We start from the raw sequence: 288,358 nt of genomic DNA, 5'->3' as shown, positions 1-288,358 counted from the left end.
CAGAGAAGTCCACTCAATGGCTGAATTTGTATAACCTCCTTCTAGTGTTTCATACGGTGGAATGTGTTACGTTCACGCATCCTTTTCTGGGACAGTGTTTCTATTTGGAATTTTGCAATATTATTTAATCTATACTTTACATTTAACTACATAAATTTATAGCCATTCAATTGTTCTTATCATTCTGATTAATTAAAATGCATTTCTTCATTATTTTGTATGAACTACTCTTAGTTATTTTCTCACTACAAATAATAGTCATCACCTCTTGAGGGACTACCCTCTCATCTGTTCTTCCTACTCTTCTTATTTGTGCTTCATTTGTTTTCTGGAAGTTGTCATCTCTGTTGTATAGAGTGATACATTAAAACAAACTAAGTGTTAAACATACAAGTGCAAATATTTCTAATATTAACATATAGGAATTTGGAGTCTTCCAGTGGTCAATGGTGTTTGATGCAACTTCCTCCACTTCCATCATTTTACATTTATGTGTTCTCGAGGCTGTGTTTAGACAATATTATTTTATCTCGCATACTACCCTCTTTTGGCACCTCTCATTTCACACACAGATTCAAGCTACAACTAGCAGAAAAGTTGCACCTTTTGGTAAAAACCAAAGTCAGCGATGGTTAGATGAGCCCTCACTGCTGTTCCCAAGATGCAGTTCAAATCTTTGAATGTTCTAAAGGATGTCCTAGTGCTAAGTCTTCATTCCCCAGTGGAGGACTGCTCCAAATTCAGATAGACTAGGCTGGGGGTGTGGGCAGTGGAGCTTCCCTGAGCAGCCTTCTGGGAAGGTAGCCTTTTAGGAGACGAACTATCCCAGGTGCAAAAGCTGAATCTTGAGACAATGCCTCAGTGACACAGAGGGCATTATTTTGAGTATCGCAAAGGCCGTGACCATCTGGTAACTGGCACATGCTGTTTCTGGTTGTAACTCTAATCAAAATGTGTGTAAATCTTTTAAAATTTTCTAGCCTTGGTGATAAAGCACATATTGAATGCCTTAGTCTGCTCTGGTTGCCATAACAAAATATCATAGACTGGGTGGCTTAAGCAACAGACATTTCTCACAGAGTAGTAGGCTGGGAAGTCTGAGATCAACGTGTTAACAGGTTAGGCCTCTGTTAAGGGCCCTCTTCCTGGCTTGTAGATGACTGCCTTTTCAATATGACCTTACTTGGCCTTTTCTGGATGTGTTTGTGTGAGAAAACACTGAGATTTCTCTCTTTTTCTCATTGTATATGAGCACTAACCTCATCATGGCAGACTCATTCTCATGACTTAATCTAATTACCTTCCAAAGGTAATTAGATTACCTCTAATTACTAGATCACCTCTAAATACTCTCATATTGGGGATTATTAGGGCTTTGACATATGAATTTCAGGAAGACAAAAACATTTGATCCATAAAGTTGAATAAGAAAAAGAAAATGTACTATACTCTTGTTACAGGAGAAATATTATACAACTTTAAAGATTTTGTACCAGAAATAAAAAATACTTCAAAGATATTTCCTTTGTTTTCTCAAAGAAGAACAAGAAAATGTTAACTCTGAAACAAAATTAAAACAAAAAATAGGAGAAAAAAAAACCACACATTGAATTGAAGAAAATGGTGCCTAATAATCAGACTGACTTGGAAAAGGAGCTGAAGAAGTAAAAGTGAGCTTGAAATTAAAAACTGAATAGTAAAATTTGAATTGGTATTGGAAACAGCAAGTGTAAGAACTGATAATGCAGAAATCAATCGTCATTTCTGGATAACAAAGTTGACTAGAGAAAAATGGTTAAGGAGATGAAAATCATGACTGAGAAGATGACAGATGTAGAAGACTAGCAATAAAGATGCAATCTACAGGCCAGGTGTCGGGGCTCACACCTGTAATCCTAGCACTTTAAGAAGCCAAGGTGAGCAGATAGTTTGAGCCTAAAAGTTCAACACCAACACGGTGAAACCCTATCTCTACAATAAATTGAAAAATTAGCTGGGCATGATGGTGCGCGACTGTAGTCCCCGCTACTTGGAAGGCTGATGCGGAAGGATCTCTTGAGCCCGAGGAGGTAGAGTCTGCAGTGAGCCAAGATTGAGCCACTGTGCTATAGCCCGGTTGGTGACAAAGTGAGATCTGTCTCAAAAAAAATTAAAAAAAAAAAAAAAAAGAAAGAAAGAGGGTGAGAATAACAATTAAGATATAAGTAAAGAGAACTTTCCTGATCTCAGAATGCCTATATTTATTGGTCAAGAATATTTGTTGAATATCAAGAAAAAAATGTAAAAAGCAAACACCTAAACATTGTTATTTCCAATATTTTAGTATTAAACATTTCCAGCATATAAGACAATTGAATGAATGTTACAGCGAACACCAAATACACATCACCTTGATTAAATTATTAGCAAGAAAATTAATTGGAAGGCTCCAAGCTTTAGGTTGCTAGTAAGCAAACTGAAACCCAATGTAAGCAGTAAAACAAAATTAGAGTCTTTACAATTAGAAATAAACAACCAACCTCTCAATAGGGACTTTCCACTCTAACCAGTCAGATATGTTTTCTTGTTCTTGCTTCCTCAAACGTCTTATAAAAGTTTCCTCTTCCAGTAGTGCACTAAACTGCTTGCTGACTGGTCCCTCAAGATTCATGATACATTGAATGCTCAAATAAAATTTTAAAATTTTAACATGACTACCTTTATTTTTAACACTATGGATTGGTATTTTATTTGTTTATTGCATATCTATCCATCTATTCCTCTCCCCATCCATATGTCAATCTGTCTTATTTTTTATTCATTTCAAAGTAAATTGCAGACATTTGTGCACTCCCCACTAAATACTTCAGAATGTATATTATTAACTAGGGTTCAAAATTTAGTAAGAATGTTTTTATCTTTAGATATGCAGTTTAGGTTCAATATAATGAGCAAATCTTACTGTACATTCACTGGGTTTTGACAAACGCACATACCTGTTTTTACCCTATGCCATACTTTCCTTAATCACTACCGTCATCCCCCGTCTGAGGTAATTACCATTCTGATTTTTGCAGACTACATTAGTTTCACCTGTTCTGTAATTTTATAAATGGAGCCACACATATGGACTCTGTTGTGGGAGTCTTCTTTCATTCCCCAAATGTTTTGAGATTCCTCCTTGTGAGTGCTTGTATCAGTGTATGTTTCTTCTTATTGCTGAGTGGCGTTCTGTTGTTCTGATGCAGCAGTTTTTATCCAATCCCTTAATTTCAGTTTTTGTCTATGAATGAATAAAACTTCTATGAGCATTTATGTAAAACTCTTGCTTGTGTGGTTGTGAAAGTATGTTTATATTCCTCTTGGACAAATGCCTAGGAAAGGAATTAATAAGTCATACAGTAGTTGTGTATTTGATTTTATGAAAACTATAGAACTTTTCCCTAAGTGGTTGTACAATTTCACATTCCCTCTAATGGATGATAGTTTGAGTTGCTCCTCATCTTTGCCAAATTGTAGTGTTATGTCTTTTTAAATTTAAACATTTTGATACATGCGTAGTGGTATCATATGGTGGCTTTCATTTGAAGTTCACTTATGATTAATGATGATAAGCAGATTTTCATGTGTTCGTCGGCCATTTATTATATCTTCCTTTATGGAGGGCTCATTAAAATATTTGCCATTTTTTAAACTGGGTAATTAGACTTCTTAACATTGAGTTTTGGAGTTTCTTATTAATCTTGTAAACCAGTCTTTAGTATGATACATGTTTTGCAAATATTTTTTCCAAGTCTAAGTCTTTCTATTATTTTTCTTAGTATATTGTGATGAGCAGGTATTTTAAATTTTGATGAGATATGATTTATGTTTTTCTTTAATGAATATTATTTTTTATGTCCTCATACATAAACTTTCATATACTAAGTTGTGAAAATTGTTTCACTCTTCTCTGTGTGGCCAGGCTATGTATCCAAGGACAAAAGGCAGATAAATCTCTGTCAGGGAAGAGACCACTGCATGATATGATAATATGGAGAACAGAAAAAGCACACACCAGGATCAAGTGATATGGCATTTATTTACAGCAAGAGGGTAGACAGTGTGTGCACAAGATCCAGCCCCTGGCAATGCATTGGTCTCCCATGGCCAGGGGATCCACTCTGAAGCAGATGAGGTGATATGGCTGCATGCACCTTGTTTCATGCTGCAGAAGAAGAGCTTCTCCCCCTCTGCCACCAGGATCTAAAATATGGAAACTGGCATTTGTGTTACTGCCAACAAGAAGGTGTTATTTCTTTTTTTCACTAGCTGACAACTCAGGGCATGCTTAAGGGCCATCGACACATGCACTTAAGCAGGATAAAGGATTATGTACCAAGCGTGGAGCAGGGAAAGATATTCCCTCATGAGAGACCAGCCTAGCACTGATGATGAGGACACTTTATCTTCCAGTAAAGTTACACACCCAAGACCACTTTTATTGGGACAGTGCAGGTGGCAAGCACTGCACAGAACTGCCTTTCCCAACAGTCAATCCTCTAACTCATGCCTGGCCCCTGAAATAGCAGACAAAGCACATCCAATCTGGGAGGATAACTGTTTACACTGAATCTGGAGGCAGAGCTGGGTCAGATGGGAACCATGAACAAACCTTATGGATGCTGTGGATGAGATTTTCTTTTTTTGCAGAGTACCTCTGTCATTTTGAGATAGTGCCTTACCAGGGTCACCAGGAGAACCAGTCCCAGGAGGATGTTCAGTTCTCACTGGAGAATAGTCTTCAACCGGAAGCCTCAAACTCAATGAAAGAGTCTAAAACAAGAGTCTAAGAGAAACTGCAGACATATAGCTGACAATCATTCTGCCTGAGCTTAGATCGCCTCCAGTTGGGTTTCTGCCTTCCTCCAATTGTTAATGCACACACGTCTATGTCACCAATAATATAAATGCCCTCTTCTTTCACCAGCAAACAACTGAGGGCTATCTGGTTGCCCATCACCACCTCGGCTAGTGAGTTTGGTGAGTTCTGTTGGCCTTGGAGCTTGAGGAAAGTTAAAGTCATTGTGTGTAGGCCAGGTCATTATAATGGGAGTGTGGGACCAGAGGGACTTCATGCTGGGATGACAAATCTAGCTTTGTTTGAGTTCTCTGCTGCACATGACTGTGCTGATTCTTATCAGGGTATGGTCCTGCTTGGCAAGGCAAAAGCTTCTGTAGGAATGAAAAGAGGAAAGATTAATGTTTCCACTCTCCTACCACTCCATGAACCTCCCAAGGCCAGGGATGCTTTCATCTATCACTTTTCCCATTGTTCTTGTTACTTGATCCAAACTTTTCAGTCCTCATCGTCCAACCAGGGTAAAGAATTTCCATCCTGAAGAAACTCCCCATACCTATAACATCACCCACTTGTAACATCATCCCTTTCTACAGGATTGGGAATCTTTAGTGGGACCAGGGGAACCCTAGTGCCCCAATGTCTGTCATCCCTTCGCCATCAAATTGGGGTCCCACTGTTGGGACACTCCCAAAGGTAGCATTGCCTCTTAGTTTGAATTGGGAGGTCCTACTGCTGGTACCATTGAGGCCTGGACCACAAACCACACCCCCGGGAGTAAATTTCAGCAAAAAATAAAAATAAAGGAAAGAACAGTTGGCTACACTGAGACTAGGGATTCTGCAGGAACAGCCTAATTAGGTGAATGCCTGGTCCTCCACCTCTTCCAAGCATAGTAGTGCCCAACTTATGTGGGGGTGCTGTTTCTCTTCCACTGGGTATAATGATTGATACCCAAATGGCTTTTGGTAGGTAGGCCTAACACCAGCTAAGTTGTTCTTCTCTTGGCTGTTGCAAAGTTGTTGCTTGAGTTGTCCATTCCTGCATTCTGTCACCCCATTTGCCTGGGGGTTATGGGGAGCAAGAAGGATCCATGTTATGCCATGGGAGTGTGCCCTTTGCTGAATTGTCTGGGTTTTATATGTGGTGATTTCATCATATTGGGATCTTAAAACTATGTGTTCGTGGCAGAGAGGCACCACTAGAATCTGTGGCTAGGCACTGGCAGTCAAGTGTGGTCAATTTGCCACATTTGCACGGGGCCTATGCAAACGTGTTGTTGATGAGGTTGATGAGGCCTAACTCACCGCTGCATGCCCCAGGTTTGGTGGCAGAAGTCAGAAGACTGTGCCCCATTCTTGGCTTCTTTTTCTTGTAGAGTTAGTCTTTGTGATTTAGTCCATTTTTGCACCTGAGTTGCATTTCTATGTCCCATTCTGTCATGGACCCAGCAGGCAATCATGGTGATTTACTGAACACATACTAGGTCAACATGCAAGTTCAATCCACATTCCCTTTTGAATGGTCATTTGTCACAGGTGTCAATATGAGTGACAAAAAGGTCTCCTTACCAGTTTTCAAACCACTACCATAGTTCCTGTTCTTACACAGGGAGTCTCTTAATTGTCCAGTAATTAATCTGCAAGTCACTGGGCCATGCAGTTAGCCAATGGCTCATGAGTCTATAATATGCAGCTGGGAAATGCTGTTGGAGTGGACTGAAGATTCATCATAACTGCACATAAGTCTCAGTCAAAATGTAGGAACCCTTAGAGTGAATGGCCACAGTGGCCTTGGGGAATCTATCAGCTTTGGGTTTTGCAGACCCATCCATGAATCACGTCAAATCACCTGTTCTAACCTTGGGCCCCATTGGCTAATGGAAGGACAAAAAGCATTCCTTATATTTTTTCTCTGATATCTTCATAATTTTAGCTTTTGTGTTCTGATATTTTATCAACTGCAAATTAAATTTTGAGTATGGTAGGAGGTAAGGGTCTAGGTTTATTTTTTTCTGTATAAATATCCAGTTGTCCTGGTACTATTTGCTAAATAGTTTTCTTTTCCTCTTTTGACTGCTTTAGCACCTTGTCAAATATTGAAATTATTTTGGATGTGTGAGTCTATTTCTGGGTTCTTTGAAATGTTTCATTGATGCATTTGTCAATTTATATACCAATATTACACAGTCTTGATTACTACAGCTTTATCATGTCTTGAAATCAGGTAATTTAAGCTCTGATTTTTTTCTTATTTTACAAGATTGTTTTGAATATAGTAGATCCTTTGCATTTTATAGAATATTTAGAATTGCCTTGTTTATTTACTTCATTAAAAAAAGAACCTTACTGGAAGTATGATAGGACTTGCATTTAATTATAAATAAATCTGGAGATAACTGACAAATTCAGTCTTCCAATCCGTGATCATAATATGTATCTCTCCATTTATATGGGATGTATTTAAGTTCTCCAAGAAATGTTACATTGTTTATAGCAAAGGGAACTTGTAAATTCACTGTGCATAATTATAATAGGTACTTTAAATTTATTGTGTGTGAATTCTAATATCTGAAGCAATTTTTAAATTGTTTTTCTTTGTTTCTTTTGATCATGTGTTCTTATTTTTGCATGTATTGAAAAATTTTGGATTGTATATATAGCATTTCAAATATTATGGTCTAAAGACTGTATTCTGTTGCACGCCTCCAAAGAGTTTTGATTTTTTGTTGTTGTTGCTTTAATAGTCAATTAACTTAGAGTTAAATTTAAAACTTTGTCTTTTCAGCAGCATCTCATATCTCAGTTCAATTCTTTCATTTTTAATTAGAAAGCTTTCAGTTTGCCTTACACATGCATATTTCAGGGTTTAGTCAGAAATCTCAATAGAGTTTAGCACAGAGTTTGAGTCATTCCTCTCTTGCTTTCTCATTTCTCATGCTTCTTTCTTACTTTTTGGCAGCTGTGTTAACTCTAAATTCTTTCTATTTATTAGTTCTTCAAGGCAAAAATACTGCAATCTTCTGTCCGAGATTTAGCTGTCCCCAAATGACCACTGCAATCTACCCTCACACCAAAAGTCATAAACAAGGGCAGCTAATCTCATGCCATTGCATTTTTCCGATTGTTGATGCTTGTCCAGAATTTTCTACTTTTTTTATTTTTTTACTCTCCAGTATTTTCAGGTGTAGTAATTTGTGTTGTATCTGTTGTTTACAGTTTTATCTATGGAATGGTCAATTTATCAGGGATGTATTTTTCCATACCAGAAGGGCACAAAACACAACTGAATTGTATTTTGTGTACGAATTAAATACAAACTTACCTGAATTCTGGAAGGAAAAGAACAAGACACAGTTATAAAAAGTTTCATGCAAAGTAATAATTAATCTTATTTTATATTTCTTGTCTGCAATATGAAACTAGAATACATTGAATAAGTAGATGCAATTTTGAGTAAAAGGATTCTTTAAAAATAATCAAAATTACAAAATCAAGAAATAATTTTAGAAGCTTGGTGGTATATATTGAAATGTTTATTCATAGGTTGTAAATTTAAATGCAAATAATAGTAATGTAATATGAAAATGAAATAAATGTACATATATTAAAATATTAAATGTATTTGATACTGTCTAAATACTTTTTAATTTAAAATGCAGTTAATAAAATTGAAATAATTTGTTTTTAACTTCCTAACTGTACATTATATCAATGATTAAGTTGGATTCATAGGGATAATTTTTTCCTGGACTTTGATAACAGGCAAATAAAGACTGAAAAGCATTTTTAAAGCAAGGATCGTCCACTAGTAGAAGTAAAAACTGGTTGCCTAGTTTCAAAATCACTACTGTAAGAAGGATAGATAAACAAAAGGCAAGATAAAATGCAGAGTCTATAATATCAAGAAAAATATGTTATTATAAAATGTTGCTGTGGTTATTTCCCTGTGGTAGTAGAGGGGAGATGTCATGTGGGAATTTTGTGTCCCTTGTATCTTTTTATATTACTCAAATTCTTAGTGCTTAGCATTAATAATTGTAATAATAATGAAACATTCTGTTTAAAAACTTGGAAAAAATGGAAAAAAAGTAATTTATGTTTTGAACAAACTCTATGACATGACTTAATTCACTTACAAGATTATCCTCATAGAAAGTATTACTTAATGCCATGGAAGATCGTACTCTGTACTTCACCATTGCCCATGGAAAATTCATTGTAAGCCCCATAGCATTTCTTATATTTACTTATGGTACTGTTTTACAGAATGAGCATCATACCTAATCAACACCAAATAATACATATTCTAGATTTGTTAGAAAAAAGGTAAAACTTTAAAGCATTAAAAAGATCCTTCAATATATTCACATACCACAACAACTTGAGGAAGATACATATTTACATATAAATTCAAATTCCAAGGAATATGTTGAGAATCATCTCTTTGGAATCTTATACTCAGCTTTAGACTAAGATGGCAACTTTTGAAAGCAGAACCCATCACAAGGGAAGCAAAATGTATCATTGCTAAAAGGGCAAAGTCAGCAATAGTTACATGGGCCCTGACTGTTGTTCTAAGATGCATTTAGAATTTTTGAAGTTCTAAAGAATGTCCTAGTGCTGTGTCCTCATTCTGTGATGGATGACTGCTGCAGCTTCAGGTAGACTAGGTTTGGAGGGCCAGTGAGATTTTCTTGAGAGGCCTCCTAAGAAGGCAGCCTTTTAGGAGATGAGCTATCCCAGGTGCAAAAGGTGAGTTTGGAGACAATGCCTCAATGTCAGAGAGGACATCATTTTGCATATTGCAAAGGCTGTGCTGGTCATCATACTAGTTTTCCCACAAAGGACTAGGAAAGGGTAAGGTAAAGATACATATGTGACCAACAAACTTTCTAAGCCTTTAGGAGCCAAAGGCAATGCTGCTTCTCTGACAATGTAATAAGTGAAATAAGGAAAAATGAGGAGCAAGAACTTGTTCTTTATGTGATCATCTTTGGGGCACACTGGACTATGCTGTAGGAACACTTGACATTGGTCTGCAGTGAGAGGTGAATCAGATGATTTTGGAGGAAGGGATCAGGAAAGCCATATGTCTAAATTTGGTTGATTATGCAAGGGTTCCTCAGAGCTGTACTGGTGGACTACATGAAGGGAGCAGGACAGACATTCCCAGTAACATCCTCATCTGGTTGGAAAGAATTGATGGGGAAGTGAAGTTGGGAGTTCTTTCATCTTTTGTGCTAAATGTGAATGACAAAAGGTAGACCTTTTTAGAAGGAAATTGCTCCTCCTCTTTTTTTTCTCTATATTATAGCACAGAGAAAATAAGTTCCTGTAATTTCTCTACCTTACAGGGAAGGGCAGAGAAGACATATTACTTCTCTCTGTTCCCCAAAGCAGGATGAGTAAATAATCTGACCTGTGTTGGGATGCATTTCAATAGAGAATAGAAGCACTGTGGAAAGGTCATGCTCTTGGCCTTCTGACCACTCGTACTGGCCTGAACCCAGACTGAGTGGATGCTCACATGATTTTGCCTTCTTGCTTGCTCTTAAATTTTCTTTTTTCTGTATGTTATACTCATCTGGCCTGTCAGGGCTTCCAGGATCTCTGCAACTTTGCAACATTTTACTGGTGTAGACATTTTGTAAAACATGCATTGTGCACCTAGGGGCATTGAAGCTGGAGGTAAAAATAGCTTTTTGTTTTCTTGTTCAAGGATTGTCCTGTGATAAAGCGTATCAGAAACTATGCATTTAGGAGTGATTATGCTTTGTTGAAACATTAATAAACCTGAGACCTTCAACTCTAATTGATACTCATTCCTATCTTGGTTTGTTGGTTGGAATTTCAGTGGGAAACAGGGTTGAGCTTGTTTCCATCCCAAATCTCCAGCAATATTTTAAAGATAGAGTATTAATATCTCTTTCTTAATAAAGATATATTTTGATATTTAATCAATTGAAGTATAGTAAGTGTGTTAACATTAGAGCATAGATAACTAAGCTGAATGAAAATTTTAATTATTTAATAAGAACACTTAGTGTCTCTCAAAACATTGCATTTAATATGATATCAATTGTTAGCCACTAACTATATATTCCAGATGTGGTGAGAACCTACTGATGTGTTTATCCTGAATGGCGTCTACTTCTTCTGTGAATTGCTTCTTTGAAAAGTTTTCAAAAAAATATGCCCTTTTCTATCTCCCTGTCCAGCATGACTATATCTGATGAGTAAGACAGATGAGCAAGACAGATGAGTAAGAATTCTTTCCCAGAGTTTTTCATACTGGAGCTACAGGAAAAGAGACATTTCCATTGATATATTGATATCATGTTAGTGTGAGCCGGTAAGCTGTCTATGATCACATATGCCTTGCTATATGGAAAAGCCAGTTTGTGGTAGGGGAATATGGAATCAACATGCACCCCAAAAGAAGAGTGGAGGTTGTAAAAAAGAAGGTACTCTTTTCAGTCCTGTGATCTCCATTCCGCTCTGGCTCCTGCTATGTGGAGGTTTGGTTGTTCAGCCCATCTGTGTGATTTTCCTGTATCCTTCTAATAAATCCTCTTGTCAATTTGTTTGAATTGTGTTGCTCTCTATTGCAACCAGAAATACTGATTAAATATACCAGGTACTTGAAGGTAATTTCTGCTATATTTGTGAAATTTCTACAAGATAGATATTTATTCCATTTATATATGAGGAAAATTAGGTTAAATCACCTGTATCATTTCAAAGTCTATGTTATTTTCACTCCAGCTTTCTGCTTTTCTAATGAGTTTTGGAAGTCCTTTTACTGAAGATAACATAATAAAGGAAGCAGTTGATCACAGGCTAAGATGACTGATTAACCTGAAGCCTTATGGTAGAAAGACAGTAGTTATCAAAATCCACATATTCTATCTACTAACTACTATCTTGAATTCTATCTCTGCTATGCATTTTTACTATCACAGTTCTAATTATTATTATTATTATTTTTTTTTTTTTAGATAGGGTCTGGCTCTATCACCCAGGCTTGAGTGCAGTGGCATGATCTCAAGTAGCTGGGATGACAGGCATGCACCACCACACCTGGCTAATTTTTGTATTTTTAGTAGAAACGGGGTTTCAGTATGTTGCCCATGCTGGTCTTGAACTCCTGGACTCAAGTGATCCACCTGCCTCGGCCTCCCAAAGTACTGGGATTACAGTCATGAGCCACCATGCCCAGTCTACTGTTCTGATTTTGTTTCTTAAAAGATCTTGCCCATAATTTCTTGCAAAAATCTCCTAACTTGTATTCATCCTCATTGTTTTGCTCCTGTTCAGACAATCGTCCATCATGGTCAATCATACTATAATGGAGAATATTTCAGAATAACAGAATTTTTAGAATGCAAATCTGATCAGATCTATTTCCTATGTTGAGAGCATCCAGTGGCTTCCAATGGTTGCAAGATGAAATGTAAATTGCAGTTGTGTTATCTTAGTCCATTTTCTGTTACTGTAACAGAATGCTTTAGGCTAGGTAATTTATAAAGACTGTAACTTTATTTAGCTCATGGTTCTGGAGGCTGGAACATCCATGGACATGGTGGCAGCTTCTGGCTAGGACATTTGTACTGTGTCATAACATGGCAGAAAAGTGGAAGGGCAACTGTACACATGTGAAAGAGACTGTAAGACCAAACAAAGCTTGCTTTTATAACAATCCACTCTTAAGAGAATGAATTTACTCGCAAGAGAACTAAATTACTCCTTATAGAATTTACTCACTCCTGAAATAATGACATTAATTCATTCCCCCTGTTACATGTCCCACATCTCAATACTGTTACCTATCTGATTCAGGGCAGGTCAGTAAGAATTCTTTCCAAGAGTTTTTCATACTGGAGCTACAAGAGAAGAGACATTTCCATTGATATAATGACATCATGTCAGTGTGAGCCTGGAAGTTGTTTATGACCACATATGCCTTGCTATATGGAAAAGCCAGCCTGTGGTAGGGGAATATGAAATCAGCATACCCCAAAAAAGAAGAAAAAAAAGTTCATATGTTTCCAACATATTACATTTTGGGGGACACATTCAAACCACACCATGCGTGTACTTAGGTGTCCACTAGATTCTCTCTGCCCCTTGAGATTGAGATAATAACACCTGTGCTCTCAAGGTAAAGGAAGCTTGAGAATTGCTAGAAAAATCAGAGCATTTGGGTCTGTGTAGATAACTGTAGAAATAATTTCTGTGTAGAAATAACTATGTGACATGGTTATTTCTATGCCATCCTCTTCTTTCTCTATACTGTCTCTTTTTTCATGCAGTCTCTGGTACTGCATGTGAGAAGAGTGTCAACTCAGCCTCTACCTTGGTTTTTACAAACACAAACAATACCTACTATCATAAAAATGCATGAGAGGAGTAGAATTTGTTGAAAAATGGGTTCACATACACACACACCCCTCTACCCCAAGACAAGTAATATAAAAATCTAATAGATATATTAGTTTTCTTTTTTTTTTTTTTTTTTTTTTGAGATGGAGTCTCACTCTGTCCCCCAGGCTAGAGTGAGGTGGTGCAATCTCAGCTCACTGCAAGCTCCGCCTTCCAGGTTCATGCCGTTATCCTGCCTCTGCCTCCGGAGTAGCTGGGACTACAGGAGCATGCCACCACACCCGGCTAATGGCTGGATTGCAGTAGTACAATCTCAGCTTACTTCAACCTCTGCTTCCCGGGTTCAAGCAATTCTCCTGTCTCAGCCTCCCAAGTAGCTGGAATCACAGGCACACGCCACCACACCCTGCTAATTTTTGTATTGTTAGTAGAGATGGGATTTCACCATATTGGTCAGGCTGGTCTTGAACTCCTGACCTCCGCCTGCTTCAGCCTCCCAAAGTGCTGGGATTATAGGTGTGAGCCATTGCGCCCGGCCCTATGGTCAATAACTTTTTGCTAGTAAGTTGAAATCAACCATGGTGGAGAAATTTACACCAAATAAATCTTCAAATTCTGTAAATCATCCTTTTTTCCCTCCCGTAGAGCAATTGCTAAACATTTACTGGATCACCAGGGATATAAGGGAAATAGTGATGAAAATATCATCTATTTTATTATTATTATTTTTTAGAGGCAGGGCTCTTGCTTTGTCACCCAGGCTGGAATTGTAGCTCACTGCTGCTTTGAATTCCTGGGCTCAGTGATCCTCCAGCCTTAGCCCTCCAAGGAGCTGGGATTACAGGTGTGCACTACCATGCCCAGCTAAATTTTTATTTGTTTGTAGAGATGAGGGTCTTGTTATCTTCCCCAGGCTGGTCTCAAACTCCTGAACTCAAAGTAATCCTTCCACCTCGACCACCCAAAAATGCTGGGATTACAGTATAAGCTACCACACCTGGCCAAGAACTTTTCAATAATGGACCTTGTGTCCTAATGTCATCCTCAAAATTAGGTAGACTAACCCACCCATTTGTGAGCAGAGCAGTGTTGAGGAACCATAGACCTTTCTGTAGGGGCCCAGGACTTTATCAACAGATTATCACAAGCAGAACAGAAAACATGATATCATTCTGTGATGACAAAACTTACTCAGTGTCTCTTCTCAAGCTCTGCAACCAGTCAGACCTCTTGGAGAGGATTGAGGATTGGGAGATGAGACACCATGAGTCTTAACAAATGGATATTTCCTCTTCATCTTCACAAAGGCACTCAAGAGAAAGAAAAGAAAAGGAAGTTTCCCTTTTTTTTTTCTCCAAACCAGCCTGCACATTCTATAATTATACAATTCATTGCACTTCTTGCAACTTGGTTTACCTACCTGTCTCTCCTACTGGACTGCAGTTGTCTTGATGACAGATCCATTTGCATCTCAGAAATCAAAAGCAGTTTCAGGAACATAGTGCATGCTCAGTAATTGCTGAATAGATGATAAGGTCAATCAATGATGGGCTCATGAAAATGTGGAAATTTACCTGAGCCCTACGATCCCGGAAGGCTTAAATGGGTAAATCAATCCCTCTACATTTTGTGTGCCTTTTCTCCCTTCTTGTATCAATCTTTTAAAAATAAAGTCTCTCCTTACATAAGTCTGGATTTGTTTTTATTTGACACTCATCACACAGGTGATTTTTATATTTAATAATAGCCACAAATATAACATTCTTTTAATTCCTGTGATGAGGGGCAAGATCTGTTACAAGATTCTGAGCAGGGAATACCTAAGGCCCAAAGAAGGTGTAGCCAGAGGGGAGGGGAGGGAGCAAGGCAGGTGAGTAACCGAAATTGCATTTATAGCTGTGATTTTCAGAAATACCATGGAGCATTAATCAACACCCCTACCCTAGACCTACCACATCAGAATCCTCAGGCTGGGGACCAGGAATCCATATTTTAAAGGTGCTTCCCAAGTGATTTACATTCACAATCAGTTGAAGGAAACTTTAAAACTTTTACTCCTTCATTTGAATCCTCTTTATTGAAACTGCCAGTGTTTCAAAGTATGCACTTCAATATTAACAGAATTGAGCTGTGCAATTTAAATTTCTAATCCCCAAACATTTACAACCAGGCATTAATTTCCAACTTGTGTCCCTCTCCTTTGAATGTGACCTTTATTTTAATAGTGATGAAATTTATGAAGCACGCTTCATTTGCCTGATTTACTATAACATAGCTAAATTCATTTTGGAAATGATTGGGCTGTGGCTCCATATTAAATCCTTAATATATACACACAAGTGAATTATTGGTTCTCGTAGTCCACCCAGTTAAAAACAGAGATAATGGAAATCAAATGTCCAGTCAAATTTCCCCTTTGTACAACTCAACAGAGCTTGTCATCACCATTCAAAATCCATGAACAGATAAAAGAAAGATGACAATAATTGTCAGATTCTTGATGGCAAATGAGCAGTGTGAGAGATTCTCTTTCAGTGTGGATGGGTTATTTTGGCACACTACAGATGCAGCCTCAGGCTACCTAAAATGAGTGACCAATTCCAGTAGATGATTTGGCCCCTAATTTATGTTTTCCTTGTTCCATATTGCTTGCCAGCATGGTAGGCAGTGAAATACAGTGGGAAAATTATGAAGCCAAATAATAAAACAAAATACTGGAACACCTCTTGGGGTCAGTTTTGAATCCATGAAGTGCTCTTAAAATTTCCAATATTTATTCAAAAGAATGTTAGTGGTCACGATGCCATTCCCGAGTCCTCTCTAGAGTGGACAGAGAAGGACAAAAGTAAAAAATGGTGAGGTGACATATATTTTCTTATGGAAAATGAATTCCAAAAATACAGTCTCAAACAATTATATAGAGGGAAGACGGAATTGGAATGACTGAGCATTGACTATATATGGACATTTTTCATCAAGTCTTTGATTTAATCCTCACAAAATCTTGCAAAGAAGGTGTTACAACTCATAATACAGATGAGGAAACTGAGGTTGAGAGAACTATGGAGACTTGCCCATAATTACAAATTTAGAAGGTTATAGGGCTCAGATTCACAGCAGGATCATAAGATTCCAAAGTCTACTGCTTATCCACTCAACCGCAATACCTGCTGGAATGTGCAGGGGACTTCTGCACACACATCCTCATTTGGCTTTGCAAAATGGTAGATAATGGCCCTGCCAAAATGGGAAGGGTCACTATTGAAAGAAAAGGGAACGAATAAATGTCTTCCCCTATTCTACGTTACCTCCCTAGAAGAATATGTTTATACTTAGTACATTTTTATTTCTCTCAAGTTTATACAGTCCAGATATACATTTTATATATCTCATCATCCACATAGCACTGTAGCAGCCTCCTCAAAAGAGAGCAGACTTTGGAAGGAAAAGATCTGGATGTGAATCTCAGTTCTGTCTCCTACTGTTTATTAAGTGTGGTTGTTTCTCTAGGAGATTCAGAGGTGCATTTCATAGTTCCTGGCATAATTTGGGTGCCTGCAAAGTACATATTTTAAACATGACAGGGACTTTGGTCAGGCTCAAACTGGTTGGGAGCCAGAGTGATGAGAAAAAGGGCTGTTGTGTTGGCTGCATCCTAAGACTGGATGGGAAACCAGGAATGAAGAACATGGGTTTAGCCAAGGGTGTGGTAGAAGCTGTGTCCTAGCAAGGACTGTCTCTTCTAAATTGTTTTTTTTCTGAGGCAATATTTTTCTTTTGACACACCTTTGGACCTACCTATTATAGCTTCTTCACTCTGGGCATGGACCTTGGCCACTCTATCCATCACCTTTGTTGACAGAACAGCACCAGCTTCTTCTAACAAGAGCATGGTATTGCTTTCTCCTTCCTACCTGGCTGGGGCTTTTGGACCTTTCCAAGCTTAAAAAAGAAAAAAAAATAAGAAAGCAAGTTCAATAAAATATATTTCATCACCCTGGTAATATTTTGAACCAAACATTCATTGCAAATAACTGGCTTAACTTCTTTAAGTAGAATTTGAGAAGAAGTCATATTTAGCTATTTATTGTACAATAACATTTTAAAATTTATTTTTATTCATGCTATATTATAAATATTATTATGTAAATGAAGGTAAGTAACATGTACCAGAAAGCCACTACTATGGATAAGGTACTGTGCTTAAGACATTGTATTAGTTTGTTCAAGCTACCATAATGAAGTACCGTAGACTGGATGGTTTAAGCAACAGAAATTTATTTTCTCATAATTTTGGGATCAAGCTAGCATCAAGGTTGGTTTCTTCTGAGGCCTCCCTCCTTGTCTTATAGACTGTCATCTTCTACCTCTGTCTTCACAGAGGTGGTCCTGCCTCTGACTATGCCTGCATCTTAATCTCTTCTTATGAAGACACCAGGCATATTGGAATGGGGCTACCCCTATGACCTCATTTTAACCTACTTAGCTATTTAAAGACTTTGTCCCAAATACAGTCCCATTCTGAGGTTCTGGGGTTTGGGAATTCAATGTGTGAATTTTGAAGAAACACAGTTCACTTCATAACATTGATGTGGATTATTTTATATTATTATTTATAAATTTCATATAACTAATTACATTTTAGGATGAGCGCTGAGCATCAAATATGTTAAATGTCTTTCCCAAAGAGCTGAAAAATGACATAACTAGAATTTAAAGGTCTGTCTGGGAAACTTCAAAGCTCATAGTAACTATTTCAGTGTTTTGTTCACCCTCTGTCATATCTTATTTCAAGGTGCTCCCTCTGAATATACATTAATATTCACCTCTCTCTCCATGCTCCTGCACTAGCTGACTCATTGTAATTGTTGCTATAGCCTGATAACATCTTGCTCAAGTGACGCTAAATTTTGCCAGATCAATGGACAGTTCCCTTCAGGCATTATGCAGCAGCTGTCTTCGCTAATTTGATAGTATGTGATGAAAGTGGAACTTAGAAGTGTGTTTAGTTCAATTTCACAAAGTTTGAAGTAGTTTTGGGTTCAATACAAGCTGCCTGATTAAATGATGCTGAATTGTTGTTCGTTCATTTCTTAGCCAGGGCTGCTATAACAAAATTACCATAGACTGAGTGGCTTAAACAACACAACAGAAATTTATTTCTCATAGTTCTGGAGGCTGGAACATCCAAGACCAAGATGTTGGCTGATTTGGTTCCTGGCAAGGCCACTCTTCCTGATTTGTGGATGGATGACTTTTTGCCTTATCCTCTCATGGAGAAAAGAGAGAGAAGAAGTGAGCTCTTTCATGTCTCTTCTCATGAAAGCACTAATCTCATCATGAGGGCCCCATCTTCATGACCTACTTACCTCCCAGATGTCTCATCTCCAAATATCATTACATTGGGATAAGGGTTTCAACATATGAACTTTAAGGGGACACAGACAGTCCACAGCAACTCATGAAAAAGGGGCGCTTTTGACAAATGCGTGGCATCACTTTCACATGGGCTGCCTTATCTGATCTCATCACAAAAGTGTTCTAAGATAGAAAACACCAGTATTGTTACTGCTTACTTAATTTTTTTCTTTTTCTATAACTAGTTCATTTCGTGTTATATCCCCTTCCAAGTATCTCAATGCAGTGATCATACCAGACTTACAGGTGGTTAGAGGACAGATAAGGAGATGACCACGCCAGGATATAAAAGACTAGCAGTGGCAAGCCAGGTTAATGGCCAAGAGGTTTGGGGGAGGAAAGATGAGGAGAACAGCAAGAAAGGGAGGTGAACTGATGACAGCAGTTTTGGAAAAGGGGCTTTCAAGAGCGTATTTTTGACCATGTTTATAGGCACACCTCACTTGTGTAGGATCCTGTTGGCTTCCATCGAGGCTTCTTATAAAGACATAGGCCCCAGCCTCAGAGAGAACTCTATTAGAGAAGATTAGACAGTTGTGCACAGACCTACAATAGAGGTAGGCATGCAATCAAATTACAGTGAATGTTTAAATAATTTCCTGTAGAAGTGTTTTAATTGTGTTCTACTTCTGTAGCTGGAGCTGGAGTCAATTTTATCTAAAGTGATCAGTTGTGGCAAAGAGAAATTTGACTGAAACCTGAAGGGTATTAAGGGAAGGTTATGAATTCAAGAGGTGAGAATGAGAGAGAAGGATTCTGTGATGAGTACATAATAGAAAAACTGGTGGCACAACATGAGTTAGAAAATGGCAAATTATAGAGAAAGGTATGTCAGGAACTAGAAAGTGATAGAACTGGCCACAGATGTTGTTTAATATAGTTTATTCTGGGACGAAGGAGAGAACTTCCTTTGCAGATTAAGGAATTATGACTTTATTCAGAAGGAAGTAGGGATTCTGTTTACCTTTCACAACACAATAATGTCTCTTTTCTGGAAAATCACATATGATTCTGGAATAAAATTACTGTCATTCGTCTTCTTCACCTTCCGAATTTTCACATCAAACTTTTATCCCACAGCACTTGAAACACAATTTTATTTTAAAAGAAAATCTAAGATTATTCATAAAGAATTAAAATTTGTCTTTGCTTAAATATTTAATAGACACTTTTATGGAATTGTGCAGAAACAAGAAAGCTAAAATACAGATAAAGATGGTCATCACAGCAGTATTATCTATAACAGTGAAAAATTAGAAATGCTTTATTAGGGGAATAGTTAAGCAAATTATGATAGCCCTGTACAATGAGATATGATGCATCCATTTATAAGATTTTGATAATATGTATAAAATTGGAAGAAAGTTCAAGAAAATATTAATAATTTTCTTCAAGTACAGGATTCTGGGATGTTTTTAAAATAAGTTCCTTTATGAATTTATTTTTCAAGTTTCACAAACTGGTCATATATTTATTAGATAATCAGAATAAAAATTAAAGTACGGCAATATCTTTGGAATAGTCTATGGCAACCTTGGGAACTTTGAAGAGGACATTGGTCATCAGCACAGGTGCATTCTAGTCACCTAACCATCTAATCCCTAGACTTGTGTTTGGCTAATGTTATCTCTAAATCTTTATGAAAAAGAAAAGTTATATCCTATGGCCCCATTTTGGCCTTCTGGTTGGAGGCTAATGTGAAGATCTGATTTATCCTTACACCTCGGAATCTAGAACTGTGCTTGACATATTATAGATATCAAGACATTACTATTTATTGTACACAAGATCTGGTCAAAACATTTGTTCTTGTCACAAATAGTGTACGGTTAATCTCAGAATTTTGGCCATATTTTTCTTGGGGTTTTTCCCTATCACATATTAAGTGTATCTATTTTTGTCCTATTGTATGCATTTGGCTGAAATTTCCTTGTATATGTGTGAGGGGGTTCGGGGCGGGTCCCAGCTATACTCTTTACTGACTTTATGGCTGTGAACAGTAAATTATGTTCTTTTATCTTTATTTTTTTTTCAAAGGATTGGCTTTAGGGTTAAGCTAAAAATTATATGTAGAAATACCTAGGAGTGGAACAACAGAAGTAGTAAATGAAGATTACTTGAGTTTGAGTCGACTGCTACTTGGTAAACACGATTGACTGCAAGTCTTTTTGAAGAAGCTCTGAGCTGGGGAAAGGACAGACTTAGCATTCATTATTGCAATCTACAATAATGAGAGGTGGGGATGTAGACCTGACTACCCTTAGTATGAGAAAAAAAGTCATAGCTGGTTATAGGACCCACCATCTGCCTCCCAAGCATGTCAGCACAGTAAGAAGCAATATATCACTTTTGAGAGGCAGGTGCAATCTCAAATTTAAAGGGACATTTTTAGTGTTGGCTAATTCCTGACAGTTCAAGAAGTGCCAGGAATGAACAGTAAAATCTGGATACATTTACAAAGTAATTTTCTCAGCATATTCTGCAAATATTTCATTGTCCATTTTAAAATGCTATGAAGGCAGAAAAAAAGGGAGATTAATATACATGTATCTCAAGGCCACAGATTGTGGGTAATATCAATTCTAACAATGCCCCTTGGGAAATGAGCCCCAGACACCCAGGCGCATAGGAGAGAGAGTCCTTTGCTTTAGATCTTCTATGGATTACCGAGATGTCACCATCTAGTGGACAGAGCAAGAATTCAGGAATAGGAAGAGGAGAATCTTTAACATCTCATTTTCTTCATCTGTAAAATGTGATTAGTCACATTTCTTAAAGGGAGGTACACTTTATATCAAGTAAATTACATGCACCATGTATGTATTATATCATGATATTGTATATGTTTAAATAACCCTCACATTACATGAGAGAGCTGAAGTTTAGGGAAATGAAGCAACTTGCCCAGTATTACACGCTTCTAAGTGGTAGAGTTGGACTTGCAGCCACGTCTGGTGGACATTCATATTGCAAGAGAACACTCTATATTCCACGATGCCACACACGTGGTGAATATCAGATGCAGAGAATGCAGTGGTCTGGCTGCTTAGAGCTGGGATTGAGTTTTGGCTCTGATGCTTACCAGCTGGGTGATCTTGCACAATTCATTTAATTTCTGTAACCTTTGAGGTTATTCCGAAATAAAAAGTAAATATTAAACAAGATCATCTGTTTAAGTACTTTACAAATTCTAAATGTTTTGCTTTATCATTATAATTGTAGTCATCTCTATTTTGGATTCTTTGACTCTTTGGTTGAGAAGCTCAACCACCTAAAACTACCTCCACCAGTACAATCATCATAACATTACAATGAGAACTTAACCATAAACTTATTGAATCCCTTGCCCCCAAAAGATTAGCACCCTTTTTCTGGCCATTAATGAGAACCTAAAATTATTTTGTAATATTTTAAGTATATGACTGGGGGCTTGGCTTTTATTTTTTTAAGATCTATAGAATGTTTAAACTCTTAACCAATCTCTTTCTTTCTTCTATTCTCCAGACCACTTCATTTTAGATAATCATTAATGACTAAACAAAGATGTGCTGTAGATTTGTACATTCAAGGCCTCAGAAAGCACCTCTGTAGACATTCTCTGAGATTAAAGAAAAAAATCAAAGTAATACTTCACTGGGACCAGTGACTTCAGTAGTGAAAAAGACAGTTTTTGCGACACAGAGATGAAGAACAAGGAAGTTTAGAATCCAATAGTAGCGAGAAGAAAGACAACGCTAGATACAAATCCCCTAAGTTCAAATACAAGACCTCCCTTTCCATGGCTGTGTGACTTTTGACAAATTATATAGTCTCTCTGTGCCTCAATGTCGTCATCTATAAAAAGGAGTTAAATAATACCTATTTCATAGGTTTGCTATAAGGTTTAAGTGTGGTCATATGTGTAGGGTACTTAGATCTGAGACTGATGCCTAGTAGGTGTTATGGAAGTGTTGGCTATTTTCTTCTTGATGCTACCAAAACTTCATATGTGGTGTGTGTCATCCTGTATTTTGATTTCTCATCATTTTTGTCATTTGCTCTTCTGTTTTTCTCACAAAACTATGATTTTCCAAAAGGGAATGAAACACTATGGCCCATCTTGAAATCTGTCCTGCAGACTACTCTTTTATAATCCATGAGCTGAGCATGATTATTTTTTTACCTTTTAAAAATATTGTTAGACATAAGAATATGCAAGCGAGACCATGTGTGGTTCACAAAGCCTAAAATATTTAACATCTGGCTCTTAATAGAAAAATATGTCAAACCTTGTTCTAGAGAAAGGGACCATATTTCATTAATTGTTACATTCAATATGTGTTTGATAAAGCAAAAAAAGGATAAAGAATAGAAAGGCTGGAAGATGCCCAAGAAAAATACATGTAAACACTGTGGAAGGAGCAATTAATTCTGTTCATGCACATCAAGGAAGGATTCTAGTAGATCTTTAAAGATGGCGGTAATCTCAATGAAGGAGGATGTTTTGATACATTGTGGTTTGGAACTCAGAAATATTTCACAGAGGTTACTGAAATATATAATGACAATTTTATAAATTTAGTAAATCCAAATATTCTCTAGGTTCAGCAAGGTCAAATCCTAGGTAAGAAAAATGTCCCTTGGGTCTCATTATTGTCCTGTAGGGTAGAAACTATTGCTCTATTTTTTTATAGAAGAAGAAGCTGAGGCTCAAGAGTTTGAGTTACTCACGGTTTCATAGCTCACAAATGGCAGGATAGAGACTCAAAATCAGATGTGGTCAACCAAACTATCTCCATCCTCATTTATCCACCACATAGCTCACCTTCAAAGGTGAGATCTCATAACCCCGTCTGGCTCAGTACCCTCCCTCTGATTAGGAGGACTATTAAACAGACATGATTCTGGCTTAAAGGGTCAACATCAATCATGCTCTGGACCTAGAGCTAGTAACTAGAACTTAGCCCTGAACTAGTTAGACAATTTGTGTTTTTCCTCCAGTCACAACTTCCTTGCCCTCTTTCTATAATGGTCTGCATAGCATCCATTCCCTAGTGCCTGCCCTGAATGAGTTTCCAGGACCCCACATCCTCAGCAGCTGGTGTGGTAAGTTTCCCTACACAATCCTGGGTCTGTAGTCCCATCTGTGAGTCCATTGCTCATGATTTGATCTCATCTTACTGCCAAGAGTCTTCTCTTTTAGATCTGGATCTCTGCCTCAAATCAAGTCTATTGCCAGTGTTCATCTAACTCTGACTCCCTACCTCTGCCAAAAACAGTGCTTTTAACAGTTTTCTTGTTGAAGCATTGCCTTTTATTTTTCTATTGCCTACTCTGCCCCTAAGAATATATCTGTTAATTCATTCCTCTTTGTCTTGACCATTTTACTGCATATAGTCCTCATTGGTGGCAATGCAATGGAGGATTAAGCAAAAGCATCAAAGGGCGATGTTTCTGATTGTGTAAGTAAATCACTGTTAATATTTGACATTGTGTGGTGTTTCTTTGTGGGGGAGTAAATGTGTGTGTGTGTGTGCACGTGTGTGTGTATATATATGTGTGTGTGTATGATCTTGATCTGTGATAGAGGCGCCCCAGCTGTCTTTGTTCAAAGAATGCTTCATTTTACAATAATGTTTTTCATGGCACTTCCAGGACAAAATAGATGTCTAAAATTTTGATTTATCAAATACTTACATAGTTATTAAATATATTAACTTCTAGAGTCAATAGGTGTATGCAAAGTATATAGCGATTTGAAAAATAATGCACATAAATAAAATAATATTTTAATTTGATTTATAAATAATAACAATTATTCACTAATAAGATTTGTCTATCTGCTAACACTGCATAGTTTTGTAATACTGGAAATAAAATTGGATACCACCACCCTAATTTCCTGTTTCATATTGGTTACAAATAACTTGCTTTTAGCAACTATTAAAAACCCAAATTTATAAACATATGTCATTATCAAGAGGAATGTAACGTGGACTATTGTTGAAAATGTGAACTACCTTGAGCTAGTAGTTTATGTAGTATTCAACAGATTTTGACTAGGACTGTATTTCTATAAAAAAGGCACAATATCCTGCAGTACTGAGAGTTTGCTGTGGTAGTTCAGGTAACTTTTCCTTTTAGTCAGAGCCTCACTCTATCACCCATGCTAGAGTGCAATCAGGGCTCACTGCAGCCTCTACCTCCAACCTCCAGGCTTTAAGTGATCCTTCTGCCTCAGTCCCCTGAGTAGCTGGGACTACAGGTATGTGTCAACACTCCTGGCTATTTTTTTTTATTTTATTTTAGTGGAGAGGAGGTTTCACTAAATGTTGCCTAGGCTGGTCTTGAATTCCTGAGCTCAAGTGATCCTCTCACCTCGGCCTCCAAAAGTTCTGAGATTACAGGCATGAACCACCATGCTCAGCCTCAGGTAACTTTTAAAAACAGTTTAGGAACAATGGTTATATGGGGTTTTGAAATTTGCTATAGTTACTGATGGCACATAATATTAAAAACATTCAAAAAACCATTTTATTGTCTCATTTAAAAAGTGAATCTTTCTCAGTGATGTAAATTTTTAAAGAATACTGACTTTTAACAGATGCCCTATGCCCTCTTGGCTGTATAACCTACCAACATTTGTATGCCCTGATTGAGATAATATGGTTTCAGAATGTTTGAACCCTGCTTTTGTTCACTTAGTATCCTATCTCACTTTTGCTCCTAACCAGCAAGGAGTAACAGGGACAGGATTTGCCCTCTAGCCCAAAGGTACTGAAAAAATTAAACAAAAAATAATATGGGGCAGTTTGTTTTCAAAACACTGAACATAAAGCAAGATAAAAGAATAGTGATCAATGAGAAATAGAAAACATGAGTTGAACCCTATGATTTTTCCATATTCCTTGCCTTGAAGAAATCTCCAGTCCATGACCTGGGGAGAGGAAACTGTGACAGAGCTGAGAGTCTATGAAAGCAAAGGTGGCTAGCATTTGCAGGACAGAATATCAGAAAAGAGATAACTGCAACCCTTCTGAAGAGGGTTCCATTCTGCAGAAAATTGATCAGAGCATGTGTATGATGAAACTGTCTGAGGCTGAAGAAAGGCTGTTCAAAGGGTAATTGAGAAGAGTGCCTGAAACTCACACTAGATCAGGAATACTGCCTATTCTCACCAGTCATACTGGAAAAATTTATTTTCATCTCAGCAGTAGGAAACATTAGCCTTAGTTTGAGCACTGTGTAAGGCCTTCCTAACATGTGATATAAACAAATCCAAAAGTACCAAAAGTTTCAAAGTAACTTACCCACATTATAGTACAAAGCTCAAGATTATGTATAAGGCTACATACAATATAGAACCAATATAGTTGGATCTTGCTTTTCTGAAGATCCAATTTGACAATCTCTGCCTTTTACTTGAGGTATTTAGAACATTTATATTTAATGTGATAATTTATATAGTTAGATTAGGTCTATCAAAAATTTTGCTGTTTTCTATTTTCTCCATTTTTCTCTTTGTTATATTTTTCTTTTTTACCTTGTTTTAGATTATTCTTATTATTTCACTTTGTCATATTTGTTGGCATACTAGCTATATAACAATTAAACTACCCACCTAAACATATATTCCCCATTGGCAGCCAGGTGGTGAGAGACTCAGCTCAAAACCCATCTTAGCTTCTACTTTCATGAATCACTACTGAAACCAAATAGCTCCTGTTAGATTTCTCAGAAGGCAGATTCTGAGGTAGTCCAAGGTTCCTGGAAAGTGTGTCAGCAAATTTTTTTTACTGAAGGCAGATGTGGGCCACATATTACAGTGCCTATAACAGTATTTTAAATTAGAACTTCTCAATCTATTTATTTATATGACTTTCCTTTCCTTTCTCATGATTTTCACCTATTTATTTATCTGTGTGATTTTCTTGGTGAATTTCTCTTTAATGCCTCATAATTTACTTCTTCTTCCAGACTAGAGAAGTGTCCCAGAAGTATCAAATTACTTTCTAAGAAAATTATTTAAAAAATTGTGGATACATTTCTGAACTACTAAATTTTTTTATATTCACCTTCATTTGCTTCCAATTATTTCTATTACTTTTTGTTTGAATGTTTTATTCATCTTGTTCATGCTTTGGAATATAACTGTTTTTAAGTCCTTTGAAGATTGTGCTATTTTTTCATTTCCTCAGAAGTATTTTTTTTTGTCTTGGGTTTGTTGAAATTTGTGGGCCTCATAAATTTTGAAATTTTATTTCAACTTGAGGGAAGAGAGTAGTATTAATTTTTATTTTTAACTTCATACTTACTTCTGCATGTAGTGGTTTTATGCTTTTCGCCTTTTCATTGATTGCCTCAGTTGGAACTAGATCTCTCATTGGTGGCTTTAGCTTTGTTTCACAGCATTGCAGGTAACTATTGCTCTTTAATAAACCACTTTAATATTTGGTAGCCTAAACAACAATCATTTATTTGCTCCTGATTCTCCAGTTTTAACCTGGCTGTTGCTTATTTTTGCTCATGTGATATAAGATAAAGATATGTATTTGCATCCAGCAAGGAGCACAGTGGAGACTTCCCAGCTGGAACAACCAAGGAGGTTGTTCACTACATGTCTGACTTTGGGACTGGCTATCAGTGGGAGGACTCTGGTTCTCCTCTAGGTAGCCTAGTGGAGACTACTGTGTGGATGTTAGCAATCCACACAAGTTTGCTTACATTATAGAAAAAGGAAGAGAAAGAATTGTTGGTAATTATCTTTAAAGATAATTTACCATACAGAGAAATGCAATATAATTAACTGTGAGTCAATACACCTTCAGCAATTTTTTGATGATAGGACTGTTGTTTCACTTTCCTACAACCCCAGACAACCAACCCATTATTGTCTACTCTTGGACAGAGGTTTCTACAATTATCAGTATCTTTTTCTAGCTACTTCAGGCCCCTATTTCACACAGCAATCCTATCTCTGATCTTTTATCATGTGGAACCGCTTTGAATCCTTGTTACTCTTTGTATTGCAGGGTAAGGGTTCATCACATTCTCTTATATTGCCCAGAAGTCCAAGAAGGGTTCTAATAATTAGAAAAAAACATAAAGGGCTCTATTTAAGATACTGAGTCATCAACTATTGATAGCATTCAGGCAGAATTATACAACTATGTTTTGGGCCTTCTTGTCTAGGAATAAGGGCTAAGGCTAGGTAATTTTTCAGTTTTCTGTTATTTTATTTTATTTTGCCTAACATTTAGATTTTCTTTTTATTTTCTAAAAACATAACATTGATTTGAAGAAAATTACATTAAAAACAGGGCTTAGAGGAAGAAAGTCTGGAAACTTTCCTATTTTACCCTTCATGGCTGAGAAAATTCTATATAGATAAATGCAGTGGTCTGTGGTTGTCACAGGCTGTGCCAGTCCCACTTTGAATGTGCTCTGTGTCATGTCTGGCTTGATTTGTGAATGAATGTTCCTATTAGCAATGTAAAACTCTCAATTTTGACTATAAGTAGGACAGACAAAAGAACACAAATCATGAAGCTCTTTAGTGTTCATTGACATAAAGGCTCATGGCAGATAATTTCTTTCACCTTCACTCTCGTCTGAGAAATATGTCAGATGCCCTTCGACATGCCTATGCCCTATGTAGAAACAAGTCTACACTTCTAGCATTTTAATAGCATCATTTTCCTCAAATGAACATTTTATGTAGACTCATAATACATTAGTTGTAGAAACGATTTTGAATATAACTTACTCTAAAGCGTTCATCTCACAGATAGGGTTATGTTGCCTAGTTGAGAGGTTATGAAGGTCCTTTATGGCAATGGTAGAGGCTTATAATAATGACGATTATGGCAATTCTCATTACTGAGCTCCTGGTATGTCCCAGACAGTATATTCTTAATGGTTAAGAAAAATTAGCTCTTAATACTTACCATAAACCTCTGAGGCTAACCCCATTTCACATGAAGAAACTGAGGCTTGAACAGAATACCAAAGGTTATAGTTGTCAAGCAGCACTGGGGTTCAGTGAGACCTCATATGTAGAGAGAGTGTGGTTCTGCCAGCTAAAAAACATGGAGACACAGATATGTTAAAGGCCCAGTGTAGAACAAGGAGAAGACCACTGGCTTTGGATCCAGGAAGAGTTGATATTGAAAACTACTTTGCTTATGCTGTGTGATCTTGAAAAATTACTTAACGTCTGTGAACTTCAATTTCATCATCTATCAAAGGGTGATAGTGAACATTTCTATTTTATCAGGCTCTAGAAATAACTAAAGATGATGTACTGAGTGTAAAGTTCTTAGAACCATACTATACAATAAGAACCACACTTACTATACAATAAGCACTAAAGCTGGAAAAATAACACACATAATATGTGTGTGTGTGTAGCATTATTATGATCATACACAGATACACATGTACACTATTGACCCTTGAACAACATGGATTTGAACTGCACAGGCCCACCTAAATGCACATTTTTTTTCAATAATGCACTTAGTTTATCTCCCTCTCCTGCCTCCTGTTACACTTCCTCCACCTCTTCAGTCTCTGCCCTCCTGAGACAGCAAGACCAACTCCTCCTCCTCTTCTTCCATCTCCTCCTCCTCTCACTCCTCCTCTTTCTCCTCCTTCTTCTTATTCTCTTTCTCCCCCTCCTCCTCCTCCTCAGCCAACTCAATGTGAAGACAAAGGTAATGAAGACCTTTATGATGACCCACTTCCACTTAATAAATAGTAAATATATTTTCTCCTCCGTATAATTTTCTTAATAGCATTTTCTTTTCTCTAGCATAACTTATTGTAAGAATACAGTATATAATGTATATAATACATATAACACCCAAAATATGTGTTCATTGACGTTTATATTATTGGTAAGGCTTTTTGGTCAAGAGTAGGCTACCAAGAGTTAGGTTTTTGGGGAGTAAAAACTAATACACGGATTCTCGACTGAAGTAGGGGGTCAGCGCCCTTAACTTCAGTGTTGCTCAAGGGTCAACTGTGTGTTATTATTACTTTCAGGTTTTTGCCTAAATATTGCGGCTCAGTGAGCCCTTCCCTGGACACCATATTGAATGTGGTGGACTAAGTTCCCTTCCAGCACTTGCCACTCCCTTCCTGACTGGACTTTTCTCCATATAATTTAACATCAACCATGCCTCTTATTTATTATTATTTATCTTCCTACATTGGCTTACCAGAACTGTCCCTTTTATCTGTTTTATTCACTTCTCAGTTTCTAGAACTATAGTTTGCTCAATAAATATGTGCAGAATAAACTATTAATATTATTATATTTATTATTTTTGTTATCCAATAATTACTCTCTTTTCTTCAAAGGTAATTATTATGGGCAGAATTAATATGTTTTTGGAAAATTCATGTGCTGAAGCCCTAACCCCTAAGACCTCAGAACATAACTGTATTTGGAGACAAGGTCTTTAAAGAAATAATTAAGTTAAAATGAGCTGTCTTTGTCAGTTTGCACTGTTATAATAGAAATATTATACATTGGTGGTTTAAACAACATAAATTTATTTCTCATAGTTCTAGAAGCTAGGAAGTGTGAGATTAAGATGTCATCCCATCTGGTGTCTGGTAAAGACTCATTTCCTGGTTTCCCAGGCCATCTTTTTGTATTCTCATATGGCAGAGAACAGAGAGAGAGGGGGCAAGCTCTCACATCTTTTCGTAAAAGGGCACTAATCCCATTCATGAGGGTTCCAGCCCCATTTTCTAATTATCTCCCAAAGGCCTGACCTCCTAACTATCACATTGAAGGTTAGGATTTCAACATGTGCATTTTGGGAAAACACGAATATTCAGTCCATAGCATGAGTTCATTACGGTGGGCCCTTCTCTAATATGACTGGTGTTCTTGTAAGAACTGAATATTTGGTCGTATATACACACAGAGGTAAGACCATGTGAGGACACTGAGAAGCCAGACACCTACAAGACAAGCAGAGAGTCCACAGAAGGAGCCAACCTTGCAAACACTTTGCTCTTGGTGTTTTTCCAGAACTGGAAGAAAATAATTTCTTTTATGTAGGCCACCCAGTCTGTCGTGCTTTGTCATTTATGTCAGCCCCAGAAAACTATTATAATAAAGTCACTTTTCTCTGGTGTAGTTTGGAAATATGAGATTTGTGCCCCATCTGCTCCTGAGTTGTGTGCTTTAAATCTGCTCATATGAAATGCACACTATTGTGACTAATGTTCAGTTCCACAACGTCCAACTGCACTGTGGTTATGGCAACAATACACTCCAGTGTGTCTAGAAGTGCCCTAGTTGAGATGCTTTGCCTTTGTACAATGGTTAATATCACAGCTATTTATTTTCTAAAATGCATCTGTTTGCACAATAAATTAATAATATAATGGACAACTGCTCTTTTATTAATTTTAATTTTAAGTTCTGGGGTACATGTGCAGGATGTACAAGTTTGTTACACAGGTAAAGGTGTGCCATGGTGGTTTTCTGAACCTATCAACCCATCAGCTAGGAATTAAACCCAGGATGCATTAACTATTATTCCTAATACTTTCCCTAACCTCACCCCACCCTGCAACAGGCTCCAGTGTGTGTTTTTCCCCTCCCTGTATCAATGTATTCTCATTGTTCAGCTCCCACTTATAAGTGGGAATATGGGTGATTCCTCAATGATCTAGAACAAGAAATACCATTTGACAACTGCTCTTTGATCTACCTGAAAGTTTGAGATTTGAGCTCCTCTTCATACATAGCCTTTGGTAAAGTGATGATTGTTAAGGAAGGCTCATTGCTTTATTTCATTTTATTTATTTGCTTCCCTATACTTTTACTCCCTATACTGAAAAGCTGGCTGTACATATACAGTAGACTTCTATCAATGCTTCACGCAATCAGGGCATTTACAATATAGCAACACAAGTTAAAATGGAATATTAGACATGCTTGTCCTTGAAAATTCCCTGTCCTTTCTTCACCATAATGTTGTCAGGAGTCACCCTTCTCCATAAAAGAAAGACCTCGGCCTCTTTCTCCTATCTGAGTTCTTCCTCTTTTCTGTTTATCCTCCTGCCCTTTATTCCAAAATTATCATGATATTTATTCCAAAATATAATGAGTTTTATGCAGCTCAACATAACTCCTTTTTTGTTTGCATTATCTTTCCAAATCTTGGCCCTCTAATTCCTTTGCTGAGAACTTTGGTGTCAGTCAACATAACTCTTGTTTTTTTTTTAATTGTTTTCTTTTATCCCACTATTTTATTATTAATAAGCCAGCAAGTACCCCTGCCGACATAGCAGAGGTTTAATCCCCTCAGTTCCCACCTAGTTTCCTGACTACTCTTCAGTGACTTCTTGTTCACTAGAGTGTAGACCATTGTTACTTAAGGAGTGATCCTAGTAGCATCAGCATCTCCTTGGAACTTAGAGGAAACAAAATTCTCTATCCCATCAAAACCTACTGAACCAGAATATTTGGGGATGGATTCCAGTATTCTGCTTTAACAGGGCCCCTAGGTAATTATTATATACTGCATAGGAAAAAATGCCAAGTTCTGCTATAGGCTATCTACAATCCTTCAGTGAAGCTGCTTTTGTCTAGCTGTAAGTACCGTAGAAAGGTAAGGATCATGTCTCATGCTCTTAGTTCACATGCAAGGACCTGATCCAGGGTTGAGAAGTCAAAGCCTTATAAAAATTGAAGACATAATTTAAAAATAAATATAAAAATTATAAATGAGGCCAGGCACCGTGACACATGCCTGTAATCCCAGCACTTCGGGAGGCTGAGGTGGGTGGATCACCTGAGGTCAGGAATTTGAGACCAGCCTGGCCAACTGGGTGAAACCCCATCTCTACTAAAAATACAAAAATTAGCTGGGCGTGGTGGCAGGCACTTGTAATCCCATCTACTCGGAAGGCTGAGGCAGGAGAATTGCCTGAACCGAGGAGGCGGAGGTTGCAGTGACCCGAGATCACACCATTGCACTCCAGCCTGGGCAACAAGAGCAAAACTCCATCTCAAAAAAAAATTATAAATGTAAAATTAGGTTCAAAGATAAATATTTAATTAAAAGGAGAAAAACTGACAAAAGTCACATTTAAACAATGATAAATACTGTCATCATCAAAAAGTTTAGGAAAATAACTGCTACAGTCTCAATGTTTATGTCCCCACCAAGTCCATATTTTGAAACCTAATTTTCATTATGATAGTATTAAGAGGTGGGGCCTATTTGGAGGTAATTAAGTCATGAGGGACGGGCCTTAATGAATGGGTTTAGTGCCCTTATTAAAGAGGTCCCAGAAAGATACCTTGTTTCTTCTACCATGTGAGGTCACAGGAAGAAAACACCATCTATAAAGAATGAGATAGCTATCGCCAGACAAGTCTTCCAGCACTTTGATTTTGTACTCCCTAGCCTCCATACTGTGAGAAATAAATGTTGTTTATAAGCCACAAAGTTTATGGTGGTTTTATTAGAGCTGCCCAAATGGAGTAAGGCAATAGCATATTATTTTCACTGGTTAATTTCCTGACATATCTCTTATAATACTTTTTTTCTAAATGTTTGGCTCCATACTAATTACTACATTTTATGACAAAAATTTGGTCATATAATTTCCATGAAAAGAATAAAAAAAATAATTCAGTATTTTCTTACTACCATCGTTGTTCAACATTCGGCATCTCCATGAAGGATCATGTAGAAATACTTCAGACTAACAACATAGTAGAGGTATTATTGTGTGTATATATATATATAAAATATATACATATTATATATATAAAATATATATATTATATATATAATATGTATATATTTTATAAAATATATATATTTTATATATATATATTATAAAATATATATATGAAATATATATATTTTATATATAAAATATATATTATGTAAAATATATATATTTTATGTAAAATATATATAATATATATTATACAAAATATATATAATATATATTATAAAAATATATATATTATATAAAATATATATAATATATATTATATAAAATATATGTAATATATAAAATATATATATTATATAATATATATATTATATATAACATATATATTATATAAAATATATATATTATATAAAATATATATTATATATAATATATATTATATAAAATATATATTATATATAAAATATATATTATATAAAATATATATTATATAAAATATATATTATATATAAAATATATTATATATAAAATATATATTATATAAAATATATATTATATATAAAATATATATATTATATAAAATATATAATATGTAATATACATATTATATAAAATGTATAATATGTAATATACATATTATATAAAATATATAATATGTAATATACATATTATATAAAATATATAATATAAAATATATAATATATAATATATAATATAAAATATATAATATATAATATAAAATATATAAAATATATATAATATATAAAATATATAAAATATATAATATATAAAATATATAAAATATATAATATATATTATATAAAATATATAATATATATATAAAATATATAATATATATATATAAAATATATAATACATATTATATAAAATATATAATATATAATGTATAATACATATTATATAAAATATATAATATATAATATATAATATAAAATATATATAATACATATTATATATTATATAAAATATATATAATATATAAAATATATGTAATATATAATATATATAAAATATATATTATACATAATATATAATATATATAAAATATTTTATATATAATATATATTACATTATATATAAAATATATATATTATATATTATATATTTTATATAATATATATATTTTATATAATATATTATATATAATATATATATTTTATATAATATATTATATATTATATATATTTTATATAATATATTATATATAATATATATATTTTATATAATATATTATATATTTATATTTTATATAATATATTATATATAATATATATATTTTATATATTATATTATATATAATATATATATTTTATATATTATATATATTATATTTAATATATATTATATAAAATATTTTATATATAATATATTTTATATATAAAATATATTATATATAATATATTTTATATATAAAATATATATAAAAATATTATATATTATATATAAAATATATAGAAAATATATTATATATTATATATAAAATATATAGAAAATATATTATATATTGTATATAAAATATATATAAAATACATTATATATTGTATATAAAATATATATAAAATATATTATATATATGATATAATATATAAAATATATAATATATAAAAATATATATTATATGTAAAATATAAAATATATAAAATATATATTATATAAAAATATATATCATATATAATATATATACAATATATAATATCATATATTATATATAATATATGATATTATATATATAATATATATTTGGGATTCTTGTAAAATTTTGCAACACTGTCATTGAGTTTCTTTCATCCATAAGCTGCTGCAAACATGTTTGTAGTTTGTAGAACTACTATAGATCCATGCCATATGAACACAAGAATTCTGATATATTCTGTTATGTTATTCCCACAAAAAGATTTTTAAAATTTCCTGTGTATTTTTAATTATATATGCTTCATTATTTAATATATTTATGGCAGTAGTAAATCAGTTTTGACAAGCCAACAATGAAAATAAAATCTGCTTAGAAATTCATTTATCTGATGATTGGAAAAATTTTTCACAAACTAAATTCTGCTTCTGTAAATTACTGTTATTTCTCTTACATTATCAATGTACTCCTGGTTCTGGGTACTACAAGACACATTTATCATGCTAAGAATTTCTTGCCCTTAATTATCATGTTGTTATGTATTCATATGATTGGCAGTAGAGAAGTAGGATTATTTCTGAAAGCCATTTCCTAACTGATACCATGGAATTGGTTGACATAAATGGATCCAACTAATTTAAAAATAGATGAATCCTGGCTAGGCGTGGTGGCTCACACCTGTAATCCCAACACTTTGGGAGGTCAAAGAAAGCAAATCATTTGAGGCTAGATTTGAAGATTAGCCTGGCCAACATGGTGAAACCCCTTCTCTTCAAAAACACAAAAATTAGCCAGGTGTGGTGTCATGCACCTGTAATCCCAGCTACTCTGGAGGCTGAGGCAAGATAATCACTTGAACCTGGGAGGTGAAGTTTGCAGTCAGCCAAGATTGTGCCACTGCACTCCAGCCTGGGAGACAGAGCAAGATTCTGTCTCTAAATAAATAAATAGGACAGTTGTGGTGGCACATACCTGTAATCCCAGCACTTTGGGAGGCAGGTGGATCACCTGAGGTCAGGCGTTCGAGACCAGCCTGGCCAACATGGTGAAATCCCATCTCTATTAAAAATACAAAATTTAGCCAGCTGTGGTGGTACACGCCTGTAGTCCCAGATACTCAGGAGGCTGAAGCAGGAGAATCGCTTGAACTCGGGAGGTGGAGTTTGCAGTGAACCAAGATCACGCTACTGCACTCCAGCCTGGGTGACAGAGTGAGACTCTGTCTCAAAAAATATATATAAATAATTAAATACATAAATACATATCAATCCTCAACAACATGTCCTCTTTATATGAAGTCCAAAAATATCCGAGTTTACCTACACTCATTCAAAGTGAGGAAAATGTAACAGAAGCAAAGTCAAAGAAGGTGACTTCTTTTCAAGCAATTAAATGTATTTATTTTGAAAAAAAATCCAGAAGCATAGTCAATGTGAACTCACGTGCAAAGTTCTTCCCAGAGTGTTTTAAGAAACCCACACAAAAGGCCGGGCGCGGTGGCTCACGCCTGTAATCCTAGCACTTTGGGAGACCTAGGGGGGCGGATCATGAGGTCAGGAGATTGAGACCATCCTGGTTAACACAGTGAAACCCCGTGTCCACTAAAACAAAACAAACAAACAAAAAATACAAAAAATTAGCCAGGCATGGTGGCAGGCGCCTGTAGTCCCAGCTACTCGGGAGGCTGAGGCAGGAGAATGGCCTGAACCTGGGAGGCAGAGCTTGCAGTTAGCCAAGATCGTGCTACTGCACTCCAGCCTGGGCGACAGAGCAAGACTCCATCTCAAAAAAAAAAAAAAAAAAAAAAAGAAAGAAAGAAAGAAAAGAAACCCACACAACAAGCCCTGAAGCGAACCTTTACCATCTTGCGATACATCTACTCCTGTCAACATGAAACTTATCTTGCTTGATTGAGCCAGATTAGCATAAGGACAATATAAACAGTAAACCCATTTAGCAGCTGTGATCTTTGAGGAAACGTAGTAACATAAAGAGGGAAGCTTTATGGCCTGGCTCGCGACATAAGAAATTATGCTGATGTCATCTCTGCCATCTCATATAAGCAAGACAGTGCACATATTCAATCTAGTTCCAATATATTCATTTAAACAACAATCATATAAGATAAAAACAAAACAAAGTAAGACATCCCATCTTCCCCTGCAAGGTTGTCTAATCTCTTCATAATTTGGGTCACTTTTTACTCCATAATCACTGATGAGGTATTGGGAAAGGGATCAGCCCATTATGCCAGCTCTTGTCCCTGGTCCAGACAAGGTTTGTTCTCAGAGGTATCTTTCTTGTTAACATCTTGGCATCTTTTGCTTTTTTGTACCTGCTTATGAACACAAGAGTTTCTGGGCTCTTCTCAACAGCTTGGCACCAGAAATAATGCTTAACCTTTCTCTCATTTCTAGAATGAATAGATGAGAAAAAAATCCAAAATTACATGCCTCCTAAATATCAATTAGGGGAAAAGTGAAGGCATGACTTTACAAGACAAATGAAGGTCGAGTTATAACAGCATTGTCCTATCTAATAAAAAGAAAATGAAGGGTGACAGAGGGCTTTAACACTGTATCAAACTGAAGACCACAGGGAGGGATAAATAGCTAAAGAAGCTGTGATTTTCCATATTAATGCTTAAGAGAGGAGGGCAATACATTTTCCTTCATTTTGAAATAAATGATAATTAGCAAAGGGAGGTATATTGAAAAGAGGCTTGAATAGAAGGTAAGAAATTATGGCTTCTAATCTAAATTGTGCAACAAGATGGGTAATGATATGGCTTAGATGTTTGTAATCCCCAGTGTTGGAGGTGGGGCCTGGTAGGAGGTGTCTGGATCATGGGGGTTGATCCCTCATTAATGACTTAGCTCCAGCCCCTTGGTGATGAGTGAGTTCTTGCTCAGAGTTTATGTAAGATATGGCTATTTAAAAGCATATGGCACCTCCCTTCTCTCTTCCTTCCTCTTTCTCTATTTGATGTGCCTGCTCCCACTTTGCTTTCTGTCATGATTGTAAACTTTCTGCAGCCTCACCAGAAGCAAATGCTAGACCTATGCTTGTACTACCTGCAGAAACAGCCAATTAAAACTCTTTTCTTTATAAATTATAAAGCCTCAAGTGTTCCTCTATATCAATGCAAAAACAGATTAGCACAAGTAATAATGTAATAATCACCATTGTCTATTTGTGTTAGAATTGTTGTATATGAAATGGGTTTTTTACTAAGCAATATTTAAGGAGATAAAAGGTGTGGACATCAAAACTAAAAATATGAACACTAGTATCGCATGAGTAGAGGGTGTAGGAATAGAAGAAGAAGCTATCTTAAAGAAAGTCCCAAAGGTTCCAAGAAAATAATATTATCTTACCACATAAATACATTTTGTCTAAAATGTATCAAACACTCCAACAGGCCACTTTTGCTAAGTTATCACAGGGACTTGAGGGAATTGGAAGTTAGTCTCAACTCGCCACCCTGCTCTGGGTAACAATAAACAAGTTATAACAAGTATTTTGTCTTCAATTTCCCCGAAATGAAGGTCTCAGACTTGCTGACCCTCAAATTCATCTTTAAGAACTAGCCAGAAAATGACAATAGAGCTGATAAAATCTGTGTTTCTGCAGTTTTTATTCAGACTTCAAATATATTATTGTGGGATAATACAGAATTTCCTGATGCCAGGAAATTAATGTGTCTGTGACTTTATGGGGAGAGAAAAGTGGATGGTTTGAGGCTGGTACTTTTCCTGGAATCTGTCCTATAAGTCTCATCTCTTGGCTGATTTTGATCTGCATTCTTTCTGTCTAATAAACTATACCTGTGAATGTAATAACTTTCAGCAAAATCTGTGAATCTTTCTAGGAAATTATAGAACCTGGGATAGTTTGGGGAACCATCAGAACTTGCAGTTGGTGTCAGAAGTGAGAGCGGTCTCGTGTAGACTCTGTTGCTTAACTTTGCAGTTGGCTACAACTCCTGCAGGGCTTCAAAGCTCTGCCTCAGGGGACTAACTATATTAGAACACAGCTTGGAGAATTCTATACCTAATGGCATCATAAGAGAAAAAATACATACACACACAATGGAGAGCTTGGTAGAGACACCATTGACTGGTGGAAGCTATTAGCTCCATGATCCAAGCAAAACAGCAGACCAGCCAGAAGTCTAATAGAGAGAAGCAAGGAAAGAGAAAGCTAAGAAAAGCTTTTCTGGGTTGAGAGTCTACACTGGAGGTCAGAAAGTTTGTGCACACATGTTAGGCTGTACAGATTCAGGAGGAATCCTTGTAAAATATGGGACAGACTTGAGTACTTCCCCAAGCCACACATATAGACTCCAATCACCACAGACCAGAAGCCTCAATGGCACAATCTCTGACCAAACACTAAGAGAACAATTGGCTACTCTGGTCCAGGGAGGACTCCTAAGGACCCAAACATAAAAATAAAATCACACTTATCCTTGGATGTCTGGAAGGACGATGTGCCTGATAGCTTTATTCTGTCACAAGTGATTGGCAAAGGAAATGGCAAGTGACTCATAAGTTTCTGGCTTAATGTGAGATAAAAACTGTTAACCCCTGAACTGTGATAATACTCTCGAGCCACACACACATCCAATAACTAAGATGTCAATTGAAAGACAAGTGTTGATGAAGATGTGTAGAAATTGGAACACTTATGCACTGCTGGTGGGAATGTAAAATTGTGCAGCTACTTGGAAAACAGTTTAGTAGTTTCTCAAAATGTTAAACATAGAGTTACCATCAGGTCCAGCAGTTCCATTCCTAGGTATATATCTACCCAGTAGAAATGAAAACATACCTTCTACAAAAAATTACATATGAATATTCATAGCAACATTATTCACAATAGCCAACAAGTGGAAATAACTCAAATGTCCATCAGTGATGTATGGTTACATACAATGTGGCATATTCATACAATGGAATATCATGTGACAATAAAAAAGCCAGTCACAAAACACTACATGTTATAGGATTCTAGTTCTATGAAGACTCTGGGATTGTCACATCTAGAGAAAGTGAAAATAGAATATTGTTTTCCAGGGGCAAAGTTAAGAGTTTGGGAGTGAAGGGTAATAGTAAGTGAATACTAATTAATATAAGGGTTTCTTTTCTTAAATTTTTCCTTCCTTCCTTCCTTCATCCCTCTCTCCCTCCCTCTCTCTCTCTCCCATTCCCTCCCTCTCTCCTTCCCTTCCTTTCTCTTTTCTTTCTTCCTTTTTTTCTATTTTTCTTTATCCCTCTCTTTCTCTCCTTTTCCCTTCCTTCCTTCTTTCCTTTCTTGATGATATCCAAGAGACAAGAAAAGGAATGCAGTTGAATGAGGATAAAAGAGACAAACAGCAGGTTTGTGCTGAAGGGTAAAATGTACCCATATATCCAAAGGGAGGCTTTAAAAATAACAGAAATATTTAGGAACTTAAGGGGCAACTGTTCATGGACTTTTTTTCTGCCGTGAGTGATGAAAATTGTTTCCTCATCTTTCTTATGGAATGTACAGAGAAATGTTTGTTGCTCATTGATATAGCTATTTTTCTTCTTTTTTGTGTTGCCTGTAAAATTATTCCATCTAATTTTAAAGTTTTGTGGCAAAAAATATCATCAATCCACCATGGAGAGCCACAGTATGGTTTCTATCACATCAAATAATAACAGAGTGCCTAACACTCAGAACTGTGTAGCAATACATCTAAGTGCTTCAAGGTAGTCAAGAAGACACTAAAGAACTATCCCTTAAAAAGCTGTGACAAATATATACTAGATTCATTAGGTGATTTCAATTTCAAAATGATTCCAATTGCTGTAAATCCTAACCCTCAAGGTGATAGTATTAGGAGGTAGGGTTTTGGGAAGGTATTAGGTTATGATGGTGGAGTCTTCCCAATTGGGATTAGTGCCTGTATTAGTCTGTTTTCACACTGCTGATAAAGACGTACTCAAGACTGGGCAATTTACAAAACAAAGAGGTTTAATGGACTTACTCACTATCATGGTGGAAGGCAAGGAAGAGCAAGTCACATCTTATATGGATGGCAGCAGGCAGAGAGAGCTTGTGCAAGGAAACTCCTGTGTTTACAACCATCAGATCTTGTGAGACTCATTCACTATCAAGAGAACAGTGCAGGAAAAACCCTCCCCCATAATTCAATCACCTCCCACTGGGTTCCTCCCATGATATATAGGAATGGTGGGAGTTACAATTCAAGATGAGATTTGGGTGGGGACACAGCTAAACCATATCAGTGACCTTATCAAAGAGATCACAGAGAGCTCCCTAACCCTTTCTACCGTGTTAGTGACATAGTAAGAAGGTGCTAGGAAACAGGACCTCCACAGGCATTGAATCTGCTGGTGACTTCATCTTTAAACTTCTCAGCCTCTAGAACAGTAAAAAAAAAAAAAAAAAAAAAAAAGCTTATCGTCTATAAATTAACCGCTTTGTAGTAACGTGTTACAGAAGTGCAAACAGACTAAGACATTATTTCTTAAACTCCAAGACAGTCCTTGTAAAATTAAAGCTTTGGCCTTTGACAATCATTACCTTGAATAGAAAGACAGCATTTCATACATTTTAGTTATATCTGGCCTCTCTTACTCATAGTGCGTTAGAGTATTTAAATATAATTTTGAATGAATGATTGCAGAGGATTAGAAGTTGAATTGATGATCTACAAATATAGGATATTAGGCTTTTTCTAGAGTCTCCATAGTCTAGGAAATGTTATTTCAATTTGGAGAAATGTTGCCTTCCCTATTTTTCCAAGACCTCTACCTTATTTGATTCTAATCATTGCTCATCTGATTGGAATCCTATTATTTGACAATCTCACTATTCTCTGAATACAATTAAGAGCACGGGAGAAAATGGCCCCTGGGCTGACAGATAGTTGTTACAAAGAGGAAGTCTTCTGAAATACACCTCACACAGCAGCCTGGGGGTTGGGCACTGCCATGATTACTACTTGGTTTTGAGACTTTGAGGTAGTTTAGGATTATTCCAGAATATACTCTCACTGTTCAGATTGTGTAATCACAGCACATCCTGCTGTTTTAATCAGAATAAGGCCACAGTGTGTGTTGGACCCCTGAGTTGGGGTTACCTGGTTTTATTTTTAACGCACTATGTCTAGTTCCCTGAAGGATTTAGCAAACATCATGTGGTAAAATTTTTGAACTTTTAGTTTACAAAAGAAAATGGGCAGCTCAGACATTGGATTATGTATCTACAATGAAGCCCAGGTGTCAGAAACACTTATGCAACCTATAAAACTCCCTGATGAGGGTTTCTTTCCCTAGCATCACAGAGAGTTCCGTTTGTGTTTACGCAAATGAGAAAACAAATCAGTAGTTAACAGGAACACTGCTGTGCTGACACATTAACATTCACTTTATAAGCAGAGGATGTCAATGAGTGCAGGTTAGCCCAGTGAGGACCCTGCCAGGCAGAGGAATGTGCAGAGTGTTCCCCTCCTACTGGGATGGCAAAAATAGATCCATCTTTGTCAGCCCAAATCAACACAAAAGTGGAGTGGCTTTGTGCATGTGGATTGATGTAATATATTACATGCATATGGATGATTGGATATAAAGTTATGCACAAGTAGCAAAGATCCTAGCATTAGTCTAACTGTATGTATTAGTTTCCTGAGGTTGCTGTAACAAATTATCACAAATTGGGTGGCCTAAAACAATAGATGCTCATTCTCTCCTGTTAAAGGAGGCCAGAAATCTAAATCAAGCAGGCTTGGGCTTTTCCACAGGCTCTGAGGGAAAAATTCTTCCAGGTTGCTCTCCTAGCTTCTGGTGGCCACCGGCCATCCCTAGCATTCCTTGGCTCAAGACAGTGTAATTTAAAACTCAGCCTCTGCTTACACATGGTTGTATTCCTTTTGTTTGTGTCTGTGTCCACATTTTTCTCTTCTAATAAGGACATCAAGTATTGGATTAGGTTGTACCTGAATTCAATATGACCTCATCTTGAATTAATTACATCTGTAAAAATTCTATTTCCAAAAAGCTTACCTTCACAGGCCCCTGGGTCTAAGACTTCACAACAACATTTATTCTAGAATCTGATCACCTTGAACACATATGAGGGCTGGTGAAAAAAGGGCTCACATTCTATGCCTTCTGAAAGAGTAGCAGGGAGGGGTAGTGTGTGAGGCATAAAGCAAGCACTGGGGTAGAGCTAGAAGGAGCCCAAAGAAGGCCTATATCTGCATGAGGCTGGCCCAAGGTTGGGCTGTCAGTCAATAAATCTGCATTAAATTTCACCATAAGTCAGACACTGTGGTGTGTATTGGTAATACTATTGTGTACAAGATATACAGGTCTCTGGTCCCAAGTGGGATAGGAGAAGAGAGGCTGATTATACGTATAGCATGGAGTCTGGTATGCCCATTGTCTCTGGTTCATTTTCCCGTTTGATTTATGCTAAGACTCAAAGACACTGAGCTAGGAGTGAAATCAGAAACAGTGAAATGTGAACGTGCACAATGTGCAAAACATCAGAAGCAAAGGACAACAGTGTCCTAGGTTACAAAAGGCCAGGAAAGTTTTGATGCATTTTGCTTCAAACTAGCATATAGGGGAAGCATGTTAGTACAACTCCTGTGACAATGAAACTGGCCAAGAGGCATTTCTGCAGGCTGGAAACAGCACTGTATTACTTCCCTATTGCTGCAGTGACACATTGCCACAAACAGTGGCTTAAAACAACATGCATTTAGTATCTCACAATTTTGGAGGTCAGAAGTCTGAAATAGGTCATGCAGGATAAAAATAAAATATTAACAGAGCTGTGGTCTGGATCCTCTAGAGGAAAATCTATTCCTTGATTTTCTAACTTCTAGGAGTGGCCCACATTCCTTGACTTGAGGCTACATCTCTTGGACTTCTGGTGCTGTCGTCACTTCTTAATCTGCCTCTGCCTCTTCTGCTTCCCTCTTTCACTTGTAAGGACCCTAGTCATCTCAGTGGATACATGTAAATAATTTAGGATCATCCCCTCTGGATCATCTCAGGATTCTTAACTTTATCACATCTTCCAAGTCTCCTTTTCCATGTAAATGAACATATGTATAGGTTTAGGGATTAGGATATGGACATCTTTTCATGCTCCTTCTTCTACCTACCAAAAGCACTCTCAGTCAACATTATCTGAAACCTGGACAGCAGAGGCCTCAGCTGGACTGGTTGCCAAAATTAGCAATCATTTGATCAGGAAAGGCTCTGGACATTGGTCCCCTTTATCCTTGGAAGCCTCTTTGTGTTCAGGTAAATATTAATTTACAATAGATACTTGTGGCTGGTATTGTTCATTGTGTGTGTATAAGCTCCTGAGAGTGGAGATAAGGGATGCTTTCATGCCCTCTCTTCAGGTATATTTAACTCTAATCTTAGTACAGGCATCATGTTTAGTTTTCTGCATATACAACCTATGCCCAGTTCAAATTTAATCCTGCCAAAATTCCCTGTCACACATACAAAATATAGGAACATATTGTGCATTGTGCATATCATGTAATTAATATATAAAAATGTTTATATTCAATATGAATGATATATTTATCATTGAAATTGTTATATATAATCTGTATAATGGATATATTTTATAATCATTGCAATTTATAATGTGAATATTGTGCTGATACTAATATGAATACTATTATTTATATACATATATCTTTATAGAACTATATTAAATATATATAACACATATGTATTTATTTTCTTAATATAGCTTTTTACATTCCTTTCCTAGGATGATCAAAGTGGATTGAACAGAGAGTAGTATAAAAAGAATAACAGACTTTACAGTAGACTGTGGAGCACAAAGTAAAATTACAGACAAGAAGCATCATGCATTGAGAAATTGCTTTATATCTTATATTGCATTGTTTAATCCTCTTATAATTGTATGGGATGGTTAAATCATAATTATGTCCATTTTACATATAAGAAAACTGTAACTGAGAAGCCAGTGGTTTTTCTATGATCAGACAGCCAAGCATGTGTCAGAATGTGAGCTGAATTCCAGATTTTCCGATTAATCCAACTCTGTCACTTAACAGCACTCTAAACTTGGCGCATTTGTGCAAGTGTGAATAAAGGTGTTGGAGATAATGGCTCATTCATAGAGACTGTTAAGGGTTAAAGTCATAAAATGAAAAAATACATAGAAGATTTGATCAATTGTAAAACACCATGCAATTTTTTGTTAGAGAGCTTGCCACTGAATGGATATAAAGCTGTGTTAAATTGGGTGGAACAAGCTATTCCATTTATAGAAGTTCAGAAAGGGTTAATGTCAAAGTATTACGGAAGAGATTGTTACCAGTGCAAAATAATCTGCTTTGATTAATTTAATTTCATACTCAAAATTTCTTATTTTGTTATTGATTCCACTGTAGAGTTGAAAAGCAAGAGTTCAGCAAGGATAAATAATCTTTTTTGATAGTGACTGGGTTCAAAATTAGAATGTCTCTGGAAGCTATATTCTTTTTTTTTAATTTATTTATTTATTATTATTATACTTTAAGTTTTAGGGTACATGTGCACATTGTGCAGGTTAGTTACATATGTATACATGTGCCATGCTGGTGCGCTGCACCTACTACTCGTCATCTAGCATTAGGTATATCTCCCAATGCTATCCCTCCCCCCTCCCCCCACCCCACAACAGTCCCCAGAGTGTGATGTTCCCCTTCCTGTGTCCATGTGTTCTCATTGTTCAATTCTTACCTATGCATGAGAATATGAGGTGTTTGGTTTTTTGTTCTTGCGATAGTTTACTGAGAATGATGATTTCCAATTTCATCCATGTCCCTACAAAGGACATGAACTCATCATTTTTTATGGCTGCATAGTATTCCATGGTGTATATGTGCCACATTTTCTTAATCCAGTCTATCATTGTTGGACATTTGGGTTGGTTCCAAGTCTTTGCTATTGTGAATAATGCCGCAATAAAAATACGTGTGCATGTGTCTTTATAGCAGCATGATTTATAGTCCTTTGGGTATATACCCAGTAATGGGATGGCTGGGTCAAATGGTATTTCTAGTTCTAGATCCCTGAGGAATGGCCACACTGACTTCCACAATGGTTGAACTAGTTTACAGTCCTATCAACAATGGAAAAGTGTTCCTATTTCTCCACATCCTCTCCAGCACCTGTTGCTTCCTGACTTTTTAATGATTGCCATTCTAACTGGTGTGAGATGGTATCTCATCATGGTTTTGATTTGCATTTCTCTGATGGCCAGTGATGGTGAGCATTTTTTCATGTGTTTTTTGGTTGCATAAATTCTTCTTTTGAGAAGTGTCTGTTCATTCCCTTCGCCCACTTTTTGATGGGGTTGTTTGTTTTTTTCTTGTAAATTTGTTTGAGTTCATTGTAGATTCTGGGTATTAGCCCTTTGTAAAATGAGTAGGTTGCGAAAATTTTCTCCCATTTTGTAGGTTGCCTGTTCACTCTGATGGTAGTTTCTTTTGCTGTGCAGAAGCTCTTTAGTTTAATCAGATCCCATTTGTCAATTTTGTCTTTTGTTGCCATTGCTTTTGGTGTTTTAGACATGAAGTCCTTTCCCATGCCTATGTCCTGAATGGTAATGCCTAGGTTTTCTTCTAGGGTTTTTATGGTTTTAGGTCTAACGTTTAAGTCTTTAATCCATCTTGAATTGATTTTTGTATAAGGTGTAAGGAAGGGATCCAGTTTCAGCTTTCTACATATGGCTAGCCAGTTTTCCCAGCACCATTTATTAAATAGGGAGTCCTTTCCCCATTGCTTGTTTTTCTCAGGTTTGTCAAAGATCAGATAGTTGTAGATATGTGGCGTTATTTCTGAGGGCTCTGTTCTGTTCCATTGATCTATATCTCTGTTTTCGTACCAGTACCATGCTGTTTTGGTTACTATAGCCTTGTATTATAGTTTGAAGTCAGGTAGTGTGATGCCTCCAGCTTTGTTCTTTTGGCTTAGGATTGACTTGGCGATGCGGGCTCTTTTTTGGTGCCATATGAACTTTAAAGTAGTTTTTTCCAATTGTGTGAAGAAAGTCATTGGTAGCTTGATGGGGATGGCATTGAATCTGTAAATTACCTTGGGCAGTATGGCCATTTTCACAATATTGATTCTTCCTACCCATGAGCATGGAATGTTCTTCCATTTGTTTGTATCCTCTTTTATTTCCTTGAGCAGTGGTCTGTAGTTCTCCTTGAAGAGGTCCTTCACATCCCTTGTAAGTTGGATTCCTAGGCATTTTATTCTCTTTGAAGCAATTGTGAATGGGAGTTCACTCATGATTTGGCTCTCTGTTTGTCTGTTATTGGTGTATAAGAATGCTTGTGATTTTTGTACATTGATTTTGTATCCTGAGACTTTGCTGAAGTTGCTTATCAGCTTAAGGAGATTTTGGGCTGAGACAATGGGGTTTTCTAGATACACAATCATGTCGTCTGCAAACAGGGACAATTTGACTTCCTCTTTTGGCTAATCTCCACTCACTTTCAACAATGTGCATGTCCTCAGTGGGGAAAAGATGCATTTGCATTTATTAGCACTCTGGAGTACTCACCCATTATTTGAAGGGAGGCATGGTCCTGCAGGTAAAAAGGAGATGGACCCATATTCAGATGATTATAACATAAAATCCTAATTATTTAAATGAATAAAGCCTTATCAAATTGACTTCCTAAGGTTCTCAACCATCTGTATTTTTGTTTTTTCCTGCAAGTGCAGTCTGGCTTTTCAAAATTCTGACAGTGGTTGCAGGGAAAGCCAGGAGTATTGAAAAGAGAAGAAAGTTCTTTTAAGGCCTCAGGGCAAGCTCTGAGTTCTCTAGGTGGATTTGCTTCACATTCTTTGGTGAAACCTCTGTGCATATCAAAATCTTTTGCAAGACACCATTCACTGTTCCTTCAGATACATAGTTCAGTGATGAATGTTGACCATTCCTCCACTTCCATGTGCATATTTGTAACAAACTCAGATCTCCAACCTCTAAAATAACAAATATAGGTTTGCAAATTTTCAATTTTTTTTTTGGTTTTTTTTTTTGAGACAAAAGGTATTATTTTTTAATCACTTGAGTTTACATTAAATTTTAATTTATTTAATTCCCAAGAAACTGCCTGCCATAAACACCTGGAATGCATTCTTTTCCAGTCTGGAATATAGATGCTTCAGCCACTTTCCACCCAGGTGCCTTTTGTAACACCTACTCATTATAAACGGTTACTCTTGTTACCCCACTCAGAATGTCTGCCCAGATGACCTTTTCTCCCAGAATGAGTTGGTTATGTTTTGTTTTTACAGAGAACCCCGAGCTTATCTAAAATATTGAGCAAATTGAGGGTGGAAAGTTTGTATTTAAATCTGTAATGCCTCCCATAGAATTTGAATCAAAGAGGGAATTACTTTAAAAAATTAATTAATTAATTATCAGTAAACAAATGGAGAGCCAACAGAACAATCTACAGCCCAAATGGAACATTGTCATGAACCACATGAGTTTTACACTGAGAAAAGTTGTCTTGCTAACCTTAAACAATTAGGTAACACCCTTTCAGTATTTTGGACTCTAGTTCTGTTCTCCAGTATTTCCAGTTTTCTTCCTCTGGGCATAGGGCCAGATTTTAGTTCGCCCATGCAGTCCAGTTTAGACATGACCAGGATACTTATTTACGTCAAGGAAGTGCATGTGTCTCCTCTGGGCAGAATAATTTAAGAGCTAGTATGTGATTCTCCATATTGCCTTTCCCTGTGATACGGAGCCATGTGATCTTCCAAATTGGTGAGACCATATCCAAGCCTGAACTCTGATTAAGTCAGATACAGAGTAAACTCCCATCCCTGCCAACCTGCAATGGCTTGTGAAGAATAAACACACTTTTTATTACTTTAAGTCACTGAGATTTGGGGATTATGGCAGTAAAAACTGCTTTTTTTTTCTGAGTAACATGATTAATATTGTTTATAAGATTGACATTTTAATGTAATCATTTTGGTGTAAATTGATAATCTTTCATTGTTCTTATTCATAGTGAATGCCAGAAGATATTTGGATAATTCTGCTTCTTGGGCTCTTATACATTTTCCCACCAAGTGCAGTGGCTCAAACCTGTAATCCCATCCCAGCACATTGGGAGGCAGAGGTGGTGTTATAGGGCTTTTCCTTAGTTCATATATAGACAGGTCCTTATCACACAGCTGTGAAAATGTAGGCTTGCAGACAATTTGAAGGTTGAATAAGGCAAGGTTTCATTGGGTAAAAAAGAAGAAAAGGGGAAGCAGAGACCCTCCACAAAGCCAGAGTCCCTGCTGGTGCCCTTCCCACGTAGCAGGTTGAATCTCAGATTCCACACAGGAAGAAGAGGGGCCAGACTCCTCCCAGCTGCAAACAGTGTGAAGTTCTGTGGCTCCACCCCAATGTTCATTCTTCCCAGTGCACAGGCCAGCTGGAGTTTTGCCAGGAAGCCCTTCCCACCTTTGTGGCTCAGTGTGAGAATCACATGAGAGTGGGAGTTTGAGACCAGATGGGGCAACATAGTCAGACCCTGTCTCTACAGAAAATTCTGGAAAAAAATTAGATGGGCCGGGTGCCGTGGCTCACGCCTGCAATCCCAGTATTTATGAGGCTGAGGTGGGTGAATCACCTGAGGTCAGGAGTTCAAGACCAGCCTGGCCAACATGGTGAAACCCCATCTCTAATAAAAATACAAAAATTACCTGGGTACAGTGGTGAATGCCTGTAATCCCAGCTACTCGGGAGGCTGAGACAGGAGAATCACTTGAACCCGGGAGGCGGAGGTGGCAGTAAGCCAAGATCACCACTGCACTCCAGCCTGGGCAACAAAGAACAAAACTCCGTCTCAAAAAAAAAAAATATATATATATAGATGGGCATGGTGTACACCTGTAGTCCCAGCTACACAGGAGGCGGGGAGGGGATGATGGCTTGACTGCAGGAGTTTGAGCCTGCAGTGAGATAGAATGGTGCCACTACCCTCCAGCCTGGGTAACAAAGGAAGACTTTGTCTCTAAAAAATAAAAACACATTTCCTCCCTCATCTGTGACCAAATGCACATGGGAGCTCCTCTTGAGCTGTGCATTCTATAACAAAAGGAAGGTCCATTTCACTCACTTGAGATTTTTTAAAAATAATAGAAGGCTATGTTTATATAGCATACTGTACCTTGAAAAGTTTTGCTTGCTTTGGTTTGTAGCATCTCTGGTAGAGTCTATCAAAAGCCCAAATATCTGTGTTCTAAATGAGAAAGGAGTAACCATAATTGAATTTCATCACTTTGGTCATCTCAGGAATAAAGTAGCGAGAGGAGAAGTGGTCATTTCAATAATTAGAAGTGATGACTGGGTGTTGTACATTGCACTTGACTTTGGATAATAAACTCCCCAGAACCCCCACCCCCAAATTCTCAATATATGTGGAACAGAAATTCTGCTAAAATCATTAACATTGTTTAAGAAGAAAAATCTCATGAGCTGAGGGCCAAAGAATCAGTCAAATCTGTGATCTAGTTGTTGTTTAATGTTATTGTATTAGTCCGTTTTTTCACTGCTATAAAGAATTCTCAGAGACTGGGTAATTTATGAAGGAAAGAGATTTAATTGACTCATAGTTCTGTATGGCTGGGGAAGCCTCAGAAAACTTAGAATCATGGTAGAAGGGGAAGCAAGCATCTTCTTCACAAGGTTGCAAGAGAGAGAGAGAATCAAGGAGGAACTTCCAAACAGTTATAAAACCATCAGATCTCATGAGAACTCACTCACTATCATGAGAACAGCCTGGAGAAACCGCCTCCATGATCCAATCACTTCCTTCCCTTGACAAGTAGGGATTACAGGTCCCTCCCCTGACAAGTGGGGATTACAATTCGAGGTGAGATTTGGGTGGGGACACAGAACCAAATCATATCCGCTATTTTGGTGAAAACAGATATTTTGTTAAAATGCTTCTGAATTGCCTTTAAGACTTCTGAGTTTTCTCTCACTGACCCAGTAAAAACAAAGTAATACATATTTGGATCTACTTATTTCCCCTTCCCCCCAAAATGGCTTCTTTTCTAATTTTAGCTAAAAATTCCTCTAAAACAAGGAGGTAGCATGCAAACATGAAAAAGCCTTCAAGTTTTGACATTGAAGAGGAGGTACTAGAAGTAGTTACACTGACTGTGAAAAAGTGTTAGGCGAGACCTCGCTATAAAAACAAAAACACTAGGATGGCATAGTACAGAGGTAATTGTCTTCTGCGAAAGAAGACTGCCTCATGGTAATTATTGTGGTAATAATAGCTAACACTTTTTGTGTGTCAGTAACTAAGAACTAGATATGTTGATTAATTTAATACTCAACAGCGTAAAATATTAGCCCGTTTTACAGATTCACAAATCCAGACACCGAGATAAGGTAAGTTGTTCAAGGTCATATACATATGGCCGGTAAGTGCTGGAGCTTGGATTCAAATACAGAGATAGACATCTGCTATTATTAGAGTAAAATTCATCAATAAATATTCATGATGATATTAAGAAATTATGACAACTTTAAAAGATGTTCAGGGTAATATTTTGGAAGTTAGAAGATATTCAACATTTTAGCTATGTTTCTATCTAGTATTTTTTTGTTTGTTAAACTGTAAGTACTTAGCTTTTTATACAATTCAGCCTTTCACAGACATATATACATACACACACATATACACATATAGGTACACATAAGTATATGTGTGCATATATAAATGCAGCTATACATATATGTGCTTTATAACTTTATTCCATTTGTATATGTATGTGTATATGTGTATACATATATGTATCTGTGTATACATATATACATATATGGGCACATATGTGTGTATGTGTATATACACACATATATATATTATGTATGCACACATATGTATATATTATATACACACATATATGTATATTATATATACACACATGTATATATAATATATATACACATGTATATACTATATATAGTATATATATTGTATATATAGTATATATGGTATATATATCGTATATATAGTATATATATAGTATATATAGTATATATAGTATATATATAGTATATATATTGTATATATAGTATATCTACTATATATAGTAGATATATTGTATATATAGTATATATACTATATATTGTATATATATTGTATATATAGTATATATACTATATATTGTATATATATTGTATATATAGTATATATACTATATATTGTATATATATTGTATATATAGTATATACACATATATACATATGTGTATATATAATATATACACACGTATACATATTATAAACACGTATATATTATATATACACATATGTATATAATATATACAGCATCAAATATATGTATTCAAATATATGTATTTGAAATACATATATATATATATATATAGCTTCTGTGAAACATATGTACACACACACATATATATTTCCCGCTCAGAGGCTATGTATAGACTAAGTTCAGAGACATTGAGAAATTTAAGGTCACAAAATCTCAGGGATTAGAAACACCAAAGTTTGTTCCTTGTTCAAAATATTTATTGGTTAATTGTGGCTGTGGTCAACATTCCTTCTTCATTCTTTGATCCAGACTGAAGAAAGAACTTGTAGTTATGAGTCCTTTTTTTTTTTGCAACAAAGAGAAAAGAAAAAGTGTGGAAATGAATAGTGATTTTAAAAGATTGTGTTCATTTGGATGTCATGTTTCATTGACCAAGTGAGTCACATGGCCGACTAGGCATTAATATGGTGGAATTTTTGTTTTTCTATAGGAGCAGCACCAAGGAGGTCTTGAATGAGTGGATGAGGTAGAGACAAGTAAATATTTTGAACAAATAATACAATCCCCTGTGCATAGAAAGTTGGCAGCAAAACTGTCTCTCAACCTCCAAACCTTTAATTTCAAGTGTAGTTTTAATTTGCACACGAGCTGACAAGCAACCAATTTGATAATGGCAGTCTCAGAAAACAAAACAACTGCTGTTGGAGAGCTGAGAGTATTGCTTGGCCTATTATGCACTGAGATCTCTTATGTATTTCCCAGTTCACTGTGAAAAAATTCAATCTCAACAAAAAGATAATTATTATCCTTGAATAAATAATATGATGTCAAATATTAGGTAGACCCTTAAGTCTGTTGATCTATTTGCTAGAGGTTTTTCATTCCTTTTTTCCCAGATACACTCATGAGAAACATTTGTCTTAAAATTTCCCTGATTCCCATAGTAATGAATTCATATTGGTTTACTCAAACTAGGTATTACACTCAATCTCACTTTCTGTCACTTAAGGCTGCTCCCTCAGTGGGAATAGAATAACTTTAAGGATGTCTTAGCCAGTCTCCTTTTCTGAACCGTGACAACAATATACTGTATACATAAGCCTGCTATTGACTTGGGACTTAGCCTTCTTTATCCAGTTTGAACATGACAAAATCCTTAAAAGGAAACTGAGGGATATTTTCCCAGCCTTTTAATCATTATTCTTTTTCTCCGTGGGAGTCTCGCCAAATCTTAGCTCTGGATCTGACCCTAAATATCTGAAGGCATTTTCAAATTTAAGTCCCTCCGTGGTCTCTTTCCTGGATTTATCCCAGATCCCAAAATGGAACTTAAAAATAAAAAAGTAAAGAGCGAAAAAAGGAATTAGTGTTATGCATTCCACTCATTCTTCTTTTTTAGACTTTTAAATATGCACAGATTACAGTCTTTTCTTATTCTTGTCACTTGGCCAAGATTTGCAACGCATATGAAACTCATTGCTGTTATACTTTTTCATTATGAATCAGTCTTTCTACTCACCTGCGCTGTTATTCCTGGAGCTGCTTGTTGGGTTCTTTCAATGCACAAAGTTCAACCTATTATTCCAAGTGTGTAGCTTTGTTAGTGTCAAAGAGGAAACAAAACATCCCTGTAGGAACACAGTGAGCCTTGGGACAGAAGGTGAAGATGACAAGGGTTTCTTAGTGCCTGTTATGAGTCAGATTTCTCCAGATAAACAGAACCTATAGGATATACATAGATATATAAGAGGGATTTGTTTTGGGAAATGACTCACATAATTATGGAGGCAAAGAAGTCCCATGTCATTTGTAAGTTGAAGAATCAGAAAAGCCAGTGATAAAATTTAGCCTCAGTGCAAAGGCCTGAGAACCAGGAGTTCTGTTGTCGGAAGGCGAGAGAAAATGGATTTCTAGCTCCAGAAGACAGAGTGAATTTACCTTTCTTTCAGCTTTCTATCTGGGCCCTCAATAGATTGGCTGATGCCCACCCTCGCTGGTGAGGATGACCTCCTTTACTCAGACTCCCGATTCAAGTGCTTATCTTTTCCAAAGACACACCCCAAAATAATGTTTACCAGGTATCTGGGCATCGCTTAGTAAAGTTGACACATCAAATTAACTATTACTGTGTCTGAGCTAAAATTGATGAATGATTGCTACCTGAAGATTCTCCTTCCCATCCATTCACAGAACTTATCTTTGCTTATTAAGTATAAGAGGCAATATGCCCCAGTAGTTAAGGGTCCAATCGGAGAACCCAGCCCACCTGGGTTTGAATTCTTACTCAGTTGCTTGACTGATCTTGATGAAGTTATGTAGCTGTTTTAATCCTCAGCTTTCATTTTTTAATAAAGGGGTGCATAACAGTACTTATATCTTAAGGTTATTATCTGTATTAAATAAAACAAAAAATAAACATTTTGTGTCATGCTTGGCACATAATGAATTCTTATTAAATGTTAAGTACCATGGATAGCAACTTGGATTAGGACACTGACCTTCCTTTCTTTCCCTGCCCTGTTATAGCTGTTTTGATATTATAATTTTATTATTTTTATTTTTCAATGATTTCATTTAAATGCTGTATTAATAAATTTTCATGCTGCTATGAAGAAATACCCAAGACTGGGTCATTTATAAAGAAAAATAGGTTTAATGAACTCACAATTCCACATGGCTGGGAAGGCCTCACAATTATGGCAGAAGGTGGAGGAGGAGAAAAGCCATGTCTAACATGGTGGCAGGCAAGAGAGTTTACATAGGGGAACTGCCCTTTATAAAACCATCAGATCTCATGAGACTCACTCACTGTCATGAGGACAGCACAGGAAAAACCTGCTCCCATGATTTAATTATCTCCCACCAGGTCGCTCCCAAGACACGTGGGGATTATGAGGGCTACCAATTCAAGATAAGATATGGGTGGGAACACAGCCAAATCATATCAAATGCCATCCAAGAAATCATGTTTGACACATTCATGTTATAGTCTCAAAATCCCTATAAGGGAGTAGACAGAATTGCTTCTACAGATACAAAAGCTGTATTCAGACAGGTTAGGTAACTTATAAGAGATTTAAGTGACAAGGTTATTATTTTATTCTAAATCTGTTTTATTTTAGAGGATTCATACCTGTTGCTATGGTTTGAATGCTTCCCCAAGGTTTATGTGTTGGGAAACTTAAATTCCAAATTCACATGTTGATTGGAGGTGGGGCCTTTGGGAGGTAATTCGGACTAGATAAGGTCATCACGGTTGGGGCCCTGTGTTGGGACTTGTGGCTTTATAAGAAGAGTAAGAGAGACTCCGAGTTGGCACATACGCTCTTGATCTCTCATTATGCGATGCCTTCCACCATGTTTTGACACAGCAAGAATGCAATCGCTGGATGTTGACCCCTCAATCTTGGACTTTCCAGTCACCAGAACATAAAAGATAATTTTTTTCTTTATCAGTCTTTGGTATTTTGTTATAGGAACAGAAAATGGACTAAGACCCTCTCTTTCCACCATACCTCTTTACTTTCCAAAAAATAGCAACACAGGAATAACAGTTTTTTAATGAGGAACTTCCTTTCCCATGCTTCTTGCTTCCTCATGAAGGGAAACCCATGAGTGTGACCTTCCTTTCCTGTTCCCAGTTTCCACATCCTGATCCCATTGTTGATGACTTATGAAAAAAATGGGAGCAATTTTGGCTCAGTTCTTCATTTTTCTCTCCTTTCAGGATCCTGCCCATTAACAGTGAGGGTGTGGCTTGGTGTGCTGGAGGGCCTGTAATAAGTCTAGTTGTAAAGAACTCACCCCAGACAAGAGCTACTTATGATTATTTGGGCAGGTCTGCATAATTCTGGGAAGGCTTTTAGGAAACTCACTGTTGCTGTAAAATTAACCACATCCACCTACACAGTTTTTAACAATAGCAGAGAAAGTATTTTCGTTTCCCTTGACCTTATTTCTAACTCTATCTCAGTTGGTTTTAAATTGAAACAGTGAAACCCTCATTTTATTGAGTCCTTTCATATGTGATTGTCAAGACTGACCTTTTAAGGTGATTCAAAGGACAGATGGTTTCACTGGTCATTTGGAAGGCAAAATAATTGTGAAAACAGGTTTTACAAAAAGCCAGAGTTCTCAATGTCATGTACAGGTTTGCTCAAACTTTTCCCCCAGCTTTTAGTGCTAGAGCTTTTCAAAGTTAGGGCTAACTTCATGAATATCTCCTGTCTCTGAGGTTATTGGAAAATAATTTTCAGATATTTGATCCCATTTTTTTTTCTAAGTAAGTGCTTGTCCAATCTGGTGGGTACAGAGATCTATTTTATAATCAACCAAAAACTGTGTATCTTTCATCTTCCAAGTGAAATAAAAAAGTAAAAGCAAAATCATACAGTTAGTTTGCATATCTTCTATTTATATATTTAGCTGTCTTTTCACTGTTTGTGAAACTCCTGTTCTATGACAAGAGCTTTAATAGCACTGGTGATATAATGGTGAGTAGGTATAAAGGATTTTTATGGTTAGAGAATGCAGGTAGGAAGTCTATATGATACCAAATATCTGCTACTAGTTTATTTACTTTATTTATAAAATCTGGCCCTAGTTAACTTCAGAAAAGAAGGAAAATATGTTGAGGACACTCAAATGTCTGCTGGAATAGGTTAGGGACATCAGTCACCTGGAAAGGAAAGAAACCAGGGAGACTCCAGGACATGGGAGAGGTAAAGTGATTGGATTCTCTACCTGGAAAGCTATCATCAGTGTGACGAAGCTTTGATAACTTTCAGTCTCTCTGTCTTTCCCTGCACTTGGTTGGATATTTGGGTGGATCAGACTGTGTTAGGTGCTTGCTTTTGATTCATTACCTATGGCCCCTATGGCATCTATGGCCATGAAGGGGTTGGTTATAAAAACAGTGCCATGGCCACAGCCATGTGAGAGCTACTTCCAGAAAGGGCAGAATTATTGTGAACTGAACAGCCACTTCAAGAAGACTCTACGGAACAGATGAAATGGCTATTTTGTAGGTCAAAATAGTAGACTACCATAAATTTTATACAGTACCACCTAAAACTGCATTTGGCATTTTGGGCTGAGTACATTTACACCCTCTTCTTTCGCATGTTCAAAGATGTTACCAACTAAAGTGATTCAACAATTCCACAGTAACCCTCAGGACTCCACAGGAATAGTGGTCATTCTACTTTCTGCTTTATGTTTAAGAAACTATATGCTTGTTTCTCATGGAGGAATGAGAATAGGAACTGCATGGATGATTTACTTCAGATGCCAGGTGGAATATATAAGCAGACTACGTGGCTCAGTCGCAGCTCAAAGAATGTTCATTGAAGAATAGAGAATTTATTCAACAAACCAGTCACTCTTATTTGCTTGGGGCTGAGATGTTTCCAGTGTTAAAATTGGACATTTCTAGGTGAATAGAGGCAAGCTTGTCACCTATGGCTTAAGCCAGTATGTATGTGTAGTTATCCTATTATGCACAATTTGGGAGAGGAAAATAACTACAACTAGCAGAGGAGTAAAAAGAAATGCATTATGCTTCAAGTTCCTGTGATAGTGGCTGACACACAGTTGCTATTTGATAGATGAGATTCATAATAAAAATAAAATTAATATATCTTTCAAACATATTATATATGATACATTGCCTTAATAGAAGTAAACATGCCATCTCAGGTTATCCTTTAATCACCCCTTCTATTACCATTTCTCAAATGAGAAAATTGACTTAATCTCATACAAATTAATCTAAGAGAGAGTAGGTAATCTAACAAGGGTCATGGAGTTTATAAGTAGTGGCACTAGGATATTAACTGAAATTTCTGTGACTCAAATCTTGTCTTTTAAGGAGACCTGTCTGTGTTCTTTCCTCCTGTTATTTTGGTTGCTTCCCCTTGTTTTTTTCCTGACCTTGAGTCTTGACTCTTGATTCGTGGCATTTCTCTGTCTTGAGTATTGTTCATAATTTTCTAGCTTCTAATTTGTCTGCCCATGTGACTGTCATTACACTCTATATTCAATCGCTGATTTTCATTACTTATTAATTTATTCAATTATTCTACCAATCTTTAATGCATGCCCAGTTGGTGTATAAGTCAGGAAACTTGAACCCTATCCTCCTAGTAGTAGGAGAATCTTCATGTGTGGCAGGGGAATTTTACTGTATTCAGCATTACAACCTCAATCATGTTCTAACAGTCTATATAAGATTAATACCTCCCAGGAAAAGATTCTACTTATTCTCCAAGGACTAGATCTTTATTCTGTTGACTCAAGACTCAGGGCTCAAAGCTTAGGTCTTACTGTCCATGTTAGTATGTTCTCACACTGCTATAAAGATACTATCTAAGACTGGGTAATTTCTAAAGGAAAGAGGTTTGGTTTAGTTGACTCACAGTTCTGCATAGCTGGGGAGGCCTCAGGAAACTTACAATCATGATGGAAGGGGAAGCAGTCACCTTCTTCACAAGGCAGTGGGATAGGGTGTCTATGAGTACAGGAAAAACTTCCAGTTATAAAACCACCAGATCTCATGAGAATTCACTCAATATCATGAGAACAGCATGGGGGAAATATCTCCCATAATCCAATATCTTCTCCTCCTTGATATGTAGGGATTACAATTGAAGATGAGATTCGGGTGGGAAGACAGAGCCAAATTATATCACTGTCTAACCTGTTTTCCTCTATTGTACTGAAAGGTATTTTTTTTCTTTTTTTTTCTTTTTTTACAAAAGATTATTACAGCTACAGGCAAAACTCTCACACTGAATGGTTATTTTGTTCTTTTTAGAAAACAAATACCACTTGTGCAACCCATCCATATACAACCATGACAGTCTTTGAATAATCAGTAATAAAATAGACACAGGCTCAATGTTCCATGGCATGACTGTAAAGTGTAGAATAATAAAAAACGTGATCTGGAAAAATGTTTGCTGAGAGGAAAGTCATTCTGTTGTCTGGGGCTTTGTTTTCAAGTTCATTTTCACTGAAAATGAACTAAGGTTGTGGGTTGTGACTTCTTCATTCCAGTCGGTTACCAGCCTTGGCTGGGAAGACAATCTCACTTTGGGTTTCTCACTGGCTAAATGGGACCACAGAGACAAAGACCCAGTAGAAAGTGCTGTTCTCAGGAGCCAGGTGTAAACAATCACAACACAATATTTGGAGGCCTAAATATTTAGTTACCTCTTTCATGGCAATTGTAACTTTGGTACATTGTACCAGTAAATTTGTGTTTCTATTTATCTTCAAATACCCTCCAAAAATATACAGTATGACATATTTTTGAAAGCCTAATAGTTCCAAGAGGTATTTATTGCAGTGAGTATTTGAGGAGGCAGAATGGGCTGAGGCAGAGCTCCCACTTCATCTGACTCCCAAGTCTCTGGGTGTGATTCACTCTTTCTAGGCTGATCCTAAGTTGGATCTTGTTCCTCTTGATCACCATCATGCCCGAATCTCTGGCCACAAGAGACCTATTTCTCAAGGAGTAGTCACTGAAGCAGTTAGTTGTTCATTCCCATAGTTGTGCTCATTGCAGAGGACAGGCAGTCTTTGGAGTTACTTTGGGGAAAATGCAGGTCATCCATGAGAGCTTCTCCATCTTGGCAAAGCAGACTTGCTCTGAAAGGGGCAGGTCATTGCAGTGAGGAGTTAGGTTTCAGATCAACCCAGAGATTAGTCTACGTTTGGTGAGAACACTTGGATTGCCACAAAGCTTGCTTCCATCATTGGGAATGATTCCACACTAGGCCTACTAACCAACACACTAACCATGTACCAGTGATGGCGCGACGTAACACGAGAAAGCACATACCAAGGCCATCACACACCACCCGTCCAAAAAGGCCTTCGATACGGAATAATCCTATTTATTACCTCAGAAATTTTTTTCTTCGCAGGGTTTTTCTGAGCTTTCTACCTCTCCAGCTTAGCCCCCACCCCCCAACTAGGAGGGCACTGACCCCCAACAGGCATCACCCCACTTAATCCCCTAGAAGTCCCACTCCTAAACACATCTGTATTACTCGCATCAGGAGTATCAATCACTTGAGCTCACCATAGCCTAATAGAAAATAACCGAAACCACTGGGGTCATGAGTCAAGATGTTTTGGTTGTACTTGAAGTATTAAGCAAAGCACTCATCTCAGGCAGAGTTGGGTGCTGGGGAGATGAGGTAAACATGAGCGCTGGAGGGGATTTACAGCCTGTTACGGATGATCAAGGGCATCCTTTCACCTTCTGCAACAGACATGGTGGTACCTTGGGCAGCAGCAATGCTGAAACTCTTTCTCTAGCTATGTAAAAACATGCATCTGCCTCTGATAGGGGCCAGTGACTGGGTGGTTATGGAACATAGAAAACTTTTGTCTCAGCATTGACCAATGTGGGCACCCATGAAAGAAGGGTAATGTAAGCCCAAGGAAATGTCAATGGGAGGCCGTGGCAAGAATAGAGATAGTGGTGTGGCTGGATGTGGGGAGATGTTTCAGCAAAGCAACAGAGATGTCATTGCCAGCAGCACCAATGGCTTGTGTTTTTTCATAAACTTGGACCACAGAACTGAATCAGGGTACCTCCTTTGACAATCTCTTCATAGTCCAGCTAGTTGATGCATCATCAGTAGAAGCAGTAGCAGCAACAATAAGAGACAACACTCTGGAGAGGAAGGTGGGAAGAGCTAGTCTGGAACAAGCTGAAAAGCTCACAGGTCATTTGTCGTGAACTGGAAAGCATGTCTAGCTCACATTATCTGGGGAGGCTTTTGGGAAATACTGTCCAGTTAGCTGGTCTATTCTAAACCACAGGTCCACTCGACTTAGGGAGTACTGGTGTCTTCCTCTGCTCAATTAGGAACATGGTGCCCTCTTGACCCAGTAAAGGCAACTCCACTTCTTTCTATAGGAAGATGCAGGGTGGTGGGCACCTCTCCTTAGGGGAGAAAGCCTTCCTTGCAGGGAGAAGTTTCTACTTCCTTTTGTTCCACAGATAGTTTTCGGGAAGGCCAGTCCATAACTTTCCAGTCTTCTAAGGAAGAGTCTTTATAGGAGAAATTCACTTTACACTATTTTTTAGAGAGAGGGGCAAACTGAAAGATCTATGGTGACCTGCAGGGAGGGCACAACAACCAGGGGAGGGGAGAAAAGAGAAAGAAGCTGCTGCTCAGGGAGCATCTTCGGGTCGCGGGAGACATTTCTTTTTCCACAACCCCTCTGCTTTGGAAGCCACCCCTCCTTCAAAAATGGTTATGGTCAAACAGGCCAAGACCAAGACTGCTCTGGACAAGGTCCCTACCTTTGCAGAGGCTTGGTTCAAAATGGCCCAGGAGGTTGGATTCCCTTTGAAATTCAAGGACTGGGAGGTTGGCAGCCTGCTTCTCTGGATGTGAATACTGTTCTTTGTCAAAAATGCATTATTTTAGCCAGGCATGGTAGCTCAAACCTATAATCCTAGCACTTTGGGAGGCTGAAGCAGGAGGATCACTTGAGTCCACAAGTTTGAGGCTGCAGGGAGCTATGATAGCACCATTGCACTCCAGCCTGGGTAACAGAGTGAGACCCTGACTTTCAAAAAAATAAAAGTACTTTGTGTCTTCAATCACATGGAATTCCATATCAGACAAGAGTAAAGGAAATGAAGATCACAAGAATTTATTAATCAGATATGATATGCCAAACATACTGCTCCATGACATATGGTTTCATTAAGCCTTACGTTTACCCAGGAAGTTAAGTCTTTGTACCCCACTTTACAGATGAGTACTTTGAGCACAACCTAGGCTCCTGAACTTAGAGGGGTTTGAATTCAGATATCACTTGTTAGGGGCAGACTCTTCAAATGGATTAGATACTTATAGCTCTTTTTCTCTTGGGGTGACAAATTTCATGGACTGCAAGTCATTTTAAATGACAGCACCTATTATTTAAAATAAAAATAACCTCTTATAGTTTTCTAAAAAGCACATGGGGTAGTCAATGGGTTTATTTCATCATAATTTATGAGTATCACTTATGACAGAGGCAAGAGGAAATAATTTACCTAAGGACTTCAGTTTTTGTTTAATGAAATACTAGTCTTTTGAAATTTTCTTCTGCATCTCAGTGTATCTCTCTTTTTACTTTATCTTGCTCGTTTTTGTTGGTTTGGGCTTATGAATCAGCCAGACCTGTGTTTGAATTCGAGCTTCACTACTCCTAGGCTACATGGCCTTGTGAAATACTGATCCTTGTTGCTTCTACTAATTGCCACTCTTAAGAAAAGCCCTTAAAAACAGAACTGCTGTTTGATCCAGCAATCCCATTACTGAGTATATACCCAAAGGAATATAAATTGTTCTGTTATAAAGATACATGCACATATGTTCATTACAGTACTATTCACAATAGCAAAGACATGAAATCAATCTAAATGCTCATCAATGTTAGACTGGATAAAGAAAATATGGTACATACACACCATGGAATACTATGCAGCCATAAAAAAGAATGAGATTATATCCTTTGCAGGAACATAGGTGGAGTTGGAGGTCATTATCCTTTGCAAACTAATGCAGGAACAGAAAAACCAAATACCACATGTTCTCACTTTTAAGTGTGAGCTAAATGATGAGAAAACATGGACATATACAGGGGAATACAACACACTGGGGTCTATTGGAGAGTGTAGGGTGGGAGGAGGGAGAGGATCAGGAAAAAGAGCTAATGGGTACTAAGCTTAATAGCTGGGTGACGAAGTAATCTGTACAACAAACCCCCGTGGCACAAGTATACCTATTTAACAAACCTGCACATGTACCCTGATATGGTTCAGCTCTATGTTCCCACCCTAATCTCATCTCAAACTGTAACTCTCACAATTCTCACGTGTCATGGGAGAAACCTAGAGGAATGTAATTCCTCTAGGTTTTTGAATCATGTAATTGAATGATGGGTGTGGGCCTTTCCCATAATAGTGAATAAGTCTTATGAGATCTGATGGTTTAAAAATGAGTGTTTCCCTGCACAAGCTCTCTCTTTGCCTGCTGCCATCCATGTAAGATGTGACTTGCTCCTCCTTGCCTTCTGCTATGACTGTGAGGCTTCCCCAGCCATGTGGAACTCTAAGTCCATTAAACCCTTTTACCTGTGTGAATTACCCAATCTCAGGTATGTCTTTATCAGCAGCATGAAAACAGACTAATACATACCCCAAACTTAAAATAAAAGTTTTACAAAAGGAAAAGGTCTAATGATGCCTTCCCTATATGGTGGCTCTGAGAATTAAACCAGGCGAGCTCTGTGATGTGTCATCCACGCAGTAGGCTCATCACCAGTGGATCTATTCCTATATGCCTAGTAAAGTGTCTTCTGAGTAATGCAAGTTAAGGTCAATACAGTCATACTTAACTGAGTATAGCACAACTGAAAAAGACATTTTTCAAAGGGATTTTACAAAATACCACAAATGCATGTTTCTGAAATTAAAAAATATTTTGTATAGTGTGCCACATGACCCCATCCCTGGGTATACACCTGAGGAATTCAGTGGAATCTTCAAAAAAAGAGCATGTCAGTGTATTCCAGTTCCATAGAGGTACACTGAGTCTTGAAAAACTTAGGCAAACTGATTATTGGTGACAAGGCTGATATGGCAGCAATAGCACTGAAAATTAGCTTTCCTGATAACTTGGGCATTCTTCTTTGCTAGAGCAGTTTTCTGCTCTTCCCTTTACTCTTTCTTATTTATTTCACTTTATTTATTTTTAGTTAGTTGCACATGGGACTTTGTCACCTCAAAGAGATGTGAACAGAGTTTTAGACGGTGACATCATTGTAGAGCTCAGATGTGTTCATTGCTATAAGCAGAAAGCTTCTGGCAGGCTGCAGTTTAATGAGGCAATCTCAAAGCCGCTTAGACCATTGTTTGCCTTTTGCCTTTGTTTGCAAATTCAGCACAAATTCATGAAATCCGCCAGAAAATGACAAGACTCTAGCAAAATTACTCATAACTCAAGGGACTGGGTGAAACCAAACTGTCATTGCCGCTTTCTCTGGCAGTTTGAGACAGCCAACGAGACAGGCACCTGCATGGTGTTTACAAGGTCAGGATAACAGCAACTTGGTGTGGACACCATACTCAGCAATTGTACCTTTGAGACCCAGGATCCTGGATTCCACAGAAGTTATTGAAAAATCTCTGCTGCCCAGAAAATTACCTCTAAAAGTCACTTTCTGAAAATTGCCCTGGAAAATAGGGTCTCAATGAAAGTGAAGATTAGCGCTAAGTTTCCAAATTAAAAAAAAAAAAAAAGCTAGCCTATTTTTTCTTAGACATATAGCAAATTACAACAGGAAGGGAGGAAGGGAGGAAAGAAGGAAGGAAGGAAGGAAGGAAGGAAGGAAGGAAGGAAAGAAGGGTATTAAGTAGTTAAAAAGAGAACAGAACTCTATAAGGGGGCCTCTAAGACCTCACATGATTTGGTCCCCTCCTTCCACTTCAACCTCATCTTGTTCTGCTCCACCTGCTTCCACTGTGCCCCAAGCACACTGAACTCTACCATTCCCTTCAGCAATAAACATCTCAACATTTCAGAGCTTTGCAGTTTCACTTCCTTAATCTAGAAATCTTCTTCCAGCAATGCCAGGAAGGATACCTTCTCATCCTTTTTATCAATTCTCCGTAAAGGACTTTATTGATGACTTCATCTAAAATATTCCACTCTCAACCCAATCTCAGTATTTGGTGTGTTTCCTTCATAACTCTAGTTATAGCCTATAATTAAGCTGTTTCCTTAAAAGTAGTAACTAATAAATACTGGCATTTACTATTTATATATGCCTGATACTATTTAATGTAATGAAACTTAGTTATCACAGCAACTTTAAGACATAGAGACTATTGCTATCCCCTTTTAGCATATGGCAGAAAATTGAGGCATAAAGAGGTTAAGTAACTTGTCCACAGTCACATGGTTAGGAAGTGGTGGGCCCAGAACTCAAACCCCAGCCCTCTTGCTAGGTACCTTGCTGTCCTGTCTCTCCTGCTTTGTGTCCTGTCTCCCTACCCAAGAAGGGATGTTCCCAAGGACAGAAACCTCTCCTGATTTCACTATTGCATCTCTAGCACGTGGAACAGTGTGCGGCACATACTCTGTGCTCATATATTTGTTGAAAAATTGAATTGAAGAAAAAGGGAACATTTCAGAAGAAGAAACATGAGGGGTTAGGTCTGCAAACACACACACATGAAAAGACAAAAACAAACAAACAAAAACCTACAAAAGACTCATATAACAGATACGAGGGATAAAACCTTTCTTCTATATTCCTGGTTGTAATTCTGGGCTTTGTGCTTACCTGACTCATGCTTTATTTTTCTCAGTGTTATAAATATTGTAGTTCATGGCAAACACCTAGCAGGATACAGCAGAACTTCAGTATATGGCAGTAACTGTGATGAAGAAGGAGAGGAAGAGGGAAGAATGACAAAAAAAAAAATACAGAGAGAAATACAAAGCTGGTTCATTTTTGGGAGACTATACATGCATAAAAGTCTTGTTTTTTTAAACTATGAACTGCTATATAAACCTTACCTAGACTTTCCCTTAACTCTTGGGTAGTGTGGTTTATTAGAAGAAGATGCCTTTTAAAGTCAAATATTCTTAAACTTTTATCTTTGCATCTTAACCAGTGGTGTGCTGGCGTATGTTTAACAACCAGGCAGGCACAGGGACTTCTTTGCAGCAATTGCTCATTGACATGCTGTAAATAATTCTACTGTGGCTGACTTCAAGCTGCCAACATGACATTACTGAATGAAGAGTTGCCTCCTATAAGCCAGTGTGAGCTCATTCCAGTGCAACCCTGTACCTTCCACAGCGTGACCTTGCAGAAATAATCTCTCTGAGACTCGGTTTCATGGTCCATAAAAGGGATCTGCCAATAAGTGTCTTCTAGGGCTGGACCTGTTGGGCAGATTAAATGTGAAAATTCACAGAAATGCCAAGCACAGTGCCTGCCACACAGCTGTGCCCCATAAGCATTGCTTCCTTATTTTTAAAGATAATTAAGTTTAAACATCCAAAAAATTTCTTCAAGTTTGTGTTGGTGGGGGAGAGGTTGGGAGAGAAACTAGGTCTCTTAGGCAAAACAATATTAATCTTACTTTTCCACTTTCTTTTATATTCTCTCTCTTACAATGATTTTATCTAAACATTTTTTTTCTTGGTTCTCATTTTGTCTGACTTAAGCTAGATGGTCAATCTCCAAAAGAACAAAATAAATGAGAAGTAATAACTGTGGCCTTGCTGTCATGTTTACTTTCTAAATGGAATGAATCTTTCAGAACATTTTGCCTAATAAAATGACATAGATGGGGACCTGAAGCTGAACTCACAAGATCCTTAACATACAGATTTAAGGATTTTAATAAAAAATATTAATCTCTTGATTTATTGCAGAAGTTTTAAAACAACCAACTGAACACATATGCTTAGATATATGTACACACACATACATTATAGTCTAATGTAGATAATGTTTACTGTGAACCTGCTGTGGGGCAGACACTGTGCTCAACATGTATACATACATATATATCTATGTTAGACTACAGTTTTTCTCCATAAATTTATATGTAATTTAGAACAAGGTGACTCGAAAATAATTAGTTTTTGATTGATTTACTTATTCATTTATTTATTCATTCCCTTAAGCACTCATGCATCAAATCTTTGTAGAATACCTGCCATGTGTCAAACCCTGCTCTAGGCAAGAGCGTATACATAGATGAATTATATGGGTCCCCTGCACCGCGTGAGTTAGTTGGCTCCTGGGGAAGGCAGACGTATACAGAGATAATCACAAAGTGAAGGAGGACAAAGCACCATGATGATAATAAAAGTGGAAGACACACAAAGCTCTTCATTTTCAATTTTGTAAAGTAAGAATTACACAGAGGAAAGTGTGAAGGGAAGTGTCACCTGTTATCTATTAATGGTTATAATTATTTGATTATATTTTTACATTGAATGATAATTCAACATAGGACAGTCTCTTCGAGATCACATCGCTGAGTATCATCCCCCAAGGCTTCTTAAATTCAAGGTCTACTGGCACCTATGCGGCAATACACATTGTGGCCTGTAGATGGCAGGCGTCGCTCACTGTTTCGATGGATCTCATCCACACCTGACGGATGATGCAGCCTTAAGCTTTGGGCCAGAGTCGTCTCGCAGGTCTGCCTACCGCTGCTCCACAAGTGCAGAGCTACATATTTATTTACTTCGTTCATCTTAAAATCTTGTGATGTAACACATTTTTCATGTCAGAGATTTTTAATGTTCCTGAACATTTTGTGAGCAGAACTTAATGCTTGTGGGAAGGGCTTCAACTTGAATGACTTTTGATGTTTGGATGTAAATAAAGAATTATTTAAGAAAAAAAAAAAGTCGATATTGTAGAATAATCAAGTAAATTAAAAATAGAGGGCACTAACCCTACGTATAAATGTGCCTGCTAAGCATAGACGCTATTTGCAATACCCCACCACTTCCTTCTCCGAGATCATGGCAATGTTAGCACCTTGGCCCCAGGGCTAGAATTATTTCATCTAAGCAAGAATCTATTGGCTTCCGACTATGTGCAAGACGCTGCATTGGGTGATAAGGGGATATATAGTTGAATAAGCATAAAACCTGGCCTTATAGGACTTATAATTCGGGGGAGACAGCTAACAACAATGCAGAAATTCTAGCAAGTCGCTGTGAGAGTGGAGTTGTGGAGGATATTACACCCAATAATGGGTAGAATAATTGTGGAGAAAATGAAATTAGAGTCAGCTGTGGGGTTACCCAGAGAAACTTCACAGGCAGTTTTGAGGAGAAGGCACCTCAAATATTTTGATCAGTTTAGGCAAAACTATATTTTAAAAGCCCCCTGGAAATATAAATTGCATACCTGTTTTTCTTTTTAAATTTGTGTCCACTTCTTGTAACACATAATTACATGTGATAATAAATGGACTCTGATTTTAGATTTCACAGCCAACAAATCTATATAATCCCCAAATAAATGAGTCTATGTCCTCTGTGCAATTTACTGTGTATCTTGAAATAATTGTGTATTTATATCACATTAAAATAAACCTAATTGGCAACTTTATAATTTTAACATATGCTAATCATTTTTAAAATTGCAAAGTTCAGAAAAATTTAGACACTAATGAAAATAACCTGTAATCTCAACTTCCCAATAAAGCTATGCCTAATATTTCTGTGTTAAACAAAATCTTAATGATTACATAAGAATTCTAATAGCAAAATGTTTATATTTATAAAAATCTAGTAAAATCAGACTAAACTTATTGATGCTTAAAGCTAGTCATGAGCATAATGACATTTTCCTGCCTTGTTAAGAATTGTAAAATCAATGAAAACGATTTACATTTTAAAACTGGAAAAAAAAAACTAGTCTCCGCTTTCGCCTTTAACAGATTTGAGTTTAAACCCCAGCTAAATTGAGCTTTTTATTGCGTAGTAATTTCTCTTTCTGAGGTCCTATTTCCTGTTTTGTAAAATGGAGTTACAATGTCTATCCTTGGTTGTGAGGTTTAAGAAAAGTCATGTGCTAGACCTGGCACATGGCAGGTGCTTAGCTGATATAACTTTTCCCCAACTCTTTATGTCAAGGAAGTTCCTTTTCTCTCTCCTGTTGAGAATCCCTGAGAAGCTTTTAAACAACACCCTAGTCCAGGATTCCTTAGCTGAAGGGCTACGGACCTTTGGGTTCTGATAAATCTTCGTTATGGGAACTATAGGGTGTTTGACAGCATCTGTGTTCCCTATTCAATAGATGCCAGTGGCAACTCCCGTATCTGTGGCAACTTCCCTATTTTTGGCAACCAAAAATGTTTTCAATCATGGCCAAAATCATCTCCCCGGGGCAAAATCTCCTCTGCATGAGAACCACTGCCCTAGTTCTTAACGAATGCCCAAGAAATCGATATCGCTGGATGGGAAAGACTTCTTTCCAGTGTGCCCATGCTGTACACCACAGACTGCACAGCTGCAAGTCTGGTTGACTTGCAGGCACTGCTACCCTTTCCTGCCTTTGCAGTTATCACCTTGGTTCTGGGAAGTCCTGGACACAGCAGCTCGTGTCTTAGCATCTTTTTTTTCCCCAAACATCTTATGGAGTCTATGACACTCTGTTTTGCCGTAAGTCCATTATCTGATTTGCCTTGAGTGAATGCTTCCCTCACTGTATCACAGCCTCCCTAACTGCATGGCTGCCAGATCTGCTCAAACAGTCTTCTGCCTTGGTCTTGCTTAGTAGTCTGGTTTCCCACCGGCATATTGCCCTCATCCCCAGGTCACTTGGCTGAGGCTGGGGCATCTTTCCTAGTTTGCAGTAATCACCCAGGAACCTGGACCGAAGATCCGTATATCCTCAGTGGCTGACACAGAACACGATCCTTGAGAAAAAGGGTCATGTTTTAATATATCGTGGTGGATATCTCTACAAGACAATGGGAATGAAGTAGAATTGGAATTTAAGTTAAACCTCACTATTTATACTTGTCCTTTTATTTTCTGTCTTGATTATTTTTATCTGCCATTTTATGATTTTACAGAGTATACATGATTGTGGTTTATTTTATCTTCATTTTTGTAGCTGTTTTCATGCATCCTTGGCAGTTCTACCATGTTTTTGACTATAAGAGCTCCTGCTGCATATGAAGGCAAGAGGCTCTGCAAAACTTCTAGTGAATATTCATCTCTTCTTTGCAGTGCTATGATTATCATGCTTGGCTGGACTTTTAGCTAAAAACTGACCTCAAGACTTAACTCATTGGTACCCCAAATTATAAACATCGTCTCAGTACCCACCAATTCTATTGGGGTATCCTAGGGTTTCAAATTCACTGCAATTAGAGCCAAAATGCTTACCCCTCTATCTACTGAACTTCTAGAATGGCCTCCACTCCAGGCAAACTCTAGCCATATCAAATCCCTTTCTCTAGGTTTTTTTCTAGATTCTATCTTTATTTTTTCTCCCATGAGTTCTAGGTCAGAATGTTAGTCAAGATTTCTCAAAAATTAGAATCTTAGGCAATGGCTTGCATCACCTAGTTTATCTGAGGAAGTAATTCCAAAGAAAAGAATGGGAAAATAGGTAAAATGAAACAAGGAAGAAAGCACAGAATATCTTAAAGGTGTTATTGGGATTGTCACTGGCACAGACCTCTTGAGCTAAACCCTACTTGCAAACTTTTGAGCCATGAGTCATGTAGAATGCTCCTTGAACTTTTCCACATGAAGGACAGGAGAGGGCTGGATTTATCCACTGGCTCCAATCTCCCATTGGACAAGAATTGTCCCATAGAGTATTGACATGGTTCGGCTCTGTGTCCCCACCCAAATCTCATGTTGAATTGTGATCCGCAGTGTTGGAGGATGGGCCTGGTGGGAAGTGATTAAGTCACGTGTGCGGCCTCCCTGCTTGCTGTTCTCATGATAGAGTTCTCAGGAGATATGATTGTTTGAAAGTGTGTATCGCCTCCCTCTTCACTCTCTCCCTCCACTGCTGGTCATGTGAAGAAGTGCGTTCCTCTTCATCATCTTCCACCATGATCATAAGTTTCCTGAGGCCTCCCCTGAAGTAGAAGCCTGTATAACCCACAGAACCTGAGCCAATTAAACCTCTTTTCTTTATAAATTACCCAGTTTCAGTTATGTCTTTATAGCAGTGTGGGAATGGACTAATACAAGTATTAACTCCATCATAATTCCATATTTGGCTATATGTCAAAATGGCTTAACTCATTGTCACAAGTGACTCATGTGGCAGCATGAGATGTTTGGTGCAACAGAGGGGTCATACCATAAGATTCTACCTACTTGCAACTGATTGCACTAGCAATGGCTGGAGCAGAAATATGAGTGGAGAGCATACGAGCAGGGCACAACTATCTCATATACCTGGCAGGTCCAAATTTCTTCAGGCCATGAGGTCATGGGCCTGGGTAAGAGCCAGAGTATGTTACCAGCGCCAAAACTCTTGTATTAGTGATACTGGTTGCTAGATTGCTGGGTAACTATAGAGTTGTGGCTTCATCTGATAAGCAGTAACTCAAGAAAATGTATTATCCAGATAAAGTCAAAATTATTGAAGAAAGACGAAGTCTCAAGATGACCTCAAATGTGCCTATTTTTGTTCAAGATTCAGGTTATAATAAGCCCATGTTCCCACATTAGTTTTGCAATCTTTTGTGTTTTATTTAATCTCAGTTCATGTTGAACTGGAAGGTGAAAGGGCCTTCTTCCAGTTAAAAATAGTAAACTCCTATATGGTGGGTGGTAACATTATCAAAAGAGAAAGGTTAAATCATTTTGCTACCATTATCTTCACCTTCTGTCATGGAAATTTATATCATTGCAATCAGTACAGAAGCTGAACTTTTTGGTGGATTCTACTTATATGTCCAGATAAAAAGCAACATTATATAGATCCCACTTATGGTTTTATGAACTATGGAAAGAATTGTGATAAGCGCCTTGAAATAATGATTTGGGGCATCACTGAGGGGTTCTCTTTTATAGACAAGGAAATTCAAAATGTCAACTGAACATTAATTAATATGGAGCATCTACGATTTCAGCTGTTTTCCCCAAATTGCTGAAGCTTCCCAAAATATATCAGCATTTAACATTGTCTGCCAACCCTCCCTGTGAACCTGTGGCAGAACATTGTCTCAAATAATTTTGTAGTGAAGTACCACAAGATGAATGTGTACACATTTTGCGTGTGTGTGTGTGTGTGTGTCGGATAAATGTAGACGTTACATGATGTTATGGGTTAAAGGAGGAAGGATCATCTTAAGTTGTCTTCCTCCATAGCGGAGTAGGAGGCAGATTTAAATGCAAGCAGTATCTTGGGTCATCCCAGGAAACACTGGTAGGGAGCAAGGAAATGAAACAAAGAAGGGAAGGAAGCTATGTTATTCCAGGTCCTCTGAGAAGCAAAACATCAAGGAAGGATTACATGTATAAGGATTTTATTAGGTGGAAATACCTGAATAAAAGAAAACAGGAGGGAGCAGGAGATGCTAGGGGAGCAGTCAGATTGCAGCTGAGGTCTAATCCCTAGTAAAGGGAGAAGGAAAAAGGGACTGTTGGGTGGAAGCATCTTAAATTGCTAAGGAAAGTTTGTTAAAGCCTACAGACCATCCTTGGGCAATGGTAAGCCATCAGAGGAATGCCACCTCTGCCTTAGTATACCTGCTTCTCTCAGTCTTTGACTCGGAGAGGTCCCTGGAAAGTATGGTCTGAGTGCAAATGCAGTGTTGGATTTAAGAACAAAGCATTTTAATGGGCCAGGTGTGGTGGCTCATGCCTGTAATCTCAGCACTTTGGGAGGCTGAGGCAGGTGAATCACGAGGTCAGGAGATCAAGACCATCCTGGCTAACACAGTGAAACCCCATCTCTACTAAAAAAAAAAAAAAAAATACAAAAAATTAGCCAGGCATGGTGGCGGGCACCTGTAGTCCCAGCTACTTGGGAGGCTGAGGCAGGAGAATGTCATGAACCTGGGAGGTGGAGTTGCAGTGAGTGGAGGTCATGCCACTGCACTCCAGCCTGGGTGACAGAGCGAGACTCTGTCTCAAAAAAAAAAAAAAAAAAAAAAAAAAAAAAGAAAAGCCTTTTAACATTAAAATGGCCATATTGCCCAAAGCAAGCTACAGACTCAACACTATTCTTATCAAACGACTAATGTCATTTTTCACAGAATTAGATAAAATTATTGTATACTTTCATATGAAACAAAAAAAGAGCCCAAATAGCCAAAGTAATCCTAAGCAAATGAACAAAGCCAGAGTCATCACATTACCTGACTTCAAACTATACTGTAAGGCTACAGTAACCAAAACAGCATGGTACTGGTACAAAAACAGATACATAGATCAATGAAACAGAATAAAGAATCTGGAATTAAAGCTGCACACCTACAACCATCTGATCATTGACAAAGTCAACAAAAATAAGCAATGGGGAAATGACTCTCTATTCAATAAATGGTTCTGTGATAACTGGCTAGCCATATACAGGAGAATGAAACTGGACCCCTACCTTACACCATGTACAAAAATTATCTCAAGACAGATTAAAGATTTCAATGTAAAAGATTTTAAAGATCTCAAACCATAAAAATCCTAGAAGAGGCCAGGTGTGGTGGCTCATGCCTGTAATCCCAGCACTTTGGGAGGCCAAGGCAGGTGGATCACAAGGTCAAGAGTTCTAAACCAGCCTGACCAACATGGTGAAACCTTGTCTCTACTAAAAATACAAAAATTAGCCGGGTGCGGTGGAGCACACCTGTAATCCAAGCTACTCGGGAGGTTGAGGCAGGAGAATCACTTGAACCTGGGAGGCAAAAGTTGTGGTGAGCTGAGATCATGCCACTGCATTCCAGCCTGGGTGACAGAGCGAGACTCCATCTCAAAAAAAAAAAAAAAGAAAAAAAGAAAAATTCCTAGAGGAAAACTTAGGAAATACCTCTCTCAACATCAGCTTTGGCAAATAATTTATGGCTAAGTCCCCAAAAAGCAATTGTAACAAAAACAAAAATTGACAGGTGGGATCTAATTAGACCAAAGAGCTTCTGCACAGCAATATAAACTATCAACAGAGTAAACAGATAACCTACAGAATGGGAGAAAATATTCTCAAACCTTGTCTCCAACGGAGGTCTAATATCCAGCATCTACAAGAATTTAATAGTATTGTTTGTAACACAAAGGATAAATGCTTGAGGGGATGGATACCTCATTCTTCAGGATATGATTATTTTGCATATATGTTTGTATCAAAATATCTCAAGTGCCTCATAAATATATACAGCTACTATGTACACACAAAAAATAAAGGCAAAAAATTAAAATAAGATATGCAAGCTGCCAACAAACATATGAACAAATGCTCATCATCACTATTTATTAGATAAATGCAAATCAAAACCACAATGAGATACCATCTCACACCAGTCTGAATGGCTATTATTAAAAAGTCAAAAAAAAAAAAAAAAAAAAAACAAACTAAAGCAAATGATGGTGAGGCTATGGAGAACAGGGAATGCTTATGCACTGTTGATGAGGTTGTAAGTCAGTTCAGCCACTGTGGAAAGCAGTGTGGAGAATTCTCAAAACACTTAAAAAAGAACTGCCATTTGACCCAGCAATCCCATTACTGGGCACAGACACAAAGGAAAATAGATCATTACACCAAAAAGACACCTGCACTCATATGTTCATCACAGAACTATTTACAATAACAAAGGCATGTAATCAACCCGGCTGCCAATCAAGGATGGATTGGATAAGGAAAATATGGTACATATGCACCATGGAATAATATGCAGCCATAAAAATGAATGAAATCATGTCTTTTGCAGCAACAAGAATGCAGCTAGAGGTCATGATCCTAAAACAATTAACACAGGAACAGAAAACAAAATACTGCATGGTCTTACGTATAAGCAGGAGTTAAACATTGAATACACATTGACACAAAGGTGGGAACTATAGACACTAGGGACTACTAGAGTGGGGAGAGTGGGAGGCATGGGCTACAATGTTTCCTGTTGGACACTATGCTCAGTACTTTGTGACAGAAGCATTTGTACTCAAAACCTCAGCATTATGCAATATACCCATGAAACAAACCTGCACTTGTACCCCCGATCCAGAATAAAAGTTGAAAAACAAAAATATTAAAATTATTTTAAAAAAAGAGCAGAGCAGCTGGAGCTCTCAGTCAATGTGCAGTCAGAGATCTGGCAGGTGTATTCTCAAAGCCATCACAGATGACAATACAAAGTGCATTTAAGAATGTATTACTGAGGCCAGGAGCGGTGGCTCATGCCTGTAATCCCAGCACTTTGGGAGGCCGAGGCGGATGGATCATAAGGTCAGGAGATAGAGACCATCCTGGCTAACACCGTGAAGCCCCGTCTCTACAAAAAATACAAAAAAAAATTAGCTAGGCGTGGTGGCGGGTGCCTGTAGTCCCAGCTACTTACGAGGCTGAGGCAGGAGAATGGTGCGAAACTGGGAGGCGGAGCTTGTAGTGAGCTGAGATTGCACCACTGCAGTCCAGCCTGGGCGACAGAGCGAGACTCCTCAAAAAAATAAATAAATAAATAAAAGAATGTATTACTGAGATGGGCGCTGGGGCTCAATCTTCTTCAGGACCTGTGGAGGCCATGAAGAACAGACCTTGAAGATTTCCTGCTGCAGGGATCAGGAAACTGAGATGCTTATCCATCACTTGTCATGTGGCATTACCTAAAGACTGCTTTCAGGATCATCCACTACCTTGTATCTCTGGCCTGCCCCATGCTCAGCAGAGAAAATCTGAGCAGAGAATGTCAGGTGCTTTTGGCAGAAGGCATTGGCATACATGGGGTGGTAAGTATAATATCAATGGGATATTGGCAGAGCACAAGAAAAGAGTCCAGTGCAGTGAGGTAAGGAAAAAGAGAAGCAAATTCTTCTTAACACTAATTATTTCTTCTCCAGCCTATCTAAGATTCACAAGATTTGGGAGCAGTCAAGTAGCATTTTCTTTCTGTTTATGATTTCCCTCTGAGACTATCATTGCTTTAGGCAAATGCATTCATGTGAAGAATCATTTTTCTCCATGTCTGAGCCTATAATAAATGTCAACCCTTTTTTGGCAACTGCAACTAATGCTGCAGACCTACCATTACTAAAAATGAAATTACACATGTTAGGACCCCAGATCAATGTATTTCAAGGGACATTTAAGATCACTCTGGACAGGCAATGGAATCTCTCCACCTCTGTAGCTATGAGCCTCCTTCTGGAAAAAAAGATAAAATTTTTACTTGATTTTTTTTCTCTTTCTCTTAGTGCTTGGATCAAGCAAAAAAAATGCAAATGAAATTTCTAGCCTTGTTAATTCCCCTGAAATCTAGCATCCTCTCTAAAATACTTGGTAAAACTAAGCACCCAGGAAACAAAGTTTAAAGTCTTTAAGGTGTGCTCAGTGTAGCCTGTAAGGTGTTTAATAAATAGCCCTTAAATTTGCATAGAAATCATAGGCCATTGGAGCAAAAAGTAAGCTCAGGCAATGTCACAGAAAATGCTTCATTTTACAGGTGAGAGAAATGAATCCCAGAGAGAATTGGTTTGCACAAAACTACACGTCCGTTTAGTGGCACAGCAAAAACCAGAATTAAGGTGGTCTGACACTCATTCCAATAATTTTCATGGTTTTTTATGTTTTAAGCTTTGATAGAAAGACTTTTGTGCATTATCTCATTTAAAGAAACTAATGAGATGGTAAGTCATTTACAAGTCAGTCATCTGGGTAAGAGCAGGGGATCCTCTGGGATCTGAATGCTTGGGTTCAAATTCCAGCTCCAACATGTGTCACCTGCATGACCCTGAACGATCTTTCTGTGCTTCCCTTTTCTCCACGGTAAGCAATGGCATCTATCTCAGTACCCTTAAAACGATTGCATGAAATACTGGTAAGCAATGACAACTATCTCAGTACCCTTGAAATGAGTGCTTGAAATGCTACAAGCAAGTGTCTAGAGAGTGCCTGGACCACAGTTAGTACTCCATAAATCTGAAGCGACATGATGTCATCTTCACAACAGCTCTCAAAGGTAGGTGTTATCATCCTCATTGTACAAATGAAGAAACAGAAATTTACCAATGTGTCTCAGTAGCAAGTGGGAGAGCTGTACCTCAAACTTGGGAGGAAATTCCCTAAAGCTTTAACCACCAGAGACTTACCACTTTTGCTTTTCTTTTTTTAATGTTAATTTTTATTTTAAGTTCTGGGGTACATGTGCAGCATGTGCAGGTTTTTTACAGAGATAAACCTGTGCCATGGTGGTTTGTTGTACCTATCAACCCATCACCTATGTATTAAGCCCAGCATGCACTAGCTATTTTTCCTAATGCTCTCCTTCTCCCCACTGCCCCCCACCCCTGACAGGCCCCAGTATGTGTTGTTTCCTTCCCTGTGTCTACATGTTCTCATTGCTCAGCTCCCACTTATAAGTGAGAACATGCGGTGTTTGGTTTTCTGTTCCTGTGTTAGTTTGCTGAGGATAATGGCTTCCAGCTTCATCCATGTCCCTGCAAGGGACATGGTCTCATTCGTTTTTATGGCTGTGTAGTATTTCATTGTGTAAATGTACCACATTTTCTTCATCCAGTCTATCATTGATGGCCATTTGGGTTGATTCCATGTCTTTGCTATTGTGAATAGCGCTGCAATGAACATTCATGAGCATGTATCTTTGTAGTAGAATGATTTCTATTCCTTTGGATATACACCCAGCAATGGGATTGTTGGGTCCAATGGCATTTCTAGTCCTAGATCTTTGAGTTGCCATACCTTTATTTATTTATTTATCTATCTGAGACAGGGTCTCTCTCTGTCACACAGGTTGGAAGAGTTCTCACTATCTTGCCCAGGCTGAGGAGAGAGGATTGCCTCTCTCCTCAGCCTCCCAAACTCCTGGAATTAGAGGCTTGAGCTACTTCACCTGACCTCTTTTTCTTTTTAATTGCAGATACTCATGCAGTGATGATACGTGTCAATCATTTGACGTCAAATGTATTTTTCATTCCATCTGGCAAATCATATCCCTCTTCTTGAATGGAATTCCTCTGTCACTCTGGGTCTTTCAATTCACCTTGAAGTGTCCAGTGAGTACTGTTCTCATTTCATACCCTTCACTGGTTTGGCATAGCCATGGATCGAGGACAATATTATTCCTTTTCAAAAATATTGCATCTGTAATTCCTCAAATTTCAACATAATGATATGAGTTCTTATTAATGATATTTTAAGACAATTTTTCACCTTTTTCCATGTGCTCTACAAAATGCCTACCACTAGCTGCTCCTTTACATTTTGCCTTATGTAGGGTAGTTAACTTCCCTCTAGGTCTCTACTCAACTGGCCTTAAATTTTGTTCCTGTCATCAAAGAGTTCATAATTTAAGAGAAAACTTTGGGCATATAGAAAAATATCTACAATAAGGCAAATGTCAATGGAGTAAAACATGTTACAGACTTACATATAGATAATAAAATGGGAAATAATAAAATGTAACATACATTTTATTTATATAAGGAGAATTTTAAGATTAAAGCTAGCAATTATAGAGTATCAGTGCTTTTTCTAAACCAAAATATGTAGCTTGGAATAGAGGGAAATTAAGCTGTAAGATAACATATAAAAGACAATGCGAAAAATTGTAAAATGTCCTGAAATGGAGGGTGGTTCCTCTGACAACAAGATGTAAGAGTAACATTTCTGAACATATTAATATACTTACAAAGCAATGTCTCAATCAGAATGAGGTTGGATATGGCAGGTAACACAGAAAGAGAAGAATCAGAAAAATTAATGTTAGCAGTGTCCAATCAATCACTTGCCATTGGCAAGGACTTACTGTAGATATATAGCTCAATTACCATTGATTATGGAATTCTAACTTTTTATGGGGTCCTTGTTCTTTCTGTATTTGCCAAGGGGTATCAGGAAGATATTGCACTAATGACAAAGATTTTAAACGTTGCTATTCCCTGTCATAATGATTTCTCATAGTTTAATTAATAACAGTTCCTAGTTATAATATGGGTTCCCAAGTTCATTGGCCACAGAAGAAGAAAAGATATACAAGAGATCTGAATATCTCTGGCCAACAAGATCGTTACATTTATCATCATAAATTGATACTCTGAGAACATACCAGTTTTGTATTGTGTGTTCAGTGAGTCATTATCTCAGTGCCTTATTGTGCCTAGGTGCTGGTAAAAGTCTAAGCCTTTAAAGTAGAGTCAGACCCAGCAAGACTCTCTCTTAGAAGTCATCGATATCAGGTTCATGTCTGTCTTCTATTGATATCTATACTTTAAAGGCAAAATATTATTTTACTAGCCCTATCAGTGTTCCTTGGAGGAAATCAATTGCCCTTGATGGCCACACTGATGTTGAAATTGAGGGTTGAGAACATGATGTAAAAGAAACAAACTTGGCATGTGAAATCAACATAGATTTAAGACTGATGGGGAGAGAGGCATGACAGAATGCAGGTATAGAAGATTTAAAGGTGCTCATTATCATGGAGGAAATCTGAATCTCTATTGGCATGAATGGCCAATAAAATTTTTTTATTTCAATGATACATTAGAAGCCTTGTTAGTCTTCTAGGCAAATAAAGGCTAATAGAGAGCTATGTTACTGTTATTGTTGTTGCTGGACTTAAGAGAAGGGAGCTACATATCAGATTTGTTTTGACATGAGCCTAAATAGAGACACCAAATGCAAGTGACTCACAAACAAAATTAAATCAGAGGAAACAGAAACTGATCATCTGTAAGTCACCCCCACACCATTCTAGTATTCCTGGAATGCTTGGGGAGGGTGATTTTTCTACTGCTTTTGAATTTGAAACCACAGGATGTTCAGTTGACCTTTGAATTTTATTGGGTAAAAAATACTCTTTTACTTATAATCACAGCAATGCATTAATAATGGAAAGGAGGTATCATATCATATTGGGGAAATCAGAGAACATTTCATGGATGATGCAGCAGCCAAGTGAGGCTTTGAATTATAAGCCATATTTGATAAGCAAAATAGATATGGGTGGTTAAATAGAGGAGGTGGGAAAATAAACTTCATAGAAAGATAGTTCTGAGCATTTGTAAAAATAAAAGAACTGCTTGGTGATTATAGGGAAGACCATTTAGTTGATGGAAGAGCTACTAGCTATGGAGCTGAAACCAAGAGGTCCTAAACCCATATCATATTTGAGAAATCATCATAAGGCAATTAATAGAACCTGTGAGCCACTGAAAAACTGTAAAACAAGAAGCTAGAAATTGTGTGTGAACTCAGGGTCAGGGGGAAAGCAAACATGAACCTCTTGGGCTTTCTCTTGAGTATCAATGGAAGATGGGCCCAAACCACTGAAGATGGGCCCAAACCACTGAAGGCTGCTTCGCTCATGTAAGTGGTATAGCTCAGGAGGGTGGGTGAATAAATGCCTGCAAGGGAATTCTTTACTACTGGAGAATGAGAGCCAGGGAGTGGATGCTCTCCTTTCATCATTCAGAGAGATAATGCTGAAGCTCATCCTGGCAGGTTCCATAGAAAATTCCCAGGAGCACAGAGCCCCAGGCATTCACCATAGGAACCTGGTTTATAATGCATGTTTCCCTTTCCATGTCTCGATCTTCCCATTCCCTCAGCCCTGTTTCCAGAGATCACCTCCCAAATAAGTATGCTCACACATCCTTGTCTAAAGATCTGTTTTATGATATGTATAAATTATGAAAATATTTGAGAGGACTGGGTGCTGTGAGATGCAGACAGGGTAAAGCTGTAATATTCTGTATCCTAATCAGCTAATGGTGCTTAAGGAAAGGGTGGATTCTTGGGGAGCTGGGGAAATAAGTCTGTATGAATAAGCTGGAATCAGAATGCAAAGGGTCTAGATCCCTAGATTAAGACTTTGAAAATTTAAACCATTGAACCTACTAAAATTGGGAGGGAGAGGGCTCAGATCTAACAGGATACCTTTTCATTTTGGGGCGAAGATTCACATGCTTAGAGTTGAGAGATGAATTTAGAAAGACTCAGAGAGCAAAGAGACAAAAGTCTCTTGCCATAGTAATAAAAAATGGATGACATTTTTTCATTATCCCCTCTCAGTTTAAATTCTCTATGGCATTAAGGTATTTACATTTGTAGTCTTAGGCTAAATAATCAATTTTCCTTCAATGAAAAGAAATTCCTTTTCCTTCCTGGGTGTATATATTAAATATGTCTTTGTAATCCTCTTACTGACACAAAAAATTCTTAATATGCCTTTGATTTTGGACTGAAGTTCTAGCAGTTGATTTTGGGAGAAGGCATTTGAAAACCCTCTCAGATTATCCTGGCTCATTAGATTACTTAAATTATACTAGTTAGATTATTTATATACCACTAGTTAGATTATTATACTAGTTATTTGATGAAAGGTGAAGACTAGCCTCTTCTTTGGAGGACTTGCCTCCACAATGGTGAAACACATGAAAATGGGAAATGTTTTAGCTTAGAATCGCTGAACACAGGATCAATATTTATCATGGAGTTTGCTGACATCCCATTAAGAAAGGTTCAGCTGCAATTTGGAGAAATGCATTTGGTAGGGTTGAGAGGGAAATCGGCTTTCCATTGAATGCAGAAGGCAATTCATAATGAAATTCAAAACTGAGTAAAATTGGTCCAATCTAAAAACCCAGGAAAGAAATTTAAGTCTTTTTAGAAGAACTCAGTCAAGTTTCAAATCAATAGGAGCTGATTTATTATTTGAGGCATGTAATAAAAAAACAAATTTCTGCTGGGCTTCAAAGTGCCAGTGCAATTAGAATTTCTGAGCTTTGGCAGAATCTGGAAGCAGAGACAAAGAAATAAATAGAAAGGCAGGAACAAACATCACTAAAAATTAGTTTGAAGAATTTTTAATGTCTTCCAGTTCCTTGCCCTGGAATCCAAAGCCCACAGGTCTGATCCTTAGCACACGTTTTTAACCGTGTGACAGGATTTAAAATAAGACTTTTTTTGGGTCTTCTCTGAGGCATCTAAAAGCCAAGAATACAACAAAGAATGGAAGAGCAGGAGCTCCTGCATTCCACTGTTGGCTTCCTGTCCTTTAGACCTCAAGTTTTGTCTTTGACAGGCCAGGTAGAAGCATTTCCTTAGAGATACTGAGTTCCAGAGTGTTCTCCTTCCTTTCATGGTGGTGACAAAAATTATGCTTTTCCTCTCACTTCAACTCAGATGAGCAGAGATTTAAGGGGACTCCTTGCAGAACTATAAGCTGAGGGCCACAGAGACAGAGTGGAGTGTGAGAGAGACCTGGTTGTAAAAGAAGCTAATTATACCCTCACTCATGGCATGGGGACAGGAAGCACAGGTTTTCCACATGGGTCACTGGGAGAGATGGCAAGCAGAGCCACTCTTGTTTCTACCTTCAGTTTCCTCATCCCGTGTATTCTAACCAGTGACACTGCAACATATATACAATTCTGAGTCAAAAATAGCAAAATATGTGATATGAAAAGTGGATCCTGTAATCAGGGGTCTACACAAAATTACCCTGAGGCCTTGCAAGAAGGGAAGGAAAACCGATAACTAAACCCAGAATACATGTGTATTCATTTGTCTCCTCTTGCCAAGATGAATCGCTGACTTCTAAGAGTGGATGGAATCCAATGTAGATATCTTGCTATCAAGTGGCCACTTGGTATCCTCAAGAAATGGTGACATACGGAGAGTAAGAATTGCACTCTTGATGATAGGTTGAACTCTGGCCACGGCAATAGCTAGACCAGCTTTGGCTAACAGCAGGGCTGGGGGTCCATGCTGTGGGGCCCATGTACATCCTTCCTCTCTGTCACCATGGCCTCTTCATTTATACTCCAATTCTTCCAGAACTGGGGTGGCCAGTATAGAAGCTGGCTTACCCCATGTGGCCAAGGTATTTGTCTCCTTAATTGGTTAGTGCCTCTTTCATGGCAAATGCTCACTGGTGAAAATCAACATATAAAGACTTCCTGCTTGGTGCTCTCCTCCATCTTCTTGTCTGTCCACATCCCTCTACCCTAGACCTACTTGTTACTGAACTTCCAATCTTTTTTCTTCCACACTCCTGCCAGTCAGCCAGGTCATTTGCCACTCTCTAAGTTTCATATATAATCTGACCTCAGGGAACTTCTTTTTTGATATAAAATAGATAACCAAATGCACCACCTGATATGGTTTGGATCTGTGTTCCTGCCCAAATCTCATGTTCAGCTGTAATCCCCAGTGTTGGAGATGGGGCCTGGTGGGAGGTGACTGGATCATGGGGACAGATTTCTCATGAATGGTTAATGCCATTCTTCATGGTACTGTCCTCACAACAGTGAGTGAGTTCTCATGTGAGCTGGTCATTAGTGGCTCACACTTGTAATCTCAGCACTTTGGGAGGCTGAGGCGGGTGGATCACCTGAGGTCAGGAGTTCAAGACCAGCCTGGCCCACATAGTGAAACCCCGTGTCTACAAAAAATACAAAAAAAATAGCCAGGCATGGCATTGTACACCTGTAATCCCAGCTATTTGGGAGGCTGAGGCAGGAGAATTGCTTGAACCCGGGAGGCAGAGGTTGCAGTGAGCCAAGATCGTGCCACTGCACTCCAGCCTGGGTGACAGAGCAAGACTCTGTCTCAAAAAAAAAGAAAAAAAGAAAAAAAGTGTATAGCACCTCTCCACTCGCCCTCTTGCTCCTGCTCTGGCGATGTGATATGCCTGCTTCCCCTTCCCCTTCTGCCTTGATTGTAACTTTCCTGAGGCCTCCCCAGAAATGGAGCAGATGTCAGCATCATGCTTTCCATACAGTCTGCAGAACCGTGAGCCAATTAAACCTCTTTTCTTTATAAATTACACAGTCTCAAGTATTTCTTTCTAGTGACACAAGAATGGCATAAGACACCACCCAAATCTCTGCTCAGTGGGATAAATTTCCCTCACAACTATCTATCAAGACCATCCCTGAATAGGTGTCATTCATTCACATCCCTTATAGGCTTATATTCATACAGTGAAAGCTTACCCACTGTCAACTTATATGCATACTAGAAAACCTCAATTTCCTGATCTGCCAGCTTTATACTCACCTCCCTTCATTCAGTCACCAGATGGAAGCTGCCTTGCAAAGGACATGGCCTTCATGAAACAGAGATCTCCCCAGCAGGGGCAGACTCTGGAGAATATAGCAGCTGGAGACTGTCACTTGACCACACTTCCTAGGGCTAGATAATGCAGCCTTAATGAAGGGGATCTGAGCAGTGCGTCTCCAGGCCCACTGCAGAACTCTACTGTGAACATCCATATTCATCTATCCACGTGCATTCAGGGAACAGTTCCGCCAGAATTCTGGTGGCCTCTCCTATTGAGGGGAAGCTGTAAGATGAAAGTTAGAGGACACACTGGAGCTAGAAGGCTTCAGCTCCAGTGTGTCCTTCAGGGCTGTGATTGATACTGGTCACCTCCCTCCTTCATTGTCCATTCTAGGCTCCTTCTCTCCCCAGCTACCATCACCTCTGGTCATGAGGGCTTACAAACCCAGACCCTCATCCCTGAGAGACCGACCGCCTGAGTATTGTGTGCTTCTCAGTCAGTGGCTGCTCTGCCTATTTTTTTACCCTAATAATTAGAGAAGAGAATATACTAAGAGGTGCTCCAGTGAGTCACGGGGAGTCCTCATGGATTCCTTTCTGCCTGCCTGAGGGCATGGATCAGACCTGCAGCTATATCCTTTACCCAGTGCCGGGCACATACTCAACAAATATCTGTGCAATGAGTAACGATCTTCTTGTATTTACGAGTACTGGTGCCTTCACCTGTAATTCATGCTCACACCAAATTCCTAGTCACTATAACGATTTATTACTTAAATTGCAGCCCAGAAGATCTGTATTATTATTACTAATAAAGAGAAGACACAATATAAACTATGACTCAAAAGAGTTTTCCACTAGTTCCTGAAAGCTACATTCTCTCATCTCCTTTTTGCTCCAGATTAATTTGTACACCTCCATGCAAAGATGTTGCAAAGCAACTATCCTTATTTATATCTCATGGCTTATTAAAATTAATTTCTGCACGTGAAACTATTTGAGACTATTCCATTACAAACTTTTAGAAAGTCTAGCAGGAGCTACAGCTTCATTCAGTTAATACATTAAACACCATATTATCAGTAACTTATTATCTCCTCAGCTGGATTGGGGAATTGGAGGAATAATAAATAAAAAGTGACCTCTTTCTGTAGCATACAGTACCTGCAGAAGGAAACGGTAGGTGCCATTATAGAATGTGCTACAGAAAAAGACTCAAGGAGAGAGTTATCAACTGAGCCAGAAGGAGGTATGGAGCTCAGCACACAGGAAGGGAGGATTCCCAGAGGATGAGTGAGCTGGTCTGGGAATGATGATCAGCTTGAGGAGAAGATTTCAGGCAGAGTGAAAGCACAGAAGCCTTGAGAAAGAGCTAGTACACCATCACCAGGGAACAGTGAGTAGCTTGATACTGTGTGTATAGAGAAGAATACAGACCATGGGGTGCCTTCGGCGACACACTGAAGAATTGTGAATTAGAGCATGAATGATGATAATGTCAGAGACGTTTGAACCAGAGCAACTCCATTGTGAATAGAAGGTGGGTAAAATGAGGCTGAGACCTACTGGGCTGCATTCCCAGGCAGTTAAGGCATTCTGAGTCATAGGATGAGATAAGAAGTCAGCACAAGATACAAGTCATAAACACCTTGCTGATAAAACAGGTTTCAGTAAAGAAGCTGGGTAAAACTCACCAAAACCAAAATGGTCACAAGAGTAACCTCTGGTCATCCTCACTGCTACACTCACTCCCACCAGCACCATGACAGTTTACAAATGCCATGGCAATGTCAGGAAGTTACTCTATATAGTTTTCAAAGGAGAGGCATGAATAATCTACCCCTTTTTTAGCATATCATTAAGAAATAACCATAAAAATGGGCAACCAGCAGCCCTCGGGGCTACTCTGTCTATGGAGTAGCCATTCTTTTGTTCCTTTACTTTCCTAATAAACTTGCTTTCACTTTATGGACTCTCCCTAAATTCTTTATTGTGCAAGATCCAAGAACCCTCTCTTAGGGCCTGGATTGAGACCCCTTTCCTGCAACAATAATACTTAAAGGCTTTAAGCAAAGATGCAATGGAATATAATATATCATTATAGTGAAAATGTAAAAGATGAATGGAATGAAAGCTTGTGCAAGTGATGAGGCACTAGAGGGGAAACAAAGAACAAAAAGAAGAAAGAAAAGAAGGAAAGGAAAGGAAGGAAAGAAAGGAAAGGAAGGAAGGAAAGGAAGGAAAGAAAGAAGGAAAGAAAGAAAGAAAGAAAGAAAGAAAGAAAGAAAGAAAGAAAGAAAGAAAGAAAAGAAAAGAAAAGGAAGGGAAAGAGAAAGAGAAAGAAAAAGAAAGAAAGAAGAGAGGAAAGAGAAAGAAAAAGAAAGAAAGAAAGAAGGAAAGAAAGAAAGAAAGAGAGAGAAGACCCACAGAATTTAATGCTGGATAGTGATAAAAACTAAAACACATCTACTGGAATTTGTGGTGAGATGTTCCCATAATATATGTGAAGTGGTGAATGCAGAATTCACTGCAATGGACTGGAAACAAACTGGGTCCAGTGAGCCTATGCTTGTCTTTTTAGAAACTTCTATTTTCTCCACAAATGCTGAGTGTCCACAATGTATTAGGCATTATGCTTAAGTTAGAGAAATAATGTAATTTTTTCCCAGCAAAAATTCAGGATCCAGTATTCTCTAGGGGAACATTTTAGCTAACTAAACTAAAGTTTCTTAAGTGCTTATTGTTATTACCGAGATCTGTGCTAGACATTTGTTGTATTTTATCCCATTCATTTGAAGTAGGTATTGCTGTCCTAGTCTTACAGATAAGGAAGTGGGGAGTCTGCAAAACTGAGAGAAACTAATAAATTTACCGATGATATTTTAATACTAGTTGTACCTGGTATAACCAGAGTAGGTTACAAATCTGGTGTTTTTCCACTATTCTGTTAGGTGCATACCTTTATTATGTTTCCCTCTAAGCCCTAGATAATTGGGAAGTGAAAAAGGAAAAAAAATGCAGAATAAATATGTGTATGGGCCTCAGGTATATTTTAGCTCTAGGAGATAAAGTCATATATTTCTGTATGGCTCATACCCTCTATCAAAGGCATGGGTGTCCACAAAATGATTAGTGTTCGGCTCAAGTGAATTGTCTGCAAATATTAAAAATTCTAGTTTGGGCTAAGATTTATGTGTAGCTTAACCCAAACTAGAGTTGTTAATACTTTCAGAAAATAAAACCTCCCCAATGTAGACTATTTCTCCAATAGACATTCATTGGGCACTTGCTACGTGACAGCCCTCTCTCCCACCTGTAGGCAATGGAGTTCTCTGTTGCCTCCTGTGCTTGCCTTGATAAATGAGTTCAAACATTTTTCATTGCAGCTTACAAAAATTCAATCCAAACTAACTGAAGTTAAATTTAATTTCAGTTAAAGTGGACTATTTAATTAAAATACAAAGTCAAGAGGCTGACTAAATTTAGGCCTGACCTCACAGAAATGTTCCTGCAGTGTCTTTGAAATTTGATCTCTGTTTTGCTAGCTCAATTCTTCCTTCACGGATATTGATTTCATTCTTAGGTGGACTCTCCGTGTGTGGTCGAAAGATAGCTCCCTGCAGATCTAGGCTTACATTCTACCACCAGACAACTCTAGAGGGAAGAAACTCTCACTTGCCTATTAGTTCCTATCAAAGTCCCAGAAGTAAATTTAAATATCTTGTTCAGCATACGCACATCCTGAGGACAAAGCTTTGGGGTCAGGCTACCTGAACCAGTGGTGCCAAAAGTAGAGAGGAAAGTCTGATTCTTCAAGCAAGTAAGAGAAAAATAATTGAATGCTTCAAAGACAAAGCCATAGCTGTCCATCCTGTTTCACAACATTGATCACACTAATCACGCTGTATTTCTGTTGTCTATCTCCCTCACTCGACCCAAGCCCAGCAGGTTACATTCATACATCTCTTCATCATTTATTTCTCCAATAGACATTTATTGGGCACTTGCTATGTGACAGGAACTCTACTAAATTCTGAGTAGTGATAAATAAGGTGAACAGTTTCTCTGGCCTCACAGAACTTACGGTCTATTGTGGAGGTAGACATTGAAAAAGGTTGACAAGTCTTATGAAAGAAGAACTATGAAGTCCTAGAGTCCTCTAGTAGACTAGAACAGAGAGATTTATATTACTCTAAGAAGTCAGGCAGGCTTTCCCAAGTAAGAAATAGATATAAGTATAATTATAGCTATAGATCTCAATAGATGTTTCCTAAATAAGAAAATAATTGAATATGTGGGTACTGTCTTATTTTTTAAATTTAATTTAAGTTCTGGGATACATGTGCAGGATGTGCAAGTTTGTTACATAGGTAAACATGTGCCATGGTAATTTGCTACACCTGTCAACCCATCACCTAAGTATTAAGCCCCACACATGTTATCTATTTATCCTGCTACTCTCCCCCCACACCCCAGGGCCTAGTGTGTGTTGTTCCCCTCTTTGTGTCCATGTGGTCTCATTGTTCAGTTCCCACTTATAAATGAGAACATACGATGTTTAGTTTTCTGTTCCTGTGTTAGTTTGCTGAGGATAATGGCTTCCAACTCCATGCATGTCCCTTCAAAGGACATGATCTCGTTCCTTTTTATGGCTGCATAGTATACCATGGTGTATATGTACCACATTTTCTTTATCCAGTCTATCATTGATGGGCATTTGGGTTGATTGCATGTCTTGCTATTGTGAATAGTGCTGCAGTAAATATACACGTGCATGTATCTTTAAAATAGAATGATTTATATTCTTTGGGTATATGCCCAGTAATAAGATTGCTGGCTCAAATGGTATTTCTGGTTCTAGGACTTTGAGGAATTGTCACACTGCCTTCCACAATGGTTAAACTAATTTACATTTGGGGCGCTATTTTAAATGGCTATAATAATGTCTCATGTAAGCTATTTCATTTTGCAAAAGACCTAACATTTGCTCATACACTATGCACAATGCATAGGAAATATGCATATATGTGTGTATATTTATCTACTGTTCATTACATATTTGTTTTGAGTAAGTGTAAAAGATCAATGATACAAGCGTGTACACAGTAGGGAGATTGGGTCCTGATGAGGCTGGAGAACTGAACAGGGACCCCATCATAGGATCATGTGACAAAACTAAAGGTTTGCAATACCAGGAGCCCTTGAAAGATTTTAAGTTAGGGAACACCAGATTTGCCTTTTGGAAAGGTCATTTGGCTACAATGTGGAGAGTAAATTGCTAGGGAAGGTTGGGTATTAGGAGTGGAAACGAGATCATTATCCTCCCAATAGACTCCCCCTGAAAAAATGAACGCATGGCTCTTTTGGCCCTACCATTCTGCATGGATTATAAATGGCTGACATGTTATCTTATTTAGGGATTTCATTTTCTATCACACCTTCACCTGTACTTACTCACTTACTTCAGATAGATAATGTTGAGAAAGGGTCTAGCAATTTTTTTTCAAAGCCACAAGACTAGGAATGCCCAGGTGCCTGACATCGTTTACAGTCCGAGGAGACGCGGGCACTAGACCTGAAACTCACAGTCCTCCTATGTGCAGTCAAGGCAGCTTGAGACAGCAGAACTTGAGGCACTCCTTCTGCCATTGTCTTGATTTGTAATCTTTGTAATTCATGCTCCTGAGTTTTTGTGCTCCCTCCCTTCCATAAAAGTGGGGTACGAATACAATTTTCTGTGCTTTCACTCGGCAGGATAATTGTACTCATTAAATGGGAAAAGGTGTGTGCAAGTGCTTTGTGAATTCATTCATTCTTTTAACAATTTATTAAGTGCCTATTATACATCACAAGCTGAACCACATATTTATAATACACATTCAAATAAGAGAACAAAACAGAAATAAAAGCAATAATTAAATTACAGTGTATCAGTTTTTATAAAAAAAATAAGCAGAGAATGCTCTCATAGATACACACCATCAGGAGAAGCCTTTCGTCCATTTCATATGGGTGTGGGGCATGATCGGAGAAGGATGCCTACAGGAAGGCGTACTCAAGCTTAATTTTCAAAACACTGAATGTTTATTGATATTTTCAATTATTTTTTATTCTGAATTAATATTTAAAAGTACTATTTGTCTTATTAGCTGCATGAAAGAGGACTTTAGAAGAGTCTGTTTAGATTCTTTTAGCATGCAGGTACGGGGAGATTTCCTCAGAGTGGGTCTTCCCACTCCTATGCAGATGGTTCCCAGCGAGAGGGCAAATTCCTTTCCAGAGGGAACCTCGGTGCAGCGGCTGGCACTTCTGATGTACTTGCATAACTGTCAATTTTTACCCCAAATTTGTTTCCTCTGTGTACATGCTATAAATCACCTGGATTTTATTAGGGAGGTCTTGTATTTCTTAACAAGGTAACGTCTTTGGGAGGCAAGTCTGTTTGCCTGGGCCGTGAGCAAATAACATTTAAAACAATGTCCTCCGAGCTGGTACTCTGGTGAGATCAAATGGATTGAAATACAGGACGAAGTTTGTTTTATAAACCAAACCTCATCTTTTATGACTCTCATGCTTGCCTCTGGACTCTGAAAGATTCTAAGCTTGAAATAATCGAAGCAATAAGGGGTATTTTCTACTTGCAAAGGAAAGTTTTAGTTTATTTGCTTATTTTTCCCCCTTTTCCTTTCCTTTTTTCCTTTTTTTTTTATGCCAGAGCTTATAAACATGCAGATAAATAATCGAAGCAATAAGGGGCGGGGGGAGGTGGGGGAGACTCAGGCATGGCGGGCTGCAGGTCCCGAGGAGCCCTGCCCTGCAGGGAGGCAGCTAAGGCCCGGGGAGAAATCGAGCACAGCAGCTGCTGGCCCAGGTGCTAAGCCCCTCACTGCCCGGGGCTTGCAGGCCTGCCGGCTGCTCTAAATGCGGCCCGCCGAGCCCTCGCCCACCCGGAACTCTCGCTGGCCCGCAAGCGCCGCGCGCAGCCCCGGTTCCCACCCTCGTCTCTCCCTCCACACCTCCCCGGAAGCTGAGGGAGCCGGCTCCGGCCTTGGCCAGCCCAGAAAGGGGCTCCCACAGTGCAGCGGCGGGCTGAAGGGCTCCTCAAGCGCGGCCAGAGTGGGCGCCAAGGCCGAGGAGGCGCCGAGAGCGAGCAAGGGCTGCGAGCGCTGCCAGCATGCTGTCACCTCTCAACAACACCATTGACATTTTGTGCAGCTGAAGGCAGCAGGCCAGATGGACAATGTGACTAATGTGGAGTCACACTCCAGAAGGAGTCAGATGCATGCATTCTGCTTCCTAGGTCAGTGTTCTTCCCTTTCATATTGCTTTTATTTTCATTTTTGTGACTGAGTGCAAACTGCTAGCTCACTTAAGTGCTTAGTGCATACTGTCTTTTTGGTTATTTTCCTTTGTGGTAATATCTCCTCAGGGATTCATCTGAGTCTTTGAAATCAACCTACCTACATGTTAAAAAAAATGCAGTGAAAAATGCTATATTCTATGCCTATATGCTATTCTAGAGACAATTTTAGAATGAAAGGAAATTATCTCTGTTAGAGCCTTCGGGGAGCTTAGATTTCTGATATAAAAATGGGAACGCAGTTTTCCTCTATCTCCCATTTTAGGACGTCAGCTTCTATTATTTTATTGCTGGCAACCTAGAAAAGGGAAAAAGGAAAATAAAACCATGCCATTCTAGAAATAGTGACCTAATTTCAGCCCTAGAAAAAAGTAAGAGTCAGAGGAAAAAAAAAATCCTCAGGAAGAACAGGAATATCATGATTCAGAATTAAGGTATGTTAACAACATTCTGTATGGCAGAGGCCGAAATGGTAAGACAGAGAAGAGATTATTTGACCTGCGTACAAGCACCTGGCCAGATTTGGGAAGGGGACCTGACAGCACTCAGTTTATTGGACCTGTATCTTGCCTTTAGCCAAACCATGCTAATTAAAAGTTAGCAAATATGCTAATTAAAAGTTAGCAAATGAATGTTGGGAATTCGAGTTCTAAACACAGTTCTAAACTTGGGAATCTCTTAATAAGGACCACTGGCTCTGCCTTTGAGGGCATCAGATCCCAAAAGCAAGCAAGCCCCATGAAGTCTAGAAACCAGAGAAAGAAACTGTTTATCAATCTGTAGTCACAAAAACCTTGAGCAAAGACAGGTGTCTCTTCCTAGGAGAAGCAAACACAGTCACAAGAGAAAAGCAATTGCTGCATTAATAAGTAAAAAGGGAACAGAAGGATTTTTCTTTAGAACGGATGCATGGGATTTTCTTTGGTGATGTAATCTGTATTATATACGGGTTCACGTAAGAATGAACTCCTTGGAGTTTGTGTCTGGATCTCAGGCAAGTTGAAGGGTAAGGTCAGTTCCACAGGCTTAAGGCAAATTTCCTCATCTGTAAAATGGAATAGGAGGATCTTTCTTGCAGAGTTTATGAGGATTGAGTGGGTTACACTAAGGTCCTGGTACAATGCCTAGTACAGATATGACAGTTAACAAGTTACTTCTCTTCCTTCCATTAATGATGGCAAAACATTTAAAGTTTTGCCAGAATGCTGGGCAATTATTAGGGAGATAAAGGTGGATACAAAAAGAAAGATCAGGGGAAAAAAGAACAACCTGAGAAGAATAGAAAACTGGATATAACAAGTTTTATGTTTTTACACTTCTGATAAGAGTGTTCCTTTTATCAGGGCTTTGCAAGTAGGGACCGGGTATTATTTCCCAAAATGGTGAGTAAAGAAGCAACTAGATGCATTTGAGCTTTCAAAAAGGTAGAGACAACTAACCACATGTTAAGGTTTTATTTTTGAAAAGTTTTTAGAAAATTCCTAAAAAGCTTGCCATGCACTGTGGTTGTAATTGCCAAATTTCACGTGTAGTTGCTCTCAACTTCTATATCCCATTCAAATTCTTGATCATTTATTTGACTTTTCTTTCTCCATAACTTTTAATTCATCACTTGCCTGTGTGCTTGGGAAGTTCCTCATTTTGGCCTCTCTCAGGAGACCTCTCTCCATGCTAGGCAGGCGGACATTGTGATGTGTATCTTAGCCCCCCGGTTTTCCTTTTAAGGAACCCCTGAGAATGGTAATATTATTATCCCTATTTTACAGAAGAGTTGGCTTACATTTAAAAGCAGTAGTAGTGAACCCCAGAGGCACCTTGCCTGGCTTTAAATTTTGGTCCCCTATTTACTAGCTGTGTGATTTTGAGCAAGTTGCTTAACCTCTCTGTGTCTCAGATTCCTGATCTGTTAAAAGAGAATAATACTTTTGCATTATGGTTATTGTAAAGCTGATAATGCATGCTATGTGCTTAGCAGAGTACCTTGCACTAAGCGAGTTTAGGATAAATATTAGCCATTATTGTTATGAGAGAGGTTAAATATCCCGCTCCTAGAAATATCAGCAGCCCCTGTAAAAGGCATGTCAGCCTGTTTCTGGAGCCATTGTTCTCCACCACTCTAGGGTGTATGCACCTCATGCGTTGTGTTATTTTATGAATCGAATTGAAGGCCAAGTGCTATAGTCTTTGGAAAAAAATTATTACAGCTTACAAAAGATCAGAAAAATTTATTTTAGAAATTTGAAGGTATCAGAACATTGTAAATATTTGATTCATCCTATAACTGAAATTGAAGGATGGATATATATGATTTGCAAATAAAATAAAAGTACACATAAAGTGATTCAGTTTGAGTATCTCCAGTAATGGAAATGGCAAGAAAGTGGCATTTCTTGCAAGGATAATGAACAATTTACAAGAGAAGTAAATACAATCTGTAGCTCATTAAAGTCTTAGCAATAAGCACCTGTGGTAAAAAGAAACTTATTAGGGCTTGAATGCGGGCTAGACTAGGTGTGGTGACGGATGACACTAAGAGTTTTATGTGGGGGGTGGAAGGGCAATTCAAGAGGGATAAAGTAATATAATGGTAATAGGCTGCCTCTTTCTGTGGTTCTGAACAGAAGAGGAAAGAGCCATTTAGGAGAGGGAACTGGCCAGCTTCCCTTCTCTGAAGGCATATGCCTCAAGGATGCCCTACTTAGCACTGACATTGCGGAATTGTTCTCCTGTTTCTCTGAATTTTTTAGAACAAAAAGATTTAAGATATTTGAGCCCCTAGATGAGGTCCTGCTTATTCGGCAGCTCTTTCTTGACTCTTTCTATCTCACCCTTTCTAAGGAGCTCAGAGTCTGAGCTTGATTTTAAAATCTGTGTAACTGTGTGATATTATAACAATCACTTCTCTGGAAAAATGTTGAGCACAATGGAAGAACAGAGGAAAAGCAGCAACTCTGTCTGGGATTGTGAGAAACAAGATCACTTCCCCAAGTTTCTTGTCATATGCGTAGGAATTTTTTAGGTAGAGGAGAGAAAAGGAACTGCATGTGAAAGGGAATGGTGACAAGTGCATTTGGGGGAGGTGGCCGGGAAAAAACACGTTTATTATCTCCTCTTTGAAATGTGGGGGTCCAAGCCATATGTGCTTGAAAATTTTGAATTTTTCAGATTTTTGAAAGAACTTTGTTCAGTTCCTCCAAGTTTAACTGTTCTTCCCTCATTAAGACTTTTTTTTTTTTTTTTTGTATGAGCACTGGCCCGAATCAGTGCTTCCTCAGGTTATAGCTTTTATGAATCATTACATTTTCCTCGTCTCTGTGGGAATTGGCCTCTCCCCAATTTCCTGCATTGGTCTATAGTTTTCCTTAAGAACTTGAAAAGCAAAAATTAGACTTTGTTGTATAGAATAAGTGGTGAATGAGCACATGCACCAGAAATCAACATAAGAATAAGTCCTTTTGAGTGTTCAAAACTGGTGTATTATTTGTGACTCAGACTCCTTAAATTTCGTTTACATGTAGCAATTTACTTTAGAACTCAGTATTCATATGTTCAAACGATTTTTTGTCCTCTCTGTGTTCTCTCCAACCCCCACTCCCATCCTATTAACAAGCACTTCCCAAAGGTCCGATTTTATTGTACTCATCTAATTGATAAGCGTGCTCAATTTATATCAGTGACAGTTTAGCATATTTTAGAAAATTTTACATTACATGATTTCATGAATTGGAACAAGACAGGGTTCATTCAGCATTGTACAAATGAACAAGGGGTGGGTATATATGTGTGTTGCTCACATTACTAAACTATTACAGTGTTATTCAAACTTGAACATGCATCAAGCTCACCTAGAGGTTCTTATTTCCAGAGTTTATCATGCAGGAGGTCTGGGATAGGGCCTGATAATCTGTATTTCTAATAAGCTTCCAGGCTATGCTGCTGCTGCTGTCCCAGAGACCACACTTTGAGAACCACCAGGCGTTAGCAATCTAGGGGGATAATTCACTAGAGGGAGTGAAGGAGGCTCCACCAGCTGGCTGTTGACATTCACTGAAGGAACGGAGGGATGATAGGTCTGAATGCTCAGCAGATGAAAGAAATAGAAGGATGGTGAACAAATGTGGAATTAAGAAATATGCCTTAGACCCTTCTGAAGCACAAGTCGATGACTTCTTGGGGCTGGGAAGCAGTGCAAGGCAGGAGGCAGAAATGGAGCAACTGAGGTTCAGTTATGACTTCTTGATGAGGACATTATAGGGAAGCAGGAGAAGGAAGGGTACAGAGATCAAACTTCCACACACAACAGCCCTCGTTTCAAATCCAGGGTCTTCCAATTTACCCAGGTGTTTTGATGTTTTTATGAGTTAACCTCCCTGACTCTCAATTGTCTTCTCTGTGAAGTGTGGGCAGTTGTGGTAACCTCATGGAGACTAAAACTGCGTCAGACACTAGCTACAAAATAAAATACTAAAATACTTCTTTTAGTCATAATGAAAGGGTCAGCTAATGACGATCACAATTCTGGACCCATGGATCACATTTAATATGTATTTGTGTCCAAGCAGAACTTATAATGATTGGATTAACATAATAAATTTGAGGCATAGCAGATAATGAAAAACTGCAGAAGAGCCAGGTCCCTCACTCTCTATTACTGGGAATGCAGAAGAGTTATGGTTGAACTAAAGCAAAAAAAAAAAAAAACAATAATAATAAAGACAATAACAGCAATGAATATTTATTGAATTCCTTCTGAATTTCTATGAGCCATGCCACCACAATTTTAAAATGTGTATATATACACACTCGTGTGTGTATGTGTTTGTACAATCCTTCACAGAACTCTATAATAAAATAGGCATTATTAGCAGTCCATCTTACTTTGAGAAAAACTGAGATACAGGCAAGGTATAGACCATATAAGAAATACCCCAGAGGCATAAAATTTAACATTTAGCATTAAATAAGTTCAAAGGTATTGAGCTTTCCTTGATCCGTATGTATCTTGCCCTGTCTTTGTTTGTTCCATAGTATCTCTTTATTGTTCCAAGATCTTAAATATTCCATTAAAAATTTCTATAGCAATCCATTTGCTATGTTCACAATCCCTCACCATGTTTCTGACATTTTCTCTCCGTTCCTGGCATGCTGCTTTTTTCTAAATGTGTGATTAATGGTAACCTCCAAAGACCAAGGTGGTGCAACCAGTTGTGGCTGTGCTTGTTTCCTTTCCATATCCAATCATGAAGGGCAGGGCATAATACAGTATCAGCCATCCTGTGGGAGAGTGGAGGTCAGCACTACCTCCCTGGCTAGTCAGATTGACTTTTTCAGAAAGAGTTACCAACCTGGTTTCCAGCAGTGGACCAGGCTTCAAAGGGAACACTAGCCTGGCCTACTCACAGAGATTGCTCTGCTTTCAGAGAAAGTTGACAACCAAACACCCTTGCTATTAATCACCTCCTAACTCAAACTCTGACTCCTGAGCTGGCTTAGCATCTCATTATCTAGCTATGTCTTCCTGCCTTTCGTTGTTTCTCCTTACCTCCATCCCTAGCTTCAGGAGACTCTCCACCTTTTTCACCTGTGCCCTGTTGAGAATGAGCAATGCCCTAGTCTAGAATACCAGAAAATGTAAGAATTTAGTAAGTAAAACATATTATTCTAAGGGGATCAAGTCAGTATAGTTTGTTGCTTTAAGCTAAAAGGCTATAAGAGATAATTGGCACCCTATATTGAAATAGAAAAGTTGCCACTATTTCTAGAGGTTGTTATGTGGGTGAAATTGCTTAAACTTCAAAATTAAAGTCAGTTTGAAATTTATAATTTTATGGCTTAGGGCTTTTTAGTGATACTGTTGAGCAAACAATAACATTCTCACCTTGCAGGAGCGTTTTTTAAGATATGATAGATATCCTATTTTTTTGGATATGAATATAGAAGAAAGATTCCCCTCATTTAGGGAATCCTTATGTTTTGTTTTCTTTCTTTTTTTGTTTTTTGAGACAAAATCTCGCTCTTGTCCCCCAGGCCGGAGTGTGATGGTGCAATCTCGGCTCAAGCAATTCTCCTGCCTTGGCCTCCCAAGTAGCTGGGATTACAGGCACCTGCCACCATGCCCGGCTAATTTTTGTGTTTTTAGTAGAGACTGGGTTTCACCATGTTGGCCAGGCTGGTCTAGAACTCCTGATCTCAGGTGATCCACCTGCCTCAGCCTCCCAAAGTGCTGGGATTACAGGCGTCAGCCACCGTGCCCGGCCCCCTCTCCTGTTTTCGTAGCTTTTTCAATGCCTATCTTTATTACTGAGTTTATAATAATACACTGAAATAATCTACTTACAGCTACTTCTCACATGGGCCTATGAGTTAGTGGGACCCTGTCTTATTCATAACTGTATCCTCAGCATCTAACTCAGTGCTTGGGGCATAAAATGTGTCTTAGAGAATGTTTGTCAAGTAGAACTCAATTGAGGTGGGACTAAAGACATTGGTAGGAGGGGTTGTTTTCAGATTAAGGGATATTATGAATGTTTGTGGTATTACAGCTGTGATAGTTAATTTTAATTTTATGTGTCAGTTTGACTAGATCATGGAATGGCTAGATATACAATTAAATAATAATATATCCGTGCAAAAGTATTGTGGTTTTTGCCATTGAAAGCAATGGCAAAAACCACAACTACTTTTGTACTGATTATATGGTTTGGCTGTGTCCCCATCCAAATCTCATCTTGAATTGTAACTCCCACAATATCCATGTGTCATGAGAAGAACCCGGTGGGAGGTAATTGAATTACGGGGGTGGACCTTTCCTGTGCTGTTCTCATGATAGTGAATGAGTCTCATGAGATCTGATGGTTTTAAAAACGGGAGTTTCCCTGCACAAGTTCTCTCTCTTGTCCCTGCCATGTAAGAAGTGCCTTTTGCCTTCCACCATGATTGTGAGGCCTCCCTAGCCACATGGACCTGTAAGTCCACTTTTAAACCTCTTTCTTTTGTAAATTGCCCAGTCTCAGCTATGTCTTTATCAGCAGTATGAAAATGAACTAATACAACTGATCTAATATTTCTGAGTCTCTCTGTGAGGATGTTTCTATAAGACATTAGCTTTTGAATTGATAAGACTGAGTAAAGTGGATTATCTTTTCCAATGTTAGTGGGCATCATCTAATCCATTGAGGGCCTGAATAGAACAATAAGATGAAGGAAGAGAGGATTTGCTGGCTCTCTGCCTGACTGTTTGAGCTGACACATCAATCCTTTCCTGCCCTTGGACTGACACCTAAACCATTGGCTTTCATGCTCTCAGGCCTTTGAATTATGCCACTCTCCTGTGTGTGTCTCTCATTCATGGATGACAGAATTTGGAACTTATTAGCCTCCATAATCTCATGAACCAATACCATATAAATATATGTGTGTGTTTCTGTGTCTGTGTGTGTGTGTGTGAATATATGTGTATATACGTGGTATTTTTAAAAATCCTGTATATGGTATATATCGTACATTTTTAAATATATATATGACATATACATACCAAATATGGTATTTATGGTGTGTGTGTATATATATATATGGTATTTTAAAAAATAAGACATATAGACAGATAAATAGAATCTCCTAATATATGTGTATCCCTATTAGTTATGTTTTATTTTATTTTACTCTATTAAGTTCTGGGGAATATGTGCAGGATGTGCATGTATGTTACATAGGTAAAAGTGTGCCATGGTGGTTTGCTGCACCTATCAACCCATCACCTAGATATTAAGCCCAGCATGTGTTACCAATTTTTCCTAATGCTCTCCCACAACCCCCATCCTCCCTTGACAGGCCCCAGTGTCTGTTGTTCCCCTCCCTGTGTCCATGTGTTCTCATTGTTCAGCTTCCACTTATAAGTGAGAACATGCAGTGTTTGGTTTTCTGTTCCTGTGTTAGTTTGCTGAGAATAACGACTTCCAGCTCCATCCGTGTCCCTGCAAATGAGAGGACATGATCTCATTCCTTTTTATGGCTGCATAGTATACCATGGTGTATATGTAACACATTTTTAAAATCCAGTCTGCTATTAAGGGGCATTTGAGTTGATTGCATGTCTTTGCTATTGTGAATAGTGCTGCAATGAATATACGGGTGCATGTGTCTTTATAATAGAATGATTTATATTCCTTTGGGTATATACCCAGTAATGGGATTGCTGGGTCAAATAGTATTTCTGGTTCTAAATCTTTGAGGAATCACCACACTTTCTTCCACATCGGTTGAACTAATTTACATTCCCACCAACAGTGTAAAAGTGTTCCTATTCCTTTGCAACCTTGCCAGTATCTGTTGTTTCCTGACTTTTTAATAATCATCATTTTGACTGGTGGTGTGAGATGGTATCTCATTGTGATTTTGATTTGCATTTCTCTAAGGATCAGTGATGTTCAGTTTTTTTTCATATGTTTTTTGGCTGCATGTTTGTCTTCTTTTGAGAAGTGTTAGTTCATGTCCTTAGCCCACTTTTTTTTTTCTCAGAAATTTGCTTAAGTTTCTTGTAGATTCTGGATATTAGACCTTTGTTAGATAGATAGATTACAAAAATTTTCTCCCATTCTGTAGGTTGTCTGTTTGCTCTGATGATAGTTTCTTTTGCTGTGCAGAACCTCTTTAGTTTAATTAGATCTCATTTGTCAATTTTTGTTTTTGTTGCAATTGCTTTTGGCAATTTCATCATAAAAATATTTGCCCCTGCCTATGTCCTCAATGGTATTGCCTAGATTTTCTCCTGGAGTTTTTATAGTTTTGGGTTTACATTTAAGTCTTTAATCCATCTTGAGTTAATTTTTGTATAAGGTATAAGTAGGGGTCCAGTTTCAATTTCCTGCATATAGTTAGCCAGTTCTCCCAGCACCATTTGTTAAGTAGGGAATCCTTTTCCCATTGCTTGTTTTCGTCAGTTTGTCAAAGATCAGATGGTTATAGATGTGCAGTTTTATTTCTGAGTTCTCTATTCTGTTCCATTGATCTATGTGCCTGTTTATGTTTTAGTACCATGCTGTTTTGGTTACTGTAGCTTTATAGTATATTTTGAAGTCAGATAGCATGATGCCTCCAGCTTTGTTCTTTTTGCTTAGGATTGTCCTGGGTATACAAGCTCTTTTTTGGTTACATATGAATTTTTTAAAAGTTTTTCTTAATTATGAAAGAATTTAAAAATGTCAATGGTGTTTAATGGGAATAGCATTGAATCTACAAATTGCTTTGGGCAGTATGGCCATTTTCATAATATTGATTCTTTCTATCCATGAGCATGGAATGTTTTTTCATCTGCTTGTGTCCTCTCTGATTTCCTTGAGCAGTGGTTGCTAGTTCTCCTTGAAGAGGCCCTTCACCTTCCTTGTTAGCTGTATTCCTGGGTATTTCATTCTTTTTGTGGCAACTGGGAATGGGAGTTCACTCATGATTTGGCTCTCGGCTTGTCTGTTGTTGGTATATAAGAATGCTTGTGATTTCTCCACATTGATTTTGCATCCCGAGACTATGCTGAAATTGCTTATCTGCTTAAAAAGCTTTTGGTCTGAGTTGATGAGGTTTTCTAGATATAGGATCATGCCATCTGCAAACAGGGACAATTTGACTTCCTCTCTTCCTATTTGAATACCATTTATTTCTTTCTTTTGCCTGATTGCCCTGGCAAGAACTTCCAATACTATGTTGAATAAGAGTGGTGAGAGAGGGCATCCTTGTCTTGTGCCAGTTTTCAAGGGGAATGCTTCCAGCTTTTGCCCATCCAGCATGATATTGGCTGTGGGTTTAATTGCTCTTATTATTTTGAGGTATGTTCCTTCAATATCTAGTTTATTGAGAGTTTTTAATATGAAGGGATGTTGAATTTTATCAAAGACCTTTTCTGTATCTATTGAAATAATCATGTGGTTTTTGTCTTTAGTTGTGTTTATAGGATTAGGATGAATTATGTTTATGGATTTAAATATGTTGAACCAGCCTGGCATCCCAGGGACGAAGCTGACTCAATTGTGGTGGATAAGCTTTTTGATGTGCTGCTGGGTTTGGTTTGCCTGTATTTTATTAAGGATTTTTGCATCAATGTTCATCAGGGATATTTGCCTGAAGTTTTCTTTATTTGCTGTATCTCTGCCAGGTTTTGGTATCAGGATAATGCTAGCCTCATAAAATGAATTTGGGAGGAGTTTCTCCTTTTCAATTGTTTGGAATAGTTTCAGAAGAAAAAATACCAGCTCTTCTTTGTTCCTCTGATAGAATTCAGCTATAAATCTATCTGTTTCTATGCTTTTTTTGATTGGTAGGCTATTTATTACTGCCTTAATTTCAGAACTTGTTATTGGTCTATTCAGGGGTTCAACTTCTTCCTGGTTCAGTCTTGGAAGGGTGTATGTGTGCAGGAATTTATCCATTTCTTCCAGATTTTCCAGTTTATTTGCATAGAGGTGTTTACAGTATTCTCTGATGGTTGTTTGTATTTTTGTGGGGTTGGTGGTATCCCCCTTATTATTTCTGATTATGTTTATTTGAATCTCCTTTCTTTTCTTCATTAGTCTGGCTATCAATCTATTTATTTTATTGATTATTTTCAAAAAAGCCAGCTCCTGGATTCATTGATTTTTTGAAGGGTTTTTCATGTCTGTAGCTTCTCCAGTTTCACTCTGATCTTGTTTATTTCTTGTATTCTGCTAGCTCTGGTGTTTGCTCTTTCTCCTCTAGTTCTTTGAGCTGTGATATGAGAGTGTCAATTTGAGATCTTCCTTGCCTTTTGATGTGGGCATTTAATGCTATAAATTTTCCTCTTAACACTGTTTTAGCTGTGTCCCAGACATTCTGGTACATTGTTTCTTTGTTCTCATTAGTTTCAAAGAACTTCTTGATTTCTGCCTTAATTTCATTACTTACCCAGAAGTTATTCAGGAGCAGGTTGTTCAATTTCCATGTAGTAGAGTTGTTTTGAGTGGGTTTCTTAATCTTGAGTTCTAATTTGATTATGCTGTGGTCTGATAGATTGTTTGTTATGATTTCAGTTATTTTGCGCTTGCTGAGGAGTGTTTTACTTCCAATTATGTGATCAATTTTAGAGTAAGTGCCGTGTGTCGCTGAGAAAAATGTATATTCTCTTGTTTGGGGGTGGAGAGTTCTATAGATATCTATCAGGTCCACTTGATCCAGAGCTGAGTTGAAGTCCTGAAAATCTTTGTTAATTTTCCACTTCAATGATCTGTGTAATACTGACAGCAGGGTATTAAAGTATCTCAGTATAATTGTGTGGGGCTCTAAGTCTCTTTGTAGTCTTTAAGAACTTATTTTATGAATCTGGGTGCCTCTGTATTGGGAGCATAGACATTTGGAATAGTTAGCTCTTCTTGTTGAATTGAAGCCTTTACCATTATGTAATGCCCTTCTTTGTCTTTTTTTACCTTTGTTGGTTTAAAGTCTATTTTGTTAGAAACTACAGTTGCCACCCCTGATTTTTTTCTGCTTTCCATTTGCTTGGTAAACTTTGCTCTTTCCCTTTATTTTGAGCCTTTGTGTGTCTTTGCATGTGAGATTTTTTTTTTTTTAAATACAGCACACCAATGGGTCTTGTCTGTTTATCCAGCTTGCTATTCTGTGTCTTTTAATGGTGAATTTAGCCCATTTACATTTAACGTTAATATTGTTATGTGTGAATTTGATCCTGTCATCGTGATGCTGGTTGGGTAATTCTGTAGACTTGTTAATGTAGTTGCTTCATAGTGTCGTTGATCTGTGTACTTCAGTGTGTTGTTGGAGTGGCTGATATTGGTTGTTCCTTCCCATTTTTAGTGCTTCCTTCAGGAGCTCTTGCAAGGCAGGCCTGGTGGTGACAATATCCTTTGGCATTTGCTTGTGTGAAAAGGATTTTATTTCTCTTTCACTTATGAAGCTTAGTTTGGCTGGTGTTTTAATGTGTTCTCATGCTGGTAATAAGCACAGGTACCCTAAAACTTAAAGTATAATAATAATAAAATAAAAAAAGAAATACCTGGGATTGGGTAATTCATAAAGAAAAAGTGGTTTAACAGACTCACAGTTCCATGTGGCTGGGGAGGCCTCACAATTATGGTGGAAGGCAAAAGGCACGTCCTACATGGTGACAGACAAGCGATAATGAGAGCCAAGTGAAAGGGGAAAGCCCCTTGTAAAACTATCATATCTCATGAAACTTATTCACTGCCACCAAAACAGTAGAGGGGAAACTGCCCCCATGATTCAATTACCTTCCACCGAGTCCCTCCCATGACAAAGGAAAGTTGTGGGAGCTACAATGAAGATGAGATTTGTGTGGGGACACAGCCAAATGATATCAGCCATATATGAAATTCTGGGTTGGAAATTCTTTTCTTTAAGAATGTTGAATATTGGCCCCCAGTCTCTTCTGGCTTGTAGGGTTTCCACTGAGAGATCTGCTGTTAGTCTGATGGCCTTCCCTTTGTAAGTGACCTGGCCTTTCCCTCTGGCTTCCCTTAACAATTTTCCTTCATTTCAACCTCGGAGAATCTGAAGATTATGTGTCTTGGGGTTGATCTTCTCATGGAGTATCTTACTGGGGTTCTCTGGATTTCCTGAATTTGAATGACAGCCTGTCTTGCTACATTGGGAAGGTTCTCCTGGATGATATCCTGAAGTGTGTTTTCCAACTTGGTTCCATTCTCCTCATCTCTTTCAGGTACTCCAATCAGTCATAGATTTGGTCTTTTTACATAGTCCCATAGTTCTCAAAGGTTTTGTTTCTTCTTTTTTATTTTTTTTCTCTAATATTGTCTGCCTGCCTTATTTCGGCAAGGTAGTCTTTAAGCTCAGATATTCTTTCTGCCACTTGGTTGATTCAGCTATTGTTACTTGTGTATGTTTCATAAAGTTCTCATGCTGTGTTCCTCAGCTCCATCAGGCCATTTATGTTCCTCTCTAAACTGGTTATTCTAGTTAATGGTTCCTGTAACCTTTTATCATGATTATTAGCTTCTTTGCATTGGGTTAGAATATAATCCTTCAGGTCAGAGAAATTCACTATTACCCACTTTCTGAAGCCATCCACCTCAGCTTCAGCCCCACTCTGTCCCCCTGCTGGAGAAGTGTTGCAGTCATTTTGAGGAAAAGAGGCATTCTGGGTTTGGGAATTTTCAGTGTTTTTGTGATGGTTTTTCCTCCTCTTCATGGATTTATCTACCTTTGCTTTTTGAGGCTGTTGACCTTTGGATGGGGTTTTTGTGTGGTGTCTCTTTTTGTTGATGCTGTTGTTATTGTTGCTTTCTGTTTGTTTCTTTTTCTTCTAATAGGCCCCTCTTCTTCAGGTCTGCTGCAGTTTGCTGGGGGTCCACTCCAGACCCTGTTCATCAGGATATCACCAGTGGAGGCTGCAGAACAGCAAAGATTGCTGCCTGCCCCTTCCTCGGGGAGTTTCGTCCCAGAGGGACACCAACCTGATGCCAGCCGGAGCTCTCCTGTATGGGGTGTCTGGCTACCCCTGTTGGGAGTTCTCACCCAGTCAGGAGGCATGGGATCAGAGACCTGCTTAAAGAAGCAGTCTGGCTGCCCTTTAGCAGAGTTGGTGTGCTGGGCTGGAGTAATCTCCCTTGTCTGGATCACCCAGACTCTTCAGAGCAAGCAGGCAAGAAAGATTAAGTCCACTGAACCTGAGACTGCAGCTACCCCTCCCCTGAGGTGCTCTGTCCCAGGGAGACGAGAGTTTTGTCTGTATATCCCTGGCTGGAGTTGCTGGAATTCCTGCAGGGAGGCTCTCCCTGGTGAGGGGGGATGGATGGATCCAGGTCCCACCTAAAGAAGCATTCTGGCCATGATCTGTCACAGCCACTGTACTGCGCTGTGGGGAATACTGACCAGTCCAAACCACCCAGCCTCCCGAGCACTGGCAGGGGAAAACCGCCGACTAGAGCCTCAGTAATGGCAGTGATCCCTTCCCCAAGGAACTCAGTCATCCCAGGCAGACTCTAGGCTGTTGTGCTGGCCAGTGGGGATTCCAAGTCAGTGGGTCTTATCTTGTGGGGTTTCATGGGAATGGGACTCGCTGAGGGAGGCTGCTTGGCTCCCTGGCTTCAGCCCCCTTTCCACGTGAATGGACATCTCTCCTGCCTCCGTGGAGTTCCAGGAGCTGCTGGAGTATGTAAAACCTCCTGCAGCTCAGTGCCTGCCTGAATGGCCACCGACCCGAGCAACTGTTGTGGGTCTGCCAGTTTCGTGCTTGGGACCCAAGGCCCTGGTAGTGTAAGCACACGAGGGAATCTTCTGATCTGCAGATTCCAAAAATCCATGGGAAAAGAGTAGAACCCCAGGTGGGTAGCACAGTCCCTCACCACCTCCCTTGCCTTGGGTAGGGAGGTCCCTTTGCCCCGTGCAGCTCCCGGGTGAGCCATCGCCCAAACCTGCTTTTCTTTGCTCTCCATGGGTCACATCAACCGCCTAGTCAGTCTCAATGAGACAATCTGGGTACCTCAGTTGGAAATGCAGAAATCATGCCGCCTTTTGCATATGTCTCAGTGGAAGCTGCAGACCAGAGCTGTTTCTACTAGACCATATTTGCCCCTCCGCCAAGTTTTTTTTTTTTTTAAACCCTAACTAATATGCCAGCTATCACTAAGTCATAAAACCTAGGGTAGATCTGTTAATAGGCATAGTTTTTAGAACTTATGCTTAATGACTGCAATGTCATCTGAGATAAACGCTCAAATTTCAGTCTTCCAGGACCACACTAATAATGGGTCTATAAATTCTCTGTGTTTAACATTGAGATGCCTTTCCCATTCAAGACGGGTCATTATTAAAAACCTCTAATTAATACTATCTCCTACTTCCAACATACAGTTTATCTTACCCTGCTTCATCCATCGCCATATGTTTGTTTAAATCAAGAAACTCCGGCAGGGAGTGATATAAAGAAACATAGACTTTAGGCTTGGCTTTTCAAGATAATTGGGGTTTTAGGGGGATGACGTTGGCATTTTAGCTGGAGTCAGAATGTGGTCAAAGGGAGATATAGAGGCCTTCACTGAGTGGGGTCTCTCCATGTTTTTCCTTCTATAAGCTTTGTGAAGACAGATGACAAGTCTGCCTTTGGAAAGTTCTTAGATGGAAAAGAGAGGATGTCAAGCCAATTAGGCCCACAGCGAGCAGGCATCGGAGAGCTATTAAAATAAGATCAGGCCTAGTCCCCCCTTAGTTATCTCCGCAGCACGCTCTGCCATCATGATTTTTGCTATCCGTGTCCATGATCCCTTTCACTCCTGGATTATCTGAGAGTTGACTTTCACTTTTGCTACAAACTCAAACATTCCTTGATAGGCAAGGTATATTTTCTAATATGCAAGTTAGATACCTTGGAGATCATTTTCTCCTTGACTTTTGAAAAATGCATCTCTTTTCTTTCAAAGACAAAACATTAAGGACACACTCAAAACTGTCAAATCTGATCCAAATTTTTTTCTTGACCCCCTGATGAGACTAAATTCAAAACCAATTAGCTGTTTCATGACTTTCACCTTTGATGAATGGCAATAGTTACTTTTCTCCCCCTAGGAGTAAAAATAAGAATCAGAGAGCTGAAAAGGATAAAACAGCTTTTGAGTCAGAAATCTTCAGGGTTTACTTATTTTAGTGATTACCCAGGGCAAAATTGTAGCATTTTTCTGGTTGATAATGGACACAGAGAGTAAGTAGCCCCAGCATCTATTGTAAAGATAAGAGAGCCGTTTCAGTGTGTTAGAAGACCTGTTCCAGGTGACTGATTCAACTGTGGCTAAAATAGAAATCCCGGGATTCTCTATTCTACACGTTTTTTTTAACAGACTGAGTTTTCTCCAGACCCAGTGCCTCCTTGGTGGGTTGCACACAGAATTTGTTCTTTGGCATGGAGGAAAAGTGTTTGGTATTGAATTTCAAAGTTGTGCATATTTACTCTGAAGCCCTGGTGAGTCATTTTCAGTGCTCACTGTTGTCTCTTTCATTTGCAACTCTCAAATGATGCAGAAGAGACACCTTTCCAACAGGTAATTCTCCCAGAAAGGAGTCACCATAAGCATGTTTACCATAGAAATGTTCTAATCACCCCTCTCTCTGTATTTCTATCAGTCTTTGCTCAAGATAGTTACTCTAAGGCTGCCTGGAATTCTCCTGTTGCTCTCATTCTTTAGAACTAAATCAAATGCCACCTCTTCTATTAAGACTTTCTATTAAGTTACTTTCTGTAACTCTTGAGGCTATGGTTTATTGACATTTGTAGAACACCTCTGCTAACATGATATCTAGGAATGGTTGATTGGTGCTTCAGAGGAAGCCTCAGGCTTAGCAGTGAACTGAGTCACCATACTCCAATGTTGCACGACCGCCTCTTGATCATTTATGAAGTAGAGTGTGCTGCTCTGTCAGGCTCTGTGATGAGCACTTATTGTATGTAATTTATTAGTCTGTTTTCACGCTGCTGCTAAAGACATGCTTTAGACTGGTTAATTTACCAAAAAAAAAAAAAGAAGTTTATTGGACTTACAGTTCCACTTGGCTGGGGAGGCCTCACAATCATGGTGGAAGGTGAAGGGCTTGTCTTACATGGATGGCAGCAGGCAAAGAGAGAGAGAGAGAGAGAGAGATTGTGCAAGGAAATTCCTGTTTTTAAAACTATCAGATCTTGTGAGACTTATTCACTATCACAAGAACAGCATGGGAAAGACCCACTCCCGTGATTAAATTACCTCCCACCGGCTTTCTCCCACGACATGTAGGAATTATGGGAGTTACAATTCAAGATGAGACTTGGGTGAGGACACAGCCAAGCCATATCAATAATTATTTAACACTATAGCAGTCATGCAAATGTGACTTGAAGACCTCCAATAATAGAGTGCTTACTTGACTAGGTCAGACACCTGTTGGCTCTGTAATCTATCATCACATTTGTATGGAGGCCACTCTTCCCATGGGCATGTTCTTAGCCAGTGACTGAGTGTGGCAGGGATACTAAGGCAGGTCCATTCCAGGAAACGTGTATGTTGACTATGGATAACTGTGACTCCAGGAACCCCGGACAGTGGACTTTGATCTTGCTGAACCCTCTTTAGGCTTCATGCTGGTCTGGGATGCTTCCAGGAATGTTTCTTCCCTCTCATCTTCACTAGCATCGGGCTTGTTTCCCAGCCTATCCAGCTTCATATTTTCTTTCTCATGCTTCTCCCCTATTACATATTTGGACATTTATTGCAGTCTTGGCATTTGTATCTTGGAGAACATGAACTAATACAAATGCTTAGAATAAGTCTGTGAGGCAAGTGCTGTTTTCCTTATATTTAGATGAGGAAAAACTAAACCCTAAGAACCTCCTGAGGTCCTACTGGCCTGTTACTAGAGGATAGCAGATCTGTAGTTAAAACCCAGGTCAGGATGACTCCAAACCCCACAGTTTGAATGACCACTCTGTTTTCTTAGCATACCTAGAGGTGAACGGCACTCAAAAACAAGCAGAACAAAACTTCGTAGATGGGCTAAAAGTGGACTAGATAGAGCTGAAGAAAATATTTATAAATTAGATGATAAAACAGGGAAAAATTATCAAGAATGAAGCTTAAAGTGATAGAGATATAATGTAATACTTGACATATAGCTTACTGAAGTTGCAAAGGGAAAGGATAGAAAGAATGGGGGTAAGAAAGAATTTGAGGAAGGAGTGACTACTCTTCTTTTTTTTTTTTTTGAGACAGAGTCTCACTCTGTCACCCAGGCCAGAGTGCAGTGGCACTATGGTGGCTCACTGCAATCTCTGCCTCCCGGGTTCACGCCATTCTCCTGCCTCAGCCTCCCGAGTAGCTGGGACTACAGGCACCTGCCACCATGCCCTGCTAATTTTTTTGTATTTTTAGTAGAGACGGGGTTTCACCATGTTAGCCAGCGTGGTCTCAGTCTCCTGACCTCATGATCTGCCTGCCTCGGCCTCTCAAAGTGCTGGGATTACAGGCGTGAGCCACCATGCCTGGCCAGGAGTGACTACTTTTAAATGAGTTCTTAGAAACTGTGACTAAGAACATTTAAGAATCTAGCTAAGGGAAATAGCTGAGATGCATCTCTGAGTTTTTCTGAGTCTGTAGCCAGGCCCTTTTCCAACACATTTGCAGCCAGTTGGCTCTTCAAGTTATTTTCACAAACTCAGCAATTAAACCTTGTTTTTCATGTTGGATATTTAATCAGTTGACACCTGTTTTCTTTTATTTGTTTGCCTGCTTTCTAATGTTTTCTTATAAAATCCATTTTATAGTTAACCCATTTTTTTAACGTATTGATCTAATTTTTGGATATTAATCTGTTATTAAATATATTTGGACTTATTTCTAGCTTTATAGCATCCTCTAATAGGTTGGGTTAACATTCTGAAACAAGGTCAGTATTTGAAAAGTCACTAAGATTATGCCAATTTTCTATCACTAAGTTTATATTACACAGTTCTACTGTTTACCAAACTGTGCTAATCACTTTGAGATTGTAAAAGATAATTATATGTCATGGTTCCTACCTGAAAAAGTATGTCATGTTGAATCTACAAAATGGCAAAACAATAAGCTAATGCATTGAGAAAATAAATCAATTTGGAAAATACATAAGTCCCACTTTTATATAGGTTAATTAAAAATACTGTTTTTATAAATATTTCATTGATAGAAGACTTAATTATTTTTTCATTTTTTAAAGTCCAATCAAATTACTTTCTTATCTGTTACATTTGATTTTTTTCCACTCATATATCTATATTACTGATACATTTTTAATTTTTAAAAATTAAAATACACTTCATATATCATACATTTACTCGTTTAAAGTGTACAATCCATGATTTTTAGTATATTGACAGTCTTAAAACTATCACCATAACTAATTACAGAACATTTTCATCACTTCAAAAAAAACCTAATTCCTGTTAACATTATGAACCATTCTTCCTCTCTCCCAGCCCTAGAGAACCACTCACTAACTAATTTGTTTTCAAGGTTCACACTAATAAAATTTTAATTGTAAACTTCCCTTTCATCAATCTTTGTCATAGAAAAGTAGACATGTTTCCAACTGTAAACCATATTTCTTATATTATTTACCTTGAATTCAAATCCAAGTAAATAACAAACCAGTGTACAAATTCAAATTAATGGTGGTTACAGTCATCAATCTTTAACTCAGAAAACTAATTTCACCTTTTCCACTTCGGTTCAACTTTTATTGGCTGGCTGGGGAGGAAAGAAGAAAGAATCACTGATGGTAATTACAAAGAGTGAAATATTTGTATAAAATATGATGCTGGTCATATCTTCCATTTTTCTCTAGGCTTCAAGATGTTCAAAATAAAATTTAAATCTATATTTAGCATTCAGTTAAGGCTTTGTAACTGGTACTTTAAAATTCTTTATCTTTCTCAGATTTGGGCTACTTATTATTGTTTTCATTATCATTACCATAATTATTATTATTGCTAAATTATCTATCTTTATTGGCTTTTTTCTATATTTTACATTATAAAAACATTATATAGGTTTTATAAGCTACCTATGATACCCTGAATCCTGAGGTATGCTATACAAACTTTTCAGTAAAAACATTTATTGAGAGGTGAATTTGTACTATAAAAAAGTAATATTCTGTGACTATACGTGTTATGGAAAATTATTTATTTTTAATGATTTTATTTATCTTACCTAAGGTTCTTTTATTGAGTTTTTGGTGAATGTGAATGAAAGATGGGAAATTTAAGAAAATGGACAGAAAAGAGCAATCTATTTGGAGCTGGGACCTCATATTAATCACTTGCTTATTTTCAGGAGCCATTGCCCCAGACCATGGGAAAGGATCAGTCAATATTTATAGGAGATAGAATATCAGGTTTCAGTTTGGGGTCTGAATTGAGACTGTATAGATTGCAGAGAAGGTTTTTATTTTCTTATTTATTTTCTTCTTCTTTTTGATGGCCCTGTTAGATTTTTCTACCTCTAAACTTGGTTATCATCTTTGCTGACTATATTTTCTTTCAAGGTTAGTTGAGTATTGGCTGTGCTAACAGCTTCAAGCGGCTCGTAACTTGGGGTCATTTTCTCCCAGGGCACACTTGCCGATGTCTGGAGACAATTTGGTTGTCACAATTGGAGAGCAGAGAGTGCTACTGGCATCTCATGGGTAGAAGCCAGGAATAATGCTAAATACTCTATAATGCATTGGATGGTTCCCCACAACAAATAATTGTTCTGGCCCAACATGTCAATAATGCCAAGACAGAGACACTCTAGTTAAATCCTGATTATACTGATTATATGAATAATTTGAAAGAAACAATCTTTACAATAGTCTGTCTTACTTTCTCTTGCATCATTTGCTTTGGAGAAATCCATGTTATAAGGGCATTAAAACAGTCCTGTGGAATGGCTCACATTGGAAGTCCTACCAACAACTGGCCAGTAGTGCCTGTCCCTGTGGTTGAGTCATCATGGAAGTGCATTCTTTCTCTTCATCAAGGCAAGCCTTTAGCTGACTCAAGTCTGGCCAGTATCTTGACTTCAAGCTCATGAAAAGCCCTGAGACAGAAATGCTCAGCTGAGGAACTCCCAATGCCTGACCCATAGACTCTACTTGTGATAATGAAACATATTTGGCTTCAATCCTCCATGTTTTGAAGTACATTTTTATGCAACACTTGGTAGTTAATATATTGCTGCTGACCTGCCATGTTTTCAACACCCGCTCAATTTCGTTTACTATCTCTGGGAGGCAGTGATTGTTTAAGATTTCTTCTGAAGTGTGACATTCGGAATCTATGCAACAAACTCTCTACAACCAGAGGGAGTTAAAAGGGGGATGGAAAGAGTGGAGTTTACTCCAAGGATAATAATTTAATCAGTTCAGAGAACTGAGTCCATTGTTTTTCTCAAAAACATCTAATATGGTGGACTATTGGATTATTAGCTAACTCTTTTTAGTCTACAGGCCCAATCAACCTATGTCATGGAAAAATCCTGTTTTATAGAAAACATCAAATTCTGTTACACCAGTAAAGATTAGCTCTTTACCTTTTCCCTAGTGGATTTGTATGGTTTGAACAGAATACCAAACTCATAGATATTTCATTATTTCTGAAATGGTGTTACTGCAAAGGCACTTTTTGTTCTCACAGAACTTCATCTGTCTAGAAAAAGTGTTTCTATTTCTCTTCCTAATCTCAACCAGAGAGTACATTAATTCAGATGACTAGTTCTTATTTTAATCACATTCAAATGAGCCCTTCTGGGATGTGACACACTGTTAACATTTATAGTATAAATTATTATTTAACAACCAACAACTTGGTAATAACTGAAATGTGTTGGTGTTAAGATGATAATAGTGATTTGATGAACACTGTGATAATAAGCTGAGGGTTTTTTTTAAAGCTAACAGATCAGTTTGGAAAACAATAAATATAGAGATAAGGAAATGATTGTCTTGTATGAGCTACAAAGGACAGCTGTCTGACAATAAAATCAAGTGTGTTTACCATAAAACACAACTAAAGAATTTTGGCAGGAAGGTAAATTTTTTAGAATTCCTTTGGACATTCTACAGTGAAAATAATTTCATTCAAAATTCTCTGAATTGGAATATAGAAAGCCCTGCAATTGAATTGCTGGTAAAATATTAAGACTGTCAGATTCCGGGTCCATGTTAGGATCACCAGCCTGGACATTTTGTATTAAGGTTAATCTAACTCCTTGTTCAAGTATGTCCATCTTACAGTTAACTCTGGGTCCCTGAATGACACGCAGAATGCATTATTCATCTTCTGTTTATGCTACATTGTTGACCAAACAGAAGGCACTCAACCAATGTTAGTTAAAGTTAGAAATAAGGGCGGGAAGAGGGAGAAAGAGAATGTCATAAAATAAAACATAAAATGGTCCACTCAGTGATGGATCTTGAGAATGTTCTGTCATTGATGTATAAATATTCACTGAACATTTACAGTTTCAGAACCTAGGTAACAAAGAGAACATTCCCTAGTCCCAGCCTTAAGTAGTTTATAGGCAGAGGTAACTGAAAATAAATACATCACAAGCGTATAGTTAATATTATGATAGGGCCTTAGGGAATACAATTATGGAAAGACAAAAAAGGTACTAAATACTTTCATCAGGGAAATGAATCTTCCTAAAAGTTGTCAGGTAGCAAAGGGCAGAAGGCTATTAGAAAGAGGAATAGTGTCTGCAAGGCCGAGAAGTATGTAAAAGACTGATTCTTTTGGACTTTTGGAGACAATAGCACATTTGCGGCATTTTTTGTTTGTTTTCCTTACTTGTTTCTCTCCTTTCTGTGAGATAATTTGCAATTCCAAGTGTTTTTATGTGACTTATGGTGCCTCAGTCTAGTAGATGTAGACAGCTGCACACCTTTGATGTCAAGGTTGGCCCTGTGACTTGTGTTCAGTGGAGAGGCAATGGAAGTGACCTTGTCATATCCAAACAGAAGCTTTCAGAACCCTCGCCTGGTGTGGATATTGTTTTCTTTTCCTTGTACCATGAGACTCACTCAAAGGTTGGTTTTTAAAGCTTGATTGCAGAGTGGAAAGAGACTGGGAAGAACACAGCAAACTACGGCTCCTAAGATGTAATACAGGAAAGAAACTTTTGTTGCTGGAAGCCACTGAAATAGAGGAGTGGTTGTTTATTATCATAGCATAATCTAATGAAAGCTTACTAAAGCAGTGATCAACATTATAAACCTTACACATTGCCAACGGCTATGGCCATTCTAAGTGTATAATTATGCTGCCTGTGGTCATCATTGTGAGAGTATAAGCACACACACACACACACACAACATTCAAATCGATGTGCAATTAAAGTGCAAACCAAATGTCTTGAATAATTCATGCACATATCTCACTGGAATCTCACATTTACATGTCTTTGCCAGTTATGGCCTGTATCTGTAAATCTCACAGAAATTGTTTCTGTTATTTATTAATAAAAATCACAGACAATCGTGAATATACTGATTTTAAATTTAATTTCAATCAGCTATCCTGAATTATAATATAATTATGAGTTAGAATATAATGATATTTATTTTAGGTTTAAGATTGTAGATTAGAAGATAACTAGAGTGCATAAAAGAACAGCTGGGGTGTATTGTATCATTTAGTTAAGAAGGAGCTGGGATGCATCCAGGATTGACTATAATGGCTTGTGATGGTCATCCAGGTTCATGGAACACAATAGGGTTAAAGCATAAGGCCAAGCTGACTCCATCAAGAAAGATCTCACCCACTTATATTCATGCTTTGAACAATTGAAAGTTTCTCAATATTTGTAATTGAAATACCTTTTCTCTAGACAACTCATTGTGTACCCAGTAATGTGTATCTACATTGTGCATCCTATAAGCAAATGACATGCACCTTCATGAAAGTCTGTTGAAAGCCCAAAGCTGAGTAAAGCAAGAAGAGGAGAGGACATCTAGTTACAGCATCATATAGCAGGCTTCATGGTGGTATCCATGGCATTTTTAGAATACTTTAAACATAAAGCAGATCCCCTTTTCCTTTTAATTTTAATTCACATATAAAACAACTCTACTTTTTAAAGGGGACAACTCAGTGGCTCTTAGAATGTTCACAAAGTTTTGCAGTCATCACGATAATCTAATTCCAGAACATTTTCAGTGTCCCAGAAAGAAATGCTGTACTCAGGCCTGGCTCAGTGGCTCACAACCTGTAATCCCAGCACTTTGGGAGACCAAGGTGGGTGGATCACCTGAGGTCAGGAGTTCAAGACCAGCCTAACCAACATGGCGAAACCCCGTCTCTACTAAAAATACAAAATTTAGCCGGGCATGCTGGCACACTCCTATAGTCCCAGCTACTCAGGAGGCTGAGACACAAGAATCACTTGAACCTGGAGGGCCGAGGTTGCAGTGAGCTGAATTGCACCACTACACTCTAGCCTGGGGGGCAGAGTGAAACTCCATCTCAAAAAAGAAAAAAAGAAAAAAAAGCTGTCCTCATTAATGTCACACTCCATTACTTCCTCTCCCAGCCTCTGCAAAACCACTAATCTACTTTCTGTCACAAAGGATTTACCTATTCAGAAGAGTTTATATGAACGGAATCATACAATATGTGACCTTTCATGTCTGGTTTTTTCATTTATAATAATGGTTTCATGGTTCATACATGTTATAGCATTCATCAGTACTTCATTATTTTTAAGGCTGAATAATATTCTATTTTATGGATGTTTGTTTACGCATTCATCCTTTGATAAACATGACTTCAGCTTGTTTCTGTTTTTAGCCATTATGAATAATACTGATCTGAATATTTGTGTATGAGATTTTTATGGATGAATGCTTTAACTTCTTTTGTGTATACATGAACAATTGCAATTTCTGGGTCATGTAGTAACTCTATGGATAATATTTTGAGGAACTTTTGAACTGTTTCCCAAAGTGACTGCACGTTTTTTTTTTATTTCAACCAGGAATGTATGCGGGCTCCAAATTCTCTACATCCTGTCTATAATAACACATGTCATTGTCCACCTTTTTGATTATGGTCATCCTACTATGTGTGAAATGGTATCTCATTTCAGCTTTGATCTGCATTTCCATGATGACTACTGATATTAAGCTTCCTTACCTGTGCTTCTTGGCCGTTAGTATATTTTCTTTGGAGAAATGTCTATCTAAACATTCACATTTTTTAAAAAAACTGGGTAATTTGTCTCTTTATTTTTTTAAATTCCATTTTTAAAGATTTTATTTTTTAATATAAGCCTCTGGGTCACAGCAAAATTGAGAGGAAGGTACAGAGATTTCCTGTATATCCTGTTCCCACACATGGATTGTCTCCCCTGTTAGCAACACCCCAAAAGGCATATAATGTTTATTCCAACTGACAAACCTGCATTGACACATGGTTGTCAGCCAAAGTCCACAGTTCACATTACAGTTCACTCTTGGTGTTGTACATTCTATGGTTTTGGACAAATGTATAATGACAGATACTCACCCTTATAGTATTCAGAATATTTTTACTTCCATAAAAATTCTGCAAGCTCCGCTAATTCATTCCTCACTCCCCACTAGCCCCTGGCAACTACTGTTCTTTGTACTAGCTCTACTAGTTTTGCCTTTTTCACAAAGTGATATAGTTGTAATATCTTTTATTCTCATGTTGTAAAGGTTCTTTAAATATTCTGGACACTAGACCCTTATTAAATATATGATTTGCAAATGCAGTCTTCAATTTTATGAATTATATTTTTACTTTCTTGATGTCATCCTTTGAAGCAAATTTTTTTTTAAACTTGGTTTCTATTTCTTTTTTCCCATTTTTGCTGTTGACTTCGGTGTCATAACCAAAATTCAGTTTGTAATCCAAGGTCACATACGCTTATTCACCTTTATTTTAAAAAAATTAATTGTGTAGTTTTGGTTCCTACATTGCTTTTGATTAAGCTTTTGTGTATAGTACGAGGGGGAGGTCCGACTTCATTTCTCTGCACATGAATATTCAGTTGTGCCTGCACCATTTGTTAAAAAGACTTTTCTTTCTCCCATTGAATTGTCTTAAAACCTTTATCAAAAATCAATTCACCCTAAATATATCAGCTTAATATGGACTCTCAATTCTATTACATCAGTCATGCAAACATTATTTTTGGAAGGAGGGATGGGAAAGAGCCACTGTTTCTCACTGAAGTGGTTTCATGACAGTAGAAAGAGGGAGGATATGAGTAGTTGCTGTAATCAAGTATTGGTGGCCAGCACACAGGGGCGATTTCCTCTCATCCTTTACTTTAGTTATTCCCACAGGGTGAGTTCATCACTGAAAGGCATTTCTTAAAGTGTGAGCACATATTTTCTGAAAAAATGTAGCAGACACATAAAATGTTCATAACTGTTTTGGCAGTGGGCAGAGCACCACACAAAAGACACAGGAAGATTATTCAAACAGAATATTACCTGGGACACAGCTTGAATTATTTGTGATGACGTAAATAGCTTTGTAGACAAAAGATAAAAAGTAACACATTTTGTACCCATGATAATATAGTTTATTTTTATAGTGTTGTTATGTTAAAATACAGTAAGACTATATTCAGATTACAAAAATTTATAAAATACCATAAAAGTAAATATGAAAATTTAAATATATGCATAATTTAACTGTCAATGTGCTGTTGTCTTTCATTTTATCCCGTGTTCTCTTATGTTACCTTATAACCAGGCATTATATGCATATTTTTACTTTTATTTATATGTGCATTTATAATTTAATAAAATTGACATCATATTATTTATATATTATTTTCTATCTCTTTAGTACATTATTTGAATATGTCTAGATCACTTAATATTCTTGAAAAATATTATTCTATAGTTATCTTTAGCTTACTAAATTATTGCTTGTTCAGTCTTTCCCTCTTTGAGGGATTATGAATTGTTTTCTTTTTTTAATTTTGCTAATATAATAAAAGCAGAAATATTTATCACTTTAAGATTAGTTAGCCAAATTTTGAATTTTTAATGGCATATTCTTTAAAGTGGTTTTTATCTTTTGGATGTTATTTAAAATATTTTATTAATCTGGGGAACTAGTCCCATTGCTGGCAAAACTTTTATCAATCACACTGGAAATTATATTCTATTTACACTTTAGCTTTTATGTCATCATTATTTTTCTCCTAGTGTCACTGTACACTGTGCATTTTCAGTATTTTTTTCAGATCTTTAAATATTAAAATGTTCTAAGTCTTAGTTCATAAACTGTTCTTTGTCAGGTTTTACTCCAGGTCATCTGAATGTGCTTATGTGCTGCTTTAACCCTGATGACTCCAAAATGTGTATCTTAAGTCCTGATTGTTCTCATGAACTGACACTCATGTATCTAGTGGTCTCTGATAATCTATCCAATGTCTAATACACATCTCAAACTTCGCATCCAAACTTCAAGTCTTCTTTTCTACCTGCACTCAAATCTACTCCTATCTCAGTTATCTCCATCTGAGTAAATGGCGAGTCCTAACTTTTGGTTTACAAGGCAAAAACTTAAAATCATTTCGGTCTAATTTCCCTCCAAATATTTACAGACAATTCATCACACAGTGAATGCTTTTAGCTTTACCCTCAGTTGTCTCCTCGCTGATCAATTTCCATAATCTTCACTGTCACCTCCTAAGAAAAAACAGCACCACTGCTTAAGTGTATTCTGCTGCAATCGCAAGCTAGCTGTTGCTTTGCTTCAGTCCTGATTGCCCCTCTCACAACATAACTCACAAACTATTTTCCACATAGCCACATGACTGAGCTTTTTAAAAACAATCACATCTGCAGCAATCATCCAATGTTATCTTTTCTCACTAAGAGGAAAGTCAAAGTTCTTACAATGTTCTACAAGGTCCCAAGTTTTGGGAGCTACCCTTTGTTCTCTCTACCCCCACTAAAATAATCTTCTTGCTACCTCACATACTTCCTCAGCCTATTTCAGTGTTTCAGAAAGTAATAGTATGGGATCTCAGTGGCTGCAGAGATTAATTTGTAGAGTTTTAGCATCTTTACATTATTGAACTTTCCCCTTCAATGAATGAGTTATATATTTTTCTCTCTTTTTTCTAAACACATCCTATAATGATGTTTTATTAAGTGTTCAATAAAGAGCCTGCCCATTTTTATTGTATTTGTCTTTATGTACTTTATAGCTTTTGTTGTTATTGTTAATGGGTACCCATTTTTTTCCAATTATATTTTTTAATTACTATCTGTCTATATCAGGGTTTTCCAACTTTGACACAAGTGACATTTTGAGCCAGGTAATTAATTGTTGTGAGGGGCTCTCCTGTGCATTGTAGGATGTTTAAAAGCATCCCTGGCCTCTACATGCTAGATACCAATAGCATTACTGCAGTTGCAATAACTTCAAAAACCAAAATGTCCACAAATATGGCCAAATATCCTGTGAAGCATAAAATTGTCCCTGGTTGAGAAGAATTCATCTTTATGAAAGTACTGATAGTTTTTTAAAAGCCACAAAAAGCCTATTCTTGTTTGTTCTAAATATTTCCCATGTTCACTTTCATCTTAATCAGGTCTTAATTGAAAATCTTATGGTAGCTGACATATTGTCTGTAATAGAGGGACATGCCAAGTGATTTCCTCAGGGTCTCACGTAGATTAAGTCTATGATTCCCGGTAATCATAAACTCACTAGTTTATGTGATGTAGGAAGCACTACGTAATAGGAAGTACATACACATTGGGGACAAATAGCCTGGGTGTGGCTCTCAACTCATTTATTGCAGGTATACAGTTTCACAAACATAATTTAACCTTTTTACGTCTTGGTTTTCCGATCTATAAAAAGCAAGTGGAGGCAGCTACTTTACATTGATATTGTGAAGTTTAATATTGATGTGTATGGTCAGTAGTACACATTAGAAAATATGTGATTTTGGCTCTTATTAGTTCCCTAAAATCAACCAACTAGCAATTGGGAGCTCTTCATAAGACCTGAAGGAGGGGCTGCACGGGTGGAAAATACATGGTATTTGATCAAGCTTCACTGGACAACACATTTCTTGCCAGGAACATTTATTGAGTGCTCTGTCTAGGGATTATGCAAGAAACTATCTTCAAATGTGTGAGATCAAAACTCCGTCTTAAGAACTTCGCTAACAAAAAACAAGCAAACTGAAACCAAAAAGAAATAATAATGACAATACAAGGTGTCATGTTACCATAAATTACTGAATTTGACCAGCACAAGGAACAGAATCAGAGGAGCAATATTTCTGAAAGGCTTCATCTTAAGTTCAGAACTGATGTGATTAATTAATTAATTAAAAGGAATTAACCCATGTATCATATTTATATGAAACTATTAATTTGATAAAATAATGATTAGTTTATAATTCCAAACTTTCTGTCAATAGATTAAGTCTCCAGAAATTTGCTTATGGGGTTGGCTACTTGAGCTATTTAATAGGTCCTCTCACCCAAACTCCAGAAATACCTTGGAGGGAATCATACAAGAGTTTTTTTCTTAGGCTACAAAATTGTACAAAGTAATTAATTAGAGAGTTAGGAGATATTTGTGGCCATTTGGCGAAGTTAGAATTAGCAGGAGATAAAATGAAAATAAATAATAGCCTGCTGAATGTTGAAGTCTGGTCTTGATAAGGAGAAAGATCTGTAATATACAGCTGAGAACAGGGATAGATTTATCCTCCCAATAATCAATATTTTAATCATTAGAAACACTTCAAAATGCTTCATATAATACTTTTTGTTGATATTTTATTAAAAGGAAGCCTCTCTATGCTAATTCTCAAATTTAAAAAATCAGAGTCCAGGAAAAGGAAAAATAGTAACACCACGTAAATACATCACCTGTTCCAAGTTCCCAATTTTTAAGAGAGACCAGGTGATAAAGTGACTTGCTCAAGGTCACACAGATATCTTTATTCAAAGCTAAAGTGAGAATATATTTCTCCCCAAACTTAGCCCATGATTTTTTTCACTATACTTTGCTCCCTCTCCACGTACTTTGCTCTGTCATCTTTTTCAAATGAATGTGCTCGGATAAGTTTCAAAGACAAACACACCTTCAGCTTCATTTCAAGAGTTTGTCCTATAATTGTCACACCTGATCTCTATCCCCGTGCCTGAACCCAATCACAAGGGATAATTTGAATTGACTGAAATGCCTGGAGTCTGTGTGCGCTGCCATTGACTCTCCTCAGTCAAACTATGCCATTGTGATAGCCAAGGTTGGTCACTGCCACTTTAAATTAGTGGTTTATCTTGAGTCCTGGAGAATGGAAGTCGTTTCAGGGGGAAAGGATGATGAATCACACGGCAGGGAACAAATGTAACTGTGATTAATGGGACATTACACAACAACAAAAAATTGAGCCAACTGTGTGCAGAGATAACTGGAACCACGAAGACCAACTTATTGTCTAAGGTAATGTAATTAACTTCCAGCCCCTCCATAGCTTGGATGGCTGATTCTAGCGTGCCTGGTTCCATTGTACTAATAATAATGACAAGGTCGTGGCTTCTTATTTTAAATACTACCCTATTAAGGAGCATTTTTCTCCAATGCATGACAATGATAAAATGTCAAAGACTAAGATTTGGCAATTTGAAGTAGCACAATTGTAAGCAACTGCTCAGATTCATTCAACTTTCTCTTTTTCCCAAGGAAGACAATGGAAGAAAAGACCAAACGTTAGACTTATGATATATGAGCTTCTTCAAATGTGTAAGAAGGGCTCAATGATTATCATTTTTCGGTGGTTCTTGGGTTAAAAAATAGTTTTCAGAAAATGTATTATTACAGTAACTATGATAAAAAAAGATTTATTTTTGCCTGTCTCTTGTCAGCACCCGGTAGGACAACCTGTCTAATTCATGAAGGTACATTTCTCTCATTCTTAAGAAATAAGTAATTGCTTTGTCGATTAGAAGGAATAGTTCATTTGGGTACTTATGACAGTCTTACGAGTTCAGAAATTATTCTGCACATTTTAAGTAAAGAAAATCATTATTGTTAGCATTTTCATCAATTGGAAACTTGTCCACCTTCTTCAGGTGGCAAAGTTGGATAGAGAGTCCACATTTAAAAAGCTTGCCAACTCCTTTTGTAAAATGTGGAGGCTTTTCAAATATTTGATGCCTGCTTCAAATGTTTTTGGAATTGTTTGGATACTTTCACAAGCAAACATAATAGCAAAACATTCCTTTAAAGTTATGAGTAATGATATATTTGGAATCCCAAATTGCTTCCCAACTGTCAGGTTTGCTTTTCTCTTCCTGACTTTGAAATAATATTAACATCTTCTATTTTGTAGCGTGTTTATTTTTTGTAAATAAACTAACCCATTTGGTACTACCGGGATGGCTTTTAGAGAGTAGAGATGTGCTGTAAGTGAAACAGCAGAAACTTTGGGGTCACCTATAACGGTGTGACTTTCAGCTTATTTAATTATTTATGAGTATTAGGTGATATATTTGCTCTCTCTGGATCTCATTTTTTTCATTCATTAAAACAGGATAAAAATATTTACTTCATAGAAGTGTGTAAAGACTGAAAATGACATGCATGCGTGGTATGCTATGAAAGCACTCAATAACTATTCCTTTCCTCTACTGTCACCCCTTTCATATAAGCTACTGGGAGAAAGCGTTATGTTTATTACCATTGTACTTCCCAAGAAGGAAATGTATATATAGTTTTTATCAAGAACCTACCACGATTCAACCTCTGTTGTAGCTCATTTTATATACATTAGATTATTCAAAAGATATTGCCTCATTTTTTTCAAATAAGAATACCAATGTTTCGGACATGTAATAAGTGGTCTAAGATAATAAGGTGCCCAGGCCAGTGCCTCACATTTTTTAAAATACTTTTTGAAATAAAACACGAAATGCAAGTGTGACATCCGAGACACTATGGGTAAAATTCTCCAATCTGTGTCTGTATCAGGTGCTGTGCTGACCCTCCAAACAGGCATCAAGCTCTGCCTAAAGAGGCTGCTCTAGCACATAGGTAGAGTTCCAGCCTTAGCTCTACCTGAATTCTATCTACCCACCACTCTTTTTTTTTCCGTGAATCCAATTCCACTCTGCTACTGTTCCCAGTGCCATCAGTCTTGTTCCTCATTCTTCAGTTTCCACACTTGCTGGGCCATTTGCTCTTAGTAATGATGAGAGTTCCCCAAGCAATAACTTTTATTCCTATTATATTCCTTTTATTCCTTCACCAAACTCCCTGTATCAATGACTACTGTGGACAAACACCTTTCCAGATTTGACTTGCTTTGATAATCATCTTTGTCATTACTTACCACTTTGATAAAACTCACAGCTTTATCTTGGTCATGTAAAAGGGCACTAGACAGATGAAGAAATGGAGTGTAACAAAACTGGGTTTGTCTCAGGTCACCCCATTCATTGTGATGGAGCTAGATCTGTTACCTGCTGCAGCCTGATCTATTCTATTTCCACTAGATCAATGGTTTTTTTTTTTTTTTTTTTGACAGGATCTCACTCTGTCCCCCAGGCTGAAGTGCAGGGGAACAATCTCAGTGCACTGCAGCCTTGCACTCCTGGGCTCAAGTGATCCTCCTGCCTCAGGCTCTCGAGTAGCTGAGAACACAGGCACATGCCCCCACACCTGGCTTTTTTGTCTTTTTTTTTAAGATAGGGGTCTCACTATGTTGCCGAGGCTGGTCTCGAACTCCTGGGTTCGAACGATCCTCCTGCCTTGGCCTCCCAAAGTGCTAGGATTACAGGCATGGACCACTACACTCAGCCCCAGTGTTTCTTAATTGGGAATGATTTTTGTCCCCCAGAGGACATCTGGCAATATTTGCAGACATTTTTTAGTTGTAATGTTACTAGGATCTAGTGGATAGAGATCAGAAATGTCGTTAAACATTCTGCAATGCATAGAACCCTTCCCCTTTCAACAAAGAACGATCTGGACCCCTATGTTAACAGTGCCACAGTTGAGAAATCCTACACTAAATTAAGGTGCTGCATCATGAGGAAGCAGGAAGAAGTCTCCTTCAAGTGATTTTATTGTCTTTTATGCATGTGAGAACAACTGTGCAGAGCCATGATTAAAAATGCAAGTCAGGAATCTTGAGTTCTATTTATGTGTTTCCCGTTGATTTACTTTGTGCCTTCGTGTTATCACTTCACTTCCAACAACAAACATTTGCTGAGAGGTTTATTTGTGTAACTATAAAGATGGCATCAGGAAGCAGGGTTTTCCTATCAGCACTGACCAGTTGTAAACTTGCAAACATTACCCACCTCACTGTTTATCTGCCCTTTTAGATATAAGAAAAAAATATAAATTCTCTAATTTCCCACTAATATTATAGCTGTAAGAGTCACAAAGGCAGCACCTAAGTACTGTATGTGCTGTTGGCCAAGTATTTCATAATGCAGTGTAAATTAACAATGTATTATAATGAAATATTCTTGATCAACATTATATTTATACTCCTTTATTAAGCTTTTTTGCTTGCCTGCTTTATTTTTTTCTTTCTCTACCCTCCTGGCCCAAGTGTCCTACTAATTACTTGCCAAATTTTAGTTAATATCTATCACTTCTTTCTAGCTTGTGTTTCTTCTCTTCTCTTAGTCCTGGTTTTTCTTTTTTCTAAAGTTGATTTTTGTTTTGTTGTGTCTTTCATCTCTTCTTTACTTAGCCCCTTTTCTCTCCTTTTCCACTAAATATTTTCTGCTTTCTTAAATGTGTTTTTTTATCCAAGAGAAGTTATAAAATAAAAGAGGGACCTGTTAAAAGGGAAGATGACTATCAATCTTACAGCTACTTTCTTTAGTTCTCATCCTCAAAATTGCCGATCATATTTTTAGGAACTAGATAAGTGTGACAACCTGGCAGCCCATACCAGAGAGAGTAAGAGAAACTTACACAAGCTCTATTTCCTCAGAACATGGAGAATAAGCCTGTCAGGCTGTTAGATAGCAAATGTCTTTGAGATCAATTCCACATTTACACGGGAACATGTAAATATGGAAGCTAATTTTGCCACTGCTGGGCTACTTGCTGCCTGAAGAATAAGGCCATTTAAAGTTTGATTTTTACCTCTTTATTATCATCATCTACGTCTCGGAACCAAATACTCCTCTCTGCAGCTGGCCTGAGACCCACGACGTTCCCTGATTATACCATGCGGGTTTCATGTCTTTATGTCTTTACACCTAATGTTTTCCTTTGCTAGGACTCCCTTTTCCTGGTTCTCTGCCTAGAACATCTCTGCTCATCCTACAGTTTTAATTTGGTCCAAGTGTTCTTTGGATATGGCTGACTCTTTTATGCCATGTCTTATTTGGGATATTATCTGATGTATTTCTGTCATTTCTTTTAATTCCAGTTTTCTTGGTCTACGTAATGACTCATCATTTCCGCCACTTACAACTTAACTCTAAGGCCCTTTCTTGCCATCATCCCTTCCATTGGTTGGGGTCACCTTATTCCTCCAGGCTGCCCTTTTTGGTGGGCTCAAGACTGCCCTTTCTACCTCCTTTCTGCAGGGTCCATATTTGATCTGACTGGAAATGCTTTGCCAGACTCTGTTATTACATGATATTCTCAATGAAGACTGTCTCCTCTATGCTGCTGATAGTGAGGAATTCTCAAAGCAGGTGTCAAATGCTGTTTTCTATATTCCTCACCCTCTTGGAAATACACATCAAGGTCTCTAAATGGTCACTGGGCCTGAATAAGGTAAGCATCTCTCATCTGATTATTCACTTTTTTATTGACTGATGAATCACAGCACTCTAGCAATGAACCTCAATGAAATCTTGTCATAAGTTACTGTGGTTTTTTTCCCTTCAGTGAAATGGATGTTTTCTTATTAATGATTTTACTTCTTAATTCTACGCTGGGATGACCTGGTTGAAACAAATCATTCTATGCTTGTGACCAGAGAGGAGAATATTTTGTATTTTTAGTAGCACTAACATAGGATTTCAGCCTAAGCTGCTACTGACATCTTAGAAGGGCAATGCCCCTCTTTTTAGGTTTTAGCTGGATAGAGCCTGATAGAGTTTGGATGTTTGTCCTCTCCAAATCTCATTTTGAAAGTCGATTCTCAATGTTGCAGTAGGGCCTAATGGAAGGTGTTTGCACTGTGAGGGCAGGTGCCTCATGAATAGCTTGGGGCCCTCACCGGGTAGGGTGATTTGTCATCTTAGCTCCTGAAAGAACTGGCTGTTAAAGAGAGTCTGGCACCTCCCTCCTCACTCTCTTCTTCCTTGCTCTTGCCATGTGATGTCTTATTTCCTTCCCCTTCCACCATAAGTGAAAGCTTCCTGAGGCCCTCGCTAGAAGCAGATGCTGTCTCCATGTTTCTCATACATTCTGCAGAATTGTGAACAAAATAAACCTCTTTTCTTTATAAATTACCCAGCCTCAGGTATTCCTTTACAGCAATGCAAATGAGGACTGAGATAGAGCCTCATGAATCAGAAAGGTGATCAATGATCCATGGCAAACAGTAACTTTTTACAAAATTAGTGATGAAAAAGACCGAGTGTATGTTAGTTTTTGCTACATAACAAACTCCCTCAAAAGTTACAGTTGAACAAAATAACCACTTATTGGGCTTATGATTCTTCACATTGGCAATTTGGACTGGGCATGACTGGGTGGTCCATCTCACCTCTGTTGGATTCACTTATGTAACTGTGAATAGTTACCAGTTTTGCTAGAGCATTGCTGGTGGGGGATGACTTATCTCTGCTCCACTGACCTTGCATTCTTTAGCTCACTAGACTCAAATTTCTCACATGGTAGTGACATGCATCAAAGAGAAAGAGGAAAGAAAGTAGTGCACATTCCTAGAAGCAAGATTCAAAGCTGGCATATTGCATTCTCTTGCCAAAGCAAGTGGCAAGATTGACTTGGGATTTAGGAGTATGGAAATAGATTTCCCTTTGTGAAAGGACAGGAATATGGGAAGGGAAATGATTGCAGCCAACTGTAAGCAATCGATTAGACTGTCACAGACTGTCCAAGATACCTTTTCTTATCCTGTCTTGATTTCCAAACTTCTCTTTATCACTGAATGTGAGATCTACTAGCCAGAAATTATAAATGGATGAGTAATGTTTTCACATATGAGATGTAAAATTTACTCAGATTATTTTGGAACCAGGTAAACAAAATAGGGAGGTAAAAGCCAACAGTCTCTGATGTTCTGTGGCTGTGCTTTATGTGAGTTCGGTTTTGAAACAATTAATTTTTGAATTTTATTTTATGGTTATTATAGATTGGTCTCTTTTCATCTCTCTGTCTAAAATTGGAGAATTTCCCTATAATTCTCAAATTATGAGAATTGGTTTTATAAGCCCTGCTCTGAGAAAATGTTCAACATATTGTGACTAATGAATAAGAGGTATAAACCTATCTGTGGAGTTTAGCAACTGAAATGTGATTTTCCTGGAGACTAACTGTTTGTTGGTCTTTATACTTTAGACTGGAAAATCCCAAAAGACATGATCTTATACTCATTTTGCCCTGATTTCCCTTTTGATCAGGAAGTTTAGTATATGCATTTTACATATCCTGAATTCTTCTACAATAATCCGTTACCAATAAGCCACTTACTACCAATATTACTGTGGTTTAGTTATTGCAGGTTTAATTGTCAGATTGTGAATATGACTTATGAATTATTTACAAAGTATGCCTATGTGAAGGAAGAAATCTAAATGCAGGCAATACAAAACTATGTATGAGTTTCATATAATGCAGTTCAATATTTGTGGAGCCTCTCTTTTAAATATACGACAGTTAACATGACTTTTTACTGTATCACATATCTGGCATTTTCCTTATATTACAAAAAGTGTCTTTAGAATTCAAATTGTGATAAAATATTGACAAGTAATATAGAACTTGTAAGTACATTGAGTATTATTTTTCCTATTGAATTAGCAAACCTTTTCAAAGTGAGGTAGCTTAAAAGAAATAGTGCTATACTTTAAGAGGAAGAGGAATACGTTGTCAGAATATGGAAATATGGATCAAATGCCTAAGAAAGCCGCTGATATTTTGTTTGAATTGAGGGTTCACAAATAAAGAGCACCCATCTTTTCTATCAGGGTTATGAATAAACTGAGAAATAAGGTAAATGATTCAACAGAGAGAGGAAGGTATATGCCTTTACTGCTACCAAAGGCTAGAATGAAAATATATCTTTATATTTCTAGGCAATTAGGCCTGCTAAGATTGAAGTCCAAAATTAGACACTCTTATCAAACCCATCATAGGCATAGCCAGAGCTTTTTTTATGTAAGATTGGAGGAAAAGGCAAGAATTTATAACAACTCAGGGCACCATCACATCAAGGTTAACTCAGCTATGAAGCATGGTCAAGCAGTGCAAAGGATGGACACTTAGCTCACACCTGCAGCTCTGCTTTGAATCAAGCTATAATAGGATGAGATGTGCCCATAGCAGAAGCTAGGAAAGGAGAAGGCTGCATGGGTGAAATACCAGATAATTACATCTACACTCTTGCACTCTTGCAGAATAGACTGTAGTGTAAATGCAAGCAAAGCCAACAGGGACAGGTAGCTGCATGCAAAATCATGGGGAGAGAGTAACTCTTTGAGAGGCTACACATTTTCTAAGAGTATGAACATAAAATATATAGGACATGTTCACATGATCCAATTGCCTTGTACTTAATAATATATTGAATAATTATTTTTAACCCCTCCAAGATGCAGGTGAGCAGCTTGGAATGAAAAAAAGTGGAGAGGTAAAATAAACAAAACAATCCACATTTGTAAGAACAACAAATTTGAAATATGAGTTAAAGTTTTTAACTGCATTATGTTAAGTTTGTGGAAATAGAGTTAGGTTAGAAACCAGGAGTCTTGTGTTTAAAATTTGATGTATCTACCAAGTAGTTGTGTGATCTTGAGAAATAATCTCAGCCATTCATTCTGAAGTTTGTTCCTCTCTTTTTTATTAAATTAAGGGGTTGTCCAAAATGACCTTTAAGGATGTATTCTAGCCTATGATCCTAGATATTATTTTTAATACATCTCTAATGTGAACTAATGCCATAATAATAAACATTAGCACATTTCTATTCACATAAATGCCTCTGTTTATTAACTTTGACCTCTCTTTGTATCTAATTCACAGTGGCTCATTTTCAAATGAATGTCATTTTCTAAATAGGTGACAGATATGTATTTCTGCAATGTATTTCATCTTGGAAAGATCTCTTTAAAATGGTGAAAGAAAGCATGCCAAAATATAAACCAAAAGAACTTGTTCTTATTTTTCACAAAATTACTTTTATTCAATCACTCATAAATTAACTTGTGCTTCTAGTCATGCTTACACTCTAATCATACTCATACTATCCTGTCCAATGTGCATGCACTTAGGAGGACCAAATCACCAAAAAACATCTCTTAGGAAGCAGAAAAGAGGACAGAAAGAGTACCAGCTATAAAGGTAAAGCTCATTTGGATGCTATTGATTTGTGTTTGGTGTTTCTTTGATAATTTTAGTATTCTTTATTACTTTCTGCCTCAACTTCAAACAACTGTTTCAAATCTCAAACATTTCCTGACCACTAAGGTTTAGAACATTGCCTTCATGCATAAGTGCTGATTAGCTCTTCAAGGGTTCTGAAGGTCTTAGTACCATTTGTTGCATGATGCTGTTGGAATCTAGGTGGCTGTCAAGAAATAATGCCCCCATCTTCTTCTCCCAGATTCAATCCAGTTGAGCAGTTGTCTGAAGGTAGAATTCTTCACAGGTCCTGGAACTCAGAAATGTCATCAATTAGCGGTGAAAGAGGAAGATAATACACAAAGGTCTTTCTTGTAATCCCTACCAGGTCTATAAATAAACCATTTCATTCAACAATTTCATCAAGAGGATGGAGTATTCCCAGCCATTTTTACAAATCTTACCGTAATGGAAACAAACTTTTTGCTTTCAATGAATATATGGCTTTCTTTTGCCTTGCTTAGGATACCAAAGAATACATTATTCCATAATCCATTCATACACACATACACACACACAAATAATAATAATAATAAATAAGATTGCGAAACAAATGATTTTGAACAAGGGGTTTGCAAGTCAATTTTCCTACTTTAATATTTATGTGGAAAAGTGTCAGCAACTCTGTCATTTATTCCTAAACACTGGACTTCAAAATGTATATGTCTTATTTGGTATTGGGAAAGGGCACAATCATTACATGGTGAGAGGTATGAGGTTTCATTCGAGTACTTTTCCAGAGATTACTCTGTAATATAATATTAAGATAGAATTTCTTTCCACACAGACGTTGCTTCTTATTCATGTACAATGTGCGGTATTTTCCCCTTTAGATACTTTGAGGCATTAATGTGATAACTCAAGCAATGTGGTTGTGCTTTTGATAGCCCCTCTTTAATTCTGGTTTTGGAGGAAACTTTGACTTCATCACAGAGAAATCCAATAAAACTTAGATACAATTAGGACTATTAGCACTAAAAAGGTCCACAGAATTCTCAGCATTCTATTAATCCAACAATAACAACAACAAAACCCTTACAAGTCTACATGGGCATTTTTCTCTAAATGCATTAGATAATTAGGTTGCATCATTTAGATAAAGGAATCATTTAATTATAATTATGCATAAGGACATTTACTAAGTTATTGCAACTATCAGTATAGACACATTGATGAGATAAGACATTTGCTATCCAGGAGTTCACGGAGAAATTAAGAAAAAAAATCCTTATATATGTATTGTTCATTGTAAGTAACTAGAGATATGATTCTTAATTAAATAAAACCTCTCTTTTCAACTATAATAGTCTGACTATTTTTTGATGACAACTTTTACATCTAACTCCCTCTTTTCCCCTGTCCCTCATATCTGGGCTAGCTGAGATTAAAGCCTAGGTGGTACCTTATTTGGTGCCCATGAAAGATTAAAACCCATGCAAGCTTTTGCCTACATGTAAGGACCCTCACCCTAGCCCCACCCTGAAATCACAGTAAAACCCAGAGTCAGTCTCCTTTTCTGTTTCTCTCAAGGCATAACAAGATTTGAGAGGCTTGCCCAGCCCTTCCCAGGACCTCAAAAAAGTAAATAATAAACATTTTCATAACTCTTCTGGTGTGTGTCACATCATCAGTCTCAACATTCAAACCAAACTTTGAGTGCAGGTCTATCCTGCCTTTGGGAGGGAAACACATCTACTCAGGTTTGAAACCAGTTGAAATGTCACAGGAGTCAGACTCATGGAAATCCAAATAACAGCTGTTCTACAGATAAAATGATGAGATGAAGGACATTTTTAGACATGACTATATGAAGTAATTCCTCATCCTCTATCCCATACATCAATCAAAATAGTCTAGGTTACACTAGGGTAACAAATATTTCTAAAATATATACCTGGCAGTTAATTCGCCCTAATTACAAGTACTGCTGGAAAATCACAGGTTTCTGTCATAGCAGTATCCTCACCTAATAAAGAGCAGAACAGAATATGGGTGTTGGGGCGGGGGAGAGAGAGAGAGAGAAAGAGAAAGAGGGAGAGAAAGAGAGAAAGGGAGGTAAGAGAGAAGAAGAGTTACATAAAAGAGAAGACTTATCTCTTCTAAACCTACCAATCCTAGCTTGGTGCAGTGGTGCCACCTGTAGACCCAGCTACTCAGAAGGCTGAGATGGAAGGATTTTTTGAGCCCAAGAGTTCAAGTCTGCAGTTATCTGTGATCACGTCACCACACTCCAGCCTGGGCAACAGAGCAAGACCCCATTTTAAAACCTACCAATTACCCTGTAGGGAGGATTAGGAGAACTGAGTGGTATGAGAGTAAAAGTGTCACCAGTAGAAATGTCAGCAAACCCTCGACCAAATCCAGCTGCAATCTGCTTTTGTAAATAAAGTTTTATTCAAATGCAGTCATGCCCAATCATTTATAAATCATCGCTGCTTTCATGCAACAACAGCACAATTTAGTAGTCCTGAGAGAGACCCTAGGCCTGCAAAGCCAACAATATTTAACCTCTGACCCTTTAAAGGAAAAGTTTACTGACCCCTTTAGATGTCAATCTATAAGGACATTCAAGGACAAATAATTGAAGACAAGCAGTAAAATCAAAATATGAGAAAGAAAACAGGAAAATGGTATTTCTCTTATTATTATAATCTGAGTAAAACTTTGGCCAGGATGAGTCAGGGAAGGATATTATGGGCAAATCATGAACCTCCAGCTTGAACAAGAGACAAGAGGAGAGAAGGATCAGCCTTCTAGTAGGAACCCCGATTATCACAGTCTGGCAAAGGAAAAGCATAAAGGAAGCAAAGGTGGGAAGCTAGAAATACAAGTCAAAGAGAGTAGCAGCTGTGGTACAGAACTTGAAACCATGTCACCAAAGTTGCTAATGAAAATACGGGGCATCTCTGCCCTGGAGGAAAGACTAAGGGGAAATGACCTAATGACATTTTTTTTTTTCAAATTGAATTTGAAAAGCAGATAAAGAGAAGTATGATATCCTTAAACTGTTTAACTTAAGTGGCTCCTGGGTTTTGGAATTTGTGAATCATTAATGAGAAATGAAATGGGAGACTGGAAAATTGTTGCCAGCATTAACTTTTGCCAAGCAATTACATATATAGTCATATATATGTGTGTGCATATATATAAACATATATATACATATATAAAAATATATATACACATATATATCTGATAATCTGGCATTATGTTATAAATTATAAGTCATTTTAATATGAATGGATAACAATTACATAACCTTGGAATAAAAGAAAGCCTTTTTAATTGAACATGCTTTTATTTATTAGAAAATAAATAATTTTTATTTCCATTCTTTTAATGACTAATGACAGTTTTATCACAGACCTGCACCAAACTCCTAATGACAATTGAAGACACATTTATAAGTACAGAAGACAATCATGGAACCAGGTGAAAGGAAGATAAACGAAGGCTAACTTTGATTATATAAAAGAAATTGATTATTTCTTAAATAAGAATGAACCCTCCTCTTTGAAAAAAAGACCAGATTATTAAAAAGTGCTGCCTTATCTTAGGGTAGTCTCCCTAACACAGGACAATTCGATAAAAGGCTGTATAATGAACTCTGAAATACCTAGGGGAGTGTGAGAGAATAGCAGCATTCAGTAGATGCCTTTCAGGTATCAGACACAGTACTAGATCCTACATATTTATAATCTCCATTAGTGCTAAGAGAAGCTGATGAATTTGCCCAAGGTCATACAGCATGTAAATGGAAGACATGAAATTAAAATCTGGGCCTAACTGCATCTTACCATTTCTTCATTTTCCTTCATGTGTTGAACCCAGGTATGACTGGGAAATCAGACAGAATCCTCACAAATATCTCTACCAGTGTGAAAATTCTAGATGTTGCCAACCCACACTGTGCCAATCATAGAGAAGAGAGTGAATATATCAAAAGACAACTGAGCCAAACCCACTCTAACCAGAGAATATGTGACAGAGGTCCACCTAACACATATTTAATATTGTATAGCTAACTGAAGACATCTATGAATCCAAGTCATTGCATAATCCAGGGTGGCAATGAGAGAACTGCATAGTATAACAGTCAGGTCAGCTAGGAAGGCAGCCAGAAGACGGACTGGAAGTATTATGGAACGATCCCTGTAAGAGACACAGCAGGGTTCATGAAGTATAGGAACAATTCGGTCAATAGGTGATGAACCTGGAAGGAATTACATTTTCTTCTCTCCAGTCCCTGTTCACATTACAACACAGCTCACATGTAGCTTTCCTCTTGAAACATGTCTCCAATCTCATTCTTTCTCTTTCAGAATTACATGTCTTCCACTTTGCAAGTGCTATGGTTGCTACTTGTGGACACCTATGTCTTAGCTATCATCTATTATTTTTCTGTCTTCCACTATAGTCATAATTGTTACTTCCTTAAGGAAAATGATCACATCAATTACAGAAATGTGTTTGTATAGGTGTATGTGTACTTCCATTTGCAATAAATAGCAGAGTACTCGACTTGTGATGGCAGTTTAACACAGTTTTCATGCCTTGAACAAAGGAAAACCTTTCACAGGATGAAAAGAAATAAAATCTTTCACAGGATGAAAAGAAAGCATTTGTTGAACATAGGATTGGACCAAATACTGAGTTAGGCAATTCCACACCTAAGAGGTTGCAGTCTCCACTCAATCCTTTTACAGATGAGAAAATCAAGACCCATAGAGTGTAAGTTGCCTGCCCAAGTTAGGACAACTGGTAAACAGCAAGACAAATAATTTCATTTAGGTTTGCGAATCTCAGGTCCTTTCAGTTGTATCACCCTGCGGGTCTGCTGACTGCATGGTTGGTCTGTGGAACAGAAGAAAGTAGTTTAACTGTGGTATTTGAGCCCATCTTGGAGTTGCCCTGCTCCTCCCTTAAATCATCTTGATCCTTTTCTTTCTCAGTGGAATTGGGGTCAGCAGGTACTTTTTGTCTGTGTTCAAGGTTCCGCCACCCCACCAATCTTCCTGCTGCTTTTCTCGTGGCAAAGCTCCTCTTTTCTCTATTCATAGCTAATGCCCCTGGAGTCATGCTGTAGATTACCCATGGAGCTGAAATGCAATCATTCTATGTCCTTAAGGGCTCTTAACTTTACACTCTTCATTCATATTCTTCCAAGTCACAGCCTTGGTTTTTGTGGAATGAAATTTTCAGGCTACTTTACAAATGTCAGTCCCATTCCATTTTCTTATCAGTTTAGTACGAAGACAGCAGAACCAGAATCTGCCACTCAGATTGCATTTTGTTTCTACTGAGGGCACAGATTTGAAATAAGCAAAATAAAATTTTCTTTCTCATTTAAAAAGAAAACTTGGGGAATAAAATAGAATGAGGAAACAAAGAATTATTTTTAGTGACTATTGTGTCCTACAAATTCTTTCGAAAATCAAAAGAAAAAGAAGCAAATCCTAAAAATTACTCATATATCGAAAATGTAATTAAAAATAAAAACAAGTATAATCAGGAATATAGATATATTATGTATATATTTTACAGACATGATGTATACAGCATATATTTTATATATTGTATGACTTTCTGATTATGCAGGTTGTACATATATATATTTATGTATGTTTTTATATATATTTGCGTCTATAATCCTACTAACTAGATCAGCTTCCCAAGAGTGGGCTCCAGATCACCTGCATCTGAAGCCCCTGAGAGACTTGTTTAAAAATGTAGATTGTTCCTGAGCCCCTCTCCAGATTCACCGAATCAGAGATTTTAGGCCTCTAGACCAGAAATCTACATTCAGACAACCTCCTTAGCTGCACCCAAGTTTAAGAATGCAAAACGTAAAAATATCCATTTAAAAATGTATTTTGGAACGTTTCTGTCTGAGCTCTTTTATGCATGCTTTTTCAGCTAGATCCTGTGTGTATCACCTAACATTGCATAAAAATTATTATCACACAACTTTGGCACATATTTGTAAACATCATTTTTAATGGCTGTATAATATAACCTGTAAAGATACTCTAATTTACTTGTCATGTTTTTCAACATTTAGATTACTTCTATGTTTTTGCTTTATAAAAAATATTGGTATGAATCTCTTCAGACATACAATTTTCCCCCATGTGTATCTATTCATCTCTGTGACTACTGTACTGTACATACTTTCCAGCACTGAGTTATCACAATTTCTCTAATAATTTAAACTTGAGAGTCAAATTTATATGATTTTTGACTTGACATCTTTAAATGATTGCACAGTGCTGAATATTATTATAACCATTATTTCCTATTTCATGAAGTATCTGTGAACCTTACCATTAGTATTTCCTGTTTATTTTTCCCACTGAACAACTTATCTAAAGAGCTATTTATTAAGAATATTATGTCTTTAATGCAGCTGTTGCACACTTATTTGCTATTTTTTGCCTTTGAATTTTACTCATTATAGCTCTTGCAAAACACATTCACTTTAGTTCTTTTGAACTTAACATTTTAGAACATTTCTCTGTTTATTTCTTTTTAAAAATGTATTTTGATGGTGCATATTAGAGGTATAAAGCATAATTTTTTTTACATTTATTCTTAACTCCTGATTAGATCCAAGATTTGACAATTAGTAATTTACTTAATCTTCTAGACATTTTGTGTGTGATTTTTATGTTTTGTTGTATTCTTTGGGATTTATTTTTATGCATATTTGGGGGAGATGACTAGCTCATCAGCCCTATTGTGATGGACTTGGGATTCCATGGGAAAAATATTGATTTGATTGTTACTGAGAACAACCTTTAACAAGCCACCTCCTAGAACCAGGGCCCCCACCTCTGGGCCAGGCCGATCTCAAAGGCGCAAGTACTGGAGCTCCTACACGTGTATTAGCCAGACACATGGAAAAGGTAAAGGGTCAGAGAGCTCTCCTGAGAGAAGAAACCCCACATGGGAGTTTAGATTCAAGGGAGGCATGCTACTGTCTACCCCAGAAGGTCCCAGCCTTTGGAAAGACTCAAACAAATTTTTGAGGAAGGGCCTGCAGGTACAGCCTTGCTTTGTTTGAAGATAGAACTGCAGAGGTGGAGAATCAGGCACAAGAGCAATGATCAGTGGTGAGGCGCTTTACTGGTGTGCTTTTTATTAGGTTTGTTTTAGTAGAAAATCATATCCTAAAAGAGTGTCTCTGGCTTCCTTGAATCAAATTCATTGGGCATCAGCAGGAACCTCACTTTTATCAACTGGGATATTTTCATAAAGAAGATATTTATCAATAATATGCATCATTCAAGGTATGATTGAAAGGGACTAAAGAAGGTTAACAGTAGATATCTTTCCAGCAGTATGTAAAATTATGCATGCAAGCATATCTTCTCAAACATTTATCTTAGCCCAATTTTTGGTTCATGATAAGCACCTCAAATTATTTAACTTCCTCCCAGCCCCATTGGGCATACCACCCAACATCCATCCTAATGGAATGCCAGTTGGTACTCATTTTCCCACCCACTGCATAGTAAACACCATTTCTTTTCACCAAGGATAAAATATTGAGTCTGTTGTAAGTAAGTTAATCTGTGTAGAACAGGATAAATAATGTATTTCATTATTTAACTGAACTTTCTGAATTATGACGTATACAAATATTTCATGACCATTTTAAAGAGTGTTAAAAGATGTATATTTTCATACATAAAGAAAAATGGACGTCAAAGTAACTATCTTTGGGTGAGGAGAATATGGGTAATTACTTTCTTCCTTATTTTCCCAATAATTTGATACCATTTATGACACTTTATCAAATGGAAAAGTTAAAAAAATGAAAATGTAAACATCTTACAAAGATATTTCAGTGGTATCACCTTTTGCAAAAGTGAAAGAGGATTTTCTGTCTCTAATTTAGTGAAATTCATAGCCAACTATCCCAGCAATTCTACCCTTTCTTTTTGTGAATTTCCTTGTTCCCATAATCTTCTGCACCAACAGTAGATCTCCTCTTCTTTTTTTTTTTTTTTATAACAACAGAAGTTCTTTTTTTTTTTTTTTTTTCTGGAGTGAGCTGATAAAAAGACCATTTTGTACTTTAAATTTTATCTCTATTTTCTCATTTTAATAGTTTCCTTTCCCATCACTCATGAAGGTTTCTAAGTTAATGTCTGCTGCTGGATTTTAAAATGACTACAGTTTGCCAGACTTTTGAAAGGGAGTCACATGCAGGATTTATAATTAAGTGATGGCAGAGAGGTCCTCCCTCAGAAGGAATAAAAGCAAGTCTCAGCATGAAGCTGTGCAGTTGGGGAGAATAAAAGATTGATACTGCCAAGAGTAAAGGGTGTGAAATTAGGGACTCTCAAAATTCATTCTGTAAACCCTCTGGAGCAATCTCCAGAGATTACTGAAGTTACAAGGTACTGGGTCACTCAGACCTTCATTCTCATCTGTGAAATGGCAAATGTTTCTTTGTTCTGTCTAACCCACATGACTGTTGTGAGAGGCGAAGATAAAACATTTAAAATAGCACTGAGATCGCTTAAGGGTTTCAAAATGAAGGGCATAGATTTTTTCATTCTATCAACCCACAAAGAGTATAGCCAGCATACTGAAATGCACATTGGTTGAAGGTTAAGGACTTCTACAACTATCTCTGCTCAGCTGAAAGCGGATAATGAACAAGAACATCAATTTGTGCAATAAGCTTTTGACTAGGAGATAAAGTCTTGGAATCAGCTTTGTGGGGGCAGGTGAGCCAGCTAATGCTGCTACCAAATCTAATTAATTATAGTGTTGATTTCTTTACCAACAAATAGGAAATGACATCTTGAAGCCCAGCTTTATGTCCCTAAGAAATATGTCTGTTTTACAATGTGTAAATGCCATAGAATACTTACTTTGTCTAAGCCAAGCAGTGCCAAAATCAGCCTTTAAAAAATGTTATTGTTGTTGGCAAAATTATAGTTGTTGATGTTGGCAAAATTACAGCTATGTGAGCAAAATTGTCTGCTATAGAGACCTTGGGAAATTGTAAAATCCCAGTTTTCTTTCTGTGTATTTAAAATATCTAGCAATCCTGTTGTTTTTCATATGTAAACAAAAGTATTAGTTTCAATGAAGAAATCAAATATACTGTGCTAGTAGTCAGTATGTTTTGATTAATTGTTGCTTGATAAATTAAATGGCATCAATAGTTATTAGCTTCATAAAGCTGTCATACAATAGCCAGAGCTATTCCTCCATCTAAAGTCTTGTATAGAATTTTTGAAAAATAAAATTGACCCAGGCATATAATTTGAAAATTAAATGGTCAGAAGTTACTGGCATGTTTGTCCTATACTAACATGGCCTTATGATAGATGTGAGGTGGGGTGGGGTGAGGGGAATGGGTGTATTCTTTCTTCATCCAACACCTATTAGGAACCTTGGTTCTATCAGGCATTGAGACCTGTTCTGGAATATTTGATAGGGGCTTGTTATTTTACTACATCTCAGAATTGCATTTTACACCATTCATTCAGTTGCCATTTAAAAACTCTTATTGAATACACTACGTTTATATACTTATTAGAAGTAGAAGTTTTGGGTAGGGGAGGCATTTATTTTGTCAGTTTTTTGAAGACAGAACTGTGATTGTTCCCCTTGCAACTTCTGCAGCAAACAGCAAAAATCCTTTGTACATAATAGGCATTTAGTGTTTATTAGTTTAATTAAATTAACAGAAAGAGTTTGATTAGACTTAGATGTTAGACAGGTTCTTTTTGTAAGAAATATTGTGATTTCTTAGGACAAGGACAGTTGCAATCTGTCGTCCATCAAAAAGTATGCCCATAGAAAAATATAATGTCTTAACTCTAAAAGGCAATAAGGGGTGGAGTACAGTGTATGGAACTAGAGGTAGAGCAGAAGGAAGAATAACTGACATTTGTTGAGTGCCTCCTACATTATGGACCCTGGATGGCATTGAGATTAGTATCCATGTTTCTAGCCCTTGGCTGGTACATTCTTTGGTCACACCAACCCCTCACTTTGGAAACTTTATGTAGCACATGTTTATATAAACTGCTTGGTTTCATCATGTCACATGCTCTGTGTGACCTGACCCTTCATTATTTCTCTATCTTTATTCTCTATCATGTTGTGCCTATTTGACATAATTAGAATATTTGTCCCCACCCAAACCTCATGTTGGATAGAAATCTCCCAATGTTGGAGGTTAGGCTTGGTGGAAGGTGTTCGGATCGTGTAGGCAGAGTCTTCATGAATGGCTTGGGCCAACCCCTTGTGATAAGTGAGCTCTTAACTCTGAGTTCACTTGAGGTCTGGTTGTGTAAAAGTGTGTGGCACCTGACTCCCACTTTCTCCCACTCTCACTGTGTGAGATGCCTGCCCCAGTTCACCTTCTGCTATGATTGTAAGCTCTCTAAGGCCTCCCAGAAGCAGATGCTAGAGCTATGCTTCCTGTACAGCCTGCAGAACTGTAAGACATTTAACCTCTTTTCTTATAAATTACCCAGTCTCAGGTATTTATTTATAGCAATGCAAGAGCAGCCTAATATACCATCTCAACTTAATTGGCCAAGCCCATCATTTTGGCCACTTTCTCAAATATGCCAGGTTGTTCTTCATGCTAGGACATTGAACATGCTATTTCCTTTTATTGGAACATAAATACACAGCTCTTTGAGTAGCTGCTTTCTAATGTTTAGATTTCAACTAAAATGTAATTTTCCATCAAAGTGATCTTTCATTACTATCGTAAATAATTCCCCATTATTCTTTATCTCAGTCACTAATTTCATGCCTTCATCAAACTTACTGAGCAAAAATGTTTATCGTGTCTGTCAGTTTAATTGTTTTTGACTGATATCCACTTGGACCACACTCATCCCTCAGAATGCAGGCACCAGAAGTATAGAAGATACAGAAGACTTGATGGCACATGTATTTCAGGGGAAAACCTGGCATATAATGGGTAATTTATAAAGGAAATAGGTTTAATTGACTCACAGTTCTGCATGGCTAGCAAGGCCTCCAGAAACTTACAATTATGGCGGAAGGGGAAGCAAACACATCGTTCTTCACGTGGTGGCAGCAATAAGAAATGCCAAACAAAAGAGGGAAAAGCCCCTTAAAAGTATCATATCTTGTGAGAACTCACTCACTATCACAAGAACAGCATGAGGGTAACTGCCCCTTGATTAAACTACCTCCCACAGGTTCCCTCCCATGACATGTGGGGATTATGGGAATTACAATTCAAGATAAGATTTGGGTGGGGACACGACAAAACCGTATCAACCTTCTTCACAACCTTCTTCACAGGATGAAGCATGTTATGAGATAATATATGTAACAAGCAGATAGTATGTGCTCAAGAATTTTGTTATTCATAATGTATAATGTACAAGCAGACTATTGCTTATAGTCTTTTAAACAATTGAATCTTAATGAATGTTCTTTTGCCTTTCATTTTATTTGTGGATTAATAACTTCTTAACCTATATCTAAAGTGGGTGTATAGTATGATGCTATTTGACCATTTTATAAAATCAGGTTACATTCATTCTCAAGCATAAACATCTCAATACTAGAGTGGGCTTCCACTGGATGAGGCACAGTTAACATGCAGTTACGGCCTTTCTCCTGGTTTTCTTGAAAGATTGTCATAGTCAAGGCTTTTGTGTAAAACATTTGCTGAAAATTAAGAATTGGGCAAGACCTTGAATAGAATCCATCAGAATATTAGGATTCACATTATGTTAGGGATTTCCACAGCTCTTTCTTTATTAGTAGGAAACATGCACCCTCCTTCCTCATCTCTCAGTTAATTGTTTTTTATTCTCTAGGGTTTGGTTAAAATGCTATGGTTTTTCTGAAATTTCTCCTGACCTCCTTAACAATGGTCAGTCAGGTCGAGTTAATGGCTCATGCCTCACAATCTCACTCTACATTTAATTGAATGACTGATTTCACACTTATGAACTAGGCTGCAGGTTCCTTGAGAGTAAGTTATTCTATTTTTTTCTCTATATGTATACATGTGCTAATGAATATGTGTTATGTATGTCTACAAATAAAAGGTCAATGTGGTTGTTTAGTGAATGACAGAAAATGTGGGAAGAGGTCAGAAGACAGGTTGTGGTGCACATGTTGGCCAGATTAAACAGGGTTAAAGCCCTTAAAGTTTTTTAAACAGTGGAGTAGAGCAAGGAGAAGGGTTATTTGGACCTCTGGAGTGGGTTGAAGGGTGTCTGCCAAAGATATGTCCACATCAAATCCCTGATGCCTCCACATATTACCGTCATGTGTCGCTTAACGATGGAGATACATAAAGCTCAAAAAACTGGACTGAGTGATTTAGGTCAGTGAGTTCATAAGAGAGTTCTTCAGTGCCTCTAGTCATGTGGCATTTCCATCTGTATGTACCCGCAAGGTTCAACTCGATGTTGTGAATTTAGTACGTGCTCAATAAATGCTTACGAAATTCAACTGATTTTAAACTGTGCTGATCCTCCCAACCCAGGTATTTTGATGTCATTTACATTCATATTTATTTATATATTCTGATGATTGCTCAAAAGTGCTTTGAGTCTTACCACATCCATGCAAATTTATTAAAAATAGGGACTCTCAGTCAATCTCCAGATCTCCAGTCACAGTTGACATTTACATTGTCACAATATTTTTCTTATTCCTTTAGGTTGTAATAGATATTTCATCTTTTTAAAAAAATTTAAAAATAAACCCAATAACATACAATCAAGATATAATCTGTCTATTTGAAAACAAGGTCTTATAGTTGTAAAGTGTGCCGTTTTTGGCCACTTATTCTCATTTTTGAAGTTATACCATTAAATTTCAGAGTCCTGAACAAAAGATTAAGGAATAGAAAAAAAAAAAGCCTTAAAGTTACAGCATGTTACAGAGAGTACTTTTATAAATGACAAATTAGAAATTTGGTAGAGGAAAACAAAGGCCAAGATGGAGATTCTACCTATAATAAGAGTTGCAGAGAAATTAAGAAAAAAAACTTTAAATCTCAAAGATTGAGATTCCATCTGTAATCAGAGTTGTGGAGAAATTAAGAAAAAAAGTTTAAAAAGCACCTTTGCAAATCAATGTACTAACTCATGAATTAATAATAACACAGTATTCTTTACTCACAACAACTGTAAATAGCTAAATGTTTGTAATTGTATTTGAATAACAAGAAGGATTAATGAATTTAAGTAACATTCAAGGCATACAACTATTCATCATTCATTCCTTTATTTTTCATTCTTCAACAAATTATTGAATATCTACCATATACTAGACATTATTAATTTATGCAAGGATAATTTTGTTTTCTTGCTGTTGTTGTTTAGAGAATGTTGTTGTTTAGAAAATGGGTACCTATGCTATAAGTGGAATTTAATACAGAGATCGACACTGGAAATTGTGTTGAGTGTGCCAGTTTGATTAGGGACTTGAGATGGATGGATCACTGGTCCCAGTTCTTCACTCTTCCCTGCATCACTCCATTGCTGTGGCCTCATCCTGGGTGTAGAGTATTCCTACCTCTTGACTCTGGACGTGGCCAAGTGACTTCCTTTGTTAAATAGCACAGGGGTGGATGTGACAGTGTGCCAGGTAGGAATCTAGGTCTCAAGCGGCCTTGTGTGTTTTCATCCTCTCTCTCCCTTGTGCTTCTGCTATTGCCTTGAAAAGAGTTTTCTCTGTCATTTCTGTCCCTTCAGCCTGGGCCCCAGGATAAGCCTACATGGAGTAGAGTCACCTCATTCAGGCATAGCCAAACCTGCAGGTTGAGGCAAAGTAACTCAGTTGAGGTCAGCCTAGATCATCCAATACTCATCTGAGATTCAGATGCATGTGAATAAGTGATTGCTATTTTTGGCCACTGAGTTTGCATGAGTTTTGTTTGATTCAGTGTTTCAGTGGCCATCTCTTAGCCTAATACTTTTGACCTCTTCTCATCCTATCACTTCCTCCTCCCTGTTAGTGAGGAACTTCCTGATTGGTGAGTTTGGAAGAAGAAATCGGAGATGCATAGTCAAGCCATTCCTTCTTCCATTATGCTTGGATATAAGATCCCTTCAGGACTATATGTTCTGCTCTACTTCTTGTTGTCATAAGTTCTACAGGATGAAACACACACATACATACATGTACACACATGAAACGTGTAGAGAGACCTGTTCCAGGTAGGGGTAGTCACATTGAGTGGGTAAATTCCTTAAATTTAAGCATCAGTATTACAAAGCCTAGAGGAACACAAATATAAGCCACCTTCACTAACATCAGCTTTCTCAGTAATAAAGTCGGTATTTTAGTCTCATCTGCCTTACTTATCTTATTTCTTATCTTATTTCTCTGTTCAGAACTAAGAGAAGTGAGAGGGATGACAAATCATTGAGCCTCTTCATACCCCAACTTAAGGAGTATGGGCCAGAAGGATTGGGGCAGATGGTGCCATGCAATAAGCTGTAAAAGTAAAGCTGAAGGAGTAAAGGCTCTTTCTCTAAGATATTGGTGATGGCAGTGAAGGATCTGAAGTCTGAGCGGTGACCTCGTTTCATTGGGTGAATTCATCTGGCAACTTTGAGAAATAGACTATGATTAATTAATTAATGTATCTATGTACGCATACATGTATGTATGTGTGTGTGTAATATACTTAACGAATACTCATAAAGAACTATGTGAATTACATAAATGAACTTGTTTAATCTTCATAACAGTGCTATATCATAATGCTTATCATAGTCTATTCAGGCTACTATAACAAATTACCATAGACTGGGTAGCTTATAAACAACAGAAATGGATTTTACGTGTGGAGGCTGGTAAGCTCAAGATCATTGCACTAGCAGATTTGGGATACAGTAAGAGCCTGCTTCCTATTTTCCTAGATGGCTGTCTTCTTGCTATGTCTTCACGTGGTAGAAGGGGGAACTGTGGTCTCTTCAGTCCCTTGTGAGAGTAGCAATACACAAAAAATCTACTGTCATGACCTAATCACCTCTCTAAGACCTTACTTCCTAATACCAACTCATGGAGATTATGTTTCATCATATTAATTTTGTGGAGACACCATCATTCATTCTATAGCAATGTTATCATACAATATAATGTTACTGTATTAGAGTGTTATCCTTATTACAGTGAAGAGGATTTTTAAGTGCAGATAAAGGAGGCAAGTTGCCTAATGTCACATACCTAGTAAATGGCAGAGCAAGGATTCCAACCCTGGCATTATGTCTACAATATTAATATCCTTAACATTAATCTTTTTTGGGGGTCAGCATATCTTATGTTGGTCCTATTGTGTGGGTATGGCATTTTAAGCCTCATGATTCACACAGGTTCATGCTGAAATACAAGGCTACTTTTTTTCCACTGGATTTTATCTACTGCTTTGTGAGCACTCGGCTTAGACCTCAGAGCACACGACACGTAGAACTTAATTGATTTCTGTAATTTAGGGCAATTTTGTGCAAAGACAAGATGTTTGTTTTGTAGAAGCAACAGCGTATATACAAGCCCTTATGCAATAGGATCCTGGACTTTATTTCTTTTAAGAAAGGGGAAACCTTAGGAGAGGCATGGGCCTCAGGACTCAGGAAAAGGATAGACGTTGGAATCAGTAGTGGAATAGAAGTCCTGGGATGGAACAAAATCATGGAGGATATGGTCTGAGATGAAAATATTGGGCATGTTAGCCTCAGCAAAAATGAAGACTTCAGTAAAGCTGAGGACTGCCTGCTCAATTTGTGGGAAGCACCCAGTAGCTCTTAGACTTTGATAACAAATTCCAAAAGCTTTGCACTTAGTACCCTGCCGACGACATTGGCCACAGCAGTTGCTTGCTCCATAAAGCCTAACCACGAACACAGACTAGACTACAACTGGCCTCAGCAGACGGTGGGCCAAGCTGCTACATCTTGATCTTGAGCTATGACTCAGCTTTACCCAAATAGCTTTAGCCCAGGCAAACATTTCACAATAAGATGAAAAGTCTTCTAGGCCTTTTAGTCATTCAGGGATAGAGTAATATTCTCTGCCTTCCAATTTTAGATGCATGAGTTGTCCATGAACTGCACTGAAATACTGGGGCCTTGGCTTCAAATTATTATTTCAAAAGTAGGCAGGTAGGGTTAAGTCAGGTGCTTCAGATGCCAATCTTCTTTCAGGGACAGGAACCAGCCTTGGATTCACAGACACACTTCTGAAGATATGTGCTGAAGCTAAGAAACACAAACTCCTTTCCAGGCCTCTCTGAGAGTTTTCAGTGATGTATTCATAAGGTCATATATTTTGTAAAATTGGCAAAAGTAAGACATTGTATCCACAATTGGTTGTGACGACTGCTTATTTGGACTCCATCTTCCCCTTCATCTCTCTTCCTCAGGAGAAGGTTGGGAAGGGAACAGACATGGACATTTCTGGGATCCGACTAACGGGAAATTAAACCAGACACAGTTTTAGTTTGAGTTGAGTGGGATATATCTTTGTGGCTTGTGATCACTTTCACGAGGGTCATGTGTTGTTAGACATTCTGGTGTAGGCATGGCTTCTAAGAATACCGCTTCCATTCTCTGTGCTGACCCACCCAAAGGCATTATACAAAGGAGCGGGACAATGTTCATAGCTGATTTTGTTATCATTTTATATTGTTTGATGTGTGTGTGGCAGAGGATGCTTCAAATGGTGGAAACTTCATCCCCCATCCCCCATGGGCCCTGAACTTGACCCTATCCATAAGCTTATCCCTGCCAGATGGCTTTGGATTAAATAATTTTTCATAGGGAAAAAAAAGTTGGTCTAGGAGATAATTCCACAGTAAAGAGCAGTAGAAAGGCAGGGCGCGGTGGCTCACACCTATAATCCCAACACTTTAGGAGGCCCAGGTGTGCGGATCACGAGATCAGATGGAAACCATCCTGGCTAACACGGTGAAACCCCATCTCTATTAAAAATACAAAAATTAGCTGGGCATGGTATTGTGCACCTGGAGTCCCAGCTACTCGGGAGGCTGACACAGGAGAATCACTTGAACCCGGGAGGCGCAGGTTACAGTGAGCTGAGATTGAGCCACTGCACTCCAGCCTGGCGACAGAGTGAGACTCCGTCAAAAAAAAAAAAAAAAAAAAAAAAAAGCAGTAAAAGGAGGCATTGAGCCAAAGGACTTAAAAAGTCTGAACAGGAAAGACTGGGCATTATGTCTCTGGAAAATATCTGCATGTTGGCAATTGTTTTCAAGGATAAAAGAAAAATGACAGATGGATATAGACACAGGTATAAGTATGGAAGAATATATGTTCATACATGTGTGAGTGTGTGCACATATAATACAGGAAGAAAAATTATTTAAATATTTAACATGATCTGTCCTGCCAATGTTGCACATTTCTAAACTTTGTGAGAACGTGGAAATATCTCAAGTGACACTCTCTGTCAGACGGCACTATACAATATTGTAAATTCTATTTGGACTCTTTAAGAAATAAGACATTTTTCATGGATCTAAAACAAAGAGTTAGAAAAAGAGGGAAGGAAAGAAAGAGAGAGAGAGAGAGAGAGAGGAATCCCGAGGAAACTGAGCCCATATAGGAAGTTGAAAGAGTGAATTTTAGACTTGAATTTTCTTAAACTTTAATAAACAAAAAAGAAAAATTTTATTTTAAGCATTAATTCCTTTGCTTAACTTTCTAAGTTAAGTTTCATAACTTGTGAAGTTATTATTTTAATTTTTGGACTTTAATTTCTTCCAGAAATTTTGGGATACAGTTTAGTTTGAATTTAAGAACATCTTTACATCATTTGCATTTTGGTCATTCTATAGCATTTAGTCTTACTGTAGAATCACTAATAAGATGTATACAACATGGCTGGACATAATTTGAAATGAAAAACTAGCAAACAATATGAATTTTTAATTTCAGGTTCTGATCATGATGGAATGAAATAGTCCAAAAATGCTCTCTTGCAATGTTAAACTAAATAGACATGGACAGAATGTAGAAAATAACTATTTTAAAACATTGGACAACATGCAGCAAAAAAAGTGACCCCTGAAAAAAGGAAAGAAAACAACGTGAGTCTCAGGATTGCTGTAGCTTTTGACTGGAGGAAATTACTGAATGAGGGGGAGGCAGCAGAAACCAACCAGATACCAGCAATCTTGCTGAATAAAGGAGGCCTGGGTCAGAGTTAAAGGAGGAAAAAGCAGCTAGACTGTGTTGGAGGGAGTGCCCCAAACAAGGGAGATGTGTAGAAACGGAGTTCCAGATATTTTCACATAGGTCCTCGTGAAACTTTATTTGAATATAACCTGTTCATGTATTACTAGATCATTTTGGCTGGCCTAGTTTAGTGGATCTTCAGTGTATGCTATCTGGTGTTCTGTTTAGGTATAGAATTAAAACCCACAAGGTCAAACAAGGAAAGTTCCCAAGAAAAGAAACTTTATAATCCAAAAGATTATTACAGATAGCATTATATTGTATATCATTAGGTGTCCAGCAGAGACCTTGTGGAATAAGCAGTGCCATCAGTAGTGACAATAGGGGAGCCACGTGCTTAGTGTTCTTAGGGGGGTTAATATTTTTTAGAATAAACACTATTCTAACTTCACCTGTTCACCACCACCCCAAAATACTCTTAAAAAACAACTGTCAAAATTATTAATGTAACACAAAAATAACTAAATTACCTGCCAGATAAAGCCCAATACTTTTTAACAGAATGAAATAAAACCTAGCAATAAGGAACTTAAAATTCATAAAGTATAGCATTGAGTTAAAGAATATTAGTCTATGAAAAATTATGAAAATTAGTCTATGAAAAAATATTAAAAATGTAACGCATTGGAGAAAAATTTTCCTGTAAAAACCCAATCTTAAAATGACAGAGATCATCACTAGCAGTAGATGACCAACAGTAGTTTAGACACTTATAAAGAAAAGATTAACAACATGAAGACAGTGCCAGAGAAATTATCTAAAATGAACCACGAAGAAAATGAATACTATATGATAGAGATAGAGGGATACAGATATAGATAGATACAGGTAATTTCAAAATAAAATTATATTCACTTAATAATGTGATTTTTAATGTACTTACTGATTTTTGAAAATTATATATATAATTTGTATTTTATATTATAATTTACTCAAATAAATTATAAAATAAAATGAATTATGATTAAAATAAACAGTATAATTATATATGAATTATATATTTAATTAATAGCTATAATTAAAAGTATTTACAATATAATACATATTTATATACATATATACTATATAGCAAATATATATTTATGATATTTTACATGTAATAAAATTATCTTTATACACTTAATAGTCATATACTATCTATCTATAATCAGTGGGACAACATTAAGTGATGTAGCATGCATATAATTGGAGTGTCAGGAAAGAAGAGAGAAGGGAAAAAATTGAAATAAATTAGTGGCAAAATAAGTGATAAAGAATAATCTTTAGGCATCCAGAGAAATAACATACATTTAATACAGAGAAACAAAGAAAAATGTAGAGCCAACTTCCTACTTCTTTGTCTTATATCTCATTCTGCTTCAGAATGCAGCTAGAGAACCAGACTCTATTAAATTTTCTTAAATCTGGCCAAGTTAAATGTCAAACACCAGAGGCATATTAGTAAAACAATAAAACTTCAAAAGTAGAGAATTTGATCTCCTCCCTTGTTTATTTTCATTTTTCTTATTGTGACATCAGGTACTTTAGGCTGGCATAGTTCATGGATTTTCAGTGTATATTATCTAGTTTATGTGAACTAATTGGCACATGATAACAAAAAATGGCTTAGAAATCCCAGCCAAGAATCTAGCAGAGTTCGTGTTTGTCCTCCTGCAAATACAAGTTCATCTTTAGCAACAATATATCTGTAAAATAATGATGATATTATCTGATGTAAGAAGCTACCAAGTAATTTTAAAAATGTCCAGAAAAAATTATTTGAAATAGAGATTTATATACTTCTTTCTAACAAGCTGGCTGCTATGATACAATACTGGGTGCCTTAAGCAACAGACATTGATTTATTACAATTCTGGAAGTTGGAAGTCCAGGATTAGGACGCCAGAATATGAAGTTCTGGAGAGGATTCTTTCTGGCTTGTAGATATCTGTGTTCTTGCCTCATATGGTGGAGAAAGAGAGAGTAAGCTCTGTGGTGTCTCTTCTTATAAGGGCACTAATCCCACCATAAGGGCCCCAGCCTCATAACTTCTCTAACCTTAATCACCTCCCAAAGGTTCTCTTCTAAACACCATCGTGATGAGCTTTAGGGTTTCAACACGTGAATTTTGAGGGTACACAAACATTCAGTCCATAACACTAGGGATTGTACCCACTGTCTTAATTATGTTTAGAGTTTATTGATGATTACGAGTTTTCATGGGATTTATGTATGCATATTTTATGCACACACTCATATGGGTTGAGTAAAATAAATAAATAAATTTGGAACCCAGTGATTTTTATGTCTTGTTTGAAATCAGATATTACTGTGTTCAAATCCTGGTAGAGACACATACTAACTGAGTTATGTTGTGCAAATTCCTTAATCTTGTATTCCTATATTCCTATTTGTAGATTAGGAATAAGAAAACATCACTCAGAGTTAATTAACACATGTATATATACAATTATACACATATATGCACACACATGTATGTGTTTAGTACTAGTGCAATATCTGGCACACAGTGCTCAGATATCTTTTATTGCGAATAGTAATAGCATATCATTTTAAAATAACAAACTGCATTTTTTATACTGTTCTTTTTTACTTAATACATAAGGGATTTTTCTAAGTTAATAAATACATTTACCAGTCACATTTTTATGTAGACTAAGGTAATTTCATTGTTTGGATTTACCATAAATTAACTAATCCCCTATTTTTAATTACCTTTAGGTATTTCCCAAGATTTCAAAAAATATAAATGATGTTTCACATTTCATTTCTATATCCTGATATTTCTATCTGTCTCTTTGGGATAAATAAATATTCCATGTTTTAATAGTAGAATATATAAGAAAATATTAGAAACCTACCCTATGGCAAAAGTGTGCTGACTGCTATACTTGCTTATAAAAGTACTTGTTCCTCTATTGTTAAATATCGTTTACTCTCCTTTATTCACACACTAGAATAACATAATATTATTTTTTACTTTTGAAAATTTTTACTGACAATTCAATAAAATATTTATTACCTATTTATGTTACTCCATTTACTTATTTAATAATATACTTTACCTATTATGTATTGATGTTTTTAAATTTTTTTATCCATCTTAGATTTTAATCTCTCCTACATTTTAGCTAGCAAATCTTCCCTATCATGTGTGAAAAGTATTTTTTAAATTCTATGTACTACATTTTTATTTTATGATAACCTATTAATTATCGACATTTTTAAAAGTGAGAAGATCAGTCCCAGAGAACGGCCTCTAAGACTCAGATTTAAATCTTATCATCAAGTGGTAAAGATGGAGTTTGAATATAGGTGTTCCAATTATAAAATTTTTGCTCTTAGTTTCCATAATACTCAATGGTTCTACACAACTCAATTAGTTTCTCTGAATTTCTTCATGTGAGGTAAAGATACCAATATGTCTCTTCTAGGGATTGTGAGATGTAACAAATATAAAATATAAAGCACTGAACACATGGTAAGTGCTGAACAAATGTAAGTATTCTATAGTCAACAATAATACATTAACACTCCAAAACAGCTAGAAGAGAGAATTTTAAATGTTCTTACAAAAAACGATATGTTTGAGATAACAGATATGCTAATCACTTTGATTTGATCATTCTACAATGCACATATGCATCAAAACATCACACTCTACCCCATAAATATGTACAATTATTTGAACTAAAAGCAACATAAAACATATAAAAATATGTTAAAATTAACATATATTTTTGGAAAACTCAAATTAACTCTGTAATCATAAAAAGCATACTGTTACCCAGTAAATCTTCCAATTTATATAACTTAAAATTTCAGTTAGGATGACCTCATGCTTATTTTTTCCTCCCTCAATATCTTAAGGGCCTGATCATAAATATAACAGGAATCAGAAGTGGAACTGTTTTTAAACGTCTCTGAGAGCTGTGAAAGAGAGATTCTCCATTTGGTGAAGGAAAAATCTTCCATTAGAGGCAGATAATGGCGTTCTTTATAAAGCATTTCACATTAACCAGCTCTACAAAACAAGCTCCTGTGGATGCAGTCACATTATCTGAGCCACTAAGTCTCCTGTGAAGCTGGTTTTATATACTCGGGGAAGCACCAAGCCCAAGCAGTTTTGAATACCAGTGGAAAAACAAGACTCTCAGCAGTTCCAGGAAAAATAAATTATTAAAGCCGAAAGAGATGGTGGAACAATTCATCCCCCAAATGTACAAAGGATTCTTGGGAAGGAGGAAGGCAAAATGCTTTTTTTCTTTCAACCAATGCCATTAAAAATAAAATTTACATTTTACTTTAGAAAACTGGCTTTCCAAGTTGAAGGTTGTGACATTTGGCCACACACCTTTACTTATACAAATAAACACATTAATCTCAATGGAACTATGAATTTGCTTCTTTTGTATTAGTGCCAACCTCAGAATGTGCCCTCAATGCCTGATTTTAAGGAATACAGGATGTTAAAAGTGGGTGAGATGAAGCTTGCATGTTAATGTAATTATTTGGAGTCAGTGTTAGAAAATCACTCTTCTATTTAAGGTGGTACCTGATATGAGAGTTTTACATAGTTTTTCAGAAGACTGTTTTATAAGTTTAGGTTGCCAAGAGTTTCCGTCTTTAGGAGTTTCCCTCCCTGATACTCTTTGAGGGAATAGTCACTGCTTCTATCTGATTCCTGTTATAAATTTCATGAATACTCTATTGTATGCTACCGGGCTTTCAGGAGAGAAGATGCCATTTTACTTGAGGTTAGGGACAGATCTCCGAAGAAGGGTCCGTCGTTAGTGATGCCAGTTTGTTGGGGAGATTCTTGCTTCTCACACTAGAAAGCAAAACTAAGAAATACTTCTGCATAGGAGTGACATTCTTGGTCTTGATGAGGAAGGGGACAAGATGATCAGAAGGGTAATAAAGACAGGCTTTAGGTGCTACTTATAGTTTGGGAGGCTGCACTCAAATATGTGTGCCTACCAAGGTTCATGTTTCTTTTGATGTCTCCATCCATGTGCAGAGGACAAAAAACAAATTCTGGGAAGTTCCAAAGGTTATACTTTTCAATTAGGTTGTTTATATTCCATAATAGAGACAACAAAGTGACATATTCAAGGCCACAGAGCTTAGAGAAAATAGCCAGTGAATCCATGAATCGTAGTTCCTTGGCTTAGCATTGTTCCTCATAGACCATGTTGCCTTTTCTACTATTTCTTTGGCCCCACTTGGTCAAATTTAAATTTTCCAGCTTGTTGCTTTTTTTCTCTTCTCAGCAAGAAGGAATTACATGTATAATTAGTATTCAATGAGTAATCCCTTCGTTCTCAATCTACTCCCTTGTTTTTCAGAAGTTCACAAGGAAAGCTTCTAGCATTAACAAATTGAGGTTGACATTAAAATAAAATTCGCATGTCAGGCTTTCAATGTAGGCAGAAGAACAAAGAAAGGGCAAATAGGTAGACTTAGCAAAAATCCTTGGGGGCACTGGAGCAGGTAAATGTACTTGAGAAACAGAAAACATGCGCTATCTCTGAGGGTCCCCACCGAAGTTTGGAGCTGAATAAGGGCAAATAAAACCAACATATCTTCCACTAGCGGTTCCTTTGGTGAAAAAGGGATATAGATGGTAGAAATACAGATTCATTTGTCACAGCTGAGTGAAAAATTCAATGTATAATAAAGAATGTAGGCATTGGAATTATATTGATATGTATTAGAACACTGCCCCCCTCTATATCTCAGCTTAGCCCTAATTTAGCTCCAGTCCCCTAATCAATATATTGGGGTTAAAAATAATACCATAGAGCTGGGAAGGCTATCAGCTAAACCAAACCAGAGGCCATCAAATTACAGCCCATGGCCAAATCTAGAGACTGCCTTTTCTTATTTTTGTAAATAAAGTTTTATCAAAACATAGTATGCCAACTTGTTTGCGTGTCATCTGTGGCTGTGTTTCTGCTGTAATAGCAGAGTCAGGTAGTTGTGACAGAGATCCTATGTCCTGAATTTCAAAATGTTTACCACCTGGCTCTTTACAGAAAAATGTTGCCAACTCTTGGATTGAACTATTTAAAACTTTCATTAAAAGTACCTGGCACATAAAGTGCTGCTCACTCTTGGGTAGCAATTGCTGACTTGTTCATGATCATTATTATCTCTGGATAGAGACTCTGTTTTGTATTAGCCAGCTGATGAAAGCAAATGTTATTGTGTTAATCATGACTTAAATCCTAAATCCTAAATCACAGAGAGCTTCATTAGCTTTCTGTCCTTTTTGCTAAGTCCATAAGCCACTTAGACATGTGGACCAATCATACTATTTATTACAATTTACTATGCAGTTCCTAGTTCCTATTCGTTTCCCATCCTGTGAAACAATTCCAGACCATATACTGGCATTGAGAATATGATTTCTTCCTTCAACAAAATGTTGAGATTTCAGGTCAATCTGAAAGCCCTTTTTCTCTATTTTCTACCTGTTTCTTTGGAACTTTTCTCTCCAACTGCGAGAAAATTTTCCCTCCAATCAATGAGAGCAGGAATCCCTTTAAGCACTCCCCAAATCCCCAGACACTCACTCTGGTCCTGCTCAGGCATTGCAAACAGTAGAGAAGTACCTAGAGTTCGTTTGGATCTTAGTTTTAGCCAGGGTTATCCAGAGGGAAACATGTACATTGAGAGAGAGAGAGAAGTGAGAGATGGGATTTATTAGGGGAATTGACTTACTCACTTATGATGGCAGGAAAGTCCCAGGATAGGTTGTCAGCAAACTGGAGAATCAGAGAAGCCAATCCATGTTTGAAAGCCTTAAAACCAGGAAAGCTGATGACGTAACTCAATTCAAAACCTAAGGTCTGAGAAACTGTTGGCCACTGGTGAGAATCCTGGAGTTCAAGAGCTGAAGACTCTGGAGTGTTTGAGGAACAGTTATGAGGTCATTGTGGTTGGGTTACAGTGGATAAGAGAGTAGCTCAATAAGAGATGAGAGGGAGGAGGGGCAAGCATGCACTGTCTTATAATTCACTGTTAGTTGGATTTTATTTTGAGTAAAATGGAAGTCATTACAGATTTTGCAAAAGTGTTAAGTGATCTGACTCAACTTGGCTACTATTTGCAAATAGATTGAAAGGGTCAAATGCAGAGCATGTCATTCCCCTATGGGAAAATGAAACATAAATCAAAACTCCAGCTGGCTTAAAAGACTGTCCCATATGGCCCCAAAATACCTTTCCAGCTTCATCTCTTCGCAGTCCCTCTATGGGACCTTTACTACAGCCACATCATCTTCAGACTTCCCTAAAGGATCCCGGACAAAATGCTTCTCCCTCCATGTGAATTTCCTTCTCCATCTTCTCAGAAAAAAACAACGTCTACATAGCTTTTCAAACCCAGCCCAGTGAATCTGGACTGTTCTGCCGGAAGCCCTTTTCAGCTCTCTTACATATGGTGACTTTTCTGTAGGATCTCCTGCATCACTTTGGGCATGCTTCAACTCCTAAGCTGGCTCAGTGAATTAATTATCATTTATTCAAGTGGACACTTGTGCAGCCAGACTCCGACCATATAGGCAACCAGTCCCTGGGTGGGAGTCAGTGCTCAGTGTATGTAAATGAATGAATAAATAATTAAAAAGAATTAATGATGTCAAAGTACATCCTTTTCAACCATCATGTTCCCTATCCCCATGATAGTGATGTTCTTAAACTCCAACATGGCAATGGTTACTCCAGGGTCCCATTTTTTTTCTTTCACCCACCTCCACTCCTAATGGCCTTGACTGGGGAGCCTCAGCCAATAAGCCTTTGCCAAAATGTTTTTCAAAAATATGAAGGACACAGATTCCATGTGAAAGAACTGTTTGCATTACCAATATGTAATGTGCCTTTTCTTGAAGAAATTTGAACACCTCTAATAAAGTCAATATGTTTTTTGTCACTTGAGAGTCTTTTATTTTAAATACATTTCTGAGGTGTCATATTTACTTCCCTCAAAGGAAGACAGCAACCTCCCACAAAGAGGGAAAAGAGAAAAATGAAAAAAAAAAATCAAAATGCATTAGCTAATAGCTTATATAGGTCCTCTGCCCTGGGCCATTAATTACAACCTGTGGAAATGTCCCTTTTTCCCTCTGTTTCAATCAAGTCATCTTTACTCCAAGCTACCTAATACAGTTTTTGTGTGATTTTTCTAAGTACGTGGAAATGTCCCTTTTCCCCTCTGTTTCAATCAAGTCATCTTTACTCCAAGCTACCTAATACAGTTTTTGTGTGATTTTTCTAAGTACCATGAGATCATGAGACCATAGAGGAGCAGAAGTAAAATTACATGAAGAGTGGAGGGGGAAAAAAAGACATGAAAGGTTATTTTGTTTGATAAAGGTCAGTCTAGCTGGGCCCCCACACATTGATTTTCTTAGCTGCTACAGTTAAACAAGTCTCAAAAATAAATGTATTATAGGTAATGGTATGTTTGCAGCCATCAAGTTGAGCTTTAATTCCAGAATGTAATCAATATGCCTTTGTGTTTCCATAACAGAACATGAGCAAAAAACCTGTGATTGGGGCATATGTGTTTGTATAGTTGCTGGTATTTCAGGCCAATGACTGCTTTGACAAATGATACCTTGCTTTCAATCAATAACTCATAAGCCACAATTTACTTTTTCCTTACCTTAAACTATAGCTAAAAGAGGCACACGTCATTATAATTTCCACTTAAAACATGGGTAATAGGGTAAGAGTTGATTGTGGATATGTGCATATATGTGTGCACGTCTATGGCTCAAAGGGCAAAACAACCACCAAGAGCAGTGGATTCTGCTGTTAGGAACAGTTTGAAGGCTCATATAATTGGGGAAGAAATACTGCCAGAGAAATTTGGCAATATATATTAATATTCTTCAGTACCTCATGTCCTTTGACTCAGAATCCCATTTTGTCTGAATGTGTCCAGTGGAAATAATCCACTCCCTGGGATAAGGGAAGATTATATACAAAGATGTTTATTGTGGCATTAATTATAATTGGAAAAAATAGAAGCAAGACAATTTTACAACAATAGTCATGGTGAGTGTCCCTGGTTGGGTAGTAGACAGCCATCACTAATGAAATGGGAAAATGTTAAGGGAAAAAAGTGAAAGAGAAAATTGTAAACTTGGCATTATTAAAAATATGCAGAAAAATATACATATTAAAATGTGGGGGAGAAATATGCTGAAACATGTTTATTGATGATTTTAAGGTTTGAAGAATAGGAAATTTCAAATTTTGTTCCCCATCACTATCAATTTTCTATATGTATTATGAGTAGAATTTTTCTTAAAGTAAAATTTTTTACTGAATAACTTGGTATCTTAAATTAGTGTACTGACATCAAAGGAAGACACAGAATAAAAGGATAATAAACTTACTTTCTAAACATTGAATAAGGACAATTTCCTGTGCCCCAAAATGCTATAAATAAAACTACAAGTCAAATGGCACACTGTAGGTGGGAAATGGAATAAATGTTAATTTTATTTATATTTGTTAATATTCTTAAAAGCAAATATTCTTAATGTATAAAAAGCAGTAAAACAATAGACATATCAGTGAAAGAATTAATCATAAGCTTTCCAAAACGTGAAATACATACATATATATACATATATTTACATATACATACATAAACATACATATTCAGAACATTTAAATTTTCAAATTTTAAATAAATTTTCAAGATTATTAAAAGGTAAAAAAAAATTAAATAAAAATAGCTACTATGATTTGCCTAAAATAGTAGCAACTATATTTTTAATTGCAATACTCAGGATTGAAAGAGTAGTGTATGCTAGGGTCTGATAGTCTCACTGGCCAAAGTCCTCTATCACGTGTTCTTCTGTGGTCAGGTGTTATGTCTCTTAAGGCCTAGCAGGACACCAGTGGCTGTTTTTTGAATGGTGGATAACTCTGATGCAAATGGCATGGCCTTGCCTTGGAACCCTAGAGGGATCCATTATAATTCTCTTATTGTGGTTTGTTATAAATGTTACACAACATCTTTTCTGACTACAAATGCATTTAGTCCTACTGTGTCTGCTGGGTCCTATGGCTCAAGTGGCAGAGCTGCTTGTGCTGCAGTCTGGACCTGCTGCAAGAGCCTTTTCCTGCTCTGGGGCCCATTCAGAACTGGCAGACCTCCATGTCACAGGGAAAATGGGTGTAGCAGCATTGCCAAGTGTTAGAATGATGCCTCAAGAACCCAAAGAATCTTACAGGCACTGTGTTTCTTTCCTGATAATGGGAGGTATAAGATGCAACAATTTGTTCTTTATTTTATAGTGGATGCTCCAGTCTTCCCAGCCCAGTATATCCCTAAAGTATTTACTGACATGTCAGGACCCTGAATCTTTGAGTTTATTGCCTACCATATGGAGTACATAAATGTTAGGAAGGCCTCCAACACACTTGTCATTTGTTGCTCATCCAGTTCACTTAATGTGATGTCATTGATTCAGTGGAACAATATCTTATTTTTCAGAATGTTAGTCTCTCCAGGAGCTTTCAGCTATATTATAATAAAGGTGGAGGAATTAACATTGTGGGGTAAGAGCATATCTGTGTATTCTTTTCCATCACATGAACATGTGATATAGTTCTAAGTCTCCTTCTTGTAAGAAATGGAATAAAACACACTCATTTGCCTAGTCATCTGAGGCTAATCTGCTTTAGTGATTCTGGAGAAATTATCTTACAGAGCTGGTTAAATCTAATGCATCTTGTTGAGTATATTAATAAAATAAAAGCTTGAGTATTATTAATAATTGCCAAATTGAAACAAAATGTAAAAGTAGGGAGCCTCTTTGGTGGCATGTTAATATATACCCATTTCATACAGCCAAAAGGTAGATATAGCAGAGCGTCAGGCCAAGGAATTAGTTATAAGAATAAAAGAACTCCTGACAAGATTACATTCTCAACCTCAGGAAGTCGGATAGACAAAGATCAGGAACAGAGGGATATCCAGAGTAAGGATCTCTGAGACAATGCATTTAAGAACCTTAAAATCCAATATTCTCCTGAACCCTCTGGGCTTGCAGAAGTGGTCCACTTCTTCCTATTCATGTCTGACACTTTCCATTTCTTTAAAGACAATGGAGAGGTATTTGCCTTAGAAAGCAGCGTACACCTCCCTGAGGATTTATCCCTAACTCCTCACCTGGCCATCAGACTAATAATGCGTAGATAACATGGCTTGAGAAATGATGAACCTGCTAAGTAAAGAAAGGGATTCATAGACTTTTACAGTTAAAGAAACATACATATAGGCACTGATTTTCACACTCAGAATTGTTACAACATAATTTTATATGGTGAAAGAGATACAAATCTTGTTTTTTACATTAAATTCTAAATTGCTGAGCTAATAGTATAGCTACTTCAATTTATAGGAGAAAGACACATACCACTCTTGAAAGTATCAACAGAATAATTTGAAGTTTTATGTTCTCTTTTTTAAGTTTCTTGTTATGAACTGTTATGGAATACACCCAGATTTTTATTTATGGCATTTCTATGCCATAAATAATTAGGTGTTGAATTTCTAAGGGGATTCAAGACAATGATGTTAAACTTTCAACAGACAATTGCAATTCTGGAATCCAATCATGTATTATTTTTTTCTCTAAACATAAAGAGGTTACTGTAAATCCTAAAACAATATAAAACAGGTGGGAAGGGAAATTTCATCAGTATTCATAAAGAATCATATTTATTGTACCTTAAATTATTTTTCATTTTACTGTGATTGTTTTTCCTATGAGCTGGGTGGCTCATACGTCCTTCATGTTTCTGAATAAATTCTGTCACCTAGCATAGCACTTTTAATATGAAAGAGCTTCTATTGATTTTTGTCCTTTGGGCCAGATTAGTGACTTGAAGTTCAAGGTACATTTTTTTTTTTGACATAGTCTCGCTCTGTTGCCCAGGCTAGAGTGTAGTGGTGCTATCTCTGCTCACTGCAACCTCTGCCTTTCGGGTTCAAGAATTCTCCTGCTTCAGCCTCCCGAGTAGCTTGGACTACAGGCATGCGCCACCACGCCTGGTTAATTTTTGTATTTTTAGTAGAGACGGGGTTTCATTATATTGGCCAAGCTGGTCTCGAACTCCTGACCTCAAGTGAGCCACTTGTCTTGGCCTCCCAAAGTACTAGGATTACAGGCGTGAGCCACCATGCCCAGCTTCAAGGTACATTAAAAGTCATTCAATGGGCCGGGCACGGTGGCTCACACCTGTAATCCCGGCACTTTGAGAGGCCAAGTCAGACAGATCATGAGGTCAGGGGATCGAGACCATCCTGGTTAACAGGGTGAAACTCCGTCTCTACTAAAAATACAAAAAATTAGCCGGGCGTGGTGGCGGGCTCCTTTGGTTCCAGCTATCCCGGAGGCTGAGGCAGGAGAATGGCGTGAACCCGGGAGGCGGAACTTGCAGAGAGCCGAGATTGTGCCACTGCACTCCAGCCTGGGCAGCAGAGCAAGACTCCGTCTTAAAAAAAAAAAAAAAAAAAAAAAAAGAAGTCATTCAATGTACATTGTGGAGTGCAAGCTCTGAGAGCTTCATTTATTATGCGAGATGTACTGAGGTCCTGCTATATGCCAAGCAACCTGCTGGCCACTCCACAAGCTGGGTTGATTAAAGCAAGATCTCTGCTGTCGAGGAACTCACCTCTTGTAGGTAAAATATACTTTAATCCCTTGAAATTGATGCATGCAACAACAAACATACTTTATGGAAAAGATCCTCTATGAGGACTGACTCTTGGTGAGTAATGGTAATTTTTAGCTTCCCAGATAAAATCAGTGGTCTGGTGTTACAATTAGAATTCGATTTCATCGAATCAGATTTCGTCACAATTCATTATGACATTCTTAATGCAAACAATTCCAAAAAATACTATTATATCTCAGGGTAACTTATAAAGGAAAGAGGTTTAATTGACTCACAGTTCAGCATGGCTGGGAAGGCCTGTTGAGCCCTACTATTTTTTGTTCTTATTGCCATGGATGTTTCCCGGATACAGCGCAGAGATTCAAGGCCCTGGAGGAGACTTGTAGCCTCTGTAAATTGAGGAGATAGAATCGAGAATCTGGGGAGTCTAAGATAGCTAGTTTACATTATGGAATACTGGGAGGAGAAAGTTGCACACAGAGAAAGAGAGAGCTTTGGACGATGGAACACAGTTCTGCTTGAGTTTTCAGCAGATGAGCACATGAATGTGAGCAAATGACCTGAGGCTGTGGCGGAAAAAAAGAGACCTGAAAAGACTAGAGAGCCAGGAACAGTGCCTGTTGCCACCAATGAGACAAGAGAAAGGTTGTGATTCCTGGGGCACTGTGTCTTGTTTTAAAGAAGGGCCTCTCGCCAAAGGGTCTTGCATCAATGATGGGTAATAATTAATCCGCGACTGAGAACTGTTCAGGTACTACCTAACGAATTTTAAAACAACTGCAAAGGATCAAACTGTTTCCAAGATACTATGCCGTGTACAAAAATAACACTAAAATGCATTCATACAAGCAAAAATATTCAGTGCCATAGCAAGGTACAATTTACAATGTTTGGCATCTATTAAAATATCGCCAGAAATAAAAACCGGTAGAAAAATTATGAACCATAATTAGGAAAATAAATTAAAAATTGATCTTGATATGACTCAGATGCACATAAGAAATTGGCAGATAAGCATATAGAAATATTTATTTTAAATGTATTCTGTATGTTTAAAAGATAAGTGGAGACATATTAGATATAAAAAAACTCAGATTGAACTTCTAGAGATAAAATTTACAATGTGTAATTTAAAAATACATTGGATAAAATTATTGACAGAATAAACATTGCGGATAAAAACTTAGTGAACTCAAAGACAGAGTGGTAGAAGTTCTCTAAGATGGAATTGGGAGAAAAAAGAGAAAACAAAAACAAAAACAAAATCAACTGAATACAAGTGAGCTGTGGACAAATGAAGCAACCTAAAATATATATAATTGCAGTCAAATGAGGCAACCTAAAATACATATAATTGCAGTCCTAAAGAAGAAAAAAATAAAAATATATATATTTTTAAAATTCGTGAGCCATTCTCAAGTCGATAAAAATATTAACTTAAACACCCAAGAAACTTAACCCACCCATGTGCACACACACAAACATACACACAAATCATTAAGAGCGCTAGTATATGTACACCATAATCAAATTGCCCAAAATCAATGCTAAATGAAACTCTTAAACCAATTATTGAAAATAGACAAGTCACAGACAGGAAAAAGTATAAAGGTGGTATTATATTCCTTATTCAAAACAATGCAAACTAGAAGACAGTGGTCCTATATCTTTTATTATTATTATTATTAATTTGTTGGTTGTTGCACCTACTTTAATAAGAACTTCAAAAGAGAAGCATCTATCTGGTTCTAAATGTCTTTATAAACACAAAGGCTGAAGTCCTTGGCGGGTTTCTGAGGCAGCCCTGAGCATCCCGCAGGCGACCGGCCGCACTGGGACAACACCACGCTGTTTGCTTAAAGTTAAAACAGTCCTAAGGAGAAAGAAAGAACTGGCGAGCCAGCAGGTCAAGCGTGTTGACAAAGCTTCCAGTCAGTAAGCACGCAGTTTGTACGGTTGCAGGGAGGTGCGTGATATCCGTGCGGAAATCCTCCAGGGCATGTTTAACGCCAGAAGCTCGGGCACGTTTAACGCCAGACTTGGACAGAGCCCCACATCTACGTGGGAGCTGTAGGAAGCAAGGCAGGCGTCAGCTGCCTCATGAGGATCTGACATGGTTCCTTTATAAAAGTGCCTTCTCCAAAAAGCAAACTACCCCTTTGCCTTTGAAAGATAAATACAATACAAACTTAGAATACATATAGTTGTCGACATTGTGTGCAAAGAACTGTCAAGGTGACTTTCTGTAAACCTTCTTGGGTTTGGAAAGATACTTCAAGTATTAACTGGATTAATTTTAGAAAAAGTGTGACTTTAGGTCAAACACACCTTTACAAAAGAACAGCGATTCACTCGGGAGCTGTAGACGCAGTCTGATCTTAGTGAACTAGTCTCCTGGCTGCTTTTGAATGATCTTTAAAAAAATTGATTAAGTTTTAAAATACAAAATCTGACACCAAATGTAAATATATTTGCGACCGCAGGCATTCGAGATACTGGGTACCTCCCTGTATTCAGCAGCCTACACAAGTCAAGCAAATGGTGTGGTGGTCTTGGAGGTCTCCTCCTCATGGAGACGTACATGGGACTGATGGCTTTCACTGACAAGAGGCTAAACTGGGCTATTCCATGACCAGGGACAAAATAGGCTTTTAGCCTCTAAGAAGGACAAGGAATGTGGGGGCCGGGGGTCTGTCAGTCTTCATGCAGCCCTGCTGCTGTCTGGAAGGATGGGGGTCGTTTACCTTTGGGATCTCAGTACAATTAGAACAGTAAAGTAAACTGTATATTTAATTGAATATTAGACTCTGCTGATACAAACTGGAGACAAAAGCAAAAATAATCTAGCTGCCATTGTGCTGCTGTAATTCATTTTCTGTAACTTCAGTTCTGGGGTTTTTCCTCTAGTGGATTTACTTGGCTTCTCATGGTTCTTCTCACCCCAACCACTCCAGCATGCTAAGACACTGCAGCACACGCCCGGACCTATATCTTTTAAATCCTGGTAAAAGAAAAATTCAACCTAGAATTCTATACCAGAGAAGATATCTTTACAAAATAAAAGTTAAAAGGCATTGTAGACAAACAAAAGCTGAAGAAAGTTCAACACCCGGAGACCCACGCTATATGAAATATTAAAGGAAACTCTTTATGAGGGAGAAAAAATGATACTGGATGGGAGCATGGATGCACAAAGGAATAGAGAGCAAAGACAGCATACCTACACAGTTAAATGTATTGGATACTTTTATTTTTATTTAAGTCACTTCAATGGTAATTGAGTGTTTACAAATACTGATCTGTAGAATTTCTACCACATGTAAAAATATACTGTATGACAGCAATGACACTAATATTGAGAATAATAAGTACCAAATAGAATAACATAGTATTGATGCTATCATTATTTTATGTAAAGTAGAATATCTCTTTAATGTAGAGAACAATAAGGTAAAGATGTAAAGCTTAATAAACCAGTAAAATAACAAAACAAAATGTTACAGTCTACTCAAGCCAACATAGCTACAATGTAATAATGAAAAATTTTGGATTAAAAAGAAGGAAGGAAGGACAAAGTGAACAGACAGAAAATAGGATATACTTAAAACAAATGCTATAGTATACTATCCAAATACTACAAGTTACTATATTTAAAGCTAACATGATTAATTATCACATTAAAAGTACATAGTCTTTATAACACAATTAATAAATAGGTTGTCAGGTTGGATTAAAAAGGACAGCCCAACAACATGATGCCTACAAATAAACACACTTTAAAAATAAAAGAAAAGATAAGTAAAAATAAGAATAAAAGGATGAAAAATAATATGTCTGGCTAACACTAAACAAGAAACACTAAAGAAGCTAAGTTAATATGGGAAAGAGAATTTCAGAGCAAAGAATAATGCCAGGTTAAACAAGGTCATTTCATAATAATGAGGTCCATTCAAGAAGAGAATATATTCCTAAATATTTATACCCCTAATAACAAAGCCATAATGTATATAATACTAAGTAATAGAATTAAAGGAGAAATAATTAACTCTATACTCACAGTGGGAGATTTCACACCTCTCTCTCAATAATTGGTGAAATAAATATAAAATTAATGATTATATCAATGATATGAAGAGCATGATCAACAAACTTGACTTGTAGAAAACACCTTAAATTATAAAAAATTATACCCTGCTCATTGGTTCATTGGTAGAAAGATTCAATATTCTTTTTTTTTTTTTTGAGACATAGTCTTGATGTGTCACCCAGGCTGGAGTGCAATGGTGCTATCTCGGCTCACTGCAAGCTCCACCTCCCAGGTTCACACCATTCTCCTGCCTCAGCCTCCCAAGTCCCTGGGATTACAGGTGCCCGCCACCACGCCCAGCTAATTTTTTTGTATTTTTAGTAGAGACTGGGTTTCACTGTGTTAACCAGGATGGTCTCTATCTCCTGACCTCGTGATCTGCCTCCCTCGGCCACCGAAAGTGCTGGGATTACATGCATGAGCCACCATGCCCAGCCAGAAAGATTCAATATTCTTAAGCTATCAGATCTCCCCTAATTGATCTGTGGTTTCAACACAATCATAATCAAAACCCCAACAGACTTTTTGTACAAATTGGTAAGATAATGCTAAAATATATATGGAAATGCTAAAGACCCAAAATAATCAAAACAACTGAGAAAAAAATGGCAAAGTTATAAGTCTCTATTTCAAATGTTATAAAGTTATAGCAATGGAGACAATGTGATATCATCAACATGGTATTGGTTAGTAGAACAGATTAGAGAATCTATAAATAGAATTAAATATACATGAACTACAGATTTTTGACAAAGGTGCAAAAGTAATTCAGTGGACAAAGTATAGTTTTTCAACAAATAATCCTGGAATAGTTGTATACTCATATGTAAAAATGAACTTTAGTATGTACTTATAGGCCATATACAAAAATTAAATACAGTGTATCGTGTACCTACATGAAAACCTAAGATACAAATCTTTTAGCAAAAAATCATTGTAACTTTGGTTTAGGCAAACATTGCTTAACTTAAACATCAAAAGCATTATTCCTAAACAATCAAATTGAAAAATTAGACATCATCAAAATAAAAAAACTGCTATTTAAAACACAATGTTAAAAGAATAAAAAGGCAAGTCACAGACTGAGAGAAAATATTTGTTAACCATGTCTGTTAAAGTGTTTGTATCAGAATAGATGAATGATCAAAACTCAATAAAAAATCCACTAAATAGACCATTAAAAATGGAGAATAGATTTTAGCATACTATTCTTCACTAAAAAGATACATGGTCAGCAAATCTGCACATGAAAATATGCAAGTATGATCAGTCCTTAGGAAATGCAAATTAAATACGTAATGAAATACCACTACACACATATTAGAATGACAAAAATTAAGAAGGCTAAGCATTTGTATGTAAATGCTCATAGCAACCTTATGATAGCCCTTAACTGGAAACAACCCAAATATTAATAAACAAATGAGTGGGCAAACAGTATTCCTCAGAATTAAAATGATTGGAAATCATTCAGTAATACAAAGGTGTGATTTACTGATCCATACTACAACATGGATGAATCTCAAAATAATTTGAAATAATAGAAGCCACACAAAGAAAAATATCATACCCTATGGTTCAAATTATATAATTTCAAGAAAATATGAAGCAATCTACAGTGACAGAAGGCAGAGCAGTGGCTCCCTGGGCAAGTGTGGAGGCGTGGCCAAAGGGATTAGTGAGAGGAGTGCATAGTACATAATGAAACTTTTGGGGGTGATTAATACATTTATTACCTTGATTGTGTTCAAGGTTTCCCGGATGTTTAAATATGCCAAAACATATCAAATTATACACTTCAGATATGTACAATTTCTTGTATATTAGTTTACTGGAATAACATTGTTAAAAATAAAAGGAAAATGTAGTAAAGAACCAATATCGGTTTTAGAATGGGTGAATAGAAAGGTTTCTGAAGGGTTCCTCTGGGCTCTTTCATTTATTTAATTATGTAATAATTTAAAGTACAATAAAAAACTTCAGAAGAAAATATGAATTATTGTATTAAAAATGTGAAACCTGGCTATATAAAAATGAAACTGAAAATTAACAAAACAAATGAAACTTAAAATACAACAAAATAAATTACAGATAGAGTACAGGTAATATGTTATAATAAAATATAGGTAAATAAATAAATATTCCATAAGGTAACAATTGCTTTCTAAGATTAAAAGCAAACAATGGAAAATAATGAAGATTTTAACAGAGAAGAATTAAAAACATTTGCAAGTCATAATCATCATAATCAAAACTATATGCCAAATAATGTTGGAATAATGTTGGACTACTAGGAACAATTATTCACAAAATTAATGTATTTTATATAGAAATAGCAATACAGGTAGGTTTATAAGAAATATAATGACATAAATTTTAAAATGAATAAATTAGATCAGTTTTGTTTTAGAAAATTAACAAAATGAAATGGCTAGTTAATTAACTCAAAATGTTCAGCCTTAGCACTAATAAAGGAAATAAAAAATCGAGTATTTCATTCTTTGAAAAATAGTATTCACTAATCAATTGATCAAATATTAACAATAATGATAATGATAACAAAAATATGAGAGATGGCCATTCATATAATTAGCAATGGAAATGCAAACTGATGTATCCTATCTGAAAAACAATTTGTCAATCTGCATAAAAAGTCCCAAGTTTTTTTCAAATCAATGCCAAAGTGCTAATCTCAAATTTAGATGAATATTAATGCAAGTATCTTCTTAATTTTTATAATAGCAGTTTTTTTTTTTTTGGAGATGGAGTTTTTCTCGTTGCCTAGGCTGGAGTGCAATGGTGCGATCTCAGCTCACTGCAACCTCCACCTCCCGGGTTCAAATGGTTCTCCTGCCTCAACCTCCCAAGTAGCTGGGATTACAGGAGACTGCCACCACGCCATTTTTTGAATTTTTAGTAGAGATGGGGGTCTCACCATGTTGGCCATGCTAGTCTCAAACTCTGACCTCAGGTGATCCACCGGCTTTGGCCTCCGAAAGTGCTGGAATTACAGATGTGAGCCACCGCACCCAGCTGCAAAATTTTTAAAACAATATAATGTCCAAAAATAGGTATAATATATGGCAAATATCTTAATATTTTTGAAGAATATTAAATAATATGAGAAATGCCTATGGTTATGTTCCATAGAATAAAATGAATAAATGTAAATGTATTAATTGCTTGTGGTATGAAATGTATATATTTAAGAAACAAAGGATAACATGGTAGAATAAAAGTGTTAATTAGGTATGTTGATTTGCATATTATCTATTATATAGATACATTTATTAATGTATAACAAAGGGGACTGAAAGAATGAATGACAAACTTGCATAATTCCCTAAAATGAAGGAAAGGTATTGATCATTGGGAAGAATGGGAGAGGCCATTTACAAGACGGACTTTGATATTTTACAATGTATAAGTCTGTAAAGTTTAGCTTTTTAGCAATATGAATGCATTTGCACATTACCTCCATAACATGCAAATACTTCTGTATATGCTGGACTGCCACATCAGTTTGTGTAACCTTGACCTGTTTCTTAGCTCCAAATTTATTTATAGTTCATGAAGAGACATGAGTAATCACTATACAATATATATTTTCAATACTTTACAGAGAAATTGTCATTGTGATGCACACACACACTGTGTAGACACACATACACTTGCAGAATGGTCTAGGAACAAACCCATTAGAATAAATTTATTTTGCAAGTAACCTAACATGGTACATTTTGCATATTGTTTACTATATCAGTATGTTTCCCTTTATTTACACTGTCTGGGAACTCCCTGGGCTTTTAATGTCAAAAAAAAAAAATGGTGCTGAGCACTTCACTGTTAATGGAAAGGGGTAAAATGACAAGGGAGCCTCAATAATTTTGCACTTTAGTTGGAGTCAAAGATAATGTAAAAATGCTTAAAAGCAAGTTCTCTTTGGACAATATTGAGAATATCTTGCTTGAGTTTTTGCTGTTAAGGAGACGTAGTATTACTGATAAAAATCAAAACAAAGCCATTGATGATTAATTGGTATGAAATATTTGGCATGGGAATTTTACCTAATTTAAGATTTCAATGGATATTTTGCAAAATCTTTTTATCACTATTATTAGTAAGCCTCCAATCATTCTATTGACATTTATTGAGGGTTGGCACTTGAGCTGTTGGAATTACACCTGCTCTTAGAAAATTTTATTTTTCAAAACATTTATAGCTCTGCATTGTATAAATAAGCTTCAAGTACTTAAAGAACACATAAAACCCAGATATTCTGTGAGTAAAGGGTTATTATTGCCATGTAATAATGTATAACATGTTTCATATTAATATCTGTGGTTTTCTTCCTTAACATTTATTTACTCTATACGCTTACGGTTTTACCCTCTCAAAAAAAATTCAGTGCCAGGGAATCACATTACCATTCACTTGTCAGTCTTGAGCCTGGGGCCTCTGAAAGTAGGCAGATCTTGTTCGAGGCTGGGAGCCCAGTGGGACCTGGTAGGAGAAAAGTGAGAGTCACTAACTTTGAGATGTCCTAAGGCTCTTCAGGAATGACTCTGCTATGGGACACAAAGCTACCTAGCCACCAGGAAAAGGCCAAGGGACATATGGGGCCAGTCCCTTGTGCTTAGCTTAACCTAGATTCTGTGCCTAATGGGTGTACTAAGGGACTTGGTGGGGAGATCATGATTATCTTGGTAATAATCCCCCCTGAATTATATGTGAGTGAGAAATAAACTCCATCAAAGCCCAGAAGTACTTCAGAGTTGCTAAGTGTGTGACTTTGGGCAGGATGCTCAGCCCTCCGAGAATCTGCCCTCACCTGCCAAAGGAAGCTAATGATACCTGCCCTACCCTCTTCTCTGATGTGCAGCAGTTCTCTAACTCATTAATTAAGCAGATATGAATTACGACTTAGTATGTTCCTTGATTCCGTGAAAGGCAGCAAGGTCACAAACATGAATAAAACATCCCCACTCAACAGTGGCTCACAGTCCATCAGGGAGACAAATAGGTAAGTAACTCATAGTGCCAGAGCATGGGGGTGCCGTGATGAAACCACAGGCTGTATGTGATGTGAGGCTTAAATGAAGAAATAATGTGGTTGTGAGAGGGAGGAGTATATGCAAAGGCTTTATAGAAAGGATGATTTTTTTAGAGTCATGATGAGAAATGAGTAGGAGTTTGCCATTGAGAAGCGTTGAAAGACATTGCACAAGGTGAAGAACATCAGAAAAGATGAAGTGATGTAAAGAAGGAGGCACATGGAGAAAATGTACTTTTCTTGATCTTTTTACAGGTTCCTTGTTATCTGCAAAGTGGTTTACATGTGCAAGGTGACATCATTATCAATACAACATTGAAATTATTAGAGAGCAGAATTCATCTCTGTACCTTTCTATACCTTCGATGCAACTACTGGTCTGGTCTTCGTGGCTTCTTTTCCCATGTTATTTCACTAAATTGTATTCTTATCAAAGTTAACATATGCACCTAGTTTTAAAAAGTCAAGTAGCACTGTAAGTCTTAAAACACCCTACTCCCGGCTCTCATTCTCCAAAGGTGACTACTTCTAATTATTATAGCTATTCTTTCTGGTATTTCTAAATAATGCATCGATACTGTTTCTTTTCACTTTGACACATTATATCTATTAACTTCTCAATATGAAAAATACAACTTTAGCCTTGTTTCCTCATCACTCACCATTTACATTTGCTAACCCTATGCATCCAAGATAAATTTTTGTATCTCATATGTGACAATTATTCCGTAAGTAATTATTTATACATACAAATTATGTATAAATTAATATTATTCAATACTAAGCCTTGTGTGCTGCTGTGTGCTATGATGAATCATTTCCTTGTTGTGTGATGCTACTTATTTTCTCATTTCCAAATTGTCTTGATTATTTTGGCTTAGTTTGGCTTAGTTTTTTTATGTATTTATCCTTAATTATTCCTGACACAAATATTTAATGAAAGTGTGAAACTCCTTTCAATAGGGAAAAACACATAAAGTAAACATTCAGTCTTTTTTTTTCACCTTTTTTTTTATTGGGGAAGACACAAATCTTCCTATTTCAATTTGTACTGATTACTCATTACTCCTTCTTAACCCCTGTTTAAATAAAAATGTACTTCAGTATTTTCTTATTTTTTTGTAATTTATTTTAAGTTCAGGGGTACATGGGCAGGTTTTCTATACAGGTAAACTTGTGTCACGGGGTTTGTCATACAGATTATTTCATCACCCAGGTATCAAACCTAGTACTCACTAGCTATTTTTCTTGATCCTCTCTCTCCTCCCATTCTGCACCCTCCAATAGGTCACAGTGTCTATAGTTCCTTTCTATGTGTCCATGTGTTCTCATCATTTATAAGTTCCCACTTATAAGTGAGAATATGTGATATTTGCTTTTCTGTCTCTGCATTAGTTTGCTAAAAATAATGGCCCCCATCTCTATCCATGTTCCTGCAAAGAACAGGATTTCATTCTTATTTATATCTGCATAGTGTTTGAAGGTGTGTGTGTACCACATTTTCTTTATCCAGTCTTTTATTGATGGGCATTTACGTTGATTTCATTTATTTTTGCTATTGTCAATAGTGCTGCAATGAACATACATGTGCATGTGTCTTTATAATAGAAGGATTTGTATTCCTTTGGATACATACCAAATACCCATTTGTTTAAATTCCTTAAACAAACGCTGGATGTTAGACCTTTGTCAGATGCATAGTTTGCAAAAATTTTCTTATTCTGCAGTTTGTCCGTTCACTCTGTTAATAGTTCATTTTGCTATGCGGAAGCTCTTTAGTTTAATTAAATCTCATTAGTCAATTATTGCTTTTGTTAAAATTGCTTTTTGTGATTTTGTCATGAAATATTTTCCTGTTCCTAGGTTCACAATGGTATTGCCTAGGTTGTCTTTCAAAAATTTTACAATTTTGGGTTTTATATGTAAAACTATCTTGAGATTATTTCTTGTATGATACAGGAAAGGGATCCAGTTTCGATCTTCTGAATATGAATAGCCAGTTATCCTGGCACCATTTATTGAATAGGAAATCTGTTCCCCATTTTTTTTTGTCAGGTTTGTTGAAGATCAGATGACTGTAAGTATGCAGTCTTATTTCTGGGTTCTCTATTCTGTTCCATTTGTCTATATGTCTGTTTTTGTGCTAGTACCATGCTATTTTGTTACTGTAGCCCTGTGGTATAGTTTGAAGTGAGGTAACATGATGCCACTAGCTTTGTTCTTTCTGTTCAGGATTGTCTTGGGTATTCGGACTCTTTTTTGGTTCTATAGGAATTTAAAAATAGTTTTTTCTAGTTCTGTGAAAAATGTCAATGGTAGTTCAGTAGGAATAGGATTGAATCTGTAAATTGCTTTGGGCAGTGTGGCCATTTTAAGGATGTTGATTTTTGCTATCCATAAGCGTGGAAAGTTTTTCCATTTGTTTGTGTCATATCTGATTTATTTGAGCCATGTTTTGTAGTAGTTCTCCCTGTAGAGATCCTTCACTTCCCCAGTTAGCTGTATTTCTAGGTGTTTATTCTTTTTTGGTAATTGTAAATGGGATTGTGCTCCTGATTTGGCTCTTGACTTGACTATTGTTGGTCTATAGTAATGTTCGTTATTTTTGCAAATTGATCTTGTATCCTGGGACTTTGTGAAAGATGCTTATCAGCTTAAGGTGCTTTTTGGCTGAGACTATGGGGTTTCCTGATATTGGATTGTGTCCTCTGCAGACAGGGATACTTTGACTTTCTCTATTTATATTTGGATGCCCTTTGTTTCTTTTTCTTGTCTTATTTCCCTAGACAAGACTTCAAATAATATATTGAATAGAAGTGGTGAGAGAGGGCATCCTTATCTTATGCCAGTTTGCAAGGGGAATGCTTCCAGCTTTTGCCCATTCAGTATGATGCTGGCTGTGGGTTTGCGAGAGACAGCTCTTATTTTGAGGCATGTTCCTTCAATACCTAGTTTATTGAGAGATTTTAGCATGAAGGGGTGTTGAATTTTATTGAAAGCCTCTCTACATCTATTGAGATAATTACGTGTTTTCTTGTCTTAAGTTCTGTTTATGTGATGAATCACATTTATTGATTTGTGTGCATTGTACCAACCTTGCATCCTAGTGATGAAGCCCAGTTGATCATGTTGGATAAGCTTTTTGATGTGCTATTGGATCTGGTTCGCCAGTATTTTGTTGCATCAATGTTCTTCAAGGATATTAGCCTGAAGTTTTCTTTTTTATTGTTGTTGTGTCTCTGCTAGGTTTTAGTATCAGGATGATGCTGGCCTCATAGGATAAGTTAGAAAGGAGTCCCTCTTCTCAATTTTTTTGAATAGTTTAAGCAGAAAGCAGAAATTCTGCCAGCACTTTGTACGTCTGGTAGAATTCAGCTGTGAATCTGTATGGTCCTGGGCTTTCTTTTGCTTGGTAGGCTATTCATTACTGACCCGATTTCAGAGCTCATTACTGGTCTGTTCAGGGATTCAATTTCTTCCCAGTTACATCTTGAGAGGGTGATGGATCCAGGAATTTATTCATTTTTTTCTAGATTTTCTAGTTTATGTGCATAGAGGTATTCATAATATTTTTCAATGATTGTTTGTATGTCTGTGGCATTAGTGGTAGTATCCCCCTTGTTGTGCCTGATTGTGTTTATTTGACTCTTCTCTCTTTTCTTTTTTATTAATCTAGCTAGTGGTCTATTTTATTAATCTTTTCACAAACCAGTTCCTGGACTTGTTGATCTTTAAATGGTTTTTGTGGCTTAATCTCCTTAAGTTCAGCTCTTTTGGCTATTTCTTGTCTTCTACTAGCTTGCTATTTGTTTGCTCTTGGTTCTCTAGTTCTTTTAGTAATAATGTTAGGTTTTTAATCTGAGATTTTTTTTCTTTTTATTTTTTGTGATGTGGGCATTTAGTGCTATAAATTTCCCGCTTAACACTGTCTTACCTGTGTCCCAGAGATTCTGGTATGTTGTATCTTTGTTCTCATTAACTTCAAAGAACTTCTTGATTTCTGCCTTAATTTCATTAATCACCCAAAAGTCATTCAGGGGCAGGTTATTCAATTCTCATGCAATTGTATGGTTTTGAGTTAATCTCTTAGTCTTGATTTCTAATATGATTGTGCTGTAGTCCAAGATCATTTGTTATAATTTCAGTCCTTTTGCATTTGCTGAGGAGTGTTTTACTTCCAATTATGTGGTTTATTTTAGAGTATGTGCCATGTGATGATGAGAAGAATGTATATTTTGGGGTTTTTTTTGGCGGGGGAGGCAGCAGTGATGATTTCTGTAGATATCTATAAGGTCCATTTGATCCAGTGTGGAGTTCGGGTCCTGAATATCTTTGTTAATTTTCTGTCTCAGTGATCTGTCTAATATTGTCGGAGGGATGTTACAGTCTCCCACTATTATTGTGCTGGAGTCTAAGTCTCTTTGAAGGTCCCTAAGAACATGCTTTATGAATCCAGGTCCTCCTGTGTTGGATGCATATATGTTTAGTATAGTTATATCTTCTCATTGAATTGAGCATGTTACCATTATGTAATGCCCTTCTTTGTCTTTTATGGTTTTTATTGGTTTAAAGCCTGTTTTACCTGGAACTACTATAGCAACTCCTGCTTTTTTCTGTTTTCCATTTGCTTGGTAGATTTTTCTTCATCCTTACATTTTCAGTCTATGTGCATCATTGCATGTAAGATGGGTCTCTTGAAGGCAGCATACAAATGGGTCTTAGTTCTTTATCCAGTTTGCCACTGTGTCTTTTAATTGAAGCATTTAGCCCATTTACATTCTAGGTTAATATTGATATATGTGGATTAGATCCTGCCATCATGATGTTGACTGGTTATTTTGCAGGTTTTTTATTTGGTTGCTTTATAGCATCACTGCTCTGTGTACTGCAGAGTGTTTTTGTAGTGGCTGGTAAAAATCTTTGCTTTCTGTATTTAGTGCTTCTTTCAGGATATCTTGTAAGGCAGGTCTGGTGGTAACAAATTCCCTCAGCATTTGCTTTTCTGAAAAGGATCTTATTTCTCCTTCACTTATAATGCTTAGTTTGGCCAAATATGGAATTCTGGGTTGAAATTTTTTTCTTTAAGAATGTTGAATATTGGCCCCCAATCTTTTCTGCCATGTGGAGTTTCTTCTGACAGGTCCACTTTTAGTCTGTTGCATTTCCCTATGTAGGTGACCTGACCTGTCTCTCCAGCTACCTTTACCAATTTTTTTTTTATTTTGACCTTGGAAAATCTGATAACTGTGGGTCTTCAGGATGATCTCCTCGTGAAGTATCTTACTAGGTTTTCTGCATTTCCTGAGTTTGACTGTTGGCCTCTCTAGGCAAGTTCAGGAAGTTCTCATGGATGATATCCTGAAATGTGTTTTCCAAGTTGGTCCCATTCTTCCCATCTGTTTCAGTGACACAAATGAGTTGTAGATTTGTTCTCTTTACATAATCAAATATTTCTTGGAACTTTTATTCATTTTTTTCATTGTTTTTCCTCTATTATTGTCTGTCTTATTTCAGAAAGTTAGTCTTTAAGCTCTGAGATTCTTTTTTCTGCTTGTCTATTCTGCTATTAATACTTGTGTTTGCATTATTATATTCTATTAGTGTGTTTTTCAGCTCTGTCAGATCAGTTATGTTATTTTCTATACTGGCTATTTTGTCTGTCAGCTGTTGAATTGTTTTATCATGATTATTAGCTTTCTTAGATTGGATTTCAACATAGTCCTCTAGCTCAATGATCTTTGTATCTATACATATTCTGAATCCTATTTCTGTCATTTTAGCCATCTCAGCCCTGTTCAGAACCCTTGCTGAATAGGTAAAATGGTCATTTGGAGGAAAGAAGGCACACTGTTTTTTTGAGTTTTCAGGTTTCTTGCACTGATTCTTTCTCATCTTTGTGGGCTTATCTACCTTCAACCTTTGACGTTGTTGATCTTTGTTTTTTTCTTTTATCCTATTTGATGACCTGAGGGTTTGATTTTGATGTACAGTAGATTCAGCTAAATGGCTTCATTTCTGGAAGATTTTACAGGGCAAACACAAAGTTCCCAACTCCTGGACTGTGTGCTCAAACTCTAGGGGACTTGTATTGGGCCCCAATTTTGTTCTCTGTCCTTCAAGGCTAAGAGTCCACTTCACTGGAATGGCCAAGGTGTAGCAGCTATGGCAGAGTGCTGGTGGGGACTGGGTGCCTGACTCCCTGGGGGCATTCACCATGGTGGTGGAGGCAATGCAGCTTGACAGTGAATGGGCCTAGCTGCTGAGGATTGTCTGTACAGTCATGCTGGAGGTAGTGTTGGCTTGTAGTGGGGAACTTGTGGACACAGGACTATGTGCCTTCTGTGTTTCCCACAAGAAAGAGTGATTGCTCAGGGTAGGGGAGGATCTGCTGTTCTCTGTAGTGATAGGATAAGGGCTGGGCACTGTTGCAGGCAGGGCTGGATGGCTCTGTGCCTGCCAAGGCTCTGTCTGAAATGGTGGTTGGCAGGGGGAGGGAAGGCAGACTGCACTCCTGCATCCTGGTGGGGCAAGAAAGGCAAAACTCACCCATGCAGACACACATCAGCAAGAGTGAGTTGGGTAGTTTCTTTGGGCCTGAGGGAAGCTGCAATATGGGTAGCAAGTGGGTGGGCTGGTGTATGGCCATAGGAGCCACATGGTCCTGGTCAGGCACAATCCACTAGCACAAGTTATGGTGCAGGTCCCTAGGGCACCCAAGACTGCCCTGCAAACAGGTGTGGCCAGGCTGGGGCCCCAGGAGAGGCCAGCAGACCAAGGTCTGCTCAGGTCAACCTAGCCCTGTCTGATGGGCAAGACTGCCCTGCAGAGATCAGGTCTGACAGTTGCCCTAAGGATAAAATCTCCAATGGGAGTGAGTGAAGCCTAAGAGGATGGCTGTCCCTAGGCATGCTCTGCTACAGACACTCCCACGCCAAACCCTCTGGGGTCCAAATCAGCTGGCTTGCTGCCCCTACCACTTCTCTAAGGAGCTCTCTCTGCCAATATGGGTGTTCATGGTGGTCAAGAGGCATCCTCCTGCTGGGGTTCTGGAGGCCTGTGGTGAGAGTCAGTTATTACTCATTAGTTCAACTCACCTGTTCTCCCACAGCCAGGAATGAGTCCAGTGTGCCGTAGGCCCATACAAGGTTCCCAGATTTCTTTGCCTTCAGTCCAGATTCTGTGTCCTCCCTCCAACCACTCTCAGTGTTTTCCTTCTAAAGATCTGTTAAGAGCATGCCAGTTGTCTCAGCACCTCGGTAGGAGCTGTTGCACCTGGCTGCATCAGTTGGCCATGTTGTCCTTCCCTATTTCAGCATTTTTCTTATATCAAATGCCTCATTTCCTGGATCCTATAACTTCCTATTTCTTTGTTGACTCCTGTTAATTTTAGTTGTCAACTTGACTGGATTAAAGAATACCGGAGAACTCATAAAGCATTACTTCTGGCTATGTCTGTGAGGTTGTTTTCAGAGGAGATTGGTGTATGAATCACGGACTGAGCAAGGAAGATCTGCCCTCATTGTGACTGGGCATTATCTAATCAACTGGGGTCTGGAATGAAACAAAAAAAGCAAAGAAATAAAAGGTGTTTTTCCCTCTCTCTTCTGAAGCTATAACACTCTTTTCCTATCCTTAGTCAACAGAACTTCAGGCTTTCTCACCTTTAGATTTCAATACTTACACCAGTGGTCCCTTGGGCTCTCAGGCTTGTGGTCTAAGAATTATACCATTGGTTTCTATGGTTCAGGGGCTTTGGGACTTGAACTGAGCCACAAATGGTTTGGACTGGGACACTACCAGCATCCCAGGTTCTCAAGCTTGTAGGCAGTCTTTTATGGGATTTCTCAGGGTTCATAACTAAATAAATCAATTTTCATATCAATTTGTCTCTCATATATCCACATACCTATATGTCTATATTTATCTTATTTGTTCTGTCTTTCTGGAGAACCTTACATAATACAGCTGTGTTGTATAAGAAAACTAATACTATGTACAACAATAGACAGAGATATTAGAGAGAGAGATTCAATAGAGAGAGAGAGTCAGTGAATTAGTTTTGGTGGATCCAATTGTTTCTCAAGCCTAGCTATGTGTATGTCCTTTACATTATTCATTTATTTTCCTTCGTAAGTCATCTACTTCTTATTTAATTAAATAAGCCATAAAATGTTATGTTTACTTAAATTATTTGAGTTTTGTTTCTAACATTTGGTAAAGAAGGATTCCTCACATATATTCCCTGGGACTATTATCTACTTTGTAAAATGTGATGCCAGTAACACAATTATTATGATAAATGAATTAATAAAATACCTTATGTGAAGCACATAGCATAGTACCTAATGCTCACCAGCTTCTAATTTCCTTTATTACTTTCTACTTCAAAAATTTATACAATAAAATATAACCTCAAATTAATATGCTTATTATTAATTTCAGCAGAATAGTGTCGAGTCATGAATAAGAAAATATACATAGCATTTTTTTATAGCAGAAATAAAAGATTTTAAAGAAAAAAAAAGATTTTAAAGAAGTGATGTATTAACCTAAGTCCATAACGTTCTAAATGTGTGATGTGGAGCAATTTGCTTAACAGTTCTGTGTCTCAGTTCCCTTATGCATAAAGAAGAAATGCTAGTTCTCATTTCAAATAACTGATGTGAAATGCAAATGAGAGGGCAAATGTAGGAAGTACTTAAATGATTTTACTTTCCTATTCTCCCTGAAACTTCACATCTATTCATACATAGGATATAATTCCAGCTGTGATTTGAAGCCCATGAATGTAATTTGATAGAGTGATTCATGGTGCCTGACATGAAGTTGATATAACATGTCTTCAGATGAAACAACCAATCATCATCATCAGAAAGAAACTTAGAAGATATGATATAATCCACCTCTATTCTATTTTAATAATAGAAAAAGAATAATTCAATGCTTTATTGTGTGGCATGGTTGCAGCTTCCACCTGAAAAGAATGAGCACATTATTATCTGTTTCCACTCCTTTCTATTTTCTCTTTAAGTCATGAAGTTGAATTGGTTAAGGATATAGATGTGGGAGGTAAGAAGAAGTTTCAGGTCTAGATAGAATGGTATCTTTTACTAAAGTTGATAACTAAGAGAAGTTTATTTGATTAAGGCAGAGCATTGAGGGGAATGGGATTTTCAGTTTTGAAGAATGTAGTTTGATGTGCCCCTGTGAGAATGAGAAGCCCAAGTAGACATGATTGGAACTTGAGGCCCAGGGTTGAGCTGGTGACATGGACTTTGAAGTTGGTGATACTCCTTGAGAAGAATACATGGGGTCTGAGAGCAGAAGGCCTAAAACAGACCCTGAGGGACACTGAGTCTAGAAACAGGGAAAAGAAGGAAGGCTTTCCAGGGTGTCTGAAAAAAAAGAGAGAAAAACAAAGAACAAGTAGAGCTTGGGATAACCTGAAGATGTATAAATCAAAAGATTGATGACTCTTGAAAATAAGGATGAAATCCACCATAGAATGGAACTATTAGCATTGAATCATCTCTTTTTTATCACAAGAGAGAAAGATACACATATGATTGCAAATAAATACAAGTTTATATGTTTGTGACATCTTAAAACTAAGATATATAAAACAGCACTACTGATGCTTTCTTCCAAACCAGCTTCCTTCTATAGTCTTTCCATCTCATTTAGGAAAAACTCCATTCTTCCAGTTTTTAAGACTGAACACATTGGTGTCTGATATGGTTTGGCTGTGTCCCCACCCAAATCTCATCTTGAATTGTAGCTCCCATAATTCCTAAGTGTTGTGGGAGGGACCTGGTGGGAGATAATTGAATCATGAGGCAGTTACCCCCATATTGTTCTTGTGGTAGTGAATAAGTCTCACAAGATCTGATGGTTTTATAAGGGAAAACCCCTTTCAATTCGTTCTAATTCTATCTTGCCTGCCACCATGTAAGACAGCACCTTCCACTATGATTGTGAGGCCTCCCCAGCCACGTGGAGTTGTGAGTCCATTAAACCTCTTTTTCTTTATAAATTACTCAGTCTCAAATATGTCTTTGTCAGCAGCGTGAAAACAAATACAGTGTCTCATTAAAAATATACATATTTTTATTGAGACAAAGTCCAACTCTGTTGCCCAGATTTGAGCAGAGGCTACAATTGCTACAAGATATGCTGTTTCTAATTTTAATTGTTCTCTTTATATGGTTTTCTTTACTGTCACTGCAGACCAACTATCCTTATAAATGGTAAGAATCATGGCTAACTGCTGCTTTCAAATATCACACAATAATTTTTTACATAAATTGAAACAAAATGACTTACAGAGGGCAAAAAGTCATAGTACTAGAGAAATTGAATGTTGGTAGAATTTAATCATAATTTGGCTATAGTTGTGTCATAAACACATTGAATATGTGATGACAGAAGGAAAACATCATTTAAAAATAAGAAAGTATTTACATTTCTATATTCAAATTTTTACACTTAGTATTATAATGATTTTACTGTCTATTAGTTTCTACATTCATAACTTAAAATAACTGCAAAATACTCAATATGGTATATGTCATTATTTGTAAAATAATGTTTCTATTATTGCACATTTAGTTTATGTTGTTATAGCCAATATAAATTATAATCAATTTGTGTTTATTGGATTATTAAATAAATTCATTAAGTATTCACTGAAAAATGTAAAATATCATCAGAAATAATTGTTTCAAATACATTCAGATGTTATGATCTTTTCAGTTATTTTTGTTTAATAAACATTTTTTACTGTAGGACATTTGTGTTCACAGATGCCGTGGCAATGTTTGTTTCTTCATCTCTGGGTTTCCAACTTTGAATTTAAACGTGATAGATTTCATTTAGGGAACAAATTATAACAACATAAAGAAATTTTGACACATAGCTGATGAATCCTGTGTTTTCTAGTTGAACAAAATTATTTATAGAGTCAAAGGGCATCAGTAAACAGGTGGATCTGAAAGTTGCAAAAATTTATAAATAATTTGACTGTGAATTACACTTTTATAGTTGTATCTAAACTCAATAAAAAATAGAGGGTTCAATAAATAAATGCTCAAAATTCTAAAACCAGAGGTCTAAGATCTCTCTCAATGAGAGGAGTTTCACAAGACACTTTGATCTAATTGTCTGTGGCATCTCATTGAAAGCATTTTCTACAGAACCATATTTAATTCCATAAGATGCAAAGCTGTGTGATATAAGCATGCTTTATATTTTAGATTTCTAAGGATCAATTTTCTCATTTCTAAGAATTATATTTAAAATACCAATAACTGGTACACCAGAGGCACTGACCCCTCCTTTGAAAGGATGCTGGTTCCAGCACTGGTATAGTTAATTAGTGCACCCAACTGGGACAAATGGTCCCTGCTATTTGCTGGATTGCAAGCAGCTGTGAAGAATGCTAAGGAAAAAGCACAGCTGAGATGCTGAACAGGAAGCCACCAGGGAAATGGGGAAGTGGCTATTTACTCTCTGTCATGGAAATAATTCAATATTTTAAAAACCAGTATGTCTGTCCCTGTGTGTATGGCTGACCATCTGCCCTATTTAATAATGTTTTCATGAGTATTGAATGAGCAAATGCATTTGAAACATTTTATGTTATGTTTGTACTATCCTAAGAATTTGATAAATAATAGTAGCATTGGCAAACTTTATCAATTTCATTGTCATAATTTACAATTAAAAGATTGTGATAAAAGAACAGCTTTGAAGGATATTTGAGGAAAGAAAAGAGAAATATTTCTAAAAGCATCTCTTTTTGCTTTTTCTACAACAAATTCTTGAGAAACTGCAGCCCATTCACAAGTAATGGAATCAAATGGGGCTACCATCCATGTGGCCTAACCATGGGCACAGCCTCTGAACAGGCCAAAACACACACTTGTAGGAATTTAACCTTGAAGGGAAGTGACACAGAATATTGTTGAAATGCTCAATATCATAAACATGCCATTCTCTCTTTATTACTACTTTGAAATAGTTCCAAATTATGCTTTAACATCAAATTTATCATGTGTCTAAACATTATATTAAAAATCAAGATTCAAAATTAGCTATGATAATTCTAGAGGAAAGAAGAGAGTACAGGAAAAGTGGAGTTGCGTTATCAAGCAAAAAGATGTTTAAAGCTATCTTTTTCAAGTCAGGGTAGTATTCTCAAACTAAAAAATAGAAATGGAGAGAGAGCCTAGAATTGGAATGAAAGTATTTATGGTGATTTGAAATCTGCTAGAAATACCTTACACATCAGCAGAGAAAAGAAAAACTATACCATTTGTTTAATACAGTCATTCTCCTTAACCTCCATGTACCTGTCTATCTTTAGAAAGTGCTGGTCATTGCTCTTGAAATAATCATTTTTGAATTATCATGAAGGCTGGGGTAAATTTGTCCTCCTCTGGATCTCTGTGTTTGCTTCTGTCAGGTGCCTGGGAACACTACCGTTAGATGACCACTTTAAACCAAAGCCATGACTTGACGTTTCCTGACCCACCTAGATGACATACATGAGCCACCCATGCAATGCACATAAAGGGTGGTCTGTGGATGGAACTTCTCAGGAAGGATAATTTTTCTATTTCCCCTTTTTGTTCCTTGCTTTAATCAGCATTATAGCAAGCTGCTCTGCATTATACCGGGCTTAAGTTAACATTGTTTTATTGAGGTTTGCCTTTATCCTGAGGATTAAACCTATGGGATCCAAATAAGGCTGTTTCTTTTGGCTTTTACATTTTATATACTGCATAATTTCAGGAGTCACAAATTACACTGTAATGTATCAGAATGCCTACCCAGCTCCCCTTGCCATTCCAATTCCCCCATTGTTTTACAATGTGCAGTTGTACTTACTGGCCCTGGTCTCAGCTTAACGTTTGAAGAGTAGCTGTGTGATTATCTCCACTGGACAGTCAATGCAACTGAAATTCTGTCTTCATCACCCCACTAAATCATCAAAATCTGTCTTCCTCACCTCAGTAAATCACAACCTTAAGTTCAAATGTGTGGCATTTGTAAACACCATTTAAATATCTTTGCTGCTCCATTAATCTGGTTATCTGGGTTTAAACATTTCTCCGAAATTTGGCCTGGCAGTTTTTATGCTATCTTTTCAGCTCTTCAAAGGTTTTGTGGCAATTAGAAAATATGTTAGTCTGGTGTTTTAAATTGTGTTTAGTGGGAGAGTCAATTTATACAACCTGATATAACTAGAGTCCATTGGTCTAAGATTACTCTTGACAGCTCTGTGGTGATGAGAGAAGATCAAGAGTGGAAGCAGGGAGACAACTAGGGCCTGTTGCAATAATTTAAGCAATAGCCTGGACCAAGGTAACTCAGGTATGGGTGGTGATAACAAATTTTATACTGAGAGAAGTTCAGTAAAATGCTTCTGTGAATTTTGCCCATCCTAGTGAGTATCTGAATGATTATTTTTATACCTTCAAGGTTGTGATATCGGGCTTCAGCTTGATCCATGCTACTGAAGAAAAGATAAATTTTTTTGTGGTGTACTCAGGCATATCTGAATACAAATTGTCTTCCATATCGAGTGTGATTAACTTTGTGTCTATATGTCTTAGAGTGTTATTTACAGGGAGAGAAATGATGGATGAAATAATCCATTTTGGCCCATCAATCATCAGATTTGTCATGTAATCAGTCTAATTTGATTTGCAAAAATGTAAACTTATAAGTAAATCAGCCCAATGGGGTTTTTTCCCCTGAAAATTACGCACTGAAATAACATCTTCTCATTTTTGCTGTAAATATTAATAGTCATTGCTCATCTTTATTACTTATTTTAAACATTTATAGATAAGCTCTTGCAGTACTTTCAGGTTAAGATCTCTGACTCTTGCTTCTGCCATGGAAAACACTACCAGTTTTCAAAGGGATACCCTTGCTTACCTAGTCTGTCCACTCTAGTTCCAGAATCTGGCTGAAATGTACTGATACATAACTCTTGACATGCATGTAAAAAGTTTCATTAACAAGGGGCAAAGAGAGTTTTGTGCATTTGAAATTAAATCATAACTAATTTTACATTTTGCTTTTAGACACTTATTATATAAAATCCTTTGAGCTATGCTATAACCATATTTTGAAGGTGCTACATTATGTTTATAGTTATCAAATTAAGTAACAGAAAATCATGTCATAGAGTTAATGTACCAACTCAGCAGTTATCCTTTATTTGGATAATAAGAAATGTAGTCTGTGAGTGACCTGAATGGGTTCACAGCTAATTTAGGCATAAATGGAGGTAAAACCCAGTCTCCTAATTTTCTAACAAAGTAGCCTTGCTAGTGAATCAAATCACAGGGAATTGGTGTCAGAGTAAATTTGGAAGCATACGTAAAAGACATAAAAGTATCTCAATGAAGATCATTTGTAAGCCAAAAAAAGCTCAATTAGCAAACTTCTAAAGGTTTATTTCACCAATTGAGAAGTATTCTCTCAGATATATATATATATATATATATATATATATATATATATATATGTGGTAAATATATTCTAAAATCTTGAAGTCCACTTGAGAATGACTCATGATTTTAGACTGCATAGTGAGAGCTGTTTTAAAATACATTTTTTCCTTGTTGTATGGGGAAATTTAGATGTAATCTCCAAGGGCTATGAGATTATATGTTCAAGAACCTTGGATCTAGCCTGTGATCTGGTCTGGCTTCTTTGGAATTTTTGTTTTGGGCCACAGAGCAGATGGACAGGCTGACCTGGTGACAATCCACATGTGTTTGAGCAAACTAAATTCACAGCCAAGAACAAGTAGAGACCGTGTTAATACCCTGGCAAGGACTGTCAACTACTGGTTGGGTGGTCTGCTGACTGGATGTGAACAGTCTGAAGTCAGTTAGGGCCGCAAGTCAGACATTTCCAAACAAACCAGAAGCATTCAGGAAATTATAGCTTTAAATGATAATGAAAAGAGTTTATTTTCACTTAAAAATAAACTCGTGTATATAGAAAAGCCTTTAATAGAAACAGCAAAAATTGCTGGGAATAATGCTGCTAATTCACCTTCCCTTATTCTATTTCCACTTGAACTCCATCTTATGTTTTCACAGTAAATGTGAGCTTTATCTCTAGAAACTAATTGTAGTGAAGGCCTGTTACGTAATAGAGGCAATGCCAAAAACAACTGTGAAAACATCCGTTTTCACAATGTTATAAAGGAATACCAGAGACTGTGTAATTTATAAAGGAAAGAGGGTTTAATTGACTCCCAGATCTGCATGGCCAGGGTGGCCTCAGGAAACTTACAATCACAGCAGAAGGGGAAGCAAGGCACATCTTACATGACAGCAGGAGAGAGAGAGAGAGAGAGAGAGAGAAGGGGGAAGCATTAGACACTTAACAAACAACCAGATCTCATGAGAACTCACTCACTGTCAGGAGAATAGCAGAGGAAAATCCACCCCGAAGATCTAATCACCTCCCACCAAGTCTCTCACTCAACACCTGGGGATTACAATTAGAAATGAGATTTGGGTGGAGACACAGAGCAAAACCATGTTATTCAGCCCATGGTGCTTCCCAAATCTCATGTCCTTTTTACATTTCAAAATCAATAATGCTTTCCCAACATTCCCCCAAAGTCTTAACTCATTCCAGCATTAACTCAAAAGTCCAAGTCCAAAGTCTCATCTGAGACAAGGCAAGTCCGTTCTGCCTATGAGCCTATAAAATCAAAGGCAAGTTAGTTCCTTCCAAGATACAATGGGCGTACATTTACTGGGCAAATTTTCCCATTCCAAATGGAAGTAATTGGCCAAAACAAAGGGACCACAGGGCCCATGCATGTCTAAAACCTGGCAGGAGAGTCATTAAATCTTAAAGCTCCCAAATCTCCATTGATTCTATGTCTCATATCTAGGGCATATTGATGCAAGGGGTGGGCTCCCAAAGCCTTCAGCAGCTCCCCCTCACTGTGGCTCTGCAGGGTACAGCCCCTGCAGCTGCTTTCATAGGCTAGCAATGAGTGTCTATCGCTTTTCCAGGCACACAGTGCAAGCTGTTGGTAGATCTACTTTTCTTGGGTCTGGAGTATGGTGGCCCTCTTCTCACAGCTCCACTAGGCAGTGCCCCCGTGGAAACTCTGTGTAGGGGCTCTAGCGCCACATTTCCCTTCCATGCTGCCCTAGTAGAGGTTCTCCATGAGGGCTCCATCCCTGCAGCAGACTTATGGCCGGACATCCAGGAATTTCCGTCCATCCTCTGAAATCTAGGCGGAGGCTCTTAAAGCTCAATTCTTGTCTTCTGTGTACCTACAGGCCCAACACCATGTGGAAGCTACCAAAAATTGGGGATTGCACCTTCTGAAGCAGTGGCATGAGCTGTACCTTGGCCCCTTTTAGCCACAGCTAGAGCTGGAGTGGCTAGGACATAGGGCACCAAGTCTCAGTGCTGTATAGAGCAGTGGGGCTCTGGGCCCAGCCCATGAAGCCAATTTTGTCTCCTAGGCCTCTGGGCCTGTGATGCAAGGGACTGCTATGAACACCTCTGGCATGTCCTGGAGATATTTTCCCCATTGTCTTGGCTATTAACATTCGACTCCTCATAACTTATGAAAATTTCTGCAACCAGCTTGAATTTCTCCCCAGAAAGTGGATTTTTATTTTCTACCTCATGGTCAGGCTGCAAATTTTCCAAACTTTCATGCTCTGCTTCCCTTTTAAACATACTTTCCAATTTTAAATCATCTCTTTGTGAATGCATATTACTGTACACTTTCAATAAAAGTCACATCTTGAATGCTTTGCTGCTTAGAAATTTCTTCTGCCAGATACTCTAAATCATCTCTCTCAATTTCAAAGTTCTACAGCTCTCTAGGGCAGGGACAAAATGCCTTCAGTCTCTTTTTGCTCTAATTCCCAATAGGTTCCTCATCTCCATCAGAGACCACCTCAGCCTGGACTTAATTGTCCATATCACTATCAGCATTTTGGTCAAAGCCATTCAAAAAGTATCTAGGAAGTTCCATACATTCCCACATCTTCCTGTCATCTTCTGAGCCTCCAAACTGTTCCAACCTCTGTCTGTTACCCAGTTCCCAAGTCACTTCCACATTTTCAGGTTATCTTTATAGCAGCACCCACCTTCCAGTACCAATTCTCTGCATTCATTCATATTCACACTGCTATAAAGAAATATCTGAGACTTGGTAATTTATAAAGGAAAGAGGGTTTAATTGACTCACAGTTCTGCATGGTGGGGGGAGGTGGGTTTAGGAAACATAATCATGGTGGAAGGGGAAGCAAGGCATGTCTTACATGGTGGTGAGAGAGAGGGAGAGAGAGAAGTGGGAAGCACCAGACACTTATCAAACAACCAGATCTCATGAGAACTCAATCTCTATCATGGGAACAGCAAGGGGAAATCTGCCACTGTGACCCAATCACCTCTGACCAGGTCCCTCCCTCAAGATGTGGAGATACAATTCAAGATGAGATTTGAGTGGGAACAGAGAACCAAACCTTATCAACACTTACTTCATAATCCTTGGTTGAAATATCACATGGGCTACTAAATTATACTTATTTATTTCAAAGAATATGTTCATTCAAGAGGACTGGGATATGAAAATTGACTTTAATGATTTTGATCATTTAGTACGATTCAGAAGAATTTACTTTGTCACTCTCTAGGTGTATAAGATTTTATCATTTGTGGAACACTTTTCTCTTACGATACCTCACTTAATTGCCACAAAGATTATTCTTTTTATTTTTTAAAAGCAAATAGGGACAGGAGAAATGAAGCTCAGGAAAGTAATGTCAGCAAGTTCAAAATGTTCACTGTGTTTAGTATATGAAAGTTCCTACCCTAGAATTCCAGGTTTCTGCAAATCAGGCATTGTTGTTGGATCCATAAAAGTCACATGGCAAAGGTATGAGAGCAACTCACTTTCTGGCCTTACTTCCCAAAATGACTCATTCAATGTAATCCTTTCCAAACACTCTCTTTATAGTTTAATACACATCCAAACCAGACACTTTCTCAGAACTATCCATATATTTCATTCACGAAGACCTATGTAGGGCCATCTTATAATTTTGCATGAGCAATAAAATAATATTTGGCCATTATAAGAAGGTGACCCCTTGCTTAGCCAAAATGCAACAAAGGGAAGACTTATGACTGGTCTCTGATGCTAGTTTTGACATTTTTTTTAATTAAGATTAACTTTACCTACCTAACTTCAAGATGTACTATACAGCTTCAGTAGTCAAGACAGTATGGTTTTGGTGAAATAATAGATAAATAGATCATTGGAACTGAATAGAGAGCCCCAAAATAGACCCACCTAAATACATTAAACAGATTGACAAAGAAGCAAGGACAATACAATGAAGCAAAGATAGTCTTTTCAACCAATGCTACTGGAACAACTAGGTAACCACATGTAACACCATGAATTTAAACACAGAACTTATACCCTTCACAAAAATTAACTCAAAATGAATCACAGGCCCAAATGTGAAATGCAAAACTATGAAACTCCTAGAAAACAACACAGGAGAAACTCTAATCTTGGGTGTGATGATATCTGTTAACTACAACACCAAAGACAATACATAAAAGAAAAACATTGGTAAGTTGGACTTCATTAAAATTAAAAAAAGAAAAAACTTGTGTGAAGGACATTGTCAAGAGAATGAAAAAACAAGCCACAGACTATGGGGAAACAGTTACAAAATGCATGTCTGACAAGGGAGTGTTATTCAGAACATAAAAGTAACTCAAAATTCAACAGCAGGGAAAGAAATACCCTAGCATCAAAGTGGTCAAGGACCTGAAGAGACAGCTCACAAAAAATACATAAATGGCAAATAAAAATATTTAAAAATTCTGAATATCATATGTCAGTAGAAATTTGCAAATTAATAAAGCAATGATACCACTACACACATATTAAGATGGTTAAAACTTAAAATACTGACAATACCAAATTCTGGCAAGGAGGTAGAGCAGTAGAAACTCTCATTTATTAATGATGTGAATGTAAAATGATGCATCCACTGTGGAAGACAGTTTGGCAGTTTCCTGTAAGACTAAATATACTCTTACTAAAGCATCCAGCAATTGTGCTCCTTGGTATTTATGGGAATGAATTGAAAACATAACCACACAAAAGCCTGCACATGGTTATTTATCGCAGATTTATTGCTAATTGACATAATTTGAAAGCATCTAAAATGTCCTTCCGTAAGTGAATGGATAAATAGACTATGGTGCATCCAGACAATGGAATATTATTCAGTTCTAAAAAGAAGTAATCTATCAAGCCTTGAAAAAATGTGGAGGAACTTAAATGTGTATTACTAAGTGAAAGAAGTCAATCTGAAAAGGCTACATACAGTATCTTTGCATCTGTATAATATTTTCAAAAAGGAAAACTACAGAGACAGTAAAAGGATCAGAGATTGATAGACATTAAAGGAGAGGGAGGATTCAATAGATGGAGAACAGAGGAATTTTAGAGCAGTAAAATTATCCTTCATGGTGCTGTAATGATGAACGTATATCATTATAGATTTGTCCAAACCCACAGAATGTACAATACAAAGTATAAACCCTAATGTAAACTGTAGACTCTGGTTAAGAATAATATGTAAGTTCAGTTGTAACAAATGTACCACTTTGGTTGGGATTGTTGATAGTGGGGAAGACTGGGCATATGTGACGGCCAGGAATATATATGAAACCTCTGTACCTTCTGCTCAATTTTGTTATGAACATGAAACTACTCTAAAAACAGTTTCTTTTTTAAATGTTGATATGTGTTTTTGCAGTTATTCTTTGTAAGGCTGAGAAATTTCTTTTGTTTCCAGTTTGCTGGAAGCTTTTTGTCAAAAATAGGTGTTAAAATTTGCCAAAAGCTAAATCAATAAATGTAATCCAGCATATAAACAGAGCCAAAGACAAAAACCACATGATTATCTCAACAGATGCAGAAAAGGCCTTTGACAAAATTCAACAATGCTTCATGCTAAAAAATCTCAATAAATTAGGTATTGATGGGACGTATTTCAAAATAATAAGAGCTATCTATGACAAACCCACAGCCAATATCATACTGAATGGGCAAAAACTGGAAGCATTCCCTTTGAAAACTGGCACAAGACAGGGATGGCCTCTCTCACTACTCCTACTCAACATAGTGTTGGAAGTTCTGGCCAGGGCAATTAGGCAGGAGAAGGAAATAAAGGGGAATTAGGAAAGAAGTCAAATTGTCCCTGTTTGCAGACGACATGATTGTATATCTAGAAAACCCCATTGTCTCAGCCCAAAATCTCCTTAAGCTGATAAGCAACTTCAGCAAAGTCTCAGGATACAAAAGCAATGTACAAAAATCACAAGCATTCTTATACACCAACAACAGACAAACAGAGAGCCAAATCATGAGTGAATTCCCATTCACAATTGCTTCAAAGAGAATAAAATACCTAGGAATCCAACTTACAAGGGATGTGAAGGACCTCTTCAAGGAGAACTACAGACCACTGCTGAAGGAAATAAAAGAGGATACAAACAAATGGAAGAACATTCCATGCTCATGGGTAGGAAGAATCAATATCGTGAAAATGGCCATACTGCCCAAGGTAGTTTACAGATTCAAAGCCATCCCCATCAAGCTACCAATGCCTTTCTTCACAGAATTGGAGAAAACTACTTTAAAGTTCATATGGAACCAAAAAAGAGCCCGCATCACCAAGTCAATCCTAAGCCAAAAGAACAAAGCTGGAGGCATCACACTACCTGACTTCAAACTATACTACAAGGCTACAGTAACCAAAACAGCATGATACTGGTACCAAAACAGAGATATAGATCAATGGAACAGAACAGAGCCCTCAGAAATAATGCCGCATATCTACAACTATCTGATCTTTGACAAACCTGAGAAAAACAAGCAATGGGGAAAGGATTCCCTATTTAATAAATGGTGCTGGGAAAACTGGCTAGCCGTATGTAGAAAGCTGAAACTGGATCCCTTCCTTACACCTTATACAAAAATTAATTCAAGATGGATTAAAGACTTAAATGTTAGACCTAAAACCATAAAAACCCTAGAAGAAAACCTAGGCATTACCATTCAGGACATAGGCATGGGCAAGGACTTCATGTCTAAAACACCAAAAGCAATGGCAACAAAAGCCAAAATTGACAAATGGGATCTAATTAAACTAAAGAGCTTCTGCACAGCAAAAGAAACTACCATCAGAGTGAACAGGCAACCTACAAAATGGGAGAAAATTTTCGCAACCTACTCATCTGACAAAGGGCTAATATCCAGAATCTACAATGAACTCAAACAAATTTACAAGAAAAAAACAAACAACCCCATCAAAAAGTGGGCGAAGGACATGAACAGACACTTCTCAAAAGAAGACATTTATGCAGCCAAAAAACACATGAAAAAATGCTCACCATCACTGGCCATCAGAGAAATGCAAATCAAAACCACAATGAGATACCATCTCACACCAGTTAGAATGGCAATCATTAAAAAGTCAGGAAACAACAGGTGCTGGAGAGGATGTGGAGAAATAGGAAGACTTTTACACTGTTGGTGGGACTGTAAACTAGTTCAACCATTGTGGAAGTCAGTGTGGCCATTCCTCAGGGATCTAGAACTAGAAATACCATTTGACCCAGCCATCTCATTACTGGGTATATACCCAAAGGACTATAAATCATGCTGCTATAAAGACACACGCACATGTATGTTTATTGTGGCATTATTCACAATAGCAAAGACTTGGAACCAACCCAAATGTCCAACAATGATAGACTGGATGAAGAAAATGTGGCACATATACACCATGGAATGCTATGTAGCCATAAAAAATGATGAGTTCATGTCCTTTGTAGGGACATGGATGAAATTGGAAATCATCATTCTCAGTAAACTGTCGCAAGAACAAAAAACCAAACACCACATATTGTCACTCATAGGTGGGAATTGAACAATGAGATCACATGGACACAGGAAGGGGAACATCACACTCTAGGGACTGTGGTGGGGTGGGGGGAGGGGGGAAGGATAGCATTGGGAGATATACCTAATGCTAGATGACAAGTTAGTGGGTGCAGCACACCAGCATGGCACATGTATACATATGTAACTAACCTGCACAATGTGCACATGTACCCTAAAACTTAAAGTATAATAATAAAAGAAAAAAAACTTAAAAAAAAAATTTGCCAAAATCTTTTGCTAAGGGTATTGAGTTTATCATATGGTTTTCTTGATTGTTTATTCAATATGTTAAGTTACCTTAATTTTAATATATAAACCAACTTGCATTGTTGCAATATATCCTACTTGGTCATGAAATAGATAATAACTTTATCCATTCAATTTGCTGATATGTGACAACTCTGTTGTTTTCTGTATTTTCTTTCATGCTGCATTTAAAAAAATAAAGTAATATATGCATATGCATAAGATATCCAACAATATATAGAATGAAAAAAATAGGTCTCTATTTCAGTCTACCACATCTCCATATCCATACACAAAAATATGTGTATGCTATTTTAATTATTACTTTTTGATGTTTTTCTACTGAATTTCTGTTATAATGGAAAAAGATTTCCCACATATGCTCTCTCACTCTCCTGTTACACACCAAATCAAATTATATTCACTTCCTCTACTGTTTAACTCTGCAAATTCAAATAGTATGCTTAAACCTACAGTTCTAGTCCATTAACAATACATGGTATGTCAGGAATCTTCTCTGTGTGAGATGAGGACAGTAGCTCACCTGTATCTATTTGAACCTCCCAGCCTTAGGACTTTTATTTTCTTTCATCTGCATGTATATTCTCATTATTCCATTCTGTAATTGTAGGTAAGTCTTCTATAGTTTATGTGTATATTGGTTCTAACAATGGAAAAGCAATATAAAGCATAGCTTAGAAATTGCTCTTACTACATACTTTTTTGTTTACTTTTCCTTTTTTTTTTTTTTTTTTTGACTGCAAAGCCAAATCTCCTAGGACAATTGTGGGCAGCTGTTGCGTGGAAGAAAATTAGTGTTTTACCACCAGAACTATCATCGTTACTACACAATTGAAAAAAAGCATAATGTGCAGCCAATTCACAGAAGGAAAATCCAAGAGGCCAGTAAACATAGAAAAACATACCCACCCTTAAGAATAAACAGGGCAGTTAAAATTATAACAACAATAAAGTACCATCGATAATATCCTCAGATTGCCAAAGTTTTTAAGTCTGACAATAGCATATAATGGCAATATGTGGGAACATAGAAACTGTTATTCATGGCTAAAGGTAGTCTAATTAGAGCTACTTTGAAGAGAAATTTGGCTCTATCCATTTGAAAATACACATTTCCTGTGTCCTGGTAATTTCTCTTTTTCATAGATAATTGGGAGGAACTCTTACGTATTTGCTGAAGGAAACCTATAAAGGGATGCTGATTGCAGCATTGTCTCTGAACTAATTAAAAAAATAAAGTCCTAAACATCTGTTAGTATGGGTAAACAAATTGCAACAGATTCATGTTAGAGAATATTATATGTCAGTTAAAAAGAACATAGTTCTTTTCTTCTAGTAGACCAAAACCAATGTTAAATTTAAAAAATCAAACTTGATGAATGCTATGTTTATGAAATTAAACATAAATTATAATAAGAACTAATATTTATTGAATATGTATGTGTTTGTGTTTACTGATATGTGTGTAAGTTAAAAATTTTAATGAATGCTTCTGTTAAGGAAGAAGAAATAGAGCCAAGGCTGGCCACCTAAATGGATTGTAATGCTAACTTTTATTTATAGTTGATTTTTTTAATAAAAGGAAGCAAAAAATATTATGAAACATAGATACTGGATGACTGCATAACAAAATGATACATTTAATTTATTTCCTTAAATATTAGTTCGATAAGTACTCTTTTACATGTACAAGCTTTTAATAAGTATATAAAATATAATGCATATCAGCTTTTTGTTTTCTATAGATGTATGACATGAACCGCCAAGATAACAGCTAATTAACATTCTAGATTTTCTAAGTGTTTATACCTGAAAAGCTGGCGTTTACTTGTTATTTCCTTGGGCTGGTTTAATAATAAATGCAGACTTGAAAAAGAACAATATGTTGACAATTGAGCAAAACAAAAGGCATTTGTTTCTGTCACATGGATATAAACAAAGGGATGCCTTAATTTTTCTCTATGAAAATGCATGAATTAAAAAAATAAATATCCTCACATGCCCATGCTAGCAGATTCTGAGACTTGTTTACACATCTGCTTTGGTGTTCTAAATCAAGCTACTGCAATATTTCTATTGTTTCTAATAAGTTGTGAGCAATTTTCTCAGTATGACTAAGTTAGAGCAGCTGGTTATGTCCGAGGAATTCAACCTGTGCAGGTTAACATTTACTGAGCACTGTCATTGGTGTTGTTAGAGAATCAAATATGAATAAGGCACTATCCTTACATATTTGCAGTTCAAAATAGATTAGAAGATCCTTTTAAGATCATGTCTAATGATAAGTTATTCCACTGTAACAGAAGTGCTCTACAATTGCTCTGGAGCTACAGAATGATGGGCTTTCTCTTCTGTCCTAGTTAGGACTTGTAGATATTTCATTGCAACTGTTCTTGGAATGTTGCATAAGATCTGAGTGATAGAGGAGGAGAAAACTCTCCAGACAGAGGGAATCTGCATACATATATTTTTATTGCATTTTAATCTACACTATTGTTAGTGATAGGGCAATTTACTGACTGTACTCACAACAAATTTTGTATATTACCATGACTGTAATTATTGGCTAATAGGTATGAGTCATTAACATATACCAGAAGTGGACTAACATTTTAATATGTCTTAGTTCATCTAATCAACAAATGCAGGTATATATTATCATTTCCATTTTGTAGTAGAGGAAGCTGAAACAAAAATATTAAGCAACAGCTATATTTGATGTTCCTGGGTTTCAAACCCTAGTCTATTGATTTGCAGGTTGTGTTTTTCTCAGATTAACTCTAAGATTTGAGGAAACTACTAAGTAACACAGCTTAACTTCCATCTTAAGAAAAGTCTGGCTCCAGAGACTTTGCTCTTTCTCCTCATATTGTAGTCTCACCACACTGCCAAGACATGGATAGACATAGTTTTGACTTGCAGGGTTCAAGTCCTTAAAGCAAGAAAACATCCCCATTGTATTAGTTCATTTACACACTGCTATAAAAAACTGCCCAAGACTGAGTAATTTATAAAGAAAAGAGGTTCAATTGACTCACTTTTCTTCATGGCTGGGGAGGCCTCAGGAAACTTACAATTATGGCAGAAAACAAAGGGGAAGCAGGTAGCTTCTTTGCAAGGCAGCAGGAGTGAGAAAAGAGTGAAGGAGGGGCTGGGGAGAGTGGCTCACACCTGTAATCCAGCACTTTGGGAGGACGAGGCAGGTGCGTCAGGAGTTAGAGACCAGCCTGTCCAACATGGTGAAACCCCATCTCTACTAAAAATACAAAAATTATTCCGGCTGGTGTTGGGCACCTGTAATTCCAGCTACTTGGGAGGCTAAGGCAGCAGAATCACTTGAACCTGGGAGGCAGAGGTTGCAGTGAGCCAAGATCACACCAATGCACTCCAGCCTGTGTGACAGAGTGAGACTCCATCAAAAAAAAAAAAAAAAAAGTGAAGGAGGAAGAGCCCCTTATCAAACCATCAGAACTCGTGAGAACTCACTGTCATGAGAACGGCATGGGGAAAGCCACCCCGATGATCCAATAACCTCCCACCAGGTTTCTCCCTCAACACAGGGGAATTATGGGGATTATTATTTGAGATGAGATTTTGGTGGGGACACAGAGCCAAATCATATCACCCATGAAAATAATTTTCAAATTTCCTGACCTACATAATAAACAGAGTGCCTGATCTCTGAGCACTGAAAATTTCCATGTGAACATCCACTGATGCCTCAACATTTATACTGCCCCAAATAACTGACTGAATCCCTTTTCATGATTCTTAAAAGGGTGCCACATTTATATTGTCATGCATCTCAGAACTGGGAAACTAGTTTTGATTCTTTTCTTTGCTGATTTTACATATACATTTGTTGCTCAAATGATAGTGGTTTTATTTTCTAAATATATATAAAATGTGTCCCCTCTGCCCCATTCCTGCAAAACTGAATTCCATCAGGCCCTTATCATTATTTGTCTGTGGCCACCTAATAAGACTTCTTCCCAAATCTGTTATCGATACCCTTGCCAGAATTACCTTTTTTTAAAACAAGCTGATTCTCACTTTTGTGGTTAAATCCTTGAATCTTTCACACATTATGCCAAATCCTTACTACTGTCCGTCAGGTCACCTTATAGCCTGGCCATTAAGGGCCAGGATTCTAGAATCAGGTTGCCAGTGTTCCAGTCCTGGCTCTGACACTTCTAGCTGTGTGACCTTGGACAACTTATTTACCCTTTTAGAGTCTGTTTTCTCATCTTGGAAATGCTGATAATGTTATGTATCTGACAGAATAGTTGTATGGATTGAATGAGTTGATACAGGTAAAATGCTTACATCAGTGTCAGTAATCACTATTAGGTGTTTGCTATAATTATTATTCTATTACACATTTGCATCCATGTACTTTGGATACACCATTGATATGGTTTTGCTCTGTCCCAACCCAAATCTCATCTTGAATTGTAGTTCCCATAATCCCCCTGTGTCGTGGGAGAGACCCTGTCAGGGGTAATTGAATCATGGGAACAGTTAGCCCAGTGCTGCTCTCATGATACTGAGTGAGTTCTCATGAAATCTAGATCTGATGGTTTTATAAGGGGTTTTCCCCCCTTTGCTCAGCACTTCTTCTTGCCATCATATGAAGAAGGATGTGTTTGTTTTCCCTTCCAAGGGAAGGGTTTGATTGTAAGTTTCCTGAGGCCTCCCCAGCCATGATGAACTGTGAGTTAACTAAATCTCTTTATTTTATAAATTACCAGGTCTCAGGTATGTCTTTATTAGCAGTGCAAGAAGAGACTAATACAGTAAATTGGTACCATGGGGGTTGGGAGATGCTGTTATAAAAATACCCAAAATTGTGGAATCAACTTTGGAATTAGGTAACAGGCAGAGGCTGGAACAGTTTGAAGTGTTCAGAAGAGGACAGAAAGATGTCAGAAAGTTTGAAACTTCCTAGAGATTTGTTGAATGGCTTTGACCAAAATATTTACAGTAATATGGACAACGAAGTCCAGGCTGAGGCGGCTTCTGATGAAGATGAGGAACTGGTTGGGAACTGGAATAAAGGTGACTCTTGCTATGCTTTAGAAAAGAGGCTGGTGGCATTTTGCCCATACCCTGGAGATCTGTGAAACTTTGAACTTGAGAGAGATGATTTAGGGTATCTGAGGGTATCTAACTGAGGGTATCTAAGTGGCAAAGCATTCAAGAGGAAGCAGATCATAAAAGTTTGAAAAATTTGCAGCCTGATGATGCAATAGAAAAGAGAAACTCATTTTCTGAAGAGAAATTCAAACTGGCTGAAGAAATTTGCATTAGTAATGAGGAGCCAAATGTTGATCACCAAGACAATGGGGAAAATGTCTCCAGGGCATGTCATATACCTTCACAGCAGCCCCTCCCATCACAGGCCTAGGAAGAAAAAATGGTTTCCTGTGTTGGGACCAGGGCCCCCCTGCACTGTCCAGCCTTGGACCTGGTGCCCTGCCTCCCATCTGCTTCAGCTCCAGTTGTGGCTAAAAGGGGCCAAATTACAGCTCAGACCATTGCTTTAGGGGGTGCAAGCTTCAAGCCTAGGCAGCTTACACATGGTGTTGGTCCTGCGGGTACACAGAAGACAAGGATTGAGGTTTGGAAACCTCTCCCTAGATTTCAGAGGATGTATGGAAATGCCTGGATGTCCTGGTAGAAGTTTGCTTCAGAGGCAGAGCCTTCATGGAGAACCTCTGGTAGGGCAGTGTGGAAGGGAAATATGGGGTTGGAACCCCTACACAGAGTCCCCACTGGAGCTCCCTAGTGGAACTGTGAGAAGAGGATCACCATCCTCCAGACCCCAGAATGGTAGATCCCCCGACACTTTGCACCGTGCACCTGAAAAAAACCACAGTCACTCAATGCCAGCTTAAAAAGCTGCCAGGAGAAGGGGGCTGTACCCTGCAAAGCCACAGGGGCAGAGCTCCCCAAGACCATGGGAAACCACCTCTTGCATCAGTGTGATCTTGATGTGAGACATGGAGTCAAAGGAGATCATTTTGTAACTTAAAGATTTAATGACTGTCCTGCTGGATTTTGGACTTGCATGGGGCTTGCAGTCCCTTCATTTTGACCAATTTCTCTCATTTGGAATGTGTGTATTTACCCAATGCCTGTACCTTCATTGTATCTAGGAAGTAACTAACTTGCTTTTGATTTTACAGGCTCATAGGTGAAAGGGGCTTGCTTAGTCTCAGAAGAGATTTGAACCTGGACTTTTGAGTTAATGCTGGAATGAGTTAAGACTTTTAGAGACTGTTGGAAAGGCATGAATGTGTTTTGAAATGTGAAGACATGAGATTTGGGAGGGGCCAGGGGTAGAATAATATGATTTGGCTGTGTCCCCACCCAAATCTCATCTTGAATTGTAGTTCCCATAATTCCTACATGTCATGGGAAGGACCAAGTCAGGGGTAACTGAACCATGGGGGTGGTTACCCTCATGCTGTTCTCATGATAGTCAGTAAGTACACACAAGATCTGATGGTTTTATAAGTGGCTTTTCCCCCTTTGCTCCACACTTCTCCTTTCTGCTGCCATGTGAAGAAGTATGTCTTTGCTTCTGCCTCCGCCATGATTATACATTTCCTGAGGCCTCTCCAGCCATGCTGAAGTGTGTCAATCAAGCCTCTATTCTTTATAAATTACCTAGTCTGTGATATGTCTTTTATCACCCTGAGAACAGATTAATACAACCATGTTCCTTCAGGCTGCTGTCCTTTGCCTACAATACTCACTCTTGTTTTCTATCTGGCAAATTCTTTTTATCTTTAGCAACACAGTAAGAATGTTCCTGTTACTGTGATGTCTACCTTGTTTATCTTATAATTAGTAATTAACAATAGTTAATTCATAGTCTAAAATTCATAATTTCTTTCTCGGTGTTTGGATAGGAGTTTGTTCAGACTGTGATTATAGCATGTATAACTGTTGTAAACCTCTGTTTAAGTGACAGCAAACCACATCAAGCTCTCTCCATGCCTGAACCTGGGTTTTATTCAGCTCTGTTTTTCAGCAGCAAAGACAGGGCCTAGAGAAGAGTAACATGAGCATTAATTAGAAAAGGTTACTCTGGTATGAGGAGAAATGAATGGGAAGAGGAAACCTAGGGGCTGGATAACTGGCCTGGAGGTTAGGCATAGTGCAAACAATGAATAATAAAATATATGGCCATGAAATAGTCAATTCTAAGGGATTGGAGAGGGTGAATTGAAAATATGTAACTAACAGGGCAATAGAGAAAAGCTATAACAAATATAATGCTTTTGCTGGATATAAAGTGTCATAACTTGTTTTTATGTTGTGTTATCAGTCTTCTTCTCTCACCTTTTCTTCCCCTTCCTCCTCCTCCTCCTCCTTTTTCTTCTCCTTTGTTCCCCTTCCCCTTCTCCTTTTCTTTGCCTTCCTTCTTCTCCTCTTCCTTTCTCTTCTTCCTTAATTCAAAGGTCTATTATGTTTATATTATATAAAGCAAAGGATTGGAGCATATTTGAATGACATAATTACCCTGATGACTTTGAAAGTATAAATCGTAGCATAGTCTATTGAAAAGCATAGTATAAAACGTAGCATAGTCTATTGAAAAGACAGTGAGACAAAATTTCTGGGTGCTTGTCCTAATGTCAGTGTTGATTAGTTGTGTGACTCTTTGGTCTTCTAACCACTGGATAAGGTTTTATCAGTGTTATTATAAGACGCAAATGATGAAAATGTGCAAATCTGTTTTGAAAATTATAAAGAGCTCCACAAATAAGATGTATGACTTTTCTTATCATCAGAGTGTTGTATTAGTTTCCACATAATGTGTTTAATTATGTCTTGCTTCTAGGGAACGTAGGACTTCTATGTAGATTGCATTTGTATAATCCGATTGAAGTTTCTAGCATATTATTCAAACTTTAACAATATTTGCCAAAACTTAGTAACCAGATTTGCTACAACATCCTTTATAATTGAAAATATTCAGGTACTGTATTTATATGTGAAGAAAATTTGCTTACATATACATTTTAAAAAATTTATTTAAAAAATAAAGTAGCCAGGGTCATTTCTTTGCATTACTTTTGACTATTTATCTTCTAACAGGCCAACAAAGTCAATAGCCTTTTCAAATTGACATAAACCTTAGCCTGCACTCTGCTCTTGCTCTACTGGGTGAAGGGCATGTGATGTACTATAAATAATTTTTGGAGACCTAAAGGCAGGGAGGATTTACAATAAAATGTTTTGGATGTTATTTTTTGATATATTGTTAAAAATATGTTTTATTTACATCCTGTGTGTGAAACTTTTTTGTCATGTTTCCCAATCTATAATGACATGTAGTGACCTAGTAGTAAATGTCACTGGATGTTTAATACAAGGCATCAGGACTACAGCAGCCTACAACAAAATAATTGCAAAGTAACTTGTAAAGTGTCCTTTCCTAGGCTTATATATAGAGATAAATTTAAGGAAACATATCCAGAAATTAATAATGTTCCAAAAACTTCTAACATATAAAGACTTTTTAAAAATCTATATTCCAACATCTAAAGATATTTTATAGTGGTATGATTGTAACAATTATTATTATTATGCTAAAAGTGGAAAGAACTTTGCAGTGTCTGAGTGAGCTACTCAGCGTTTTATGGGTGCTAGTAGAAGACATGAGACTTCTGTTTCAAAGGTGAAGGAGGATTTTATTACTTATGTCAATAGCAGTAGCTGGAATATCAACATTTTGTGCTGATTCCCTGAGACTCAATTCCTATGGTGATGTGAAGAGGCCAGCTGACACCTGCATATACAGTGAGTTGCATTAAAAGGAGAGGAAACTTGAACTTAGGAAAAGCAAATATTTTCTAATGGGGGAAAAAAAAAACCATGCCTGTTCTTTGCTCCAGAGACAGACAATAAACGTGTTTTTCCCAACTGCAAGAAAACGTGCCCTTTGCTCTGGAGGGAAACACTCTTTGTTATCTCCTGAGGCTATGGATCCTTGAAAAGATTGGAGAAACAGATAGTTAATGGAGAAACAGATAATTGTCTGGAGAAACAGATAGTTAATGCTTCACCTACAAGACGTGTAGAAATACCAGAGATCCCTTGAAAATTATTATCTCCCCAAAGAGAGACAGTACCCCTTGAACAGGAGCAAATCTTGCCTGGATTTGAATATTGCCTCTAGCAGTTTGTTACCTTGTAGCCTTAGACAATTCACTTATTATAGTTATTTAAGTTTCCTCATATGTAAATGGAGATAATAACAATCCCTATCATAAAGTTATTGTAAAGACTAAATGAGTTAATGCATAAAAAGCCTTTAGAACTGTGTATACACTGTAAACATTAAAGAAACACTACCTATTCTAGATAAATTATATTATAAATAAACTATTGATTTTTTTTCTTATTTTAAAGCATTGCTTATTTTGCAAAAATATATTAAAAGCTTATGCCAGAGATTCATTTTTGCAGTTAAAAATTTTCACTTATATTTATTATTAGAGTTTTTAACATTTGAAAATAAAAAATACACATTGTACGTGTCTCTTCAACAGATATATAAACTGTCAATCTTTCTATGTTCCCGTACTAATTTCTATAATTATATTATTGCATTTCATTTACATGGAAAACTTTGAGGTAGATGGCTTTAGCCCAGGAAGTATAACAGATTTTAAACCCAGTTCTGTGTGTGCCATTAATTTATACACCTTTTCCCATTCAGTATAAAGCACTGTGTTAAGGGATATATCTCAACATTTGAAAGCACGCCAGCCCCATGAACAATGCCTATTTGATAATAACCTCACGTGTCTAGTGTTCTATTATTACAAAGCACTTAATTTCATTATCTTGTTGTGTATATTTCCCTGATTTTCTGTTAAAGAATCTAGCTTAGGAGATATTTAAGTGCTTAACACAATGTCAGAGCTTGAATATAGAGGTGGGCTTTAGTGCATATATTCTAACTTAAACCTTTCCAGGAAGAACACCCTCTTCTGCTGTACAGAATTGTTCCCTTCTACCTAGTAATGGGAGAAAATGCTATTGCTTGACACTTTGGAAATTTTGGCCTGCCTAAATGAAATACCCTCTGGTACAACGGAATGGTCATGCAACTCTCAAGAATTGCTACTAGTAATCCTGCTATAGATTATCCAGTTCTTATTTCTTAGAGGGAACTTTCCTTTCTCCAGTACACTAAAAGTACCTTAATTTAGGCAAACTCTACCACCTGAGCTGTGGGCCCCAGGAACACAAGGTGGTGGAAAAGAGGAAAAGGACAGTGTTATTGAATGAGAGGTCCTAGAATTCCAACCTTTTTCAGCATGGACTCATGAATCCCTTAGCTATTCTACTGCAGTATCCCCATGGGCATGTTGAATCTTTCATGTGGTATCAGCAGCAAGAATCCAGAGACAGGTGTGGAAAATGAGATTAAATTTCACTACCAAGGCCCCTAGGTTGCTTCAGTCTTGCCACAAACTGCAACTAACCTTTTACATCAAGGAAAAATGACAATGAAAACAAAAGTAATGCTATTTTTAAATGGGCTTGTGGCATATCCTCTTATGTGATGCATAATAATGTTTTGCTCAATGACAAGTAATATATAAATGGTGGTCCCATAAGATTATAATGGAGCTGATCAATTCCTATTGCCAAGTGGCATTGTAGCTGTTGCAACGTTGTAGAACAACACATTATCTTTTCAATGTGTAGACATATCTAGATACACAAGTACTTACCATTGTGTTACAACTGCTAGTACACAGTAGTCACATGGTTTACAGGTTTGCAACCTAGGAGCAGTAGGTGGTAACATACGGCCTAGGTATGTAGTAGGCTGTACCATCTAGGTTTGTGTAAGTACACTCTGTGGTGTTTGTACAAGAACAAAATCATCCAGCAGCACATTTCTCAGAATGTATCCTGGTCATTAACCCACACAACTGTATTTATACATAGGTGAGTTAGATTAATGCAAGTCAGCTAAGAAACCATCAGAATCATCTTTATGGCAGACCTGGGGTTTTATAATACTCTAGTAGTCAAAGGCTTTAACAACAGGTAGCAGGATTATATCCCCATGCAGAAAGAAATAAGATGTAGACAAGAAATCAGGATGTGGACAACAAGATGTAGATAATCAGAAGAATGGGATTCTGTAGCAGTGCTCTAGTTATAATAGGTGGAGTTTTAGGCTTGGAAATCAAAGATGAGCCCAATGAGGGAGGAGAGCTTGATCCTACTGAGTTCAGACGTGACTAGATGCAGTTCAATAGATAGATAGGTGTCCTGAGTTCTTGGGCTGCAAAACTCAGTTTGAATCTAATTCACTGATGGGTTATGTTTAGCTTCAAACAGAAGTCGGCAAAGGTAACTACACACACACACACACACACACACACACACACACACACACACTTCCAAAGTAGGCGATCTTGAGACTGTGTACAAATGGAAAGTCCCAAGAGATCCTAAGGTTAGGTTACCAAATGAGAAGTCTGAATGTCGATCTACAGTGGGCCAGTATTTTAGCTAGAAAGACAGTGTTAGGCTTCTCATCTTAAAGAGAAAGCAGTTTGCAAAATAGATGAAAGGGCAGTGAATTCATAGACCAGGAGCATTAAGAGAAGTATCAAACACAGAGCTAGAAGAAAATAAGGAGAAGTTATTTAGAACCACTGTGTCCATGGTAAGAAAATCCTGGTGTTTTCCTCTTCAGGGGAATGTCTTTTGGATACATGAGATGTCTTGGGCAGAAAAATTTATTTTAGATCCATTATTTGGAAGAGGAAGCTAACAATATGCTCCCCACTCCGGGAAGGACTGGGACATATAATGGAAAGGTTAAGACTACTTATAGATGGACATCTCAAGGGACTCCAGATAGGTAGAGGAAGGAAAGGATGACAGCACCTTGTCACACAGTAAGATAAATGAAAAGAAAGATGGTTCCTACACATAATGAGGTCCTGAAATTCTAGCTGTGTAGTAATTTGTGCCCAGTTCATTAAAGCTGAGCAAAGAAAAATTTGATTTTCACCTCGGTTATTAAATAAGTTTAGAACAAACATAATCAATTTTTCACCTCTCAGAGTCATGAGACATACTTGAACTTTGCCAGTAAACAAAGGTATGGAAGGCATGCTTTAATTAGAATTTTCCCAACATAGGCTGTATTAGAGAGACTTTATTTTCACCCATATATATGCATTGAATTGTTCTAGACATTTATTGAGCCAGAAGCATCTTTATTTTTTTAGACTTATGGGAACCCCCAAAAGCAGAAATTGAACTGAAGGGCATACACTCTAAGCCTGTTTGTTATAATGAGATACTGTCAGATCTATCCCACCTAGAACACAACTACCTCTTTTGCTTTTATTATCTATTTAGTTTTTCTTGACACTAGCCCTATGCTAGCTTATCCAGAGTGAGCATAGTCACAAGATTGCAGCATTTGTGTCTGAGGGTGTTAAGCCTGCATAGCTCCAATGCTGGACACATCATCAAACAGCTGTACTCTGGTATGGTGTGATGCCTTTGCATGCTAATATTTCTCTCTTCTCTTTCCAGTATACTAATTCTTTACTATATTCCTATATTCTGCTTTATACGATTGGTTAAATGGCTCCTGTCATATCCCTTTAGAGCAATTCTCTACCACCTGCAATGCCCAGAGTCTTTTTTAGTTTTTCAACTACTCCCAAGTCAGATCTCGATGTTGGATAGTCAGATCTTCTCTCATGGGAATCTGCAATTAGAATTACTGTCCTACAACCCTAGAAGGTTCCGCTAGCTCCTTGTTCCTAGCTGCTCTATTAAAGAAGATTTACAATAAGATACAAAGTCTCAGCCCCACTCTATTTCACAACAATTATTGACCAGAATAGAAGTTATAATAGTGTTTCTCAGACTTCAAGTAAGAGGTGTCTGGAATTATTCTTGCTCTCTGATACATAGAACCTGGAATGTCTGTGGAATAATCCTTACTATGTACCTTCCGACGCTAAGGGTCTACCCAACCCTTGCTGTACTTTGCCTGTCCAACAGAATATGCCTTCACTTTACTGTTCAGCTGGAACTGTAATCCTGCCTTGACTGAAATCTAATTTGACTTCTAGAGGTCGTTTTACTCACTTGGCCTTTGCTAGACCTTCAATATCTCAGATGGTTGAACTCTGACCAGAATTCCTAAGGATTGGCTGAATGAAGTTCCACTGGAAAATTCTTCCAAACTCCATTGTCTGGCTGCAAATGTCACCACCTGTATACTCCTATAGCCTTGCTTCTACCTTCTAGAGCAGACACTCAGATATGCCAGTGCAGAGAAAGTATGAGCTCTCCATGGTCCTTTGGGCACTATACTTTGAGTTCCTTTCCTTTTCTATTATGAAGTCAGGTGTTTCAAACTTAATTCAGGCAGGTATCAACATAAGTTACATATTCAGGCCCCTATGAGAGGACAATTTCTGACATTATTAAGGAGATGCTAGCAACAGTTTAGTGCCACTTTATAGTGGATTCTTTCTTAATCCACTCAACTTTCCAGCCCCAGGGAGTCAAAAACAGAGGGCAGTAGCAGAGATAAGAGTCAGCTCTTAAGCTTTTCTTGTTCTCATTAGCAAACTACCTGCTAAGCTTCAAGAATACCTTCTCACAGAGCTGTTTAACATGTGTTATCTAAACCTAGCCCGTTTTGTGGGTCATGCTGTTTAGCAACTTACAAACATCCTGAACCTTTGCAGTCAACAAGAGCTTCCAGGTAACCTCAACACAAGACCAAATGAGCACAAGGATTGATAAAGACTCAACATGATCATCTCAATTTTTAAAAGACAAAAAATAGATTAGTATGACATGAATTCTGAAAAGTAATTTATATGCTAAAAAAGACGAATAACCCTTAGAAATTAGGCATAAATTATGAAAGGGTATATCTTTGTATAAAATAATATAAAGTTAATTGTGATTTTTATGACTTCCAAAAAAAGTTTTATGTCACAAGACAGATTTGTGTGTAAATGTATTGACTTTTTTTTTACATTTGAGAAACAGAAGAAGACCTCTAGAATAATTATATTCTTCAATTGTAGCTCTACTTGTTGAAGGTGAGAATTTGGCTTTCCTGCCTTGTGTCCCTGAGTCTTTATTAAATTATTTAAAATTATGTATCAATACAAGCTTTAATATATCAAACCTGTGAAATAATATGGACAAATCAGTGTTTTGTTTATGTATTTCAGGGGTGATAGTTACTAGTTTTCAATGCGGGTAAATTTCTTCCCCAGGGGAACATTGGCTTCAAATGAATGGATATTTTTCTCCTTAACATATTTAAGGGGAATAGGATCCCATGTTAGGAAGGTTATCTAGATGAATTTTGCATAAATGCTTTCAATGTGATTTTTCTTGCTATCTAACATTAAGAAATGGAAGATCCTTGCTTTTATTTTTCTCAGTTATCACAAAATTATTTCTTGAGAGATATCTAGTCTATTCTTTTCTACTCACAGAGATTGTCAGGGTAGAAAGCTTGAGAATGTGTGAAAAAAGAGAAAAGATGAGTTGAGTGAGAACGTCTTATAATTTATCATGGTATGAATATTGGCAACACACTAAAAAATAGAAGTAAAATTTTGTACTAAATATAAAAGTGCATAAACACTCTTACGGATATAGGTCAATAAAAATCTTCACTTCCATAGTGTTTCAAAATGAGCCTAAGAAGTACTGTGAAAATATAAAACTGAATAAACAATTCCTTTTGTATGACATATTTTAAGAGTAAGTAATTATTAATTAAATAAGACAACCGTGAGTATTAACAAATGGTTTCAGTAGTCCACATAAATATTGGATACAACACGAGTATTACAGCCTTTCTTTGGACCGTTGATCTATAATGTATTACATCCCATTTATGGTTTGTAAGAAATGTACATTCCACTGTTTGCTGCTATCAACTTCAGAACCAACTAAAGTCCTTGAGATTCCATTTAATTATTGTTCTTAAACTGAGTACTCTGGATTTCATAGGTATCCACATATCTCTTTTAACTGAATGTAGGACTTTATCCTGAATCTTACTGGATTCTCATTATGAATCCAGAATAACAAGTGAGTCTTAAATTTCAGTTCTGTTGTTTCCTTATCATTTAAAGTACTTTGTCAACCCCAAACTTGACTTCCTACTTTTTCTGGCTTCTTCAATAGCATAGGCAAAAGAGTTGAATAAAATTAAGATTTTAGAAAATTCAGTGCAACAAATCTTTAAGATTTTCCTCCTCACTGACCTTCCTTCATGCATTCTTTTATTTATTTGCTTTTTGTTTACTGGTAAAAAAATTCTAAGGCATTTTAGTATTTTGCTAGCTGTTACTACGCAGATGATTAAGACATAATTGTCATCTCAAAGGTTCATAAGCTGTTTGGGGAGAAATATATTTAAATCAGCAAGAGCAATAGCGGGTTATAACAGATGCTGTAATTATGCCACCTACAGAACAAACAAGGAAACCCAGATAAGAGTTGTCAGTTCTGGCTGAGGGTCATAAACATCAGTGGTCAGAGGTATACAGGTGTTCCTTGAGCTGCGTTATGAAAGACAAACATAGGAAGTTAGGGTGGTATGAGATAGATTGGGGTAGATGGCAAGGAAAACTTCACAATGAAGGGACCCAAATGTACAAAGACAAAACATGAGCTACTATGGAATTTTCAGGCAATAGGCCATTCTGGGGTGGTTGTGGTGTTGTATTCAAAAGAATGTGGTTCCAGGAAAGGAGGTGCTGGGAATGGCAGATGGCAGTCAAGCAACAGAAGATCTGGTAGGCCACACCAAGTGTTCGGACTTTATCCTGTAAACAACAAGACAGTGTCAAGGCATTTTGAGAAGAGTGTCACATCATTAATTCTTTGAGCGTAAGTCATAATTCATCAGGTTTTGAGAGACACAAAAAGAAACATGGATACCATATTCAATTATCAAAGAATGGGACTCAAAAGGCTGCAAAACCCCTCTTGATATAATTCTGGAATACATATTTCCTCAGCTTTCCCATAAGTCCAGGGGCAGTTCCATCAAAAACAAATTGAAATTTAAGTTTTCTATATGTACGACATTATTTTGACCTACTTTCATCTAATACCCATTAAATTAAGAATAAGATTCACTTGAGATATTGTTTGACAAGTTCTCAGAACTACTTTTGATAGTTCCGAGAACATTTTATTTTTTCCTATAAACATAACAGCAATAATAATTCATATTGTTTATTAAGTATCTACTAATAACCAAGGGCTTTATGTCAATTAATTTTTTCAACCTATACAACATACCATAAAAACCTATGGAATATTGTGGTATATTCATTCAATAGACTCTTACACGGCTATGAGAATGAACTAACTGCAAGCACATGCAAAATACAGATGACTTTCTCACAAATATGATGTGAAATTTTTTAAAAAGTAGGCAAACATATTTGCTGTAGGATTCCACTTATATAAATCACAGAACCCAGCAAAGCTAATCTATGGTGATTAAAAAAAAATAGAGCAGTGATTTATTTTGTTGGCAAAGAATAGATTAATTGGATTCTGGTTACAGGAGTATGTTTAGCTTTTGAAGATTTATTGTGTAGTACAGTTTTGATATGACAACTTTCCTGATTTTATGGTATATAATTCAATAAAGAGTTTTAGAAAATCACTTTCTAATGCATTGAGAATGTATTATTATTATTATTATTTGTTCTTTTTCTTTTTTTTTTAAATTATACTTTAAGTTTTAGGGTACATGTGCACAATGTGCAGGTTAGTTACATATGTATACATGTGCCATGTTGGTGTGCTGCACCCATTAACTCGTCATTTAACATTAGGTATATCTCCAAATACTATCCCTCCCCACTCCCCTAACCCCACAACAGGCCCAGTTGTGTGATGCTCACCTTCCTGTGTCCATGTGTTCTCATTGTTCAATTCCCACCTATGAGTGAGAACATGCGGTGTTTGGTTTTCTGTCCTTGCGATAGTTTGCTGAGAATGATGCTTTGCAGCTTCATCCATGTCCCTACAAAGGACTTGAACTCATCATTTTTATGACTGCATAGTATTCCATGGTGTATTTGTGCCACATTTTCTTAATCCAGTCTATCATTGTTGGACATTTGGGTTGGTTCCAAGTCTTTGCTATTGTGAATAGTGCTGCAATAAACATATGTGTGCATGTGTCTTTATAGCAGCATGATTTATAATCCTTTGGGTATATACCCAGCAATGGGATGGCTGGATTAAATGGTATTTCTAGTTCTAGATCCCTGAGGAATCGCCACACTGACTTCCACAATGGTTGAACTAGTTTACAGTCCCACCAACAGTGTAAAACTGTTCCTATTTCTCCACATCCTCTCCAGCACCTGTTGTTTCCTGACTTTTTAATGATCGCCATTCTAACTGGTGTGAGATGGTATCTCATTGTGGTTTTGATTTGCATTTCTCTGATGGCCAGTGATGGTGAGCATTTTTTCATATGTCTTTTGGCTGCATAAATATCTTCTTTTGAGAAGTGTCTGTTCATATCCTTCGCCCAATTTGTGATGGGGTTGTTTGTTTTTTTCTTGTAAATTTGTTTGAGTTCATTGTAGATTCTGGATATTAGTCCTTTGTCAGATGAGTAGATTGCAAAAATGTTCTCCCATTCTGTAGGTTGTCTGTTCACTCTGATGGTAGTTTCTTTTGCTGTGCAGAAGCTCTTTAGTTTAATTAGATCCCATTTGTCAATTTTGGCTTTGGTTGCCATTGCTTTTGGTGTTTTAGACAAGAAGTCCTTGCCCATGCCTGTGTCCTGAATGATATTGCCTAGGTTTTCTTCTAGGGTTTTTATGGTTTTAGGTCTAACATGTAAGTCTTTAATCCATCTTGAATTAATTTTTGTATAAGGTGTCAGGAAGGGATCCAGTTTCAGCTTTCTGCATATGGCTAGCCAGTTTTTCCAGCACCATTTATTAAATAGGGAATCCTTTCCTCATTGCTTGTTTTTGTCAGGTTTGTGAAAAATCAGATGGTTGTAGATATGTGGCATTATTTCTGAGGGCTCTGTTCTGTTCCATTGGTCTATATCTCTGTTTTGGTACCAGTACCATGATGTTTTGGTTACTGTAGCCTTGTAGTATAGTTTGAAGTCAGGTAGCATGATGCCTCCAGTTTTGTTCTTTTGGCTTAGGATTGTCTTGGCAATGCGGGCTCTTTTTTGCTTCCATATGAACTTTAAAGTAGAGAATGTATTATTAAAGGGCAAGTGTGGGATAAATGAGACCAGTTAGTAAGGCATTACAATTGCATGGGGGAGAGAGGATGATGACATAAGTTTGGGTCAGAAATGTGAAGACTGAGAGAAATAAAATTATTTAGGACATAATTTGGTGGAAAAGCCAAGACTTAATTGTGAGTTAAATATTGAAGGATGATGATGTAGAATAATCAAGAATGATTGATATCAGTTTTTGTCTTAAAATTCCAAGCTATTTATTGGTTGGGGAAGATTGACAAAAAAGGGGTTCATAGTACATAGGAGAGTTATAGTCATAAGAGTTACTTGGATACGCTAAGTGTGAGATATCCAAGTGGAAATGTCAAGAAGTCAGTTGAATATAGATGAGAGGAGATATGGGTGGACTGGGAATTGAGAACCATCTGCTCAAAGATTAGCCTCAGGACTCAATGAGCTCAACCAAGGAAACCATGTGGGGAGAGAAGAGAAGAGAATTCAGAATATAGTTGGAGGGGGTGTTATTAATTTTGTTTGTTTTTTAGTATATATGTATCCCAATATTTCATGGGACATACTTATTCTTTAAACAACACAAAATAAGTTTTTGGATTGTTTTTAATCTGTAATTCAAATCTAAAGAGACATCTGTATTTTTATTTGCTAAATCTAGCAATCATAATCCAAGAGCCAATCCTGGGGTGCACTGACATGTAGAGATTGAGCAGAACAGGAGCAGGAAGCAAAGGAATCTGAGAAAGGTCCGTCATTGAAACGGGTAAAAACCCTCAAGATGTAATGTTTTGAAAGGCAGGAAAGAAACAAAAACTTAAAGCAAGGGCTTAATTCATAAAGCATGATTGATGTAGAGAGCTTGAGAGTAGGACCAAATTAATTTCTTGTTCAGTTCATTAAAGTATGTACAGACATTTATTCTGAAAGGTGTTTATCCGATCATTCTCTCTCTTTGCCAGATTGTCTACACTCTACTGGACAGAAATAAAAAAGTAGTTTTGTTTGATAAAAAGAAAATAGGGTATATTTTTAATAACACTAAAAAAAAAAAGTCTCAGTCTTTATTTTATCCAATACAAACAGTAACAGCATAAGCATGGAGGCCTAGAGGATCTTTTTCAATGCAAAGATACATAAACTTCCAGGTGTTTAACTCTGTAAAAGCTACTTATTTCTCTGAAGCCCCAACGTAATTTTTTAATAAACTGATAATAGTGTGTAATAGCATAATTTTTTATTAGTATTACAAATAAATAAAATAATCTTTTTACTTGTATGGATCTTTGGGTTTATGTTTACTTCAGCACCCACAGAGCAGCACTGGCTAAAGTTTCATTTCAATATGTACCTTTCTGGAGTTAGCTCTTCCTGGACATAAAGGTCTGTTGAGCACCTTTCCAGTGCCTAAGCTTTTGCATGTTGGGATGAAATGTGTGAGCAGTGAACGGAGAAGAGGCCTGCCACTCCTAGACTGTTATCTCTTGGCCTTATCTGCTAGTGCTTTCCCTGGCTCTGGCTCTGGCACTGTGAATGCCTCACAGTGCATCCCAGGGTAGGTGCTGTAAAGGCCTAAATTAGAAGTGTCTCTGCAGCAGAATGTCAGCTCTGACGCCAGCACATCTGGCATTGGAAGCATACGGATCTGTCTTTAATCAACGACACAGCACAGCAGCACTTCAGGCACTTGTCAGATAATTCAGCCATGAGCTGGCTCTCATCAAGCACTGCCAAAAGGCTGCCAGGATCATCACTTTTTTTGTTGTTGCTTTTTGAGACGGAGACTTGCTCTGTCACCCAGGCTAGAGTGCAGTGGCACAATTTCAGCTCACTGCAACCTTTGCCTCCCGGGTTCAAGCAATTCTCCTGCCTCAGCCTCCTGAGTAGCTGGGATTACAGGCACATGCCACCATGACTGGCTAATTTTTGTATTTTTTAAGTAGAGATGGGGTTTCAGCATGTTAGCCAGGCTGTTCTCAAACTCCTGACCTTGTAGTCCACCTGCCTCAGTCTCTCAAAATGCTGGGATTACAGACGTGAGCCACCATGCCCGGCTGAATCATCATTTTTAAAACAGTGCATCTCAAACTAGCTGTGATGAAAGACTGAAGACTTTCTTTCTTACTTTTTAATTTCCAGTCCTGTGATGCATAACTAGTAAGTAGCTCATGCCACAAGTGAGTTCCCTGCTGTGTTCAACATAAGCAAGTCTGCTAGTCATGTGCTTGGTCATCTTAACAATGGTAAATGACTACAGAAATTTGTATATCTCTTAATTTCTGTATTTAACTCATTGTGGACTTGCCCTAGTCTGCTAACCATACCTTCAATGGCACTGTTCTAAAACTCAAACCATGGCTCTCACACTTAGAAATATTCATTGGTTCCCTTTTCCTAATAGGATAATGTTCAAACTGATCAGTAATGTTATGTTCCATTGCATTTTACTTAATTCACTGTTAAAACTCCCTATCATGTTTTATCTACATTTTTTGGTAAATCTGCCAGTTAACTGACTCAACTTTGTGCTTCTGGAGGGCACATACAAGGTCATATACATATGTGCATCCCAGTAACTAGCAGCAGGCTTAATCAATAAGTAGACCTCAATAAGGTCATTTGAACACTTAGTACATATTTATTTAGCACCCTCTATGAGGCAAGCCCCATTATAGGCACTAAGAATATAGCAATGAACAAAACTGTTAAATATCCCTCTTCTTGAGAGGAAGAGAAGCAAAATGGCTGAATAGAGGTCTCCAGCAATTGTCTCCCCCACAGGAATACCAAACTGAACAACTATCCACACAAAAAAGCACCCTCGTGAGAACCAAAAATCACATGAGTGATCATACTATCTTGTTTTGACATCATATTAAGGAAAGAGGCACTGAATAGGGTAGGAAAGACATTTGAATCACCTACACCAACCTTTCCTCATTCCCCGGTAGTGGCCACGTGGCACAAAGAGAGAAACTGTGCATTTGGGGAAGAGAACATGGTGATTGTGAGACTTTGCATTGGAACTCAGGGCTGCCTGTTATAGCAGTAAGCATCGCTGGAAAGAACTCAGCTGGTGCCCATGGAGGGAGCATTTGGACCATCCCTACTCAGAGGGAAATCATCCATCCCAGCAGTCAGAACTGCCACTGTGGGCTAAAGGGCTCTGGGCCCCCAAATAAACTTGAAAGTTAGTCTAGTTTAGAAGGACTGCAATTCCTGGGCTCAGAGCCAGTAGACTAGGAGCACATTCATACCAGTGAGAAACCAGCCAAAGCTGCCAAAGGAGTGCTCATGTCATCCCTCCTCCAACCCCAGGCAGCACAGCTCACAACTCCCGAGAGACTCCTTCTCTGTCCTTGAAAAGCGAAAGAACAGTAAAAAGGACTTTGTCTTGCAACTTGGATACCAGCTCAGCCAGAGTACAATAGTAGAATAGGGCACCAAGCAGAGTCCTGAGTTTTCCATTCCAGGCCCTAGGTACTGGACAATATTTCTAAACACACCCTGGGCCAGAAAGGAACCCACTTCCTTGAAGGGAAAGACCCAGGCCTGGCAGAGTTCATCACTTGCTGACTTGCTGACTTAAGAACTCTTGAGCCCTGAATAATCAGCAGTGGGACCCAGGAAGTACTTGCCACAAGGCTTGTGTAAAACCCAGGGCCACATTGGTTTCAGGTGTGACCCAGCATATTCCCATCTGTGGTGGTTATGGAGAGAGATGCCTTCTGATTGAGGAAAGCAGAAGGAAGAGTAAAGGGTACTTTGTCTTGCACATTGGCACTAGCTTGTTCATAGTGGAGTACAGCATCAAGCAGGATCCTTGTGGATCCCCCCATTTCTAGGCATTGGCTTCTAGTTGGCATTTTGGTACATATCCTGGGTCAGAGTAGAGCCACCAGGCCTGGACGGAGACAGTCTAAACGTACAGCGTTCACTGCAAGATGAGGTAAAAGCCCTTGGACCTTGAGTGAACATTGGTGGAAGCCAGGCAGTACTTGCAGTGGGCCTCAGTTGGTGATAGCCACAGAGACAGACTCCTCTGCTTGAGGAAAGGGGAGAAAAGGGTGGAAAAGACCTTATCTTGTGGTGTGGGTGCCAGCTCAGCCACAGTATAATAAAGTAGCAAGTAGATTTTTAAGTTTCCTGGACAGTATCTTTGGACCTGCGTGGGCCTAGGGGGAAATCACTGGCTTAAAGGAAGGACACAAGCCTAGCTATATTTGCTACCTATTAAATGTAGAGCCCTTGGGCCATCAGTGAATATAGGTGGTATCCAGGCAGTGGTTACTGTGGGCCTTGGTCATGCTGACTCTGGGTCTGACCCAATACAGGCCACAAGAGTTCTTGTATCATCTCTCCCTTAGCTCCAGGCAGCTCAACACTGAGCGACAGGCTCTATTTGTTAGGTGGAAAATAAGAGAAGAGAACAAAAGTCTCTGCCTAGTAATTCCCCTGGGTCTTACCCAAGACCACCAAGGGGGTGCCTTTACAAATATATGAAAGCCACAGTGTGGGCTTTAGGGGGCTTTGGGTGCCCCCTAAAGCAGATATGGCTGCAGTGACCAAAGACATAGATCACTACAGCTAAGTCCCTTCAAATACCTGGACAGGCTTCCCAAGGATAGGTAAAAACAGGCTCAGACTGTGAAGATTAAAATACTTACCTAACTGTTCAATGCCAGACACCAGTGAAAATCTGTAAACACCAAGACCATCCAGGATAACATGACCTTCCCAAACAAAGTAAATCACCAGTGACTAATCCCAGGGAGACATAGATGTGTGGTCATTCACACAGATAATTCAAAACAGCTATGTTGAGGTAGCACAATGAAATCCAACAGAAAAGTAATTTAGAACCCTTCTCTGTAAATTTAATAATTTAAATTTAATAAATTTTTCAAGTAAATTTAATAAAGAGATTGAAATAATTAAAAAGAATCAAGCAGAAATTTTGGAGCTGAAAAATAAAATTGACATACTCAAGAAGGCATCAGAGTCTCTTAACAGCAGAATTGATCAGGCAGAAGAAAGAATTAGTGAGCTTAAAGACAGGCTATCTGAGAATTTACTGAGAGGAGACAAAAGAGAAAAAGAGTGAAAAACAAGCATCTCTTCAAAGCCTAGAGAATAGCCTCAAGAAAGAAAATCTAAGCGTTATTGGCCTTAAAAAGAAGGAAGACAGACAGATTGGAATAGAAAGCTTATTCAAAGGCATAACAGAGAACATCTCAAACCTACAGAAGATATCAATATCCAAGTACAAGAGGGTTGCAGAACACCAAGCCAATTTTACTGCAATAAGCCTACCTCAAGGCATTTAATAATCAAACTGCCAAAGGTCAATGATAAAGAAAGGATCCTCAAAGCAACAAGAAAAACAAAAAAACAAACAAACAAAAAAAACATACAATGGAGCTCTAATATGTCTTCCAGCAGACTTTATAGTGGTAAACTTACAGGCCAGAAGAGAGTGGCACGACATATTTAAAGTGCTGAAGTAGAAAAACTTTTATACTAGAAAAGTATATTCAGTAAAAATATCTTTCAGACATGAAGGAGAAATAAATACTTCCCCAGACAAACAAAAGTTGAGGTATTTTATCAACATTAGACTTGTGCTACAAGAAATGCTTCTTGGAAAATCTACAAGGGAGATCTTCAGCATGAAAGAGAAGAACATTAATGGGCAATAAGAAATCATCTGAAGGAACGAAAAAACTGGTAATAGTAAATACACACAAAAAAACACAATATTATAACACTGTTTTTGTGGTGTGTAAACCACTCATATCTTGAGTAGAAAGACTAAAAGATGAACCTATCAAAAATAATTACAGCTTTTCAAGACAGACAATAAAATAAGATAGAAATAGAAACAACAAAAAGTTAAAAAATGGGGAAATGAAGTTAAACTGTAGAGTGCTTATTATTTTTCTCTTTGATTGTTTCTTTGTTAATGTCATGACTACTGTCACCAGTTAAAAATAATAGGCTATGCATTATTGTTTGCAAGGTTCATAGTAACCTCAAATCAAAAACATATAACAGATACACAAAAGGTAAAAAGCAAAAAATTAAAACATATCACCTGACAAAATCACCTTAACTAAAAGGAAGACAGGAAGGAATTAAAGAAGGAAGAGAAGACCACAAAACAACCAGGAACCGAATAACAAAACAGTCGAAGTAAGTCCTTACTTATTAACAATAAGATTGACTATAAATGGAATACACTCATCAATCAAAAGACGGAGAGTGGCGGAATAGATGAAAAAAATACCTAATGATCTGCTGCCTATAAAATATACGTTTTACCTATAAATACACAAATAAAATGAAAATAAAAGGATGAAAATACATATTCCATGAAAATGGAAACCAAAAAAGGGTCAAAATACCTATACTTATATCAGACAAAACAGATTTCCAGACAAAAACTATAAACAGAGACAAAGAAGGTTGTTATATAGTTATAAAGGTGTCTGTTCAGCAAGAGGATATAACAATTTTAAATATATATGCACCCAACACTGGAGCACCCAAGTACATAGAGCAAATATTATTAGAGGTAAGGAGAGAGATAGATTCCAATACAATAATAGTTCAAGACTTTCACTCCCTACTTTCAACATTGGGCAGATTATCCAGACAGAAAATCAAGAGACAAACATGGAACTTAATCTATACTATAGGTCAAATTGACCTAATAGATATTTACAGAACATTTTATCCAATAGATGCAGAATACTATTCTTCTCCTTAGCACATAGATCACTCTCAAGGATACATTATATATTAAGCCACAAAATAAGTTTTAAAAAAATCAAAAAAGTTGAAGTCATATTCATTGTGTTCTCTGACCACAGTGGAATAATAAAACTAGAAATCAGTACAGTGAGAAATTTTGGAAACTATGCAAACACATGAAAATTAAACAATATGCTCCTGAATGAAAAGTGGGTCAATAAAAAATTAAGATGGAAGTTGAAAATTTTCTTGAAAGAATAAAGAAATACAACATACCAAAACCTATGGAATACAGCAAAAGTGATACTGAAAGGAATGTTTATAGCAAGAAGTGCCTACACCAAAAAAGTAGTAAAACTTTAAATAAACAAGCTAACAATGTACCTTAAATAATTAGAAAAGCAAGAGAAAACCAAACCAAAAATTGGTAGATGAAAAAAATAATAATAAGAGCAGAAATAAATGAAATTTAAATTTTAAAATAACAGAAAATATCAATAAAATAAAAAGTTTTTTGAAAAGATAAATAAAGATAACAAACTTTTAGCTAGACTAAGTAAAAAGAGATAAGACTCAAATAAATAAAATAAAAGATCAAAAAAAGATATTATGGCTGATACCACAGAAATTCAAAGAATCATTAGAAGCTACTATGAGCTATTATAAGCCAATAAATTGAAAAACCTAGAACAAAAATGGATGAATTCCTAGACACATACAACCTACCAAGATTGAACCATGAGGAAATCCAAAACCTGAACAGACCAATGAGAAGAAATGTGATCAAAGCCATAGTAAAAAGTCTCCCAGCAAAGAAAGGACAAGGACCTGATGGCTTCACTTTTCATTTTGAAGAACACTGAAAGAAGAAATAATGTCAATTCTGCTCAAACTATTATAAGAAATACAGAAGGGGAAAATACATCCAAACTCATTCTACAAGGTCAGTATTACTCTGATACCCAAACCAGGAAAATGTGATGTGTTTTCTTTAAAAATAAGAAAACAAACAAGAACAAAAACAAAACTACAGGCCAATATCAGTGATGAACACTGATGCAAATATTCTTAAGAAAATACCAGCAAACCAAATTCAACAACATATTTATAAGATCATTCATCATGACCAAGTGGGATTTATCCTAGGGGTGCAAGGATAGTTCAACATATCAAAAGAATGGAGGACAAAGACAATATGATCATTTCAATAGATACTGAAAAAATATTTGTTAAAGATCAGCATGGCTTCCTGATTAAAAAGAAAACCCTAAAAAAATTGGATATAGAAGAAATATACCTCAACAAATAAAAACAATACATGAGAGACACATAGCTAGTATTATACTGAATGAGGAAAAACTGAAAGCCATTCCTTTAAGATCTGGAACAACGTAAGTATGCTGCCTTTTACCACTGTCATTTTTTATAGTCCTAGAATTCCTACCAAAGGCAATACGACATAAAGGGGTTCTGAATTGGAAAGAAAGAAGTAAACTATCCTTGCTTGCAGATGATATGATTTTACGTTTGGAAAAACCTGAAGACTCTACAAAAGAAAACTATTAGAACTGATAAACAAATTCAGTAAAGTTGCAAGATATAAAATAAATAAACAAAAATCATAGCATTTTTTATGTCAATGGTGAACAATCTGAAAAGGAAATCAAGAAAGTAATCCTATTTACAATAGATGCAAATAAAATAAAATACATTGGAATAAACATAACTAAAGAAGTGAAAGATCTCTACAATGAAATTATAAAACATTAATGCAAGAAATTGAAAAGGACACAAAAATATAGAAAGATATTCCATGTTTATAGATTGGAAGAATCAATATTATTAAAATGTGTACACTACCCAAAGTAGTAAACATATCCAATGCAATCCCAATCAAAAGACCAATGGCATGCTTCAGAGAAATAGGAGAAACAATCCTAAAATTTATATAAAATTACAAAATGCCTAGAATGGCCAAAGCTATCCTGAGAAAAATAAAAAACGTGAAGCAATCACATTACCTGAGTTCAAATTATACTTCAGAGCTCTAGTAACCAAAACAGCATGGTACTGGCATAAAAACAGACATGAAGAGCAAAGAACTGAATAGAGATCCTTGAAATAAACCCATACATCTACAGTGAACTTGGTGACAAAGATGTCAAGAACATACATTTGGGAATTGTTTAGTCTCTTGAATAGATTATGCTTGAAAAACTAGATAGCCATGTGCAGACAAATGAAACTAGACTCCTATCTCTTCACATATACAAAAGACAAATCAAAATGGATTAAAGACTTAAATCTAAGACTTCAAACTATGAAACTACTAACAGAATACCTTAGGGAAACCTCTCCAGAATATTGGTCTGTGCAAAGATTTCTTGAGTAATACCCTACAGGCACAACAAGCAAAGAAAAGGTGAACTAATGGGATCATATCAAGTTACAAAGCTTCTGTAAAGTAAAGTAAACAATTAACAAAGTGAAAGAGACAACACACAGAATAGGAGAAAATATTTGCAAACTACCCATCTGAAAAGGGATTAATAACCAGGACACATAAGGAGCTCAAAAAAGCTTAATAGGAAAAGATCTAATAATCTGATATTAAAAATGGAAAAAGACCTGAATAGACATTTCTCAAAAGAAGGCATATAAATGGCAAATAGCTATATGAAAAGGTGCTCAGTACCACTGATCTTCAGAAATAAGCAAATCAAAACTATAATAAGATACTTTTTACCCCAGTTAAAATGGATTTTCTTCCAAAAAACAGAAAATGCATAATGTTGGCAAAGAGGTGGATGAAAGGAAATCCTCATACACTGTTCCCAACTGTTGCTGGGAATGCAAATTAGTATGATCACTGATACAGTGTGTATATTTGTCCCCAACCAAATCTCATGTTGAATTGTAATCCCTCATGCTGGGGTGATGCCTTGTGGGAGGTGTTTGGATCGGGGTGGATCCCTCATTGTTTGATTTTGTCCTTGTGATAGTGAGTTCTCACAAGCTTTGGTTGTGTAAAGGTGTGTGGAACCTCCTCCTCCATTCTCTCTCTCTCTTGCTCCCATTCTCACCATGTGATGTGCTTGCTCCTGCTTTGTCTTCTGTCATGATTGGAAGCTCCCTGAGGCCTCCCCAACAGCAAATGACACTATGCTTTCTGTGCAGCCTCCAGAAATGTGAGCCAATTAAATCTTTTTTCTCATAAATTATCACTGTCAAGTTTTTTTTTATAGTAGTGCCAGAAAGGCCTAATACATAAAATCAGTACTGAGGAGTTGAACATTGCTATAAAGATACCTGAAAATGTGGAAGCAAGTTTGGAACTGGGTAACAGGCAGAGGTTGGAAACATTTGGAGGGCTCAGAAGAAGACAGAAAGGTGCATGACAGTTTGGAACTTGTTAAGGATTGGTTGAATTATTGTGACCAAAATGCAGTTAATGATATAGATGATGAAATCCAGGCTGCTGAGGTGTCAAATGGAAATTAGAAGCTTATTGGGAACTGGAGCAAAGGTCATGTGTGCTATGCCTTAGCAAAGAATTTGGCTGCATTCAGTTCACAACCTAGGGATCTGTGAAAGTTTGAACTTCCCAGTCATGATTTACCCTATCTTGCAGCATAAATTTCTAAGCAGCAATGCATTCAAGAGGTGGACTTTGTTACAACATATACTCAGGAGTGGAAGCAAAGAAATGTCTTAACATTGGAACTTATATTTGAAAGAGAAGCAGAGCATAAAATTTTTTAAAAAATTTGCAGCCTAGTCATGTGACAGAAAAAGAAAAAGCTTTTTCAGGAGAGAAATTCAAGTAGGCTGTGAAGCAACCACTTGCTAGAAACATTTGCATAACTAAAAGGGAGCCAAAAGCTAATATCCAGGACAATGGGAAAAAGGCCTGGAAGGCATTTCAGAGACCTTCCAAGCAGCTCCTTCCATCAAAGGCCCAGAGGCCTAGGAGGACAGAATGGATTTGTAGGCCATGTCCAGAACCCCTCTGCCCTGCACAGTCTCAGAACACTGATGTCTAGATCCTGACTACTCTGGCTCCAGTCTCGACTCAAAAGGCTCCAGATACGGCTCACACCACTGCTCTGGAAAGCACAAACCTTGGCAGCTTCTATGTGTATTTAAACCTGCAGGTTCACAAAGCACAAGAATAATTGAGGCTTGGAAGCCTCCACCTAGATTTCAGAACATGTATGGAAAAGCCTGGTAGCCCAGGCAGAAGCTTGCTGCAGTGGCAGAGCTTACACAGAGAACGTGTACTAGGGTAGTACAGAGAAGAAATGTGGGGTTTGACACTCCACATGGAATCCCCACTGGCGCATTGTCTAGTGGAGCTGTGAGAAAGGGGCCACCACCCTCCAGACCCAAAAATAATAGTTCCACGAATAGCTTGCACTCTGTCCCTAGAAAAGTCACAGGCATTCAACAACATTTTAGGGCAGCCTAAGGGGCTGAACCCTGCAAAGCCATAGGGGTGAACCTATCCAAGGCCTTGGGAGCCCAATTCTTGCAACAGTGTGTTCTGGATGTGGAACATGAAGTCAAAGGAGATTATTTTGGAGCTTTAAGATTTGATGACTGCCCTGCTGGGTTTTGAACTTGCATGGGGCCTGTAACCCCTTTCTTCTGGTAGATTTTTCCCTTTAAGAATAGAAATGGTTACCCAATGCCTATATCCCCATTGTATCTTGGAAGTAAACAACTTGGTTTTGGTATTATAGGCTCATAGGTAAAAGGAATATGCCTTGTCTCAGATGAGACTTTTTTACTTTATATGTATGTGTATATATATATATATATATATATTTTAAGTTCAGGGATACATGTGCAGAATGTGCTGGTTTCTTACATAGGTATACATGTGTCATGGTAGTTTGCTGCACCCATCGACTCATCATCTACATTACGTATCTCTCCTAATGCTATCCCTCCTCCAGTCCCCCCACTCCCTGATAGGCCCCAGTTTGTGATATTCCCCTCCCTGTGTCTGTGGTCTCATTGTTCAACTCCCACTTATGAGTGAGAACATGCAGTGTTTGGTTTTCTGTTCTTGTGTTAGTTTGCTGAGAATGATGGTTTCCAGCTTCATCCATGTCCCTGCAAAGGACATGAACTCATCCTTTTTTATGCCTGCATAGTATTCCATGGTGTATATGTGCCACATTTTCTTTATCCAGGCTATCATTGATGGGTATTTGGGTTGGTTCAAAGTCTTCGCTATTGTGAATAGTGGTGCAATAAACATACATGTGCATGTGTCTTTATAGTAGAATGATTTATAATCTTTTGCATATATACCCAGTAGTGGGATTGCTGGGTCAAATGGTATTTCTGGCTCTAGATTCTTGAGGAATCTCCACACTGTCTTCCACAATGGTTGAACTAATTTACGTTCTCACTGCCAGTGTAAAAGCATTCTATTTCTCTACATCCTCTCCAACATCTGTTGTTTCCTGACTTTTTAATGATCACTATTCTAACTGACATGAGATGGTATCTCATTGTGGTTTTGATTTGCATTTCTCTAATGACCAGTGATGATGAGCTTTTTTTCATATATTTGTTGGCTGCATAAATGTCTTCTTTTGAGAAGTCCCTGTTCATATCAGTCACCCACTTTTTGACGGGGTTGTTTGTTTTTTTCTTGTAAATTTGTTTAAGTGTGTTGTAGATTCTGGATATTAGCCTTTTGTCAGATGGATAAATTGCAAAAATTTTCTCCCATTCTGTAGGTTGCCTGTTCCCTCTGCTGATAGTTTCTTTTGCTGTGCAGAAGCTCTTTAGTTTAAATAGATCCCCTTTGTCAATTTTGACTTTTGTTGACATTGCTTTTGGTGTTTTAGTCATGAAGTCTTTACCCGTGACTATATCCTGAATAGTAATGACTAAGTTTTCTTCTAGGGTTTTTGGTTTTAGGTCTTATGTTTAAGTCTTTAATCCATCTTGAGTTAATTTTTCTATAAGGTATAAGGAAGGGGTCCAGTTTCAGTTTTCTTCATGTGGCTAGGCTTTGGACTTCTAATGCTGGGACAAGTCAAGACTTTGGAGAACTCTTGAGAAGGCATGGTTGTATTTTGCAATGAGAAAAGGACATGAGATTTGAGAGGGGCCGAGGACAGAATGATACGGTTTGTGTATTTCTTCCCACACAAGTCTCATGTTGAATTGTAATCCCCAATGCTGAAGGCAGGGCTTTTTGGGAAGTGTTTGGATCATTGGGTTGGATACCTCATAGTTTGGTGCTATCTTCATAATAGTGAGTTCTCATGAGATCTGGTTATGTAAAATTTTATGGCATCTCCCCAACCCCCACCCACCTTGCTCCCATTCTTGCCATGTGGTGTGCCTTCTCCCCCTTTGCCTTCTATCATGATTGAAAATTTCCTGAGGCCTCCCCAGAAGCAGATGCCACTATGCCTCCTGTACAGCCAGCTGAACTGTGAGCCAACTAAATCTCTTTTTGTATTAATTATCCAGTCTCAAGTATTTTTTTTTTTTTTGAGACAGAGTATCACTCTGTTGCCCGGGTTGTAGTGCAGTGGAAGACCTCAGCTCACTGCAACCTCTGCCTCCTGGGTTCAAGCCATTCTCCTGCCTCAGTCTCCTGAGTAGCTGGGATTACAGGCACCCGCCACTATACCCAGCTAATTTTTTTTTTTGTTTTTTGTATTTTGAGTAGAGACAGGGTTTTACCATGTTGGCCAGGCTGGTCTCGAACTCCTGACCTCATGATTCACCTGCCTTGGCCTCCCAAAGTGCTATTACAGGCGTGAGCCAGCACACTTGGTCTCAAGTATTTCTTTATAACAGTGCAAGAATGGCCTAATACAACCACTTATGGAGAACAGTTTAGAGGTTCCTCAAAAAACTAAAAATAGAGCTAGCATATGATCCAGCAATACTCACAAAAATTAACAATTAAAAAGCAAATACTCTAGCCAGCCCTCTCCCTCCCCAACCCCTCCAAAAGAAACCTCACTCAGAGCCAGTGACCTAGTTCAAATACTGTTTTCACTGCTTGGAGAATTAGTGTTTCCCTTTTTTAACTCTTAAAGTGGGGACAGCAATTCAGTTTTTGAAAAATGACACATGCTGATTCACGTAGCATCAAGCCCATGTCTGCAACATAGCAAGCCCTGCATGATATTAGTCATTTATTATTAATAATAACGAGAAATTGTAATGTCACCTCCACTCTGAATCTCTTTTGGATTCTCTTAACCAGAAGCACCCCCTTCTTTGTGTAGGCAGTCCCAGCAGTCACACTCTCTTTCTTTTTTCCCTACGTGAGGTTGATGGCTTTAAGAATGAGGTAGGGACAGCCATATCAGAAACATTAATGCCTGTTGAAGAAGGTAGCACGCAGTAAGTCTTCAATCAGCCTTAAAGACACCTTAAAGCTGGGAGAAAATCTGGATGTCAGAATTTTCAAACTCTATTTTTCTGAAACAGAGTGCTCTTCAAAAGAAATCTTCAGCAGAAACCTGTTGTATGAAAACATAAGAGGAGCTTTTTTGGATTGAAGTCTTCAGAACCCTCCCCCTGCACCATACCTTCTACTTAGTAGCCTTTAAGAAATTCAAGAGGGCCCTTAGAGATCTTCAAGCAACATTTAGAGGGAAAATAACATTTGCATGCATGCACACACACACACACACACACGAAACTGTAAAAAGAGAAATAATTTGCTCAACTCCAAAAATAGTGACTATCATTTACTCTGTGCTGATTCTGTGCTACACAGTGTGCAATCACTTCCCAGGCATTATCTTTAATCCATGTGGAAATTCTGAGTTAGGCATAGCAGATACCCAATTTACAGAGGAAACAACTGACCCTTCGCTCACACAGCTGATGTGGCAGAGCTGGGATGTTATTGCAGGGCCTCTGATTCTGAAGCTCCAAATCTGAGCCAATGTTATATCTTTGTTTTATTAAATCAGCGTCAGAAAAACAACAAAAATTCTCCTCATGGAACTCTTTTTTGGGGGGGAAGACAGATAATAAGCAAGAGTTGTTTTTTTTTCTGAAGTGAAATATACAGTTGGTTAGTTGTGGTAATTAATAAGGAAAAAAGCGGGGACAGACAGTTGTTGAAATTTTATAAATGCCTTCTGGATGACTGAAAATAGAGGTGAATCAAACTGCTTCATCACTTGATTTAAATAATATCCTTCTAGTCTCATCTTTCACTTCTGCCACCACACTCAGTGAAATGCTCACGGAACCTGAGTCCTTTCTTGAATCCATTATTTCTTTCTAGAAAGCTTCCTTCCTTTTCTACCTAGAAAATGCCAGCTTACCCAGATCAAATTTTATCTCTGAGAAACCGTCTGGGATGCAATGGGAAAGTGTTAGTTTGCTACTCTTGAAGCTTTCTCAACATCACCGTAGGCTATGAATTATCACTTTGACTTTTGATTATTTGCTTGTGATGAGCTGTCAGCAAGAATCTGCAAGAGTTAAAAGGCAAATACCTTGTTTGTTTCCCTTCTGAAATGCCAGCAGCCAGTGTGGGGCTTAGATATCAGGGAAGCTCAATAAATACCTGTTAAAATAAATTCACAGTAAAATGAGTTGGAAGAAACTATCTAAGGGATATGGGAGCCTTGTCTTATTGGTATTGTGAGTTTTGTCCTGATCAGTTAATAGTACACTTTTACTCATTCTACATGTCCATCACAAGGTGGAGAGATAGGCAGGAAGCTTATCATTTTACTTTTTCAGGGTCCCTGGTTGATGAAACTGCCACAGTCCTGAAACTTACCAGTCACTTTGGCAGAAGAAAACGATATTGCAGAGAAGCATGACATGGCCCCAAAGTGACATGTGCCAATTCCCTCTTGGTTCATCAGCCCCAAATAGTCACAGGGCCTCTCCAAACTTCAAGTAGGCAAGGAAATGTCATACTACTTACTATGTGCCCAGAATGAAAGACTGAGGAAAAGAGCAAAAAAAAAATTAGAAACAGACTGCATAATATCATTTGTGCCCTACCATTTGGTATCATGAGAATCAAATAAATATATGAAAAGATTTTGCAAATTGTAAAGAACTATAAAAATATGAGACAGTAATGTTACAATAAATGCATTTATTAAAAAATTAGAAAGTCAAATATGGGATGCCAGATTAGATTTTATTTACTGAGAACTTGAAATATTTATGGACTCAGCAGTGTTAATTAATACCAGAGTACCTCATAGACTTGGGGTCCTAGATTTTTATCTTGAGACAGATAAACTTTCTGTTCTAACTTCCACACTTAGTAGTAACTCATGTTCATATTCCCATTCCTCAAATTAATTAGGACCCACAACTGCGAAAACAGTTTTCTGTCAGTGGTTCCATCATGAGAGCTGCATAATGTTGATTATAACAGCTGGCATTTTATCATTTGTTTCACTTTTCAATTTTTACTTTCTAATTGTATACATTTTCTCACATATGTTGTTATAAAGCTGACATAGAAAATGAAGAACAAATAAAAAACAAGGTTAAGTCTATAAGAGTTGATTTTCCCAAGGTTACTAATAGTATGAGATGATGAGAAAGTTCAAAAGTCACTGGAATTTTATTTCTTCCGATGAATATCAGAAAGGTATGTTATTATTACAAAGCTATCACCGTGCTGAAAAACTCAACTTATTAAGTAGATTACTCAAAAGTATGAGTCATAGAGTAATTTGGAAACCTTTTGTGATTTTTCAAACATGCTATATTTTTACACATATAGGAGAGACAGAGAGGAGAGAGATGAAAGAATGGGTATATTCTTTGATACTCTCAAATTATAATCTATACTTTTTGTGCAGCTTACTCATATTTATTCTCTCTGATATTTGCTGCTTCTGGTAACACTTTCCTACTTTTTTGAGCTAGCCTGAATGGTTTTCTTTACTTTTTTCCTATAACCCATCAAAAAATTAAGAGAGTTTCTGCTGTAGATTCTGTTTCTGGAGATGTCCCTCTGTTTGATTCTCAACCTGTCATATAAAAGTAATTCAATTCTCACTCTTTACTGGACATTATCTTAAATTCATAGACAAATATGTATTAGATTCCTACTTTGCTCATATACTGCCTAGTCCCTTAGACTAACAAAAAAACAAACAATTATCCCACCGTGTTTGGGATAATGCAAGGGTATAATAAGATATTAGTTGTAATAATACAATCAGCTACCTTTTTCAAGCACTGACTATATATTCCAAATGATGTTAAGCAATTTTGCTCTCTGTATTTCAATTAGGTTTCATAATGACTAATGGGAGGAATACCATTATCCTCTTTAGTTTTTAAGGATGAAGACAACTGCTATAGTTTGTATATTTATGGCACACCACCCCCCAAAAAAGTAGTCATCTAAATCTAATCACCAACATTAAGGCATTAGGAGGTGGGACCTTTGGGAGATGATTAGGTCATGAGGATGGGCCCTCATGAATGAAATTTGTGCCCTTACAAAAGAGGCCCCAGAGACACCACTTGCCCTTTTCACCATGTGAGGACACAGTGAGAAGTCACTGACTATGAACCAGGAAAAGAGCCCTCATCCGGCACAAAATCTCCTGAGCTTTGATTATAGTCTTCTCAGCCTTCAGAACTGTGAAAAATAGAGTTCTGTTGTTTACAATCTACCCAAATTATGCATTTTTTCATTATAGTAACTCATATGGACTAAGACAGAAAATTGATACCAAGAAGTGCAGTGCTGTTATATTATCTAAAACTGTGAAAGCAACCTTGGAACTGGATAATGGGTAGATACTGAAAGAGTTTCAAGGTGAATGCTAGAAAAAAAATCTACATTGCTCTGAATGAACCTTACAGAGTGATTCTGGTTAGGGCTCAGAAGGAGAAGAGGAGAACTGCAGAGAAAACCTCAATCTTCTTAAAGAATACCTAAATGGACATGAAGAGAATGTTGGTAGAAATATGGACCATGAAGTCCATTCTTGTTATAAAGCAGCAAAGAACTTGGATGAATTGTATATATGCCCTCGTGTTTGTAGCAGGTAGAACATGTAGGCAATGAAGTTGAATATTTGGCTGAGGAAATTTCTAAGCAAAATGTTGAAGATATAGCTCAGCTTTTCTCAATGAATTATAGTAAAATTCAAGAAGAGAGATATGATTCAAAGACAGAATTCTTAATCAAAAGAGAAGCAGAATTTAAAAATTTGGAACAATTTTAGCATATCCATACTGAAAAGGAAGAGAAAGCATGTTCAGGACAGAACACAAAGGGTATGGCCAAATGACTATCTGATAAGAAGATTGGTCAACCAGGACCTGTTTTTCAAGACAGTGGTAGAATGACCTTGCAAGCAATTCAGAAATCATCAGGGCTGCCACTCCCATCACAGGCCCAATGTGCAAAGTTCACAATGAGTATGGGACTATTGCAGAGACCTCACTTTAATATAATACTCAGTGGACCCATAGGGGTGCTACTGGCACGTAATTCCAGCCCAGGGAAGCCAAAGGTGCATGACATAGATACAGAGTGGCTACAGAGGTGGGGTCACGACTGAGAACTATTGTGAGGGTGGGCCCAGGCACAGAGCAGGTGCAAGGATGTTTTTGTTTCTTTCTTTCTTTGTTTTTCCTATTTCTTCCTCTTGGAATGGGAATTTCTGTCCTGTGTCTGTCTCACAATTGCGCTTTAGAAGTACATACTTGTTTGATTTCTTAGGTTCACCATTGGAGGAGAATTGGCCTCTGGGTGAATAGTATCCTGAGTTTTGCTCAGATCTGATTTAAGTAATTTTTAGATGAGACTTTGGACTTTTATTTGAAAGTTGATGCTGGACTGAGTTAATACTTTTGGGGGTTATTGAGATGGAGTGAATGTATTTTGTTTGTGAGAAGAACATGGATCTTGGGGAGCCAGAGGAAAAATGCTATGGTCTGAATGTTTGTATCCCCACAAAACTCATGTGCTGAAACCAAATGACCAATGTGATAGTTACAAGTGGTGGAGCCTTTTGGAGGTGATGGAGTCATGAGGGGAGAGCCCCAAAACAGAACTAGTGTCCTCTTAAAAGAGGTCCCAGGGATACTGCTCACACCCTTCACCATATGAGAACACAATAAGATGCCCTGTCTACGAATCAGGAGATCGACCCTCACCAGACACCAAATCTGCCAGTACTTTGAAATTTGACTTCACAGGCTTCAGAACTGTGAGAAAGAAATTTCTGTTGTTTATAAGCTACACATTTTATGGTATTTTGATACAGCAGCCTGAATAGGCTGAGACAACACCCATGTTTGAATTGCCTCATAAAGTTGCCCTAAATTATACATCATTACATGACAGAATCTTGACACCAGTTCTATCTGATTCCAGATTTGAAGCAAAGACAAGCATGGAAGATGAACATTCCTGAGTTAGAAAAAAAGTGTTCATACACTGTGAGCAAACAGGGAAGTACTAAAGGACAGTTGAATGCAGTAATATTAGAGGCATCACAGTTTGTAATTGACAAACATACAGTGAAAACAATAAACGGTATTGCTTGTCCAAAGAGAAGAGAGAAATAACCATGATCTGAAATTTGCTGAACAGACTTTAGTTATGAGGATTTTATTTAACTTTTCATTACTGGTTCTGTCACTGAAGTGAATGAGGCACATACACAGGGAATACGTCAGTTTCAGGAGACTTCTTTTTTTTATTTTCTCCTTCAGTTCTCTGTTTTTCAACTCTGCAAGTTATTTATGCGATCTGCACCTGTATTTCCTTTTATTTTTTTGCAATATAGTAATCCTATACAATTAGGAGAAATCATATAGCTTACTCTACCTATGGCACATATTTGATGAGATAATGGATGTAAAACTAGAAAACATTTAAACTGGTATTGAGCTGAGTTTCAACAAATTGATAAAATGGCAAAGATTTGTAGGGAAGATGCATGTTGTTTACATTATGTCATTTTATTTTCCAGAACGAAAAAGATGGATTTGATGTCGTGAAATGGCAATTCTAAAACTCAGGAGATATGTTGGTGTTTCTGAGCTCTTACTCCAGTGTCCACTTGTCCATAGAATCACCTTTCACTTCTGGGGTCAGAGGGTAAGCTTTAAATATAAATCTGATCGGCAGAACTCTGGAGTCTGGTTGGGAAACTGTATTTTGCACTCCAGTTGCCAGAACTGCTGCCAGCATACAGTTGCTTATTTAATCTTGAATGACTGAATGAATGAATGTAGATATGTATAAATGACTAGAAAGATGGAAGAACAGTTGGCTGTCTGGCTGAAGGACATGAAAAGATGTTTGAGTGAATGATACGATGGATGGTTTAGACACAGAAGCTAAGTCCATGCCTTATTCCTTCCTTCCTTCCTTCATTCATTAAAAAGTGTTTATTGTTTAGCCCAAGGAAGCCATCATAATAGATAGAATGACATGTATGACATAGTGCTTGCTTCAAAATATTTAAATGCCAGCACAGAAAAACATGTAATCCAAGACATAATGACAGGTGGGTCTTGAGAGTTTTGGATAAATGCGAATAAAAATTCACAAGAGTTATAGATTTTATAAAGGAGGGGGTGATTCATGGAAAATTTTGTGAAAAGATTATATTACTAGACAGAATCCTGAAAGTTCAAATGTGTGGGAAGGGAAGGCAAAATCATATTGATTGATATCTACTTGTGATGAGGGAGATATTTGGCAGTGTGTATAAAGTTTCCTTGCTCAAATTTGATCTTTCTTGCCTTTCTCCTAGACAGCTCCTGGAATGATCTCTCATCTTACGGCAAAAAGGTAAGAGAACTTGGCTGGGCACAGTGGATCACTCATGTGATTCAAGCATTTTGAGAGGCTGAGGCAGGTGGATCACTTGAGGTGAGGAGTTCGAGATCAGCCTGGCCAATATGGTAAAACCCGTCTCTACTAGAAATACAAAAAATTATCTGAGCATGGTGGTGTGTGCCTGTAGTCCCAGCTGCTTGGGAGGCTAAGGCATGAGAATCACTTGAATCCGGGAGGTGGAGGTTGCAGTGAGCCAAGATCATGTCACTGCACTCCAGCCTGGGCGACAGTGAGACCCTGTCTCAAAAAAAAAAAAAAAAAAAAAAAAAAAGAAAAGATAAAAAAGAGGTAAAAGAACTTAGTCTTTAGTCCTGAATCTATTACTAATCACACAATGTTTCATATGCAAATTACTTAATCCCTCTAACCCTCACCAGACCCACCTATACAAAGGGAATGACAGTGCCAGGCTTGAAGTTAAAGCTCTAGAGGTGTCTGCCTAATGAATAAATGGGTACCACGAATGAAATTCAAGAACTGGTGGGGGTTGATGTGTATACAGGGGTATTAGAGAAACTCTGAAGTTTTTTTCAGCCTTTTGTTTCTGATTAGAGTTACCTTTTAAAATTTTGTTGTGCAATATGGGAATATTGTAACATTTAAGAGAAAGGGGGAGGAGAGATAAAGTAGAGAAGCAGGTTCTATAAAATGGCAACATTAAGTTACTCTGATGTAGCACCTGAGAGTTTACTTGAGTATCTCCTCCAATTCAGTATTTTACATCAACCTCACAATACCCTTCCACAGGGAGACTCATGTACTAGAAACAGTGCAGCAACTTCACTGAGAAGATAAAATTCCATACTGTGGTTTTACGTCAAAGTACACATTTTCAGAAATATCACTCTTTAATATATTTAGCAATTGCATGGATGATCTACTATCCCTGAACTAAAATTACTCTCTCTATAAATAATCTGCAATTTGGCAGGATTTTGTGCAGATGCCTCAGTGCCCTCCTCCTTATATGCGTGTGTGTATGAATTTATTTTTTGACATTTGCATTTTTTATTGACTCTTCGCGACTTTGGCAAGGTGAAAGGCTTGTGGTGGTTAGGGACCATGTGCTAGTATTGCGAGTGGTTTGAATATAATGCCTTTGCCAGTGAGCAACCGACACTGTTTAGTTTCTGAGTGCCATTCTCCAATGGATTCCTATTGACTCTAAAAACATGCTTGGCTAGTCGAAGAAATTATTTGAACTATGTTGGAGACTTCAGTCAATGGTCCAGTAATCACACTAGTCCTTTCATTCTAAATGATCCATCTCGAATGACTTTATCACATGGAGTTCTCTCTTATGTGATTTATCCTAATAAGACAGGGTACCCACTGAGAATCATCATTGTATTATAGGCACAGTTTACGTACCACCTCTCACTGTGTGCTGTGATCCCCAGGGAGGAACATCAGTCTTCTACTATAAAGCTAGCATTAGGATCTACCTGAGGAAGCTCAGCATTCTCCTATGAGAGTGTTCATGTCAGAATCAACTAGAATTTATTTCACATTATTGAGATTCTGGTGCTCCCTTTGAGGCAAACATTTAAATATAAAAATGTGAAGAGCTCTGACATGAATCTGGTGTAATGACCATAAATAAATTACTGGATCCCACAATAAAAGTGCATTTTCTTTTTTTAATGGCTAAATATAATTTTCATGTGTTTTTTAAAATAAAATCACCATTAAAATTTAACTATTTTAATTATTACTGAATAAGTCCATTTTTTATTCCTTGTATATGTTCACAATATAATAATATGGTCTTCACGTACATGTGCATAGCTGTGTATGCTTTTATATATATATGTGTATGTGTAAAATAAGAAGAATAGAGCATCCCAAAACTCCTAACTTCAAAATTTGGTTTGTTACTTCATTGGCCATATATTTCACACCTAATCTGACATAATCACAATTTTATGTAGAATTTAAAGGTAAAAAAGATGTAAATAAATGGATAACTGCACGGTTCCCAATCTGAAAAAAAAGTAGAATAAATATTTACATGTCAAAATGTATTCGAGAATTGTTTCTTGTTTTAACACCATCATGAGAGTTACAACTCTGTTAGTGTATCAAGTGTTCTGAGGTCTCTTTCCATAGTGACAGACTTTTAGTGTTGTTTCATTGGGAATGGGAGGTTCTCAAAATTATTTGATAGCTTTTTTCCATGAACATACATAAAAGCATTAGGTTCTTGCAGAATTGGTGCTCTACTGTTCTTATTTTTGAAAATATTGAATTAGAAACTTTGTATACATTTTCTAATGTACTCTTACTTTTCCATGGGTTTTTGTAGGGGCTGTTTGTTATTTTATTTATCTAAGACCTTTCTTCTACCTGACCAATATCTTTTTTTTAATTTATTTTTGTATTATTTTATTATTATTATGCTTTGTTTTAGGGTACATGTGCACAATGTGCAGGTTTGTTACATATGTATACATTTGCCATGTTGGTGTGCTACACCCATTAACTCATCATTTAGCATTAGGTATATGTCCTATGCTATCCCTCCCCCCTCCCCCAACCCGACAACCATCCCCCTCCCCAAACCCCACAACCATTCCCGGTGTGTGATGTTCCCCTTCCTGTGTCCATGTGTTCTCATTGTTCAATTCCCACCTATGAGTGAGAACATGTGGTGTTTGTTTTTTTGTCCTTGCGTTAGTTTGCTGAGAATGATGCTTTCCAGCTTCATCCATGTCCCTACAGAGGACATGAACTCATCATTTTTATGGCTGCATAGTATTCCATGGTGTATATGTGCCACATTTTCTTAATCCAGTCTATCGTTGTTGGACATTTGGGTTGGTTCCAAGTCTTTGCTGTTGTGAATAGTGCCGCAATAAACATACGTGTGCATGTGTCTTTATAGCAGCATGATTTATAATCCTTTGGGTATATACCCAGCAATGGGATGGCTGGGTCAACTGGTATTTCTAGTTCTAGATACCTGAGGAATCGCCACACTGATTTCCACAATGGTTGAACTAGTTTACAGTCCCACCAACAGTGTAAAAGTGTTCCTATTTCTCCACATCCTCTCCAGCACCTGTTGTTTCCTGACTTTTTAATGATCGCCATTCTAACTGGTGTGAGATGGTATCTCATTGTGGTTTTGATTTGCATTTCTCTGATGGCCAGTGATGATGAGCATTTTTTCATGTGTTTTTTGGCTGCATAAATATCTTCTTTTGAGAAGTGTCTGTTCATATCCTTCACCCACTTTTTGATGGGGTTGTTTGTTTTTTTCTTGTAAATTTGTTTGTGTTCATTGTAGATTCTGGATATTAGCCCTTTGTCAGATGAGTAGATTGTAAACATTTTCTCCCATTCTGTAGGTTGTCTGTTCACTCTGATGGTAGTTTCTTTTGCTGTGCAGAAGCTCTTTAGTTTAATTAGATCCCATTTGTCAATTTTGGCTTTTATTGCCATTGCTTTTGGTGTTTTGGACATGAAGTCCTTGCCCATGCCTATGTCCTGAATGGTAATGCCTAGGTTTTCTTCTAGGGTTTTTATGGTTTTAGGTCTAACGTTTAAGTCTTTAATCCATCTTGAATTGATTTTTGTATAAGGTGTAAGGAAGGGATCCAGTTTCAGCTTTCTACATGTGGCTAGCCAGTTTTCCCAGCACCATTTATTAAATAGGGAATCCTTTCCCCATTGCTTGTTTTTCTCAGGTTTGTCAAAGATCAGATGGTTGTAGATAAGCAGCATTATTTCTGAGGGCTCTGTTCTGTTCCATTGGTCTATATCTCTGTTTTGGTACCAGTACCATGCTGTTTTGGTTACTGTAGCCTTGTAGTATAGTTTGAAGTCAGGTAGCGTGATGCCTCCAGCTTTGTTCTTTTGGCTTACGATTGACTTGGCAATGTGGGCTCTTTTTTGGTGCCATATGAACTTTAAAGTAGTTTTTTCCAATTCTTTGAAGAAAGTCATTTGTAGCTTGATGGGGATGGCATTGAATCTGTAAATTACCTTGGGCATTATGGCCATTTTCACAATATTGATTCTTCCTACCCATGAGCATGGAATGTTCTTCCATTTGTTTGTATCCTCTTTTATTTCCTTGAGCACTGGTTTGTAGTTCTCCTTGAAGAGGTCCTTCACATCCCTTGTAAGTTGGATTCCTAGGCATTTTATTCTCTTTGAAGCAATTGTGAATGGGAGTTCACTCATGATTTGGCTCTCTGTTTGTCTGTTATTGGTGTATAAGAATGCTTGTGATTTTTGCACATTGATTTTGTATCCTGAGACTTTGCTGAAGTTGCTTATCTGCTTAAGGAGATTTGAGGCTGAGACAATGGGGTTTTCTAGATATACAATCATGTCATCTGCAAACAGGGACAATTTGATTTCCTATTTTCCTAAGTGAATGCCCTTTATTTCCTTCTCCTGCCTAATTGCCCTGGCCAGAACTTCCAACACTATGTTGAATAGGAGTGGTGAGAGAGGGCATCCCTGTCTTGTGCCCGTTTTCAAAGGGAATACTTCCAGTTTTTGTCCATTCAGTATGATATTGGCCGTGGGTTTGTCATAGATAGCTCTTATTATTTTGAGATACATCCCATCAATACCTAATTTATTGAGAGTTTTTAGCATGAAGGGTTGTTGAATTTTGTCAAAGGCCTTTTCTGCATCTATTGAGATAATCATTTGGTTTTTGTCTTTCATTCTGTTTATATGCTGGATTATGTTTATTGATTTTCGTATGTTGAACCAGCCTTGCATCCCAGGGATGAACCCCACTTGATCATGGTGGATAAGTTTTTTGATGTGCTGCTGGATTCGGTTTGCCAGTATTTTATTGAGGATTTTTGCATCAATGTTCATCAAGGATATTGGTCTAAAATTCTCTTTTTTTGTTGTGTCTCTGCCTGGCTTTGGTATCAGGATGATGCTGGCCTCACAAAATGAGTTAGGGAGGATTTCCTCTTTTTCTGTTTATTGGAATAGTTTGAAAAGGAATGGTACCAGTTCCTCCTTGTACCTCTAGTAGAATTCGGCTGTGAATCTGTCTTGTCCTGGACTTTTTTTGGTTGGTAAGCTATTAATTATTGCCTCAATTTCAGAGCCTGTTATTGGTCTAATCAGAGATTCAACTTCTTCCTGGTTTAGTCTTGGGAGAGTGTATGTGTCGAGGAATTTATCCATTTGTTCTAGATTTTCTAGTTTATTTGCATAGAGGTGTTTATGGTATTCTCTGATGGTAGTTTGTATTTCTGTGGGATTGGTAGTTATATCCCCTTTGTCATTTTTTATTGTGTCTGTGTGATTCTTCTCTTTTCTTCTTTATTAGTCTTGCTAGTGGTGTATCAATTTTGTCGATCTTTTCAAAAAACTAGCTCCTGGATTCATTGATTTTTTGAAGGGTTTTTTGTGTCTCTATTTCCTTCAGTTCTGCTCTGATCTTAGTTATGTCTTGCCTTCTGCTAGCTTTTGAATGTGTTTGCTCTTGCTTCTCTAGTTCTTTTAATTGTGATGTTAGGGTGTCAATTTTAGATCTTTCCTGCTTTCTGTTGTGGGCATTTAGTGCTATAAATTTCCCTCTACACACTGCTTTGAATGTGTCCCAGAGATTCTGGTATGTTGAGTCTTTGTTCTCATTGGTTTCAAAGAACATCTATTTCTGCCTTCATTTTGTTATGTACCCAGTAGTCATTCAGGAGCAGGTTGTTCAGTTTCCATGTAGTTGAGCGGTTTTGAGTGAGATTCTTAATCCTGAGTTCTAGTTTGGTTACACTGTGGTCTGAGAGATAGTTTGTTATAATTTCTGTTCTTTTACATTTGCTGAAGAGTGCTTTGCTTCCAACTATGTGGTCAGTTTTGGAATAGGTGTGGTGTGGTGCTGAAAAGAATGTATATTCTGTTGATTTAGGGTGGAGAGTTCTGTAGATGTCTATTAGGTCTGCTTGGTGCAGAGCTGACTTCAATTCCTGGATATCCTTGTTAACTTTATGTCGCGTTGATCTGTCTAATGTTGACAGTGGGGTGTTAAAGTCTCCCATTATTATTGTGTGGGAGTCTAAGTCTCTTTGTAGGTCACTAAGGACTTGCTTTATGAATCTGGGTGCTCCTGTATTGGGTGCATATATATTTAGGATAGTTAGCTCTTCTTGTTGAATTGATCCCTTTACCATTATGTAATGGCCTTCTTTGTCTCTTTTGATCTTTGTTGCTTTAAAGTCTGTTTTATCTGAGACTAGGATTGCAACCCCTGCCTTTTTTTTGTTTTCCATTTGCTTGGTAGATCTTCCTCCATCCCTTTATTTTGAGCCTATGTGTGTCTCTGCACATGAGATTGGTTTCCTGAATACAGCACACTGATGGGTCTTGACTCTTTATCCAATTTGCCAGTCTGTGCCTCTTAATTGGAGCATTTAGCCCATTTACATTTAAGGTTAGTATTATTATGTGTGAATTTGATCCTGTCATTATGATGTTAGCTGGTTATTTTGCTCATTAGTTGATGCAGTTTCTTCCTAGCCTTGATGGTCTTTACAATTTGGCATGTTTTTGCAGTGGCTGGTACCGGTTGTTCCTCTCCATGTTTAGTGCTTCCTTCAGGAGCTCTTTTAGGGCAGGCCTGGTGGTGACAAAATCACCCAGCGTTTGCTTTTCCGTGAAGTATTTTATTTCTCCTTCACTTATGAAGCTTAGTTTGGCTGGTTATGAAATTCTGGGTTGAAAATTCTTTTCTTTAAGAATGTTGAATATTGGCCCCTACTCTTTTCTGGCTTGTAGAGTTTCTGCCGAGAGATCAGCTGTTAGTCTGATGGGCTTCCCTTTGTGGGTAACCCAACCTTTCTCTCTGGCTGCCCTTAACATTTTTTCCTTCATTTCAACTTTGATGAATCTGACAATTATGTGTCTTGGAGTTGCTCTTCTTGAGGAGTATCTTTGTGGCGTTCTCTGTATTTCCTGAATCTGAATGTTGGCCTGCCTTGCTAGATTGGGGAAGTTCTCCTGGATAACATCCTGCAGAGTGTTTTCCAACTTGATTCCTTTCTCGCCATCACTTGCAGGTACACCAATCAGACATAGATTTGGTCTTTTCACATAGTCCCATATTTCTTGGAGACTTTGTTTGTTTCTTTTTATTCTTTTTTCTCTAAACTTCTCTTCATGCTTCATTTCATTCATTTTGTCTTCCATCGCTGATACCCTTTCTTCCAGTTGATCACATCGGTTGCTGAGGCTTGTGCATTCATCACATAGTTCTCGTGCCGTGGTTTTCAGCTCCATCACGTCCTTTAAGGCCTTCTCTGCATTGGTTATTCTAGTTATCTATTTGTCTAATTTTTTTTTCAAAGTTTTTAACTTCTTTGCCATTGGTTTGAACTTCCTCCTTTAGCTCGGAGTAGTTTGATCTTCTGAAGCCTTCTTCTCTCAACTCGTCAAAGTCATTCTCCATCCAGCTTTGTTCTATTGCTGGTGAGGAGCTGCATTCCTTTGGAAGAGGAGAAGTGCTCTGATTTTTGGAGTTTTCAGTTTTTCTGCTCTGTTTTTTTCCCCGTCTTTGTGGTTTTATCTACCTTTGGTCTTTGATGATGGTGATGTACAGATGGGTTTTTGGTGTGGATGTCCTTTCTCTTTGTTAGTTTTCCTTCTAACAGTCAGGACCCTCAGCTGCAGGTCTGTTGGAGTTTGCTGGAGGTCCACTCCAGACCCTGTTAGCGTGGATATCAGCAGCGGTGGCTGCAGAACAGCGGATATTGTTGAACCGCAAATGCTGCTGCCTGATCGTTCCTCTGGAAGTTTTGTCTCAGAGGAGTACCCGGCCATGTGAGGTGTCAGTCCGCCCCTACTGGGGGGTGCCTCCCAGTTAGGCTGCTCGGGGGTCAGGGACCCACTTGAGGAGGCAGTCTGCCCGTTCTCAGATCTCCAGCTGCGTGCTGGGAGAACCACTACTCTCTTCAAAGCTGTCAGACAGGGACATTTAAGTCTGCAGAGGTTATTGCTGTCTTTTGTTTGTCTGTGCCCTGCCCCCAGAGTTGGGGCCTACAGAGGCAGGCAGGCCTCTTTGATCTGTGTTGGGCTTCACCGAGTTTGAGCTTCCTGGCCACTTTGTTTACCTACTCAAGCCTGGGCAGTTGTGGGTGCCCCTCCCCCAGCCTGGCTGCCACCTTGCAGTTTGATCTCAGACTGCTGTGCTAGCAATGAGTGAGGCTCCATGGTTGTAGGACCCTCTAAGCCAGGTGTGAGATATAATCTCCTGGTGTGCCGTTTGTTAAGCCCGTTGGAAAAGCACAGTATCAGGGTGGGAGTGACCCGATTTTCCAGGTGGCATCTGTCAGTCTCCCCTTTCTTTGACTAGGAAAGGGAATTCCCTGACCCCTTGCCCTTCCCAGGTGAGGTGATTCCTCGCCCTGCTTCGGCTCACGCACAGTGTGCTGCACCCACTGTCCTGCACCCGCTGTCTGGCACTCCCCAGTGAGATGAACCCGGTACCTCAGTTGGAAATGCAGAAATCACCCATGTTCTGCATCGCTCACGCTCCCAATATCTTAAATTTACTGTGGAGAAAAAAATCACTCTTATCTACCTTCACCATTAACTGTAGAGGGAGACCCTGGATGATTAAATGAACAACTCATTCATTAATTTGTTGATTCATTAATTGATTCATTCAACAAAATATATGGAGCTTTATCTGATATGCTAGGCATTTTTATAGGTACTTAAGATACAGCTTAAAACAAGACAGGAAAATCACTGCACTGATAGATGTACAAACAGACAAATACATCAGTGAAATGTAGAGAAGATCAGAGGTAAAAATGCTCTGGAGAAAAATCTAAACAGGAAAGGGGCATTGAACATTGGAGGTGTGATGTGGTGGCTTCCTTTCCCATAGTAATTTATGGAAAGGAAAATGGATGATCTCAGAGCCCTGTGCTCTGTGGCGGCTAAATTAATATAATTAAAATAATGATATTAGTTTGGATATATTCACTTAGTAAATGTTTCATGTGTGTCAGTGTGAAGAGACCACCAAATAGGCTTTTTGTGAGCACTAAAGTTTTTTTTTGAGATGGAGTCTTGCTCTGTCACCCAGGCTGGAGTGCAGTGGTGCCATCTCAGCTCACTGCAAGCTCTGTCTCCTGGGTTCCTGCCCTTCTCCTGTGAGCACTAAAACTTTTTAATCACCTGGGTGCAGGTGGGCTGAGTCTGAAAAGAGATTCAGTGAAGGGAGATGGGGTGGGGCCGTTTTATAGGATTTGGGTAGGTAATGGAAAATTACAGTCGAGGCATGACAACACCAGGAGGTCAAGGTAAAGGAGAAGATCCAGCACAAGAGACTGGAAAACAATAATCAGGGAGGTAGGATACAAACCAGAAGAGTGTGACCTCCTGAACACCAAGTGAAGAGAGCCTATCAAGGAAAAGGGAGGTGTCAACTATTTCTAATGGCGCTCAGAGGTCAGCAGGAGGCCTGAGAATAGAACTTTGGATTTAGTAACACAGCAACATCAACATCCTGGATGTTTACAAGGATCATTTCAATGGATAAAGAGTGAGAAAGGTTCTCAGTGGATCCAAGAGAGGTAATAGGATTAAATAATTATATCAGGGCAGATTTTAGCTTGAGCCTGTGATTTGTGGAGGAAGTTGTGGGGTCTTTCCAGGAATGCTCAGAGTTTGGTATTCTCCATTCAAAGTTATTCTCAAAGGTAACATGGAGGCTGGAGAAACTTTGCATTATCTAAATAGTTATAGGATTCTGAGGGGTTTTTTTTTGTTTTGTTTTGTTTTGTTTGTTTTTAATGACTCCTGCCTTGAGGAAATAAGACTGGAGAGGGGTGGCCTTATCTAGAACTTACACACAAAACTCATTGACTTGCTCTTAGCTGTTACTGATAGAGAGGCATAGGCTGCAGGTAGTGTTACTGGGGGGCCTTGCTCCCAGAGCTCCCAAGATGGTGGTGGGCCACTTCCAAGATGGTGGTGGGCCACTTCCAAAATGGCGGCAGGCCACTTCCAAGATGGTGGTAAGCCTCGTGTTCCCTGACCTGGGGTTCTTGGCCTCACGGATTCCAAGGAATAGAATCTTGAGTGTTATAGCTCTATTAGAAGTCATGGGTCATGGAAGAGAACTGTGGAACCCAGTGACTAGTGTTCAGCTCGATTAGGACGAACCCAGGCACTTAGCTGTGCAGGAACAATGGTGAGCCTTTAGCCCAATCGGGAGTGGCAGTGGGTGCCTTGCTGGATCAGAAGCACAGAGGACACCCTGCCGGATCCGCAGGGATGGAAGTCTGCGGCGGGTCTGTGATGGTGGCAAACAGCAGTGGTGGACGCAAGTGAAAGCTCAGCTCCAGCCATAACAAACATGGACCAGAAGAGTGCAATTGCAAGATTTAATAGAGTGAAAACAGAGCTTCCATACAAAGGGAAGGGACCCAAAGGGGGTTGCTGTTGCTGTCTCAAATGCCTGGGTTTATATCCCGATACTTATCCCTCCCACTGTGCTCTCAGGCAATAGATGATTTGCTATTTCTTTACCTCCTGTTTTTGCCTAATTAGCATTTTTGTGAGCTCTCTGATTGGTTGGGTGTGAGCTAAGTTGCAAGCCCACTGTTTAAAGGTGGATGTGGTCACCTTCCCAGCTAGGCTTAGGGATTCTTAGTCGGCGTAGGAAATCCAGCTAGTCCTGTCTCTTGGTAAGGCCAACTTACCAGGAGCACTGGAGAATTGTAGATAAGCTAATTAGTATATTTCCTATCTCCAGTACAATGGCTGGATAAGGAGTGACCCAATGCAAATCAATGAGAGTTAGGTTCCCATTTTTTGGTTTATCTCTGGAGGAGAAAAGATCTGTAGCTGCTGGATTTGAACCCTGGGGTGTGCAGGAGATTTTTAATTTGGACAGTTATTTTGTACTTGTGCAGGTAGAGCCTACAGCTAGTAGAGACTGTTAGTGGATCCACAATAGAGCTGAGAGATGGAGAGCAGCTGAGCCTTCTTGCCAACACTAATTCCTAAGTCAAGCCACGCCTGCAGCTTTCCCTAGCTCTGACCATTTGATTCACCTAAGCTAACATTAGTCACTTTTTAGGCTTAAGCTGATTCATGCTGGATTTTCTCTTGAGGTTCCTACCTGATCCAGATAGGTTCTACTGTCACCACCCCAGTACAGCTGAGAAAACCAACTTATTTCTCAGTGAATGGCTAATTGTTCCGGCTCACACAGCTAATGAATGAAACCAGGTATATCTCAGGACCATCTACTTTCCCCTTTCTACTGAGAGGGATAAATCAATGAGTTAGAAACAAAAATAGCAGAAATAAAGAGAGTCTATAATTAGAAGAGATTTTCATGGTCATTTTTCTCATATCCTTAGGAGAAACTTGTACCTTAAAGAGGAGAATACTTGGTTTCTGATTCTGGACCCAAGCTTTAAGCTTTTTTCAATTCTAAACGATGCTATTAACAAGATAAACAAAAATACATAAGTACATAAAAATCAGAAAGTTAGACATTAGAGGGGAAGAAAAAAGAGTAGGGTTTAAATGGGACTTAAAAAGAAAATTTAATTAGAAGCAAAGGTAGCTCTGATATCTTCTCTACATTAGTGTTAAGAAGGTAGAGGAAATTATAAGTATTTCAGTAAATAGCTGAGGATAGTATATGTCATGGGAATTTGGGGTCCTATTAAGAAAGCCATTGAGGGGTAAATTCTATTTAATACTCTTACCTAAAGAAGAGCAGATACAAAAGGAACTAACTAGGGAGAGAAGGCTACGGATCACCACATCCTTAGCTAATGAGTTCATGGCAATTTTGGTGTGGGGCAGCAGGAAAAATAGGCAGGTAAACAATATGAAGTGAATGTGAAAGTTTAGTTAATAGAAGCATAGTTTTGAATATCCTCTGTCTGCTAGTATTTTGAGATTTTTATAATTTTTACAAAGAATCATGTTAATCTATCCTATGCCTCAAAAATTAAAAAATAAATAAAACAACAAAGAAGAGGAGCTCATAGTTATCTAATGTAAAGAGATCAATCAGGTCTTATTGCTTATAACTCACATCACATAGCAGTGGCTACACAGTACTGCACTGAAAAATATATGGTGGGTGGGTCTAAACTAACAGAAAAATAATTCTTGATCACTGGCACTCTCTGCCCTGGTGATCCCAGAGTGATATGGACATACCTGTGCTACATGCTGCCTGCAAGATCTAGTACCCTTGATTGATGGTCCATACAAACTGTACCAATGGGTCCTCATAACCCTCCTGCAATGATCAGCTATTGTTTCTTCTGCTAAGCAAGCCTCCTTTCATTTCAGAAGGGTATCCCTACTTTTGGTAAATTCCTTCAGCCCCTACTTCAACTTAATAGCTCTAGAGTAAATTGTACATTATTGCACACTGCTCACCATGAGGAGTGGGGAGGTAAGACAAATTGGGCCAGAAATCTTCCCTAGGATTTTTAAGATACAACTAATAGAAGAGTGACTATTGCTTGGTAAGGTGAGAGATGTGAACACTGAAGATGCTAGCTGCTTATCTGGACTTCCAGTCCCCTAGTTTAGAAAAAGTTTGTCTAAAAATCAGAGATGTGCAGCCCACATGCAGAGAGAAGCAATGATAAGAGATGTAGTCTGACAGTCCTAAAGGCCTTTTGGTCACTGACTCAGGTTGTCTGCAAAGCTGGTTTCATCTGATACTCTGTGGCTTGGAATACATGAGCCTATAAAAATCCATCGTTGCCCTAAGAGAGTTGTTTCAGTTTTTATCATATCCAATCGTGAGAGATATGGCCTTTTCTGTGCTATGAGTGTAGAAAACAAGGCTTAGAAAGGCTAGTTAACCAGCCCGAAGTCACACTGCTACCAGATGTTGCAAGAGAAGTTGTTAGTTCTTTTTCCTTTTATATTTACAGGTATCAATCCAGCTACTCACATGATCAACTCCTCCAGTTCATTGGTGAATCTCCTGAAGTAACTTCTTCTTAGTGGATATCTATGATCACTCTATTTAAAATAGTCCCCTTTATTCCTCATCTCTTACACTCAATTTTTTCTTTTTTTCTTTCAATTGCTTGTCATGCCTTTCCCTAGACTATGAACTTAATGTGAAGTTTGTCTTACTTACCATGATATCCCCAGAACCTAGAATAAGTATATGTCCATACATATTTTTGAATACCTGAATAAATAAACATTTGTTTTTTTAAGGGTAGAATATTTTACCCTGATCTGCTACTTCTGTTTTCACTTCATAACAATTGGAGATTTCTAATTCATTATAATTAAGAGTATACCATTATGTGAATGTAACATAATACAGTTAATAATATTCTTTTTTTTTAAATAGAGTGTTGGTGGGGTCACATGTGCAGGTGCTACTTGGCTACGTTGTGTATTGGTGGCATCTGGGCTTCCAGTGTACCCATCACCCAAACAGTGACTATTATATTTTCTAATCCTTTATTGTCAGGGGTGAAAGTTGCAATAAGTCTCCTTTTTGAACCCTTTTTAAAAATTATACATGAGTCCAACTGTAGATTACATTGCTAAAAAAAAAAAAAAAAAAAGAACTTCTGGGTCGGAAAGAATGCCCATTCGATATGTGTTGTCATTTTGTTCTCTAGTTGAGAATGTAACAGCTTATCCTCTAATCAGTGACAGGGGATATACTCAACCCTTTTCTACTTGTAATTATACTGTGTTTTCACACTTTTTGCTCTTCCTCAATCTGGTAGATGAAAAGTGATGTATTATTGTAGCCCTGTTTTGCATTTCACTCATGAGTGAGATTAATCCTACTTTTAAGTCTTATGCCCAGCTGTGTTTTCTGTGAAATGTGTATTTTGCTGATTATTTTCATGAGCTGTTAGTATTAATTTTTATTAACTATTATACTAAGAAACTATGAGTTTCGCTCATGACATATGCCTTTTGTTTGAACTCTTATTTTATTTTTCATGTTGAAGTAAATTTTTAGTTTATACTTTCCATATTGTCATTTTTAAACATTTGATGACTTCTGGTTTTTATTATTGTTAAAGATGTGTTATTCATAAGAATTTATTTATGATCCTCCCACATTCTTACCTTTTTTAAAGCATTTGTAGTTTTTATTTATTGTGGATTTTGTTTTATTTTTACTTATATATGGGACATCATACACATGTAACTTCACACCTTGAATCTTGAAAGAAAGATTGTCTGTCTTTTCAGGGATTGGAATTCAAAGACATCAAGTATACCAAACAAGGGGTAGATTTTTTATGTTGTTCCTTACATGCTTCTATGTCAAGCATTGAGAAAAGTGAATTCGGTTTTTATAATAATTTATTTTTATCTATTTTCCCTGTAAAATTTTAGTTTTCCTATATTAGTATTGATTATATATTCTTAGCTACACACACACACACACACACACACACACACACACACATTTAAAACCACTTGATCTCTATTTAAATTTATAAGCTTTATCTATAAATGATTCTTATTTTCTTAACATGCTCTCGAATTACCTTAGCATTTTAGCACATCCTTTGTCTACATTTTCTCTGTAGAAAATTACCCACATTTCTATTTTTCAACCTCCCTGAGTCAATTTACCGTTATAGATATTTTTGCTTTGTAATCCAATCTGATATTTTTGTACCTAAATAGGCGATTTTAATTTATTGATATAAAATATACATTTGGTCTTAATTCTGTCTCATGTTTTATGCGATGCTTTCTGCTTTTACTGTTTCTTTAAAAATTCTTTACTATGTGAAGCATATTTCTTTGGTATTTGTGTGTATGTTCCTAGATAATTTAGAATTATGTTCCACTAATGACTTTTCTTATTGTTGCTTTATAACTAAGACTTTATATAACATACTGGCTATTTTATATAACACTTGCTATTCTATTGATCTAGACAGCAAGTGTAAAATACTACGAGCAAGTATACAGTTGTGACAGTGGTGTCTTTGCTTAGGTTCTTCCAAAAGCAGACGTTGAGACAAACAGTCGAATGTCAGAGTATAAGTCCTTTATTGGGGAAGTAATAGTAGGGAAGTAGGAAAAGAAGAAACCAATAACGTGGCCTCATCAAGCAAGGTCCCTCCATAGAAGACTGCAGTGAAATCCTTCTGGGAAACTCTGGGTCCAGCACAAAACACACACACACACAAATCCACAGAATCGTCTCAGGTGGAGGTGAGGGAGCTGGGGTGATTGATGATACACCAACCCACGCTAGGAATTTATCGACGGCTGCTTTCTGAGGCATTAATTCCCCTGCAATTTTGGCCTTTTTCACAGTCACAAAATGTGAAATCAATGGCAGAGAAAGCCTATGACAAAGAAATGCGGGTGCTAGAATTTTGAATTCAAGCTGTTCTACCCTAAAATGGGCAGGGTACTCACGGTAATTCTCTTATACCACTCAGACCCACCCATGCTGTATATGAAAATCCTGCAAGCAGTTATTTGAGACAATGGCCTATTTCAATATCTTAAAAAAAGGAAAACTTGCAAAAGGACAAGCTCTAGTCCCCACTGCCAGAGCTGGTCCTAGTAGCTTAATAGGTACAAATCACCTCCTTCCTCTGCTACACACTCTAGATTACCCCATCAGCATTTCTGCCAGCCATTTACAGTTATTAAGGGATACAGAGGCATAAAATTATCCCCCTAAAATTTCTTGAATTTCATACTTACTACTCCCTATCACCACTATGTATCAGCCAAACTATCTTGTTATGATTATTGGGGTCTTTTACACCACCAATTACAATCATTCTTTTCTTTGACTCCTAGTCTACTGGCATGAAAAGCCTATGGTGAGAAATGTAGAATAATTCCTACTTCATTCCTGGTAACAGCATCCCCCAGCTCTGAAACCAGACTTCTAGTTTAGCAAAACCCAGAGCTATAGGCATAGGAAGGATACATCCCCACACCCCAAGTTTCACTAAAAGTGATAATGAGTAATTATCCTATTGCTAACTTTTGTATTCTCAAGCTTATTCATCTCCTGCACAGACAACACCATATGATGGCTATTGGTTAAAGTATACATCAAATATGGAAGGACATCACTTCAGACTCAAAGAATGCCATACCTAACCTGGCATCTTAGCTGCATTTTGAAGATCCCATCCCAAAATTCTAGATAGATGACAGCATGTATATGATGGAGTACATGGGAGAACCAGTGTATCCCATGCTCATGTGCCAATTGTCACATCTCCTTGCTGCTTTAATTGAGCCCCTTGGTGATACAGTTCAGATATTTGTCCCCTCCAAATCTTATGTTCAAATATGATCTTCAATGTTGGAGGTGTCCCTAGTAGGAGGTGTTTGGATCATGGGAGTGGATTTCTTATGAATGGCTAGGTGCTGTCTTTGAAGTGATGAGTGAGTTCTCATTCTCTTACTTCACCAGGTAGCTGGTTGTTTAAAAGAGCATGGCATCCCTTCTCTTTCTGTCTCTTGCTCCCACTCTCATGTGGCATACTGGCTCCCCTTCCCCTTCTGCCATGATTGAAAACTTCCTGAGGTCCTCACCAGAAGCAGATCCTGGTACCATGCTTCCTTTACAGTCTGTAGAACCATGAGCCAAATAAACCTCTTCTTTATAAATTACCCAGCCTCAGGTATTACTTTATAGAAATGCAAAGCAAACAAAGACACTTGGTCTAAGATAATATTATGCAAAATCTCATGGCATAAACTGCATGCTTAGTGACCCTCTGGATAACCATACTGTCCAAAAACACTCAGAGCAGGGAATACAAATCCACTCCCAGTATAATCCCAATTCCAGTAATTACAAAAGAGGCCTCCTCCAGGTAAAAGGAACATCGTGAAATCAACTTGCTTCCCAGTGACTCATTAGTTTTCTTAACAAAATGATGCCATATCATAGGCTCAGTGTCCTTTGTTGCCTCTTCAGTTTGGACATTCAGTAGCAGCAGTAACTAAGTTAGTTTTGGTGACCTGGAGCCCAGAGTGCTGGCTTACTTCTACTGGACCAGGCCAACTCTCTTCTTGACTATTCAGTGCTTTCACTACCCTGGCTGCTTTTAGATGGGTGATGTGGGGAACCCAAATATCTACATGTTTTGTCTGTTCACCATTGTAGATCTAGCCTTAGGTCTCTTGTTCTAACGTCATTTTCTTCAATCTTACAATCCTGCTCTTTCCAAGACAAGCCATTTGTCACTGTCCAGGGATTCCATGCACATTCTTTACTCAGGCTACTTTTCTCTGTGGATCAAGTTGATGACTAGAGGTTTAATGATTGTAGCTCTGCCCAGTAGGATTTCCCTCATAGTAACTTTCAAAGCCTTTGCTGAGCGAAGCTGTAGTACAATAGCTTGAGGGCTGATCTGAAGATATTTTCATTCCCTGGCGCTAATGGTTGATATTTGTATGGGCAGAATGATTTCCTCGCAACAGAAGGCCCTCATGCAAAACAATTATCAAGAGCTGTGAGTTGTAACTTGTGCTGACATGCACTGTAGTTGAAAGACTGAAAAGAAGTGGATGGGACACTGATGATATGTGGCATAAATTGGTTGTTTTTTCTTAGTAAAATGATGGATTTTTCTTAATATCTAACATTATAACTTTATATATAAATTGCATCCCTATAACTAAATTTATCTACTTTAAATTATATAAGTTTGAAGGCTTGGTTACAGTAAATCAGGAACTAAGTCTTCTTAAACTACTTCTTACAATCTTCCTTTCCTTCCTTTGCTATTTACCACCATATCAACATTTTTATGTTAATAACATTTCAATTTTTTCAGGTAAGTATCCTGTATTTCAAGTGTCTTAATCTTGTCCCTATAGATATATGAATTCAATATTCACCATTATTCCCTTCCAGAAAGATTTTCTATTCATGTTTAGGTTTTCTGAAGTGTGTCCCCCTAGTACTTTTAAAATAAAGACTTTTATAACATATGTGATTCTTTTTATGCTAAAAATGTTTTATTATATGTACAACAACCTATTTAGCTTCTCTACCTGGATTTTTGGTAGGTCTCCCAAACTGCACAAGTTCTGAAGTGGGATTCTGATCTTTTCCCTACCCAATCCCAAATCTGTTCACTTCAGAGTACAAGCCAACATCCTTAAAACACTCAACACTCCTTTTCACATTACCTTCCTCACCTCATGACATTCTCATTGCCTCCTCCTCACTGTTCCAGCCATTCTGACCCCATTCTTTACCACTTAGCATTCCTGGCTCCCAGCACACTCCTGCCTCAAGGCCTTAGTCCTAGCTATCTCAATGCTTAGAATGCCCTTTCTCTGGATGACTGCAAGGCTTACTTCTTTACTCACTAAAATGTTTACTCAAATGTCCCCTCTCATTCAAGCCTTCTGTGGTCATCCTCTCTAAAGTGATAATGCTTTCGACAATCCCTGTTGACTTTCTAGGTTTTATTTTTCCTTTGAGTAATCAATGATCATCTCTTTACACACTACGTATTTTACTCTTTATCTCATTCATTGCTCTTTTTGCACTCTAATTAGAATATAAGTAGAATGGGCCAGGTGCAGTGGCTCATGCCTGTAATCCCAAAATTTTGGGAGGCCAAGGCAGGTGGATCAGAGTTCAGAAGTTTGAGACGAGCTTGGCCAACATGGTGAAACCAGGTCTCTACTAAAAAATACAAAAATTAGCCAGGCATGATGGCACATACCTGTATTCCCAGCTACTCAAGAGGCTGAGGCAGGAGAATCACTTCAACCTAGGAGGTGGAGGCTGCAGTGAGCCAAGATCACACCACTGGACTTCAGCCTGAGTGACAGAGAAAGACACTGAGTGACAGAGAAAACTACATGTATATATATATATGTAGAATGAGAGCAGAGATATGTGTCTGCTTGTTATGGTTGTTGTTGCTGTTGTATCCTCTGTACCAATAATGCTTGAAAATAATAAGCACTCAATAAATAGTTTCTAAACAAGTGGATGAACACTGACTTTATAGTTAGAATAAACTTTGGTGGGGCTAAACATCTTGTTTCCTTGAGGATGTTATGCTCACATCCTTCACAGTCTTCTATCCTTGAATGTTGCCGTGAATCATTTTGAATCTAGCCTGATATTTTTTGCATGTGGATGATTTAATCATTTTGCCTAGATGCACAGTGTAATCTTTATCATAGCAGACTAGTAACTTTAACTGTTCAGCATCTCCTTTTATTTTTGGAGCTACCTATTATATGTGAAGCCCTTTTTTCTTTCCTATGTTACATAGCTGCCATCAGCATTTTTTAAAATGCTTTGATCATTTTTCTTTCATTTTTTTTTCTCACTCCAGTCTTTCATGGCCTTAATGTATCTTGAACAGCTTCTATTTTCTTTTATGCTGCTTCCAATGCAGACGTGATTTTGTAGATGATGTTCTTTCTTTTTCCTTTCCATTTACTTCCCAAGTTCTGCCAGCTCATGTTTCATCTCTTTTAGTTAACTTGACATATCTTACCAGTGCACTTTTTTTAGCAGTATTTTTAAAATTTTATTTATGGCTTATGTTTGCTCGTACTTTACATCTTTTCTGTGGTAATATTTTTCTGGTGAGGCTTAGTCATCTTTCACATGTTTCCATTCCTTTTTTTCTTATTTCTTATAGTATCTTTGTATGAATCCATGCATCCAGGGCTGCTTCCTTTTTATTTTGAGAGACAGAGTCTCACTCTGTGGCCCAGGATGGAGTGCAATGATGCAATCATACGTCACTGCAGCATCAAACTCTTGGGCTCAAGCGATCCTCCTGCCTCAGCCTCCTGAGTGGCTGGGACCACAGGCACACACCACCACAGCTGTCTAATTTTTAAGTATTTTTGTAGAGATAGTGTCACGCTATATTGCCCAGCAGTCTGATCTTGAACTCCTGGCCTCAAGTATTTCTCCGACCTTGGACTCTTAAAAGTGCTGAAATTGAAGGTGTGAACGACTGCACCCACCCTGTGCTACTTCCTTTTTGACAATGGATCATCTTTGAATGAAACTGGTTCTCACAGTACCATCTATTTTCAAAAGATTTGAGTTATGCTGGAGCCAGAGCTGATTTCTGCACTAACAGAAGCTTTCTTGTGTTACAGAGTGTGACAGCTTATTTGGCAGTATTGTGAGACTACACAAGTTGTTGGAGCCTTTGCTTTTTCCCGGAAGGCAAAGATGGATAGTAGTCAAATCTTTCTAAGAAACTGCTATAAGATTTCCTGAAACCACCCCGTCCACATTTCCCTGTTGTAGAACAGAGTAGGGGCTGCTCCTCTGGCCAGTCTGTGTCTCCTGTTCTAGTTGTTAAATATGTGAGCATTGGATTTGCCCTTTATGTATTACACCTACTTTTGAAAGTTTTTTGTTTTGTTTTATTTTGTTGCTAACTTTATTTCATAGATTTGTCATTATCAACATCTTTTTTAACAAGTGTCTTTTTGACCTTTATTGCATTTGGGCAGCTTTTTCTCGTGTATTGTTATTCAAGGTTATAGATGTTATTCAGTTTTTATTTTCTTCGAGACAGGGTCTCGATCTGTCACCCAGGCTAGCATGCATTGGAACCATCATGGCGCACTACAGCTTGGAACTTTTGTGTCCAAGTGATCCTCTCACTGCAGCCGCCCAAGTAGCTGGGACCACAGGCATGCACCATCATGCTTGGGTATTTATTTTTATTATTATTGTTGGTAGAGCCAGGGATTTTGCCATGGTACCCAGGCAGGTCTCAAAGTCCTGGTCTCAAGCGATCCTCCTGCCTTGACCTTCCAAAGTGCTCAGATTATAGGCATGAGACTTATCTGTTATTAAATCTTTAAAGATCAGTTTAATTCTTTTAACTTTTCATTATATCCTACAACCTCTTAGTACTTTTATTTTACTTAAATTTACACAATAAGAGAAAAAGAGAGCCAGACATGAGCACTTGAGAAACAACATTATTTAAGGGAGGAGAAGAGCAGAATTTAAGGAGAGAGGGTAAACAGGAGACTGCAGAGGGTGCTGATGTATCTGCTGGGTGAATGCTGGTGACATCTGCTCAGATACAAAATTGAGCAGAGGGAGAAGAGTTAGGAAAGAAGACAATGAGCTCTGATTTATACATTTTAAAAGCCATTTGGAAGCTATCCTGGTAGAAAACTCTAGCACTCATTGAATATTACATGATGAAGGTTGTGAGGAGGATGAGTTTGAGGATGAAATTTGAAAGTTACTACTGCAAATGGTAATCAGAAAAAAAATGTCTAAATGAAATTGTTGAGATAAAGTTTGTATAATTGGAAAAGCAGAGGGTGGTGTGCTGGACCTTGTAGGGCTGGGACTATGGGAAGTAGCCCTGTGAAGAGGCAGAGAAGTAAGACCAAGAGAGGCACAAGAAGAACTTTTATTCTCTGCAAGAAATGTTGAGTTGGATTATTTTAACAGTGACATTTAATGATATTGTTTTTGTTGTTCCAATACAAAATGTCTATTGATAACTACTGACTTATGTAAAACATACTTATTCAGCCTCTTTTATGTGCCGTTTCAGGCCCTGGAGAAAGAGTGATGGATAAGTTACATCCTCAGCTTTGATTATGATTCTTTATAGTAAGAATAAAGAGTTCTTTCTTCACTTTTCTTTTTTTCTTTTGGCTTGGAATAGAAGATCCAAATGCAAATGTTCAAGGACATAATTCATCAGTTCGGCAAATACTTATTGAGTGTCTCTTATGTATCTGATACTTATCCAGGTACTGGGAATTAACCCGAAAATGACATAGAAAAAAATCTCAACCTTCATGGAATTTCACTGGAAAATTGCTGGTTCTCCCCCCGGGGGTTGGGAGAAGGCACTTACGAATATAACATGATTTCTTCTTGTATAAACTTCAGGAGATCACCAACCAAGTGTTTCTAGTTATATATTACGAATAGCTGATTTAGTGCCAGACTATCTAGGTCATTTTACAGACAATAGTTAAAAGAAAGATTAAAGCATACAATAATTGTGAGGACCAAAAAGTTTACACTAACAATTCTCTGATAAACAAAATTCAGTGAGGTGTTATCAACCCTATTTTATATTCCAGTAATCTGAATCTCAGAGTTTAAATTACCTTGCCCCAGTCCACAAGTACTCAGTAAAGAGATTGGTGTTCTGGACCAGGCTCCATGACTTATTGCGCTTTTCACTCCGTTGTCCGTGAATTATTGCCCACTTACATTCCAGGAGTGTAGCTTTAGCCTGAAGAAGTAAATCCACTCTGTTACTCTATTTTTGTTCTCCAGCTCCAGCTGTTTTTGCATAAGATGAGGAAAACAGCATGCCCTTTCTACATTTTCTCCTACTCACATGCCCCAAAATGTGTGTTAATTTAAAAAAGATGCTTAGATTTTTAAACATCTGAAAGGCAAACAAATGTGGAGACTTGGAACAACAGCCTTTCTTCTTTCCTTGCCAGTGATCTGCAGACTTTTCGAGGTGATTATAGGTGCTAGATGCACTAAACAGATACAATTTGTGGCACAACATGTCAAAACTAAACAACCATGAAGAGCTTCTTCAGAGTAAATGGTGCTAAAAAACAGCTAACAGCTATTGAAGGCAGTACCTTTTTACATAAAAGAAATATTAGTTTGATTAAATGTTCCAAAACATTGTTATGTAAACATAACTCAAATACCCTGAATGGCAAAAAAACAAAAAGAGATAAATGTGGAAGATAAAGCTATTCACAGTGAAGTATATTAATGCTAGAAAGTGCGGACATTCCTTTCTTTACTCTGCATTTTATAGTCTTTGTTCAGAGCAAAAACAGCTGCCCTTTCCAACTTCACTTCAGAAACTTGTCTTCAGTCTCTTGCACTGGGCAGTGAGTGTGTGTGCATGTGTGTGTGTGTGTGTGTATGTTTGGGCAAGCTCATGTGCGTGTTTAACTGTATGAGTTCATGCATTTAAGCACATCTGTCTGAGAAATTATGTCTCTGTGTCCTCTGAGTGCATGATCTTGTGAGTGCTGGCTTTGCAGTGTGTGAATGAGCCTGTGGACAATCAGAAGGGCACACAGTAGTCTATTTGCATGCATGTGTGTGTATGCTTTTGCAGATGTTAGGATAGTTATGTCTGTGGAGTTGTGAAATGATGCATGTGTGAGTAAATGAATGCATTTAAGTTCTTAAGGATAAGTGTGTATTTGTGTGTGTACATGAACACCTATATGAAAGGGAAATGAGTGCCTCCATGCACAATCCCCTTGATTTGTGTGTATGTCTGAATGTGCAAGTTCAGATGTACATTCTTATTTGTAAGAATGTGTGTATGCATATGTGTTTGTATAATAAGTCTGGGGAAAGCAAGGAGTCTGTCAGCAATGTCAAAGAATGACAAAGTGTTACTGGAGATGCTGTTTCTCAACTGCCGTGCTTGACTGTCAGTGTGGAAGCCGTTTCCAGAATCAGCTGCTGATTTGTCGTGCTGTTAATTGATGTCAAAGCTGTGTCTGCTGGGTCTGGCACTCATGCGGTAAAGTGAAATTTCCAAACAAGTCCAGACCCCGGCAGCTGGTCCTGAGTTTACAAGGTGATAGAAAACAGGCATTTTTAGGAAAACAAAAACAAAAAGATTACATTTCTATTGGTACTTCATCTAGAGAGCCAGTTTGACAGGTCTGTGTGTAACACACTGGGGGTGGGTTAGTGAGGGTGAGGACCCCACGGGAGTTGGGGGCAGGAAAACTAGGAAGAGAACTTCCTAGTTGGCTGGCTAGCCAAGCTCCCACTGAGACAGCTTCTCAGGGCGTTTTCCTAGATTCTGAGCAGCTGTTCACCACCTTAGGGTTTTCCTCCCAAAGAGTGAGATCCTAGAATTGAGTGAAAGGCCATACAGCAGATCCTACTTTGTTTAGATTTTAAGAAATTGAGGCCCAGAGGGGAAACTACTTTCCTGTTATAGTAAGAGGCTGATAAGGTTTGGCTGAATCACCACCCAATTTTCATCTTGAACTATAGTTTCCATAATCCTCACGTGTCATGGGAGGGAGCCAGTGGGAAGTAATTGAATCATGGGGGCATTTACCCTTATGTTGTTCTGCTGATAGTGAGTGAGTTTTCACAAGATCTGATGGTTTTATATGAGGTTATTCCCCTTTTGCTCGGCACTTTTTCTTGCTGCTACCATGTGCAGAAGGATGTGTTTGTTTCCCCTTCTGCCGTGATTGTTAGTTTCCTGAGGCTTCCCCAGCCCTGCAGAACTGTGAATCAATTGATATGGCTTGTTTTGGCTGTGTCCACACCCAAATCTCATCTTGAATTCCCAGATGTTGTGGGAGAGACCCAGTGGGAGGTAATGGAATCATGGGGACAGGTCTTTCCCATGCTGTTCTCATGGTAGTGAATAAGTCTCATGAGATCTGATGGTTTTGTAAGGTTAAGTTTCCCTGCACAAGCTCTCTTTTCCTGCTGCCATATGTGTAAGATGTATCTTTGCTCCGCCTTGCCTTCTGCCATGATTGTGAGGCCTCTCCAGCGATGTGGAAGTGTGAATCCATTCAACCTTTTTTCTGTACACATTACCCAGTCTTGGGTATGTCTTTATTAGCAGCATGAAAATGGACTAATAAGGCCGGGCACAGTGGCTCACACCTGTAATCCCAGCACTTTGGGAGGCCAAGGAGGACAGACCATGAGGTCAAGAGATTGAGACCATCCTAGCCAATATGGTAAAACCACGTCTCTACTAAAAATACAAAAATTAGCTGGGCATGGTGGTACACACCTGTAGTCCCAGCTACTTGGGAGGCTGAGGCAGGAGAATGGCTTGAACCTGGGAGGTGGAGGTTGCAGTGAGCTGAGATTGCGCCACTGCACTCCAGCCTGATGACAGAGTGAGACTCTGTCTCAAAAAAAAAAAAAAAAAAAAGGAAAATGGACTAATACATCAGTTAAACCTCTTTCCTTTATAAATCACCCAGTCTTGGACAGTTTTTTATAGCAGCATGAGAACAGACTAATATAGAGTCAGACTTCAGATTATAACCCAAATCAACACAATATTAAAACTATTTGTGGAATGCAGATTGTTTTCAGTGTGATGGAAATATTTTATTTCATATAGTACCATTTTCAGGTTAATTTTTTTATTTTTAGTTGATACATAATGGTTATACATTTTTAGGGGGTACACATAATATTTGATACAGGTATACAATGTGAAATCATCAAATCAAGGCATTTGAAATATCCATCACCTAGGACATTTATCATTTCTTTGTGTTGGGAACATTTGAAATCTTCTTTTAGCTATTTTGAAATACACAATATATTGTTGTTAACTACAGTTACTCTGATGTGTCATTGAACACTAGAATTTCTTCCTTCTATCTAACTGTGCGTTTGTACCCATTAACCAACCTCTCTTCATTCTTCCGACCCCACACTTTGCCTAGTCTCTGGTAACTAACAGAGATTTGAAATGTATGTTTTTTCCCAATATTCTTTTCTTTTCTATCAATGTTTATTTAAAAATACATATTCCAACAGAATGGGTACTGTGCAACCCCTGATTTAGTCAGGATGGCAAGAAAGAAGGGCTATATGGCAGCAAGGTTCATGGCTGATCCTTTCCTTCCATGAATTTCTGCTTAAATCCTTTTATCCAAAATTGAAACAAACACAGATTCTTTTTTTTCTTTCTCATTAGGTAGTTTAGAATATTGGTATAGCACATAACTACCTCTTCCCAGAAGGCACTTTTAATTTTCTTGTTACCTATAATGTCCATTTTAGCTGAACATCACTTTTCTCAATTGATGCTATAAGTAAATACATTTAATCAATCACATATATATTTACATTTGTGAAATTCACAATAAGGGTAAAAATGCAAACTTATACATGGCAATTAGGATAAAATATGTTTACTACTCACTATCTATAATGCCAGTATTACTAGGATACTTACACTTCTGGAAGGAGATCAAATTACCCTCCCCACTCCTAAGAATATGACTGTTCCAAGTTCTTAGATAATAAAGTTCCAGTTTGTTCTGCAAATACATTGGGTACTTTTAGGACCTCTTTGGAAGCTGTATATTCTTTTCCTCCTTGAATTGTCTCTCTTGGCCTACGGCCTTTTGGTAATGTCTCAGCATTTCCCCAGTTTCCCATGGGACTAGTGCACCATGTCAGGTCCACAATTGCCTCCTATGGGACAGCTCCTTGATGGGGCAGCCCAGGTAAAAGGAGGCTGTTTAGACCATCTGTACACTGAGTAAGAAGCATCCTTCTTCCCTCAGCCTTCAGAACACTGAGAACTCAACAGCTCATGGTCAGAATAGGTGCTAAAAAATCACATCCAAGAAGGATACTTCACTTGAATTGGGATGTGCAATTTAGGTCTGTGACCACATATGATATAGTTTGGCTCTGTCTCCACCCAAATCTTATCTTGAATTGTAGTTCCCATAATCCCCACATGTCGTGAGAGGGACCAGGTAAGAGGTAATTGAATCATGGTGGAGGGGGGGATTCCCATGTTATTCTCATGATAGTGAATAAGTCTTATGAGATCTGATGGTTTTATAAAGGGCAGTTCTGCACACACTGTCTTGCCTGCCACCATGTTTTAAGACGTGCTTTTGCTCCTCCTTCACATTCTGCCATGATTCTGAGGCCTCCCCAGCCATGTGGAACTGTAAGTCCATTAAACCTCTTTTTCTTTTTCAATTACCCAGTCGTAGGTATTTCTTCATAGCAGTATGAAAATGGACTAATGCAACACAGGCTTTTAATGTTTTACTTTCATAGTCCAGAGATCTGTGGCTCTCAACTGTAGCTAGAAGAGTTTTCTTAAAATCCCAATGCTGGGGCTTATTTCAAAGGATTCTGATATAGTTGGTCAGCAGGCAGTTGAGGTCATAGGCTAGAAAGAGTAAAGAAATTGAGGTTCATATGTAGATAAGTCTAGATTACATGGAAGAAGACAAACTAAAGACTTATGGCTAAAGTCCTATTATAAAACAATTTAAATCTTCACCTGGAGTGACACCTGCATATCATCCTCTGGGATCTGTGATATTAAAAATTAGTAGGGATTCAGAGATTCAAGGACCTGGATATTTTCTTTCTATGAAAGACAAGGTTAGCATCAAGCAATTTATGATGAGCTAGGTTAAGATAAAACATTCTTGTCCCCTCTCCACATTCTTCCCTGAGCCAAACCTCTTGTAAGGATTGGTGAAATGGCTTGTGTACTTCCCCCCGTTTCTTTACTCATTTGTTACAAAGTAGTGACTTGTAGTATTAGTGTAATTGGGAAAAATAACTGCTGCTCCTCTGTAGCTCAAGCCTTCTGTAGCCTCTTATGAATCTTTCTACTCAAACAACATGGTCATTATGCTTTGCCTCTGTTCTCACGTCAAAAGGATACTGGAGTCAGGGCCAGTTAGTTCTGCCTTTAACAATAGATGATTTTTCGCTGTTGTAAATAGCACTGTGATAATTTATGGGTAAATGCATCCCTTTGGTGAACAATTCATTTTCCTTTGGGTATGTACCCAGTAATGGGAATCAACCCAGGGGTTCATCATCTTTATATAAAGAAAATATAGTATATATAATCTACGGAATACTATACAGCTGTGCAAAATAATGAAATCATGTCCTTTTCAGTAACATGGATGCAGCTGAAGGCCATTATCCTATGTGAACCAATGCATAAACAGAAAACCAAATATCACATGTCCTCACTTATAAGTGGGAACTAAGCATTGGATACACACAGACATAAAGATGGAAATATAGACCCTGGGGACTGAATTTTTAGAACCTCTTCACATGAATATGGAACCAAAATCGAGTGGCCAGCAGCAAAGTACTTAAAAGTCTATTTTAGACACTGACATAGGTTAGTTACAAACTCAATTTCAGACATTCCATCAATAAGATCAATATTTTGACTTTCATCCAAATGATTTCACTGTCTATATTCGAATTTTTACCTCTTAACATATAGAGATAAAAACTAGGTGCTTTACAGTGTCTCTTTTAAATATCAGCAAATTATTAGTTCCCATTTGAAATCTTATATTTTATTGAAGAAAAACTGTAAGCCTAGACTGAGACACTGGGTGGATACTCACATTCTCTAGCACTTGTACATGATTCTAAGGGTTAATCAGAAATGTAAGAAGAGGGTAAAATGTTGCTGCTCCTCCCAGGATCGTTCCTCCAACATTTTCGGAGGCTCCTCCACTTACATAGACACTCCCTGGGTCCTTCCTTTTACTGTCTGCATGGTGTCTCTGAGTAGCTATTTATGCCTTATTTTACCTCTCCTATTTCTCTGTGGGCAGGCTGGGTGGAGGGGTACTTGTCAAATGAATAGGCATTTTGAAACTTTAATTCTTTCTGGGCTGAGGAAGAAAATGTACAATGTTGATTGAGTTAAAATCATCATTAAAAAAGGGGATGGCTGACAAGTTTTGCAAGTCTTCTAAACTACCTCTTTTTGCATTTTATAACAGTCATCTGTTCTTACTGCATAAAACAAAGATCACAATCTAGCAGCATATGGGAAAAATCGGGCCTACATATAAGTTTTAAAACATTTGAATTAGCTGCTGAAAGTTAGAAATTGAGAGATCTCATAAGTTTTAGACTTCTGATATCTCATAGACAATGGGAGAAAAACTGGCAACGTATGTTCCTAGTTCAAAGCCTTTCTCCACCACTTAGCAGTTAGAAAACCTTAAAGCAAGTTATATAACTGTTGGGGACCTCAATTTCCTTGTAAGATAGGAATAAATATATTTACTTACCTCCTGTGGTGGTTGTGAAAATTAAATGGGTTAATATATGTAACTGCCCTGCACATTTTCTGACTTTTAGTGAAATCTCAGTATGAACTTTAGTATCATTAATATTACTATTCAATAAATTACAAATAATTTACAGCAAAAAAATGCAAAAATTATGATGTTAAATACCAAGATTATCTCATTGTTTATTGTAAAGCAGTGTACCTTACGATTTTTAAAGTGTTGTCTCCATTCTGATCTATTTTGAGCATTTTTAAAACTTGCTATCATCTTTTTTCATCATTAACTATCAATTGATTTTGTTCCCTTAAAAGTTGTACAGATTATATTTGGATTATTCAGGAATCCATAAGCTCTGAACAAAATACTTTTTGGCCTGCTTAATGTGGGAGAACATATAGACTTTTCTAGTTTCAGAGGTACTGGGAGACACTCCACATCACCTCAGTGTAAACAAGTGGTTCAGATCTCTGCTGTGAATATAGGCAGCTTTGGCTAAAATCCTGTTTTGTTTTGTTTTCTTTTTTGTTTTACAATAACTTAGTAACTTAGCCGGTAAATTTTTATTACTTTAAGCCTGCCATATGTAGTATCAAACACATTGATATGTTTGACCAATCCTAATAAGATATTTAGAACATGAACCAAAGAAGAGTCTGCAGTCTTAGAAATAAAAATGTATTGATGGCCATTATGTGTCTGACCCTGGATTGGGCAGTAGAACGTAGAGGCCCAAGAAAACCTTAAAAAGCTTACTTTGCTTTCCACAAATCCCATTCCGGCTGTGTTTTTCTGGTGTGAGAGCTTGACTTTTCTGCCAAATTAAAATTGAAATCATAATTCGACATATTAAGCTTGTAATTTTTCTTGTAGGAATGAATAATATCCACTGAGTAAAGTCAGCTATGATGCCCAGACTTGTTTATAACCACCAATGATTTCACTGAAATACAGCTGCAGGATTAAAAACAAAATAATATTTAGAGTTTTTCAACATTTTCACATCTTTTATCTCATCCAATTTTTAAATCAACTCCCTAAGAGTGTAAATGAACTTAATTAGTTAACATAGACTAGGTTATTCTCTGCTAATGAACAACCTTTAAAAGTCAATGGCTTAAAAAAACAACAAAACAAGCTAATTTCTTGCCCACACAATTTCTTGTTTCCTGAAATTCCAGGTGACTCATAAATCCTGACTTTTTTTGTGTATTATAATGCTACCATCTCAACATGTGTTCTCTAAACTGGTCATGAGGAAGTGAGTTAGAGCAGTACTCTGCGATAGAAATAGAACGCTACCACAGATGGAAGCTGCTTTGTATGAAAAAGACAGTGTGGTGTTATGGATCAAAGTGTAAGGACCTGGGTTCTGGGCCCAGCTTCCCTTTCCCAACGGTGGGCTTTGACCACTATTTGAGAGTCATTAGCCCTAGTAGCCTCTTTAGTAAATTGGAAATAGCAATATTTGCTTTGCATTTAAAGATATAAGGTATTAAGTACTCTTTGAAAATTATAAAATGGTGAACAAAAATTAATTACTTTATGACCACCTCTCATCCATCAGTATACCCTTTTCTTCAGATTCTTGGGTCTCTTACATTCTGCACTATTTTTTTTTCATGTGGCTGTTGCTGGATGGCTGACCCGTGTGGTATGGATGAGCCTTCGTACATATGAACAGCCTGAATGAGGTACAGGTTTTCGGCTTATTCTCTTAATTTAAAAACATTTGAATCCCAGTTCTGCTGCCATTTATGTAACTTTGGACTAGTGACAATATATATAGCTCTTAAATTCTTCTCTGTGAAACAGATGGCTTAGATGGCCTTTAAATCACTTTCCACATCTAATATTCACTCATTATTTTAAGAATTATCTTTTTTGGAGCTATTATGTGCCGGGAGGTCATCTCAGCTGGTGGATGTAACGGCCAAAATTCCTGAGGCAGTATTTAAGAGAGGATCTTAGCAGGAATTGTATACATAATTACTGTCAATTTAGATATACACAGACAGACAAACACAGAAACACATACACAGGAGACACATAAAATCACTTCGTATATTGTTTCACTTGTGGTGGGAGTCAATGAAAAAATGTCCTCTTGTTCTTACTCCAGCCCTCCCACTGTCTTTTTTACCACTCTGCGGGAACTATCAATGTAGATATGCTCTGGCACATCAGCCATCATCCTAAATCCAGAGATGATGTGTCACCTGTCTAAAAGGCACCAGATGAGACTCTTTGCCAAGCCCTCACTCTCTATATCACTGTTTCGTCCTTCATCATCTTATGGAGACAGATTCACAATTCTCAGGAGTTTCACAGACTGAAAGCATTGCTATTATTTACATTTAGTCTCTTCCTACCTGCTCTGAAAAAAATAATAATGGTGTGTAGTCAAACAGAAGGGAAACAAAAATTTGCATGCTCTATGAATCTTCCTGTCTCCTTACACTGTGAGATTTATAAGAGCAGAAGGCAGTAGTAGAAAGATCACTAGAAAGGGAGCTGGAAGACTGGTTTCTAGGTTAAAGGAAATGACTTAAGAAGCGCTTTGAGAGAAAAGTCCTACAAGCATGTTAGGCACCCTCATTCTTACTTTATTATTAAATGTAATCATCAATATCATTATATGTTATAATATCTAATATATTATTATATATTACATTATTATACATTATATTATTAATCATAATTGATATATATTTTTGTATTAAAATATAACCAATATAATGTTAAAATAGTGCTATTTCATTTTTATTATTATAATGTGGGTTTCTTTGCCATGACATGTATATATACTTCAGAGTGGCCTTTAGGCCCTCAGTTTAACTTCCTTTAGAATGATAGTTTTTAACGACACATTATTACCAGTCTAATATTCAGCCCAAAAACGTCTGTTTATTTAAAAACGTAATTGCCTTTTAATTTTGGTTAACACATTGTATCCAGTACTAGTAATAGGATTATCTAGTGGCACTAGAGAGAAGGGAAAGTACAACTAATAGAATACTAATTGAACTACATATTAATGGGAAATTATTGTGCTAAATAAGATGGGTAAAAGACATATTTTTTGTTATTTGAATTTTGAACCTCATCCTTGATATCAAAAATTACTTTTCACACTGTTTGCTCTTTATAGTGTAGCTTTTCCCATGGGGAAAAATCTAACCCTGGTTCCAATGTGGCTATGGTGCTTCCAGACATCATACCTGGAAGCCAGAATCAGAGATCATCACCCTCCCCCCATTCTCTCAAAAGACTCATTTTTCAATGAGACAAAAATCATTCTCAGAAGTGTCCTCAGTGGATTTTCTCTTGGGTTGTGTGTTGGAATCATGTGACCACTAGTCATTGGCTAGGGAGGAAAAGTATCAGGAACGTTCTAATCCAGTTAAAAATCACATTTTGGTTTGGGGAGAACAAATGCTCCTGAAGCCAAGCCTGGCTGATAAACATTGGGGCTAGAGTAATAAAGAAAGCAGGCAATCAATGGTGTCAGCAACACTTTCTCCTGCATCCCGCTCCCCCTGTCCCCCGCCCCCCACCCCGCTCCCTCTGTCCACCTTTCCTGCCCCCCCACCCCCAGGCTCTCCATTCTTTCACCTGTCTTGTTCAAGTCATTGCATGTCTATTTCTAAAAAAAAAAAAAAAAATGGAGTCACAACTCATCTACTTGAACTGTCCAAACATGGTTTTGGAAGGGAAAAACTTAGGAGAGCAAATGAAAATATCCATAGAAACATGCACACATCTAATCCATGTAAATGCATACGGAGGCGTATATCAATTAGATAGGTATAAAATTTATAAATTAGCTATAAATATTGAAATAATATACCTATCAATAGTTGGCATAGAAAATGAATATCCCATATTATCATAGAAATATTTTAAAAATAATTATTGTCATTACATAACTCTGTTTGAGTGAGAGTATACATATTCACATAATTACGTATCATACAGGTAACATATATGTGAATATAAACACACACACACATATGTGTATATATACACACACAGAAACACATATGTGTGTATGGGATGTGAGAGTCAGAGAAAAAAATGCTTTTTGGTTTTCTTTAAGCTCTAGTCAGTTCTTGCAGTGGAATACTTTTTCTGCTTACTTCTCATTGCAACTTCAAAACTATTTCTTCACTAGCTATAAAAAAAAGCTTTTAAGTTTCTGTCATTAAATTTTATCACCCATTTTTCTCTTCTTTTTTATTGCTGTCATCAACTTCTCACTAGTCAGTAACCCTTATTCATTGATGTGTTTAGCATCTGGCTGACTGTCTTTCTCTACCAATAACTCCTGCTCACATTATTGGTGGCCTTAACCACAACCATGATGATACAATCCAATACCCTGGACTGTATTTTCTAGACATTCCAGCTCCAGTGACCTTGTCTCTTCTCATTCCCATTTTCTCATGTGCACTCACATAGTCTTACACTGGATTCTGTTCCATCTATAACTGCTCAGCCTCTAAGATATCTATTTTAAGTATCCCATTCTCCAACAATCATCTTGTTCTAAATAAGAAACCATGCTTTCTAAATAGTTCATTTTGTCCTCTCCCAGAAAACTGTTTCACATATTTGTCTCCCCGCTAAAAACATCAGCATTCTCTATGCCCACACGCAATGGTAATCAATGGCCACAGCTAACATTGCATGATGCCTATAAGCATGTCTTTATCTTCCTGCCATCAAGACTCTGGCTTACATCCATCTGTACTCATGTTCTCATTCTTCCATCCTGTTAAAACATACAGACTTTCTCTTTTTTTCTATTACTGGCCTTTCTACTCTCCCCTAATCAATTTGTTCACAAGTAAAATTATTCATTATCTTCTTTGTATTCTGCATTATTTTATATGTTATTCTAAAAAAATCATCTTCCTCCACTGTCCACTTTTACAGTTTCCTCCCTTTGCTTGACACTTCATTTCATTTACCCCAAACTGCTAGTCTGGTGGGTTGAGCCTAACCCTCATACCTGAATACCTGAGCCTTTTGTTTCTTTGCCTTTTCAGGATGTTTGCTGCAATTGCCTATTTACTATTACCTCTAAGCCTCTACTATCTCAAGGCACCTAATGATACCCCAGTGACTTCCCTGAGGTTTAAAAATACTCCCCACTTTTTCCATTGCACAGCAGACACCCAAGATCCTCATCAGATTCAGGGTCCAATACTCCCATTATTATAATAAAACTTCTCTCTTGATTGGTGTTTGACTGCCGTTAGGATTAAAATTACCAAGTGGTAGTGTATCTTCAGGTTCAGTAGAACCTTTACTGGTTTAACCTTTACCCCTACAACCAACTTCTTGGAATACAGTAATCTAACCTATTAGAGCCTAAAGTTGTGGGGAACTAATCACACATTCACTTGACTTCTTGGTTTTCAGATCTACATATTCTACCTAATAGGGACATAGAACCATGAGTTAGCCACAATTTCCGTTGTTCTACTGTAACCTGGAAGAGCACATGCCAAACACACAACATGCCATTCCAAAGCTAGCATCTTAACCAAGACATTAATAGGCCTCTGCATTATTCTTTTAGGTGAGCTACTTTTGGATATTATGGTAATATAGGTTAGAATCAGTAGATCATAGGGTATTAGAACAATTGTTTCAAATTGTTGCTGAGAAAATGAGTGTAGGGGAATTATATATGGTGGTCCATGGTATGAATTCAGTCATTTATGAATGACTTATAGTAATTCTAACAAAGATCAGGCAGGAAGGAAAGAATCAATTAATATTTGGAGTATTTATTAAGTCTAGTAGAGATTTAATGCAGTCTCCTCCAGAATGAAGGGAATCCAATAAACTTAACCTGTATCATGTGTCCAGTTGCTCTACTCAAGGGATGGCTCCATGCTTTTTGCTGACAGATTGGCATTTAGCAGCAGGTGCTGGATCAGCTTTGATAAAAAGAATCCCACACTCCATCCTGACCCTATGGTTAGTCCTTTCTTGGGTTTATTGCTCAAGTTAATGACAGTGGTTGGCTATAATCCACTGGGTAGGTCATCTCCTTCTTCTGATTGACATTTTTTTTCTCTGATGTGGATACTCTAGTTGGCAATGATATGAGTACCCAAAATCTGCATGCTTTGTCCTCACTCCTTTAGATTCATGTTCCAAACATGAATGTTCGAAACTTCCTTCTTCCAGATCCTTGACCAACCAGAGAAGCTATTCACCACAGACCAGGAAACCATATATATTCTTACTTCAAGCCACTCCTCCAACCTTAAAAACTGAGCAGCTGGATGCTCTACCTGTACACCCACCTACACACTCCCATTGGAAAGATTTCTCCTTACCTTTGTCCTTGGAGGTATGCTAGGCAGGGATATGCTGAAGCAGAGATCCATTTTTGGCTTCTGTCAAATCAATGAACCAGGCCTGAGTTTTTCTTCTTCTATCAGCCCATTGCAGGGAACTCTGCATATTGTTGAAGACAATAAGTTGAAGGACAGACATCCATGAAACAGGTGGGTATTATAAGCATCAGGACCATCAGCTAAGTCCCAATTTCAAATACACCATTTTCAGTACCTAAGGATGGTGAGTGCTGAACCAAACTTATGACTTGGTCAGCCTGAAAACACCAGGCTTATGATAGACATCTGTGTTTTCTCAGCCACTTGATTTCTTATGGTCAGGCACAGAGTCTCTACCAGAGCCTCTTGGCATGACACAGGCTATATTTCAAGTATCGAATGAATATCAATAGAGTCTATGTTGTGACTCTCCTCCTGAAGCTTATGGGAGCTCCAGTAGAGCACCTTTAGCTACCAGACATATCTGTAGCACCAGCAGAACTTGTAGTTATTTCTCCTGAGCTCCAGAGCAGCTTTCACTGCAGCCTCAGAATCCCAAACTCAATGGATACTCCCAGTTTACCTCCCTGAGTAGCTAGGATTACAGGCCAGTGCTAACACGCCTGGCTAATTTTTGTGTTTTTTGTAGAGAAGTGGTTTTGCCATGTTGTCCATGCTGGCTTCAAACTCCAGGGTTCAAACAATCTACCTGCCTCAGCCTCCCAAAGTGCTGGAATTACAGATGTGAACCACCACACCAGGCCAGTTGCCCAACTTTGTTAATCCTGGAAACTGAATCCTAATAACAAACAGGATTTTTTTAGGCAACGTGGGGTGTGAGACAGCAGATAAGTGGGTAGAGAAAATGGCATGAGCAAAGACAGGGAAGTAAATGAAGGGATGTTGAGTTCTGTGAGGTTGAAAGAGTTTGCTGTGCTGAGAACTGGTATGTGAGAAGATTTAGAGAAGTAAATGGATAAGATGAGTGCAACTGTAAACAGAAAACAGTAACAGAAAGAAGGTCAATATGGTTATAACCTGGCTGATACAAGCTCAGCAGCAACCAAGAGTGAGTTCTGTAAAGTTTGCATATTCTGGATTCATCTGAGTTCACATGGATTTCTAAGATGATGAGGCAGCAATTCTGAGACAAACACAAGAGAAACTGAGTGTCTAGATCTGCATAACCATTCTATGAAAAGGGCTCTCACTCATAGGGTAAACTTAGATTAAACTGGATTAAACAGAAGTAAGCAGTTCCAGGTGACATTCCTTTCTGCTCAGATCTTTACTATGCAAAAGTACTTATGAACTCTGAAAAGGAGCTGTTGTAACCAGCACCCCTGTAAATATACCCTACAAATTTCCATTATTTTATTTTAATTAGAGCAACAATTTACAGATCTTCTTACACTCTTGTTCTGAGGACTGATTTGGAAAGTAGTGGTTTGGTGAAATTGTGGGTTGGGTTGACTTTGTGATCCCAGAATATCTGAGACAAGTCTCAGTCAACTTAGAAAGATTATTTTGCCAAGGTTAAGGATGTGAGTGTGACACAGCCTCAGGAGATGCTGATGACATGTGCCCAAGGTGTCCAGGGCATAGCTTGGTTTTCTACATTTCAAGGAGACAGGATACGTCAATCAATAATTGTCTCGATCAAAAGAGTCAAACTCTGTAAAATATCTGATGAGATTTATTCTGAGCCAAATATAAATGACCATGGCCCATGACACAGCGCTCAGGAGGTCCTGAGAGCATGTGCCCATGGTGGTCAGGGTGCAGCTTGGTTTTATCCATTTTAGAGAGTCATGATATATTAATCTAATACATTGAAGAAATACATTAGTTTGGTCCAGAAAGGCGGAACAACTCAAAGCTGGGGGTTCCAGGCTATAGGTTAATTTAAATATTTTCTGGTTGACAGTTGGGTGAGTTTGTCCAAAGACCTGGGATTGTTAGAAAGGGAATGTTCAGGTTAAGATAAAGATTGTGAGACCAAAGTTCTTTTGAAGTCTTACACTTAGAGATGATAGATGACAAATGTTTCCTATTCAGACCTTAGTTAATCTCTTTAGGATTGGGAGGGTCTAGAAGAAAAATGTCTAGCTATCTTAAAAAAGATTCTTTAAAGATGCAAATTTTCCCCCACAAAGAACAGCTTTGCAGGGCCATTTCAAAAAATGGCAAAGAAACATGTTTTAGGGTAAAATATTTTTATCTTCTTTGTCTCATAATGTTATGCCAGAGTCAGGATATATAGGGTTAAATAAAACCTATCTGATGAGAATTTATGATTTGTAGGGCATAACTCCCCAGGCCCCTTACACAGGAATTTGGGCAAAATTAAAAAAAAAAAAATCAGAGTTTAGTCCTCACATGTAAGACATACATTGGTTTGATTTAGAAAGACAACTTGGAGCAGGGAAGGGGCTTCCAGATCATAGGTAGATAAGAGAAAAATGGTTGCATTCATCTGAGTTTCTGATTAGCCTTTCACTGAATACACAGTTTATAGGCATAGTCACTTGTGCCTTAGTCTGGCTTAGTGAAACAATAGGATAAAGAAAGCAATCAGATATGCATGTGTCTCACTTAACCAAAGGGATGACTTGGAGTTTTGTTTCTCCGTTGTCCGCAAGGAATTTCTTTGTCGGCAAATTATGGGGGAGGTATGTAGCTTTTTTTGTCTTCATAGCTATCTTATTTAGGAATAGAATGAGAGTCAGATATGCACGTCAGTACCCAGCTTGACTTTTCCCTTTGCTTTAGTGATTTTGGGCTCCTGAGATTTATTTTCCTTTCACATTTCTCCCCTTTTCTTTTTAAAATCTTCCAGAGAAAGCATTTTAGAAGTAAATGAGTCTCTGTTCTCAGATTTTGTCTGATCTCTCGTGGCCAGGATGGTTTATTCTAATACATGTAGGTCTTATGTTAGCAGGAAAGCTCAATTTTAGCAGGTGGTGAAGTCTCACATCCTACAGGAGGGAGGGAGAAGAACAACAACAAACAAAAAATGGAGAACAATATTGGAAAATCAATATAAGTCATGTTAGATATGAGTTCTAAATTTCTCTTCAAAGAATCAATATGTCAGTATGTTCAATTCTTTGCCTTCTACATTTAAACTTAACTTCCTCATAAAGCAACCTTTTTCGATTACCTGCTCCACCCTGACTCATTCCGATTACCTGCCCCACCCTGACTCATTCCGATTACCTGCTCATTCTCCACCCTGACTCATTGCGATTACGTGCTCATTCTCCACCCTGACTCCTTCCAATTTCCTGCTCTGCCATAACCATTTTTCCTGCCAAACCACTCACCCCCCATCACTCTCTTTAAATTAGTCAATTGGAATTAGTTTAGCCTGTACAGTCTAACACTAGCTAATAGGGGAACAACACAGCAGCAGGGGCCACGTGCGTCAGGGATAAGAACCCCTTCCCCTCCCTTGTCCAAGTGTGCACTCACCATTGCTCCATCTGTAAGGGCGCACCCTTCTATAGAAGTACATTACCTTGCTGAGAATTAAAAAGAAAATTTTATATTAGAGTGCTGTTTCTTTTGTGGTACCAAATCTTTATTTGTAATAATTGGGGGGCTTGCCCGTGATTACATTCCCCTCTGGGGGTGGTCTCTAGTTCTCTCTCATGAGGAGGCACGCCCCACCCACTTGTGGCTGCCTCAGGGCTGAGAAATCAGGACCCACCTAATGTGAAGAATAACCCCAGCTCTCAGCAACACGGAAAGAAACTGGCCAGCAAACTAGCTTGAATGATTCTCACATACTGTGGCGACAACTCTGTGCACAGACCAAGGAAGGAGAAGCCGCGGGAGCCCGTAAAGTACTTCGTTGGTGGTCAAATTCTGGAGGGCTAAATGTGTGTGTGCGTGAATGATCACAAACAACCCCACTTGCAGTGTTGTTCATGTGGATGGTGACAAGTACTACTGCTGGATGGAGTGAGTGGGTCCTCTCCGCCGTTCTGTAGCTACCTCATATGGCTTAGGGCAGATCCTGCCATGGGATTTATACCAGCATGCCAACACTAAGAGCGGCCTAATTCTCCCTTGGGGGAGCAGCCAGGGATGACAACACGAGTGGGAAGTGTGCAAGGGACCTTAAGAGGGGGAAAGGGAGGAAACAGGTCAACCTTCCAGAGCAGCGAAACAAGACACCCCCTGTTTTGAGGGGTTGAGCCTTCTGGGACAGGCAAGCAGAGACATCCCTGGTTTGAGGGGTTGAGTCTTCCGGGGCAGGCAAGGAGAGACAACCCTGGTTTGAGGGGTTGAGACTTCTGCAAATTTCAGGGGGTTGAACCTCACACAAACCTCCAGTAGTAAGAAAAATATTCAGAACTCTTCTCTCCTTTCTTCTCGGGGGAAGAAAGAGTAGCTCCACTCCTGCCAGTCCCTCCCCTACGGGAAGGGGAAGGAGAGGAGAGAACAGCAGCATAAGCAGCTGGCAGAGGCAGGGAAAGACCAGCAAAAAGCAAAGAGAAACTGGGAGAGAAAGACAGAGAGTCAAAGAGAGAGAGAGAAAGAGAGAAGCAGAGAGAGAAAGAGACAGAAAGACAGGGAGTCAAAGAGAGAAAGAGAGAGAGAAAGAGACAGAATGACGGAGTCAAAGAGAGAAAGAGAGAGAGAGAGAAAGAAGCAGAGAGAGAGAGAAAGAGACAGAAAGACAGGGAGTCAAAGAGAGAGAGAGAGAGAAAGAGAGAAGCAGAGAGAGAAAGAAAGACAAAAGAGGGAGTCAGAGAGAGAGACAAAGTCAGAGAGAGAGAGAAAGAAAAGAGATAGAAGTAGTAAAGAGAAAAGAGTTTTTTCTATTCCTTTAAAAGCCAGGGTAAATTTAAAACCTATAATTAATAATTAAAGGTCTTCTCTGTGACCCCATAACACTCCCAAACCACCTTGTTGTCAGTGTAAACAAGGGTGTAGCCCGAAAGCACTGAGGCCACTGGCAACTGTAGCCTTCCTAATCAAAAATCCTTAACCCAGTAACCCATGGATGGCCCAAATGCATTCAATCTGTAGCGGCAACTGCTTTGCTAACAGAATAAAGTAGAAAAATAACTTTTAGAGGAAACCTCATTGTGAGCACACCTGATCAGGTCAGAACTATCCTATGTTAAAAAAAAAAAAAAAAAAAAAAAAAAAAAACCAGCAAAAAGATAGCTTACTGACCCAAGAACCTTAAAGTATGAGGCTATTCTGTTAGAAAAAGATGATTTAACATTAACCACTGAAAATTCCCTTAACCCAGCATCTTTCCTAACAGGCGATCTAAATCTTAATTACCATACAAAGGTCCAGCCAGACCTAGGAGGAACTCCCTTCAGGACAGGTTCCTCCCTGGTGATTGAGGGAAAAAGACGCAATGGGTATTCAGTAAGTGATAAGGAAACTCTTGTAGAAGCAGACTTAGGAAAATTGCCTAATAATTGGTCTGCTCCAACATGTGAGCTGTTTCCACTCAGCCAAGCCTTAATGTACTTAGAGAACCAGGAAGGAACCATCTATACCAATTCTAAGTTAATTTGGACTAAACAAGGTCTTATTAACAGGGCAAAGGATAATTGAAATCCCAAATTTACAAGGTTTTCAACAAGAGTAAAGTTTGCTAAAAGTTAACAGTGTAACGTGTATTATCCTAACTTCTAATCATATGGCCTTAGGCAGTCTAGTCCACAGACATGAAGTTCACTTTGGAAAAGAATGGTTATCATCTTTAGGAAAAAAAAAGGGGGGGTGGGGAGAATTTATGTAAAAAGGAATGTTATATGGTAAATTCTTGTCCTAAAATAAATTAATTGATTGTTTAAAGAAAGGGATGTTTGCAACAAGTCAGAAAGTTGAGGCATGTTGAAGAATTGTCTGTGAAAGTTGTGGAAAAAAAATGTTATAAAAGGGAATTTATGCAAGAAATGTTGTATAATTTAAAAGTAATGGCCAGGCGCGGTGGCTCACGCCTGTAATCCCAGCACTTTGGGAGGCTGAGGCGGGCGGATCATGAGGTCAGGAGATCGAGACCATCCTGGCTAACACGGTGAAATCCTAGCTCTACTAAAAATATAAAAAATTAGCCGGGCGTGGTGGCGGACACCTGTAGTCCCAGCTACTTAGGAGGCTGAGCCAGGAGAATGGCCTGAACCCGGGAGGCGGAGCTTGCAGTGAGCCAAGATTGTGCCACTGCACTCCAGCCTGGGCGACAGAGCGAGACTCTGTCTCAAAAAAAAAAAAAAAAAAAGTAATTAGGCCTCCTGAACATAATACTATTGAAGAAACAGTTTATGTGCAAGGCATGTAAGCAAAGTAAAATATACCTTTGGTAAAAGGACTATAAGGAGTCATAAGAATGTGGATTTTCACCTACATTAAAACGTTAAAACATATTTTGTTTTAAAGGTTTAAGCAAGTTTTGAAATGTTAATTGTAAAGGAAATTCTGTGTGTAAACATATTGGTTAAGGTTAAAGGGGTATCATCCAGTTTTTCTGTGAACTGGACATTAAAATAAAAGCACAGCAGATCTTTCTTAAAGCACTAACCTGTTCTTTAACAAAAATTATAAAAGGCTAAAAAGAGTCTATAAAAATCTTACCTTATGGTCAGACATTAACAATTGGATAAATATGTCTACAAGGTTTTATTAAAATTAAGTTTAACATTAATAACATACTAACATATAGGTAAAATTCAGCTTATCTGGTATAAAAATTATCCAGGAAGCAATGTCTAATATAAAATGGTGTTTGGCTTTCTTTGGTCTAAAAACTAATAAAAATAGGTGCTAAAGGAAATGTCTCAGTAAGAAGGCACCAAGGACTATAAAGACCACTGCTGATGTCCCCACATTAAAAACGAAAGATCAGTTTCTTAGATATTATATACTTGGTTTATCTTCCACTTTCCTTTCCCTCAAAACTAAAAGTCTTTTAGCACAGGTACCACCCCTAGAATTTCCAGTAAACCAGCACCAGCCTGAGAATCCCATTCTCATCAAAGGGTGGAAAGAAGGAAAACTCGAGCCAGCCTGGGAAGACCCTGCCTTGTGTTGCTAACCACAGAGACTGCTATGCATACAGCGGAAGGGGGATGGACTATCACACTCGAGTCAAGAAAGCGCTGACCCTTCCAAAGTCATGGGCCATAGTCCCAGGAGAAAACCCTACCAAACTAAAGCTAAGAAAAACCTAACTCTCTTTTATCTATTCTATTACTCTTCCTTCTTTTCTCGCTCTATTGCTGACCATCTAGTTATTAACATAACTAAGTCAATTTTGCCTCAAACTATTGCATTTGATGCTTGCCTTGTTATACCCTGTGGGGACTTGCCAAGTCAAAGACAGCTCTCTACCTCAGAAAAGCACCTCTGTCCCTCTTGACTCCCCTCAGACTGGGCATTAGTGAATTCGGACCATTTAATCTGGGGAGATTTCAACAAAGACCCAGTGTCAACCAGAAGTCTTGCCCCCCGATGCAGAGCTTTTATACCGTAGTTGGTCCAATGTTCTGTGGACCACCAAAGAGCAAGGATGGACTGGCCCAACCAGTTTTTGTAATTTCCTAAAACTATACATGCGTTTTACTAGAGGGAGAGCCCTCCCCCACCACACACAAACTGTCAACTAAATCAGTACAAAGCTATACAGGTTATTATCTTGAACCCTCAAAGTTCTTCCCCTTTTCTAGGCCAATTCTCTTCTTTAAGCCGGTTTTATGGTATGGGGGGTCTGAGGTTTCAGGGACAGACCCTATTGGATTCTTTGAAATGTGTTTCTTTGATCCCCCACCGCCTGCACCTTCCTCTTCTTCCAAAACCTCTCACAACGAAACAATTGCTTCTCCATTTAATGACAAGAGCAAGATAGCTATCGTAGAAGTTAAAGATTTAAAACAAATTTTAGCAATTAAGACAGGATACCAAGATGCAAATGCCTGGTTAAAATGGATCAAATATTCCATCCACACATTAAACAAAAGCACATGGCAGGCCAGAGGCCCAGATTGTCCCTTTTCCACTAGGGTGGTCCTCCAGTTGGTATACTTCCCCTGATGGAAGTATAACAAAGGCATTGCAAGGTCTGACTGCTCTGTCCAGTGAGTTAGCCAACAACTCAGGGGTAAATGACCCCTTTACAGGATGGCTAGAAAAGTGGTTCAGTAAATGGAAAAGAATAATAGCCTCAATCCTTACTTCCCTCGCAGCCATAATGGGTGTACTTATTCTTGTTGGGTGCTGTGTCACACCATGCATCTGTGGGTTGGTGCAGAGTCTCATAAAAATGGCACTTACTCAAACCTCCCTTAACTATCCTCCACCGTATCCAGAGAAGCTTCTTCTTTTGGAAAATCAAGCAGAACAACTAAGCCAAGACATATTAAAGAAGTTTGAAGAGAAAGAACTGTAAGGAAACGCAAGAGGAGGGGTTCTTGGATATGAGTTCTAAATTTGTCTTCAAAGAATCAATATGTCAGTTTGTTCAATTCTTTACCTTCTACTTTTAAACTTAACTTCCTCATAAAGCAACTTTTTCAATTACCTGCTCCACCCTGACTCAGTCCAATTACCTGCTCCACCTTGACTACATTCCTATTACCTACTCCACCCTGACTCATTCCGATTACCTGCTCCACCCTGACTCATTCTGATTACCTGCTCATTCTCCACCCTGACTCATTCCGATTTCCTGTTCTGCCATAACCATTTTTCCCACCAAACCACTCACCCCATCACTCTCTTTAAATTAGCCAATCAGAATTAGTTTATCCTGTGCAGTCTAACCCTAGCCAATAAAGAAATGAAACAGCAGGAGGGGCCACATGCATCAGGGATAAGAACCCCTTCCCCTCCCTTGTCCAAGTGTGCACTCACCATTGCTCCATTTTTAAGGGTGCACCCTTCTATAGAAGTACATTGCCTGGCTGAGAATTAAAAATAAAATTTTATATTCAAGTGCTATTTCTTTGCAGCAACAAAACTTTATTTATAACAGTCATATTATTCTGAAGTCCATACATCAGTAGGAAGTATGAGAGTGGCTTATGTAGGTAAATAGGTGGCTGTTATTTTCTTCTGAAGTTTAAGTTGTGTAGCTTCAGTTTGCATGGCTTTAAGAAAGCACAGCCTAATTTTTAGTGATGTAAAATCAGGAAAAATGGGCTAAAAAAACCGAAATGAAAGAAGAAGAAAAAATGGAAATGTTATTTTGGAGACTTGTAGCCAGGAAAAATCTTAGAATTCAGTTCAAACTGAAGAAAATAATAAAAATGGAAAAACATTAGGCAAGACTAGAATCTAACAACAGGTGCACTATAGTAATCTTTTGAAATACAGTTTTTTCTCTCTCCAGTCCTATTTTCACTAAAGACAAATTATAGGACAAATCCACTTGCAAAATAAGTTTTAGTCTTATTATTCTTGGCCATAGTATTTGTATAAAGTCAGCAAGAATAATTATTTGCCATAATGCCTCCTGTATTTTTGTTTTTAAACTGGCTTTGCAGGAACATTATTCCATAAGGAATCTTAGCTTCAACTTTAATGCCTTAAGTCCAACCAATTTCTGCTAAACACTGGTATTAACTGGATGAATGCCTTACTTTGAAGTCCCAAGAAAATTTGGGGCTCCTGGGCCTGTTAGAGAGTTACATTCTTTACTTACTATAGGCCAGGAACCTGTACAGGGACTGTGTAGATAAGGTGTGAGGCCAGCTTTATCAAGGTGCTTTTGTTGGCTCTATAAGTTAATTTAATTCCTTCAAGGAGCCTGCATCTGAAAGCATGTCATTCCAGTGAAAACTTTAGTAAAATAACCAGTTGTGTCCTGTTACAAGATAAAACAGGTTCTTATTGCACTTATGCAAATAACTATATTACCATAGTTAAGAATACCCATAACTAGATTCCAAATTTTGGAGAAATCAGATAGAGAGAAATATGCTTCAAATTTTGTTTATAAAAGTATACTTAATTGCTAAAAGCTGTAAATAACTCAAAATAAAAGTTTCCTTGGCCCTGAAAAACAAAGGATCAGCAACATTTTAAGCAAAAAGTCATGAAAAGATTATTTCAGTCTTCTATAATTTCAGTCCATACAGTTAACTCTTGTTCTGCTTGATATTTGTGGACATTTCAGCTCTCCATGGGAGTCATCAAAGTTTTTTCTATTCTAGTGTCACAATCTCCAAAGTTATCAGATACCTACATTCAGGAGCACCTGCCAGAGTCCTATGCTGATTATAAAACCACTTTTTGAAAAGAATAAAAGTAAAACAACTGTAAATGACAAAAGTCTTGGAACAGGCATAGTTAAAGATACAACTGATAAGGAAATTTGGTTACTTCTGTGGCATACAACAATTTTACCTAATAAGCATAATTACTACTAATAACATATGCTAAGGCATGTCAGAATCATTGGAAAATCATATAATTCTGGAACACATGCTAATAACATATTTATATAAGTATAATTCAAAGAAGGTTAAACACTGTTACATATGTGGCAATATTTTCTATATTATTTTATTATATATCAGATAAGTGAAATATGTATTTTTGGGACATCGGGAGACAAATAACAAAAATTAGTGAGGACCTAAGTAAGAATTTGATTTTCAAAGTTTGCCAAATATAAAACCTTTAAAACATTTGATATCACAAAATAGAATCCTGGGTCATTTTAAAATAAGTCATTCATTTAGCTAAAGTGATAAAAATTTCAAAAAAAAGGAGAAAAACTTTATTCTTTGAGAGGATACTTAATTTCTCAGAAAATAAGCCCTAATAAAGACAGCATGAGGCCAATTAAATTTGTTTTTCAAATTTTTAAATAGTTTTAATTTCTTGCCCTGTGTCTCACAAACACAGTTTATTTTGATTGGCATCTTCTAGCAGGTATGAAGATGAGGCCTTAACTGCTGTCAATGTTTAAGATTTAGCAGGACTAGATGTCCTTTAAAGACCCAGGAGCAAAGCCCTGTAACTTAATGGCCCAGTGACTTTAAAAGCACATATGGAAAGTTACAAAGATGTAATAACCTTAATTAATTTTTTATTCTCATTTTTTTCTAAGCAAAGTAAAAGCTAATAATAATGGCATAGGAATTATTTTGATAAAGCATAAATCTGTTTATTAGGCCAGTTTCCCAAAGGCAAAAGAAAAGACCTTCTGCAGTACTACTGCTCTTCCCTATGGGTAGTCCATTTAAATAACCTGCAAATCAAAACTTACGAAAATGATATTTGAATTAGTTAGACACAGGAGGAGTGTTTCCTGGGTCGTAAGTGCAAATTTTCAGATTCATAGAACAAATTAAGCCAAAAGCAAATAATATTATGTTAGAACAAACATTTCCTTTAGACCTTTAAGATAAAACATTTTTGGCATCAGGCTACAGCAAACAGTTAGAACCCAAAGTGGGGAAAAAATACTTACAGGAGCTGAAAATGAGTTGGATAGAATTATTATTTCAGACATTTTGTAAGGGGAGAGAAAGCTGAAACAGATAAATTTGAACTTTGCATTAAAAAATAATATCCAGTAAATTTTTTAAGAATAAAGCACTACCTTAAGAAAATTGTTTTGTTCTAACCAATTCTTTATGGTATACATGTTCTTTTAATAGAAAACCCAATCTCTGGAAATACCATTATAATTTCCCTTTAATTATAGACAACTTGATCATATAAGTTTTTTTTCCCTAAAGTTCCCTTATTATGATTTATACAAACCATTTATTACATGCTTGGACATTCTGGTTTGTCCTGAACATCCCTCTTTCTTAAAGAACCAGTCATTTTATTCTAGGACAAAAATTTACCTTATGAGGTTCTTTCTCATATAAATTATTTTTCTTTAAACTTTCTTAACAAAAATACCTCTTTATTTCTATAATGTTCTTTACATCTCTCTTTTTTCCTGGTTCCTTTCACCTTGTTTTATATATAACATTTGAATAAGTTTTGAAGTAGACAAACAATATTCACCTTTTAACAAGACCACATATTTTTTAAGAAAGAATGTTTTCCTACATGTGTACATTTTTTAATTGAAAAATATCCATTTAATGAAATGTCTATTATTTACCTGAATATAAGTTTAGATTCTAAATTATGACAAGTTTATCTACAAGTACTTATTTCATTACATTTCCATAATTATTTTATTTTAATAGTTTACCTAGATTATTTACGAAACCTGCAATAGTTATCATTTAATGTTACTTTCCTGTCAACCATTTTATAGCTTGTGGATTTCAGGTGTTTACCTAAGTGAGAACCTTAAGTTTAGATACATGATTATTTTACAAAATAATTCAAGTTTTAGCTATTTTCATTAAACCAATATTAATGTCTTATTTATCAAAAATTACACAAGCAAAGGTCATTCTGTTTTGGTCTGGGTTTATATTTTAATAACTCTTATTTCAAATTTTGACCCCTTATAGTATTTGGTAGAGATACGTATGAAGTCTCTTGACTCCAGAAAAGGAGTTTTACAGCAAAACAAACTTTGGATGTCAACTAAATTGGGGAGATTAAAGATTCTCTAGAGAAAGCGGGGGGCTCCAAAGCTTCAGCAATTTGTCCTATTGATTTGAGCCATAAAGAGCTCAAGTTGGTACCAAGCACTGATAGGAGATTTGCCAAAGGTTAGGGCCACCTCCACTCAATGTCCCTTCCATTTGTCACCAATTTGTGAATCCAAAACATCTAAGACAAGTCTCAGTCAATTTAGAAATTTTATTTTGCCAAGGTTAAGGTAGTGTTAGAAACAAATGCTTGTTCCTTGGTGCCAAAAAGAAGAACTAGCACACCAAGAATTTTTCTCAGCAAGGCAACTTTACTTCTATAGAAGCATGTGACTTGTGGATGGAACGATGGAAAGAGAATACCTGAACAAGGGAGGGGAGGGGATTCTTATTCCTGACGCAGGTAGCCTCTGCTGCTGTGTTGTTCCCCTATTGGCTAGGATTGGACCACACAGTCTACGCTAATTACGATTGGTTATTTTAAAGAGAGAGGGGTACGAGTCAAAGTGGCAGGGTGAGTAGTTTGGCAGGAAGGACAGTTACAGAACAGGTGACTCAGGATGAGTCAGTATGGAGCAGGTGACCAGGGGTGACTCAGGTCAAAGCAGGTGACCAGGGGAACAGATGTGAATTACTGATTAGAACTGGCGGGTAAGTTGTTTACTGAAACTAGAGGCAAGAGGATGAAGAGAACCAGGAAGTTAAACTTTAAAATGGAGAACAAAGAATAAGAGAGCTGAACATACTGACATACTGATTCTTTGAAGATAAACTTGGAATTCACTATATTTAACAGTGGTAGGGACACAGCTTGCTTTACTTATATTTTAGGGAGACATGAGACATCAATCAATATATGTAAGATGTACATTGGTTCTGTCTGGAATGGAGGGACAAGTTGAAGCAGGGAGGGAGCTTCCAAATCATAGGTAGAAAATAGATAAATAGTTGCATTCTTTTGAGTTTCTGATTAGCCTTTAGCTGAATACACAATTTACAGGAATAGCCACTTGTGCCATAGTCTAGCTTAGTGAAATGATAGGGTAAAGGAAGCAATTGGATATGCATTTGTCTCACTTGAGCAGAGGGATGACTTAGAATTCTGTCAGTCCTTTTTCCATGAGGAATTTCCTTGTGGGCTAATTGTGACAGAGATATGTAGGTTTTCCTTCCCTTCCTTCCTTCCTTCCTTCCTTCCTTCCTTCCTTCCTTCCTTCCTTCCTTCCTTCTCTCTCTCTCTCTCTGTAGCTATCTTATTTAGGAATAGAATGGGAGGCAGGTTTGCCCAAGGCAGTTCCCAGGCTGAGTTTTCCCTTTGGCTTGATGCTTTTGGGGTCCTGAGATTTCTTTTCCTTTCACATCTTCAAGTCACAGAGTCAGAGCAGTTTGATGTGGCTCAGAGAGTGAGTTGGACCAGGTAAACCCAAATTACCTTTCTTGCACCTAAATTCTACAGAATCATATGAGCAATCTCTGCTTCTTCTATAAAACTTTCCTGCTATTGAGGCTCCATTGATGACTCAGTCCTCAGCCTAAAAAACAGTGCATGGTTCATGGTCAAATACTCAATTCTGTAATTTTATTCAATCATTCACTGTTGCTGTGTTAGTGTGACTCCTGTATCCTCCTCTAAATGGCAAGGGGTTTTGTCTTTTGAAGGCCTGGATATTGGCTTTGTTGACCAGATATAAATGGTTGTATATGTTGTTGTTTTTTTTAAAGGGCATTTTCAATTGAATATTGTCAGCAGCACTCTGATAATTGGTTTCAGCTGCATTGTTTATTTTCTGTCATCCTTAAATTGTTGTTTTTTTAAATCTGTTTTTGTCCTCAGAATACTTACAGAATCTTAGAACTCTCTCCCTTGCTAGTAACACCCATACAGTGGTTTGTTTAAACATTTAGCAATTGCTAGGGAGATGGCAACATTCTCACATCTCGAGGAATCTCACAGTAAAGGGTCTGTTAGTGTCTTGCATCCTCATTATTAGATTCTTCCAGTTAAAAATGAAACCTAAAAGGTACTTCCCACTTTGCATGAGTTCTAGGAGGAAATCCCATTGAGACCATGATGATAGCAAGATTAAGTTTCAGATAATTTGTTAACTTCTTGTTGCGTGTGTGTTTTATTTTTTTTTTTAAGATTTTATAGGCCTTTTATATTTTTGTGTCTTTTAAAACATATGCAGGCCACAATAATATAATAAGGTGTATTCACAGACCCTGAACTCTGGCAGACCTGGCCCTCATTCTGGTACTTCCACTTACTAGCTGAGTGACCTTGACAGGGCCCTTAGTATCTTTGAACATCACTTTTCTAATCTGTTAAAAATGGGAAGAACAATAGCACAATCTAGCAGAATTGTCATGCATATTCAGTGAGTGGGTGTGTATTCTCTTTGTATTCAGTGAGCATGTGAAGTGCTCAGTGCAAACTTAGAATTAAAAAACCAATGAATGATGGCAATTTGTATTATGACCATCATCATATAGGAAATTGAAATTAAGAAAATTTGTCTATACACAATATTTCTGTATACCCAAAGATGACTATTACTATGCTGTTTATAAAATTAAATAGTAAATAAAAATCCAACTGACTAGTGTTAGAATGAAGAATATACCAGACAAGATTGTGTGTATTAAAAATTATATCTATAAATACTTAGAAATAATATACAAGTGTAGTTTCCCTTTGCAGTTAAGTCAACAAAACAGAAGATAAGATTTAATATGTAGCTTGAGGCTAACAAAGTACAGACATATCTTCCACACATATAAGCATGGCATATGCAAGCTGCTGGTGATGGCAGGAATAAAGCTACGTGACCTGGAGGATTTGCTGACAGCACTAGCAGAAGAGAAGCAGCAGGGAGTGGCTTACCTGAGCATTTGCATATCAGCACATTGAGAAGAAAGGAAAAATATATGAAACAGTGAAGATGCAGGCCTCAGCCTAATGGTCAGGAGCCATTAGTACCACTTCTTTATCTTGCTAAGGCATTTTGGGCAAGCCCAAATAGGTTCCTCAATGGACCCATTTGCTCTTCTGTAGAAAAAAGGTCACATTAGATTAAAGAGCACGAATGAAGATGATAGCAACCAGACTTTCCTAAGGGCCTACTAAGTGTCATGTAAGTTTCATATTTTGCCTGAAAGGTGGCTGCCATGATTCCCTTTTTATAGATGAGGAAGACTCAGAAAAGTCATGAAAATTTCTAGGTTTGCACAGCTAGTATTTTGGAGAGCTGAGATTTGCACATAGTTGTATTACATCCCAAAATTTACAATCTTTTTTTTAGATCATATTACTGTGAATATAGGAATCTCAGAGTGAGGGAGCAGGATAGAAGAGGATATATTACTTAGCTAAACACTTAGGAAAAGAAAACCAGTACAAAGCGAAGGAAGATATTAAAGAACCACATGCTTTCTTATGGATCTTTCTTTCCTGAGTTCTCTTGCCTCTCTTCCTGCTGTATTCTAACCTGTACCCGAGGCCTGAGCAAACTTTCTCAACCAAGGTCCTGGTCATCTCACTACCTGGCTCTAAAATTTCCCCACTACTCACGAGGAAATTGAGCATTTCTTAGAGTAGCATTCAGTATCCCCTCACTCTGGTGTTACCACATACCCATCCCAGCATTAACCCCCTTAGTCTTAGACCCAGATCCCTCCTCTTGGCCTGACTCGTCCTCCAACATACCAGAGCATGTGACATTTGACTATATTCTCTTTTTTGCTAAGGCTTTTATGTGTAACATCTTTCTACCCTCACCACCACCCTTTGAACCTATACCCCTTTTCTGCAAGCTTCAAAAGTTTAGATTTTAATCAAAAAGCCCTCCTGGTTCTTCTCTGTAAAAATAAAAAAGGAACCAGGATCCCATAAATGTGGATGTGTCAATAGCTAGGATATACAGACAATCTTTGAGAATCTTTGACTTCAAGAGGCTTATAGGTTTGAATGCCAAAAAAAAAAAAGAAAAATTCTGGAAGCATCAAAGAAACACAGCAGGTTAGAAGATGTATAGACAAATTTTATTATGTTGTTGAATACCTCAAACTTCTGTTGTTAGTTACAGTGTATTGCTTATAATGGTGATGTATAATGATATATAAATTTATGTTAATTTCATAAATCTATTGATTCATATGTATGTTTTTAATGTATAAACTATTAGTAAATTTGTGTTTATGTGGTTTTACTGCTTGTAGACATGAATAATTCATGATTTTAATTTGAATCTTGTTTTAATACTATGAAAATACTTTTTATCTAGGGAATGTACCATAATAAGAGTGATTCTTTATACTTTAAAAGCTCTTTATATGTATTGATTTTTTAAGTTTATTATCTTGTTTGCTACTTGAAGTACTGCTTAGAAACACTTAATGTAGTAAAAAATTCGAGGTTCAGACAGTTTAAGTGATTTTTCTTAAGCTGCACAGTATCCAAGGCCCAAGATCAGACTGATATCTGATAAGCAGTTCCGTTCCCTCTCTATAGGTCACAATATTTCTTTTATAAGAAGAAAGTGGATGATTTAAAGTTTAAAGCTTTGATGTTTGTTAGTCTATTCCTAGAAGGTGGGAGGTGGGGGGTGGAGCTCCTTTTCTTGCTTATTGAATTTATTATTTTTGTTATTCTAAATTATGTAATAAGAATAGAATTTTTCTTCACTGATTCCCTTTCTTCTTGGTGAAAGTTCATTCTATATTAAGCAGACATCTTTTTGATAACTGTGCCATTTGGTTTTATATTCCTTTTAGTTATATTTATATTCCTAAAAGCCAAATTTATCAACAGCTACAAATAAAATCACCATCATCATCATTCACAATATTACTTTCACCAAGTGAAAAATATAAGCAATGGCTTGGCTGAAACATATTGATCATATTTTTTTGGAAAATCATGAAACTTCCTCTGAGATACACTATTTGTCATAACTGTGTTTTTAGCCAAGAATAATGAATAACTGATAAAATGAAATATGGTAGGACATAATTGGCAAATGGAGAGCATTTTGCAGAAATCAGAGTATTTTGAATTTCATTTCTTGTCATGGTTTATTTAACACTAGCTGAGTGCTTAGAGTCATGCACAAAAGATTAATGATCTTTTAGAGCAATTCCTAAGTGTAATATTATGTCTTGAAGAATTATATCACTCTCTTTAAGGGTGCTGAGAAAGATGTTAGGAGGCATCAATAACAATTCAAGAATTACTAACCATCTGCATTTTGTAAATCAAGTAGACAGGGGGTTTCCTCACATATTCCCTAAAGGAATTACATGATCCCGAAAGACATTTACTAAAGTATTTGTATAACTGTACAGTTTGTTATTGAAAGGTAATGACTTTGTGAATAATCCAATAGGTCCCAAGAAGAAGAATGAAATAGAGATAATACAAGAATCTACACAGGGGAGAATTTTTAGCTTTGGTGCTGACATTGATATTTCAGTTGCTGTTTCCTGAAGAATCATTTTTTTTTTCTAGATGGGGAAGTCATAAATGTTCTGTCTACTAAGTGTTGTTCTAAATAGTTCTCCTGTGTCCTAACAAAATGTATGAGGCTCTCTCAGTACATATGTTACCTCTAGGAAAAGATTTAGTCATCGAGAAGCTTTAGCTCTTAGAAATTTGAGAAGAATTTAATATTTGTCTTAAGTGTCCTGCCTGCTTTCTATAAATGGTTCTCATCATCCTTTCCTTTTTTTTTCTTTCTTCCTTCTTTTCTTTTTGTTTGTTTCCTTTATCTGTTTTTTTTTTTTTTTTTTTTTTTCAGGCAGTATAGTATTGTGAAATTAGTACAGGTTTAAAGTCAGAAAACTTGATTGGGGTCCCAGATCTAGGATTCATTAGCTTTGAAGCAATGGGAAAGTTAGTTGGCCTCTCTGTGTCTCCGCATTTTTATGGATAAAATGAGAAGACTAACAGTACCTATGAGCAATGCTTAAAAAATGATACAGAATAAGCCCTCGTGAGAAGTCAGATATTATTAAGCTTCTTTATTTGTCTGAATCAGAGACTCCTCTTGAAAAATAGGAAAACATATGAGGATGCTCCATGACTTACGGTGGCATTACATCACAAGCTTATTATAAATTGAAAATATTATATATTGAAAATGCACTTAATACACCTAACCTACTGAACATCATAGCTTAGCCTCATCTATCTTAAATGTGCCTGGGCCACTTACATTAGCCTACAGTTGGGGAAAATAACCTAAGATGAAGCCCATATTACAGTATGTTGTTGAATGTCTTATATAGTATATTAAATACTGTACTGAAAGTGAAAAACAGAATGGTTTTACAGATACTTGAAGTATGGTTTCTACCAAATGTACATTATTTTTACATTATTGTAAAGTTGAATAATTGTAAGTTGAGCCACTGTAAGTTGGGGATTATCTATACTCCTAAGCTTACCTAGTTGCTGTTGCATCTAATCAAAAAAGGGAAAGAAGCCTGAAGTGTTTTGGTAAAATAGTTTTATCTTTTTGGGGAGGAGTTTGGTTTAGTGTATTGAATTCAGAGAAATTGAGTTTGAATCCAGACCAAAAAAGAAAAAAAAAAGAAAAAGAAATAAATGTATCTCTGAACAAACTATTTGACCCAGTTGAAATGCTCTGAAAATTGCAACAATAACTTTTATTTATCAGGGTCCCTGTGGAATTCCAAATGAGGTAGTTTGTGTAACTTTACCGCTTTTTAGAATGGCAAAGGGGTATTTTAATGTTAGTTGTATCACATTTACTAAGAGAAAAACATTTTCATTTGTCTCATTTTTATTTGTTTCTAGGAAAAAAGTACAGATATTATACTTACCTTTCCAGACACTTAATTGGAAATGGTGCTTTTCTTCTAATGAAATGGACTTAAAGCCTCAACTCTATTGCATACAGAAAGACAAATCATAATTCAGGAGGTAGTAGTCACCAATCTGTCTCTCAACTGCTGTGAAGGTCACAGACTAGAGACATACATGGATCCTTTCTTCAAGGATTAAAGAGTGTAGAGGGAGAAATAAGTCTACACACACACACACACACACACATACACACACACACACACGCTCTGTCTCTCTCTCCCTCTCTATAACATAATCTTCAATAAGGTATGCACCTAGCTAAAAGAAAGTTACAGCTAGTTGTTAGAGGAGCTCAGAGAAGAGGAAAATGTCAGTATATGGTAGAAAGGTCTCATGACTTTGAACTGAGGTAAATATCAATTGGATTGAATCTTGTGCCAATGGGAGAAAGACAAGCAGAAAAGTATTCAGAAAATTATGGTGAAAGTGTTGGAGAGTGTCGACTGAAAGGGAAAAGGGAACATATAGGATAAAGAAAATACTTTGTTAGACTAGAATCATATGTATTGTTGGAAAATTGAGTAGGTTTAAAAATAGATAGGACTAGGAAGCTGGACTTTATCCAGAAGACATGGGAGAGCTTCTATAAATATTAAAGCCAGGCTGTGACATCAGAACAGTGCTTTAACAAGATGTCCTGTTTTTATCCAAGTTCTAGTATAACCTTTGGAGCTGTTGGTGACTCTCAAATAAGAATCAGCCTGTCCTGACAGCCTTCTTCTGTGAAGAAAGAGCCCCGGGCTCTCCTACTCCTTTCCTTCCCCTGCATTCCTCTGCACACAAGATTCCTTGCCTTTCCCTCTTCCCACTTTTCTTCCCACTCTTGTTCTTCTGTTTCTTTCTATACCATCCACCAAGAATATCCTTAGCCATCTCACAACCTTTACAGCTCAGCTCCGCGCTCTGCAGTGCCTTCTCAGATTCTCAAGAGAGATCCCTCTGCCTACTCACTTGCATTGGCCTGAAGCTGTTCCCAAAACTCTACAGTAGCAAGGGACACATTATAGGCAGTATACCGATTTGTTTGCACACCTGTTTCCCCCAAAGTAGTGTGAGGTCCTCAGTGAACCATTTTTATCCTTTCTTGTAAAGCTACATTACTTCCCTTTATAACTAACACTCTCAGTCTTATAGTCATGAGGTATAATGTTGCTGAAATTGAGCGTCGGAAAGTCTTATTTGAAATAATTGCTAAGATGCTGTATCCTCTTAAGGTCTTTGGGTTCATACTATGGTATCCTTTAAATCCACCGATGCTATGTTGCTATAATTTCATAGCATATTAATTTGTTTTTAAGTAAATATTTAATGAAGTCAGATCGTGTGAAAAAAAAAATATCCTGAGATGAATATCAGTAGACCCAGGCTCTGGTACCAGTTCTTCCCCTAAGTGGATCTATGACCTTAGGCAAGTCATTGAACATTTCCAGGCCTCAGTTCTCGAGCTACAAACCATGGCTGTGATTGTGTGTTCCCATGGTTTCTTTCAGCTCTAACATGCTATAATATGCGTTGTGCTACATATAACAGCATTCTTATGCCTATCCAATTAAAGATAAAAACTGTTGAAGTTTGGAGAAACCTAATAATCTTTCTTCTCTACCCACCAGATTATGGAATATTTAGCACAGAGGAACTAAATCAAGATAAAAATACAAAATCCACTTTATTTCTTTTATATCTCAATTAGAAAATGCAGACTTGACATGAAATAAGGGTTGGGATTCTTACCACTTCTCCTGTAAATTGAGTCTCATTATGGATGGAAAGTCAAGAGAACTGTGGGAAGTTTATTACTCCACAGCAGGAGTAGATTGGGAAATGTATTCAGCTTGTGGGTAGACTCCTTTAGAGAAAGCCCAAAGGCAGGAACATACGCTACTTCTAACTCTGATCAGCAATATAACCAACAAATATCTATCTTTCATACATACCAATACCTTTGCCCTTGCTGCAGAAAATAGTGAGTGATGCGTAGCAAGAAGAGAGAAAGGATCCAACCCAATATTTGCTGGAAAGGTAAAATAATTGAGAGGAATTTCTATTTACAGGCAAAAAAGAGCACAAGGTGGAGAAAACCCTCCCCTGACACCATCCTGAACACATACATACACACAAGAACTTTTCAAAAGAGAGCACACAATAAGGTTGATTTTAACAAAAATTACAAAAAAGTGTTGTTCTTTACAATCTAGAATCAAAAGATGTCATTGAGATTTAGGAGTTATAGATATGCATTTGCCACTTGAAGCATTAATCTTCTCTCATTCCTACCTCATAAAATTTTTATTATTAAAAAAATCTAACATGTTCAAAAGTATATTCATTGGTTCCACTTTGAGAACTCATTTATCTTCTAGTATAAGTGTTGACTGAACACGACTCCAAGGCAGAAAATTACATATTAAAATAATAAATCCTTCAATGCCTCCTCTCTGTTCCTAAATAAAGAGAACAATGGCATGATTTCCCTCTATTTATCCAGAGAACACCTCTATGCATTTTTTCCTATATATTCCTTCTTTAGTATATAATGTTCTTCCTTATCTTGTCAGCCTATGAGTCCTCAAAGCAAAAGCAACCTTCTCACTCATTGATACAAATCTCTCACAGCCTCAAATATGGTATTTTTCCTGACACTTGAGCTAAGTAAATTGTGGTCTCTCTCTCCCTCTCTGTCTCCTTTCTTTTTTTCCTCTCTCCCCATCCTATCATTGTATCTTCTAGAATTTTTTGTTAAAGATTCATCCTGCTGTATTCTAATTTTAATATATTTGTTTCTCAAATCGATAGTTCCTGGATTGTTCAAGACAAGAGGTATGTATTATACATGTATTAGGTATCTAATAGTTCTTTGTTAAGTGGATGAATATTTTGAAAGAAATTTTATAGATTCAATTAAGTA

General features: G+C 37.5%; 2 long non-coding RNA genes and 1 pseudogene across 5 annotated transcripts, besides 8 other annotated features; 1 reads left to right on the top strand and 2 right to left on the bottom strand.

The window, feature by feature from the left end:
* Positions 42,115-42,697: an enhancer, noted in NCBI's record as "OCT4-NANOG hESC enhancer chr4:12659655-12660237 (GRCh37/hg19 assembly coordinates)". NCBI's record gives its function as "activates a minimal SCP1, AML or CMV promoter by ChIP-STARR-seq in naive H9 embryonic stem cells {active_cell/tissue: H9 hESC(naive)}" and the evidence as "EXISTENCE:reporter gene assay evidence [ECO:0000049][PMID:30033119]".
* On the bottom strand, positions 59,719-61,642 carry ECM1P2 (extracellular matrix protein 1 pseudogene 2; annotated as a pseudogene).
* Positions 67,365-67,424: an enhancer, noted in NCBI's record as "active region_21323". NCBI's record gives its function as "activates an Ori minimal core promoter by ATAC-STARR-seq in GM12878 lymphoblastoid cells {active_cell/tissue: GM12878}" and the evidence as "EXISTENCE:reporter gene assay evidence [ECO:0000049][PMID:35858748]".
* Positions 77,820-230,886, top strand: LOC105374492 (uncharacterized). 3 transcript variants are annotated; one of them, XR_001741374.1, is made up of 3 exons: positions 77,820-78,073; positions 229,998-230,125; positions 230,787-230,886. It is a non-coding gene; the product is annotated as an uncharacterized LOC105374492 (long non-coding RNA). The 3 variants fall into 3 exon arrangements; XR_925406.4 differs by lacking the exon at positions 77,820-78,073 and adding an exon at positions 90,910-91,386; XR_001741375.1 differs by lacking the exon at positions 77,820-78,073 and adding an exon at positions 137,635-138,309.
* Positions 90,521-91,035: an enhancer, noted in NCBI's record as "H3K27ac-H3K4me1 hESC enhancer chr4:12611317-12611831 (GRCh37/hg19 assembly coordinates)". NCBI's record gives its function as "activates a minimal SCP1, AML or CMV promoter by ChIP-STARR-seq in primed H9 embryonic stem cells {active_cell/tissue: H9 hESC(primed)}" and the evidence as "EXISTENCE:reporter gene assay evidence [ECO:0000049][PMID:30033119]".
* Positions 91,036-91,551: an enhancer, noted in NCBI's record as "H3K27ac-H3K4me1 hESC enhancer chr4:12610801-12611316 (GRCh37/hg19 assembly coordinates)". NCBI's record gives its function as "activates a minimal SCP1, AML or CMV promoter by ChIP-STARR-seq in naive H9 embryonic stem cells {active_cell/tissue: H9 hESC(naive)}" and the evidence as "EXISTENCE:reporter gene assay evidence [ECO:0000049][PMID:30033119]".
* LOC105374490 (uncharacterized) lies at positions 129,740-160,743 on the bottom strand. Of its 2 annotated transcripts, none has more exons than XR_925405.3 (3): positions 160,512-160,743; positions 154,538-154,714; positions 129,740-129,821 (listed from the first exon to the last, which is right to left on the bottom strand). It is a non-coding gene; the product is annotated as an uncharacterized LOC105374490 (long non-coding RNA). The 2 variants fall into 2 exon arrangements; XR_925404.3 differs by having other exon boundaries at positions 129,741-129,821; positions 154,534-154,714.
* Positions 175,754-176,253: an enhancer, noted in NCBI's record as "H3K27ac hESC enhancer chr4:12526099-12526598 (GRCh37/hg19 assembly coordinates)". NCBI's record gives its function as "activates a minimal SCP1, AML or CMV promoter by ChIP-STARR-seq in primed H9 embryonic stem cells {active_cell/tissue: H9 hESC(primed)}" and the evidence as "EXISTENCE:reporter gene assay evidence [ECO:0000049][PMID:30033119]".
* Positions 176,254-176,755: an enhancer, noted in NCBI's record as "H3K27ac hESC enhancer chr4:12525597-12526098 (GRCh37/hg19 assembly coordinates)". NCBI's record gives its function as "activates a minimal SCP1, AML or CMV promoter by ChIP-STARR-seq in primed H9 embryonic stem cells {active_cell/tissue: H9 hESC(primed)}" and the evidence as "EXISTENCE:reporter gene assay evidence [ECO:0000049][PMID:30033119]".
* Positions 268,676-269,875: an enhancer, noted in NCBI's record as "P300/CBP strongly-dependent group 1 enhancer chr4:12432477-12433676 (GRCh37/hg19 assembly coordinates)". NCBI's record gives its function as "activates an origin of replication core promoter dependent on BRD2, BRD4, P300/CBP, MED14 and CDK7 cofactors, with strong dependence on P300/CBP, by STARR-seq in HCT116 cells {active_cell/tissue: HCT116}" and the evidence as "EXISTENCE:reporter gene assay evidence [ECO:0000049][PMID:35650434]".
* Positions 278,447-279,646: an enhancer, noted in NCBI's record as "P300/CBP strongly-dependent group 1 enhancer chr4:12422706-12423905 (GRCh37/hg19 assembly coordinates)". NCBI's record gives its function as "activates an origin of replication core promoter dependent on BRD2, BRD4, P300/CBP, MED14 and CDK7 cofactors, with strong dependence on P300/CBP, by STARR-seq in HCT116 cells {active_cell/tissue: HCT116}" and the evidence as "EXISTENCE:reporter gene assay evidence [ECO:0000049][PMID:35650434]".

Source organism: Homo sapiens, chromosome 4 (genome assembly GCF_000001405.40).
Source record: "Homo sapiens chromosome 4, GRCh38.p14 Primary Assembly".
NCBI lineage: Eukaryota > Metazoa > Chordata > Mammalia > Primates > Hominidae > Homo > Homo sapiens.
The sequence above is the reverse complement of the archived record's forward strand: the minus strand, read 5'-3'. Positions and strand labels throughout refer to the sequence as shown.